The following is a 288,358-nucleotide window of genomic DNA, read 5'->3' as shown; positions in this document are numbered from 1 at the left end:
ACTGCCCTCATATCCATGATACACAGCATCCTAACTGCTCTCAAATCACTTTTACACAGCATGCTAATTGCTCTCATATCCCCTGATGCACAGCATGCTAACTGCACTCATATTCCTGATACACAGCGTACTAACTGCTTTCATATCCTTGATAAACAGCATGCTAACTCCTCTCATATCCCTGATACAAAGCACGCTAACTGCTCTTTAATCCCTGATGTGCAGCATGCTAAGTGCACTCATATCCCTTTTACACAGCATACTAACTGCTCTCATATCCCTTTTTCACAGCCTACCATCTACTCTCATATCCCTGATACAAAGTATGCTCACTGCTCTTATATCCCTGTTACACAGCATGCTAACTGCTCTCATACACCCGATACACAGCATCCTAACTGCTCTCATATCCATGATACACAGCAGGTTATCTGCACTCATATTGCTTTAAAATAGCATGGTAACTTTTCTCATGTCCCTGATGTACAGCATACTAACTGCACTCATATCCGTGCTACACAGCATACCAACTGCTCTCATATCCCTGATAAGCAGCATGCTTACTGCTCTCATATCCCTGATATTCAGCATTCTAACTGCTCTCATATACCTGATACACACCATCATAACTGCTCTTATATCGTTAATACACAGCATACTAACTGCTCTCATATCCCAGGGACACAGAAGGCTAACTCCTCTCATATCCCTGATACACACCATCCTAACTGCTCTCATATCCCAGATACACAGCATGCCAACTGCTCTCATATACCCGATACACGGAATGCTAACTGTTCTCCTATACCCTATACACGGAATGCAAACTGCTCTCCCATCCCTGATGCACAGCGTATTAACTGACCTCATATCCATGATACACAGCATGCTAACTGCTCTCAAATCACTTTTACACAGCATGCTAATTGCTCTCATATCCCTGATGCACAGCATGCTAACTGCACTCATATTCCTGATACACAGCATACTAACTGCTTTCATATCCTTGATACACAGCATGCTAACTCATCTCATATCCCTGATACAAAGCACGCTAACTGCTCTTTTATCCCTGATGCACAGCATGCTAACTGCCCTCATATCGCTTTTACGCAGCATGCTAACTGCTCTCATATCCCTTTTTCACAGCATACCATCTGCTCTCATATCCCTGATACACAGTATGCTCACTGCTCTTATATCCCTGTTACACAGCATGCTAACTGCTCTCATATACCCGATACACAGCATGCTAACTGCTCTCATATCCATGATACACAGCAGGTTATCTCTTCTCATATTGCTTTAACACAACATGGTAACTTTTCTCATATCCCTGAAGCACAGCATAATAACTGCACTCATATCCGTGATACACAGCATACTAACTGCTCTCATATCCTTGATATTGAGCATGCTAACTGCTCTCATATCCGTGATGCACAGCATGCTAACTGATCTCATATCCTTTTACACAGCATAATAACTGCTCTCATATCCCTGATACACAGCATGCTAACTACTCTCATATCCATTTTATACAGCATATTAACTGGTCTCATATCCCTTATACACAGCATAATAACTGCTCTCGTATCACTGATACACAGCATGCTAACTGCTCTTATATCCCTGATACACAGCATGCTAACTGCTCTCATATCCGCGATACACAGCATGCTATTTGCTCTCATATCCCTGATACACAGCATGCTAACTGCTCTCATATCCCTGATACACAGAATGCCCAATGCTCTCATATACCTGATACACACCAATCTAACTGCTCTTATATCCCTGTTACATAGGTTAATAACTGCTCTCATATCACAGATAAACAGCATGCCCACTACTCTCATATACCCGATACACAGAATGCTAACTGCTCTCATATCCCTGATACAAGCATGCAAACTGCTCTCATATCCCTTTCACACAACATGCTAACTGCTCTCATATTCCTGACACACATCAGGCTAACTGCTCTCAAACCCCTTTCACACAGCATACTAACGGCTCTCATATCCCTAATGCACAGCATGCTTACTGCTCTTATATCCCTGATACAGAGCATGCTAACTGCTCTCATATCACTTTTACACAGCATGCTAACAGCTCTCATATCCCTTGTACACAGCATACTAACTGCTCTCATCTCCCTGATACACAGCATGCTAACTGCTGTCATATCCCTGATACACACCATCATAACTGCTCATATATTACTAATACACAGAATACTAACTGCTCTCATATCCCAGATACACAGCAGGCTAACTCCTCTCATATCCCTGAAGCACACCATCCTAACTGCTCTTATATCCCTGATACACAGCTTAATAACTGCTCTCAATCACAGATACACAGCAGGCCAACTACTCTCATATACCCGATACACAGAATGCTAACTGCTCTCATATCTCTGATGCACAGAATATTAACTGCCCTCATATCCATGATACACAGCATCCTAACTGCTCTCAAATCACTTTTACACAAGATGCTAATTGCTCTCATATCCCTGATGCACAGCATGCTAACTGCACTCATATTCCTGATACACAGCATAGTAACTGCTTTCATATCATTTATAAACAGCATGCTAACTCCTCTCATATCCCTGATACACAGCACGCTAACTGCTCTTTAATCCCTGATGCGCAGCATGCTAAGTGCACTCATATCCCTTTTACACAGCATGCTAACTGCTCTCATATCCCTTTTTCACAGCCTACCATCTGCTCTCATATCCCTGATACAAAGTATGCTCACTGCTCTTATATCCCTGTTACACAGCATGCTAACTGCTCTCATACACCCGATACACAGCATCCTAACTGCTCTCATATCCATGATACACAGCAGGTTATCTGCACTCATATTGCTTTAAAATAGCATGGTAACTTTTCTCATGTCCCTGATGTACAGCATACTAACTGCAATCATATCCGTGCTACACAGCATACCAACTGCTCTCATATCCCTGATAAGCAGCATGCTTACTGCTCTCATATCCCTGATGTTCAGCATTCTAACTGCTCTCATATACCTGATACACACCATCATAACTGCTCTTATATCGTTAATACACAGCATACTAACTGCTCTCATATCCCAGGGACACAGAAGGCTAACTCCTCTCATATCCCTGATACACACCATCCTAACTGCTCTCATATCCCAGATACACAGCATGCCAACTGCTCTCATATACCCGATACACGGAATGCTAACTGTTCTCCTATACCCTATACACGGAATGCAAACTGCTCTCCCATCCCTGATGCACAGCGTATTAACTGACCTCATATCCATGATACACAGCATGCTAACTGCTCTCAAATCACTTTTACACAGCATGCTAATTGCTCTCATATCCCTGATGCACAGCATGCTAACTGCACTCATATTCCTGATACACAGCATACTAACTGCTTTCATATCCTTGATACACAGCATGCTAACTCATCTCATATCCCTGATACAAAGCACGCTAACTGCTCTTTTATCCCTGATGCACAGCATGCTAACTGCCCTCATATCGCTATTACGCAGCATGCTAACTGCTCTCATATCCCTTTTTCACAGCATACCATCTGCTCTCATATCCCTGATACACAGTATGCTCACTGCTCTTATATCCCTGTTACACAGCATGCTAACTGCTCTCATATACCCGATACACAGCATGCTAACTGCTCTCATATCCATGATACACAGCAGGTTATCTCTTCTCATATTGCTTTAACACAACATGGTAACTTTTCTCATATCCCTGAAGCACAGCATAATAACTGCACTCATATCCGTGATACACAGCATACTAACTGCTCTCATATCCTTGATATTGAGCATGCTAACTGCTCTCATATCCGTGATGCACAGCATGCTAACTGATCTCATATCCTTTTACACAGCATAATAACTGCTCTCATATCCCTGATACACAGCATGCTAACTACTCTCATATCCATTTTACACAGCATATTAACTGGTCTCATATCCCTTATACACAGCATAATAACTGCTCTCGTATCACTGATACACAGCATGCTAACTGCTCTTATATCCCTGATACACAGCATGCTAACTGCTCTCATATCCGCGATACACAGCATGCTATTTGCTCTCATATCCCTGATACACAGCATGCTAACTGCTCTCATATCCCTGATACACAGAATGCCCAATGCTCTCATATACCTGATACACACCAACCTAACTGCTCTTATCTCCCTGTTACATAGGTTAATAACTGCTCTCATATCACAGATAAACAGCATGCCCACTACTCTCATATACCCGATACACTGAATGCTAACTGCTCTCATATCCCTGATACAAGCATGCAAACTGCTCTCATATCCCTTTCACACAACATGCTAACTGCTCTCATATTCTTGACACACATCAGGCTAACTGCTCTCATACCCCTTTCACACAGCATACTAACGGCTCTCATATCCCTAATGCACAGCATGCTTACTGCTCTTATATCCCTGATACAGAGCATGCTAACTGCTCTCATATCACTTTTACACAGCATGCTAACAGCTCTCATATCCCTTGTACACAGCATACTAACTGCTCTCATCTCCCTGATACACAGCATGCTAACTGCTGTCATATCCCTGATACACACCATCATAACTGCTCATATATTACTAATACACAGAATACTAACTGCTCTCATATCCCAGATACACAGCAGGCTAACTCCTCTCATATCCCTGAAGCACACCATCCTAACTGCTCTTATATCCCTGATACACAGCTTAATAACTGCTCTCAATCACAGATACACAGCAGGCCAACTACTCTCATATACCCGATACACAGAATGCTAACTGCTCTCATATCTCTGATGCACAGAATATTAACTGCCCTCATATCCATGATACACAGCATCCTAACTGCTCTCAAATCACTTTTACACAAGATGCTAATTGCTCTCATATCCCTGATGCACAGCATGCTAACTGCACTCATATTCCTGATACACAGCATAGTAACTGCTTTCATATCATTTATAAACAGCATGCTAACTCCTCTCATATCCCTGATACACAGCACGCTAACTGCTCTTTAATCCCTGATGCGCAGCATGCTAAGTGCACTCATATCCCTTTTACACAGCATGCTAACTGCTCTCATATCCCTTTTTCACAGCCTACCATCTGCTCTCATATCCCTGATACAAAGTATGCTCACTGCTCTTATATCCCTGTTACACAGCATGCTAACTGCTCTCATACACCCGATACACAGCATCCTAACTGCTCTCATATCCATGATACACAGCAGGTTATCTGCACTCATATTGCTTTAAAATAGCATGGTAACTTTTCTCATGTCCCTGATGTACAGAATACTAACTGCACTCATATCCGTGCTACACAGCATACCAACTGCTCTCATATCCCTGATAAGCAGCATGCTTACTGCTCTCATATCCCTGATATTCAGCATTCTAACTGCTCTCATATACCTGATACACACCATCATAACTGCTCTTATATCGTTAATACACAGCATACTAACTGCTCTCATATCCCAGGGACACAGAAGGCTAACTCCTCTCATATCCCTGATACACACCATCCTAACTGCTCTCATATCCCAGATACACAGCATGCCAACTGCTCTCATATACCCGATACACGGAATGCTAACTGTTCTCCTATACCCTATACACGGAATGCAAACTGCTCTCCCATCCCTGATGCACAGCGTATTAACTGACCTCATATCCATGATACACAGCATGCTAACTGCTCTCAAATCACTTTTACACAGCATGCTAATTGCTCTCATATCCCTGATGCACAGCATGCTAACTGCACTCATATTCCTGATACACAGCATACTAACTGCTTTCATATCCTTGATACACAGCATGCTAACTCATCTCATATCCCTGATACAAAGCACGCTAACTGCTCTTTTATCCCTGATGCACAGCATGCTAACTGCCCTCATATCGCTATTACGCAGCATGCTAACTGCTCTCATATCCCTTTTTCACAGCATACCATCTGCTCTCATATCCCTGATACACAGTATGCTCACTGCTCTTATATCCCTGTTACACAGCATGCTAACTGCTCTCATATACCCGATACACAGCATGCTAACTGCTCTCATATCCATGATACACAGCAGGTTATCTCTTCTCATATTGCTTTAACACAACATGGTAACTTTTCTCATATCCCTGAAGCACAGCATAATAACTGCACTCATATCCGTGATACACAGCATACTAACTGCTCTCATATCCTTGATATTGAGCATGCTAACTGCTCTCATATCCGTGATGCACAGCATGCTAACTGATCTCATATCCTTTTACACAGCATAATAACTGCTCTCATATCCCTGATACACAGCATGCTAACTACTCTCATATCCATTTTACACAGCATATTAACTGGTCTCATATCCCTTATACACAGCATAATAACTGCTCTCGTATCACTGATACACAGCATGCTAACTGCTCTTATATCCCTGATACACAGCATGCTAACTGCTCTCATATCCGCGATACACAGCATGCTATTTGCTCTCATATCCCTGATACACAGCATGCTAACTGCTCTCATATCCCTGATACACAGAATGCCCAATGCTCTCATACACCTGATACACACCAACCTAACTGCTCTTATATCCCTGTTACATAGGTTAATAACTGCTCTCATATCACAGATAAACAGCATGCCCACTACTCTCATATACCCGATACACTGAATGCTAACTGCTCTCATATCCCTGATACAAGCATGCAAACTGCTCTCATATCCCTTTCACACAACATGCTAACTGCTCTCATATTCCTGACACACATCAGGCTAACTGCTCTCATACCCCTTTCACACAGCATACTAACGGCTCTCATATCCCTAATGCACAGCATGCTTACTGCTCTTATATCCCTGATACAGAGCATGCTAACTGCTCTCATATCACTTTTACACAGCATGCTAACAGCTCTCATATCCCTTGTACACAGCATACTAACTGCTCTCATCTCCCTGATACACAGCATGCTAACTGCTGTCATATCCCTGATACACACCATCATAACTGCTCATATATTACTAATACACAGAATACTAACTGCTCTCATATCCCAGATACACAGCAGGCTAACTCCTCTCATATCCCTGAAGCACACCATCCTAACTGCTCTTATATCCCTGATACACAGCTTAATAACTGCTCTCAATCACAGATACACAGCAGGCCAACTACTCTCATATACCCGATACACAGAATGCTAACTGCTCTCATATCTCTGATGCACAGAATATTAACTGCCCTCATATCCATGATACACAGCATCCTAACTGCTCTCAAATCACTTTTACACAAGATGCTAATTGCTCTCATATCCCTGATGCACAGCATGCTAACTGCACTCATATTCCTGATACACAGCATAGTAACTGCTTTCATATCATTTATAAACAGCATGCTAACTCCTCTCATATCCCTGATACACAGCACGCTAACTGCTCTTTAATCCCTGATGCGCAGCATGCTAAGTGCACTCATATCCCTTTTACACAGCATGCTAACTGCTCTCATATCCCTTTTTCACAGCCTACCATCTGCTCTCATATCCCTGATACAAAGTATGCTCACTGCTCTTATATCCCTGTTACACAGCATGCTAACTGCTCTCATACACCCGATACACAGCATCCTAACTGCTCTCATATCCATGATACACAGCAGGTTATCTGCACTCATATTGCTTTAAAATAGCATGGTAACTTTTCTCATGTCCCTGATGTACAGCATACTAACTGCACTCATATCCGTGCTACACAGCATACCAACTGCTCTCATATCCCTGATAAGCAGCATGCTTACTGCTCTCATATCCCTAATATTCAGCATTCTAACTGCTCTCATATACCTGATACACACCATCATAACTGCTCTTATATCGTTAATACACAGCATACTAACTGCTCTCATATCCCAGGGACACAGAAGGCTAACTCCTCTCATATCCCTGATACACACCATCCTAACTGCTCTCATATCCCAGATACACAGCATGCCAACTGCTCTCATATACCCGATACACGGAATGCTAACTGTTCTCCTATACCCTATACACGGAATGCAAACTGCTCTCCCATCCCAGATGCACAGCGTATTAACTGACCTCATATCCATGATACACAGCATGCTAACTGCTCTCAAATCACTTTTACACAGCATGCTAATTGCTCTCATATCCCTGATGCACAGCATGCTAACTGCACTCATATTCCTGATACACAGCATACTAACTGCTTTCATATCCTTGATACACAGCATGCTAACTCATCTCATATCCCTGATACAAAGCACGCTAACTGCTCTTTTATCCCTGATGCACAGCATGCTAACTGCCCTCATATCGCTATTACGCAGCATGCTAACTGCTCTCATATCCCTTTTTCACAGCATACCATCTGCTCTCATATCCCTGATACACAGTATGCTCACTGCTCTTATATCCCTGTTACACAGCATGCTAACTGCTCTCATATACCCGATACACAGCATGCTAACTGCTCTCATATCCATGATACACAGCAGGTTATCTCTTCTCATATTGCTTTAACACAACATGGTAACTTTTCTCATATCCCTGAAGCACAGCATAATAACTGCACTCATATCCGTGATACACAGCATACTAACTGCTCTCATATCCTTGATATTGAGCATGCTAACTGCTCTCATATCCGTGATGCACAGCATGCTAACTGATCTCATATCCTTTTACACAGCATAATAACTGCTCTCATATCCCTGATACACAGCATGCTAACTACTCTCATATCCATTTTACACAGCATATTAACTGGTCTCATATCCCTTATACACAGCATAATAACTGCTCTCGTATCACTGATACACAGCATGCTAACTGCTCTTATATCCCTGATACACAGCATGCTCACTGCTCTTATATCCCTGTTACACAGCATGCTAACTGCTCTCATATACCCGATACACAGCATGCTAACTGCTCTCATATCCATGATACACAGCAGATTATATGCTCTCATATTGCTTTAACACAGCATGGTAACTTTTCTCATATCCCTGAAGCACAGCATACTAACTGCACTCATATCCGTGATACACAGCTTACTAACTGCTCTCATATCCTTGATACTGAGCATGCTAACTGCTCTCATATCCCTTTCACACAACATGCTAACTGCCCTCATATCCCTGACACACATCAGACTAACTGCTCTCATATCCCTTTTACACAGCATACTAACGACTCTCATATCCCCAATGCACAGCAGGCTTACTGCTCTTATATCCCTGATACACAGCATGCTAACTGCTCTCATATCACTTTTACACAGCACGCTAACAGCTCTCATATCCCTTGTAAACAGCATACTAACTGCTCTCATGTCCCTAATACACAGCACGCTAACTGATCTCATATCCCTGATACAGAGCATGCTAACTGCTCTCATATCTCTGATACACAGCATGCTAACTCCTCTTATATCCCTGATAAACATCATGCTAACTGCTCTCATATCCGCGATACACAACATGCTAACTGCTCTCATATCCCTGATACACAGCGTGCTAACTGCTCTCATATCCCTGATTCACAGCATGCTAACTGCTCTCATATACCTGATACACAGCATCCTAACTGCTCTTATATCCCTGATACAAAGCTTAATAACTGCTCTCATATCACAGATAAACAGCATGCCCACTACTCTCATATACTTGATACACAGAATGCTAACTGCTCTCATATCCCTGATGCACAGCATATTAACTGCCCTCATATCCATGATACACAGCATCCTAACTGCTCTCAAATCACTTTTACACAAGATGCTAATTGCTCTCATATCCCTGATGCACAGCATGCTAACTGCACTCATATTCCTGATACACAGCATAATAACTGCTTTCATATCCTTGATACACAGCATGCTAACTCCTCTCATATCCCTGATACACAGCACGCTAACTGCTCTTCAATCCCTGATGCGCAGCATGCTAAGTGCACTCATATCCCATATACACAGCATGCTAACTGCTGTCATCTCCCTTTTTCACAGCCTACCTTCTGCTCTCATATCCCTGATACAAAGTATGCTCACTGCTCTTATATCCCTGTTACACAGCATGCTAACTGCTCTCATACACCCGATACACATCATCCTAACTGCTCTCATATCCGTGATACACAGCAGGTTATCTGCTCTCATATTGCTTTAAAAACAGCATGGTAACTTTTCTCATGTCCCTGATGTACAGCATACTAACTGCACTCAAATCCGTGCTACACAGCATACTAACTGCTCTCATATCCCTGATAAGCAGCATACTTACTGCTCTCATATCCCTGATACTCAGCATGCTAACTGCTCTCATATATCTGATACACACCATCAAACTGCTCTTATATCTTTAATACACAGCATACTAACTGCTCTCATATCCCAGGTACACAGAAGGCTAACTCCTCTCATATCCCTGATACACACCATCCTAACTGCTCTCATGTCCCAGATACACAGCATGCCAACTGCTCTCATATACCTGATACACGGCATGCTAACTGTTCTCCTATACCCTATACACAGAATGCAAACTGCTCTCCCATCCCTGATGCACAGCATATTAACTGCCCTCATATCCATGATACATAGCATGCTAACAGCTCTCAAATCACTTTTACACAGCATGCTAATTGCTCTCATATCCCTGATGCACAGCATGCTAACTGCACTCATATTCCTGATACACAGCATACTAACTGCTTTCATATCCTTGATACACAGCATGCTAACTCATCTCATATCCCTGATACAAAGCACGCTAACTGCTCTTTTATCCCTGATGCACAGCATGCTAACTGCCCTCATATCGCTCTTATGCAGCATGCTAACTGCTCTCATATCCCTTTTTCACAGCATACCATCTGCTCTCATATCCCTGATACACAGTATGATCACTGCTCTTATATCCCTGTTACAAAGCATGCTAACTGCTCTCATATACCGGATACACAGCATGCTAACTGCTCTCATATCCATGATACACAGCAGGTTACCTCTTCTCATATTGCTGTAACACAGCATGGTAACTTTTCTCATATCCCTGAAGCACAGCATACTAACTGCACTCATATCCGTGATACACAGCTTACTAACTGCTCTCATATCCTTGATACTGAGCATGCTAACTGCTCTCATATCCTTTTACACAGCATAATAACTGCTCTCATATCCCTGATACACAGCTTGCTAACTACTCTCATATCCATTTCACACAGCATATTAACTGGTCTCATATCCCTTATACACAGCATAATAACTGCTTTCGTATCACTGATACACAGCATGCTAACTGCACTTATATCCCTGAAACACAGCATGCTAACTGCTCTCATATCCGCGATACACAGCATGCTAACTGCTCTCATATCCCAGATACACAGCATGCTAACTGCTCTCATATCCCTGATACACAGAATGCTAACTGCTCTCATATACCTGATACACACCAACCTAATTGCTCTTATATCCCTGTTACAAAGGTTAATAACTGCTCTCATATCACAGATACACAGCATGCCCACTTCTATCATATACCCGATACACAGAATGCTAACTGCTCTCATATCCCTGATGCACAGCATATTAACTGCCCTCATATCCATGATACACAGCATCCTAACTGCTCTCAAATCACTTTTACACAGCATGCTAATTGCTCTCATATCCCTGATGCACAGCATGCTAACTGCACTCATATTCCTGATACACAGCATACTAACTGCTTTCATATCATTTATAAACAGCATGCTAACTCCTCTAATATCGCTGATACACAGCACGCTAACTGCTCGTTTATCCCTGATGCACAGCATGCTAACTGCACTCATAAACGTGATACACAGCATGATAACTGCTCTCATATCCCTGAAACACAGCATACTAACAGCTTGAATTTCCCTGATATACAGCATACTAACAGCTCCCATATCCCTTGATACAAAGCATCCTAACTACTCTAATATCCCTGATACACAGCATGCAAACTGCTCTCATATCCCTTTCACACAACATGCTAACTGCCCTCATATCCCTGACACACATCAGGCTAACTGCTCTCATATCCCTTTTACACAGCATACTAACGACTCTCATATCCCCAATGCACAGCAGGCTTACTGCTCTTATATTCCTGATACACAGCATGCTAACTGCTCTCATATCACTTTTACACAGCACGCTAACAGCTCTCATATCCCTTGTAAACAGCATACTAACTGCTCTCATGTCCATAATACACAGCATGCTAACTGATGTCATATCCCTGATACACAGCATGCTAACTGCTCTCATATCTCTGATACACAGCATGCTAACTGCTCTTATATCCCTGATACACAGCATGCTAACTGCTCTCATATCCGCGATACACAGCATGCTAACTGCTCTCATATACCTGATACACAGCATCCTAACTGCTCTTATATCCCTGATACAAAGCTTAATAACTGCTCTCATATCACAGATACACAGCATGCCCACTACTCTCATATACCCGATACACAGAATGCTAACTGCTCATATCCCTGATGCACAGCATATTAACTGCCCTCATATCCATGATACACAGCATCCTAACTGCTCTCAAATCACTTTTACACAGGATGCTAATTGCTCTCATATCCCTGATGCACAGCATGCGAACTGCACTCATATTCCTGATACACAGCATACTAACTGCTTTCATATCCTTGATACACAGCATGCTAACTCTTCTCATATCCCTGATACACAGCACGCTAACTGCTCTTCAATCCCTGATGCGCAGCATGCTAAGTGCACTCATATCCCTTTTACACAGCATGCTAACTGCTCTCATATCCTTTTTTCACAGCCTACCATCTGCTCTCATATCCCTGATACAAAGTATGCTCACTGCTCTTATATCCCTGTTACACAGCATGCTAACTGCTCTCATACACCCGATACACAGCATCCTAACTGCTCTCATATCCGTGATACACAGCAGGTTATCTGCTCTCATATTGCTTTAAAACAGCATGGTAACTTTTCTCATGTCCCTGATGTACAGCATACTAACTGCTCTCATATCCCTGATAAGCAGCATGCTTACTGCTCTCATATCCCTGATACACAGCATGCTCACTGCTCTCATATACCTGATAGACACCATATTATCTGCTATAATATCCCTAATACACAGCATACTAACTGCTCTCATATCCCAGGTACACAGAAGGCTAACTCCTCTCATATCCCTGATACACACCATCCTAACTCTTCTCATATCCCAGATACACAGCATGCCAACTGCTCTCATATACCCGATACACGGCATGCTAACTGTTCTCCTATACCCTATACACAGAATGCAAACTGCTCTCCCATCCCTGATGCACAGCACATTAACTGCCCTCATATCCATGATACACAGCATGCTAACAGCTCTCAAATCACTTTTACACAGCATGCTAAATGCTCTCATATCCCTGATGCACAGCATGCTAACTGCACTCATATTCCTGATACACAGCATACTAACTGCTTTCATATCCTTGATACACAGCATGCTAACTCATCTCATATCCCTGATACAAAGCACGCTAACTGCTCTTTTATCCCTGATGCACAGCATGCTAACTGCACTCATATCGCTCTTACGCAGCATGCTAACTGCTCTCATATCCCTTTTTCACAGCATACCATCTGCTCTCATAACCCTGATACACAGTATGATCACTGCTCTTATATCCCTGTTACACAGCATGCTAACTGCTCTCATATACCGTATACACAGCATGCTAACTGCTCTCATATCCATGATACACAGCAGGTTACCTCTTCTCATATTGCTGTAACACAGCATGGTAACTTTTCTCATATCCCTGAAGCACAGCATACTAACTGCACTCATATCCGTGATACACAGCTTACTAACTGCTCTCATATCCTTGATACTGAGCATGCTAACTGCTCTCATATCCGTGATGCACAGCATGCTAACTGATCTCATATCCTTTTACACAGCATAATAACTGCTCTCATATCCCTGATACACAGCATGCTAACAACTCTCATATCCATTTCACACAGCATATTAACTGGTCTCATATCCCTTATACACAGCATAATAACTGCTTTCGTATCACTGATACACAGCATGCTAACTGCTCTTATATCCCTGAAACACAGCATGCTAACTGCTCTCATATCCGCGATACACAGCATGCTAACTGCTCTCATATCCCTGATACACAGCATGCTAACTGCTCTCATATCCCTGATACACAGAATGCTAACTGCTCTCATATACATGATACACACCAACCTAATTGCTCTTATATCCCTGTTACAAAGATTAATAACTGCTCTCATATCACAGATACACAGCATGCCCACTATTCTCATATACCCGATACACAGAATGCTAACTGCTCTCATATCCCTGATGCACAGAATATTAACTGCCCTCATATCCATGATACACAGCATCCTAACTGCTCTCAAATCACTTTTACACAGCATGCTAATTGCTCTCATATCCCTGATGCACAGCATGCTAACTGCACTCATATTCCTGATACACAGCATAGTAACTGCTTTCATATCATTTATAAACAGCATGCTAACTCCTCTCATATCCCTGATACACAGCACGCTAACTGCTCTTTAATCCCTGATGCGCAGCATGCTAAGTGCACTCATATCCCATATACACAGCATGCTAACTGCTGTCATCTCCCTTTTTCACAGCCTACCTTCTGCTCTCATATCCCTGATACAAAGTATGCTCACTGCTCTTATATCCCTGTTACACAGCATGCTACCTGCTCTCATACACCCGATACACATCATCCTAACTGCTCTCATATCCGTGATACACAGCAGGTTATCTGCTCTCATATTGCTTTAAAACAGCATGGTAACTTTTCTCATGTCCCTGATGTACAGCATACTAACTGCACTCAAATCCGTGCTACACAGCATACTAACTGCTCTCATATCCCTGATAAGCAGCATACTTACTGCTCTCATATCCCTGATACTCAGCATGCTAACTGCTCTCATATATCTGATACACACCATCAAACTGCTCTTATATCTTTAATACACAGCATACTAACTGCTCTCATATCCCAGGTACACAGAAGGCTAACTCCTCTCATATCCCTGATACACACCATCCTAACTGCTCTCATGTCCCAGATACACAGCATGCCAACTGCTCTCATATACCTGATACACGGCATGCTAACTGTTCTCCTATACCCTATACACAGAATGCAAACTGCTCTCCCATCCCTGATGCACAGCATATTAACTGCCCTCATATCCATGATACATAGCATGCTAACAGCTCTCAAATCACTTTTACACAGCATGCTAATTGCTCTCATATCCCTGATGCACAGCATGCTAACTGCACTCATATTCCTGATACACAGCATACTAACTGCTTTCATATCCTTGATACACAGCATGCTAACTCATCTCATATCCCTGATACAAAGCACGCTAACTGCTCTTTTATCCCTGATGCACAGCATGCTAACTGCCCTCATATCGCTCTTATGCAGCATGCTAACTGCTCTCATATCCCTTTTTCACAGCATACCATCTGCTCTCATATCCCTGATACACAGTATGATCACTGCTCTTATATCCCTGTTACAAAGCATGCTAACTGCTCTCATATACCGGATACACAGCATGCTAACTGCTCTCATATCCATGATACACAGCAGGTTACCTCTTCTCATATTGCTGTAACACAGCATGGTAACTTTTCTCATATCCCTGAAGCACAGCATACTAACTGCACTCATATCCGTGATACACAGCTTACTAACTGCTCTCATATCCTTGATACTGAGCATGCTAACTGCTCTCATATCCGTGATGCACAGCATGCTAACTGATCTCATATCCTTTTACACAGCATAATAACTGCTCTCATATCCCTGATACACAGCATGCTAACTACTCTCATATCCATTTCACACAGCATATTAACTGGTCTCATATCCCTTATACACAGCATAATAACTGCTTTCGTATCACTGATACACAGCATGCTAACTGCACTTATATCCCTGAAACACAGCATGCTAACTGCTCTCATATCCGCGATACACAGCATGCTAACTGCTCTCATATCCCAGATACACAGCATGCTAACTGCTCTCATATCCCTGATACACAGAATGCTAACTGCTCTCATATACCTGATACACACCAACCTAATTGCTCTTATATCCCTGTTACAAAGGTTAATAACTGCTCTCATATCACAGATACACAGCATGCCCACTTCTATCATATACCCGATACACAGAATGCTAACTGCTCTCATATCCCTGATGCACAGCATATTAACTGCCCTCATATCCATGATACACAGCATCCTAACTGCTCTCAAATCACTTTTACACAGCATGCTAATTGCTCTCATATCCCTAATGCACAGCATGCTAACTGCACTCATATTCCTGATACACAGCATACTAACTGCTTTCATATCATTTATAAACAGCATGCTAACTCCTCTAATATCGCTGATACACAGCACGCTAACTGCTCGTTTATCCCTGATGCACAGCATGCTAACTGCACTCATAAACGTGATACACAGCATGATAACTGCTCTCATATCCCTGAAACACAGCATACTAACAGCTTGAATTTCCCTGATATACAGCATACTAACAGCTCCCATATCCCTTGATACAAAGCATCCTAACTACTCTAATATCCCTGATACACAGCATGCAAACTGCTCTCATATCCCTTTCAGACAACATGCTAACTGCCCTCATATCCCTGACACACATCAGGCTAACTGCTCTCATATCCCTTTTACACAGCATACTAACGACTCTCATATCCCCAATGCACAGCAGGCTTACTGCTCTTATATTCCTGATACACAGCATGCTAACTGCTCTCATATCACTTTTACACAGCACGCTAACAGCTCTCATATCCCTTGTAAACAGCATACTAACTGCTCTCATGTCCATAATACACAGCATGCTAACTGATGTCATATCCCTGATACACAGCATGCTAACTGCTCTCATATCTCTGATACACAGCATGCTAACTGCTCTTATATCCCTGATACACAGCATGCTAACTGCTCTCATATCCGCGATACACAGAATGCTAACTGCTCTCATATACCTGATACACAGCATCCTAACTGCTCTTATATCCCTGATACAAAGCTTAATAACTGCTCTCATATCACAGATACACAGCATGCCCACTACTCTCATATACCCGATACACAGAATGCTAACTGCTCTCATATCCCTGATGCACAGCATATTAACTGCCCTCATATCCATGATACACAGCATCCTAACTGCTCTCAAATCACTTTTACACAGGATGCTAATTGCTCTCATATCCCTGATGCACAGCATGCGAACTGCACTCATATTCCTGATACACAGCATACTAACTGCTTTCATATCCTTGATACACAGCATGCTAACTCTTCTCATATCCCTGATACACAGCACGCTAACTGCTCTTCAATCCCTGATGCGCAGCATGCTAAGTGCACTCATATCCCTTTTACACAGCATGCTAACTGCTCTCATATCCTTTTTTCACAGCCTACCATCTGCTCTCATATCCCTGATACAAAGTATGCTCACTGCTCTTATATCCCTGTTACACAGCATGCTAACTGCTCTCATACACCCGATACACAGCATCCTAACTGCTCTCATATCCGTGATACACAGCAGGTTATCTGCTCTCATATTGCTTTAAAACAGCATGGTAACTTTTCTCATGTCCCTGATGTACAGCATACTAACTGCTCTCATATCCCTGATAAGCAGCATGCTTACTGCTCTCATATCCCTGATACACAGCATGCTCACTGCTCTCATATACCTGATAGACACCATATTATCTGCTATAATATCCCTAATACACAGCATACTAACTGCTCTCATATCCCAGGTACACAGAAGGCTAACTCCTCTCATATCCCTGATACACACCATCCTAACTGCTCTCATGTCCCAGATACACAGCATGCCAACTGCTCTCATATACCCGATACACGGCATGCTAACTGTTCTCCTATACCCTATACACAGAATGCAAACTGCTCTCCCATCCCTGATGCACAGCACATTAACTGCCCTCATATCCATGATACACAGCATGCTAACAGCTCTCAAATCACTTTTACACAGCATGCTAAATGCTCTCATATCCCTGATGCACAGCATGCTAACTGCACTCATATTCCTGATACACAGCATACTAACTGCTTTCATATCCTTGATTCACAGCATGCTAACTCATCTCATATCCCTGATACACAGCACGCTAACTGCTCTTTTGTCCCTGATGCACAGCATGCTAACTGCACTCATATCCCTCTTACACAGCATGCTAACTGCTCTCATATCCCTTTTTCATAGCATACCATCTGCTCTCAAATCCCTGATACACAGTATGATCACTGCTCTTATATCCCTGTTACACAGCATGCTAACTGCTCTCATATACCGTATACACAGCATGCTAACTGCTCTCATATCCATGATACACAGCAGGTTACCTCTTCTCATATTGCTGTAACACAGCATGGTAACTTTTCTCATATCCCTGAAGCACAGCATACTAACTGCACTCATATCCGTGATACACAGCTTACTAACTGCTCTCATATCCTTGATACTGAGCATGCTAACTGCTCTCATATCCGTGATGCACAGCATGCTAACTGATCTCATATCCTTTTACACAGCATAATAACTGCTCTCATATCCCTGATACACAGCATGCTAACAACTCTCATATCCATTTCACACAGCATATTAACTGGTCTCATATCCCTTATACACAGCATAATAACTGCTTTCGTATCACTGATACACAGCATGCTAACTGCTCTTATATCCCTGAAACACAGCATGCTAACTGCTCTCATATCCGCGATACACAGCATGCTAACTGCTCTCATATCCCTGATACACAGCATGCTAACTGCTCTCATATCCCTGATACACAGAATGCTAACTGCTCTCATATACATGATACACACCAACCTAATTGCTCTTATATCCCTGTTACAAAGATTAATAACTGCTCTCATATCACAGATACACAGCATGCCCACTATTCTCATATACCCGATACACAGAATGCTAACTGCTCTCATATCCCTGATGCACAGCATATTAACTGCCCTCATATCCATGATACACAGCATCCTAACTGCTCTCAAATCACTTTTACACAGCATGCTAATTGCTCTCATATCCCTGATGCACAGCATGCTAACTGCACTCATATTCCTGATACACAGCATAGTAACTGCTTTCATATCATTTATAAACAGCATGCTAACTCCTCTCATATCCCTGATACACAGCACGCTAACTGCTCTTTAATCCCTGATGCGCAGCATGCTAAGTGCACTCATATCCCATATACACAGCATGCTAACTGCTGTCATCTCCCTTTTTCACAGCCTACCTTCTGCTCTCATATCCCTGATACAAAGTATGCTCACTGCTCTTATATCCCTGTTACACAGCATGCTACCTGCTCTCATACACCCGATACACATCATCCTAACTGCTCTCATATCCGTGATACACAGCAGGTTATCTGCTCTCATATTGCTTTAAAACAGCATGGTAACTTTTCTCATGTCCCTGATGTACAGCATACTAACTGCACTCAAATCCGTGCTACACAGCATACTAACTGCTCTCATATCCCTGATAAGCAGCATACTTACTGCTCTCATATCCCTGATACTCAGCATGCTAACTGCTCTCATATATCTGATACACACCATCAAACTGCTCTTATATCTTTAATACACAGCATACTAACTGCTCTCATATCCCAGGTACACAGAAGGCTAACTCCTCTCATATCCCTGATACACACCATCCTAACTGCTCTCATGTCCCAGATACACAGCATGCCAACTGCTCTCATATACCTGATACACGGCATGCTAACTGTTCTCCTATACCCTATACACAGAATGCAAACTGCTCTCCCATCCCTGATGCACAGCATATTAACTGCCCTCATATCCATGATACATAGCATGCTAACAGCTCTCAAATCACTTTTACACAGCATGCTAATTGCTCTCATATCCCTGATGCACAGCATGCTAACTGCACTCATATTCCTGATACACAGCATACTAACTGCTTTCATATCCTTGATACACAGCATGCTAACTCATCTCATATCCCTGATACAAAGCACGCTAACTGCTCTTTTATCCCTGATGCACAGCATGCTAACTGCCCTCATATCGCTCTTATGCAGCATGCTAACTGCTCTCATATCCCTTTTTCACAGCATACCATCTGCTCTCATATCCCTGATACACAGTATGATCACTGCTCTTATATCCCTGTTACAAAGCATGCTAACTGCTCTCATATACCGGATACACAGCATGCTAACTGCTCTCATATCCATGATACACAGCAGGTTACCTCTTCTCATATTGCTGTAACACAGCATGGTAACTTTTCTCATATCCCTGAAGCACAGCATACTAACTGCACTCATATCCGTGATACACAGCTTACTAACTGCTCTCATATCCTTGATACTGAGCATGCTAACTGCTCTCATATCCGTGATGCACAGCATGCTAACTGATCTCATATCCTTTTACACAGCATAATAACTGCTCTCATATCCCTGATACACAGCATGCTAACTACTCTCATATCCATTTCACACAGCATATTAACTGGTCTCATATCCCTTATACACAGCATAATAACTGCTTTCGTATCACTGATACACAGCATGCTAACTGCACTTATATCCCTGAAACACAGCATGCTAACTGCTCTCATATCCGCGATACACAGCATGCTAACTGCTCTCATATCCCAGATACACAGCATGCTAACTGCTCTCATATCCCTGATACACAGAATGCTAACTGCTCTCATATACCTGATACACACCAACCTAATTGCTCTTATATCCCTGTTACAAAGGTTAATAACTGCTCTCATATCACAGATACACAGCATGCCCACTTCTATCATATACCCGATACACAGAATGCTAACTGCTCTCATATCCCTGATGCACAGCATATTAACTGCCCTCATATCCATGATACACAGCATCCTAACTGCTCTCAAATCACTTTTACACAGCATGCTAATTGCTCTCATATCCCTAATGCACAGCATGCTAACTGCACTCATATTCCTGATACACAGCATACTAACTGCTTTCATATCATTTATAAACAGCATGCTAACTCCTCTAATATCGCTGATACACAGCACGCTAACTGCTCGTTTATCCCTGATGCACAGCATGCTAACTGCACTCATAAACGTGATACACAGCATGATAACTGCTCTCATATCCCTGAAACACAGCATACTAACAGCTTGAATTTCCCTGATATACAGCATACTAACAGCTCCCATATCCCTTGATACAAAGCATCCTAACTACTCTAATATCCCTGATACACAGCATGCAAACTGCTCTCATATCCCTTTCAGACAACATGCTAACTGCCCTCATATCCCTGACACACATCAGGCTAACTGCTCTCATATCCCTTTTACACAGCATACTAACGACTCTCATATCCCCAATGCACAGCAGGCTTACTGCTCTTATATTCCTGATACACAGCATGCTAACTGCTCTCATATCACTTTTACACAGCACGCTAACAGCTCTCATATCCCTTGTAAACAGCATACTAACTGCTCTCATGTCCATAATACACAGCATGCTAACTGATGTCATATCCCTGATACACAGCATGCTAACTGCTCTCATATCTCTGATACACAGCATGCTAACTGCTCTTATATCCCTGATACACAGCATGCTAACTGCTCTCATATCCGCGATACACAGAATGCTAACTGCTCTCATATACCTGATACACAGCATCCTAACTGCTCTTATATCCCTGATACAAAGCTTAATAACTGCTCTCATATCACAGATACACAGCATGCCCACTACTCTCATATACCCGATACACAGAATGCTAACTGCTCTCATATCCCTGATGCACAGCATATTAACTGCCCTCATATCCATGATACACAGCATCCTAACTGCTCTCAAATCACTTTTACACAGGATGCTAATTGCTCTCATATCCCTGATGCACAGCATGCGAACTGCACTCATATTCCTGATACACAGCATACTAACTGCTTTCATATCCTTGATACACAGCATGCTAACTCTTCTCATATCCCTGATACACAGCACGCTAACTGCTCTTCAATCCCTGATGCGCAGCATGCTAAGTGCACTCATATCCCTTTTACACAGCATGCTAACTGCTCTCATATCCTTTTTTCACAGCCTACCATCTGCTCTCATATCCCTGATACAAAGTATGCTCACTGCTCTTATATCCCTGTTACACAGCATGCTAACTGCTCTCATACACCCGATACACAGCATCCTAACTGCTCTCATATCCGTGATACACAGCAGGTTATCTGCTCTCATATTGCTTTAAAACAGCATGGTAACTTTTCTCATGTCCCTGATGTACAGCATACTAACTGCTCTCATATCCCTGATAAGCAGCATGCTTACTGCTCTCATATCCCTGATACACAGCATGCTCACTGCTCTCATATACCTGATAGACACCATATTATCTGCTATAATATCCCTAATACACAGCATACTAACTGCTCTCATATCCCAGGTACACAGAAGGCTAACTCCTCTCATATCCCTGATACACACCATCCTAACTGCTCTCATGTCCCAGATACACAGCATGCCAACTGCTCTCATATACCCGATACACGGCATGCTAACTGTTCTCCTATACCCTATACACAGAATGCAAAACTGCTCTCCCATCCCTGATGCACAGCACATTAACTGCCCTCATATCCATGATACACAGCATGCTAACAGCTCTCAAATCACTTTTACACAGCATGCTAAATGCTCTCATATCCCTGATGCACAGCATGCTAACTGCACTCATATTCCTGATACACAGCATACTAACTGCTTTCATATCCTTGATACACAGCATGCTAACTCATCTCATATCCCTGATACAAAGCACGCTAACTGCTCTTTTATCCCTGATGCACAGCATGCTAACTGCACTCATATCGCTCTTACGCAGCATGCTAACTGCTCTCATATCCCTTTTTCACAGCATACCATCTGCTCTCATAACCCTGATACACAGTATGATCACTGCTCTTATATCCCTGTTACACAGCATGCTAACTGCTCTCATATACCGTATACACAGCATGCTAACTGCTCTCATATCCATGATACACAGCAGGTTACCTCTTCTCATATTGCTGTAACACAGCATGGTAACTTTTCTCATATCCCTGAAGCACAGCATACTAACTGCACTCATATCCGTGATACACAGCTTACTAACTGCTCTCATATCCTTGATACTGAGCATGCTAACTGCTCTCATATCCGTGATGCACAGCATGCTAACTGATCTCATATCCTTTTACACAGCATAATAACTGCTCTCATATCCCTGATACACAGCATGCTAACAACTCTCATATCCATTTCACACAGCATATTAACTGGTCTCATATCCCTTATACACAGCATAATAACTGCTTTCGTATCACTGATACACAGCATGCTAACTGCTCTTATATCCCTGAAACACAGCATGCTAACTGCTCTCATATCCGCGATACACAGCATGCTAACTGCTCTCATATCCCTGATACACAGCATGCTAACTGCTCTCATATCCCTGATACACAGAATGCTAACTGCTCTCATATACATGATACACACCAACCTAATTGCTCTTATATCCCTGTTACAAAGGTTAATAACTGCTCTCATATCACAGATACACAGCATGCCCACTATTCTCATATACCCGATACACAGCATGCTAATTGCTCTCATATCCCTGATGCACAGCATGCTAACTGCACTCATATTCCTGATACACAGCATAGTAACTGCTTTCATATCATTTATAAACAGCATGCTAACTCCTCTCATATCCCTGATACACAGCACGCTAACTGCTCTTTAATCCCTGATGCGCAGCATGCTAAGTGCACTCATATCCCTTTTACACAGCATGCTAACTGCTCTCATATCCCTTTTTCACAGCCTACCATCTGCTCTCATATCCCTGATACAAAGTATGCTCACTGCTCTTATATCCCTGTTACACAGCATGCTAACTGCTCTCATACACCCGATACACAGCATCCTAACTGCTCTCATATCCATGATACACAGCAGGTTATCTGCACTCATATTGCTTTAAAATAGCATGGTAACTTTTCTCATGTCCCTGATGTACAGCATACTAACTGCACTCATATCCGTGCTACACAGCATACCAACTGCTCTCATATCCCTGATAAGCAGCATGCTTACTGCTCTCATATCCCTGATATTCAGCATTCTAACTGCTCTAATATACCTGATACACACCATCATAACTGCTCTTATATCGTTAATACACAGCATACTAACTGCTCTCATATCCCAGGGACACAGAAGGCTAACTCCTCTCATATCCCTGATACACACCATCCTAACTGCTCTCATATCCCAGATACACAGCATGCCAACTGCTCTCATATACCCGATACACGGAATGCTAACTGTTCTCCTATACCCTATACACGGAATGCAAACTGCTCTCCCATCCCTGATGCACAGCGTATTAACTGACCTCATATCCATGATACACAGCATGCTAACTGCTCTCAAATCACTTTTACACAGCATGCTAATTGCTCTCATATCCCTGATGCACAGCATGCTAACTGCACTCATATTCCTGATACACAGCATACTAACTGCTTTCATATCCTTGATACACAGCATGCTAACTCATCTCATATCCCTGATACAAAGCACGCTAACTGCTCTTTTATCCCTGATGCACAGCATGCTAACTGCCCTCATATCGCTATTACGCAGCATGCTAACTGCTCTCATATCCCTTTTTCACAGCATACCATCTGCTCTCATATCCCTGATACACAGTATGCTCACTGCTCTTATATCCCTGTTACACAGCATGCTAACTGCTCTCATATACCCGATACACAGCATGCTAACTGCTCTCATATCCATGATACACAGCAGGTTATCTCTTCTCATATTGCTTTAACACAACATGGTAACTTTTCTCATATCCCTGAAGCACAGCATAATAACTGCACTCATATCCGTGATACACAGCATACTAACTGCTCTCATATCCTTGATATTGAGCATGCTAACTGCTCTCATATCCGTGATGCACAGCATGCTAACTGATCTCATATCCTTTTACACAGCATAATAACTGCTCTCATATCCCTGATACACAGCATGCTAACTACTCTCATATCCATTTTACACAGCATATTAACTGGTCTCATATCCCTTATACACAGCATAATAACTGCTCTCGTATCACTGATACACAGCATGCTAACTGCTCTTATATCCCTGATACACAGCATGCTAACTGCTCTCATATCCGCGATACACAGCATGCTATTTGCTCTCATATCCCTGATACACAGCATGCTAACTGCTCTCATATCCCTGATACACAGAATGCCCAATGCTCTCATATACCTGATACACACCAACCTAACTGCTCTTATATCCCTGTTACATAGGTTAATAACTGCTCTCATATCACAGATAAACAGCATGCCCACTACTCTCATATACCCGATACACTGAATGCTAACTGCTCTCATATCCCTGATACAAGCATGCAAACTGCTCTCATATCCCTTTCACACAACATGCTAACTGCTCTCATATTCCTGACACAAATCAGGCTAACTGCTCTCATACCACTTTCACACAGCATACTAACGGCTCTCATATCCCTAATGCACAGCATGCTTACTGCTCTTATATCCCTGATACAGAGCATGCTAACTGCTCTCATATCACTTTTACACAGCATGCTAACAGCTCTCATATCCCTTGTACACAGCATACTAACTGCTCTCATCTCCCTGATACACAGCATGCTAACTGCTCTCATATCCCAGATACACAGCAGGCTAACTCCTCTCATATCCCTGAAGCACACCATCCTAACTGCTCTTATATCCCTGATACACAGCTTAATAACTGCTCTCAATCACAGATACACAGCAGGCCAACTACTCTCATATACCCGATACACAGAATGCTAACTGCTCTCATATCTCTGATGCACAGAATATTAACTGCCCTCATATCCATGATACACAGCATCCTAACTGCTCTCAAATCACTTTTACACAAGATGCTAATTGCTCTCATATCCCTGATGCACAGCATGCTAACTGCACTCATATTCCTGATACACAGCATAGTAACTGCTTTCATATCATTTATAAACAGCATGCTAACTCCTCTCATATCCCTGATACACAGCACGCTAACTGCTCTTTAATCCCTGATGCGCAGCATGCTAAGTGCACTCATATCCCTTTTACACAGCATGCTAACTGCTCTCATATCCCTTTTTCACAGCCTACCATCTGCTCTCATATCCCTGATACAAAGTATGCTCACTGCTCTTATATCCCTGGTACAAAGCATGCTAAATGCTCTCATACACCCGATACACAGCATCCTAACTGCTCTCATATCCATGATACACAGCAGGTTATCTGCTCTCATATTGCTTTAAAACAGCATGGTAACTTTTCTCATGTCCCTGATGTACAGCATACTAACTGCACTCATATCCGTGCTACACAGCATACCAACTGCTCTCATATCCCTAATAAGCAGCATGCTTACTGCTCTCATATACCTGATACACACCATCATAACTGCTCTTATATCGTTAATACACAGCATACTAAGTGCTCTCATATCCCAGGTACACAGAAGGCTAACTCCTCTCATATCCCTGATACACACCATCCTAACTGCTCTCATATCCCAGATACACAGCATGCCAACTGCTCTCATATACCCGATACACGGCATGCTAACTGTTCTCCTATACCCTATACACGGAATGCAAACTGCTCTCCCATCCCTGATGCACAGCATATTAACTGCCCTCATATCCATGATACACAGCATGCTAACTGCTCTCAAATCACTTTTACACAGCATGCTAATTGCTCTCATATCCCTGATGCACAGCATGATAACTGCACTCATATTCCTGATACACAGCATAATAACTGCTTTCATATCCTTAATACACAGCATGCTAACTCATCTCAAATCCCTGATACAAAGCACGCTAACAGATCTTTTATCCCTGATGCACAGCAAACTAACTGCCCTCATATCGCATTTACGCAGCATGCTAACTGCTCTCATATCCCTTTTTCACAGCATACAATCTGCTCTCATATCCCTGATACACAGTATGCTCACTGCTCTTATATCCCTGTTACACAGCATGCTAACTGCTCTCATATACCCGATACACAGCATGCTAACTGCTCTCATATCCATGATACACAGCAGATTATATGCTCTCATATTGCTTTAACACAGCATGGTAACTTTTCTCATATCCCTGAAGCACAGCATAGTAACTGCACTCATATCCGTGATACACAGCATACTAACTGCTCTCATATCCTTGATACAGAGCATGCTAACTGCTCTCATATCCGTGATGCACAGCATGCTAACTGATCTCATATCCTTTTACACAGCATAATAACTGCTCTCATATCCCTGATACACAGCATGCTAACTACTCTCATATCCATTTTACACAGCATATTAACTGGTCTCATATCCCTTATACACAGCATAATAACGGCTCTCGTATCACTGATACACAGCATGCTAACTGCTCTTATATCCCTGATACACAGAATGCTAACTGCTCTCATATCCGCGATACACAGCATGCTAACTGCTCTCATATCCCAGATACACAGCATGCTAACTGCTCTCATAACCCTGATACACAGAATGCTAACTGCTCTCATATACCTGATACACAACAACCTAACTGCTCTTATATCCCTGATACAAAGCATAATAACGGCTCTCATATCACAGATACACAGCATGCCCACTACTCTCATATACCCGATACACAGAATGCTAACTGCTCTCATATCCCTGATGCACAGCATATTAACTGACCTCATATCCATGATACACAGCATCCTAACTGCTCTCAAATCACTTTTACACAGCATGCTAATTGCTCTCATATCCCTGAAGCACAGCATGCTAACTGCACTCATATTCCTGATACACAGCATACTAACTGCTTTGATATCATTGATAAACAGCATGCTAACTCCTCTCATATCGCTGATACACAGCACACTAACTGCTCTTTTACCCCTGATGCACAGCATGCTAACTGCACTCATAAACGTTATACACAGCATGATAACTGCTCTCATATCCCTGAAACTCAGCAGACTAACAGCTTGAATTTCCCTGATATACAGCATACTAACAGCTCCCACATCCCTTGATACAAAGCATCCTAGCTACTCTAATATCCCTGATACACAGCATGCAAACTGCTCTCATATCCCTTTCACACAACATGCTAACTGCCCTCATATCCCTGACACACATCAGACTAACTGCTCTCATATCCCTTTTACACAGCATACTAACGACTCACATATCCCCAATGCACAGCAGGCTTACTGCTCTTATATCCCTGATACACAGCATGCTAACAGCTCTCATATCACTTTTACACAGCACGCTAACAGCTCTCATATCCCTTGTAAACAGCATGCTAACTCATCTTATATCCCTGATACACAGCATGCTAACTGCTCTCATATCCGCGATACACAACATGCTAACTGCTCTCATATACCTGATACACAGCATCCTAGCTGCTCTTATATCCCTGATACAAAGCTTAATAACTGCTCTCATATCACAGATAAACAGCATGCCCACTACTCTCATATACTTGATGCACAGAATGCTAACTTCTCTCATATCCCTGATGCACAGCATATTAACTGCCCTCATATCCATGATACACAGCATCCTAACTGCTCTCAAATCACTTTTACACAGGATGCTAATTGCTCTCATATCCCTGATGCACAGAATGCTAACTGCACTCATATTCCTGATACACAGCATAATAACTGCTTTCATAACCTTGATACACAGCATGCTAACTCATCTCATATCCCTGATACACAGCACGCTAACTGCTCTTCAATCCCTGATGCGCAGCATGCTAAGTGCACTCATATCCCATGTACACAGCATGCTAACTGCTGTCATCTCCCTTTTTCACAGCCTACCTTCTGCTCTCATATCCCTGATACAAAGTATGCTCACTGCTCTTATATCCCTGTTACACAGCATGCTAACTGCTCTCATACACCCGATACACAGCATCCTAACTGCTCTCATATCCGTGATACACAGCAGGTTATCTGCTCTCATATTGCTTTAAAACAGCATGGTAACTTTTCTCATGTCCCTGATGTACAGCATACTAACTGCACTCAAATCCGTGCTACACAGCATACTAACTGCTCTCATATCCCTGATAAGCAGCATGCTTACTGCTCTCATATCCCTGATACTCAGCATGCTAACTGCTCTCATATACCTGATACACACCATCAAACTGCTCTTATATCGTTAATACACAGCATACTAACTGCTCTCATATCCCAGGTACACAGAAGGCTAACTCCTCTCATATCCCTGATACACACCATCCTAACTGCTCTCATATCCCAGATACACAGCATGCCAACTGCTCTCATATACCCGATACACGGCATGCTAACTGTTCTCCTATACCCTATACACGGAATGCAAACTGCTCTCCATCCCTGATGCACAGCATATTAACTGCCCTCATATCCATGATACACAGCATGCTAACAGCTCTCAAATCACTTTTACACAGCATGCTAATTGCAGTCATATCCCTGATGCACAGCATGCTAACTGCACTCATATTCCTGATACACAGCATACTAACTGCTTTCATATCCTTGATACAAAGCATGCTAACTCATCTCATATCCCTGATACAAAGCACGCTAACTGCTCTTTTATCCCTGATGCACAGCATGCTAACTGCCCTCATATCGCTCTTACGCAGCATGCTAACTGCTCTCATATCCCTTTTTCACAGCATACCATCTGCTCTCATATCCCTGATACACAGTATGATCACTGCTCTTATATCCCTGTTACAAAGCATGCTAACTGCTCTCATATACCGGATACACAGCATGCTTACTGCTCTCATATCCATGATACACAGCAGGTTACCTCTTCTCATATTGCTGTAACACAGCATGGTAACTTTTCTCATATCCCTGAAGCACAGCATACTAACTGCACTCATATCCGTGATACACAGCTTACTAACTGCTCTCATATCCTTGATACTGAGCATGCTAACTGCTCTCATATCCGTGATGCACAGCATGCTAACTGCTCTCATATCCCTTTCACACAACATGCTAACTGCCCTCATATCCCTGACACACATCAGACTAACTGCTCTCATATCCCTTTTACACAGCATACTAACGACTCTCATATCCCCAATGCACAGCAGGCTTACTGCTCTTATATCCCTGATACACAGCATGCTAACTGCTCTCATATCACTTTTACACAGCACGCTAACAGCTCTCATATCCCTTGTAAACAGCATACTAACTGCTCTCATGTCCCTAATACACAGCACGCTAACTGATCTCATATCCCTGATACAGAGCATGCTAACTGCTCTCATATCTCTGATACACAGCATGCTAACTCCTCTTATATCCCTGATAAACATCATGCTAACTGCTCTCATATCCGCGATACACAACATGCTAACTGCTCTCATATCCCTGATACACAGCGTGCTAACTGCTCTCATATCCCTGATTCACAGCATGCTAACTGCTCTCATATACCTGATACACAGCATCCTAACTGCTCTTATATCCCTGATACAAAGCTTAATAACTGCTCTCATATCACAGATAAACAGCATGCCCACTACTCTCATATACTTGATACACAGAATGCTAACTGCTCTCATATCCCTGATGCACAGCATATTAACTGCCCTCATATCCATGATACACAGCATCCTAACTGCTCTCAAATCACTTTTACACAGCATGCTAATTGCTCTCATATCCCTGATGCACAGCATGCTAACTGCACTCATATTCCTGATACACAGCATAATAACTGCTTTCATATCCTTGATACACAGCATGCTAACTCCTCTCATATCCCTGATACACAGCACGCTAACTGCTCTTCAATCCCTGATGCGCAGCATGCTAAGTGCACTCATATCCCATATACACAGCATGCTAACTGCTGTCATCTCCCTTTTTCACAGCCGACCTTCTGCTCTCATATCCCTGATACAAAGTATGCTCACTGCTCTTATATCCCTGTTACACAGCATGCTAACTGCTCTCATACACCCGATACACATCATCCTAACTGCTCTCATATCCGTGATACACAGCAGGTTATCTGCTCTCATATTGCTTTAAAACAGCATGGTAACTTTTCTCATGTCCCTGATGTACAGCATACTAACTGCACTCAAATCCGTGCTACACAGCATACTAACTGCTCTCATATCCCTGATAAGCAGCATACTTACTGCTCTCATATCCCTGATACTCAGCATGCTAACTGCTCTCATATATCTGATACACACCATCAAACTGCTTTTATATCTTTAATACACAGCATACTAACTGCTCTCATATCCCAGGTACACAGAAGGCTAACTCCTCTCATATCCCTGATACACACCATCCTAACTGCTCTCATGTCCCAGATACACAGCATGCCAACTGCTCTCATATACCTGATACACGGCATGCTAACTGTTCTCCTATACCCTATACACAGAATGCAAACTGCTCTCCCATCCCTGATGCACAGCATATTAACTGCCCTCATATCCATGATACATAGCATGCTAACAGCTCTCAAATCACTTTTACACAGCATGCTAATTGCTCTCATATCCCTGATGCACAGCATGCTAACTGCACTCATATTCCTGATACACAGCATACTAACTGCTTTCATATCCTTGATACACAGCATGCTAACTCATCTCATATCCCTGATACAAAGCACGCTAACTGCTCTTTTATCCCTGATGCACAGCATGCTAACTGCCCTCATATCGCTCTTATGCAGCATGCTAACTGCTCTCATATCCCTTTTTCACAGCATACCATCTGCTCTCATATCCCTGATACACAGTATGATCACTGCTCTTATATCCCTGTTACAAAGCATGCTAACTGCTCTCATATACCGGATACACAGCATGCTAACTGCTCTCATATCCATGATACACAGCAGGTTACCTCTTCTCATATTGCTGTAACACAGCATGGTAACTTTTCTCATATCCCTGAAGCACAGCATACTAACTGCACTCATATCCGTGATACACAGCTTACTAACTGCTCTCATATCCTTGATACTGAGCATGCTAACTGCTCTCATATCCGTGATGCACAGCATGCTAACTGATCTCATATCCTTTTACACAGCATAATAACTGCTCTCATATCCCTGATACACAGCATGCTAACTACTCTCATATCCATTTCACACAGCATATTAACTGGTCTCATATCCCTTATACACAGCATAATAACTGCTTTCGTATCACTGATACACAGCATGCTAACTGCACTTATATCCCTGAAACACAGCATGCTAACTGCTCTCATATCCGCGATACACAGCATGCTAACTGCTCTCATATCCCAGATACACAGCATGCTAACTGCTCTCATATCCCTGATACACAGAATGCTAACTGCTCTCATATACCTGATACACACCAACCTAATTGCTCTTATATCCCTGTTACAAAGGTTAATAACTGCTCTCATATCACAGATACACAGCATGCCCACTTCTATCATATACCCGATACACAGAATGCTAACTGCTCTCATATCCCTGATGCACAGCATATTAACTGCCCTCATATCCATGATACACAGCATCCTAACTGCTCTCAAATCACTTTTACACAGCATGCTAATTGCTCTCATATCCCTGATGCACAGCATGCTAACTGCACTCATATTCCTGATACACAGCATACTAACTGCTTTCATATCATTTATAAACAGCATGCTAACTCCTCTAATATCGCTGATACACAGCACGCTAACTGCTCGTTTATCCCTGATGCACAGCATGCTAACTGCACTCATAAACGTGATACACAGCATGATAACTGCTCTCATATCCCTGAAACACAGCATACTAACAGCTTGAATTTCCCTGATATACAGCATACTAACAGCTCCCATATCCCTTGATACAAAGCATCCTAACTACTCTAATATCCCTGATACACAGCATGCAAACTGCTCTCATATCCCTTTCACACAACATGCTAACTGCCCTCATATCCCTGACACACATCAGGCTAACTGCTCTCATATCCCTTTTACACAGCATACTAACGACTCTCATATCCCCAATGCACAGAAGGCTTACTGCTCTTATATTCCTGATACACAGCATGCTAACTGCTCTCATATCACTTTTACACAGCACGCTAACAGCTCTCATATCCCTTGTAAACAGCATACTAACTGCTCTCATGTCCATAATACACAGCATGCTAACTGATGTCATATCCCTGATACACAGCATGCTAACTGCTCTCATATCTCTGATACACAGCATGCTAACTGCTCTTATATCCCTGATACACAGCATGCTAACTGCTCTCATATCCGCGATACACAGCATGCTAACTGCTCTCATATACCTGATACACAGCATCCTAACTGCTCTTATATCCCTGATACAAAGCTTAATAACTGCTCTCATATCACAGATACACAGCATGCCCACTACTCTCATATACCCGATACACAGAATGCTAACTGCTCTCATATCCCTGATGCACAGCATATTAACTGCCCTCATATCCATGATACACAGCATCCTAACTGCTCTCAAATCACTTTTACACAGGATGCTAATTGCTCTCATATCCCTGATGCACAGCATGCGAACTGCACTCATATTCCTGATACACAGCATACTAACTGCTTTCATATCCTTGATACACAGCATGCTAACTCTTCTCATATCCCTGATACACAGCACGCTAACTGCTCTTCAATCCCTGATGCGCAGCATGCTAAGTGCACTCATATCCCTTTTACACAGCATGCTAACTGCTCTCATATCCTTTTTTCACAGCCTACCATCTGCTCTCATATCCCTGATACAAAGTATGCTCACTGCTCTTATATCCCTGTTACACAGCATGCTAACTGCTCTCATACACCCGATACACAGCATCCTAACTGCTCTCATATCCGTGATACACAGCAGGTTATCTGCTCTCATATTGCTTTAAAACAGCATGGTAACTTTTCTCATGTCCCTGATGTACAGCATACTAACTGCTCTCATATCCCTGATAAGCAGCATGCTTACTGCTCTCATATCCCTGATACACAGCATGCTCACTGCTCTCATATACCTGATAGACACCATATTATCTGCTATAATATCCCTAATACACAGCATACTAACTGCTCTCATATCCCAGGTACACAGAAGGCTAACTCCTCTCATATCCCTGATACACACCATCCTAACTGCTCTCATATCCCAGATACACAGCATGCCAACTGCTCTCATATACCCGATACACGGCATGCTAACTGTTCTCCTATACCCTATACACAGAATGCAAACTGCTCTCCCATCCCTGATGCACAGCACATTAACTGCCCTCATATCCATGATACACAGCATGCTAACAGCTCTCAAATCACTTTTACACAGCATGCTAAATGCTCTCATATCCCTGATGCACAGCATGCTAACTGCACTCATATTCCTGATACACAGCATACTAACTGCTTTCATATCCTTGATACACAGCATGCTAACTCATCTCATATCCCTGATACAAAGCACGCTAACTGCTCTTTTATCCCTGATGCACAGCATGCTAACTGCACTCATATCGCTCTTACGCAGCATGCTAACTGCTCTCATATCCCTTTTTCACAGCATACCATCTGCTCTCATAACCCTGATACACAGTATGATCACTGCTCTTATATCCCTGTTACACAGCATGCTAACTGCTCTCATATACCGTATACACAGCATGCTAACTGCTCTCATATCCATGATACACAGCAGGTTACCTCTTCTCATATTGCTGTAACACAGCATGGTAACTTTTCTCATATCCCTGAAGCACAGCATACTAACTGCACTCATATCCGTGATACACAGCTTACTAACTGCTCTCATATCCTTGATACTGAGCATGCTAACTGCTCTCATATCCGTGATGCACAGCATGCTAACTGATCTCATATCCTTTTACACAGCATAATAACTGCTCTCATATCCCTGATACACAGCATGCTAACAACTCTCATATCCATTTCACACAGCATATTAACTGGTCTCATATCCCTTATACACAGCATAATAACTGCTTTCGTATCACTGATACACAGCATGCTAACTGCTCTTATATCCCTGAAACACAGCATGCTAACTGCTCTCATATCCGCGATACACAGCATGCTAACTGCTCTCATATCCCTGATACACAGCATGCTAACTGCTCTCATATCCCTGATACACAGAATGCTAACTGCTCTCATATACATGATACACACCAACCTTATTGCTCTTATATCCCTGTTACAAAGGTTAATAACTGCTCTCATATCACAGATACACAGCATGCCCACTATTCTCATATACCCGATACACAGAATGCTAACTGCTCTCATATCCCTGATGCACAGCATATTAACTGCCCTCATATCCATGATACACAGCATCCTAACTGCTCTCAAATCACTTTTACACAGCATGCTAATTGCTCTCATATCCCTGATGCACAGCATGCTAACTGCACTCATATTCCTGATACACAGCATACTAACTGCTTTCATATCATTTATAAACAGCATGCTAACTCCTCTAATATCGCTGATACACAGCACGCTAACTGCTCTTTTATCCCTGATGCACAGCATGCTAACTGCACTCATAAACGTGATACACAGCATGATAACTGCTCTCATATCCCTGAAACACAGCATACTAACAGCTTGAATTTCCCTGATATACAGCATACTAACAGCTCCCATATCCCTTGATACAAAGCTTCCTAACTACTCTAATATCCCTGATACACAGCATGCAAACTGCTCTCATATCCCTTTCACACAACATGCTAACTGCCCTCATATCCCTGACACACATCAGACTAACTGCTCTCATATCCCTTTTACACAGCATACTAACGACTTTCATATCCCCAATGCACAGCAGGCTTACTGCTCTTATATCCCTGATACACAGCATGCTAACTGCTCTCATATCACTTTTACACAGCACGCTAACAACTCTCATATCCCTTGTAAACAGCATACTAACTGCTCTCATGTCCCTAATACACAGCATGCTAACTGATGTCATATCCCTGATACACAGCATGCTAACTGCTCTCATATCTCTGATACACAGCAATGCTAACTGCTCTTATATCCCTGATACACAGCATGCTAACTGCTCTCATATCCGCGATACACAGCATGCTAACTGCTCTCATATACCTGATACACAGCATCCTAACTGCTCTTATATCCCTGATACAAAGCTTAATAACTGCTCTCATATCACAGATACACAGCATGCCCACTGCTCTCATATACCCGATACACAGAATGCTAACTGCTCTCATATCCCTGATGCACAGCATATTAACTGCCCTCATATCCATGATACACAGCATCCTAACTGCTCTCAAATCACTTTTACACAGGATGCTAATTGCTCTCATATCCCTGATGCACAGCATGCGTACTGCACTCATATTCCTGATACACAGCATACTAACTGCTTTCATATCCTTGATACACAGCATGCTAACTCTTCTCATATCCCTGATACACAGCACGCTAACTGCTCTTCAATCCCTGATGCGCAGCATGCTAAGTGCACTCATATCCCTTTTACACAGCATGCTAACTGCTCTCATATCCTTTTTTCACAGCCTACCATCTGCTCTCATATCCCTGATACAAAGTATGCTCATTGCTCTTATATCCCTGTTACACAGCATGCTAACTGCTCTCATACACCCGATACACAGCATCCTAACTGCTCTCATATCCGTGATACACAGCAGGTTATCTGCTCTCATATTGCTTTAAAACAGCATGGTAACTTTTCTCATGTCCCTGATGTACAGCATACTAACTGCACTCAAATCCGTGCTACACAGCATACTAACTGCTCACATATCCCTGATAAGCAGCATGCTAACTGCTCTCATATACCTGATACACACCATCATAACTGCTCTTATATCGTTAATACACAGCATACTAACTGCTGTCATATCCCAGGTACACAGAAGGCTAACTCCTCTCATATCCCTGATACACACCATCCTAACTGCTCTCATATCCCAGATACACAGCATGCCAACTGCTCTCATATACCCGATACACGGCATGGTAACTGTTCTCCTATACCCTATACACGGAATGCAAACTGCTCTCCCATCCCTGATGCACAGCATATTAACTGCCCTCTTATCCATGATACACAGCATGCTAACTGCTCTCAAATCACTTTTACACAGCATGCTAATTGCTCTCATACCCGTGATGCACAGCATGCTAACTGCACTCATTTTCCTGATACACAGCATACTAACTGCTTTCATATCCTTGATACACAGCATGCTAACTCATCTCATATCCCTGATACAAAGCACGCTAACTGCTCTTTTATCCCTGATGCACAGCATGCTAACTGCCCTCATAACGCTTTTACGCAGCATGCTAACTTCTCTCATATCCCTTTCTCACAGCATACCATCTGCTCTCATATCCCTGATACACAGTATGATCACTGCTCTTATATCCCTGTTACAAAGCATGCTAACTGCTCTCATATACCCGATACACAGCATGCTAACTGCTCTCATATCCATGATACACAGCAGGTTATCTCTTCTCATATTGCTTTAACACAACATGGTAACTTTTCTCATATCCCTGAAGCACAGCATACTAACTGCACTCATATCCGTGATACACAGCATACTAACTGCTCTCATATCCTTGATACTGAGCATGCTAACTGCTCTCATATCCGTGATGCACAGCACGCTAACTGATCTCATATCCTTTTACACAGCATAATAACTGCTCTCATATCCCTGATACACAGCATGCTAACTACTCTCATATCCATTTTACACAGCATATTAACTGGTCTCATATCCCTTATACACAGCATAATAACTGCTCTCGTATCACTGAAACACAGTATGATAACTGCTCTTATATCCCTGATACACAGCATGCTAACTGCTCTCATATCCGCGATACACAGCATGCTAAATGCTCTCATATCCCTGATAAACAGCATGCTAACTGCTCTCATATCCCTGATACACAGAATGCTAACTGCTCTCATATACCTGATACACACCAACCTAACTGCTCTTATATCCCTGTTACAAAGGTTAATAATTGCTCTCATATCACAGATACACAGCATGCCCAGTACTCTCATATACCCGATACAAAGAATGCTAACTGCTCTCATATCCCTGATGCACAGCATATTAACTGCCCTCATATCCATGATACACAGCATACTAACCGCTCTCAAATCAGTTTTACACAGCATGCTAATTGCTCTCATATCCCTGATGCACAGCATGCTAACTGCACTCATATTCCTGATACACAGCATACTAACTGCTTTCATATCATTTATAAACAGCATGCTAACTCCTCTAATATCGCTGATACACAGCACGCTAACTGCTCTTTTATCCCTGATGCACAGCATGCTAACTGCACTCATAAACGTGATACACAGCATGATAACTGCTCTCATATCCCTGAAACACAGCATACTAACAGCTTGAATTTCCCTGATATACAGCATACTAACAGCTCCCATATCCCTTGATACAAAGCATCCTAACTACTCTAATATCCCTGATACACAGCATGCAAACTGCTCTCATATCCCTTTCACACAACATGCTAACTGCCCTCATATCCCTGACACACATCAGACTAACTGCTCTCATATCCCTTTTACACAGCATACTAACGACTCTCATATCCCCAATGCACAGCAGGCTTACTGCTCTTATATCCCTGATACACAGCATGCTAACTGCTCTCATATCCGCGATACACAGCATGCTAACTGCTCTCATATCCCTGATACACAGCATGGTAACTGCTCTCATATCCCTGATACCCAGCATGCTAACTGCTCTCATATACCTGATACACAGCATCCTAACTGCTCTTATATCCCTGATGCAAAGCTTAATAACTGCTCTCATATCACAGATACACAGCATTCCCACTACTCTCATATACCCGATACACAGCATGCTAACTGCTCTCATATCCCAGGTACACAGAAGCCTAACTCCTCTCATATCCCTGATACACACCATCCTAACTGCTCTCATATCCCTGATACACAGCATAATAACTGCTCTCATATCCCAGATACACAGCATGCCAACTGCTCTCATATACCTGATACACGGCATGCTAACTGTTCTCCTATACCCTATAAACGGAATGCAAACTGCTCTCCCGTCCCTGATGCACAGCATATTTACTGCCCTCATATCCATGATACACAGCATGCTAACTGCTCTCAAATCACTTTTACACAGCATGCTAATTGCTCTCATATTCCTGATACACAGCATACTAACTGCTTTCATATCCTTGATACGAAGCATGCTAACTCATCTCATATCCCTGATACAAAGCACGCTAACAGCTCTTTTATCCCTGATGCACAGCATGCTAACTGCACTCATATCGCTTTTACGCAGCATGCTAACTGCTCTCATATCCCTTTTTCACAGCATACCATCTGCTCTCATATCCCTGATAAACAGTATGCTCACTGCTCTTATATCCCTGTTACACAGCATGCTAACTGCTCTCATATACCCGATACACAGCATGCTAACTGCTCTCATATCCATGATACACAGCAGGTTATCTGCTCTCATATTGCTTTAACAATGCATGGTAACTTTTCTCATATCCCTGAAGCACAGCATTCTAACTGCACTCATATCCGTGATACACAGCATACTAACTGCTCTCATATCCTTGATACACAGCATGCTAACCACTCTCATATCCATTTTACACAGCATATTAACTGGTCTCATATCCCTTATACACAGCATAATAACTGCTCTCGTATCACTGATACACAGCATACTAACTGCTCTCATATCCTTGATACACAGCATGCTAACTACTCTCATATCCATTTTACACAGCATATTAACTGGTCTCATATCCCTTATGCACAGCATAATAACTGCTCTCGTATCCCTGATACACAGCATGCTAACTGCTCTCATATCCGCGATACACAGCATGCTAACTGCTCTCATATCCCTGACACACATCAGGATAACTGCTCTCATACCCCTTTCACACAGCATACTAACGGCTCTCATATCCCTAATGCACAGCATGCTTACTGCTCTTATATCCCTGATACAGAGCATGCTAACTGCTCTCATATCACTTTTACACAGCATGCTAACAGCTCTCATATCCCTTGTACACAGCATACTAACTGCTCTCATCTCCCTGATACACAGCATGCTAACTGCTGTCATATCCCTGATACACACCATCAAAACTGCTCATATATTACTAATACACAGAATACTAACTGCTCTCATATCCCAGATACACAGCATGCTAACTCCTCTCATATCCCTGAAACACACCATCCTAACTGCTCTTATATCCCTGATACACAGCTTAATAACTGCTCTCAATCACAGATACACAGCAGGCCAACTACTCTCATATACCCGATACACAGAATGCTAACTGCTCTCATATCTCTGATGCACAGAATATTAACTGCCCTCGTATCCATGATACACAGCATCCTAACTGCTCTCAAATCACTTTTACACAGGATGCTAATTGCTCTCATATCCCTGATGCACAGCATGCTAACTGCACTCATATTCCTGATACACAGCATAGTAACTGCTTTCATATCATTTATAAACAGCATTCTAACTCCTCTCATATCCCTGATACACAGCATGCTAACTGCTCTCATATCCGCGATACACAACATGCTAACTGCTCTCATATACCTGATACACAGCATCCTAGCTGCTCTTATATCCCTGATACAAAGCTTAATAACTGCTCTCATATCACAGATAAACAGCATGCCCACTACTCTCATATACTTGATGCACAGAATGCTAACTTCTCTCATATCCCTGATGCACAGCATATTAACTGCCCTCATATCCATGATACACAGCATCCTAACTGCTCTCAAATCACTTTTACACAGGATGCTAATTGCTCTCATATCCCTGATGCACAGAATGCTAACTGCACTCATATTCCTGATACACAGCATAATAACTGCTTTCATAACCTTGATACACAGCATGCTAACTCCTCTCATATCCCTGATACACAGCACGCTAACTGCTCTTCAATCCCTGATGCGCAGCATGCTAAGTGCACTCATATCCCATGTACACAGCATGCTAACTGCTGTCATCTCCCTTTTTCACAGCCTACCTTCTGCTCTCATATCCCTGATACAAAGTATGCTCACTGCTCTTATATCCCTGTTACACAGCATGCTAACTGCTCTCATACACCCGATACACAGCATCCTAACTGCTCTCATATCCGTGATACACAGCAGGTTATCTGCTCTCATATTGCTTTAAAACAGCATGGTAACTTTTCTCATGTCCCTGATGTACAGCATACTAACTGCACTCAAATCCGTGCTACACAGCATACTAACTGCTCTCATATCCCTGATAAGCAGCATGCTTACTGCTCTCATATCCCTGATACTCAGCATGCTAACTGCTCTCATATACCTGATACACACCATCAAACTGCTCTTATATCGTTAATACACAGCATACTAACTGCTCTCATATCCCAGGTACACAGAAGGCTAACTCCTCTCATATCCCTGATACACACCATCCTAACTGCTCTCATATCCCAGATACACAGCATGCCAACTGCTCTCATATACCCGATACACGGCATGCTAACTGTTCTCCTATACCCTATACACGGAATGCAAACTGCTCTCCCATCCCTGATGCACAGCATATTAACTGCCCTCATATCCATGATACACAGCATGCTAACAGCTCTCAAATCACTTTTACACAGCATGCTAATTGCAGTCATATCCCTGATGCACAGCATGCTAACTGCACTCATATTCCTGATACACAGCATACTAACTGCTTTCATATCCTTGATACAAAGCATGCTAACTCATCTCATATCCCTGATACAAAGCACGCTAACTGCTCTTTTATCCCTGATGCACAGCATGCTAACTGCCCTCATATCGCTCTTACGCAGCATGCTAACTGCTCTCATATCCCTTTTTCACAGCATACCATCTGCTCTCATATCCCTGATACACAGTATGATCACTGCTCTTATATCCCTGTTACAAAGCATGCTAACTGCTCTCATATACCGGATACACAGCATGCTAACTGCTCTCATATCCATGATACACAGCAGGTTACCTCTTCTCATATTGCTGTAACACAGCATGGTAACTTTCTCATATCCCTGAAGCACAGCATACTAACTGCACTCATATCCGTGATACACAGCTTACTAACTGCTCTCATATCCTTGATACTGAGCATGCTAACTGCTCTCATATCCGTGATGCACAGCATGCTAACTGCTCTCATATCCCTTTCACACAACATGCTAACTGCCCTCATATCCCTGACACACATCAGACTAACTGCTCTCATATCCCTTTTACACAGCATACTAACGACTCTCATATCCCCAATGCACAGCAGGCTTACTGCTCTTATATCCCTGATACACAGCATGCTAACTGCTCTCATATCACTTTTACACAGCACGCTAACAGCTCTCATATCCCTTGTAAACAGCATACTAACTGCTCTCATGTCCCTAATACACAGCACGCTAACTGATCTCATATCCCTGATACAGAGCATGCTAACTGCTCTCATATCTCTGATACACAGCATGCTAACTCCTCTTATATCCCTGATAAACAGCATGCTAACTGCTCTCATATCCGCAATACACAACATGCTAACTGCTCTCATATCCCTGATACACAGCGTGCTAACTGCTCTCATATCCCTGATTCACAGCATGCTAACTGCTCTCATATACCTGATACACAGCATCCTAACTGCTCTTATATCGCTGATACAAAGCTTAATAACTGCTCTCATATCACAGATAAACAGCATGCCCACTACTCTCATATACTTGATACACAGAATGCTAACTGCTCTCATATCCCTGATGCACAGCATATTAACTGCCCTCATATCCATGATACACAGCATCCTAACTGCTCTCAAATCACTTTTACACAAGATGCTAATTGCTCTCATATCCCTGATGCACAGCATGCTAACTGCACTCATATTCCTGATACACAGCATAATAACTGCTTTCATATCCTTGATACACAGCATGCTAACTCCTCTCATATCCCTGATACACAGCACGCTAACTGCTCTTCAATCCCTGATGCGCAGCATGCTAAGTGCACTCATATCCCATATACACAGCATGCTAACTGCTGTCATCTCCCTTTTTCACAGCCTACCTTCTGCTCTCATATCCCTGATACAAAGTATGCTCACTGCTCTTATATCCCTGTTACACAGCATGCTAACTGCTCTCATGCACCCGATACACATCATCCTAACTGCTCTCATATCCGTGATACACAGCAGGTTATCTGCTCTCATATTGCTTTAAAACAGCATGGTAACTTTTCTCATGTCCATGATGTACAGCATACTAACTGCACTCAAATCCGTGCTACACAGCATACTAACTGCTCTCATATCCCTGATAAGCAGCATACTTACTGCTCTCATATCCCTGATACTCAGCATGCTAACTGCTCTCATATATCTGATACACACCATCAAACTGCTCTTATATCTTTAATACACAGCATACTAACTGCTCTCATATCCCAGGTACACAGAAGGCTAACTCCTCTCATATCCCTGATACACACCATCCTAACTGCTCTCATGTCCCAGATACACAGCATGCCAACTGCTCTCATATACCTGATACACGGCATGCTAACTGTTCTCCTATACCCTATACACAGAATGCAAACTGCTCTCCCATCCCTGATGCACAGCATATTAACTGCCCTCATATCCATGATACATAGCATGCTAACAGCTCTCAAATCACTTTTACACAGCATGCTAATTGCTCTCATATCCCTGATGCACAGCATGCTAACTGCACTCATATTCCTGATACACAGCATACTAACTGCTTTCATATCCTTGATACAAAGCATGCTAACTCATCTCATATCCCTGATACAAAGAACGCTAACTGCTCTTTTATCCCTGATGCACAGCATGCTAACTGCCCTCATATCGCTCTTATGCAGCATGCTAACTGCTCTCATATCCCTTTTTCACAGCATACCATCTGCTCTCATATCCCTGATACACAGTATGATCACTGCTCTTATATCCCTGTTACAAAGCATGCTAACTGCTCTCATATACCCGATACACAGCATGCTAACTGCTCTCATATCCATGATACACAGCAGGTTACCTCTTCTCATATTGCTGTAACACAGCATGGTAACTTTTCTCATATCCCTGAAGCACAGCATACTAACTGCACTCATATCCGTGATACACAGCTTACTAACTGCTCTCATATCCTTGATACTGAGCATGCTAACTGCTCTCATATCCGTGATGCACAGCATGCTAACTGATCTCATATCCTTTTACACAGCATAATAACTGCTCTCATATCCCTGATACACAGCATGCTAACTACTCTCATATCCATTTCACACAGCATATTAACTGGTCTCATATCCCTTATACACAGCATAATAACTGCTTTCGTATCACTGATACACAGCATGCTAACTGCACTTATATCCCTGAAACACAGCATGCTAACTGCTCTCATATCCGCGATACACAGCATGCTAACTGCTCTCATATCCCAGATACACAGCATGCTAACTGCTCTCATATCCCTGATACACAGCATGCTAACTGCTCTCATATCCGCGATACACAGCATGCTAACTGCTCTCATATACCTGATACACAGCATCCTAACTGCTCTTATATCCCTGATACAAAGCTTAATAACTGCTCTCATATCACAGATACACAGCATGCCCACTACTCTCATATACCCGATACACAGAATGCTAACTGCTCTCATATCCCTGATGCACAGCATATTAACTGCCCTCATATCCATGATACACAGCATCCTAACTGCTCTCAAATCACTTTTACACAGCATGCTAATTGCTCTCATATCCCTGATGCACAGCATGCGAACTGCACTCATATTCCTGATACACAGCATACTAACTGCTTTCATATCCTTGATACACAGCATGCTAACTCTTCTCATATCCCTGATACACAGCACGCTAACTGCTCTTCAATCCCTGATGCGCAGCATGCTAAGTGCACTCATATCCCTTTTACACAGCATGCTAACTGCTCTCATATCCTTTTTTCACAGCCTACCATCTGCTCTCATATCCCTGATACAAAGTATGCTCACTGCTCTTATATCCCTGTTACACATCATGCTAACTGCTCTCATACACCCGATACACAGCATCCTAACTGCTCTCATATCCGTGATACACAGCAGGTTATCTGCTCTCATATTGCTTTAAAACAGCATGGTAACTTTTCTCATGTCCCTGATGTACAGCATACTAACTGCTCTCATATCCCTGATAAGCAGCATGCTTACTGCTCTCATATCCCTGAAACACAGCATTCTCACTGCTCTCATATACCTGATAGACACCATATTATCTGCTATAATATCCCTAATACACAGCATACTAACTGCTCTCATATCCCAGGTACACAGAAGGCTAACTCCTCTCATATCCCTGATACACACCATCCTAACTCTTCTCATATCCCAGATACACAGCATGCCAACTGCTCTCATATACCCGATACACGGCATGCTAACTGTTCTCCTATACCCTATACACAGAATGCAAACTGCTCTCCCATCCCTGATGCACAGCACATTAACTGCCCTCATATCCATGATACACAGCATGCTAACAGCTCTCAAATCACTTTTACACAGCATGCTAAATGCTCTCATATCCCTGATGCACAGCATGCTAACTGCACTCATATTCCTGATACACAGCATACTAACTGCTTTCATATCCTTGATACACAGCATGCTAACTCATCTCATATCCCTGATACAAAGCACGCTAACTGCTCTTTTATCCCTGATGCACAGCATGCTAACTGCACTCATATCGCTCTTACGCAGCATGCTAACTGCTCTCATATCCCTTTTTCACAGCATACCATCTGCTCTCATAACCCTGATACACAGTATGATCACTGCTCTTATATCCCGTTAAACAGCATGCTAACTGCTCTCATATACCGTATACACAGCATGCTAACTGCTCTCATATCCATGATACACAGCAGGTTACCTCTTCTCATATTGCTGTAACACAGCATGGTAACTTTTCTCATATCCCTGAAGCACAGCATACTAACTGCACTCATATCCGTGATACACAGCTTACTAACTGCTCTCATATCCTTGATACTGAGCATGCTAACTGCTCTCATATCCGTGATGCACAGCATGCTAACTGATCTCATATCCTTTTACACAGCATAATAACTGCTCTCATATCCCTGATACACAGCATGCTAACAACTCTCATATCCATTTCACACAGCATATTAACTGGTCTCATATCCCTTATACACAGCATAATAACTGCTTTCGTATCACTGATACACAGCATGCTAACTGCTCTTATATCCCTGAAACACAGCATGCTAACTGCTCTCATATCCGCGATACACAGCATGCTAACTGCTCTCATATCCCTGATACACAGCATGCTAACTGCTCTCATATCCCTGATACACAGAATGCTAACTGCTCTCATATACCTGATACACACCAACCTAATTGCTCTTATATCCCTGTTACAAAGGTTAATAACTGCTCTCATATCACAGATACACAGCGTGCCCACTATTCTCATATACCCGATACACAGAATGCTAACTGCTCTCATATCCCTGATGCACAGCATATTAACTGCCCTCATATCCATGATACACAGCATCCTAACTGCTCTCAAATCACTTTTACACAGCATGCTAATTGCTCTCATATCCCTGATGCACAGCATGCTAACTGCACTCATATTCCTGATACACAGCATACTAACTGCTTTCATATCATTTATAAACAGCATGCTAACTCCTCTCATATCGCTGATACACAGCACGCTAACTGCTCTTTTATCCCTGATGCACAGCATGCTAACTGCACTCATAAACGTGATACACAGCATGATAACTGCTCTCATATCCCTGAAACACAGCATACTAACAGCTTGAATTTCCCTGATATACAGCATACTAACAGCTCCCATATCCCTTGATACAAAGCTTCCTAACTACTCTAATATCCCTGATACACAGCATGCAAACTGCTCTCATATCCCTTTCACACAACATGCTAACTGCCCTCATATCCCTGACACACATCAGACTAACTGCTCTCATATCCCTTTTACACAGCATACTAACGACTTTCATATCCCCAATGCACAGCAGGCTTACTGCTCTTATATCCCTGATACACAGCATGCTAACTGCTCTCATATCACTTTTACACAGCACGCTAACAACTCTCATATCCCTTGTAAACAGCATACTAACTGCTCTCATGTCCCTAATACACAGCATGCTAACTGATGTCATATCCCTGATACTCAGCATGCTAACTGCTCTCATATCTCTGATACACAGCATGCTAACTGCTCTTATATCCCTGATACACAGCATGCTAACTGCTCTCATATCCGCGATACACAGCATGCTAACTGCTCTCATATACCTGATACACAGCATCCTAACTGCTCTTATATCCCTGATACAAAGCTTAATAACTGCTCTCATATCACAGATACACAGCATGCCCACTGCTCTCATATACCCGATACACAGAATGCTAACTGCTCTCATATCCCTGATGCACAGCATATTAACTGCCCTCATATCCATGATACACAGCATCCTAACTGCTCTCAAATCACTTTTACACAGGATGCTAATTGCTCTCATATCCCTGATGCACAGCATGCGTACTGCACTCATATTCCTGATACACAGCATACTAACTGCTTTCATATCCTTGATACACAGCATGCTAACTCTTCTCATATCCCTGATACACAGCACGCTAACTGCTCTTCAATCCCTGATGCGCAGCATGCTAAGTGCACTCATATCCCTTTTACACAGCATGCTAACTGCTGTCATATCCTTTTTTCACAGCCTACCATCTGCTCTCATATCCCTGATACAAAGTATGCTCATTGCTCTTATATCCCTGTTACACAGCATGCTAACTGCTCTCATACACCCGATACACAGCATCCTAACTGTTCTCATATCCGTGATACACAGCAGGTTATCTACTCTCATATTGCTTTAAAACAGCATGGTAACTTTTCTCATGTCCCTGATGTACAGCATACTAACTGCACTCAAATCCGTGCTACACAGCATACTAACTGCTCACATATCCCTGATAAGCAGCATGCTAACTGCTCTCATATACCTGATACACACCATCATAACTGCTCTTATATCGTTAATACACAGCATACTAACTGCTGTCATATCCCAGGTACACAGAAGGCTAACTCCTCTCATATCCCTGATACACACCATCCTAACTGCTCTCATATCCCAGATACACAGCATGCCAACTGCTCTCATATACCCGATACACGGCATGGTAACTGTTCTCCTATACCCTATACACGGAATGCAAACTGCTCTCCCATCCCTGATGCACAGCATATTAACTGCCCTCTTATCCATGATACACAGCATGCTAACTGCTCTCAAATCACTTTTACACAGCATGCTAATTGCTCTCATACCCGTGATGCACAGCATGCTAACTGCACTCATTTTCCTGATACACAGCATACTAACTGCTTTCATATCCTTGATACACAGCATGCTCACTCATCTCATATCCCTGATACAAAGCACGCTAACTGCTCTTTTATCCCTGATGCACAGCATGCTAACTGCCCTCATAACGCTTTTACGCAGCATGCTAACTTCTCTCATATCCCTTTCTCACAGCATACCATCTGCTCTCATATCCCTGATACACAGTATGATCACTGCTCTTATATCCCTGTTACAAAGCATGCTAACTGCTCTCATATACCCGATACACAGCATGCTAACTGCTCTCATATCCATGATACACAGCAGGTTATCTCTTCTCATATTGCTTTAACACAACATGGTAACTTTTCTCATATCCCTGAAGCACAGCATACTAACTGCACTCATATCCGTGATACACAGCATACTAACTGCTCTCATATCCTTGATACTGAGCATGCTAACTGCTCTCATATCCGTGATGCACAGCACGCTAACTGATCTCATATCCTTTTACACAGCATAATAACTGCTCTCATATCCCTGATACACAGCATGCTAACTACTCTCATATCCATTTTACACAGCATATTAACTGGTCTCATATCCCTTATACACAGCATAATAACTGCTCTCGTATCACTGAAACACAGTATGATAACTGCTCTTATATCCCTGATACACAGCATGCTAACTGCTCTCATATCCGCGATACACAGCATGCTAAATGCTCTCATATCCCTGATAAACAGCATGCTAACTGCTCTCATATCCCTGATACACAGAATGCTAACTGCTCTCATATACCTGATACACACCAACCTAACTGCTCTTATATCCCTGTTACAAAGGTTAATAATTGCTCTCATATCACAGATACACAGCATGCCCAGTACTCTCATATACCCGATACAAAGAATGCTAACTGCTCTCATATCCCTGATGCACAGCATATTAACTGCCCTCATATCCATGATACACAGCATACTAACCGCTCTCAAATCAGTTTTACACAGCATGCTAATTGCTCTCATATCCCTGATGCACAGCATGCTAACTGCACTCATATTCCTGATACACAGCATACTAACTGCTTTCATATCATTTATAAACAGCATGCTAACTCCTCTAATATCGCTGATACACAGCACGCTAACTGCTCTTTTATCCCTGATGCACAGCATGCTAACTGCACTCATAAACGTGATACACAGCATGATAACTGCTCTCATATCCCTGAAACACAGCATACTAACAGCTTGAATTTCCCTGATATACAGCATACTAACAGCTCCCATATCCCTTGATACAAAGCATCCTAACTACTCTAATATCCCTGATACACAGCATGCAAACTGCTCTCATATCCCTTTCACACAACATGCTAACTGCCCTCATATCCCTGACACACATCAGACTAACTGCTCTCATATGCCTTTTACACAGCATACTAACGACTCTCATATCCCCAATGCACAGCAGGCTTACTGCTCTTATATCCCTGATACACAGCATGCTAACTGCTCTCATATCCGCGATACACAGCATGCTAACTGCTCTCATATCCCTGATACACAGCATGGTAACTGCTCTCATATCCCTGATACCCAGCATGCTAACTGCTCTCATATACCTGATACACAGCATCCTAACTGCTCTTATATCCCTGATGCAAAGCTTAATAACTGCTCTCATATCACAGATACACAGCATTCCCACTACTCTCATATACCCGATACACAGCATGCTAACTGCTCTCATATCCCAGGTACACAGAAGCCTAACTCCTCTCATATCCCTGATACACACCATCCTAACTGCTCTCATATCCCTGATACACAGCATAATAACTGCTCTCATATCCCAGATACACAGCATGCCAACTGCTCTCATATACCTGATACACGGCATGCTAACTGTTCTCCTATACCCTATAAACGGAATGCAAACTGCTCTCCCGTCCCTGATGCACAGCATATTTACTGCCCTCATATCCATGATACACAGCATGCTAACTGCTCTCAAATCACTTTTACACAGCATGCTAATTGCTCTCATATTCCTGATACACAGCATACTAACTGCTTTCATATCCTTGATACAAAGCATGCTAACTCATCTCATATCCCTGATACAAAGCACGCTAACAGCTCTTTTATCCCTGATGCACAGCATGCTAACTGCACTCATATCGCTTTTACGCAGCATGCTAACTGCTCTCATATCCCTTTTTCACAGCATACCATCTGCTCTCATATCCCTGATAAACAGTATGCTCACTGCTCTTATATCCCTGTTACACAGCATGCTAACTGCTCTCATATACCCGATACACAGCATGCTAACTGCTCTCATATCCATGATACACAGCAGGTTATCTGCTCTCATATTGCTTTAACAATGCATGGTAACTTTTCTCATATCCCTGAAGCACAGCATTCTAACTGCACTCATATCCGTGATACACAGCATACTAACTGCTCTCATATCCTTGATACACAGCATGCTAACCACTCTCATATCCATTTTACACAGCATATTAACTGGTCTCATATCCCTTATACACAGCATAATAACTGCTCTCGTATCACTGATACACAGCATACTAACTGCTCTCATATCCTTGATACACAGCATGCTAACTACTCTCATATCCATTTTACACAGCATATTAACTGGTCTCATATCCCTTATGCACAGCATAATAACTGCTCTCGTATCCCTGATACACAGCATGCTAACTGCTCTCATATCCGCGATACACAGCATGCTAACTGCTCTCATATCCCTGACACACATCAGGATAACTGCTCTCATACCCCTTTCACACAGCATACTAACGGCTCTCATATCCCTAATGCACAGCATGCTTACTGCTCTTATATCCCTGATACAGAGCATGCTAACTGCTCTCATATCACTTTTACACAGCATGCTAACAGCTCTCATATCCCTTGTACACAGCATACTAACTGCTCTCATCTCCCTGATACACAGCATGCTAACTGCTGTCATATCCCTGATACACACCATCAAAACTGCTCATATATTACTAATACACAGAATACTAACTGCTCTCATATCCCAGATACACAGCATGCTAACTCCTCTCATATCCCTGAAACACACCATCCTAACTGCTCTTATATCCCTGATACACAGCTTAATAACTGCTCTCAATCACAGATACACAGCAGGCCAACTATTCTCATATACCCGATACACAGAATGCTAACTGCTCTCATATCTCTGATGCACAGAATATTAACTGCCCTCGTATCCATGATACACAGCATCCTAACTGCTCTCAAATCACTTTTACACAGGATGCTAATTGCTCTCATATCCCTGATGCACAGCATGCTAACTGCACTCATATTCCTGATACACAGCATAGTAACTGCTTTCATATCATTTATAAACAGCATTCTAACTCCTCTCATATCCCTGATACACAGCATGCTAACTGCTCTCATATCCGCGATACACAACATGCTAACTGCTCTCATATACCTGATACACAGCATCCTAGCTGCTCTTATATCCCTGATACAAAGCTTAATAACTGCTCTCATATCACAGATAAACAGCATGCCCACTACTCTCATATACTTGATGCACAGAATGCTAACTTCTCTCATATCCCTGATGCACAGCATATTAACTGCCCTCATATCCATGATACACAGCATCCTAACTGCTCTCAAATCACTTTTACACAGGATGCTAATTGCTCTCATATCCCTGATGCACAGAATGCTAACTGCACTCATATTCCTGATACACAGCATAATAACTGCTTTCATAACCTTGATACACAGCATGCTAACTCCTCTCATATCCCTGATACACAGCACGCTAACTGCTCTTCAATCCCTGATGCGCAGCATGCTAAGTGCACTCATATCCCATGTACACAGCATGCTAACTGCTGTCATCTCCCTTTTTCACAGCCTACCTTCTGCTCTCATATCCCTGATACAAAGTATGCTCACTGCTCTTATATCCCTGTTACACAGCATGCTAACTGCTCTCATACACCCGATACACAGCATCCTAACTGCTCTCATATCCGTGATACACAGCAGGTTATCTGCTCTCATATTGCTTTAAAACAGCATGGTAACTTTTCTCATGTCCCTGATGTACAGCATACTAACTGCACTCAAATCCGTGCTACACAGCATACTAACTGCTCTCATATCCCTGATAAGCAGCATGCTTACTGCTCTCATATCCCTGATACTCAGCATGCTAACTGCTCTCATATACCTGATACACACCATCAAACTGCTCTTATATCGTTAATACACAGCATACTAACTGCTCTCATATCCCAGGTACACAGAAGGCTAACTCCTCTCATATCCCTGATACACACCATCCTAACTGCTCTCATATCCCAGATACACAGCATGCCAACTGCTCTCATATACCCGATACACGGCATGCTAACTGTTCTCCTATACCCTATACACGGAATGCAAACTGCTCTCCCATCCCTGATGCACAGCATATTAACTGCCCTCATATCCATGATACACAGCATGCTAACAGCTCTCAAATCACTTTTACACAGCATGCTAATTGCAGTCATATCCCTGATGCACAGCATGCTAACTGCACTCATATTCCTGATACACAGCATACTAACTGCTTTCATATCCTTGATACAAAGCATGCTAACTCATCTCATATCCCTGATACAAAGCACGCTAACTGCTCTTTTATCCCTGATGCACAGCATGCTAACTGCCCTCATATCGCTCTTACGCAGCATGCTAACTGCTCTCATATCCCTTTTTCACAGCATACCATCTGCTCTCATATCCCTGATACACAGTATGATCACTGCTCTTATATCCCTGTTACAAAGCATGCTAACTGCTCTCATATACCGGATACACAGCATGCTAACTGCTCTCATATCCATGATACACAGCAGGTTACCTCTTCTCATATTGCTGTAACACAGCATGGTAACTTTTCTCATATCCCTGAAGCACAGCATACTAACTGCACTCATATCCGTGATACACAGCTTACTAACTGCTCTCATATCCTTGATACTGAGCATGCTAACTGCTCTCATATCCGTGATGCACAGCATGCTAACTGCTCTCATATCCCTTTCACACAACATGCTAACTGCCCTCATATCCCTGACACACATCAGACTAACTGCTCTCATATCCCTTTTACACAGCATACTAACGACTCTCATATCCCCAATGCACAGCAGGCTTACTGCTCTTATATCCCTGATACACAGCATGCTAACTGCTCTCATATCACTTTTACACAGCACGCTAACAGCTCTCATATCCCTTGTAAACAGCATACTAACTGCTCTCATGTCCCTAATACACAGCACGCTAACTGATCTCATATCCCTGATACAGAGCATGCTAACTGCTCTCATATCTCTGATACACAGCATGCTAACTCCTCTTATATCCCTGATAAACAGCATGCTAACTGCTCTCATATCCGCAATACACAACATGCTAACTGCTCTCATATCCCTGATACACAGCGTGCTAACTGCTCTCATATCCCTGATTCACAGCATGCTAACTGCTCTCATATACCTGATACACAGCATCCTAACTGCTCTTATATCCCTGATACAAAGCTTAATAACTGCTCTCATATCACAGATAAACAGCATGCCCACTACTCTCATATACTTGATACACAGAATGCTAACTGCTCTCATATCCCTGATGCACAGCATATTAACTGCCCTCATATCCATGATACACAGCATCCTAACTGCTCTCAAATCACTTTTACACAAGATGCTAATTGCTCTCATATCCCTGATGCACAGCATGCTAACTGCACTCATATTCCTGATACACAGCATAATAACTGCTTTCATATCCTTGATACACAGCATGCTAACTCCTCTCATATCCCTGATACACAGCACGCTAACTGCTCTTCAATCCCTGATGCGCAGCATGCTAAGTGCACTGATATCCCATATACACAGCATGCTAACTGCTGTCATCTCCCTTTTTCACAGCCTACCTTCTGCTCTCATATCCCTGATACAAAGTATGCTCACTGCTCTTATATCCCTGTTACACAGCATGCTAACTGCTCTCATACACCCGATACACATCATCCTAACTGCTCTCATATCCGTGATACACAGCAGGTTATCTGCTCTCATATTGCTTTAAAACAGCATGGTAACTTTTCTCATGTCCATGATGTACAGCATACTAACTGCACTCAAATCCGTGCTACACAGCATACTAACTGCTCTCATATCCCTGATAAGCAGCATACTTACTGCTCTCATATCCCTGATACTCAGCATGCTAACTGCTCTCATATATCTGATACACACCATCAAACTGCTCTTATATCTTTAATACACAGCATACTAACTGCTCTCATATCCCAGGTACACAGAAGGCTAACTCCTCTCATATCCCTGATACACACCATCCTAACTGCTCTCATGTCCCAGATACACAGCATGCCAACTGCTCTCATATACCTGATACACGGCATGCTAACTGTTCTCCTATACCCTATACACAGAATGCAAACTGCTCTCCCATCCCTGATGCACAGCATATTAACTGCCCTCATATCCATGATACATAGCATGCTAACAGCTCTCAAATCACTTTTACACAGCATGCTAATTGCTCTCATATCCCTGATGCACAGCATGCTAACTGCACTCATATTCCTGATACACAGCATACTAACTGCTTTCATATCCTTGATACAAAGCATGCTAACTCATCTCATATCCCTGATACAAAGCACGCTAACTGCTCTTTTATCCCTGATGCACAGCATGCTAACTGCCCTCATATCGCTCTTATGCAGCATGCTAACTGCTCTCATATCCCTTTTTCACAGCATACCATCTGCTCTCATATCCCTGATACACAGTATGATCACTGCTCTTATATCCCTGTTACAAAGCATGCTAACTGCTCTCATATACCGGATACACAGCATGCTAACTGCTCTCATATCCATGATACACAGCAGGTTACCTCTTCTCATATTGCTGTAACACAGCATGGTAACTTTTCTCATATCCCTGAAGCACAGCATAATAACTGCACTCATATCCGTGATACACAGCTTACTAACTGCTCTCATATCCTTGATACTGAGCATGCTAACTGCTCTCATATCCGTGATGCACAGCATGCTAACTGATCTCATATCCTTTTACACAGCATAATAACTGCTCTCATATCCCTGATACACAGCATGCTAACTACTCTCATATCCATTTCACACAGCATATTAACTGGTCTCATATCCCTTATACACAGCATAATAACTGCTTTCGTATCACTGATGCACAGCATGCTAACTGCACTTATATCCCTGAAACACAGCATGCTAACTGCTCTCATATCCCAGATACACAGCATGCTAACTGCTCTCATATCCCTGATACACAGAATGCTAACTGCTCTCATATACCTGATACACACCAACCTAATTGCTCTTATATCCCTGTTACAAAGGTTAATAACTGCTCTCATATCACAGATACACAGCATGCCCACTTCTATCATATACCTGATACACAGAATGCTAACTGCTCTCATATCCCTGATGCACAGCATATTAACTGCCCTCATATCCATGATACACAGCATCCTAACTGCTCTCAAATCACTTTTACACAGCATGCTAATTGCTCTCATATCCCTGATGCACAGCATGCTAACTGCACTCATATTCCTGATACACAGCATACTAACTGCTTTCATATCATTTATAAACAGCATGCTAACTCCTCTAATATCGCTGATACACAGCACGCTAACTGCTCGTTTATCCCTGATGCACAGCATGCTAACTGCACTCATAAACGTGATACACAGCATGATAACTGCTCTCATATCCCTGAAACACAGCATACTAACAGCTTGAATTTCCCTGATATACAGCATACTAACAGCTCCCATATCCCTTGATACAAAGCATCCTAACTACTCTAATATCCCTGATACACAGCATGCAAACTGCTCTCATATCCCTTTCACACAACATGCTAACTGCCCTCATATCCCTGACACACATCAGGCTAACTGCTCTCATATCCCTTTTACACAGCATACTAACGACTCTCATATCCCCAATGCACAGCAGGCTTACTGCTCTTATATTCCTGATACACAGCATGCTAACTGCTCTCATATCACTTTTACACAGCACGCTAACAGCTCTCATATCCCTTGTAAACAGCATACTAACTGCTCTCATGTCCATAATACACAGCATGCTAACTGATGTCATATCCCTGATACACAGCATGCTAACTGCTCTCATATCTCTGATACACAGCATGCTAACTGCTCTTATATCCCTGATACACAGCATGCTAACTGCTCTCATATCCGCGATACACAGCATGCTAACTGCTCTCATATACCTGATACACAGCATCCTAACTGCTCTTATATCCCTGATACAAAGCTTAATAACTGCTCTCATATCACAGATACACAGCATGCCCACTACTCTCATATACCCGATACACAGAATGCTAACTGCTCTCATATCCCTGATGCACAGCATATTAACTGCCCTCATATCCATGATACACAGCATCCTAACTGCTCTCAAATCACTTTTACACAGGATGCTAATTGCTCTCATATCCCTGATGCACAGCATGCGAACTGCACTCATATTCCTGATACACAGCATACTAACTGCTTTCATATCCTTGATACACAGCATGCTAACTCTTCTCATATCCCTGATACACAGCACGCTAACTGCTCTTCAATCCCTGATGCGCAGCATGCTAAGTGCACTCATATCCCTTTTACACAGCATGCTAACTGCTCTCATATCCTTTTTTCACAGCCTACCATCTGCTCTCATATCCCTGATACAAAGTATGCTCACTGCTCTTATATCCCTGTTACACAGCATGCTAACTGCTCTCATACACCCGATACACAGCATCCTAACTGCTCTCATATCCGTGATACACAGCAGGTTATCTGCTCTCATATTGCTTTAAAACAGCATGGTAACTTTTCTCATGTCCCTGATGTACAGCATACTAACTGCTCTCATATCCCTGATAAGCAGCATGCTTACTGCTCTCATATCCCTGATACACAGCATGCTCACTGCTCTCATATACCTGATAGACACCATATTATCTGCTATAATATCCCTAATACACAGCATACTAACTGCTCTCATATCCCAGGTACACAGAAGGCTAACTCCTCTCATATCCCTGATACACACCATCCTAACTCTTCTCATATCCCAGATACACAGCATGCCAACTGCTCTCATATACCCGATACACGGCATGCTAACTGTTCTCCTATACCCTATACACAGAATGCAAACTGCTCTCCCATCCCTGATGCACAGCACATTAACTGCCCTCATATCCATGATACACAGCATGCTAACAGCTCTCAAATCACTTTTACACAGCATGCTAAATGCTCTCATATCCCTGATGCACAGCATGCTAACTGCACTCATATTCCTGATACACAGCATACTAACTGCTTTCATATCCTTGATACACAGCATGCTAACTCATCTCATATCCCTGATACAAAGCACGCTAACTGCTCTTTTATCCCTGATGCACAGCATGCTAACTGCACTCATATCGCTCTTACGCAGCATGCTAACTGCTCTCATATCCCTTTTTCACAGCATACCATCTGCTCTCATAACCCTGATACACAGTATGATCACTGCTCTTATATCCCGTTAAACAGCATGCTAACTGCTCTCATATACCGTATACACAGCATGCTAACTGCTCTCATATCCATGATACACAGCAGGTTACCTCTTCTCATATTGCTGTAACACAGCATGGTAACTTTTCTCATATCCCTGAAGCACAGCATACTAACTGCACTCATATCCGTGATACACAGCTTACTAACTGCTCTCATATCCTTGATACTGAGCATGCTAACTGCTCTCATATCCGTGATGCACAGCATGCTAACTGATCTCATATCCTTTTACACAGCATAATAACTGCTCTCATATCCCTGATACACAGCATGCTAACAACTCTCATATCCATTTCACACAGCATATTAACTGGTCTCATATCCCTTATACACAGCATAATAACTGCTTTCGTATCACTGATACACAGCATGCTAACTGCTCTTATATCCCTGAAACACAGCATGCTAACTGCTCTCATATCCGCGATACACAGCATGCTAACTGCTCTCATATCCCTGATACACAGCATGCTAACTGCTCTCATATCCCTGATACACAGAATGCTAACTGCTCTCATATACCTGATACACACCAACCTAATTGCTCTTATATCCCTGTTACAAAGGTTAATAACTGCTCTCATATCACAGATACACAGCATGCCCACTATTCTCATATACCCGATACACAGAATGCTAACTGCTCTCATATCCCTGATGCACAGCATATTAACTGCCCTCATATCCATGATACACAGCATCCTAACTGCTCTCAAATCACTTTTACACAGCATGCTAATTGCTCTCATATCCCTGATGCACAGCATGCTAACTGCACTCATATTCCTGATACACAGCATACTAACTGCTTTCATATCATTTATAAACAGCATGCTAACTCCTCTCATATCGCTGATACACAGCACGCTAACTGCTCTTTTATCCCTGATGCACAGCATGCTAACTGCACTCATAAACGTGATACACAGCATGATAACTGCTCTCATATCCCTGAAACACAGCATACTAACAGCTTGAATTTCCCTGATATACAGCATACTAACAGCTCCCATATCCCTTGATACAAAGCTTCCTAACTACTCTAATATCCCTGATACACAGCATGCAAACTGCTCTCATATCCCTTTCACACAACATGCTAACTGCCCTCATATCCCTGACACACATCAGACTAACTGCTCTCATATCCCTTTTACACAGCATACTAACGACTTTCATATCCCCAATGCACAGCAGGCTTACTGCTCTTATATCCCTGATACACAGCATGCTAACTGCTCTCATATCACTTTTACACAGCACGCTAACAACTCTCATATCCCTTGTAAACAGCATACTAACTGCTCTCATGTCCCTAATACACAGCATGCTAACTGATGTCATATCCCTGATACACAGCATGCTAACTGCTCTCATATCTCTGATACACAGCATGCTAACTGCTCTTATATCCCTGATACACAGCATGCTAACTGCTCTCATATCCGCGATACACAGCATGCTAACTGCTCTCATATACCTGATACACAGCATCCTAACTGCTCTTATATCCCTGATACAAAGCTTAATAACTGCTCTCATATCACAGATACACAGCATGCCCACTGCTCTCATATACCCGATACACAGAATGCTAACTGCTCTCATATCCCTGATGCACAGCATATTAACTGCCCTCATATCCATGATACACAGCATCCTAACTGCTCTCAAATCACTTTTACACAGGATGCTAATTGCTCTCATATCCCTGATGCACAGCATGCGTACTGCACTCATATTCCTGATACACAGCATACTAACTGCTTTCATATCCTTGATACACAGCATGCTAACTCTTCTCATATCCCTGATACACAGCACGCTAACTGCTCTTCAATCCCTGATGCGCAGCATGCTAAGTGCACTCATATCCCTTTTACACAGCATGCTAACTGCTCTCATATCCTTTTTTCACAGCCTACCATCTGCTCTCATATCCCTGATACAAAGTATGCTCATTGCTCTTATATCCCTGTTACACAGCATGCTAACTGCTCTCATACACCCGATACACAGCATCCTAACTGCTCTCATATCCGTGATACACAGCAGGTTATCTGCTCTCATATTGCTTTAAAACAGCATGGTAACTTTTCTCATGTCCCTGATGTACAGCATACTAACTGCACTCAAATCCGTGCTACACAGCATACTAACTGCTCACATATCCCTGATAAGCAGCATGCTAACTGCTCTCATATACCTGATACACACCATCATAACTGCTCTTATATCGTTAATACACAGCATACTAACTGCTGTCATATCCCAGGTACACAGAAGGCTAACTCCTCTCATATCCCTGATACACACCATCCTAACTGCTCTCATATCCCAGATACACAGCATGCCAACTGCTCTCATATACCCGATACACGGCATGGTAACTGTTCTCCTATACCCTATACACGGAATGCAAACTGCTCTCCCATCCCTGATGCACAGCATATTAACTGCCCTCTTATCCATGATACACAGCATGCTAACTGCTCTCAAATCACTTTTACACAGCATGCTAATTGCTCTCATACCCGTGATGCACAGCATGCTAACTGCACTCATTTTCCTGATACACAGCATACTAACTGCTTTCATATCCTTGATACACAGCATGCTAACTCATCTCATATCCCTGATACAAAGCACGCTAACTGCTCTTTTATCCCTGATGCACAGCATGCTAACTGCCCTCATAACGCTTTTACGCAGCATGCTAACTTCTCTCATATCCCTTTCTCACAGCATACCATCTGCTCTCATATCCCTGATACACAGTATGATCACTGCTCTTATATCCCTGTTACAAAGCATGCTAACTGCTCTCATATACCCGATACACAGCATGCTAACTGCTCTCATATCCATGATACACAGCAGGTTATCTCTTCTCATATTGCTTTAACACAACATGGTAACTTTTCTCATATCCCTGAAGCACAGCATACTAACTGCACTCATATCCGTGATACACAGCATACTAACTGCTCTCATATCCTTGATACTGAGCATGCTAACTGCTCTCATATCCGTGATGCACAGCACGCTAACTGATCTCATATCCTTTTACACAGCATAATAACTGCTCTCATATCCCTGATACACAGCATGCTAACTACTCTCATATCCATTTTACACAGCATATTAACTGGTCTCATATCCCTTATACACAGCATAATAACTGCTCTCGTATCACTGAAACACAGTATGATAACTGCTCTTATATCCCTGATACACAGCATGCTAACTGCTCTCATATCCGCGATACACAGCATGCTAAATGCTCTCATATCCCTGATAAACAGCATGCTAACTGCTCTCATATCCCTGATACACAGAATGCTAACTGCTCTCATATACCTGATACACACCAACCTAACTGCTCTTATATCCCTGTTACAAAGGTTAATAATTGCTCTCATATCACAGATACACAGCATGCCCAGTACTCTCATATACCCGATACAAAGAATGCTAACTGCTCTCATATCCCTGATGCACAGCATATTAACTGCCCTCATATCCATGATACACAGCATACTAACCGCTCTCAAATCAGTTTTACACAGCATGCTAATTGCTCTCATATCCCTGATGCACAGCATGCTAACTGCACTCATATTCCTGATACACAGCATACTAACTGCTTTCATATCATTTATAAACAGCATGCTAACTCCTCTAATATCGCTGATACACAGCACGCTAACTGCTCTTTTATCCCTGATGCACAGCATGCTAACTGCACTCATAAACGTGATACACAGCATGATAACTGCTCTCATATCCCTGAAACACAGCATACTAACAGCTTGAATTTCCCTGATATACAGCATACTAACAGCTCCCATATCCCTTGATACAAAGCATCCTAACTACTCTAATATCCCTGATACACAGCATGCAAACTGCTCTCATATCCCTTTCACACAACATGCTAACTGCCCTCATATCCCTGACACACATCAGACTAACTGCTCTCATATGCCTTTTACACAGCATACTAACGACTCTCATATCCCCAATGCACAGCAGGCTTACTGCTCTTATAGCCCTGATACACAGCATGCTAACTGCTCTCATATCCGCGATACACAGCATGCTAACTGCTCTCATATCCCTGATACACAGCATGGTAACTGCTCTCATATCCCTGATACCCAGCATGCTAACTGCTCTCATATACCTGATACACAGCATCCTAACTGCTCTTATATCCCTGATGCAAAGCTTAATAACTGCTCTCATATCACAGATACACAGCATTCCCACTACTCTCATATACCCGATACACAGCATGCTAACTGCTCTCATATCCCAGGTACACAGAAGCCTAACTCCTCTCATATCCCTGATACACACCATCCTAACTGCTCTCATATCCCTGATACACAGCATAATAACTGCTCTCATATTCCAGATACACAGCATGCCAACTGCTCTCATATACCTGATACACGGCATGCTAACTGTTCTCCTATACCCTATAAACGGAATGCAAACTGCTCTCCCGTCCCTGATGCACAGCATATTTACTGCCCTCATATCCATGATACACAGCATGCTAACTGCTCTCAAATCACTTTTACACAGCATGCTAATTGCTCTCATATTCCTGATACACAGCATACTAACTGCTTTCATATCCTTGATACAAAGCATGCTAACTCATCTCATATCCCTGATACAAAGCACGCTAACAGCTCTTTTATCCCTGATGCACAGCATGCTAACTGCACTCATATCGCTTTTACGCAGCATGCTAACTGCTCTCATATCCCTTTTTCACAGCATACCATCTGCTCTCATATCCCTGATAAACAGTATGCTCACTGCTCTTATATCCCTGTTACACAGCATGCTAACTGCTCTCATATACCCGATACACAGCATGCTAACTGCTCTCATATCCATGATACACAGCAGGTTATCTGCTCTCATATTGCTTTAACAATGCATGGTAACTTTTCTCATATCCCTGAAGCACAGCATTCTAACTGCACTCATATCCGTGATACACAGCATACTAACTGCTCTCATATCCTTGATACACAGCATGCTAACCACTCTCATATCCATTTTACACAGCATATTAACTGGTCTCATATCCCTTATACACAGCATAATAACTGCTCTCGTATCACTGATACACAGCATACTAACTGCTCTCATATCCTTGATACACAGCATGCTAACTACTCTCATATCCATTTTACACAGCATATTAACTGGTCTCATATCCCTTATACACAGCATAATAACTGCTCTCGTATCCCTGATACACAGCATGCTAACTGCTCTCATATCCGCGATACACAGCATGCTAACTGCTCTCATATCCCTGACACACATCAGGATAACTGCTCTCATACCCCTTTCACACAGCATACTAACGGCTCTCATATCCCTAATGCACAGCATGCTTACTGCTCTTATATCCCTGATACAGAGCATGCTAACTGCTCTCATATCACTTTTACACAGCATGCTAACAGCTCTCATATCCCTTGTACACAGCATACTAACTGCTCTCATCTCCCTGATACACAGCATGCTAACTGCTGTCATATCCCTGATACACACCATCATAACAGCTCATATATTACTAATACACAGAATACTAACTGCTCTCATATCCCAGATACACAGCATGCTAACTCCTCTCATATCCCTGAAACACACCATCCTAACTGCTCTTATATCCCTGATACACAGCTTAATAACTGCTCTCAATCACAGATACACAGCAGGCCAACTACTCTCATATACCCGATACACAGAATGCTAACTGCTCTCATATCTCTGATGCACAGAATATTAACTGCCCTCGTATCCATGATACACAGCATCCTAACTGCTCTCAAATCACTTTTACACAGGATGCTAATTGCTCTCATATCCCTGATGCACAGCATGCTAACTGCACTCATATTCCTGATACACAGCATAGTAACTGCTTTCATATCATTTATAAACAGCATTCTAACTCCTCTCATATCCCTGATACACAGCACGCTAACTGCTCTTTAATCCCTGATGCGCAGCATGCTAAGTGCACTCATATCCCTTTTACACAGCATGCTAACTGCTCTTATATCCCTTTTTCACATCCTACCATCTGCTCTCATATCCCTGATACAAAGTATGCTCACTGCTCTTATATCCCTGTTACAGAGCATGCTAAATGCTCTCATACACCCGATACACAGCATCCTAACTGCTCTCATATCCATGATACACAGCACGTTATCTGCTCTCATATTGCTTTAAAACAGCATGGTAACTTTTCTCATGTCCCTGATGTACAGCATACTAACTGCACTCATATCCGTGCTACACAGCATACCAACTGCTCTCATATCCCTAATAAGCAGCATGCTTACTGCTCTCATATACCTGATACACACCATCATAACTGCTCTTATATCGTTAATACACAGCATACTAAGTGCTCTCATATCCCAGGTACACAGAAGGCTAACTCCTCTCATATCCCTGATACACACCATCCTAACTGTTCTCATATCCCAGATACACAGCATGCCAACTGCTCTCATATACCCGATACACGGCATGCTAACTGTTCTCCTATACCCTATACACGGAATGCAAACTGCTCTCCCATCCCTGATGCACAGCATATTAACTGCCCTCATATCCATGATACACAGCATGCTAACTGCTCTCAAATCACTTTTACACAGCATGCTAATTGCTCTCATATCCCTGATGCACAGCATGCTAACTGCACTCATATTCCTGATACACAGCATAATAACTGCTTTCATATCCTTAATACACAGCATGCTAACTCATCTCAAATCCCTGATACAAAGCACGCTAACAGATCTTTTATCCCTGATGCACAGCAAACTAACTGCCCTCATATCGCTTTTACGCAGCATGCTAACTGCTCTCATATCCCTTTTTCACAGCATACAATCTGCTCTCATATCCCTGATACACAGTATGCTGACTGCTCTTATATCCCTGTTACACAGCATGCTAACTGCTCTCATATCCATGATACACAGCAGATTATATGCTCTCATATTGCTTTAACACAGCATGGTAACTTTTCTCATATCCCTGAAGCACAGCATAGTAACTGCACTCATATCCGTGATACACAGCATACTAACTGCTCTCATATCCTTGATACAGAGCATGCTAACTGCTCTCATATCCATGATGCACAGCATGCTAACTGATCTCATATCCTTTTACACAGCATAATAACTGGTCTCATATCCCTGATACACAGCATGCTAACTACTCTCATATCCATTTTACACAGCATATTAACTGGTCTCATATCCCTTATACACAGCATAATAACGGCTCTCGTATCACTGATACACAGCATGATAACTGCTCTTATATCCCTGATACACAGAATGCTAACTGCTCTCATATCCGCGATACACAGCATGCTAACTGCTCTCATATCCCAGATACACAGCATGCTAACTGCTCTCATAACCCTGATACACAGAATGCTAACTGCTCTCATATACCTGATACACAACAACCTAACTGCTCTTATATCCCTGATACAAAGCATAATAACGGCTCTCATATCACAGATACACAGCATGCCCACTACTCTCATATACCCGATACACAGAATGCTAACTGCTCTCATATCCCTGATGCACAGCATATTAACTGACCTCATATCCATGATACACAGCATCCTAACTGCTCTCAAATCACTTTTACACAGCATGCTAATTGCTCTCATATCCCTGAAGCACAGCATGCTAACTGCACTCATATTCCTGATACACAGCATACTAACTGCTTTGATATCATTGATAAACAGCATGCTAACTCCTCTCATATCGCTGATACACAGCACACTAACTGCTCTTTTATCCCTGATGCACAGCATGCTAACTGCACTCATAAACGTTATACACAGCATGATAACTGCTCTCATATCCCTGAAACTCAGCAGACTAACAGCTTGAATTTCCCTGATATACAGCATACTAACAGCTCCCACATCCCTTGATACAAAGCATCCTAGCTACTCTAATATCCCTGATACACAGCATGCAAACTGCTCTCATATCCCTTTCACACAACATGCTAACTGCCCTCATATCCCTGACACACATCAGACTAACTGCTCTCATATCCCTTTTACACAGCATACTAACGACTCTCATATCCCCAATGCACAGCAGGCTTACTGCTCTTATATCCCTGATACACAGCATGCTAACTGCTCTCATATCACTTTTACACAGCACGCTAACAGCTCTCATATCCCTTGTAAACAGCATACTAACTGCTCTCATGTCCCTAATACACAGCATGCTAACTGATCTCATATCCCTGATACAGAGCATGCTAACTGCTCTCATATCTCTGATACACAGCATGCTAACTCCTCTTATATCCCTGATACACAGCATGCTAACTGCTCTCATATCCGCGATACACAACATGCTAACTGCTCTCATATCCCTGATACACAGCGTGCTAACTGCTCTCATATCCCTGATTCACAGCATGCTAACTGCTCTCATATACCTGATACACAGCATCCTAGCTGCTCTTATATCCCTGTTACAAAGCTTAATAACTGCTCTCATATCACAGATAAACAGCATGCCCACTACTCTCATATACTTGATACACAGAATGCTTACTGCTCTCATATCCCTGATGCACAGCATATTAACTGCCCTCATATCCATGATACACAGCATCCTAACTGCTCTCAAATCACTTTTACACAGGATGCTAATTGCTCTCATATCCCTGATGCACAGAATGCTAACTGCACTCATATTCCTGATACACAGCATAATAACTGCTTTCATATCCTTGATACACAGCATGCTAACTCCTCTCATATCCCTGATACACAGCACGCTAACTGCTCTTCAATCCCTGATGCGCAGCATGCTAAGTGCACTCATATCCCGTATACACAGCATGCTAACTGCTGTCATCTCCCTTTTTCACAGCCTACCTTCTGCTCTCATATCCCTGATACAAAGTATGCTCACTGCTCTTATATCCCTGTTACACAGCATGCTAACTGCTCTCATACACCCGATACACAGCATCCTAACTGCTCTCATATCCGTGATACACAGCAGGTTATCTGCTCTCATATTGCTTTAAAACAGCATGGTAACTTTTCTCATGTCCCTGATGTACAGCATACTAACTGCACTCAAATCCGTGCTACACAGCATACTAACTGCTCTCATATCCCTGATAAGCAGCATGCTTACTGCTCTCATATCCCTGACACTCAGCATGCTAACTGCTCTCATATACCTGATACACACCATCAAACTGCTCTTATATCGTTAATACACAGCATACTAACTGCTCTCATATCCCAGGTACACAGAAGGCTAACTCCTCTCATATCCCTGATACACACCATCCTAACTGCTCTCATATCCCAGATACACAGCATGCCAACTGCTCTCATATACCCGATACACGGCATGCTAACTGTTCTCCTATACCCGAAACACAGAATGCAAACTGCTCTCCCATCCCTGATGCACAGCATATTAACTGCCCTCATATCCATGATACACAGCATGCTAACAGCTCTCAAATCACTTTTACACAGCATGCTAATTGCTCTCATATCCCTGATGCACAGCATGCTAACTGCACTCATATTCCTGATACACAGCATACTAACTGCTTTCATATCCTTGATACAAAGCATGCTAACTCATCTCATATCCCTGATACAAAGCACGCTAACTGCTCTTTTATCCCTGATGCACAGCATGCTAACTGCCCTCATATCGCTCTTACGCAGCATGCTAACTGCTCTCATATCCCTTTTTCACAGCATACCATCTGCTCTCATATCCCTGATACACAGTATGCTCACTGCTCTTATATCCTTGTTACAAAGCATGCTAACTGCTCTCATATACCGGATAAACAGCATGCTAACTGCTCTCATATCCATGATACACAGCAGGTTACCTCTTCTCATATTGCTGTAACACAGCATGGTAACTTTTCTCATATCCCTGAAGCACAGCATACTAACTGCACTCATATCCGTGATACACAGCTTACTAACTGCTCTCATATCCTTGTTACTGAGCATGCTAACTGCTCTCATATCCGTGATGCACAGCATGCTAACTGCTCTCATATCCCTTTCACACAACATGCTAACTGCCCTCATATCCCTGACACACATCAGACTAACTGCTCTCATATCCCTTTTACACAGCATACTAACGACTCTCATATCCCCAATGCACAGCAGGCTTACTGCTCTTATATCCCTGATACACAGCATGCTAACTGCTCTCATATCACTTTTACACAGCACGCTAACAGCTCTCATATCCCTTGTAAACAGCATACTAACTGCTCTCATGTCCCTAATACACAGCATGCTAACTGATCTCATATCCCTGATACAGAGCATGCTAACTGCTCTCATATCTCTGATACACAGCATGCTAACTCCTCTTATATCCCTGATACACAGCATGCTAACTGCTCTCATATCCGCGATACACAACATGCTAACTGCTCTCATATCCCTGATACACAGCGTGCTAACTGCTCTCATATCCCTGATTCACAGCATGCTAACTGCTCTCATATACCTGATACACAGCATCCTAACTGCTCTTATATCCCTGATACAAAGCTTAATAACTGCTCTCATATCACAGATAAACAGCATGCCCACTACTCTCATATACTTGATACACAGAATGCTAACTGCTCTCATATCCCTGATGCACAGCATATTAACTGCCCTCATATCCATGATACACAGCATCCTAACTGCTCTCAAATCACTTTTACACAGGATGCTAATGGCTCTCATATCCCTGATGCACAGAATGCTAACTGCACTCATATTCCTGATACACAGCATAATAACTGCTTTCATATCCTTGATACACAGCATGCTAACTCCTCTCATATCCCTGATACACAGCACGCTAACTGCTCTTCAATCCCTGATGCGCAGCATGCTAAGTGCACTCATATCCCATATACACAGCATGCTAACTGCTGTCATCTCCCTTTTTCACAGCCTACCTTCTGCTCTCATATCCCTGATACAAAGTATGCTCACTGCTCTTATATCCCTGTTACACAGCATGCTAACTGCTCTCATACACCCGATACACAGCATCCTAACTGCTCTCATATCCATGATACACAGCAGGTTATCTGCTCTCATATTGCTTTAAAACAGCATGGTAACTTTTCTCATGTCCCTGATGTACAGCATACTAACTGCACTCAAATCCGTGCTACACAGCATACTAACTGCTCTCATATCCCTGATAAGCAGCATGCTTACTGCTCTCATATCCCTGATACTCAGCATGCTAACTGCTCTCATATATCTGATACACACCATCAAACTGCTCTTATATCTTTAATACACAGCATACTAACTGCTCTCATATCCCAGGTACACAGAAGGCTAACTCCTCTCATATCCCTGATACACACCATCCTAACTGCTCTCATATCCCAGATACACAGCATGCCAACTGCTCTCATATACCCGATACACGGCATGCTAACTGTTCTTCTATACCCTATACACAGAATGCAAACTGCTCTCCCATCCCTGATGCACAGCATATTAACTGCCCTCATATCCATGATACATAGCATGCTAACAGCTCTCAAATCACTTTTACACAGCATGCTAATTGCTCTCATATCCCTGATGCACAGCATGCTAACTGCACTCATATTCCTGATACACAGCATACTAACTGCTTTCATATCCTTGATACACAGCATGCTAACTCATCTCATATCCCTGATACAAAGCACGCTAACTGCTCTTTTATCCCTGATGCACAGCATGCTAACTGCCCTCATATCGCTCTTATGCAGCATGCTAACTGCTCTCATATCCCTTTTTCACAGCATACCATCTGCTCTCATATCCCTGATACACAGTATGATCACTGCTCTTATATCCCTGTTACAAAGCATGCTAACTGCTCTCATATACCCGATACACAGCATGCTAACTGCTCTCATATCCATGATACACAGCAGGTTACCTCTTCTCATATTGCTGTAACACAGCATGGTAACTTTTCTCATATCCCTGAAGCACAGCATACTAACTGCACTCATATCCGTGATACACAGCTTACTAACTGCTCTCATATCCTTGATACTGAGCATGCTAACTGCTCTCATATCCGTGATGCACAGCATGCTAACTGATCTCATATCCTTTTACACAGCATAATAACTGCTCTCATATCCCTGATACACAGCATGCTAACTACTCTCATATCCATTTCACACAGCATATTAACTGGTCTCATATCCCTTATACACAGCATAATAACTGCTTTCGTATCACTGATACACAGCATGCTAACTGCTCTTATATCCCTGAAACACAGCATGCTAACTGCTCTCATATCCGCGATACACAGCATGCTAACTGCTCTCATATCCCTGATACACAGCATGCTAACTGCTCTCATATCCCTGATACACAGAATGCTAACTGCTCTCATATACCTGATACACACCAACCTAATTGCTCTTATATCCCTGTTACAAAGGTTAATAACTGCTCTCATATCACAGATACACAGCATGCCCACTACTATCATATACCCGATACACAGAATGCTAACTGCTCTCATATCCCTGATGCACAGCATATTAACTGCCCTCATATCCATGATACACAGCATCCTAACTGCTCTCAAATCACTTTTACACAGCATGCTAATTGCTCTCATATCCCTGATGCACAGCATGCTAACTGCACTCATATTCCTGATACACAGCATACTAACTGCTTTCATATCATTTATAAACAGCATGCTAACTCCTCTAATATCGCTGATACACAGCACGCTAACTGCTCGTTTATCCCTGATGCACAGCATGCTAACTGCACTCATAAACGTGATACACAGCATGATAACTGCTCTCATATCCCTGAAACACAGCATACTAACAGCTTGAATTTCCCTGATATACAGCATACTAACAGCTCCCATATCCCTTGATACAAAGCATCCTAACTACTCTCATATCCCTGATACACAGCATGCAAACTGCTCTCATATCCCTTTCACACAACATGCTAACTGCCCTCATATCCCTGACACACATCAGGCTAACTGCTCTCATATCCCTTTTACACAGCATACTAACGACTCTCATATCCCCAATGCACAGCAGGCTTACTGCTCTTATATTCCTGATACACAGCATGCTAACTGCTCTCATATCACTTTTACACAGCACGCTAACAGCTCTCATATCCCTTGTAAACAGCATACTAACTGCTCTCATGTCCATAATACACAGCATGCTAACTGATGTCATATCCCTGATACACAGCATGCTAACTGCTCTCATATCTCTGATACACAGCATGCTAACTGCTCTTATATCCCTGATACACAGCATGCTAACTGCTCTCATATCCGCGATACACAGCATGCTAACTGCTCTCATATACCTGATACACAGCATCCTAACTGCTCTTATAACCCTGATACAAAGCTTAATAACTGCTCTCATATCACAGATACACAGCATGCCCACTACTCTCATATACCCGATACACAGAATGCTAACTGCTCTCATATCCCTGATGCACAGCATATTAACTGCCCTCATATCCATGATACACAGCATCCTAACTGCTCTCAAATCACTTTTACACAGGATGCTAATTGCTCTCATATCCCTGATGCACAGCATGCGAACTGCACTCATATTCCTGATACACAGCATACTAACTGCTTTCATATCCTTGATACACAGCATGCTAACTCTTCTCATATCCCTGATACACAGCACGCTAACTGCTCTTCAATCCCTGATGCGCAGCATGCTAAGTGCACTCATATCCCTTTTACACAGCATGCTAACTGCTCTCATATCCTTTTTTCACAGCCTACCATCTGCTCTCATATCCCTGATACAAAGTACGCTCACTGCTCTTATATCCCTGTTACACAGCATGCTAACTGCTCTCATACACCCGATACACAGCATCCTAACTGCTCTCATATCCGTGATACACAGCAGGTTATCTGCTCTCATATTGCTTTAAAACAGCATGGTAACTTTTCTCATGTCCCTGATGTACAGCATACTAACTGCACTCAAATCCGTGCTACATAGCATACTAACTGCTCTCATATCCCTGATAAGCACAATGCTTACTGCTCTCATATCCCTGATACACAGCATGCTCACTGCTCTCATATACCTGATAGACACCATATTATCTGCTATAATATCCCTAATACACAGCATACTAACTGCTCTCATATCCCAGGTACACAGAAGGCTAACTCCTCTCATATCCCTGATACACACCATCCTAACTGCTCTCATATCCCAGATACACAGCATGCCAACTGCTCTCATATACCCGATACACGGCATGCTAACTGTTCTCCTATACCCTATACACAGAATGCAAACTGCTCTCCCATCCCTGATGCACAGCATATTAACTGCCCTCATATCCATGATACACAGCATGCTAACAGCTCTCAAATCACTTTTACACAGCATGCTAATTGCTCTCATACCCGTGATGCACAGCATGCTAACTGCACTCATATTCCTGATACACAGCATACTAACTGCTTTCATATCCTTGATACACAGCATGCTAACTCATCTCATATCCCTGATACAAAGCACGCTAACTGCTCTTTTATCCCTGATGCACAGCATGCTAACTGCACTCATATCGCTCTTACGCAGCATGCTAACTGCTCTCATATCCCTTTTTCACAGCATACCATCTGCTCTCATAACCCTGATACACAGTATGATCACTGCTCTTATATCCCTGTTACACAGCATGCTAACTGCTCTCATATACCGTATACACAGCATGCTAACTGCTCTCATATTCATGATACACAGCAGGTTACCTCTTCTCATATTGCTGTAACACAGCATGGTAACTTTTCTCATATCCCTGAAGCACAGCATACTAACTGCACTCATATCCGTGATACACAGCTTACTAACTGCTCTCATATCCTTGATACTGAGCATGCTAACTGCTCTCATATCCGTGATGCACAGCATGCTAACTGATCTCATATCCTTTTACACAGCATAACAAATGCTCTCATATCCCTGATACACAGCATGCTAACAACTCTCTTATCCATTTCACACAGCATATTAACTGGTCTCATATCCCTTATACACAGCATAATAACTGCTTTCGTATCACTGATACACAGCATGCTAACTGCTCTTATATCCCTGAAACACAGCATGCTAACTGCTCTCATATCCGCGATACACAGCATGCTAACTGCTCTCATATCCCTGATACACAGCATGCTAACTGCTCTCATATCCCTGATACACAGAATGCTAACTGCTCTCATATACCTGATACACACCAACCTAATTGCTCTTATATCCCTGTTACAAAGGTTAATAACTGCTCTCATATCACAGATACACAGCATGCCCACTACTCTCATATACCCGATACACAGAATGCTAACTGCTCTCATATCCCTGATGCACAGCATATTAACTGCCCTCATATCCATGATACACAGCATCCTAACTGCTCTCAAATCACTTTTACACAGCATGCTAATTGCTCTCATATCCCTGATGCACAGCATGCTAACTGCACTCATATTCCTGATACACAGCATACTAACTGCTTTCATATCATTTAAAACAGCATGCTAACTCCTCTAATATCGCTGATACACAGCACGCTAACTGCTCTTTTATCCCTGATGCACAGCATGCTAACTGCACTCATAAACGTGATACACAGCATGATAACTGCTCTCATATCCCTGAAACACAGCTTACTAACAGCTTGAATTTCCCTGATATACAGCATACTAACAGCTCCCATATCCCTTGATACAAAGCATCCTAACTACTCTAATATCCCTGATACACAGCATGCAAACTGCTCTCATATCCCTTTCACACAACATGCTAACTGCCCTCATATCCCTGACACACATCAGACTAACTGCTCTCATATCCATTTTACACAGCATACTAACGACTCTCATATCCCCAATGCACAGCAGGCTTACTGCTCTTATATCCCTGATACACAGCATGCTAACTGCTCTCATATCACTTTTACACAGCACACTAACTACTCTCATATCCCTTGTAAACAGCATACTAACTGCTCTCATGTCCCTAATACACAGCATGCTAACTGATGTCATATCCCTGATACACAGCATGCTAACTGCTCTCATATCTCTGATACACAGCATGCTAACTGCTCTTATATCCCTGATACACAGCATGCTAACTGCTCTCATATCCGCGATACACAGCATGCTAACTGCTCTCATATACCTGATACACAGCATCCTAACTGCTCTTATATCCCTGATACAAAGCTTAATAACTGCTCTCATATCACAGATACACAGCATGCCCACTACTCTCATATACCCGATACACAGAATGCTAACTGCTCTCATATCCCTGATGCACAGCATATTAACTGCCCTCATATCCATGATACACAGCATCCTAACTGCTCTCAAATCACTTTTACACAGGATGCTAATTGCTCTCATATCCCTGATGCACAGCATGCGAACTGCACTCATATTCCTGATACACAGCATACTAACTGCTTTCATATCCTTGATACATAGCATGCTAACTCTTCTCATATCCCTGATACACAGCACGCTAACTGCTCTTCAATCCCTGATGCGCAGCATGCTAAGTGCACTCATATCCCTTTTACGCAGCATGCTAACTGCTCTCATATCCTTTTTTCACAGCCTACCATCTGCTCTCATATCCCTGATACAAAGTATGCTCATTGCTCTTATATCCCTGTTACACAGCATGCTAACTGCTCTCATACACCCGATACACAGCATCCTAACTGCTCTCATATCCGTGATACACAGCAGGTTATCTGCTCTCATATTGCTTTAAAACAGCATGGTAACTTTTCTCATGTCCCTGATGTACAGCATACTAACTGCACTCAAATCCGTGCTACACAGCATACTAACTGCTCACATATCCCTGATAAGCAGCATGCTTACTGCTCTCATATCCCTGATACTCAGCATGCTAACTGCTCTCATATACCTGATACACACCATCATAACTGCTCTTATATCGTTAATACACAGCATACTAACTGCTCTCATATCCCAGGTACACAGAAGGCTAACTCCTCTCATATCCCTGATACACACCATCCTAACTGCTCTCATATCCCAGATACACAGCATGCCAACTGCTCTCATATACCCGATACACGGCATGCTAACTGTTCTCCTATACCCTATACACGGAATGCAAACTGCTCTCCCATCCCTGATGCACAGCATATTAACTGCCCTCATATCCATGATACACAGCATGCTAACTGCTCTCAAATCACTTTTACACAGCATGCTAATTGCTCTCATACCCGTGATGCACAGCATGCTAACTGCACTCATTTCCTGATACACAGCATACTAACTGCTTTCATATCCTTGATACACAGCATGCTAACTCATCTCATATCCCTGATACAAAGCACGCTAACTGCTCTTTTATCCCTGATGCACAGCATGCTAACTGCCCTCATATCGCTTTTACGCAGCATGCTAACTTCTCTCATATCCCTTTCTCACAGCATACCATCTGCTCTCTTATCCCTGTTACACAATATGATCACTGCTCTTATATCCCTGTTACACAGCATGCTAACTGCTCTCATATTCCCGATACACAGCATGCTAACTGCTCTCATATCCATGATACACAGCAGGTTATCTCTTCTCATATTGCTTTAACACAACATGGTAACTTTTCTCATATCCCTGAAGCACAGCATACTAACTGCACTCATATCCGTGATACACAGCATACTAACAGCTCTCATATCCTTGATACTGAGCATGCTAACTGCTCTCATATCCGTGATGCACAGCATGCTAACTGATCTCATATCCTTTTACACAGCATAATAACTGCTCTCATATCCCTGATACACAGCATGCTAACTACTCTCATATCCATTTTACACAGCATATTAACTGGTCTCATATCCCTTATACACAGCATAATAACTGCTCTCGTATCACTGAAACACAGTATGATAACTGCTCTTATATCCCTGATACACAGCATGCTAACTGCTCTCATATCCGCGATACACAGCATGCTAACTGCTCTCATATCCCTGATAAACAGCATGCTAACTGCTCTCATATCCCTGATACACAGAATGCTAACTGCTCTCATATACCTGATACACACCAACCTAACTGCTCTTATATCCCTGTTACAAAGGTTAATAATTGCTCTCATATCACAGATACACAGCATGCCCAGTACTCTCATATACCCGATACAAAGAATGCTAACTGCTCTCATATCCCTGATGCACAGCATATTAACTGCCCTCATATCCATGATACACAGCATACTAACCGCTCTCAAATCAGTTTTACACAGCATGCTAATTGCTCTCATATCCCTGATGCACAGCATGCTAAATGCACTCATATTCCTGATACACAGCATACTAACTGCTTTCGTATCATTTATAAACAGCATGCTAACTCCTCTCATATCGCTGATACACAGCACGCTAACTGCTCTTTTATCCCTGATGCACAGCATGCTAACTGCACTCATAAACGTGATACACAGCATGATAACTGCTCTCATATCCCTGAAACACAGCATAATAACAGCTTGAATTTCCCTGATATACAGCATACTAACAGCTCCCATATCCCTTGATACAAAGCATCCTAACTACTCTAATATCCCTGATACAAAGCATGCAAACTGCCCACATATCCCTTTCACACAGCATGCTAACTGCCCTCATATCCCTGACACACATCAGACTAACTGCTCTCATATCCCTTTTACACAGCATACTAACGACTCTCATATCCCCAATGCACAGCAGGCTTCCTGCTGTTATATCCCTGATACACAGCATGCTAACTGCTCTCATATCACTTTTACACAGCACGCTAACAGCTCTCATATCCCTTGTAAACAGCATACTAACTGCTCTCATGTCCCTAATACACAGCATGCTAACTGAACTCATATCCCTGATACACAGCATGCTAACTGCTCTCATATCTCTGATAAACAGCATGCTAACTGCTCTTATATCCCTGATGCACAGCATGCTAACTGCTCTCATATCCGCGATACACAGCATGCTAACTGCTCTCATATCCCTGATACACAGCATGGTAACTGCTCTCATATCCCTGATACACAGCATGCTAACTGCTCTCATATACCTGATACACAGCATCCTAACTGCTCTTATATCCCTGATGCAAAGCTTAATAACTGCTCTCATATCACAGATACACAGCATTCCCACTACTCTCATATACCCGATACACAGCATGCTAACTGCTCTCATATCCCTGGTACACAGAAGCCTAACTCCTCTCATATCCCTGATACACACCATCCTAACTGCTCTCATATCCCAGATACACAGCATGCCAACTGCTCTCATATACCCGATACACGGCATGCTAACTGTTCTCCTATACCCTATAAACGGAATGCAAACTGCTCTCCCGTCCCTGATGCACAGCATATTTACTGCCCTCATATCCATGATACACAGCATGCTAACTGCTCTCAAATCACTTTTACACAGCATGCTAATTACTTTCATATTCCTGATACACAGCATACTAACTGCTTTCATATCCTTGATACAAAGCATGCTAACTCATCTCATATCCCTGATACAAAGCACGCTAACAGCTCTTTTATCCCTGATGCACAGCATGCTAACTGCACTCATATCGCTTTTACGCAGCATGCTAACTGCTCTCATATCCCTTTTTCACAGCATACCATCTGCTCTCATATCCCTGATAAACAGTATGCTCACTGCTCTTATATCCCTGTTACACAGCATGCTAACTGCTCTCATATACCCGATACACAGCATGCTAACTGCTCTCATATCCATGATACACAGCAGGTTATCTGCTCTCATATTGCTTTAACAATGCATGGTAACTTTTCTCATATCCCTGAAGCACAGCATTCTAACTGCACTCATATCCGTGATACACAGCATACTAACTGCTCTCATATCCTTGATACACAGCATGCTAACTACTCTCATATCCATTTTACACAGCATATTAACTGGTCTCATATCCCTTATACACAGCATAATAACTGCTCTCGTATCACTGATACACAGCATACTAACTGCTCTCATATCCTTGATACACAGCATGCTAACTACTCTCATATCCATTTTACACAGCATATTAACTGGTCTCATATCCCTTATACACAGCATAATAACTGCTCTCGTATCCCTGATACACAGCATGCTAACTGCTCTCATATCCGCGATACACAGCATGCTAACTGCTCTCATATCCCTGATACACAGCATGCTAACTGCTCTCATATCCCTGATACACAGCATGCTAACTGCTCTCATATACCTGATACACACCATCCTAACTGCTCTTATATCCCTGATACAAAGCTTAATAACTGCTCTCATATCACAGATACAAAGCATGCCCACTACTCTCTTATACCCGATACACAGAATGCTAACTGCTCTCATATCCCTGATGCACAGCATATTAACTGCCCTCATATCCATGATACACAGCATCCTAACTGCTCTCAAATCACTTTTACACAGCATGCTAATTGCTCTCATATCCCTGATGCACACCATGTTATCTGCACTCATATTCCTGATACACAGCATACTAACTGCTTTCATATCATTGATAAAGAGCATGCTAACTCCTCTCATATCGCTGATACACAGCACGCTAACTGCTCTTTTATACCTGATGCACAGCATGCTAACTGCACTCATAAACGCGATACACAGCATGATAACTGCTCTCATATCCCTGAAACACAGCATGCTAACAGCTTGAATTTCCCTGAAATACAGCATACTAACAGCTCCCATATCCCTTGATACAAAGCATCCTAACTACTCTAATATCCCTGATAAACAGCTTGCAAACTGCTCTCATATCCCTTTCAAACAACATGCTAACTGCTCTCATATCCCTGACACACATCAGGCTAACTGCTCTCATATCCCTTTTGCACAGCATACTAACGACTCTCATATCCCCAATGCACAGCAGGCTTACTGCTCTTATATCCCTGATACACAGCATGCTAACTGCTCTCATATCACTTTTACACAGCTCAATAACAGCTCTCATATCCCTTGTAAACAGCATACTAACTGCTCTCATGTCCCTAATACACAGCATGCTAACTGATCTCATATCCCTGATACACAGCATGCTAACTGCTCTCATATCTCTGATACACAGCGTGCTAACTGCTCTTATATCCCTGATACACAGCATGCTAACTGCTCTCATATCCGCGATACACAGCATGCTACCTGCTCTCATATCCCTGATACACAGCATGCTAACTGCTCTCATATCCCTGATTCACAGCATGCTAACTGCTCTCATATACCTGATACACACCATCCTAACTGCTCTTATATCCCTGATACAAAGCTTAATAACTGCTCTCATATCACAGATACACAGCATGCCCACTACTCTCATATACTCGATACACAGAATGCTAACTGCTCTCATATCCCTGAAACACAGCATACTAACAGCTTGAATTTCCCTGATATACAGCATACTACCAGCTCCCATATCCCTTGATACAAAGCATCCTAACTACTCTCATATCCCTGATACACAGCATGCAAACTGCTCTCATATCGCTTTCACACAACATGCTAACTGCTCTCATATCCCTGACACACATCAGGCTAACTGCTCTCATATCCCTTTTACACAGCATACTAACAACTCTCATATCCCCAATGCACAGCAGGCTTACTGCTCTTATATCCCTGATAAACAGCATGCTAACTGCTCTCATATCACTTTTACACAGCACGCTAACATCTCTCATATCCCTTGTAAACAGCATACTAACTGCTCTCATGTCCCTAATACACAGCATGCTAACTGATCTCATATCCCAGATACACAGCATGCTAACTGCTCTCATATCTCTGATAAACAGCATGCTAACTGCTCTTATATCCCTGATACACAGCATAGTCACTGCTATCATATCCATGATTCAGAGCATGGTATCTTCTGCCATATGCCTTTTACACAGCATGGGTACTTTTCTCATATCCCTGATGCACAGCATACTAATTGCAATCATATCCGTGTTACACAGCATACTAACTGCTCTCATAATCCTGAAACACAGCATACTAACAGCTTGAATTTTCCTGATGTACAGCATGCTAACTGCTCTCATAACCCTGATACACAGCATGCTAACTGCTCTCATATCCCTGATACACAGCTTGCTAACTGCTCTCATATACCTGATACACACCATCATATCTGCTCTTATATCCCTAATACACAGCATACTAACTGCTCTCATATCCCAGGTACACAGCAGGCTAACTCCTCTCATATCCCTGATACACACCATCCTAAATGCTCTTATATCCCTGATACACAGCATGTTAACTGCTCTCATATCCCTGATACACAGCATGCTAACTGCTCTCATATCACTTTTACACAGCATGCTAACAGCTCTCATATCCCTTGTACACAGCATACTAACTGCTCTCATGTCTCTGATACACAGCATGCTAACTGCACTCATATCCCTCATACACAGCATGCTACCTGCTCTCATATCACTTTTACACAGCATGCTAACAGCTCTCTTATTCCCTTGTATACAGCATACAAAATTCTCTCATATCCCTGATACACAGTTGCTAACTGCTGGCATATCCTAGATACACAGGATGCTAACTGCTCTCATATACCTGATACACACCATCCTAACTACTCTTATATCCCTTATACACAGCATACTAACTGCTCTCATATTCCAGATACAAAGCATGCTAACGGCTCTCATTTCCCTGAAACACAGTATGCTAACGGCTCTCCTATCCCTTTTACACAGCATACAAACTGCCCTCATATCCCTAATACACAGCATGCAAACTGCTCTCATATCTCTGATACACAGCATGCTAACTGCTCTTATATCCCTGATACACAGCATAGTTACAGCTATCATATCCATGACACACAGCATGGATTCTTCTGTCATATGCCTTTTACACAGCATGGGTACTTTTCTCAAATCCCTGATGCACAGCGTATTAACTGCAATGATATCCGTGATACACAGCATACTAACTGCTCTCATATCCCTGATACACAGCATGCTAACTGCTCTCATATACCTGACACACACCATCATATCTGCTCTTATATCCCTAATACACAGCATGCAAACTGCTCGCATATCCCTGATACACAGCATGCTAACTGCTCTCATATCCCTGATACACAGCATGCTAACTGCTCTCATATACCTGATACACACCATCATATCTGCTCTTATATCCCTAATACACCGCAACCTAACTGCTCTCCTATGCCAGGTACACAGCAGGCTAACTCCTCTCATATCCCTGATACACACCATCCTAACTGCTCTCATATCCCTGATGCACACCATGCTAACTGCACTCATATTCCTGATACACAGCATACTAACTGCTTTCATTTCATTGATAAAGAGCATGCTAACTCCTCTCATATCGCTGATACACAGCACGCTAACTGCTCTTTTATACCTGATGCACAGCATGCTAACTGCACTCATAAACGCGATACACAGCATGATAACTGCTCTCATATCCCTGAAACACAGCATACTAACAGCTTGAATTTCCCTGAAATACAGCATACTAACAGCTCCCCTATCCCTTGATACAAAGCATCCTAACTACTCTAATATCCCTGATACACAGCTTGCAAACTGCTCTCATATCCCTTTCAAACAACATGCTAACTGCTCTCATATCCCTGATACACATCAGGCTAACTGCTCTCATATCCCTTTTACACAGCATACTAACGACTCTCATATCCCCAATGCACAGCGGGCTTACTGCTCTTATATCCCTGATACACAGCATGCTAACTGCTCTCATATCACTTTTACACAGCACAATAACAGCTCTCATATCCCTTGTAAACAGCATACTAACAGCTCTCATGTCTCTAATACACAGCATGCTAACTGATCTCATATCCCTGATACACAGCATGCTTACTGCTCTCATATCTCTGATACACAGCATGCTAACTACTCTCATATCCATTTTACACAGCATATTAACTGGTCTCATATCCCTTTTACACAGCATAATAACTGCTCTCGTATCACTGATACACAGCATGCTAACTGCTCTTATATCCCTGATACACAGCATGCTAACTGCTCTTATATCCCTGAAACACAGCATATTAACAGCTTGAATTTCCCTGATATACAGCATACTAACAGCTCTCATATCCCTTGTGACAAAGCATGCTAACTACTCTCATATCCCTGATACACAGCATGCAAACTGCTCTCAAAAACCTTTCACACAACATGCTAACTGCTCTCATATCCCTGACACACAGCATTCTAATAGTTCTCAAAACCCTGATACACATCAGGCTAACTGCTCTCATATCACTGATACACAGCATGCTAACTGCACTTTTATCCGTGATACACAGCATGCTAACTATTCTTATATACCTGATACACAGCATGCTAACTGCTCTCATATCCGCGATACACAGCATGTTAACTGCTCTCATATCCATGATACACAGCATACTAACAGCTTGAATTTTCCTGATATACAGCATACTAACAGCTCTCATATCCCTTGATACAAAGCATCCTAACTACTCTCATATCCCTGATACAGAGCATGCAAACAGCTCTCATATCCCTTTCACACAACATGCTAACTGCTCTCATATCACTGATACACATCAGGCTAACTGCTCTCATAACCCTTTTACACAGCATACTAACTGCTCTCATGTCCCTAATACACAGCATGCTAACTGATCTCATATCCCTGATGCACAGCATGCTAACTGCTCTCATATCCGCGATACACAGCATGCTAACTGCTATCATATCCCTGAAACACAGCATAATAACAGCTTGAATTTCACTGATATACAGCATACTAACAGCTCTCATATCGTATGATACAAAGCATCCTAACTACTCTCATATCCCTGATAGAGAAAATGCAAACTGCTCTCATATCCCTTTCACACAACATGCTAACTGCTCTCATATCCCTGATACACATCAGGCTAACTGTTCTCATATCCCATTTACACAGCATGCTAACTGATCTCATATCCCTGATACACAGCAAGCTAAGTGCTCTCATATCTCTGATACACAGCATGCTCACTGCTCTCACATCACTTTTACACAGCATGCTGACAGCTCTCATATCCCTTGTACACAGCATACTAACTTCCCTCATATCCCTGATACACAGCTGCTAACTGCTGTTATATCCCAGTTACACAGGATGCTAAATGCTCTCATATACCTTATACAAACCATCCTAACTACTCTCATATCCCTGATACACACCATCCTAACTGCTCTTATTTCCCTGATACGCAGCATAGTAACTGCTCTCATATCCCAGATACACAGCATGCCAGCTGCTCTCATTTACCCGATACACAGCATTTTAACTGCTCTCATATACTCGATACACTGAATGCAAACTTCTCTCATATCCCTGATGCACAGCATATGAACTGCCCGCAGATCCATGATACACAGCATGCTAACTGCTCTCAAATCCCTTTTACACAGCAAGCTAACTGTTCTCATATCCCTGATGCACAGCATGCTTACTGCTCTAATATCCCTGATACACAGAATTCTAACTGCTCTCATATCCCAGATAAAGAGCATGCTAAACCCATGATGCAAAGCATAATACCGGCCCTCATATCCCTGATACATTGAATACTAACTGCTCTCATATCCCAGATACAAACCATACTAACTGCTCTCATATATCTGATACACAGCTTGCTAACTGCTCTCATATCCTTTTTACACAGAATGCTATCTGGTCTCATATCCCTTTTGCACAGCTTATAACTGCTCTCATATCCCAGATACACAGCACGCTTTCTGCTCTAATATCCCTGAAACACAGCATGCTAACGTCTCTCATTTCCCTGAAACACAGTATGCTAACTGCTCTCATGTCCCTTTTACACAGCATACTTACTGCCCTCATATCCCTAATACACAGCATGCTAACTGCTCTTATATCCCTGATACACAGCATAGTAACTGCTATCATATCCATGATACACAGCATGGATTCTTCTGTCATATGCCTTTTACACAGCATGGGTACTTTTCTCATATCCCTGATGCACAGCATACTAACTGCTCTCATATCCCTGAAACACAGCATACTAACAGCTTGAATTTCCCTGATGTACAGCATACTAACAGCTCTCATATCCCTTGATACAAAGCATGCTAACTACTCTCATATCACTGATACACAGCATGCAAACTGCTCTCATATCCGCGATACACAGCATGCTAACTGCTCTCATATCCCTGATACACAGCATGCTATCTGCTCTCATATCCCTGATACACACCATCATATCGGCTCTTATATCCTAATACACAGCATACTAACTGCTCTCATATCCCAGGTACACAGCAGGCTAACTCCTCTCATATCCCTGATACACACCATCCTAACTGCTCTCATATCCCTGATACACAGCATAATAACTGCTCTCATATCACAGATACACAGCATGCCCACTACTCTCATATACCCGATACACAGAATGCTAACTGCTCTCATATCCCTGAAGCACAGCATATTAACTGCCCTCATATCCATGATACACAGCATCCTAACTTTTCTCAAATCACTTTTACACAGCATGCTAATGGCTCTCATATCCCTGATGCACAGCATGCTAACTGCACTCATATTCCTGATACAAAGCATACTAACTGCTTTCATATCCTTGATACACAGCATGCTAACTCCTCTAATATCGCTGATACACAGCACGCTAACTGCTCCTATATCCCTGATGCACAGCATGCTAACTGCACTCATAAAAGCGGTATACAGCATGCTAACTGCTCTCATATCCCTGAAACACAGCAAACTAACAGCTTGAATTTCCCTGATATACAGCATACTAACAGCTCCCATATCCCTTGATACAAAGCATCCTAACTACTCTCGTATCCCTGAAGAACAGCATGCAAACTGCTCTCATAATCCTTTCACACAACATGCAACTGCTCTCACATCCCTGACACACATCAGGCTAACTGCTCTCATATCCCTTTTAAACAGCATACTAACGGCTCTCCTATCCCTAATGCACAGCACACTTCCTGCTCTTATATCCCTGATACACAGCATGCTAACTGCTCTCATATCACTTTTACACAGCATGCTAACAGCTCTCATATCACTTGTACACAGCATACTAACTCTTTTCATATCCTTGATACACAGCATGCTAACTCATCTCATATCCCTGATACAAAGCACGCTAACTGCTCTTTTATCCCTGATGCACAGCATGCTAACTGCCCTCATATCGCTTTTACGCAGCATGCTAACTTCTCTCATATCCCTTTCTCACAGCATACCATCTGCTCTCATATCCCTGATACACAGTATGATCACTGCTCTTATATCCCTGTTACACAGCATGCTAACTGCTCTCATATACCCGATACACAGCATGCTAACTGCTCTCATATCCATGATACACAGCAGGTTATCTCTTCTCATATTGCTTTAACACAACATGGTAACTTTTCTCATATCCCTGAAGCACAGCATACTAACTGCACTCATATCCGTGATACACAGCATACTAACAGCTCTCATATCCTTGATACTGAGCATGCTAACTGCTCTCATATCCGTGATGCACAGCATGCTAACTGATCTCATATCCTTTTACACAGCATAATAACTGCTCTCATATCCCTGATACACAGCATGCTAACTACTCTCATATCCATTTTACACAGCATATTAACTGGTCTCATATCCCTTATACACAGCATAATAACTGCTCTCGTATCACTGAAACACAGTATGATAACTGCTCTTATATCCCTGATACACAGCATGCTAACTGCTCTCATATCCGCGATACACAGCATGCTAACTGCTCTCATATCCCTGATAAACAGCATGCTAACTGCTCTCATATCCCTGATACACAGAATGCTAACTGCTCTCATATACCTGATACACACCAACCTAACTGCTCTTATATCCCTGTTACAAAGGTTAATAATTGCTCTCATATCACAGATACACAGCATGCCCAGTACTCTCATATACCCGATACAAAGAATGCTAACTGCTCTCATATCCCTGATGCACAGCATATTAACTGCCCTCATATCCATGATACACAGCATACTAACCGCTCTCAAATCAGTTTTACACAGCATGCTAATTGCTCTCATATCCCTGATGCACAGATTGCTAACTGCACTCATATTCCTGATACACAGCATACTAACTTCTTTCATATCATTTATAAACAGCATGCTAACTCCTCTAATATCGCTGATACACAGCACGCTAACTGCTCTTTTATCCCTGATGCACAGCATGCTAACTGCACTCATAAACGTGATACACAGCATGATAACTGCTCTCATATCCCTGAAACACAGCATACTAACAGCTTGAATTTCCCTGATATACAGCATACTAACAGCTCCCATATCCCTTGATACAAAGCATCCTAACTACTCTAATATCCCTGATACACAGCATGCAAACTGCTCTCATATCCCTTTCACACAACATGCTAACTGCCCTCATATCCCTGACACACATCAGACTAACTGCTCTCATATCCCTTTTACACAGCATACTAACGACTCTCATATCCCCAATGCACAGCAGGCTTACTGCTCTTATATCCCTGATACACAGCATGCTAACTGCTCTCATATCACTTTTACACAGCACACTAACTACTCTCATATCCCTTGTAAACAGCATACTAACTGCTCTCATGTCCCTAATACACAGCATGCTAACTGATGTCATATCCCTGATACACAGCATGCTAACTGCTCTCATATCTCTGATACACAGCATGCTAACTGCTCTTATATCCCTGATACACAGCATGCTAACTGCTCTCATATCCGCGATACACAGCATGCTAACTGCTCTCATATACCTGATACACAGCATCCTAACTGCTCTTATATCCCTGATACAAAGCTTAATAACTGCTCTCATATCACAGATACACAGCATGCCCACTACTCTCATATACCCGATACACAGAATGCTAACTGCTCTCATATCCCTGATGCACAGCATATTAACTGCCCTCATATCCATGATACACAGCATCCTAACTGCTCTCAAATCACTTTTACACAGGATGCTAATTGCTCTCATATCCCTGATGCACAGCATGCGAACTGCACTCATATTCCTGATACACAGCATACTAACTGCTTTCATAGCCTTGATACACAGCATGCTAACTCTTCTCATATCCCTGATACACAGCACGCTAACTGCTCTTCAATCCCTGATGCGCAGCATGCTAAGTGCACTCATATCCCTTTTACGCAGCATGCTAACTGCTCTCATATCCTTTTTTCACAGCCTACCATCTGCTCTCATATCCCTGATACAAAGTATGCTCATTGCTCTTATATCCCTGTTACACAGCATGCTAACTGCTCTCATACACCCGATACACAGCATCCTAACTGCTCTCATATCCGTGATACACAGCAGGTTATCTGCTCTCATATTGCTTTAAAACAGCATGGTAACTTTTCTCATGTCCCTGATGTACAGCATACTAACTGCACTCAAATCCGTGCTACACAGCATACTAACTGCTCACATATCCCTGATAAGCAGCATGCTTACTGCTCTCATATCCCTGATACTCAGCATGCTAACTGCTCTCATATACCTGATACACACCATCATAACTGCTCTTATATCGTTAATACACAGCATACTAACTGCTCTCATATCCCAGGTACACAGAAGGCTAACTCCTCTCATATCCCTGATACACACCATCCTAACTGCTCTCATATCCCAGATACACAGCATGCCAACTGCTCTCATATACCCGATACACGGCATGCTAACTGTTCTCCTATACCCTATACACGGAATGCAAACTGCTCTCCCATCCCTGATGCACAGCATATTAACTGCCCTCATATCCATGATACACAGCATGCTAACTGCTCTCAAATCACTTTTACACAGCATGCTAATTGCTCTCATACCCGTGATGCACAGCATGCTAACTGCACTCATTTCCTGATACACAGCATACTAACTGCTTTCATATCCTTGATACACAGCATGCTAACTCATCTCATATCCCTGATACAAAGCACGCTAACTGCTCTTTTATCCCTGATGCACAGCATGCTAACTGCCCTCATATCGCTTTTACGCAGCATGCTAACTTCTCTCATATCCCTTTCTCACAGCATACCATCTGCTCTCATATCCCTGATACACAGTATGATCACTGCTCTTATATCCCTGTTACACAGCATGCTAACTGCTCTCATATTCCCGATACACAGCATGCTAACTGCTCTCATATCCATGATACACAGCAGGTTATCTCTTCTCATATTGCTTTAACACAACATGGTAACTTTTCTCATATCCCTGAAGCACAGCATACTAACTGCACTCATATCCGTGATACACAGCATACTAACAGCTCTCATATCCTTGATACTGAGCATGCTAACTGCTCTCATATCCGTGATGCACAGCATGCTAACTGATCTCATATCCTTTTACACAGCATAATAACTGCTCTCATATCCCTGATACACAGCATGCTAACTACTCTCATATCCATTTTACACAGCATATTAACTGGTCTCATATCCCTTATACACAGCATAATAACTGCTCTCGTATCACTGAAACACAGTATGATAACTGCTCTTATATCCCTGATACACAGCATGCAAACTGCTCTCATATCCCTTTCAAACAACATGCTAACTGCTCTCATATCCCTGACACACATCAGGCTAACTGCTCTCATATCCCTTTTGCACAGCATACTAACGACTCTCATATCCCCAATGCACAGCAGGCTTACTGCTCTTATATCCCTGATACACAGCATGCTAACTGCTCTCATATCACTTTTACACAGCACAATAACAGCTCTCATATCCCTTGTAAACAGCATACTAACTGCTCTCATGTCCCTAATACACAGCATGCTAACTGATCTCATATCCCTGATACACAGCATGCTAACTGCTCTCATATCTCTGATACACAGCGTGCTAACTGCTCTTATATCCCTGATACACAGCATGCTAACTGCTCTCATATCCGCGATACACAGCATGCTACCTGCTCTCATATCCCTGATACACAGCATGCTAACTGCTCTCATATCCCTGATTCACAGCATGCTAACTGCTCGCATATACCTGATACACACCATCCTAACTGCTCTTATATCCCTGATACAAAGCTTAATAACTGCTCTCATATCACAGATACACAGCATGCCCACTACTCTCATATACTCGATACACAGAATGCTAACTGCTCTCATATCCCTGAAACACAGCATACTAACAGCTTGAATTTCCCTGATATACAGCATACTACCAGCTCCCATATCCCTTGATACAAAGCATCCTAACTACTCTCATATCCCTGATACACAGCATGCAAACTGCTCTCATATCGCTTTCACACAACATGCTAACTGCTCTCATATCCCTGACACACATCAGGCTAACTGCTCTCATATCCCTTTTACACAGCATACTAACAACTCTCATATCCCCAATGCACAGCAGGCTTACTGCTCTTATATCCCTGATAAACAGCATGCTAACTGCTCTCATATCACTTTTACACAGCACGCTAACATCTCTCATATCCCTTGTAAACAGCATACTAACTGCTCTCATGTCCCTAATACACAGCATGCTAACTGATCTCATATCCCAGATACACAGCATGCTAACTGCTCTCATATCTCTGATAAACAGCATGCTAACTGCTCTTATATCCCTGATACACAGCATAGTCACTGCTATCATATCCATGATTCAGAGCATGGTATCTTCTGCCATATGCCTTTTACACAGCATGGGTACTTTTCTCATATCCCTGATGCACAGCATACTAATTGCAATCATATCCGTGTTACACAGCATACTAACTGCTCTCATAATCCTGAAACACAGCATACTAACAGCTTGAATTTTCCTGATGTACAGCATGCTAACTGCTCTCATAACCCTGATACACAGCATGCTAACTGCTCTCATATCCCTGATACACAGCTTGCTAACTGCTCTCATATACCTGATACACACCATCATATCTGCTCTTATATCCCTAATACACAGCATACTAACTGCTCTCATATCCCAGGTACACAGCAGGCTAACTCCTCTCATATCCCTGATACACACCATCCTAAATGCTCTTATATCCCTGATACACAGCATGTTAACTGCTCTCATATCCCTGATACACAGCATGCTAACTGCTCTCATATCACTTTTACACAGCATGCTAACAGCTCTCATATCCCTTGTACACAGCATACTAACTGCTCTCATGTCTCTGATACACAGCATGCTAACTGCACTCATATCCCTCATACACAGCATGCTACCTGCTCTCATATCACTTTTACACAGCATGCTAACAGCTCTCTTATTCCCTTGTATACAGCATACAAAATTCTCTCATATCCCTGATACACAGTTGCTAACTGCTGGCATATCCTAGATACACAGGATGCTAACTGCTCTCATATACCTGATACACACCATCCTAACTACTCTTATATCCCTTATACACAGCATACTAACTGCTCTCATATTCCAGATACAAAGCATGCTAACGGCTCTCATTTCCCTGAAACACAGTATGCTAACGGCTCTCCTATCCCTTTTACACAGCATACAAACTGCCCTCATATCCCTAATACACAGCATGCAAACTGCTCTCATATCTCTGATACACAGCATGCTAACTGCTCTTATATCCCTGATACACAGCATAGTTACAGCTATCATATCCATGACACACAGCATGGATTCTTCTGTCATATGCCTTTTACACAGCATGGGTACTTTTCTCAAATCCCTGATGCACAGCGTATTAACTGCAATGATATCCGTGATACACAGCATACTAACTGCTCTCATATCCCTGATACACAGCATGCTAACTGCTCTCATATACCTGACACACACCATCATATCTGCTCTTATATCCCTAATACACAGCATGCAAACTGCTCGCATATCCCTGATACACAGCATGCTAACTGCTCTCATATCCCTGATACACAGCATGCTAACTGCTCTCATATACCTGATACACACCATCATATCTGCTCTTATATCCCTAATACACCGCAACCTAACTGCTCTCCTATGCCAGGTACACAGCAGGCTAACTCCTCTCATATCCCTGATACACAACATCCTAACTGCTCTCATATCCCTGATGCACACCATGCTAACTGCACTCATATTCCTGATACACAGCATACTAACAGCTTTCATTTCATTGATAAAGAGCATGCTAACTCCTCTCATATCGCTGATACACAGCACGCTAACTGCTCTTTTATACCTGATGCACAGCATGCTAACTGCACTCATAAACGCGATACACAGCATGATAACTGCTCTCATATCCCTGAAACACAGCATACTAACAGCTTGAATTTCCCTGAAATACAGCATACTAACAGCTCCCCTATCCCTTGATACAAAGCATCCTAACTACTCTAATATCCCTGATACACAGCTTGCAAACTGCTCTCATATCCCTTTCAAACAACATGCTAACTGCTCTCATATCCCTGATACACATCAGGCTAACTGCTCTCATATCCCTTTTACACAGCATACTCACGACTCTCATATCCCCAATGCACAGCGGGCTTACTGCTCTTATATCCCTGATACACAGCATGCTAACTGCTCTCATATCACTTTTACACAGCACAATAACAGCTCTCATATCCCTTGTAAACAGCATACTAACAGCTCTCATGTCTCTAATACACAGCATGCTAACTGATCTCATATCCCTGATACACAGCATGCTAACTGCTCTCATATCTCTGATACACAGCATGCTAACTGCTCTTATATCCCTAATACACAGCATGCAAACTGCTCGCATATCCCTGATACACAGCATGCTAACTGCTCTCATATCCCTGATACACAGCATGCTAACTGCTCACATATACCTGATACACACCATCATAACTGCTCTTATATCCCTAATACACCGCAACCTAACTGCTCTCCTATGCCAGGTACGCAGCAGGCTAACTCCTCTCATATCCCTGATTCACAGCATGCTAACTGCTCTCATATACCTGATACACACCATCCTAACTGCTCTTATATCCCTGATACAAAGCTTAATAACTGCTCTCATATCACAGATACACAGCATGCCCACTACTCTCATATACTCGATACACAGAATGCTAAATGCTCTCATATCCCTGAAACACAGCATACTAACAGCTTGAATTTCCCTGATATACAGCATACTAACAGCTCCCATATCCCTTGATACAAAGCATCCTAACTACTCTCATATCCCTGATACAGAGCATGCAAACTGCTCTCATATCCCTTTCACACAACATGCTAACACTTCTCATATCCCCATATATCTCATATACTAACTGCACTCATATCCATGATACACAGCATACTAACTGCTCTCATATCCTTGATACACAGCATGCTAACTGCTCTCATAGCCGTGATGCACAGCATGCTAACTGATCTCATATCCTTTTACACAGCATAATAACTGCTCTCTTATCCCTGATACACAGCATGCTAACTACTCTCATATCCATTTTACACAGCATATTAACTGGTCTCATATCCCTTTTACACAGCATAATAACTGCTCTCGTATCACTGATACACAGCATGCTAACTGCTCTTATATCCCTGATACACAGCATGCTAACTGCTCTTATATCCCTGAAACACAGCATATTAACAGCTTGAATTTCCCTGATATACAGCATACTAACAGCTCTCATATCCCTTGTGACAAAGCATGCTAACTACTCTCATATCCCTGATACACAGCATGCAAACTGCTCTCAAAAACCTTTCACACAACATGCTAACTGCTCTCATATCCCTGACACACAGCATTCTAATAGTTCTCAAAACCCTGATACACATCAGGCTAACTGCTCTCATATCACTGATACACAGCATGCTAACTGCACTTTTATCCGTGATACACAGCATGCTAACTATTCTTATATACCTGATGCACAGCATGCTAACTGCTCTCATATCCGCGATACACAGCATGCTAACTGCTCTCATATCCATGATACACAGCATACTAACAGCTTGAATTTTCCTGATATACAGCATACTAACAGCTCTCATATCCCTTGATACAAAGCATCCTAACTACTCTCATATCCCTGATACAGAGCATGCAAACAGCTCTCATATCACTTTCACACAACATGCTAACTGCTCTCATATCACTGATACACATCAGGCTAACTGCTCTCATAACCCTTTTACACAGCATACTAACTGCTCTCATGTCCCTAATACACAGCATGCTAACTGATCTCATATCCCTGATGCACAGCATGCTAACTGCTCTCATATCCACGATACACAGCATGCTAACTGCTATCATATCCCTGAAACACAGCATAATAACAGCTTGAATTTCACTGATATACAGCATACTAACAGCTCTCATATCGTATGATACAAAGCATCCTAACTACTCTCATATCCCTGATAGAGAAAATGCAAACTGCTCTCATATCCCTTTCACACAACATGCTAACTGCTCTCATATCCCTGATACACATCAGGCTAACTGCTCTCATATCCCATTTACACAGCATGCTAACTGATCTCATATCCCTGATACACAGCAAGCTAAGTGCTCTCATATCTCTGATACACAGCATGCTCACTGCTCTCATATCACTTTTACACAGCATGCTGACAGCTCTCATATCCCTTGTACACAGCATACTAACTTCCCTCATATCCCTGATACACAGCTGCTAACTGCTGTTATATCCCAGTTACACAGGATGCTAAATGCTCTCATATACCTTATACAAACCATCCTAACTACTCTCATATCCCTGATACACACCATCCTAACTGCTCTTATTTCCCTGATACGCAGCATAGTAACTGCTCTCATATCCCAGATACACAGCATGCCAGCTGCTCTCATTTACCCGATACAAAGCATTTTAACTGCTCTCATATACTCGATACACTGAATGCAAACTTCTCTCATATCCCTGATGCACAGCATATGAACTGCCCGCAGATCCATGATACACAGCATGCTAACTGCTCTCAAATCCCTTTTACACAGCAAGCTAACTGTTCTCATATCCCTGATGCACAGCATGCTTACTGCTCTAATATCCCTGATACACAGAATTCTAACTGCTCTCATATCCCAGATAAAGAGCATGCTAAACCCATGATGCAAAGCATAATACCGGCCCTCATATCCCTGATACATTGAATACTAACTGCTCTCATATCCCAGATACAAACCATACTAACTGCTCTCATATATCTGATACACAGCTTGCTAACTGCTCTCATATCCTTTTTACACAGAATGCTATCTGGTCTCATATCCCTTTTGCACAGCTTATAACTGCTCTCATATCCCAGATACACAGCACGCTTTCTGCTCTAATATCCCTGAAACACAGCATGCTAACGGCTCTCATTTCCCTGAAACACAGTATGCTAACTGCTCTCATGTCCCTTTTACACAGCATACTTACTGCCCTCATATCCCTAATACACAGCATGCTAACTGCTCTTATATCCCTGATACACAGCATAGTAACTGCTATCATATCCATGATACACAGCATGGATTCTTCTGTCATATGCCTTTTACACAGCATGGGTACTTTTCTCATATCCCTGATGCACAGCATACTAACTGCTCTCATATCCCTGAAACACAGCATACTAACAGCTTGAATTTCCCTGATGTACAGCATACTAACAGCTCTCATATCCCTTGATACAAAGCATGCTAACTACTCTCATATCACTGATACACAGCATACAAACTGCTCTCATATCCGCGATACACAGCATGCTAACTGCTCTCATATCCCTGATACACAGCATGCTATCTGCTCTCATATCCCTGATACACACCATCATATCGGCTCTTATATCCTAATACACAGCATACTAACTGCTCTCATATCCCAGGTACACAGCAGGCTAACTCCTCTCATATCCCTGATACACACCATCCTAACTGCTCTCATATCCCTGATACACAGCATAATAACTGCTCTCATATCACAGATACACAGCATGCCCACTACTCTCATATACCCGATACACAGAATGCTAACTGCTCTCATATCCCTGAAGCACAGCATATTAACTGCCCTCATATCCATGATACACAGCATCCTAACTTTTCTCAAATCACTTTTACACAGCATGCTAATGGCTCTCATATCCCTGATGCACAGCATGCTAACTGCACTCATATTCCTGATACAAAGCATACTAACTGCTTTCATATCCTTGATACACAGCATGCTAACTCCTCTAATATCGCTGATACACAGCACGCTAACTGCTCCTATATCCCTGATGCACAGCATGCTAACTGCACTCATAAAAGCGGTATACAGCATGCTAACTGCTCTCATATCCCTGAAACACAGCAAACTAACAGCTTGAATTTCCCTGATATACAGCATACTAACAGCTCCCATATCCCTTGATACAAAGCATCCTAACTACTCTCATATCCCTGAAGAACAGCATGCAAACTGCTCTCATAATCCTTTCACACAACATGCAACTGCTCTCACATCCCTGACACACATCAGGCTAACTGCTCTCATATCCCTTTTACACAGCATACTAACGGCTCTCCTATCCCTAATGCACAGCACACTTCCTGCTCTTATATCCCTGATACACAGCATGCTAACTGCTCTCATATCACTTTTACACAGCATGCTAACAGCTCTCATATCACTTGTACACAGCATACTAACTCTTTTCATATCCCTGATACACAGCATGCTAACTGCTCTCATATCCCTGATACACACCATCATAACTGCTCTTATATCCCCAATACACAGAATACTAACTGCTCTCATATCCCAGATACACAGCAGGCTAACTCCTCTGATATCCCTGATACACACCATCCTAACTGCTCTTATATCACTGATACACAGCATAATAACTGCTCTCATATCACAGATACACAGCATGCCAACTACTCTCATATACCCGATACACAGAATGCAAACTGCTCTCATATCCCTGATGCACAGAATATTAACTGCCCTCATATCCATGATACACAGCAACCTAACTACTCTCAAATCACTTTTACACAAGATGCTAATTGCTCTCATATCCCAGATGCACAGCATGCTAACTGCACTCATATTCCTGATACACAGCGTACTAACTGCTTTCATATCCTTGATACACAGCATGCTAACTCCTCTCATATCCCTGATAGACAGCACGCTAACTGTTCTTTTATCCCTGATGCACAGCATGCTAACTGCACCTATATCCCCTTTACACAGCATGATAACTGCTCTCATATCCCTTTTTCACAGCATGCCATCTGCTCTCATATCCCTGATACAAAGTAAGGTCACTGCACTTATATCCCTGTTAAACAGCATGCTAATTGCTCTCATATACCCGATACACAGCATCCTAACTGCTCTCATATCCATGATACACAGCAGGTTATCTGCTCTCATATTGCTTTAACACAGCATGGTAACTTTTCTCATATCCCTGATGCACAGCATACTAACTGCACTCATATCCGTGCTACACAGCATACTAACTGCTCTCATATCCCTGATACACAGCATGCTATCTGCTCTCATATCCCTGATACACAGCATGCTAACTGCTCTCATTTCCCTAATACACAGCATACTAGCTGCTCTCATATCCCAGGTACACAGAAGGCTAACTCCTCTCATATCCCGGATACACACCATCCTAACTGCTCTTATATCCCTGATACACAGCATAATAACTGCTCTCATATCCCAGATACACAGCATGCCAACTGCTCTCATATACCCGATACACAGCATGCTAACTGCTCTCATATACCTGATACACAGAATGCTACCTGCTCTCACAACCCTGATGCACAGCATATTAACTGCCCTCATATCCATGATACACCGCATGCTAACTGCTCTCATATCCATGATGCACAGCATGCTAACTGATCTCATATAATTTTACACAGCATAATAACTGCTCTCATATCCCTGATACACAGCATGGTAACTACTCTCATATCCATTTTACACAGCACATTAACTGCTCTCATATCCCTTTTACACAGCATAATAACTGCTCTCGTATCACTGATACACAGCATGCTAACTGCTCTTATATCCCTGACACACAGCATGCTATCTGCTCTCGTATCCGTGATACACAGCATGCTAACTGCTCTCATATCCCTGAAAAACAGCATAATAACAGCTTGAATTTCCCTGATATTCAGCATACTAACAGCTCTCATATCCCTTGTGACAAAGCATGCTAACTGCTCTCATATCACTGATACACAACATGCTAACTGCACTTATATCCGTGATACACAGCGTGCTAACTGCTCTTATATCCCTGATACACAGCATGCTAACTGCTCTCATATCCCCGATACACAGCATGCTAACTGCTCTCATTTCCCTGAAGCACAGCATACTAACAGCTTGAATTTCCCTGATATGCAGCATACTAACAGAGATCATATCCCTTGACACAAAGCACTCAAACTACTCTCATATCCCTGATAACGAGCATGCAAACTGCTCTCATATCCCTTTCAAACAACAAGCTTACTGCTCTCATATCCCTGATACACATCAGGCTAAATGCTCACATATCCCTTTTACACAGCATACTAACTGCTCTCATGTCCCTAATATACAGCATGCTTACTGCTCTCATATCCCTGATACTCAGCCTGCTAAATGCTCTCATATCCCTGATACACACCATCATAACTGCTCTTATATCATTAATACACAGCATACTAAGTGCTCTCATATCCCAGGTCCACAGAAGGCTAACTCCTCTCATATCCCTGATACACACCATCCTAACTGCTCTCATATCCCAGATACACAGCATGCCAACTGCTCTCATATACCCGATACACGGCATGCTAACTGTTCTCCTATACCCTATACACGGAATGCAAACTGCTCTCCCATCCCTGATGCACAGCATATTAACTGCGCTCATGTCCATGATACACAGCATGCAAACTGCTCTCAAATCACTTTTACACAGCATGCTAATTGCTCTCATATCCCTGATGCACAGCATGCTAACTGCACTCATAATCCTGATACACAGCATACTAACTGCTTTCATATCCTTGATACACAGCATGCTAACTCATCTCATATCCCTGATACAAAGCACGCTAACAGTTCTTTTATCCCTGATGCACAGCATGCTAACGGCACTCATATCGCTTTTACGCAGCATGCTTAATGCTCTCATATCCCTTTTTCACAGCATACCATCTGCTCTCATATCCCTGATACAGAGTATGCTCACTGCTCTTATATCCCTGTTACACAGCATGCTAACTGCTCTCATATACCCGATACACAGTATGCTAACTGCTCTCATATCCATGATACACAGCAGGTTATCTGCTCTCATATTGCTTTAACACAGCATGGTAACTTTTCTCATATCCCTGAAGCACAGCATACTAACTGCACTCATATCCGTGCTACGCAGCATACTAACTGCTCTCATATCCTTGATACACAGCATGCTAACTGCTCTCATATCCGTGATGCACAGCATGCTAACTGATCACATATCCTTTTACACAGCATAATAACTGCTCTCATATCCCTGATACACAGCATGCTAACTACTCTCATATCCATTTTACACAGCATATTAACTGGTCTCATATCCCTTTTACACAGCATAATAACTGCTCTCGTATCACTGATACACAGCATGCTAACTGCTCTTATATACCTGATACACAGCATGCTAACTATTCTTATATACCTGATACGTAGCATGCTAACTGCTCTCATATCCGCGATACACAGCATGCTAACTGCTCTCATATCCATGATACACAGCATACTAACAGCTTAAGTTTTCCTGATATACAGCATACTAACAGCTCTCATATCCCTTGATACAAAGCATCCTAACTACTCTCATATCCCTGATACTGAGCATGCAAACAGCTCTCATATCCCTTTCACACAACTTGCTAAGTGCTCTCATATCACTGATACACATCAGGCTAACTGCTCTCATAACCCTTTTACACAGCATACTAACTGCTCTCATGTCCCTAATACACAGCATGCTAACTGATCTCATATCCCTGATGCACAGCATGCTAACTGCTCTCATATCTCTGATAGACAGCATGCTAACTGGTCTTATATCCCTGTATCACAGCATAGTAACTGCTATCATATCCATGATGCACAGCATGGTATCTTCTGTCAAATGACTTTTATACAGCATGGGTACTTTTCTCATATCCCTGATGCACAGCATACTAACTGCAATCATATCCGTGATACACAGCATACTAACTGCTCTCATATCACTGACACACAGCATACTAACAGCTTGAATTTACCTGATGTACAGCATGCTAACTGCTCTCATATCCCTGATAAACAGCATGCTAACTGCTGTCATATCCGTGATACAGAGCATGCTAACTGCTCTCATATCCGCGATACACAGCATGCTAACTGCTCTCATATCCCTGAAACACAGCATAATAACAGCTTGAATTTCCCTGATATACAGCATACTAACAGCTCTCATATCGTATGATACAAAGCATCCTAACTACTCTCAAATCCCTGATAGAGAAATGCAAACTGCTCTCATATCCCTTTCACACAACATGCTAACTGCTCTCATATCCCTGATACACATCAGGCTAACTGCTCTCATATCCCATTTACACAGCATGCTAACTGATCTCATATCCCTGATACACAGCAAGCTAAGTGCTCTCATATCTCTGATACACAGCATGCTCACTGCTCTCATATCACTTTTACACAGCATGCTGACAGCTCTCATATCCCTTGTACACAGCATACTAACTTCTCTCATATCCCTGATACACAGCTGCTAACTGCTGTCATATCCCAGTTACACAGGATGCTAAATGCTCTCATATACCTTATACACACCATCCTAACTACTCTCATATCCCTGATACACACCATCCTAACTGCTCTTATTTCCCTGATACGCAGCATAGTAACTGCTCTCATATCCCAGATACACAGCATGCCAACTGCTCTCATTTACCCGATACACAGCATTTTAACTGCTCTCATATACTCGATACACTGAATGCAAACTTCTCTCATATCCCTGATGCACAGCATATTAACTGCCCGCAGCTCCATGATACACAGCATGCTAACTGCTCTCAAATCCCTTTTACACAGCAAGCTAACTGTTCTCATATCCCTGATGCACAGCATGCTTACTGCTCTAATATCCCTGATACACAGTATTCTAACTGCTCTCATATCCCTGATAAAGAGCATGCTAACTGCTCTCAAACCCATGATCCAAAGCATAATACCAGCCCTCATATCCCTGATACATTGAATACTAACTGCTCTCATATCCCAGATACAAACCATACTAACTGCTCTCATATATCTGATACACAGCTTGCTAACTGCTCTCATATCCTTTTTACACAGAATGCTATCTGGTCTCATATCCCTTTTGCACAGCTTATAACGGCTCTCATATCCCAGATACACAGCACGCTTTCTGCTCTAATATCCCTGAAACACAGCATGCTAACGGCTCTCATTTCCCTGAAACACAGTATGCTAACTGCTCTCATGTCCCTTTTACACAGCATACTTACTGCCCTCTTATCCCTAATACACAGCATGCTAACTGCTCTTATATCCCTGATACACAGCATAGTAACTGCTATCATATCCATGATACACAGCATGGATTCTTCTTTCATATGCCTTTTACACAGCATGGGTACTTTTCTCATATCCCTGATGTACAGCATACTAACTGCTCTCATATCCCTGAAACACAGCATACTAACAGCTTGAATTTCCCTGATGTACAGCATACTAACAGCTCTCATATCCCTTGATACAAAGCATGCTAACTACTCTCACATCACTGATACACAGCATGCAAACTGCTCTCATTTCCGCGATACACAGCATGCTAACTGCTCTCATATCCCTGATACACACCATGCTATCTGCGCTCATATCCCTGATACACACCGTCATATCGTCTCTTATATCCTAATACACAGCATACTAACAGCTCTCATATCCCAGGTACACAGCAGGCTAACTCCTCTCATATCCCTGATACACACCATCCTAACTGCTCTTATATCCCTGATACACAGCATAATAACTGCTCTCATATCACAGATACACAGCATGCCCACTACTCTCATATACCCGATACACAGAATGCTAACTGCTCTCATATCCCTGATGCACAGCATATTAACTGCCCTCATATCCATGATGCACAGCATCCTAACTGCAATCATATACCTGATACAAAGCATACTAACTGCTTTCATATCCTTGATACACAGCATGCTAACTCCTCTAATATCGCTGATACACAGCACGCTAACTGCTCCTTTATCCCTGATGCACAGCATGCTAACTGCACTCATAAACGCGGTATACAGCATGCTAACTGCTCTCATATCCCTGAAGCACAGCAAACTAACAGCTTGAATTTCCCTGATATACAGCATACTAACAGCTCCCATATCCCTTGATACAAAGCATCCTAACTACTCTCATATCCCTGATACACAGCATGCAAACTGCTCTCATATCCCTTTCACACAACATGCAACTGCTCTCATATCCCTGACACACATCAGGCTAACTGCTCTCATATCCCTTTTACACAGCATACTAACGGCTCTCCTATCCCTAATGCACAGCACGCTTCCTGCTCTTATATCCCTGATACACAGCATGCTAACTGCTCTCATATCACTTTTACACAGCATGCTAACAGCTCTCATATCACTTGTACACAGCATACTAACTCTTCTCATATCCCTGATACACAGCATGCTAACTGCTCTCATATCCCTGATACACACCATCATAACTGATCTTATATCCCCAATACACAGAGTACTAACTGCTCTCATATCCCAGATACACAGCAGGCTAACTCCTCTGATATCCCTGATACACACCATCCTAACTACTCTCATATCCCTGATACACACCATCCTAACTGCTCTTATTTCCCTGATACGCAGCATAGTAACTGCTCTCATATCCCAGATACACAGCATGCCAACTGCTCTCATTTACCCGATACACAGCATTTTAACTGCTCTCATATACTCGATACACTGAATGCAAACTTCTCTCATATCCCTGATGCACAGCATATTAACTGCCCGCAGATCCATGATACACAGCATGCTAACTGCTCTCAAATCCCTTTTACACAGCAAGCTAACTGTTCTCATATCCCTGATGCACAGCATGCTTACTGCTCTATTATCCCTGATACACAGTATTCTAACTGCTCTCATATCCCAGATAAAGAGCATGCTAACTGCTCTCAAACCCATGATCCAAAGCATAATACCAGCCCTCATATCCCTGATACATTGAATACTAACAGCTCTCATATCCCAGATACAAACCATACTAACTGCTCTCATATATCTGATACACAGCTTGCTAACTGCTCTCATATCCTTTTTACACAGAATGCTATCTGGTCTCATATCCCTTTTGCACAGCTTTTAACGGCTCTCATATCCCAGATACACAGCACGCTTTCTGCTCTAATATCCCTGAAACACAGCATGCTAACGGCTCTCATTTCCCTGAAACACAGTATGCTAACTGCTCTCATGTCCCTTTTACACAGCATACTTACTGCCCTCATATCCCTAATACACAGCATGCTAACTGCTCTTATATCCCTGATACACAGCATAGTAACTGCTATCATATCCATGATACACAGCATGGATTCTTCTTTCATATGCCTTTTACACAGCATGGGTACTTTTCTCATATCCCTGATGTACAGCATACTAACTGCTCTCATATCCCTGAAACACAGCATACTAACAGCTTGAATTTCCCTGATGTACAGCATACTAACAGCTCTCATATCCCTTGATACAAAGCATGCTAACTACTCTCACATCACTGATACACAGCATGCAAACTGCTCTCATTTCCGCGATACACAGCATGCTAACTGCTCTCATATCCCTGATACACAGCATGCTATCTGCGCTCATATCCCTGATACACACCGTCATATCGTCTCTTATATCCTAATACACAGCATACTAACTGCTCTCATATCCCAGGTACACAGCAGGCTAACTCCTCTCATATCCCTGATACACACCATCCTAACTGCTCTTATATCCCTGATACACAGCATAATAACTGCTCTCATATCACAGATACACAGCATGCCCACTACTCTCATATACCCGATACACAGAATGCTAACTGCTCTCATATCCCTGATGCACAGCATATTAACTGCCCTCATATCCATGATGCACAGCATCCTAACTTTTCTCAAATCACTTTTACACAGCATGCTAATTGCTCTCATATCCCTGATGCACAGCATGCTAACTGCAATCATATACCTGATACAAAGCATACTAACTGCTTTCATATCCTTGATACACAGCATGCTAACTCCTCTAATATCGCTGATACAAAGCACGCTAACTGCTCCTTTATCCCTGATGCACAGCATGCTAACTGCACTCATAAACGCGGTATACAGCATGCTAACTGCTCTCATATCCCTGAAACACAGCAAACTAACAGCTTGAATTTCCCTGATATACAGCATACTAACAGCTCCCATATCCCTTGATACAAAGCATCCTAACTACTCTCATATCCCTGAAGAACAGCATGCAAACTGCTCTCATAATCCTTTCACACAACATGCAACTGCTCTCATATCCCTGACACACATCAGGCTAACTGCTCTCATATCCCTTTTACACAACATACTAACGGCTCTCCTATCCCTAATGCACAGCACGCTTCCTGCTCTTATATCCCTGATACACAGCATGCTAACTGCTCTCATATCACTTTTACACAGCATGCTAACAGCTCTCATATCACTTGTACACAGCATACTAACTCTTCTCATATCCCTGATACACAGCATGCTAACTGCTCTCATATCCCTGATACACACCATCATAACTGATCTTATATCCCCAATACACAGAGTACTAACTGCTCTCATATCCCAGATACACAGCAGGCTAACTCCTCTGATATCCCTGATACACACCATCCTAACTGCTCTCATATCCCTGATACACAGCATAATAACTGCTCTCATATCACAGATACACAGCATGCCAACTACTCTCATATACCCAATACACAGAATGCAAACTGCTCTCATATCCCTGATGCACAGAATATTAACTGCCCTCATATCCATGATACACAGCATCCTAACTGCTCTCAAATCACTTTTACACAGCATGCTAAATGCTCTCATATCCCTGATGCACAGCATGCTAACTGCACTCATATTCCTGATACACAGCGTACTAACTGCGTTCATATCCTTGATACACAGCATGCTAACTCCTCTCATATCCCTGATACACAGCACGCTAACTGCTCTTGTATCCCTGATGCACAGCATGCTAACTGCACACATATCCCCTTTACACAGCATGATAACTGCTCTCATATCCCTTTTTAACAGCATGCCATCTGCTCTCATATCCCTGATACAAAGTAAGGTCACTGCTCTTATATCCCTGTTAAACAGCATGTTAATTGCTCTCATATACCCGATACACAGCATCCTAACTGCTCTCATATCCATGATACACAGCAGGTTATCTGCTCTCATATTGCTTTAACACAGCATGGTAACTTTTCTCATATCCCTGATGCACAGCATAATAACTGCTCTCATATCCGTGCTACACAGCATACTAACTGCTCTCATATCCCTGATACACAGCATGCTAACTGCTCTCATATCCCTGATACACAGCATGCTAACTGCTCTCATATACCTAATACACAGCATACTAACTGCTCTCATAAACCCAGGTACACAGAAGTCTAACTCCTCTCATATCCCTGATACACACCATCCTAACTGCTCTTATATCCCTGATACACAGCATAAAAACTGCTCTCATATCCCAGATACACAGCATGCCAACTGCTCTCATATACCCGATACACAGAATGCTACCTGCTCTCACATCCCTGATGCACAGCTTATTAACTGCCCTCATATCCATGATACACCGCATGCTAACTGCTCTCATATCCATGATGCACAGCATGCTAACTGATCTCATATCCTTTTACACAGCATAATAAATGCTCTCATATCCCTGATACACAGCATGCTAACTACTCTCATATCAATTTTACACAGCATATTAACTGGTCTCATATCCCTTTTACACAGCATAATAACTGCTCTCGTATCACTGATACACAGCATGCTAACTGCTCTTATATCCCTGACACACAGCATGCTATCTGCTCTTGTATCCGTGATACGCAGCATGCTAACTGCTCTCATATCCCTGAAACACAGCATAATAACAGCTTGAATTTCCCTGATATACAGCATACTAACAGCTCTCATATCCCTTGTGACAAAGCATGCTAACTGCTCTCATATCACTGATACACAACGTGCTAACTGCACTTATATCCGTGATACACAGCGTGCTAACTGCTCTTATATCCCTGATACACAGCATGCTAACTGCTCTCATATCCCCGATACACAGCATGCTAACTGCTCTCATTTCCCTGAAGCACAGCATACTAAAAGCTTGAATTTCCCTGATATACAGCATGCTAACAGAGATCATATCCCTTGACACAAAGCATTCTAACTACTCTCATATCCATGATACAGAGCATGCAAACTGCTCTCATATCCCTTTCAAACAACAAGCTTACTGCTCTCATATCCCTGATACACATCAGGCTAAATGCTCTCATATCCCTTTTACACAGCATACTAACTGCTCTCATGTCCCTAATATACAGCATGCTAACTGATCTCATATCCCTGATACACAGCATGCTAACTGCTCTCATATCTCTGATACACAGCATGCTAACTGCTCTTATATCCCTGATACACAGCATAGTAACTGCTATCATATCCATGATACACAGCATGGTAACTTCTGTCATATGCCTGTTACACAGCATGGGTACTTTTCTCATATCCCTGATGCACAGCATACTAACTGCAATCATATCCGCGATACACAGCATAATAACTGCTCTCAGATCCCTGAAACACAGCATACTAACAGCTTGAATTTCCCTGATGTACAGCATACTAACTGCTCTCATATCCCATGATACAAACCATGCTAACTACTCTCATATCTCTGATACACAGCATGCAAACTGCTCTCATATCCGCGATACACAGCATGCTAACGGCTCTCATATCCCTGATACACAGCATGCTAACTGCTCTCCTATCCCTTTTACACAGCATACTAACTGCCCTCATATCCCTAATACACATCATGCTAAGTGCTCTCATATCTCTGATACACAGCATGCTAACTGCTCTTATATCCCTGACACACAGCATAGTAACTGCTATCATATCCATGATACACAGCAGGTTATCTGCTCTCATATTGCTTTAACACAGCATGGTAACTTTTCTCATATCCCTGATGCACAGCATAATAACTGCTCTCATATCCGTGCTACACAGCATACTAACTGCTCTCATATCCCTAATACACAGCATACTAATTGCTCTCATATCCCAGGTATACAGAAGTCTAACTCCTCTCATATCCCTGATACACACCATCCTAACTGCTCTTATATCCCTGATACACAGCATAAAAACTGCTCTCATATCCCAGATACACAGCATGCCAACTGCTCTCATATACCCGATACACAGCATGCTAACTGCTCTCATATACCCGATACACAGAATGCTACCTGCTCTCACATCCCTGATGCACAGCTTATTAACTGCCCTCATATCCATGATACACCGCATGCTAACTGCTCTCATATCCATGATGCACAGCATGCTAACTGATCTCATATCCTTTTACACAGCATAATAACTGCTCTCATATCCCTGATACACAGCATGCTAACTACTCTCATATCCATTTTACACAGCATATTAACTGGTCTCATATCCCTTTTACACAGCATAATAACTGCTCTCGTATCACTGATACACAGCATGCTAACTGCTCTTATATCCCTGACACACAGCATGCTATCTGCTCTTGTATCCGTGATACGCAGCATGCTAACTGCTCTCATATCCCTGAAACACAGCATAATAACAGCTTGAATTTCCCTGATATACAGCATACTAACAGCTCTCATATCCCTTGTGACAAAGCATGCTAACTGCTCTCATATCACTGATACACAACGTGCTAACTGCACTTATATCCGTGATACACAGCGTGCTAACTGCTCTTATATCCCTGATACACAGCATGCTAACTGCTCTCATATCCCCGATACACAGCATGCTAACTGCTCTCATTTCCCTGAAGCACAGCATACTAAAAGCTTGAATTTCCCTGATATACAGCATACGAACAGAGATCATATCCCTTGACACAAAGCATTCTAACTACTCTCATATCCATGATACAGAGCATGCAAACTGCTCTCATATCCCTTTCAAACAACAAGCTTACTGCTCTCATATCCCTGATACACATCAGGCTAAATGCTCTCATATCCCTTTTACACAGCATACTAACTGCTCTCATGTCCCTAATATACAGCATGCTAACTGATCTCATATCCCTGATACACAGCATGCTAACTGCTCTCATATCTCTGATACACAGCATGCTAACTGCTCTTATATCCCTGATACACAGCATAGTAACTGCTATCATATCCATGATACACAGCATGGTAACTTCTGTCATATGCCTGTTACACAGCATGGGTACTTTTCTCATATCCCTGATGCACAGCATACTAACTGCAATCATATCCGCGATACACAACATAATAACTGCTCTCAGATCCCTGAAACACAGCATACTAACAGCTTGAATTTCCCTGATGTACAGCATACTAACTGCTCTCATATCCCATGATACAAAGCATGCTAACTACTCTCATATCTCTGATACACAGCATGCAAACTGCTCTCATATCCGCGATACACAGCATGCTAACGGCTCTCATATCCCTGATACACAGCATGCTAACTGCTCTCATATACCCGATACACAGAATGCTACCTGCTCTCACATCCCTGATGCACAGCTTATTAACTGCCCTCATATCCATGATACACCGCATGCTAACTGCTCTCATATCCATGATGCACAGCATGCTAACTGATCTCATATCCTTTTACACAGCATAATAACTGCTCTCATATCCCTGATACACAGCATGCTAACTACTCTCATATCCATTTTACACAGCATATTAACTGGTCTCATATCCATTTTACACAGCATAATAACTGCTCTCGTATCACTGATACACAGCATGCTAACTGCTCTTATATCCCTGACACACAGCATGCTATCTGCTCTTGTATCCGTGATACGCAGCATGCTAACTGCTCTCATATCCCTGAAACACAGCATAATAACAGCTTGAATTTCCCTGATATACAGCATACTAACAGCTCTCATATCCCTTGTGACAAAGCATGCTAACTGCTCTCATATCACTGATACACAACGTGCTAACTGCACTTATATCCGTGATACACAGCGTGCTAACTGCTCTTATATCCCTGATACACAGCATGCTAACTGCTCTCATATCCCCGATACACAGCATGCTAACTGCTCTCATTTCCCTGAAGCACAGCATACTAAAAGCTTGAATTTCCCTGATATACAGCATACTAACAGAGATCATATCCCTTGACACAAAGCATTCTAACTACTCTCATATCCATGATACAGAGCATGCAAACTGCTCTCATATCCCTTTCAAACAACAAGCTTACTGCTCTCATATCCCTGATACACATCAGGCTAAATGCTCTCATATCCCTTTTACACAGCATACTAACTGCTCTCATGTCCCTAATATACAGCATGCTAACTGATCTCATATCCCTGATACACAGCATGCTAACTGCTCTCATATCTCTGATACACAGCATGCTAACTGCTCTTATATCCCTGATACACAGCATAGTAACTGCTATCATATCCATGATACACAGCATGGTAACTTCTGTCATATGCCTGTTACACAGCATGGGTACTTTTCTCATTTCCCTGATGCACAGCATACTAACTGCAATCATATCCGCGATACACAGCATAATAACTGCTCTCAGATCCCTGAAACACAGCATACTAACAGCTTGAATTTCCCTGATGTACAGCATACTAACTGCTCTCATATCCCATGATACAAACCATGCTAACTACTCTCATATCTCTGATACACAGCATGCAAACTGCTCTCATATCCGCGATACACAGCATGCTAACGGCTCTCATATCCCTGATACACAGCATGCTAACTGCTCTCATATCCCTGATGCACAGCATGCTAACTGGACTCATATTCCTGATACACAGCATACTAACTGCTTTCATATCCTTGATACACAGCATGCTAACTCCTCTCATATCCCTGATACACAGAACACTAACTGCTCTTTTATCCCTGATGCACAGCATGCTAACTGCATTCATATCCCTTTTACACAGCATGCTAACTGCTCTCATATCCCTTGTGACAAAGCATGCTAACTGCTCTCATATCACTGATACACAACGTGCTAACTGCACTTATATCCGTGATACACAGCGTGCTAACTGCTCTTATATCCCTGATACACAGCATGCTAACTGCTCTCATATCCCCGATACACAGCATGCTAACTGCTCTCATTTCCCTGAAGCACAGCATACTAAAAGCTTGAATTTCCCTGATATACAGCATACTAACAGAGATCATATCCCTTGACACAAAGCATTCTAACTACTCTCATATCCATGATACAGAGCATGCAAACTGCTCTCATATCCCTTTCAAACAACAAGATTACTGCTCTCATATCCCTGATACACATCAGGCTAAATGCTCTCATATCCCTTTTACACAGCATACTAACTGCTCTCATGTCCCTAATATACAGCATGCTAACTAATCTCATATCCCTGATACACAGCATGCTAACTGCTCTCATATCTCTGATACACAGCATGCTAACTGCTCTTATATCCCTGATACACAGCATAGTAACTGCTATCATATCCATGATACACAGCATGGTAACTTCGGTCATATGCCTGTTACACAGCATGGGTACTTTTCTCATATCCCTGATGCACAGCATACTAACTGCAATCATATCCGCGATACACAGCATAATAACTGCTCTCAGATCCCTGAAACACAGCATACTAACAGCTTGAATTTCCCTGATGTACAGCATACTAACTGCTCTCATATCCCATGATACAAACCATGCTAACTACTCTCATATCTCTGATACACAGCATGCAAACTGCTCTCATATCCGCGATACACAGCATGCTAACGGCTCTCATATCCCTGATACACAGCATGCTAACTGCTCTCATATCCCTGATGCACAGCATGCTAACTGGACTCATATTCCTGATACACAGCATACTAACTGCTTTCATATCCTTGATACACAGCATGCTAACTCCTCTCATATCCCTGATACACAGCACACTAACTGCTCTTTTATCCCTGATGCACAGCATGCTAACTGCATTCATATCCCTTTTACACAGCATGCTAACTGCTCTCATATCCCTTTTTCACAGCCTACCATCTGCTCTCTTATCCCTGATACCAAGTATGCTCACTGCTCTTAAATCCCTGTTACACAGCATGCTAACTGCTCTCATATACCCGATACACAGCATGCTAAATGCTCTCATATCCATGATGCTCAGCATACTAACTGCACTCATATCCGTGCTTCACAGCATACTAACTGCTCTCATATCCCTGATACACAGCATGCTAACTGCTCTCATATCCCTGATACGCAGCATGCCATCTGCTCTCATATACCTGATACACACCATCATAACTGCTCTTATATAACTAATAGACAGCATACTAACTGCTATCATATCCCAGGTAGACAGAATGCTAACTCCTCTCATAACCCTGATACACACCATCCTAACTGCTCTTATATCCCTGATATACAGCATAATAACTGCTCTCATATCCCAGATACACAGCATGCCAACTGCTCTCGTATACCCGATACTCAGCATGCTAACTGCTCTCATATACACGATAAACTTAATTCTAACTGCTCTCACATCCCTGATGCACAGCATATTAACTGCCCTCATATCGATGATACACAAAATGCTAATGGCTCTCATATCCCTGATGCACAGCATGCTAACTGCTCTCAAATCCCTTTTACATCGCAAGCTAACTGTTCTCATATCCATGATGGACAGCATGCTTACTGCTCTAATATCCCTGATGCACAGAATTCTAACTGCTCTCATATACCAGATAAAGAGCATGCTAACTGCTCTCAAACCCATGATCCAAAGCATAATAACTGCTCTCATATCCCTGATACAAAGAATACTAACTTCTCTCATATCCCAGATACAAATCATACTAACTGCTGTCATATATCTGATACACAGCTTGCTAACAGCTCTCATATCCTTTTTACACAGAATGCTATCTGGTCTCATATCCCTGTTGCACAGCTTATAACTGCTCTCATATCCAGGATACACAGCACGCTTTCTGCTCCAATATCCCTGAAACATAGCATGCTAACGGCTCTCATTTCCCTGAGACACAGTATGCTAACTGCTCTCCTATCCCTTTTACACAGCATACTAACTGCCCTCATATCCCTAATACACATCATGCTAAGTGCTCTCATATCTCTGATACACAGCATGCTAACTGCTCTTATATCCCTGATACACAGCATAGTAACTGCTATCATATCCATGATACACAGCATGGATTCTTCTGTCATATGCCTTTTACACAGCATGGGTACTTTTCTAATATCCCTGATGCACAGCATACTAACTGCAATCATATCCGCGATACACAGCATACTAACTGCTCTCATATCCCTGAAACACAGCATACTAACAGCTTGAATTTCCCTGATGTACAGCATACTAACAGCTCCCATATCTCTTGATACAAAGCATGCTAACTACTCTCATATCACTGATACACAGCATGCAAACTGCTCTCATATCCGCGATACACAGCATGCTAACTGCTCTCATATCCCTGATACACAGCATGCTAACTGCTCTCATATCCCCGATACACAGCAAGCTAACTGCTCTCATATCCCTGATACACACCATCCTAACTGCTCTTATATCCCTGATATACAGCATAATAACTGCTCTCATATCCCAGATACACAGCATGCCAACTGCTCTCGTATACCCGATACTCAGCATGCTAACTGCTCTCATATACCCGATAAACTTAATTCTAACTGCTCTCACTTCCCTGATGCACAGCATATTAACTGCCCTCATATCGATGATACACAAAATGCTAATGGCTCTCATATCCCTGATGCACAGCATGCTAACTGCTCTCAAATCCCTTTTACATAGCAAGCTAACTGTTCTCATATCCATGATGCACAGCATGCTTACTGCTCTAATATCCCTGATGCACAGAATTCTAACTGCTCTCATATCCCAGATAAAGAGCATGCTAAATGCTCTCAAACCCATGATCCAAAGCATAACAACTGCTCTCATATCCCTGATACAAAGAATACTAACTTCTCTCATATCCCAGATACAAATCATACTAACTGCTGTCATATATCTGATACACAGCTTGCTAACTGCTCTCATATCCTTTTTACACAGAATGCTATCTGGTCTCATATCCCTGTTGCACAGCTTATAACTGCTCTCATATCCAGGATACACAGCACGCTTTCTGCTCTAATATCCCTGAAACATAGCATGCTAACGGCTCTCATTTCCCTGAGAAACAGTATGCTAACTGCTCTCCTATCCCTTTTACACAGCATACTAACTGCCCTCATATCCCTAATACACATCATGCTAAGTGCACTCATATCTCTGATACACAGCATGCTAACTGCTCTTATATCCCTGATACACAGCATAGTAACTGCTATCATATCCATGATACACAGCAGGTTATCTGCTCTCATATTGCTTTAACACAGCATGGTAACTTTTCTCATATCCCTGATGCACAGCATAATAACTGCTCTCATATCCGTGCTACACAGCATACTAACTGCTCTCATATCCCTAATACACAGCATACTAACTGCTCTCATATCCCAGGTACACAGAAGTCTAACTCCTCTCATATCCCTGATACACACCATCCTAACTGCTCTTATATCCCTGATACACAGCATAAAAACTGCTCTCATATCCCAGATACACAGCATGCCAACTGCTCTCATATACCCGATACACAGCATGCTAACTTCTCTCATATACCCGATACACAGAATGCTACCTGCTCTCACATCCCTGATGCACAGCTTATTAACTGCCCTCATATCCATGATACAACGCATGCTAACTGCTCTCATATCCCTGATACACAGCATGCTAACTACTCTCATATCCATTTTACACAGCATATTAACTGGTCTCATATCCCTTTTACACAGCATAATAACTGCTCTCGTATCACTGATACACAGCATGCTAACTCCTCTTATATCCCTGACACACAGCATGCTATCTGCTCTTGTATCCGTGATACGCAGCATGCTAACTGCTCTCATATCCCTGAAACACAGCATAATAACAGCTTGAATTTCCCTGATATACAGCATACTAACAGCTCTCATATCCCTTGTGACAAAGCATGCTAACTGCTCTCATATCACTGATACACAACGTGCTAACTGCACTTATATCCGTGATACACAGCGTGCTAACTGCTCTTATATCCCTGATACACAGCATGCTAACTGCTCTCATATCCCCGATACACAGCATGCTAACTGCTCTCATTTCCCTGAAGCACAGCATACTAAAAGCTTGAATTTCCCTGATATACAGCATACTAACAGAGATCATATCCCTTGACACAAAGCATTCTAACTACTCTCATATCCATGATACAGAGCACGCAAACTGCTCTCATATCCCTTTCAAACAACAAGCTTACTGCTCTCATATCCCTGATACACATCAGGCTAAATGCTCTCATATCCCTTTTACACAGCATACTAACTGCTCTCATGTCCCTAATATACAGCATGCTAACTGATCTCATATCCCTGATACACAGCATGCTAACTGCTCTCATATCTCTGATACACAGCATGCTAACTGCTCTTATATCCCTGATACACAGCATAGTAACTGCTATCATATCCATGATACACAGCATGGTAACTTCTGTCATATGCCTGTTACACAGCATGGGTACTTTTCTCATATCCCTGATGCACAGCATACTAACTGCAATCATATCCGCGATACACAGCATAATAACTGCTCTCAGATCCCTGAAACACAGCATACTAACAGCTTGAATTTCCCTGATGTACAGCATACTAACTGCTCTCATATCCCATGATACAAACCATGCTAACTACTCTCATATCTCTGATACACAGCATGCAAACTGCTCTCATATCCGCGATACACAGCATGCTAACGGCTCTCATATCCCTGATACACAGCATGCTAACTGCTCTCATATCCCTGATGCACAGCATGCTAACTGGACTCATATTCCTGATACACAGCATACTAACAGCTTTCATATCCTTGATACACAGCATGCTAACTCCTCTCATATCCCTGATACACAGAACACTAACTGCTCTTTTATCCCTGATGCACAGCATGCTAACTGCATTCATATCCCTTTTACACAGCATGCTAACTGCTCTCATATCCCTTGTGACAAAGCATGCTAACTGCTCTCATATCACTGATACACAACGTGCTAACTGCACTTATATCCGTGATACACAGCGTGCTAACTGCTCTTATATCCCTGATACACAGCATGCTAACTGCTCTCATATCCCCGATACACAGCATGCTAACTGCTCTCATTTCCCTGAAGCACAGCATACTAAAAGCTTGAATTTCCCTGATATACAGCATACTAACAGAGATCATATCCCTTGACACAAAGCATTCTAACTACTCTCATATCCATGATACAGAGCATGCAAACTGCTCTCATATCCCTTTCAAACAACAAGATTACTGCTCTCATATCCCTGATACACATCAGGCTAAATGCTCTCATATCCCTTTTACACAGCATACTAACTGCTCTCATGTCCCTAATATACAGCATGCTAACTAATCTCATATCCCTGATACACAGCATGCTAACTGCTCTCATATCTCTGATACACAGCATGCTAACTGCTCTTATATCCCTGATACACAGCATAGTAACTGCTATCATATCCATGATACACAGCATGGTAACTTCGGTCATATGCCTGTTACACAGCATGGGTACTTTTCTCATATCCCTGATGCACAGCATACTAACTGCAATCATATCCGCGATACACAGCATAATAACTGCTCTCAGATCCCTGAAACACAGCATACTAACAGCTTGAATTTCCCTGATGTACAGCATACTAACTGCTCTCATATCCCATGATACAAACCATGCTAACTACTCTCATATCTCTGATACACAGCATGCAAACTGCTCTCATATCCGCGATACACAGCATGCTAACGGCTCTCATATCCCTGATACACAGCATGCTAACTGCTCTCATATCCCTGATGCACAGCATGCTAACTGGACTCATATTCCTGATACACAGCATACTAACTGCTTTCATATCCTTGATACACAGCATGCTAACTCCTCTCATATCCCTGATACACAGAACACTAACTGCTCTTTTATCCCTGATGCACAGCATGCTAACTGCATTCATATCCCTTTTACACAGCATGCTAACTGCTCTCATATCCCTTTTTCACAGCCTACCATCTGCTCTCTTATCCCTGATACAAAGTATGCTCACTGCTCTTAAATCCCTGTTACACAGCATGCTAACTGCTCTCATATACCCGATACACAGCATGCTAAATGCTCTCATATCCATGATGCTCAGCATACTAACTGCACTCATATCCGTGCTTCACAGCATACTAACTGCTCTCATATCCCTGATACACAGCATGCTAACTGCTCTCATATCCCTGATACGCAGCATGCCATCTGCTCTCATATACCTGATACACACCATCATAACTGCTCTTATATAACTAATAGACAGCATACTAACTGCTATCATATCCCAGGTAGACAGAATGCTAACTCCTCTCATAACCCTGATACACACCATCCTAACTGCTCTTATATCCCTGATATACAGCATAATAACTGCTCTCATATCCCAGATACACAGCATGCCAACTGCTCTCGTATACCCGATACTCAGCATGCTAACTGCTCTCATATACACGATAAACTTAATTCTAACTGCTCTCACATCCCTGATGCACAGCATATTAACTGCCCTCATATCGATGATACACAAAATGCTAATGGCTCTCATATCCCTGATGCACAGCATGCTAACTGCTCTCAAATCCCTTTTACATCGCAAGCTAACTGTTCTCATATCCATGATGCACAGCATGCTTACTGCTCTAATATCCCTGATGCACAGAATTCTAACTGCTCTCATATACCAGATAAAGAGCATGCTAACTGCTCTCAAACCCATGATCCAAAGCATAATAACTGCTCTCATATCCCTGATACAAAGAATACTAACTTCTCTCATATCCCAGATACAAATCATACTAACTGCTGTCATATATCTGATACACAGCTTGCTAACAGCTCTCATATCCTTTTTACACAGAATGCTATCTGGTCTCATATCCCTGTTGCACAGCTTATAACTGCTCTCATATCCAGGATACACAGCACGCTTTCTGCTCCAATATCCCTGAAACATAGCATGCTAACGGCTCTCATTTCCCTGAGACACAGTATGCTAACTGCTCTCCTATCCCTTTTACACAGCATACTAACTGCCCTCATATCCCTAATACACATCATGCTAAGTGCTCTCATATCTCTGATACACAGCATGCTAACTGCTCTTATATCCCTGATACACAGCATAGTAACTGCTATCATATCCATGATACACAGCATGGATTCTTCTGTCATATGCCTTTTACACAGCATGGGTACTTTTCTAATATCCCTGATGCACAGCATACTAACTGCAATCATATCCGCGATACACAGCATACTAACTGCTCTCATATCCCTGAAACACAGCATACTAACAGCTTGAATTTCCCTGATGTACAGCATACTAACAGCTCCCATATCCCTTGATACAAAGCATGCTAACTACTCTCATATCACTGATACACAGCATGCAAACTGCTCTCATATCCGCGATACACAGCATGCTAACTGCTCTCATATCCCTGATACACAGCATGCTAACTGAACTCATATCCCCGATACACAGCAAGCTAACTGCTCTCATATCCCTGATACACACCATCATATCTGCTCTTATATCCCTATTACACAGCATACTAACTGCTCTCCTATCCCAGGTACACAGCAGGCTAACTCCTCTCATATCCCTGATACTCACCATCCTAACTGCTCTTATATACCTGATACACAGCATAATAACTGCTCTCATATCACAGATACACAGCATGCCAACTACTCTCATATACCCGATACACAGAATGCTAACTGCTCTCATATCCCTGATGCACAGCATATTAACTGCCCTCATATCCATGATACACATTATACTAAATGCTCTCATATCCCTTTTACACAGCACGCTAACTGCTCTTTTATCCCTGATGCACAGCATGCAAACAGCACTCATATCCCCTTTAAACAGCATGCTAACTGCTCTCATATCCCTGATGCACAGCATGCTAACTGCACTCATATTCCTGATACACAGCATGCTAACTGCTTTCATATCCTTGATACATAGCATGCTAACTCCTCTCATATCCCTGATGCACAGCATGCTAACTGCACTGATATCCCTTTTACACAGCATGCTAACTGCTCTCATATCCCTTTTTCACAGCCTACCATCTGCTCTCATATCCCTGATACAAAGTATGCTCACTGCACTTATATCCCTGTTACACAGCATGCTAACTGCTCTCATATACCCGATACACAGCATGCTATCTGCTCTCATATCCAAAATACACAGCAGGTTATCTGCACTCATATTGCTTTTACACAGCATGGTTACTTTTCTCATATCCCTGAGGCACAGCATACTAACTGCACTCATATCCATGCTACACAGCATACTAACTGCTCTTATATCCCTGATACACAGCATGCTAACTGCTCTCATGCCCCTGATACACAGCATGCTAACTGCTCTCATGTACCTGATACACACCATCATAACTGCTCTTATATAACTAATACACAGCATACTAACTGCTCTCATATCCCAGGTAGACAGAAGGCTAACTCCTCTCATATACCTGATACACAACATCCTAACTGCTCTTATATCCCTGATACACAGCATAATAACTGCTCTCATATCCCAGATACACAGCATGCCAACTGCTCTCATATACCCGATACACAGCATGCTAACTGCTCTCATATACCCGATACACAGAATGCTAACTGCTCTCACATCCCTGATGCACAGCATATTAACTGCCCTCATATCAATGATAAACAGCATGCTAATTGCTCTCATATCCCTGATGCACAGCATGCTAACTGCACTCATATTCCTGATACACAGCATACTAAATGCTTTCATATCCTTGATACACAGCATGCCAACTCATCTCATATCCCTGATACAAAGCACGCTAACTGCTCTTTTATCCCTGATGCACAGCATGCTAACTGCACTCATATCCCCTTTAAACAGCATGCTAACTGCTCTCATATCCCTTTTTCACAGCATACCATCTGCTCTCATATCCCTGATACACAGTATGTTCACTGCTCTTATATCCCTGTTACACAGCATGCTAACTGCTCTCATATACCCGATACACAGCATGCTATCTGCTCTCATATCCATGATACACAGCCGGTTATCTGCTCTTACATTGCTTTAACAGAGCATGGTAACTTTTCTCATATCCCTGAAGCACAGCATACTAACTGCACTCATATCCGTGAGACACAGCATACTAATTGCTCTCATATCCTTGATACACAGCATGCCATCTGCTCTCATATCCGTGATGCACAGCATGCTAACTGATCTCATATCCTTTTACACAGCATAATAACTGCTCTCATATCCCTGATACACAGCATGCTACTACTCTCATATCCATTTTACACAGCATATTAACTGGTCTCATATCCCTTTTACACAGCATAATAACTGGTCTCGTATCACTGATTCACAGCATGCTAACTGCTCTTATATCCCTGATGCACAGCATGCTAACTGCTCTCATATCCCTGAAACACAGCATATTACCATCTTGAATTTCCCTGATATACAGCATACTAACAGCTCTCATATGCCTTGTGACAAAGCAAGGTAACTACTCTCATATCCCTGATACACAGCATGCAAACTGCTCTCAAATACCTTTCACACAACATGCTAACTGCTCTCATATCCCTGACACACAGCATGCTAATAGTTCTCAAAACCCTGATACACATCAGGCTAACTGCTCTCATATCCCTTTTAGACAGCATGCTAACTGCTCTCATGTCCCTAATACACAGCATGCTAACTGATCTCATATCCCTGATACACAGCATGCTAACTGCTCTCATATCTCTGATACACAGCATGCTAACTGCTCTTATATCTTTGATACACAGAATAGTAACTGCTATCATATCCATGATACTCAGCATGGTATCATCTGTCATATGCCTTTTACAAAGCATGGATACTTTTCTCATATCCCTGATGCACAGCATACTAACTGCAATCATATCCGTGATAAACAGCATACTAACTGCTCTCATATCCCTTTTTCACAGCATACCATGTGCTCTCATATCCCTGATACAAAGTATGCTCACTGCACTTATATCCCTGTTACACAGCATGCTAACTGCTCTCATGTACCCGATACACAGCATGCTAACTGCTCTCATATCCAAAATACACAGCAGGTTATCTGCACTCATATTGCTTTTACACAGCATGGTTACTTTTCTCATATCCCTGAGGCACAGCATACTAACTGCACTCATATCCGTGCTACACAGCATACTAACTGCTCTTATATCCCTGATACACAGCATGCTAACTGCTCTCATGTCCCTGATACACAGCATGCTAACTGCTCTCATGTACCTGATACACACCATCATAACTGCTCTTATATAATTAATACACAGCATACTAACTGCTCTCATATCCCAGGTAGACAGAAGGCTAACTCCTCTCATATCCCTGATACACAACATCCTAACTGCTCTTATATCCCTGATACACAGCATGCTAACTGCTCTTTTATCCCTGATGCACAGCATGCTAACTGCACTCACATCCCTTTGACGCAGCATGCTAACTGCTCTCATATCCCTTTTTCACAGCATACCATCTGCTCTCATATCCCTGATAGACAGTATGCTAACTGCTCTTATATCCCTGTTACACAGCATCCTAACTGCTCTCATACACCCGATACACAGCATGCTATCTGCTCTCATATCCATGATACACAGCAGGCTATCTGCTCTCATATTGCTTTAACACAGCATGGTAACTTTTCTCATATCCCTGATGCGCAGCATACTAACTGCACTCATATCCGTGCTACAAATCATACTAAATGCTCTCATATCCCTGATACACAGCATGCTAAATGCTATCATATCCCTGTTACACAGCATGCTAACAGCTCTCATATACCTGATACACACCATCCTAACTGCTCTTATATCCCTGATACACAGCATAATAACTGCTCTCATATACCCGATACACAGCATGCTAACTGCTCTCATATACCCGATACACAGAATGCTAACTGCTCTCACATCCCTGATGCACAGCATATTAACTGCCCTCATATCCATGATACACAGCATGCTAACTGCTCTCAAATCCATTTTACACAGCATGCTAATTGCTCTCATATCCCTGATGCACAGCATGCTAACTGCACTCATATTCCTGATACACAGCATACTAACTGCTTTCATATCCTTGATACACAGCATGCTAACTCATCTCATAACCCTGATACAAAGCACGCCAGCTGCTCTTTTAACCCTGATGCACAGCATGCTAACTGCACTCATATCTCCTTTACGCAGCATGCTAACTGCTCTCATATCCCTTTTTCACAGCATTCCATCTGCTCTCATATCCCTGATACACAGTATGCTCACTGCTCTTATATCCCTGTTACTCAGCATGCTAACTGCTCTCATATACCCGATACACAGCATGCTAACTGCTCTCATATCCCTGATACAGAGCAGGTTATCTGCTCTCATATTGCTTTAACACAGCATGGTAATTTTTCTCATATCACTGAAGCACAGCATACTAACTGCACTCATATCTCTGATACACAGCATAATAACTGCTCTCATATCCCTGATACACAGCATGCTAACTGCTCTCATATTTTCTATAAACGTCATGCTAACTGCTCTCATATACCCGATACACTTCATGCTAACTGCTCTCACATCCCTGATGCACAGCATATTAAATGCCGTCATATCCATGATACAGAGCATGCTAACTGCTCTCAAATCCATTTTACACAGCATGCTAATTGCTCTCATATCCCTGATGCACAGCATGCTAACTGCACTCATATTCCTGATACACAGCTTACTAACTGCTTTCATATCCTTGATACACAGCATGCCAACTCATCTCATATCCCTGATACAAAGCACGCTAACTGCTCTTTTATCCCTGATGCACAGCATGCTAACTGCTCTCATATCCCTTTTTCACAGCATACCATCTGCTCTCATATCTCTGATACACAGTATGCTCACTGCTCTTATATCCCTCTTACACAACAAGCTAACTGCTCTCATATACCCGATACACAGCATGCTATCTGCTCTCATATCCATGATACACAGCAGGTTATCTGCTCTCATATTGCTTTAACACAGCATGGTAACTTTTCTCATATCCCTGAAGCACAGCATACTAACTGCACTCATATCCGTGAGACACAGCATACTGATTGCTCTCATATCCTTGATACACAGCATGCCATCTGCTCTCATGTTCGTGATGCACAGCATGCTAACTGATCTCATGTCCTTTTACACAGCATAATAACTGCTCTCATATCCCTGATACACAGCATGCTAACTACTCTCATGTCCATTTTACACAGCATATTAACTGGTCTCATTTCCCTTTTACACAGCATAATAACTGCTCTCGTATCACTGATACACAGCATGCTAACTGCTCTTATATCCCTGATACACAGCATGCTAACTGCTCTCATATCCGCGATACACAGCATGCTAACTGCTCTCATATCCCTGAAACACAGCATATTAACAGCTTGAATTTCCCTGATATACAGCGTACTAACAGCTCTCATATCCCTTGTGACAAAGCATGGTAACTACTCTCATATCCCTGATACACAGCATGCAAATAGTTCTCAAAACCCTGATACACATCAGGCTAACTGCTCTCATATCCCTTTTACACAGCATACTAACTGCTCTCATGTCCCTAATACACAGCATGCTAACTGATCTCATATCCCTGATACACAGCATGCTAACTGCTCTCATATCTCTGATACACAACATGCTAACTGCTCTTATATCCCTGATACACAGCATAGTAAATGCTATCATATCCATGATACACAGCATGGTATCTTCTGTCATATGCCTTTTACAAAGCATGGGTACTTTTCTCTTATCCCTGATGCACAGCATACTAACTGCAATCTTATCCGTCATACACAGCATACTAACTGCTCTCGTATCCCTGAAACACAGCATACTAACAGGTTGAATTTACCTGGTGTACAGCATGCAAACTGCTCTCATATCGCTGATACACAGCATGCTAACTGCTCTCATATACCTGATACACACCATCATATCTGCTCTTATATCCCTAATACACAGCATACTAACTGCTCTCATATCCCAGGTACACAGCAGGCTAACTCCTCTCATATCCCTGATACACACCATCCATCTGCTCTTATATCCCTGATACACAGCATGCTAACTGCTCTCATATCCCTTGTACACAGCATACTAACTGCTCTCATGTCCCTGATACACAGCATGCTAACAGCTCTCATATCCCTGATACACAGCATGCTAACTGCTCTCATATCCCTGATGCACAGCACCCTTACTGCTATTATATCCCTGATACACAGCATGCTAACTGCTCTCATATCACTTTTACACAGCATGCTAACAGCTCTCTTATCCCCTGTACACAGCATACTAACTTCTCTCATATCCGTGATACACAGCTGCTAACTGCTGTCATATCCCAGATACACAGGATGCTAACTGCTCTCATATACCTGATACACACCATCCTAACTACTCTTATATCCCTTATACACAGCATACTAACTGCTCTCATATACCTGATACACAGCATGCTAAATCCTCTCATATCCCTGATACACACCAACCTAACTGCTCTTATTCCCCTGATAAAAAGCATGCTAACTGCACTCATATTCCTGATACACAGCATACTAACTGCTTTCATATCCTTGATACACAGCATGCCAACTCATCTCATATCCCTGATACAAAGCACGCTAACTGCTCTTTTATCCCTGATGCACAGCATGCTAACTCCAGTCATATACCTTTTACGCAGCATGCTAACTGCTCTCATATACCCGATACACAGCATGCTATCTGCTCTCATATCCATGATACACAGCAGGTTATCTGCTCTCATATTGCTTTAACACAGCATGGTAACTTTTCTCATATCCCTAATGCACAGCATACTAACTGCACTCATATCCGTGCTACACAGCATACTAACTGCTCTCATATCCCAGGTAGACAGAAGACTAACTCCTCTCATATCCCTGATACACACCATCCTTACTGCTCTTATATCCCTGATACACAGCATAATAAATGCTCTCATATCCCAAATACACAGCATGCCAACTGCTCTCATTTACCCGATACACAGCATGCTTACTGCTCTCATATACCCGGTACACAGAATGCTAACTGCTCTCACATCCCTGTTGCACAGCATATTAACTGCCCTCATATCCATGATACACAGCATGCTAACTGCTCTCAAATCCATTTTACACAGCATGCTAATTGCTCTCATATCCCTGATGCACAGCATGCTAACTGCACTCATATTCCTGATACACAGCATACTAACTGCTTTCATATCCTTGATACACAGCATGCTAACTCATCTCATATCCCTGATACAAAGCACGCCAGCTGCTCTTTTAACCCTGATGCACAGCATGCTAACTGCACTCATATCTCTTTTACGCAGCATGCTAACTGCTCTCATATCCCTTTTTCACAGCATACCATCTGCTCTCATATCCCTGATACACAGTATGCTCACTGCTCTTATATCCCTGTTACACAGCATGCTAACTGCTCTCATATACCCGATACACAGCATGCTAACTGCTCTCATATCCATGATACACAGCAGGTTATCAGCCCTCATATTGATTTAACACAGCATGGTAACTTTTCTCATATCCCTGAAGCACAGCATACTAACTGCACTCATATCCGTGATACACAGCATACTAACTGCTCTCATATCCTTGATACACAGCATGCTAACTGCTCTCATATCCGTGATGCACAGCATGCTAACTGATCTCATATCCTTTTACACAAAATAATAACTGCTCTCATATCCCTGATACACAGCGTGCTAACTACTCTCATATCCATTTTACATAGCATATTAACTTGTCTCATATCCCTTTTACACAGCATAATAACTGCTCTCGTATCACTGATACAAAGCATGCTAACTGCTCTCATAACCGCGATACACAGCATGCTAACTGCTCTCATATCCCTGAAACACAGCATATTAACAGCTTGAATTTCCCTGATATACAACATACTATCAGCTCTCATATCCCTTGTGACAAAGCATGCTAACTACTCTCATATCCCTGATACAAAGCATGCAAACTGCTCTCAATAAACTTTCACACATCATGCTAACTGCATTCATATCCCTGACAAACAGCATGCTAAATTTCTCATATCCCTGATACACATCAGTCTAACTGCTCTCATATCACTGATACACAGCATTCTAACTGTTCTTATATCCGTGATACACAGCATGCTACCTGCTCTTATATCCCTGATACAAAGCATGCTAACTGCTCTCATATCCGCGATACACAGCATGCTAACTGCTCTCATATCCCTGAAACACAGCATACTAACAGCTTGAATTTCCCTGATATACAGCATAATAACAGCTCTCATATCCCTTGATACAAAGCATCCTAACTACTCTCATATCCCTGATACAGAGAATGCAAACAGCTCTCATATCCCTTTCACACAACATGCTAACTGCTCTGATATACCTGATACACACCATCATAACTGCTCTTATATCCCTAATACACAACATACTAACTGCTCTCATATCCCAGGTAGACAGAAGGCTAACTCCACTCATATCCCTGATACACACCATCCTAACTGCTCTTATATCCCTGATACACAGCATAATAACTGCTCTCATATCCCAAATACACAGCATGCCAACTGCTCTCATATACCCGATACACAGCATGCTAACTGCTCTCATATACCCGATACACAGAATGCTAACTGCTCTCACATCCCTGATGCACAGCATATTAATTGCCCTCATATCCATGATACACAGCATGCTAACTGCTCTCAAATCCATTTTACACAGCATGCTAATTGCTCTCATATCCCTGATGCACAGCATGCTAACTGCACTCATATTCCTGATACACAGCATACTGACTGCTTTCATATCCTTGATACACAGCATGCTAACTCATCTCATATCCCTGATACAAAGCACGCCAGCTGCTATTTTAACGCTGATGCACAGCATGCTAACTGCACTCATATCTCTTTTACGCAGCATGCTAACTGCTCTCATATCCCTTTTTCACAGCATACCATCTGCTCTCATATCCCTGATACACAGTATGCTCACTGCTCTTATATCCCTGTTACACAGCATGCTAACTGCTCTCATATACCCGATACACAGCATGCTAACTGCTCTCATATCCATGATACACAGCAGGTTATCAGCCCTCATATTGATTTAACACAGCATGGTAACTTTTCTCATATCCCTGAAGCACAGCATACTAACTGCACTCATATCCGTGATACACAGCATACTAACTGCTCTCATATCCTTGATACACAGCATGCTAACTGCTCTCATATCCGTGATGCACAGCATGCTAACTGATCTCATATCTTTTACACAAAATAATAACTGCTCTCATATCCCTGATACACAGCATGCTAACTGCTCTCATAACTGCGATACACTGCATGCTAACTGCTCTCATATCCCTGAAACACAGCATATTAACAGCTTGAATTTCCCTGATATACAACATACTAACAGCTCTCATATCCCTTGTGACAAAGCATGCTAACTACTCTCATATCCCTGATACAAAGCATGCAAACTGCTCTCAAAAAACTTTCACACATCATGCTAACTGCATTCATATCCCTGACAAACAGCATGCTAAATTTCTCATATCCCTGATACACATCAGTCTAACTGCTCTCATATCACTGATACACAGCATGCTAAATGTTCTTATATCCGTGATACACAGCATGCTAACTGCTCTTATATCCCTGATACAAAGCATGCTAACTGCTCTCATATCCGCGATACACAGCATGCTAACTGCTCTCATATCCCTGAAACACAGCATACTAACAGCTTGAATTTCCCTCATATACAGCAGAATAACAGCTCTCATATCCCTTGATACAAAGCATCCTAACTGCTCTCATATCCCTGATACACAGCATGCAAACTGCTTTCATATCCCTTTCACACAACATGCTAACTGCTGTCATATCCCAGATACACAGGATGCTAACTGCTCTCATATACCTGATACACACCATCCTAACTACTCTTATATCCCTTATACACAGCATACTATCTGCTCTCATATGCAAGATACACAGCATGCTAACTCCTCTCATATCCCTGATACACACCATCCTAACTGCTCTTATTTCCCTGACACACAGCATAGTAACTGCTCTCATATCCCAGATGCACAACATGCCAACTGCTCTCATTTACCCGATACACAGCATTTTAACTGCTCTCATATACTCGATACACAGAACGCAAACTTTCTCATATCCCTGATGCACAGCATATTAACTGCCCTCATATCCATGATACACAGCATGCTAACTGTTCTCATATCCCTGATGCACAGCATGCTTACTGCTCTAATATCCCTGATACACAGAATTCTAACTGCTCTCATATCCCAGAGAAAGAGCATGCTAACTGCTCTCAAACCCATGATCCAAAGGATAATAACTGCTCTCATATCCCTGATACAAAGAATACTAACTGCTCTCATATCCCAGATACAAATCATACTAACTGCTGTCATATTTCTGATACACAGCTTGCTAACTGCTCTCATATCCTTTATGCACAGAATGCTATCTGGTCTCATATCCCTTTTGCACAGCTTAAAACTGCTCTCTTATCCAGGATACACAGCACGCTTTCTGCTCTAATATCCCTGAAACACAGCATGCTAACGGCTCTCATTTCCCTGAAACACAGTATGCTAACTGCTCTCCTATCCCTTTTACACAGCATACTAACAGCCCTCATTTCCCTAATACAAAGCATGCTAACTGCTCACATATCACAGATACACAGCATGCCCACTACTCTCATATACCCGATACAAAGAATGCTAACTGCTATCATATCCCTGATGCAAAGCATATTAACTGCCCTCATATCCATGATACACAGCATCCTAACTGCTCTCAAATCACTTTTACACAGCATGCTAATTGCTCTCATATCCCTGACACACAGCATGCTAACTGCACTCATATTACTGATACACAGCATACTAACTGCTTTCATATCCTTGATACACAGCATGCTAACTCATTTCATATCCCTGATACAAAGCACGCTAACTGCTCTTTTATCCCTGATGCACAGCATGCTAACTCCAGTCATATCCCTTTTACGCAGCATGCTAACTGCAGTCATATCCCTTTTTCACAGCATACCATCTGCTCTCATATCCCTGATACACAGTATGCTCACTGCTCTTATATCCCTGTTACACAGCATGCTAACTGCTCTCATATACCCGATACACAGCATGCTATCTGCTCTCATATCCATGATACACAGCAGGTTATCTGCTCTCATATTGCTTTAACACAGCATGGTAACTTTTCTCATATCCCTGATGCACAGCATACTAACTGCACTCATATCCATGCTACACAGCATACTAACTGCTCTCATATCACTGATACACAGCATGCTAACTGCTCTGATATCCCTGATACACAGCATGCTAACTGCTCTGATATACCTGATACACACCATCATAACTGCTCTTATATCCCTAATACACAACATACTAACTGCTCTCATATCCCAGGTAGACAGAAGGCTAACTCCTCTCATATCCCTGATACACACCATCCTAACTGCTCTTATATCCCTGATACACAGCATAATAACTGCTCTCATATCCCAAATACACAGCATGCCAACTGCTCTCATATACCCGATACACAGCATGCTAACTGCTCTCATATACCCGATACACAGCATGCAAACTGCTTTCATATCCCTATCACACAACATGCTAACTGCTGTCATATCCCAGATACACAGGATGCTAACTGCTCTCATATACCTGATACACACCATCCTAACTACTCTTATATCCCTTATACACAGCATACTAACTGCTCTCATATTCCAGATACACAGCATGCTAACTCCTCTCATATCCCTGATACACACCATCCTAACTGCTCTTATTTCCCTGATACACAGCATAGTAACTGCTCTCATATCCCAGATGCACAACATGCCAACTGCTCTCATTTACCCGATACACAGCATTTTAACTGCTCTCATATACTCGATACACAGAACGCAAACTTCTCTCATATCCCTGATGCACAGCATATTAACTGCCCTCATATCCATGATACACAGCATGCTAACTGCTCTCAAATCCCTTTTAAACAGCAAGCTAACTGTTCTCATATCCCTGATGCACAGCATGCTTACTGCTCTAATATCCCTGATACACAGAATTCTAACTGCTCTCATATCCCAGATAAAGAGCGTGCTAACTGCTCTCAAACCCATGATCCAAAGCATAATAACTGCTCTCATATCGCTGATACAAAGATTACTAACTGCTCTCATATCCCAGATACAAATCATAAGTACTGCTCTCATATATCTGATACACAGCTTGCTAACTGCTCTCATATCCTTTTTACACACAATGCTAAATGGTCTCATATCCCTTTTGCACAGCTTATAACTGCTCTCATATCCCAGGTGCACAGCACGCTTTCTGCTCTAATATCCCTGAAACACAGCATGCTAACGGCTCTCATTTCCCTGAAACACAGTATGCTAGCTGCTCTCCTATCCCTTTTACACAGCATACTAACTGCCCTCATATCCATGATACACAGCATAATAACTGCTCTCATATCACAGATACACAGCATGCCAACTACTCTCATTTACCCGATACACAGAATGCTAACTGCTCTCATATCCCTGATGCACAGCATATTAACTGCCCTCAAATCCATGATACACAGCATCCTAACTGCTCTCAAATCACTTTTACACAGCATGATAATTGCGCTCATATCCCTGATGCACAGCATGCTAACTGCACTCATATTCCTGATACACAGCATGCTAACTCCTCTCATATCCCTGAAAGACAGCTCGCTAACAGCTCTTTTATCCCTGATGCAAAGCATGGTAACTGCTCTCATATCCCTTTTACACAGCATGCTAACTGCTCTGATATCCCTTTTTCACAGCCTACCATCTGCTCTCATATCCCTGATACAAAGTACGCTCACTGCTCTTATATCCCTGTTACGCAGCATGCTAACTGCTCTCATATACCCGATACACAGCATGCTATCTGCTCTCATATCCATGATACACAGCATGTTGTCTGCTCTCATATTGCTTTAACACAGCATGGTAACTTTTCTCATATCCCGGATGCACAGCATAAAAACTGCTCTCATATCCCTGATACACAGCATGCTAACTGCTCTCATATCCCTGATACACAGCATGCTAACTGCTCTCATATACCTGATACACACCATCATAACTGCTCTTATATCCCTAATACACAGCATACTAACTGCTCTCATATCCCAGGTACATAGAAGGCTAACTCCTCTCATATCCCTGATACACACCATCCTAACTGCTCTTATATCCCTGATACACAGCATAATAACTGCTCTCATGTCCCAGGTACACAGCATGCCAACTGCTCTCATATACCCGATACACAGCAGGCTAACTGCTCTCATATACCTGATACACAGAATGCTAACTGCTCTCACATCCCTGATGCGCAGAATATTAACTGCCCTCATATCAATGATACACAGCATGCTAACTGCTCTCAAATCCATTTTACACAGCATGCTAATTGCTCTCATATCCCTGATGCACAGCATGCTAATTCCACTCATATTCCTGATACACAGCATACTAACTGCTTTCATATCCTTGATACACAGCATGCTAACTCATCTCATATCCCTGATACAAAGCACGCTAACTGCTCTTTTAACCCCGATGCACAGCATGCTAACTGCACTCATATCCCTTTTACGCAGCATGCTAACTTCTCTCCTATCCCTTTTTCACAGCATACCATCTGCTCTCATATCCCTGATACACAGTATGCTCACTGCTCTTATATCCCTGTTACACAGCATGCTAACTGCTCTCATATACCCGATACACAGCATGCTAACTGCTCTCATATCCATGATACACAGCAGGTTATCTGTTCTCATATTGCTTTAACACAGCAAGGTAACTTTTCTCATATCCCTGAAGCACAGCATTCTAACTGCACTCATATCCGTGATACACAGCATACTAACTGCTCTCATATCCTTGATATACAGCATGCTAACTGCTCTCATATCCGTGATGCACAGCATGCTAACTGATCTCATATCCTTTTACACAGCATAATAACTGCTCTCATATCCCTGATATACAGCATGCTAACTACTCTCATATCCATTTTATACAGCATATTAACTGGTCTCATATCCCTTTTACACAGCATAATAACTGCTCTCGTATCACTGATACACAGCATGCTAACTGCTCTTATATCCCTGATACACAGCATGCTAGCTGCTCTCATATCCGCGATACACAGCATGCTTACTGCTCTCATATCCCTGAAACACAGCACATTCACAGCTTGAATTTCCCTGATATACAGCATTCTAACAGCTCTCATATCCCTTGTGACAAAGCATGCTAACTACTCTCATATCCCTGATACACAGCATGCAAACTGCTCTCAAAAACCTTTCACACAACATGCTAACTGCTCTCATATCCCTGACACACAGCAGGATAATAGTTCTCAAAACCCTGATACACATCAGGCTAACTGCTCTCATATCACTGATACACAGCATGCTAACTGCACTTATATCCGTGATATACAGCAGGCTAACTGCTCTTATATCCCTGATACACAGCATGCTAACTGGTCTCATATCCGCGACACACAGCATGCTAACTGCTCTCATATCCCTGAAACACAGCATACTAACAGCTTGAATTTCCCTGATATACAGCATACTAACAGCTCTCATATCCCTTGATACAAAGCATCCTACCTATTCTCATATCCCTGATACAGAGCATGCAAACTGCTCTCATATCCCTTTCACACAACAGGCTAACTGCTCTCATATCCCTGATACACATCAGGCTAACTGCTCTCATATCCCTTTTACACAGCATACTAACTGCTCTCATGTCCTTAATACACAGCATGCTAACTGATCTCATATCCCTGATACACAGGAAGATAAGTGCTCTCATATCTCTGATACACAGGATAGTAACTGCTATCATATCCATGATACACAGCATGGTATCATCTGTCATATGCCTTTTACACAGCATGGGTTCTTTTCTCTTATCCCTGATGCACAGCATACTAACTGCAATTTTATCCGTGATACACAGCATACTAACTGCTCTCATATCCCTGAAACACAGCATAATAACAGCTTGAATTTACCTGATGTACAGCATGCTAACTGCTCTCATATCCCTGATACACAGCATGCAAACTGCTCTCATATACCTGATACACACCATCATATCTGCTCTTATATCCCTAATACACAGCATACTAACTGCTCTCATATCCCAGGTACACAGCAGGCTAACTCCTCTCATATTCCTGATACACACCATCCTAACGGCTCTTATATCCCTGATACACAGCATGCTAACTGCTCTCATATCCCTGATACAAAGCATGCTAACTGCTCTCATATCAGTTTTACACAGCATGCTAACAGCTCTCAAATCCCTTGTACACAGCATACTGATTGCTCTCATGTCCCTGATACACAGCATGCTAACTGCTCTCATATCCTTGATACACAGCTTGCTAACTGCTCTCATATCACTTTTACACAGCATGCTAACAGCTCTCTTATCCATTGTACACAGCATACTACCTTCTCTCATATCCCTGATACACAGCTGCTAACTGCTGTCATATCCCAGATACACAGGATGCTAACTGCTCTCATATACTTGATGCACACCATCCTAACTACTCTTATATCCCTTATACACAGCATTCTAACTGCTCTCATATTCCAGATACAAAGCATGCTAACTCCTCTCATATCCCTGATACACACCATCCTAACTGCTCTTATTTCCCTGATACACAGCATAGTAACTGCTCTCATATCCCAGATGCACAGCATGCCAACTGCTCTCATTTACCCGATACACCGCATTTTAACTGCTCTCATATACTCGATACACAGAATGCAAACTTCTTTCATATCACTGATGCACAGCATATTAACTGCCCTCATATCAATGATACACAGCATGCTAACTGCTCTCAAATCCCTTTTATACAGCAAGCTAACTGTTCTCATATCCCTGATGCACAGCATGCTTACTGATCTAATATCCCTGATACACAGAATTCTAACTGCTCTCATATCCCAGATAAAGAGCATGCTAACTGCTCTCAAACCCATGATCCAAAGCATAATAACTGCTCTCATATCCCTGATACAAAGAATACTAACTGCTCTCATATCCCAGATACAAATGATACTTACTGCTCTCATAAATCTGATACACAGCTTACTAACTGCTCTCATATCCTTTTTACACAGAATGCTAAATGGTCTCATATCCCTTTTAAACAGCTTATAACTGCTCTCATATCCCAGATGCACAGCACGCTTTCTGCTCTAATATCCCTGAAACACAGCATGCTAAAGGCTCTCATTTCCCTGAAACACAGTATGCTAACTGCTCTCCTATCCCTTTTACACAGCATACTAACTGCCCTCATATCCCTCATACACAGCATAATAACTGCTCTCATATCACAGATACACAGCACGCCAACTACTCTCATTTACCCGATACACAGAATGATAACTGCTCTCATATCCCTGATGCACAGCATATTAACTGCCCTCATATCATGATACACAGCATCCTAACTGCTCTCAAATCACTTTTATACAGCATGATAATTGCGCTCATATCCCGGATGCACAGCATGCTAACTGCACTCATATTCCTGATACACAGCATGCTAACTCATCTCATATCCCTGATACACAGCCCGCTAACAGCCCTTTTATCCCAGAAGCACAGCATGGTAACTGCACTCATATCCCTTTTGCACAGCATGCTAACTGCTCTCATATCCCTTTTTCACAGCCTCCCATCTGCTCTCATATCCCTGATACAAAGTATGCTCACTGCTCTTATATCCCTGTTACACAGCATGTAACTGTTCTCATATACCCGATACACAGCATGCTAACTGCTCTCATATCCATGATACACAGCAGGTTATCTGCTCTCATACTGCTTTAACACAGCATGGTAACTGCTCTCCTATCACTTTTACACAACATGCTAACAGCTCTCTTATCCCTTGTACACAGCATACTAACTTCTCTCATATCCCTGATACACAGCTGCTAACTGCAGTCGTATCCCAGATACACAGGATGCTAACTGCTCTCATATACCTGATACACACCATCCTAACTGCTCTTATTTCCCTGATACACAGCATAGTAACTGCTCTCATATCCCAGATGCACAGCATGCCAACTGCTATCATTTACCCGATATAAAGCATTTTAACTGCTCTCATATACTCGATACACAGAATGCAAACTTCTCTCATATCCCTGATGCACAGCATGCTAACTGCTCTCAAATCCCTTTTAAACAGCAAGCTAACTGTTCCCATATCCCTGATGCACAGCATGCTTACTGATCTAATATCCCTGATACACAGAATTCTAACTGCTCTCATATCCCAGATAAAGAGCATGCTAAATGCTCTCAAACCCATGATCCAAAGCATAATAACTGCTCTCATATCCCTGATACAATGAATACTAACTGCTCTCATATCCCAGATACAAAGCATACTAACTGCTCTCATATATCTGATACACAGCTTGCTAACTGCTCTCATATCCTTTTTACACAGAATGCTATCTGGTCTCATATCCCTTTTGCACAGCTTATAACTGCTCTCATATCCCAGATGCACAGCACGCTTTCTGCTCTAATATCCCTGAAACACAGCATGCTAACAGCTCTCATTTCCCTGAAACACTGTATGCTAACTGCTCTCCGATCCCTTTTACACAGCATACTAACTGCCCTCATATCCCTAATACACAGCATGCTAACTGCTCTCATATCTCTGATACACAGCATGCTAACTGCTCTTATATCCCTGATACACAGCATAGTAACTGCTATCATATCCATGATACACAGCATGGATTCTTCTGTCATATGCCTTTTTCTCAGCATGGGTACTTTTCTCATATCCCTGATGCACAGCATACTAACTGCAATCATATCCGCGATACACAGCATACTAACTGCTCTCATATCCCTGAAACACAGCAATACAACAGCTTGAATTTCCCTGATGTACAGCATACTAACAGATCTCATATCCCTTGATGCAAAGCATGCTAGCGACTCTCATATCACTGATACACAGCATACTAACTGCACTCATATCCGTGCTACACAGCATACTAACTGCTCTCATATCCCTGATGCACAGCATGCTAACTGCTCTCATATACCTGATACACAGCATAATAACTGCTCTCATATCCCAGATGCACAGCAAGCTTTCTGCTCTATTATCCCTGAAACACAGCATGCTAACAGCTCTCATTTCCCTGAAACACTGTATGCTAACTGCTCTCCTATCCCTTTTACACAGCATACTAACTGCCCTCATATCCCTAATACACAGCATGCTAACTGCTCTCATATCTCTGATACACAGCATGCTAACTGCTCTTATATCCCTGATACACAGCATAGTAACTGCTATCATATCCATGATACACAGCATGGATTCTTCTGTCATATGCCTTTTACACAGCATGGGTACTTTTCTCATATCCCTGATGCACAGCATACTAACTGCAATCATATACGCGATACACATCATGCTAACTGCTCTCATATCCGTGATGCACAGCATGCTAACTGATCTCATATCCTTTTACACAGCATAATAACTGCTCTCATATCCCTGATATACAGCATGCTAACTACTCTCATATCCATTTTACACAGCATATTAAATTGTCTCATATCCCTTTTACACAGCATAATAACTGCTTTCGTATCACTGATACACAGCCTGCTAACTGCTCTTATATCCCTGATTCAGAGCATGCTAGCTGCTCTCATATCCGCGATACACAGCATGCTTACTGCTTTCATATCCCTGAAACACAGCATATTAACAGCTAGAATTTCCCTGAGAAAAAGCATACTAACTGCTCTCATATCCCTTGTGACAAAGCATGCTAACTACTCTCATATCCCTGATACACAGCATGCAAACTGCTCTCAAAGACCTTTCACACAACATGCTAACTGCTCTCATATCCCTGACACACAGCATGCTAATAGTTCTCAAAACCATGATACACATCAGGCTAACTGCTCTCATATCACTGATACACAGCATGCTAACTGCACTTATATCCGTTATACACAGCATGCTAACTGCTCTTATATCCCTGATACACAGCATGCTAACTGGTCTCATATCCGCGATACACAGCATGCTAACTGCTCTCATATCCCTGAAACACAGTTTAATAACAGCTTGAATTTCCCTGATATACAGCATACTAAAAGCTCTCATATCCCTTGATACAAAGCATCCTAACTACTCTCATATCCCTGATACAGAGCATGAAAACTGCTCTCATATCCTTTTCACACAACATGCTAACTGCTCTCATATCCCTGATACACATCAGGCTAACTGCTCTCATATGCCTTTTACGCAGCATACTAACTGCTCTCAGGTCCCGATTACAGAGCATGTTAACTGATATCATATCCCTGATACACAGCAAGCTAAATGCTCTCATATCTCTGATACACAGCATCCTAACTGCTCTTATATCCCTGATATACAGCATAGTAACTTCTATCATATCCATGATACACAGCATGCCAACTGCTGTGATATACCCGATACACAGCATGCTAACTGCTCTCATATACCCGATATACAGAATGCTAACTGCCCTCACATCCCAGATGCACAGTATATTTACTGCCCTCATTTCCATGATACACAACATGCTAACTGCTATCAAATCCATTTTACACAGCATGCTAATTGCTCTCATATCCTTGATGCACAGCATGCTAACTGCACTCATATTCCTGATACACAGCATACTAACTGCTTTCATATCCTTGATACACAGCATGCTAACTCATCTCATATCCCTGATACAAAGCACGCTAACTGCTCTTTTAACCCTGATGCACAGCATGCTAACTGCACTCATATCCTTTTTACGAAGCATGCTAACAGCTCTCATATCCCTTTTTCACAGCATACCAGCTGCTCTCATATCCCTGATACACAGTATGCTCACTGCTCTTATATCCCTGTTACACAGCATGCTAACTGCTCTCATATACCCGATACACAGCATGCTAACTGCTCTCATATACCTGATACACACCATCATATCTGTTCTTATATCCCTAATACACAGCATACTAACTGCTCTCATATCCCAGGTACACAGCAGGCTAACTCCTCACATATCCTTGATACACACGATCCTAACCACTCTTATATCCCTGATACACAGCATGCTAACTGCTCTCATGTCCCTGATACACAGCATGCTAACTGCTCTCATATCCCTGATACACAGCATGCTAACTGCTCTCATATCCCTGATGCACAGCACGCTTACTGCTCTTATATCCCTGATACACAGCATGCTAACTGCTCTCCTATCACTTTTACACAACATGCTAACAGCTCTCTTATCCCTTGTACACAGCATACTAACTTCTCTCATATCCCTGATACACAGCTGCTAACTGCAGTCGTATTCCAGATACACAGGATGCTAACTGCTCTCATATACCTGATACACACCATCCTAACTAATCTTATATCCCTTATACACAACATACTAACTGCTCTCATATTCCAGATACACAGCATGCTAACTCCTCTCATATCCCTGATACACAACATCCTAACTGCTCTTATTTCCCTGATACACAGCATAGTAACTGCTCTCATATCCCAGATGCACAGCATGCCAACTGCTATCATTTACCCGATATAAAGCATTTTAACTGCTCTCATATACTCGATACACAGAATGCAAACTTCTCTCATATCCCTGATGCACAGCATGCTAACTGCTCTCAAATCCATTTTAAACAGCAAGCTAACTGTTCCCATATCCCTGATGCACAGCATGCTTACTGATCTAATATCCCTGATACACAGAATTCTAACTGCTCTCATATCCCAGATAAAGAGCATGCTAAATGCTCTCAAACCCATGATCCAAAGCATAATAACTGCTCTCATATCCCTGATACAATGAATACTAACTGCTCTCATATCCCAGATACAAAGCATACTAACTGCTCTCATATATCTGATACACAGCTTGCTAACTGCTCTCATATCCTTTTTACACAGAATGCTATCTGGTCTCATATCCCTTTTGTACAGCTTATAACTGCTCTCATATCCCAGATGCACAGCACGCTTTCTGCTCTATTATCCCTGAAACACAGCATGCTAACAGCTCTCATTTCCCTGAAACACTGTATGCTAACTGCTCTCCTATCCCTTTTACACAGCATACTAACTGCCCTCATATCCCTAATACACAGCATGCTAACTGCTCTCATATCTCTGATACACAGCATGCTAACTGCTCTTATATCCCTGATACACAGCATAGTAACTGCTATCATATCCATGATACACAGCATGGATTCTTCTGTCATATGCCTTTTACACAGCATGGGTACTTTTCTCATATCCCTGATGCACAGCATACTAACTGCAATCATATACGCGATACACAGCATACTAACTGCTCTCATATCCCTGAAACACAGCAATACAACAGCTTGAATTTCCCTGATGTACAGCATACTAACAGATCTCATATCCCTTGATGCAAAGCATGCTAGCGACTCTCATATCACTGATACACAGCATTCTAACTGCACTCATATCCGTGATACCCAGCATACTAACTGGTCTCATATCCTTGATACACATCATGCTAACTGCTCTCATATCCGTGATGCACAGCATGCTAACTGATCTCATATCCTTTTACACAGCATAATAACTGCTCTCATATCCCTGATATACAGCATGCTAACTACTCTCATATCCATTTTACACAGCATATTAAATTGTCTCATATCCCTTTTACACAGCATAATAACTGCTTTCGTATCACTGATACACAGCCTGCTAACTGCTCTTATATCCCTGATTCAGAGCATGCTAGCTGCTCTCATATCCGCGATACACAGCATGCTTACTGCTTTCATATCCCTGAAACACAGCATATTAACAGCTAGAATTTCCCTGAGAAAAAGCATACTAACTGCTCTCATATCCCTTGTGACAAAGCATGCTAACTACTCTCATATCCCTGATACACAGCATGCAAACTGCTCTCAAAGACCTTTCACACAACATGCTAACTGCTCTCATATCCCTGACACACAGCATGCTAATAGTTCTCAAAACCATGATACACATCAGGCTAACTGCTCTCATATCACTGATACACAGCATGCTAACTGCACTTAAACCGTTATACACAGCATGCTAACTGCTCTTATATCCCTGATACACAGCATGCTAACTGCTCTCATATCCGCGATACACAGCATGCTAACTGCTCTCATATCCCTGAAACACAGTTTAATAACAGCTTGAATTTCCCTGATATACAGCATACTAAAAGCTCTCATATCCCTTGATACAAAGCATCCTAACTACTCTCATATCCCTGATACAGAGCATGAAAACTGCTCTCATATCCTTTTCACACAACATGCTAACTGCTCTCATATCCCTGATACACATCAGGCTAACTGCTCTCATATGCCTTTTACGCAGCATACTAACTGCTCTCAGGTCCCGATTACAGAGCATGTTAACTGATCTCATATCCCTGATACACAGCAAGCTAAATGCTCTCATATCTCTGATACAAAGCATCCTAACTGCTCTTATATCCCTGATATACAGCATAGTAACTTCTATCATATCCATGATACACAGCATGCCAACTGCTGTGATATACCCGATACACAGCATGCTAACTGCTCTCATAGACCCGATATACAGAATGCTAACTGCCCTCACATCCCAGATGCACAGTATATTTACTGCCCTCATTTCCATGATACACAACATGCTAACTGCTCTCAAATCCATTTTACACAGCATGCTAATTGCTCTCATATCCTTGATGCACAGCATGCTAACTGCACTCATATTCCTGATACACAGCATACTAACTGCTTTCATATCCTTGATACACAGCATGCTAACTCATCTCATATCCCTGATACAAAGCACGCTAACTGCTCTTTTAACCCTGATGCACAGCATGCTAACTGCACTCATATCCTTTTTACGCAGCATGCTAACAGCTCTCATATCCCTTTTTCACAGCATACCAGCTGCTCTCATATCCCTGATACACAGTATGCTCACTGCTCTTATATCCCTGTTACACAGCATGCTAACTGCTCTCATATACCGGATACACAGCATGCTAACTGCTCTCATATACCTGATACACACCATCATATCTGTTCTTATATCCCTAATACACAGCATACTAACTGCTCTCATATCCCAGGTACACAGCAGGCTAACTCCTCACATATCCCTGATACACACGATCCTAACCACTCTTATATCCCTGATACACAGAATTCTAACTGCTCTCATATCCCAGATAAAGAGCATGCTAAATGGTCTCAAACCCATGATCCAAAGCATAATAACTGCTCTCATATCCCTGATACAATGAATACTAACTGCTCTCATATCCCAGATACAAAGCATACTAACTGCTCTCATATATCTGATACACAGCTTGCTAACTGCTCTCATATCCTTTTTACACAGAATGCTATCTGGTCTCATATCCCTTTTGTACAGCTTATAACTGCTCTCATATCCCAGATGCACAGCACGCTTTCTGCTCTATTATCCCTGAAACACAGCATGCTAACAGCTCTCATTTCCCTGAAACACTGTATGCTAACTGCTCTCCTATCCCTTTTACACAGCATACTAACTGCCCTCATATCCCTAATACACAGCATGCTAACTGCTCTCATATCTCTGATACACAGCATGCTAACTGCTCTTATATCCCTGATACACAGCATAGTAACTGCTATCATATCCATGATACACAGCATGGATTCTTCTGTCATATGCCTTTTACACAGCAAGGGTACTTTTCTCATATCCCTGATGCACAGCATACTAACTGCAATCATATACGCGATACACAGCATACTAACTGCTCTCATATCCCTGAAACACAGCAATACAACAGCTTGAATTTCCCTGATGTACAGCATACTAACAGATCTCATATCCCTTGATGCAAAGCATGCTAGCGACTCTCATATCACTGATACACAGCATTCTAACTGCACTCATATCCGTGATACACAGCATACTAACTGGTCTCATATCCTTGATACACATCATGCTAACTGCTCTCATATCCGTGATGCACAGCATGCTAACTGATCTCATATCCTTTTACACAGCATAATAACTGCTCTCATATCCCTGATATACAGCATGCTAACTACTCTCATATCCATTTTACACAGCATATTAAATTGTCTCATATCCCTTTTACACAGCATAATAACTGCTTTCGTATCACTGATACACAGCCTGCTAACTGCTCTTATATCCCTGATTCAGAGCATGCTAGCTGCTCTCATATCCGCGATACACAGCATGCTTACTGCTTTCATATCCCTGAAACACAGCATATTAACAGCTAGAATTTCCCTGAGAAAAAGCATACTAACTGCTCTCATATCCCTTGTGACAAAGCATGCTAACTACTCTCATATCCCTGATACACAGCATGCAAACTGCTCTCAAAGACCTTTCACACAACATGCTAACTGCTCTCATATCCCTGACACACAGCATGCTAATAGTTCTCAAAACCATGATACACATCAGGCTAACTGCTCTCATATCACTGATACACAGCATTCTAACTGCACTCATATCCGTGATACCCAGCATACTATCTGGTCTCATATCCTTGATACACAGCATGCTAACTGCTCTCATATCCGTGATGCACAGCATGCTAACTGATATCATATCCTTTTACACAGCATAATAACTGCTCTCATATCCCTGATATACAGCATGCTAACTACTCTCATATCCATTTTACACAGCATATTAAATTGTCTCATATCCCTTTTACACAGCATAATAACTGCTTTCGTATCACTGATACACAGCCTGCTAACTGCTCTTATATCCCTGATTCAGAGCATGCTAGCTGCTCTCATATCCGCGATACACAGCATGCTTACTGCTTTCATATCCCTGAAACACAGCATATTAACAGCTAGAATTTCCCTGACAAAAAGCATACTAACAGCTCTCATATCCCTTGTGACAAAGCATGCTAACTACTCTCATATCCCTGATACACAGCATGCAAACTGCTCTCAAAGACCTTTCACACAACATGCTAACTGCTCTCATATCCCTGACACACAGCATGCTAATAGTTCTCAAAACCATGATACACATCAGGCTAACTGCTCTCATATCACTGATACACAGCATGCTAACTGCACTTATATCCGTGATACACAGCATGCTAACTGTTCTTATATCCCTGATACACAGCATGCTAACTGCTCTCATATCCGCGATACACAGCATGCTAACTGCTCTCATATCCCTGAAACACAGTTTAATAACAGCTTGAATTTCCCTGATATACAGCATACTAAAAGCTCTCATATCCCTTGATACAAAGCATCCTAACTACTCTCATATCCCTGATACAGAGCATGAAAACTGCTCTCATATCCCTTTCACACAACATGCTAACTGCTCTCATATCCCTGATACACATCAGGCTAACTTCTCTCATATGCCTTTTATGCAGCATACTAACTGCTCTCAGGTTCCGATTACAGAGCAGGCTAACTGATCTCATATCCCTGATACACAGCAAGCTAAATGCTCTAATATCTCTGATACACAGCATCCTAACTGCTCTTATATCCCTGATATACAGCATAGTAACTTCTATCATATCCATGATACACAGCATGCCAACTGCTGTGATATACCCGATACACAGCATGCTAACTGCTCTCATATACCCGATATACAGAATGCTAACTGCCCTCACATCCCAGATGCACAGCATATTTACTGCCCTCAATTCCATGATACACAACATGCTAACTGCTCTCAAATCCATTTTACACAGCATGCTAATTGCTCTCATATCCTTGATGCGCAGCATGCTAACTGCACTCATATTCCTGATACACAGCATACTAACTGCTTTCATATCCTTGATACACAGCATGCTAACTCATCTCATATCCCTGATACAAAGCACGCTAACTGCTCTTTTAACCCTGATGCACAGCATGCTAACTGCACTCATATCCTTTTTACGCAGCATGCTAACTGCTCTCATATCCCTTTTTCACAGCATACCAGCTGCTCTCATATCCCTGATACACAGTATGCTCACTGCTCTTATATCCCTGTTACACAGCATGCTAACTGCTCTCATATACCCGATACACAGCATGCTAACTGCTCTCATATACCTGATACACACCATCATATCTGTTCTTATGTCCCTAATACACAGCATACTAACTGCTCTCATATCCCAGGTACACAGCAGGCTAACTCCTCACATATCCCTGATACACACGATCCTAACCACTCTTATATCCCTGATACACAGCATGCTAACTGCTCTCATGTCCCTGATACACAGCATGCTAACTGCTCTCTTATCCCTGATACACAGCATGCTAACTGCTCTCATATCCCTGATGCACAGCACGCTTACTGCTCTTATATCCCTGATACACAGCATGCTAACTGCTCTCCTATCACTTTTACACAACATGCTAACAGCTCTCTTATCCCTTGTACACAGCATACTAACTTCTCTCATATCCCTGATACACAGCTGCTAACTGCAGTCGTATCCCAGATACACAGGATGCTAACTGCTCTCATATACCTGATACACACCATCCTAACTACTCTTATATCCCTTATACACAACATACTAACTGCTCTCATATTCCAGATACACAGCATGCTAACTCCTCTCATATCCCTGATACACACCATCCTAACTGCTCTTATTTCCCTGATACACAGCATAGTAACTGCTCTCATATCCCAGATGCACAGCATGCCAACTGCTATCATTTACCCGATATAAAGCATTTTAACTGCTCTCATATACTCGATACACAGAATGCAAACTTCTCTCATATCCCTGATGCACAGCATGCTAACTGCTCTCAAATCCCTTTTGAACAGCAAGCTAACTGTTCCCATATCCCTGATGCACAGCATGCTTACTGATCTAATATCCCTGATACACAGAATTCTAACTGCTCTCATATCCCAGATAAAGAGCATGCTAAATGCTCTCAAACCCATGATCCAAAGCATAATAACTGCTCTCATATCCCTGATACAATGAATACTAACTGCTCTCATATCCCAGATACAAAGCATACTAACTGCTCTCATATATCTGATACACAGCTTGCTAACTGCTCTCATATCCTTTTTACACAGAATGCTATCTGGTCTCATATCCCTTTTGTACAGCTTATAACTGCTCTCATATCCCAGATGCACAGCACGCTTTCTGCTCTATTATCCCTGAAACACAGCATGCTAACAGCTCTCATTTCCCTGAAACACTGTATGCTAACTGCTCTCCTATCCCTTTTACACAGCATACTAACTGCCCTCATATCCCTAATACACAGCATGCTAACTGCTCTCATATCTCTGATACACAGCATGCTAACTGCTCTTATATCCCTGATACACAGCATAGTAACTGCTATCATATCCATGATACACAGCATGGATTCTTCTGTCATATGCCTTTTACACAGCAAGGGTACTTTTCTCATATCCCTGATGCACAGCATACTAACTGCAATCATATACGCGATACACAGCATACTAACTGCTCTCATATCCCTGAAACACAGCAATACAACAGCTTGAATTTCCCTGATGTACAGCATACTAACAGATCTCATATCCCTTGATGCAAAGCATGCTAGCGACTCTCATATCACTGATACACAGCATACTAACTGCACTCATATCCGTGCTACACAGCATACTAACTGCTCTCATATCCCTGATACACAGCATGCTAACTGCTCTCATATACCTGATACACACCATCATAACTGCTCTTATATACCTAATACACAGCATACTAACTGCTCTCATATCCCAGGTCGACAGAAGGCTAACTCCTCTCATATCCCTGATACACACCATCCTAACTGCTCTTATATCCCTGATACACAGCATAATAACTGCTCTCATATCCCTGATACCCAGCATGCTAACTGCTCACATATCCCTGATACACAGCATGCTAACTGCTCTCATATCACTTTTACACAGCATGCTAACAGCTCCCATATCCCTTGTACACAGCATACTAACTGCTCTCATGTCCCTGATACACAGCATGCTAACTGCTCTCATATCCCTGATACACAGCATGCTAACTGCTCTCATATAGCTGATACACACCATCATAACTGCTCTTATATACCTAATACACAGCATACTAACTGCTCTCATATCCCAGGTCGACAGAAGGCTAACTCCTCTCATATCCCTGATACACACCATCCTAACTGCTCTCATATCCCTGATACACAGCATAATAACTGCTCTCATATCATAGATACACAGCATGCCAACTGCTCTCATATACCCGATACACAGCATGCTAACTGCTCTCATATACCCGATACACGGAATGCTAACTGCCCTCACATCCCTGATGCACAGCATATTAACTGCCCTCATATCCATGATACACAGCATGCTAACTGCTCTCAAATCCATTTTACACAGCATGCTAATTGCTCTCATATCCCTGATGCACAGCATGCCAACTGCACTCCTATTCCTGATGCACAGCATACTAACTGCTCTCATATCCTTGATATACAGCATGCTAACTGCTCTCATATCCGTGATGCACAGCATGCTAACTGATCTCATATCCTTTTACACAGCATAATAACTGCTCTCATATCCCTGATATACAGCATGCTAACTACTCTCATATCCATTTTACACAGCATATTAAATTGTCTCATATCCCTTTTACACAGCATAATAACTGCTTTCGTATCACTGATACACAGCCTGCTAACTGCTCTTATATCCCTGATTCAGAGCATGCTAGCTGCTCGCATATCCGCGACACACAGCATGCTTACTGCTTTCATATCCCTGAAACACAGCATATTAACAGCTAGAATTTCCCTGAGAAAAAGCATACTAACTGCTCTCATATCCCTTGTGACAAAGCATGCTAACTACTCTCATATCCCTGATACACAGCATGCAAACTGCTCTCAAAGACCTTTCACACAACATGCTAACAGCTCTCATATCCCTGACACACAGCATGCTAATAGTTCTCAAATCCATGATACACATCAGGCTAACTGCTCTCATATCACTGATACACAGCATGCTAACTGCACTTATATCCGTGATACACAGCATGCTAACTGCTCTTATATCCCTGATACACAGCATGCTAACTGGTCTCATATCCGCGATACACAGCATGCTAACTGCTCTCATATCCCTGAAACACAGTTTACTAACAGCTTGAATTTCCCTGATATACAGCATACTAAAAGCTCTCATATCCCTTGATACAAAGCATCCTAACTACTCTCATATCCCTGATACAGAGCATGAAAACTGCTCTCATATCCCTTTCACACAACATGCTAACTGCTCTCATATCCCTGATACACATCAGGCTAACTGCTCTCATATGCCTTTTACGCAGCATACTAACTGCTCTCAGGTCCCGATTACAGAGCATGCTAACTAATCTCATATCCCTGATACACAGCAAGCTAAATGCTCTCATATCTCTGATACACAGCATGCTAACTGCTCTTATATCCCTGATATACAGCATAGTAACTGGTATCATATCCATGATACACAGCATGCCAACTGCTGAGATATACCCGATACACAGCATGCTAACTGCTCTCATATACCCGATATACAGAATGCTAACTGCCCTCACATCCCAGATGCACAGCATATTTACTGCCCTCATTTCCATGATACACGACATGCTAACTGCTCTCAAATCCATTTTACACAGCATGCTAATTGCTCTCATATCCTTGATGCACAGCATGCTAACTGCACTCATATTCCTGATACACAGCATACTAACTGCTTTCATATCCTTGATACACAGCATGCTAACTCATCTCATATCCCTGATACAAAGCACGCTAACTGCTCTTTTAACCCTGATGCACAGCATGCTAACTGCACTCATATCCTTTTTACGCAGCATGCTAACTGCTCTCATATCCCTTTTTCACAGCATACCAGCTGCTCTCATATCCCTGATACACAGTATGCTCACTGCTCTTATATCCCTGTTACACAGCATGCTAACTGCTCTCATATACCCGATACACAGCATGCTAACTGCTCTCATATACCTGATACACACCATCATATCTGTTCTTATATCCCTAATACACAGCATACTAACTGCTCTCATATCCCAGGTACACAGCAGGCTAACTCCTCACATATCCCTGATACACACGATCCTAACCACTCTTATACCCCTGATACACAGCATGCTAACTGCTCTCATGTCCCTGATACACAGCATGCTAACCGCTCCCTTATCCCTGATACACAACATGCTAACTGCTCTCATATCCCTGATGCACAGCACGCTTACTGCTCTTATATCCCTGATACACAGCATGCTAACTGCTCTCCTATCACTTTTACACAGCATGCTAACAGCTCTCTTATCCCTTGTACACAGCATACTAACTTCTCTCATATCCCTGATACACAGCTGTTAACTGCAGTCGTATCCCAGATACACAGGATGCTAACTGCTCTCATATACCTGATACACACCATCCTAACTACTCTTATATCCCTTATACACAACATACTAACTGCTCTCATATTCCAGATACACAGCATGCTAACTCCTCTCATATCCCTGATACACACCATCCTATCTGCTCTTATTTCCCTGATACACAGCATAGTAACTGCTCTCATATCCCAGATGCACAGCATGCCATATGCTATCATTTACCCGATATAAAGCATTTTAACTGCTCTCATATACTCGATACACAGAATGCAAACTTCTCTCATATCCCTGATGCACAGCATGCTAACTGCTCTCAAATCCCTTTTAAACAGCAAGCTAACTGTTCCCATATCCCTGATGCACAGCATGCTTACTGATCTAATATCCCTGATACACAGAATTCTAACTGCTCTCATATCCCAGATAAAGAGCATGCTAAATGCTCTCAAACCCATGATCCAAAGCATAATAACTGCTCTCATATCCCTGATACAATGAATACTAACTGCTCTCATATCCCAGATACAAAGCATACTAACTGCTCTCATATCCCTGATACACAGCATGCTAACTGCTCTCATATCCCTGATGCACAGCACGCTTACTGCTCTTATATCCCTGATACACAGCATGCTAACTGCTCTCCTATCACTTTTACACAGCATGCTAACAGCTCTCTTATCCCTGATACACAGCTGCTAACTGCAGTCGTATCACAGATACACAGGATGCTAACTGCTCTCATATACCTGATACACACCATCCTAACTACTCTTATAACCCTTATACACAACATAGTAACTGCTCTCATATTCCAGATACACAGCATGCTAACTCCTCTCATATCCCTGATACACACCATCCTAACTGTTCTTATTTCCCTGATACACAGCATAGTAACTGCTCTCATATCCCAGATGCACAGCATGCCAACTGCTATCATTTACCCGATATAAAGCATTTTAACTGCTCTCATATACTCGATACACAGCAGGCTAACTGCTTTCATATCCCTGATGCACAGCATGCTTACTGATCTAATATCCCTGATACACAGAATTCTAACTGCTCTCATATCCCAGATAAAGAGCATGCTAAATGCTCTCAAACCCATGATCCAAAGCATAATAACTGCTCTCATATCCCTGATACAATGAATACTAACTGCTCTCATATCCCAGATACAAAGCATACTAACTGCTCTCATATATCTGATACACAGCTTGCTAACTGCTCTCATATCCTTTTTACACAGAATGCTATCTGGTCTCATATCCCTTTTGCACAGCTTATAACTGCTCTCATATCCCAGATGCACAGCACGCTTTCTGCTCTAATATCCCTGAAACACAGCATGCTAACGGCTCTCATTTCCCTGAAACACTGTATGCTAACTGCTCTCCTATCCCTTTTACACAGCATACTAACTGCCCTCATATCCCTAATACACAGCATGCTAACTGCTCTCATATCTCTGATACACAGCATGCTAACTGCTCTTATATCCCTGATACACAGCATAGTAACTGCTATCATATCCATGATACACAGCATGGATTCTTCTGTCATATGCCTTTTACACAGCATGGGTACTTTTCTCATATCCCTGATGCACAGCATACTAACTGCAATCATATCCGCGATACACAGCATACTAACTGCTCTCATATCCCTGAAACACAGCAATACAACAGCTAGAATTTCCCTGATGTACAGCATACTAACAGATCTCATATCCCTTGATGCAAAGCATGCTAGCGACTCTCATATCACTGATACACAGCATACTAACTGCACTCATATCCGTGCTACACAGCATACTAACTGCTCTCATATCCCTGATACACAGCATGCTAACTGCTCTCATATCCCTGATACACAGCATGCTAACTGCTCTCATATACCTGATACACACCATCATAACTGCGCTTATATCACTAATGCACAGCATACTAACTGCTCTCATATCCCAGGTACACAGTAGGCTAACTCCTCTCATATCCCTGATACACACCATCCTAACTGCTCTTATATCCCTGATACACAGCATAATAACTGCTCTCATATCCCAGACACACAGCATGCCAACTGCTGTCATATACCCGATACACAGCATGCTAACTGCTCTCATATACCCGATATAAAGAATGCTAACTGCCCTCACATCCCTGATGCACAGCATATTTACTGCCCTCATATCCATGATACACAGCATGCTAACTGCTCTCAAATCCATTTTACACAGCATGCTAATTGCTCTCATACCCTAGATGCACAGCATGCTAACTGCACTAATATTCCTGATACACAGCATATTAACTGCTTTCATATCTTTGATACACAGCATGCTAACTCATCTCATATCCCTGATAAAAAGCACGCTAACTGCTCTTTTAACCCTGATGCAAAGCATGCTAACTGCAATCATATCCTTTTTACGCAGCATGCTAACTGCTCTCATATCACTTTTTCACAGCATACCATCTGCTCTCATATCCCTGATACACAGTATGCTCACTGCTCTTATATCCCTGTTACACAGCATGCTAATTGCTCTCATATACCCTATACACAGCATGCTAAGTCCTCTCATATCCCTGATACACACCATCCTAACTGCTCTTATATCCCTGATACACAGCATGCTAACTGCTCTCATGTCCCTGATACACAGCATGCTAACTGGTCTCATATCCCTGATACACAGCACGCTAACTGCTCTCATATCCCTGATGCACAGCACGCTTACTGCTCTTATATCCCTGATACACAGCATGCTAACTGCTCTCATATCACTTTTAAACATCATGCTAACAGCTCTCTTATCCCTTGTACACAGCATACTAACTTCTCTCATATCCCTGATACACAGCTGCTAACTGCTGTCATATCCCAGATACACAGGATGCTAACTGCTCTCTTATACCTGATACACACCATCCTAACAACTCTTATATCCCTTATACACAACATACTAACTGCTCTCATATTCCAGATACACAGCATGCTAACTCCTCTCATATCCCTGATACACACCATCCTAACTGCTCTTATTTCCCTGATACACAGCATAGTAACTGCTCTCATATCCCAGATGCACAGCGTGCCAACTGCTATCATTTACCCGATATAAAGCATTTTAACTGCTCTCATATACTCGATACACAGCATGCTAACTGCTCTCATATCCCTGATGCACAGCATGCTTACTGATCTAATATCCATGATACACAGAATTCTAACTGCTCTCATATCCCAGATAAAGAGCATGCTAAATGCTCTCAAACCCATGATCCAAAGCATAATAACTGCTCTCATATCCCTGATACAATGAATACTAACTGCTCTCATATCCCAGATACAAAGCATACTAACTGCTCTCATATATCTGATACACAGTTTGCTAACTGCTCTCATATCCTTTTTTTACACAGAATGCTATCTGGTCTCATATCCCTTTTGTACAGCTTATAACTGCTCTCATATCCCAGATGCACAGCACGCTTTCTGCTCTAATATCCCTGAAACACAGCAAGCTAACGGCTCTCATTTCCCTGAAACACAGTATGCTAACTGCTCTCCTATCCCTTTTACACAGCATACTAACTGCCCTCATATCCCTAATACACAACATGCTAACTGCTCTCATATCTCTGATGCACAGCATGCTAACTGCTCTTATATCCCTGATACACAGCATAGTAACTGCTATCATATCCATGATACACAGCATGGATTCTTCTTTCATATTCCTTTTACACAGCATGGGTACTTTTCTCATATCCCTGATGCACAGCATACTAACTGCAATCATATCCGCGATACACAGCATACTAACCGCTCTCATATCCCTGAAACACAGCAATACAACAGCTAGAATTTCCTGAATGTACAGCATACTAACAGATCTCATATCCCTTGATGCAAAGCATGCTAGCGACTCTCATATCACTGATACACAGCATACTAACTGTACTCATATCCGTGCTACACAGCATACTAATTGCTCTCATAACCCTGATACACAGCATGCTAACTGCTCTCATATCCCTGATACACAGCATGCTAACTGCTCTCATATACCTGATACACACCATCATAACTGCTCTTATATCACTAATGCACAGCATACTAACTGCTCTCATATCCCAGGTAGACAGAAAGCTAACTCCTCTCATATCCCTGATACACACCATCCTAACTGCTCTTATATCCCTGATACACAGCATAATAACTGCTCTCATATCCCAGATACACAGCATGCCAACTGCTGTCATATACCCGATACACAGCATGCTAAATGCTCTCATATACCCGATATACAGAATGCTAACTGCCCTAACATCCCTGATGCACAGCATATTTACTGCCCTCATATCCATGATACACAGCATGCTAACTGCTCTCAAATAAATTTTACACAGCATGCTAATTGCTCTCATATCCTTGATGCAAAGCATGCTAACTGCACTCATATTCCTGATACACAGCATACTAACTGCTTTCATATCCTTGATACACAGCATGCTAACTCTTCTCATATCCCTGATACAAAGCACGCTAACTGCTCTTTTAACCCTGATGCACAGCATGCTAACTGCACTCATATCCCTTTTTCACAGCATACCATCTGCTCTCATATCCCTGATACACAGTATGCTCACTGCTCTTATATCCCTGTTACACAGCATGCTAACTGCTCTCATATACCCGATACACAGCATGCTAACTGCTCTCATATACCTGATACACACAATCATATCTGCTCTTAAATACATAATACACAGCATACTAACTGCTCTCATATCCCAGGTACACAGCAGACTAACTCCTCACATATCCCTGATACACACCATCCTAACTGCTCTTATATCCCTGATACACAGCATGCTAACTGCTCTCATGTCCCTGATACATAGCATGCTAACTGCTCTCATATCCCTGATACACAGCATCCTAACTGCTCTCATATCCCTGATGCACAGCACACTTACTGCTCTTATATCCCTGATACACAGCATGCTAACTGCTCTCATATCACTTTTACACAGCATGCTAACAGCTCTCTTATCCCTTGTACACAGCATACTAACTTCTCTCATATCCCTGATACACAGCTGCTAACTGCTGTCACATCCCAGATACACAGTATGCTAACTGCTCTCTTATACCTGATACACACCATCCTAACTACTCTTATATCCCTTATAAACAACATACTAACTGCTCTCATATTCCAGATACACAGCATGCTAACTCCTCTCATATCCCTGATACACACCATCCTATCTGCTCTTATTTCCCTGATACACAGCATAGTAACTGCTCTTATATCCCAAATGCAAAGCATGCCAACTGTTATCATTTACCCGATATAAAGCATTTGATCTTCTCTCATATACTCGATACACAGAATGCAAACTTCTCTCATAACGCTGATGCACAGCATGCTAACGGCTCTCAAATCCCTTTTACACAGCAAGCTAACTGTTCTCATATCCCTGATGCACAGCATGCTTACTGATCTAATATCCCTGATACACAGAATTCTAACTGCTCTCATATCCCAGATAAAAAGCATGCTAAATGCTCTCAAACCCATGATCCAAAGCATAATAACTGCTCTCATATCCCTGATACAATGAATACTAACTGCTCTCATATCCCAGATACAACGCATACTAACTGCTCTCATATATCTGATACACAGCTTGCTAACTGCTCTCATATCCTTTTTACACAGAATGCTATCTGGTCTCATATCCCTTTTGCACAGCTTATAACTGCTCTCATATCCCAGATGCACAGCACGCTTTCTGCTTTAATATCCCTGAAACACAGCATGCTAACAGCTCTCATTTCCCTGAAACACTGTATGCTAACTGCTCTCCTATCCCTTTTACACAGCATACTTACTGCCCTCATATCCCTAATACACAGCATGCTAACTGCTCTCATATCTCTGATACACAGCATGCTAACTGCTCTTATATCCCTGATACACAGCATAGTAACTGCTATCATATCCATGATACACAGCATGGATTCTTCTGTCATATGCCTTTTACACAGCATGGGTACTTTTCTCATATCCCTGATGCACAGCATACTAACTGCAATCATATCCGCGATACACAGCATACTAACTGCTCTCATATCCCTGAAACACAGCAATACAACAGCTAGAATTTCCCTGATGTACAGCATACTAACAGATCTCATATCCCTTGATGCAAAGCATGCTAGCGACTCTCATATCACTGATACACAGCATACTAACTGCACTCATATCCGTGCTACACAGCATACTAACTGCTCTCATATCCCTGATACACAGCATGCTAACTGCTCTCATATCCCTGATACACAGCATGCTAACTGCTCTCATATACCTGATACACACCATCATAACTGCGCTTATATCACTAATGCACAGCATACTAACTGCTCTCATATCCCAGGTACACAGTAGGCTAACTCCTCTCATATCCCTGATACACACCATCCTAACTGCTCTTATATCCCTGATACACAGCATAATAACTGCTCTCATATCCCAGACACACAGCATGCCAACTGCTGTCATATACCCGATACACAGCATGCTAACTGCTCTCATATACCCGATATAAAGAATGCTAACTGCCCTCACATCACTGATGCACAGCATATTTACTGCCCTCATATCCATGATACACAGCATGCTAACTGCTCTCAAATCCATTTTACACAGCATGCTAATTGCTCTCATACCCTAGATGCACAGCATGCTAACTGCACTAATATTCCTGATACACAGCATACTAACTGCTTTCATATCTTTGATACACAGCATGCTAACTCATCTCATATCCCTGATAAAAAGCACGCTAACTGCTCTTTTAACCCTGATGCAAAGCATGCTAACTGCACTCATATCCTTTTTACGCAGCATGCTAACTGCTCTCATATCCCTTTTTCACAGCATACCATCTGCTCTCATATCCCTGATACACAGTATGCTCACTGCTCTTAATTCCCTGTTACACAGCATGCTAACTGCTCTCATATACCCTATACACAGCATGGTAAGTCCTCTCATATCCCTGATACACACCATCCTAACTGCTCTTATATCCCTGATACACAGCATGCTAACTGCTCTCATGTCCCTGATACACAGCATGCTAACTGCTCTCATATCCCTGATACACAGCACGCTAACTGCTCTCATATCCCTGATGCACAGCACGCTTACTGCTCTTATATCCCTGATACACAGCATGCTAACTGCTCTCATATCACTTTTACACATCATGCTAACAGCTCTCTTATCCCTTGTACACAGCATACTAATTTCTCTCATATCCCTGATACACAGCTGCTAACTGCTGTCATATCCCAGATACACAGGATGCTAACTGCTCTCTTATACCTGATACACACCATCCTAACAACTCTTATATCCCTTATACACAACATACTAACTGCTCTCATATTCCAGATACACAACATGCTAACTCCTCTCATATCCCTGATACACACCATTCTAACTGTTCTTATTTCCCTGATACACAGCATAGTAACTGCTCTCATATCCCAGATGCACAGCATGCCAACTGCTATCATTTACCCGTTATAAACCATTTGAACTGCTCTCATATACTCGATACACAGAATGCAAACTTCTCTTATATCCCTGATGCACAGCATGCTAACTGCTCTCAAATCCCTTTTACACAGCAAGCTAACTGTTCTCATATCCCTGATGCACAGCATGCTTACTGATCTAATATCCATGATACACAGAATTCTAACTGCTCTCATATCCCAGATAAAGAGCATGCTAAATGCTCTCAAACCCATGATCCAAAGCATAATAACTGCTCTCATATCCCTGATACAATGAATACTAACTGCTCTCATATCCCAGATACAAAGCATACTAACTGCTCTCATATATCTGATACACAGTTTGCTAACTGCTCTCATATCCTTTTCACACAGAATGCTATCTGGTCTCATATCCCTTTTGCACAGCTTATAACTGCTCTCATATCCCAGATGCACAGCACGCTTTCTGCTCTAATATCCCTGAAACACAGCAAGCTAACGGCTCTCATTTCCCTGAAACACAGTATGCTAACTGCTCTCCTATCCCTTTTACACAGCATACTAACTGCCCTCATCTCCCTAATACACAACATGCTAACTGCTCTCATATCTCTGATACACAGCATGCCAACTGCTCTTATATCCCTGATACACAGCATAGTAACTGCTATCATATCCATGATACACAGCATGGATTCTTCTTTCATATGCCTTTTACACAGCATGGGTACTTTTCTCATATCCCTGATGCACAGCATACTAACTGCAATCATATCCGCGATACACAGCATACTAACTGCTCTCATATCCCTGAAACACAGCAATACAACAGCTAGAATTTCCTGAATGTACAGCATACTAACAGATCTCATATCCCTTGATGCAAAGCATGCTAGCGACTCTCATATCACTGATACACAGCATACTAACTGTACTCATATCCGTGCTACACAGCATACTAACTGCTCTCATAACCCTGATACACAGCATGCTAACTGCTCTCATATCCCTGATACACAGCATGCTAACTGCTCTCATATACCTGATACACACCATCATAACTGCTCTTATATCACTAATGCACAGCATACTAACTGCTCTCATATCCCAGGTAGACAGAAAGCTAACTCCTCTCATATCCCTGATACACACCATCCTAACTGCTCTTATATCCCTGATACACAGCATAATAACTGCTCTCATATCCCAGATACACAGCATGCCAACTGCTGTCATATACCCGATACACAGCATGCTAAATGCTCTCATATACCCGATATACAGAATGCTAACTGCCCTAACATCCCTGATGCACAGCATATTTACTGCCCTCATATCCATGATACACAGCATGCTAACTGCTCTCAAATAAATTTTACACAGCATGCTAATTGCTCTCATATCCTTGATGCAAAGCATGCTAACTGCACTCATATTCCTGATACACAGCATACTAACTGCTTTCATATCCTTGATACACAGCATGCTAACTCTTCTCATATCCCTGATACAAAGCACGCTAACTGCTCTTTTAACCCTGATGCACAGCATGCTAACTGCACTCATATCCTTTTTACGCAGCATGCTAACTGCTCTCATATCCCTTTTTCACAGCATACCATCTGCTCTCATATCCCTGATACACAGTATGCTCACTGCTCTTATATCCCTGTTACACAGCATGCTAACTGCTCTCATATACCCGATACACAGCATGCTAACTGCTCTCATATACCTGATACACACCATCATATCTGCTCTTAAATACATAATACACAGCATACTAACTGCTCTCATATCCCAGGTACACAGCAGACTAACTCCTCTCATATCCCTGATACACACCATCCTAACTGCTCTTATATCCCTGATACACAGCATGCTAACTGCTCTCATGTCCCTGATACACAGCATGCTAACTGCTCTCATATCCCTGATACACAGCATCCTAACTGCTCTCATATCCCTGATGCACAGCACACTTACTGCTCTTATATCCCTGATACACAGCATGCTAACTGCTCTCATATCACTTTTACACAGCATGCTAACAGCTCTCTTATCCCTTGTACACAGCATACTAACTTCTCTCATATCCCTGATACACAGCTGCTAACTGCTGTCATATCCCAGATACACAGTATGCTAACTGCTCTCTTATACCTGATACACACCATCCTAACTACTCTTATATCCCTTATACACAACATACTAACTGCTCTCATATTCCAGATACACAACATGCTAACTCCTCTCATATCCCTGATACACACAATTCTAACTGTTCTTATTTCCCTGATACACAGCATAGTAACTGCTCTCATATCCCAGATGCACAGCATGCCAACTGCTATCATTTACCCGTTATAAACCATTTGAACTGCTCTCATATACTCGATACACAGAATGCAAACTTCTCTTATATCCCTGATGCACAGCATGCTAACTGCTCTCAAATCCCTTTTACACAGCAAGCTAACTGTTCTCATATCCCTGATGCACAGCATGCTTACTGATCTAATATCCATGATACACAGAATTCTAACTGCTCTCATATCCCAGATAAAGAGCATGCTAAATGCTCTCAAACCCATGATCCAAAGCATAATAACTGCTCTCATATCCCTGATACAATGAATACTAACTGCTCTCATATCCCAGATACAAAGCATACTAACTGCTCTCATATATCTGATACACAGTTTGCTAACTGCTCTCATATCCTTTTCACACAGAATGCTATCTGGTCTCATATCCCTTTTGCACAGCTTATAACTGCTCTCATATCCCAGATGCACAGCACGCTTTCTGCTCTAATATCCCTGAAACACAGCAAGCTAACGGCTCTCATTTCCCTGAAACACAGTATGCTAACTGCTCTCCTATCCCTTTTACACAGCATACTAACTGCCCTCATCTCCCTAATACACAACATGCTAACTGCTCTCATATCTCTGATACACAGCATGCTAACTGCTCTTATATCCCTGATACACAGCATAGTAACTGCTATCATATCCATGATACACAGCATGGATTCTTCTTTCATATGCCTTTTACACAGCATGGGTACTTTTCTCATATCCCTGATGCACAGCATACTAACTGCAATCATATCCGCGATACACAGCATACTAACTGCTCTCATATCCCTGAAACACAGCAATACAACAGTTAGAATTTCCTGAATGTACAGCATACTAACAGATCTCATATCCCTTGATGCAAAGCATGCTAGCGACTCTCATATCACTGATACACAGCATACTAACTGTACTCATATCCGTGCTACACAGCATACTAATTGCTCTCATAACCCTGATACACAGCATGCTAACTGCTCTCATATCCCTGATACACAGCATGCTAACTGCTCTCATATACCTGATACACACCATCATAACTGCTCTTATATCACTAATGCACAGCATACTAACTGCTCTCATATCCCAGGTAGACAGAAAGCTAACTCCTCTCATATCCCTGATACACACCATCCTAACTGCTCTTATATCCCTGATACACAGCATAATAACTGCTCTCATATCCCAGATACACAGCATGCCAACTGCTGTCATATACCCGATACACAGCATGCTAAATGCTCTCATATACCCGATATACAGAATGCTAACTGCCCTAACATCCCTGATGCACAGCATATTTACTGCCCTCATATCCATGATACACAGCATGCTAACTGCTCTCAAATAAATTTTACACAGCATGCTAATTGCTCTCATATCCTTGATGCAAAGCATGCTAACTGCACTCATATTCCTGATACACAGCATACTAACTGCTTTCATATCCTTGATACACAGCATGCTAACTCTTCTCATATCCCTGATACAAAGCACGCTTACTGCTCTTTTAACCCTGATGCACAGCATGCTAACTGCACTCATATCCTTTTTACGCAGCATGCTAACTGCTCTCATATCCCTTTTTCACAGCATACCATCTGCTCTCATATCCCTGATACACAGTATGCTCACTGCTCTTATATCCCTGTTACACAGCATGCTAACTGCTCTCATATACCCGATACACAGCATGCTAACTGCTCTCATATACCTGATACACACCATCATATCTGCTCTTAAATACATAATACACAGCATACTAACTGCTCTCATATCCCAGGTACACAGCAGACTAACTCCTCTCATATCCCTGATACACACCATCCTAACTGCTCTTATATCCCTGATACACAGCATGCTAACTGCTCTCATGTCCCTGATACACAGCATGCTAACTGCTCTCATATCCCTGATACACAGCATCCTAACTGCTCTCATATCCCTGATGCACAGCACACTTACTGCTCTTATATCCCTGATACACAGCATGCTAACTGCTCTCATATCACTTTTACACAGCATGCTAACAGCTCTCTTATCCCTTGTACACAGCATACTAACTTCTCTCATATCCCTGATACACAGCTGCTAACTGCTGTCATATCCCAGATACACAGTATGCTAACTGCTCTCTTATACCTGATACACACCATCCTAACTACTCTTATATCCCTTATACACAACATACTAACTGCTCTCATATTCCAGATACACAGCATGCTAACTCCTCTCATATCCCTGATACACACCATCCTAACTGCTCTTATTTCCCTGATACACAGCATAGTAACTGCTCTTATATCCCAGATGCACAGCATGCCAACTGCTATCATTTACACGATATAAAGCATTTGAACTTCCCTCATATACTCGATACACAGAATGCAAACTTCTCTCATAACGCTGATGCACAGCATGCTAACTGCTCTCAAATCCCTTTTACACAGCAAGCTAACTGTTCTCATATCCCTGATGCACAGCATGCTTACTGATCTAATATCACTGATACACAGAATTCTAACTGCTCTCATATCCCAGATAAAGAGCATGCTAAATGCTCTCAAACCCATGATCCAAAGAATAATAACTGCTCTCATATCCCTGATACAATGATTACTAACTGCTCTCATATCCCAGATACAAAGCATACTAACTGCTCTCATATATCTGATACACAGCTTGCTAACTGCTCTCATATCCTTTTTACATAGAATGCTATCTGGTCTCATATCCCTTTTGCACAGCTTATAACTGCTCTCATATCCCAGATGCACAGCACGCTTTCTGCTCTAATATCCCTGAAACACAGCATGCTAACAGCTCTAATTTCCCTGAAACACTGTATGCTAACTGCTCTCCTATCCCTTTTATACAGCATCATAACTGCCCTCATATCCCTAATACACAGCATGCTAACTGCTCTCATATCTCTGATACACAGCATGCTAACTGCTCTTATATCCCTGACACACAGCATAGTAACTGCGATCATATCCATGATACACAGCATGGATTCTTCTGTCATATGCCTTTTACACAGCATGGGTACTTTTCTCCTATCCCTGATGCACAGCATACTAACTGCAATCATATCCGCGATACACAGCATACTAACTGCTCTCATATCCCTGAAACACAGCAATACAACAGCTTGAATTTCCCTGATGTACAGCATACTAACAGATCTCATATCCCTTGATGCAAAGCATGCTAGCGACTCTCATATCACTGATACACAGCATACTAACTGCACTCATATCCGTCCTACACAGCATACTAACTGCTCTCATATCCCTGATACACAGCATGCTAACTGCTCTCATATCCCTGATACACAGCATGCTAACTGCTCTCATATACCTGATACACACCATCATAACTGCTCTTATATCACTAATGCACAGCATACTAACTGCTCTCATATCCCAGGTACACAGAAAGCTAACTCCTCTCATATCCCTGATACACACCATCCTAACTGCACTTATATCCCTGATACACAGCATAATAACTGCTCTCATATCCCAGATACACAGCATGCCAACTGCTGTCATATACCCGATACATAGCATGCTAACTGCTCTCATATACCCGATATAAAGACTGCTAACTGCCCTCACATCCCTGATGCACAGCATATTTACTGCCCTCATATCCATGATACACAGCATGCTAACTGCTCTCAAATCCATTTTACACAGCATGCTAATTGCTCTCATATCCTTGATGCACAGCATGCTAACTGCACTCATATTCCTGATACACAGCATACTAACTGCTTTCATATCCTTGATACACAGCATGCTAACTCTTCTCATATCCCTGATACAAAGCACGCTAACTGCTCTTTTAACCCTGATGCACAGCATGCTAACTGCACTCATATCCTTTTTACGCAGCATGCTAACTGCTCTCATATCCCTTTTTCACAGCATACCATCTGCTCTCATATCCCTGATACACAGTATGCTCACTGCTCTTATATCCCTGTTACACAGAATGCTAACTGCTCTCATATACCCGATACACAGCTTGCTAACTGCTCTCCTATACCTGATACACACCATCATATCTGCTCTTATATCCCTAATGCACAGCATACTAACTGCTCTCATATCCCAGGTACACAGCAGGCTAACTCCTCTCATATCCCTGATACACACCATCCTAACTGCTCTTATATCCCTGATACACAGCATGCTAACTGCTCTCATGTCCCTGATGCACAGCACGCTTACTGCTCTTATATCCCTGATACACAGCATGCTAACTGCTCTCATATCACTTTTACACAGCATGCTAACAGCTCTCTTATCCCTTGTACACAGCATACTAACTTCTCTCATATCCCTGATACACAGCTGCTTACTGCTGTCATATCCCAGATACACAGGATGCTAACTGCTCTCATATCCCTGATACACACCATCCTAACTACTCTTATATCCCTTATACACAACATACTAACTGCTCTCATATTCCAGATACACAGCATGCTAACTCCTCTCATATCCCTGATACACACCATCCTAACTGCTCTTATATCCCTTTTTCACAGCATACCATCTGCTCTCATATCCCTGATACACAGTATGCTCACTGCTCTTATATCCCTCTTACACAGCATGCTAACTGCTCTCATATACCCGATACAAGGCATGCTAACTGCTCTCATATCCATGATACACAGCAGGTTATCTGCTCTCATATTGCTTTAACACAGCATGGTAACTTTTCTCATATCCATGAAGCACAGCATTCTAACTGCACTCATATCCATGATACCCAGCATACTAACTGGTCTCATATCCTTGATACACAGCATGCTAACTGCTCTCATATCCGTGATGCACAGCATGCTAACTGATATCATATCCTTTTACACAGCATAATAACTGCTCTCATATCCCTGATACACAGCATGCTAACTACTCTCACATCCATTTTACACAGCATATTAAATTGTCTCATATCCCTTTTACACAGCATAATAACTGCTCTCGTATCACTGATACACAGCATGCTAACTGCTCTTATATCCCTGATACACAGCATGCTAGCTGCTCTCATATCCGCGATACACAGCATGCTTACTGCTCTCATATCCCTGAAACACAGCATATTAACAACTTGAATTTCCCTGATATACAGCATACTAACAGCTCTAACATCCCTTGTGATAAAGCATGCTAACTACTCTCTTATCCCTGATACACAGCATGCAAACTGCTCTCAAAAACCTTACACACAACATGCTAACTGCTCTCATATCACTGACACACAGCATGCTAATAGTTCTCAAAACCCTGATACACATCAGGATAAATGCTCTCATATCACTGATACACAGCATGCTAACTGCACTTATATCTGTGATACACAGCATGCTAACTGCTCTTATATCACTGATACACAGCATGCAACTGGTCTCATATCCGCGATACACAGCAAGCTAATTGCTCTCATATCCCTGAAACACAGCATACTAACAGCTTGAATTTCCCTGATATACAGCATACTAACAGCTCTCATATCCATTGATACAAAGCATCATAACTACTCTCATATCCCTGATACACAGCATGCAAACTGCTCTCATATCCCTTTCACACAACATGCTAACTGCTCTCATATCCCTGATACACATCACGCTAACTGCTAACATATCCCTTTTACACAGCACACTAACTGCTCTCATGTCCCTAATACACAGCATGCTAACTGATCTCATATCCCTGATACACAGCAAGCTAAGTGCTCTCATCTCTCTGATACACAGCATGCTAACTGCTCTTATATCCCTGACACAGCATAGTGACTGCAATCAAATCCATGATGCACAGCATGGTATCTTCTGTCTTATGCCTTTTACACAGCATGGGTACTTTTCTCATATCCCTGATGCACAGCACACTAACTGCAATCATATCCGTGATACACAGCATACTAACTGCTCTCATATCCCTGAAACACAGCATACTTACAGCTTGAATTTACCTGATGTACAGCATGCTAACTGCTCTCATATCCCTGATACACAGCATGCAAACTGCTCTCATATCCCTGATACACAGCATGCTAACTGCTCTCATATACCTGATACACACCATCATATCTGCTCTTATATCCCTGATACACAGCATACTAACTGCTCTGATATCCCAGGTACACAGCAGGCTAACTCCTCTCAATATCCCTGATACACACCATCCCAACTGCTCTTATATCCCTGATACACAGCATGCTAACTGCTCACATATCCCTGATACACAGCATGCTAACTGCTCTCATATCACTTTTACACAGCATGCTAACAGCTCTCATATCCCTTGTACACAGCATACTAACTGCTCTCATACCACTTTTACACAGCATGCTAACAGCTCTCTTATCCCTTATACACAGCATACTAACTTCTCTCATATCCCTGTTACACAGCTGCTAACTGCTGTCATATCCCAGATACACAGGATTCTAACTGCTCTCATATACCTGATACACACAATCCTAACTACTCTTATATCCCTTATACACAGCATACTAACTGCTCTCATATTCCAGATACACAGCATGCTAACTCCTCTCATATCCCTGATACACACCATCCTAACTGCTCTTATTTCCCTGATACACAGCATAGTAACTGCTCTCATATCCCAGATGAACAGCATGCCAACTGCTCTCATTTACCCGATACACAGCATTTTAACTGCTCTCATATACTCGATACACAGAATGCAAACTTCTATAATATCCCTGATGCACAGCATATTAACTGCCCTCATATCCATGATACACAGCATGCTAACTGCTCTCAAATCTTTCTTACACAGCAAGCAAACTGTTCTCATATCCCTGATGCACAGCATGCTTACTGATCTAATATCCCTGATACACAGAATTCTAACTGCTCTCATATCCCAGAAAAAGAGCATGCTAACTGCTCTCAAACCCATGATCCAAAGCATAATAACTGCTCTCATATCCCAGATACAAAGCATAATAACTGCTGTCATATATCTGATACACAGCTTGCTAACTGCTCTCATATCATTCTTACACTAAATGCTATCTGGTCTCATATCCCTTTTGCCCAGCTGATAACTGCTCTCATATCCCAGATACACAGCACGCTTTCTGCTCTAATATCCCTTAAACACAGCATGCTAACGGCTCTCATTTCCCTGAAACACAGTATGCTAACTGCTCTCCTATCCCTTTTACACAGCATACTAGCTGCCCTCATATCCCTAATACACAGCATGCTAACTGCTCTCATATCTCTGATACACAGCATGCTAACTGCTCTTATATCCCTGATACACAGCATAGTAACTGCTATCATATCCATTATACACAGCATGGATTCTTCTGTCATATGCCTTTTACACAGCATGGGAACTTTTCTCATATCCCTGATGCACAGCATACTAACTGCAATCATATCCGTGATGCACAGCATACTAACTGCTCTCTTATCCCTGAAACACAGCAATACAACAGCTAGAATTTCCCTGATGTACAGCATACTAACAGCTCTCATATCCCTTGATACAAAGCATGCTAGCGAATCTCATATCACTGATACACTGCATACTAACTGCACTCTTATCCGTGCTACACAGCATATTAACAGCTCTCATATCCCTGATACACAGCATGCTAACTGCTCTCATATCCCTGATACACAGCATGCTAACTGCTCTCATATACCTGATACACAACATCACAACTGCTCTTGTATCACTAATATTCAGCATACTAACTGCTCTCATATCCCAGGTACACAGAAGGCTAACTCCTCTCATATCCCTGATACACACCATCCTAACTGCACTTATATCCCTGATACACAGCATAATAACTGCTCTCATATCCCAGATACACAGCATGCCAACTGCTGTCATATACCCGATACATAGCATGCTAACTGCTCTCATATACCCGATATAAAGACTGCTAACTGCCCTCACATCCCTGATGCACAGCATATTTACTGCCCTCATATCCATGATACACAGCATGCTAACTGCTCTCAAATCCATTTTACACAGCATGCTAATTGCTCTCATATCCTTGATGCACAGCATGCTAACTGCACTCATATTCCTGATACACAGCATACTAACTGCTTTCATATCCTTGATACACAGCATGCTAACTCTTCTCATATCCCTGATACAAAGCACGCTAACTGCTCTTTTAACCCTGATGCACAGCATGCTAACTGCACTCATATCCTTTTTACGCAGCATGCTAACTGCTCTCATATCCCTTTTTCACAGCATACCATCTGCTCTCATATCCCTGATACACAGTATGCTCACTGCTCTTATATCCCTGTTACACAGAATGCTAACTGCTCTCATATACCCGATACACAGCTTGCTAACTGCTCTCCTATACCTGATACACACCATCATATCTGCTCTTATATCCCTAATGCACAGCATACTAACTGCTCTCATATCCCAGGTACACAGCAGGCTAACTCCTCTCATATCCCTGATACACACCATCCTAACTGCTCTTATATCCCTGATACACAGCATGCTAACTGCTCTCATGTCCCTGATGCACAGCACGCTTACTGCTCTTATATCCCTGATACACAGCATGCTAACTGCTCTCATATCACTTTTACACAGCATGCTAACAGCTCTCTTATCCCTTGTACACAGCATACTAACTTCTCTCATATCCCTGATACACAGCTGCTTACTGCTGTCATATCCCAGATACACAGGATGCTAACTGCTCTCATATCCCTGATACACACCATCCTAACTACTCTTATATCCCTTATACACAACATACTAACTGCTCTCATATTCCAGATACACAGCATGCTAACTCCTCTCATATCCCTGATACACACCATCCTAACTGCTCTTATATCCCTTTTTCACAGCATACCATCTGCTCTCATATCCCTGATACACAGTATGCTCACTGCTCTTATATCCCTCTTACACAGCATGCTAACTGCTCTCATATACCCGATACAAGGCATGCTAACTGCTCTCATATCCATGATACACAGCAGGTTATCTGCTCTCATATTGCTTTAACACAGCATGGTAACTTTTCTCATATCCATGAAGCACAGCATTCTAACTGCACTCATATCCATGATACCCAGCATACTAACTGGTCTCATATCCTTGATACACAGCATGCTAACTGCTCTCATATCCGTGATGCACAGCATGCTAACTGATATCATATCCTTTTACACAGCATAATAACTGCTCTCATATCCCTGATACACAGCATGCTAACTACTCTCACATCCATTTTACACAGCATATTAAATTGTCTCATATCCCTTTTACACAGCATAATAACTGCTCTCGTATCACTGATACACAGCATGCTAACTGCTCTTATATCCCTGATACACAGCATGCTAGCTGCTCTCATATCCGCGATACACAGCATGCTTACTGCTCTCATATCCCTGAAACACAGCATATTAACAACTTGAATTTCCCTGATATACAGCATACTAACAGCTCTAACATCCCTTGTGATAAAGCATGCTAACTACTCTCTTATCCCTGATACACAGCATGCAAACTGCTCTCAAAAACCTTACACACAACATGCTAACTGCTCTCATATCACTGACACACAGCATGCTAATAGTTCTCAAAACCCTGATACACATCAGGATAAATGCTCTCATATCACTGATACACAGCATGCTAACTGCACTTATATCTGTGATACACAGCATGCTAACTGCTCTTATATCACTGATACACAGCATGCAACTGGTCTCATATCCGCGATACACAGCAAGCTAATTGCTCTCATATCCCTGAAACACAGCATACTAACAGCTTGAATTTCCCTGATATACAGCATACTAACAGCTCTCATATCCATTGATACAAAGCATCATAACTACTCTCATATCCCTGATACACAGCATGCAAACTGCTCTCATATCCCTTTCACACAACATGCTAACTGCTCTCATATCCCTGATACACATCACGCTAACTGCTAACATATCCCTTTTACACAGCACACTAACTGCTCTCATGTCCCTAATACACAGCATGCTAACTGATCTCATATCCCTGATACACAGCAAGCTAAGTGCTCTCATCTCTCTGATACACAGCATGCTAACTGCTCTTATATCCCTGACACAGCATAGTGACTGCAATCAAATCCATGATGCACAGCATGGTATCTTCTGTCTTATGCCTTTTACACAGCATGGGTACTTTTCTCATATCCCTGATGCACAGCACACTAACTGCAATCATATCCGTGATACACAGCATACTAACTGCTCTCATATCCCTGAAACACAGCATACTTACAGCTTGAATTTACCTGATGTACAGCATGCTAACTGCTCTCATATCCCTGATACACAGCATGCAAACTGCTCTCATATCCCTGATACACAGCATGCTAACTGCTCTCATATACCTGATACACACCATCATATCTGCTCTTATATCCCTGATACACAGCATACTAACTGCTCTGATATCCCAGGTACACAGCAGGCTAACTCCTCTCAATATCCCTGATACACACCATCCCAACTGCTCTTATATCCCTGATACACAGCATGCTAACTGCTCACATATCCCTGATACACAGCATGCTAACTGCTCTCATATCACTTTTACACAGCATGCTAACAGCTCTCATATCCCTTGTACACAGCATACTAACTGCTCTCATACCACTTTTACACAGCATGCTAACAGCTCTCTTATCCCTTATACACAGCATACTAACTTCTCTCATATCCCTGTTACACAGCTGCTAACTGCTGTCATATCCCAGATACACAGGATTCTAACTGCTCTCATATACCTGATACACACAATCCTAACTACTCTTATATCCCTTATACACAGCATACTAACTGCTCTCATATTCCAGATACACAGCATGCTAACTCCTCTCATATCCCTGATACACACCATCCTAACTGCTCTTATTTCCCTGATACACAGCATAGTAACTGCTCTCATATCCCAGATGAACAGCATGCCAACTGCTCTCATTTACCCGATACACAGCATTTTAACTGCTCTCATATACTCGATACACAGAATGCAAACTTCTATAATATCCCTGATGCACAGCATATTAACTGCCCTCATATCCATGATACACAGCATGCTAACTGCTCTCAAATCTTTCTTACACAGCAAGCAAACTGTTCTCATATCCCTGATGCACAGCATGCTTACTGATCTAATATCCCTGATACACAGAATTCTAACTGCTCTCATATCCCAGAAAAAGAGCATGCTAACTGCTCTCAAACCCATGATCCAAAGCATAATAACTGCTCTCATATCCCAGATACAAAGCATAATAACTGCTGTCATATATCTGATACACAGCTTGCTAACTGCTCTCATATCATTCTTACACTAAATGCTATCTGGTCTCATATCCCTTTTGCCCAGCTGATAACTGCTCTCATATCCCAGATACACAGCACGCTTTCTGCTCTAATATCCCTTAAACACAGCATGCTAACGGCTCTCATTTCCCTGAAACACAGTATGCTAACTGCTCTCCTATCCCTTTTACACAGCATACTAGCTGCCCTCATATCCCTAATACACAGCATGCTAACTGCTCTCATATCTCTGATACACAGCATGCTAACTGCTCTTATATCCCTGATACACAGCATAGTAACTGCTATCATATCCATTATACACAGCATGGATTCTTCTGTCATATGCCTTTTACACAGCATGGGAACTTTTCTCATATCCCTGATGCACAGCATACTAACTGCAATCATATCCGTGATGCACAGCATACTAACTGCTCTCTTATCCCTGAAACACAGCAATACAACAGCTAGAATTTCCCTGATGTACAGCATACTAACAGCTCTCATATCCCTTGATACAAAGCATGCTAGCGAATCTCATATCACTGATACACTGCATACTAACTGCACTCTTATCCGTGCTACACAGCATATTAACAGCTCTCATATCCCTGATACACAGCATGCTAACTGCTCTCATATCCCTGATACACAGCATGCTAACTGCTCTCATATACCTGATACACAACATCACAACTGCTCTTGTATCACTAATATTCAGCATACTAACTGCTCTCATATCCCAGGTACACAGAAGGCTAACTCCTCTCATATCCCTGATACACACCATCCTAACTGCTCTTATATCCCTGATACACAGCATAATAACTGCTCTCATATCCCAGATACACAGCATGCCAACTGCTCCCATATACCCGATACACAGCATGCTAACTGCTCTCATATACCCGATACACAGAATGCTAACTGCTCTCACATCCCTGATGCACAGCATATTAACTGCCCTCATATCCATGATACACAGCATGCTAACTGCTCTCAAATCCATTTTACACAGCATGCTAATTGCTCTCATATCTCTGATACTCAGCATGCTAACTGCACTCATATTCCTGTGACACAGCATACTAACTGCTTTCAAATCCTTGATACACAGCATGCTAACTTCTCTCATATCCCTGATAAAAAGCACGCTAACTGCTCTTTTAACCCTGATGCACAAGCATGCTAACTGCACTCATATGCCTTTTATGCAGCATGCTAACTGCTCTCATATCCCTTTTTCACAGCATACCATTTGCTCTCATATCCCTGATACACAGTATGCTCACTGCTCTTTTATCCCTGTTACACAGCATGCTAACTGCTCTCATATACCCAATACACAGCATGCTAACTGCTCTCATATCCATGATACACAGCAGGTTATCTGCTCTCATATTGCTTTAACACAGCATGGTAACTTTTCTCATGTCCATGAAGCACAGCATTCTAACTGCACTCATATCCGTGATACACAGCATACTAACTGCTCTCATATCCTTGATACACAGCATGCTAACTGCTCTCATATCCGTGATGCACAGCATGCTAACTGATCTCATATCCTTTTACACAGCATAATAACTGCTCTCATATCCCTGATACACAGCATGCTAACTACTCTCACATCCATTTTACACAACATATTAACTTGTCTCATATCCCTTTTACACAGCATAATAACTGCTCTCGTATCACTGATACACAGCATGCTAACTGCTCTTATATCCCTGATACACAGCATGCTAGCTGCTCTCATATCCGCGATACACAGCATGCTTATTGCTCTCATATCCCTGAAACACAGCATATTAACAGCTTGAATTTCCCTGATATACAGCATACTAACAGCTCTCATATCCCTTGTGACAAAGCATGCTAACTACTCTCATATCCCTGATACACAGCATGCAAACAGCTCTCAAGAACCTTTCACACAACATGCTAACTGCTCTCATATCACTGACACACAGCATGCTAATAGTTCTCAAAACCCTGATACTCATCAGGCTAACTGCTCTCATATCACTGATACACAGCATGCTAACAGCACTTATATCTGTGATACACAGCATGCTAACTGCTCTTATATCCCTGATACACAGCATGCTAACTGGTCTCATATCCACGATACACAGCATGCTAACTGCTCTCATATCCCTGAAACACAGTTTACTAAAAGCTTGAATTTCCCTGATATACAGCATACTAACAGCACTCATATCCCTTGATACAAAGCATCCTAACTACTCTCATATCCCTGATACAGAGCATGCAAACTGCTCTCATATCCCTTTCACACAACATGCTAACAGCTCTCATATCCCTGATACACATCAGGCTCACTGCTCTCATATCCCTTTTACACAGCATACTAACTGCTCTCATGTCCATAATAGACAGCATGCTAACTGATCTCATATCCCTGCTACACAGCAAGCTAAGTGCTCTCATATCTCTGATACACAGCATGCTAACTGCTCTCATATCACTTTTACACAGCATGCTAACAGCTCTCATATCCCTTGTACACAGCATACTAACTGCTCTCATGTCCCTGATACACAGCATGCTAACTGGTCTCATATCCCTGATACACAGCATGCTAACTGCTCTCATATCCCTGATGCACAGCACGCTTACTGCTCTTATATCCCTGATACACAGCATGCGAACTGCTCTCATATCACTTTTACACAGCATGCTAACAGCTCTCTTATCCCTTGTACACAGCATACTAACTTCTCTCATATCCCTGTTACACAGCTGCTAAATGCTGTCATATCCCAGATACACAGGATGCTTACCGCTCTCATATACCTGATACACACCATCCTAATTACTCTTATATCCCTTATACACAGCATACTAACTGCTCTCATATTCCAGATACACAGCATGCTAACTCCTCTCATATCCCTGATACACACCATCCTAACTGCTCTTATTTCCCTGATACACAGCATAATTACTGCTCTCATATCCCAGATGCACAGCATGCCAACTGCTCTCATTTACCCAATACACAGCATTTTAACTGCTCTCATATACTCGATACACAGAATGCAAACTTCTCTCATATCCCTGATGCACAGCATATTAACTGCCCTCAAATCCATGATATACAGTTTGCTAACTGCTCTCAAATCTTTTTTACACAGCAAGCTAACTGTTCTCATATCACTGATGCACAGCATGCTTACTGATCTATTATCCCTGATACACAGATTTCTAACTGCTCTCATATCCAGATAAAGAGCATGCTAACTGCTCTCAAACCCATGATCCAAAGCATAATAACTGCTCTTTTATTTCTGATACACAGCTTGCTAACTGCTCTCATATCCTTTTTACACAGAATGCTAAATGGTCCCATATCCCTTTTGCCCAGCTTAGAACTGCTCTCATATCCCAGATACACAGCACGCTTTCTGCTCTAATATTACTGAAACACAACATGCTAACGGCTCTCCTATCCCTTTTACACAGCATACTAACTGCCCTCATATCCCTAATACACAGCATGCTAACTGCTCTCATATCTCTGATACACAGCATTCTAACTGCTCTTATATCCCTGATACACAGCATAGGAACTGCTATCATATCCATTAAACACAGCATGGATTCTTCTGTCATATGCCTTTTACACAGCATGTGTACTTCTCTCATATCCCTGATGCACAGCATACTAACTGCAATCATATCCGTGATACACAGCATACTAACTGCTCTCTTATACCTGAAACACAGCAATACAACAGCTAGAATTTCCCTGATGTACAGCAAACTAACAGCTCTCATATCCCTTGATACAAAGCATGCTAGCGAATCTCATATCACTGATACACTGCATACTAACTGCACTCATATCCGTGCTACACAGCATATTAACAGCTCTCATATCCCTGATACACAGCATGCTAACTGCTCTCATATCCCTGATACACAGCATGCTAACTGCTCTCATGTACCTGATACACACCATCACAACTGCTCTTAAATCACTAATACACAGCATACTAACTGCTCTCATATCCCAGGTACACAGAAGGCTAACTCATCTCATATCCCTGATACACACCATCCTAACTGCTCTTATATCCCTGATACACAGCATAATAACTGCTCTCATATCCCAGATACACAGCATGCCAACAGCTCTCATATACCCGATACACAGCATGCTAACTGCTCTCATATACTCGATACACAGAATGCTAACTGCTCTCACATCCCTGATGCACAGCATATTAACTGCCCTCATATCCATGATACACAGCATGCTAACTGCTCTCAAATCCATTTTACACAGCATGCTAATTGCTCTCATATCCCTGATGCACAGCATGCTAACTGCACTCATATTCCTGTGACACAGCATACTAACTGCTTTCAAATCCTTGATACACAGCATGCTAACTCATCTCATATCCCTGATAAAAAGCACGCTAACTGCTCTTTTAACCCTGATGCACAAGCATGCTAACTGCACTCATATGCCTTTGATGCAGCATGCTAACTGCTCTCATATCCCTTTTTCGCTGCATACCATCTGCTCTCATATCCCTGATACACAGAATGCTCACTTCTCTTATATCCTTGTTACACAGCATGCTAACTGCACTCATATACCCGATACACAGCATGCTAACTGCTCTCATATCCATGATACACAGCAGGTTATCTGCTCTCATATTGCTTTAACACAGCATGGTAACTTTTCTCATATCCCTGAAGCACAGCATTCTAACTGCACTCATATCCGTGATACACAGCATACTAACAGCTCTCATATCCTTGATACACAGCATGCTAACTGCTCTCATATCCGTGATGCACAGCATGCTAACTGATCTCATATCCTTTTACACAGCATAATAACAGCTCTCATATCCCTGATACACAGCATGCTAACTACTCTCACATCCATTTTACACAGCATATTAACTTGTCTCATATCCCTTTAACACAGCATAATAACTGCTCTCGTATCACTGATACACAGCATGCTAACTGCTCTTATATCCCTGATACACAGCATGCTAGCTGCTCTCATGTCCGCGATACACAGCATGCTTACTGCTCTCATATCCCTGAAACACAGCATATTAACAGCTTGAATTTCCCTGATATACAGCATACTAACAGCTCTCATATCCCTTGTGACAAAGCATGCTAACTACTCTCATATCCCTGATACACAGCATGCAAACTGCTCTCAAGAACCTTTCACACAACATGCTAACTGCTCTCATATCACTGACACACAGCATGCTAACTGCACTTATATCTGTGATGCACAGCATGCTAACTGCTCTTATATCCCTGATACACAGCATGCTAACTGGTCTCATATCCACGATACACAGCATGCTAACTGCTCTCATATCCCTGAAACACAGTTTACTAACAGCTTGAATTTCCCTGATATACAGCATACTAACAGCTCTCATATCCCTTGATACAAAGCATCCTAACTACTCTCATATCCCTGATACAGAGCATGCAAACTGCTGTCATATCCCTTTCACACAACATGCTAACTGCTCTCATATCCCTGATACACATCAGGCTCACTGCTCTCATATCCCTTTTACACAGCATACTAACTGCTCTCATGTCCCAAATACACAGCATGCTAACGGATCTCATATCCCTGATACACAGCAAGCTAAGTGCTCTCATATCTCTGATACACAGCATGCTAACTGCTCTTATATCACTGACACAGCATAGTAACTGCTTTCATATCCATGATACACAGCATGGTATCTTCTGTCATATGCCTTTTACACAGCATGGGTACTTTTCTCATATCCCTGATGCACAGCATACTAACTGCGATCATATCCGTGATACACAGCATGCTAACTGCTCTCATATCCCTGAAACACAGCATACTAACAGCTAGAAACGACCTGATGTACAGCATGCTTACTGCTCTCATATCCCTGATACACAGCATGCAAACTGCTCTCATATCCCGGATACACAGCATGCTAACTGCTCTCATATACCTGATACACACCATCATAGCTGCTCTTATATCCCTAATACACAGCATACTAACTGCTCTCATATCCCAGGTACACAGCAGGCTAACTCCTCTCATATCCCTGATACACACCATCCTAACTGCTCCTTTATCCCTGATACACAGCATGCTAACAGCTCACATATCCCTGATACAAAGCATGCTAACTGCTCTCATATCACTTTTACACAGCATGCTAACAGCTCTCATATCCCTTGTACACAGCATACTAACTGCTGTCATGTCCCTGATACACAGCATGCTAACTGCTCTCATATCCCTGATACACAGCATGCAAACTGCTCTCATATCCCGGATACACAGCATGCTAACTGCTCTCATATACCTGATACACACCATCATAGCTGCTCTTATATCCCTAATACACAGCATACTAACTGCTCTCATATCCCAGGTACACAGCAGGCTAACTCCTCTCATATCCCTGATACACACCATCCTAACTGCTCCTTTATCCCTGATACACAGCATGCTAACAGCTCACATATCCCTGATACAAAGAATGCTAACTGCTCTCATATCACTTTTACACAGCATGCTAACAGCTCTCATATCCCTTGTACACAGCATACTAACTGCTGTCATGTCCCTGATACACAGCATGCTAACTGCTCTCATATCCCTGATACACAGCATGCTAACTGCTCTCATATCCCTAATGCACAGCACGCTTACTGCTCTTATATCACTGATACACAGCATGCTAACTGCTCTCATATCACTTTTACACAGCATGCTAACAGCTCACTTATCCCTTTTAAACAGCATACTAACTTCTCTCATATCCCTGATAAACAGCTGCTAACTGCTGTTATATCCCTGATACACAGGATGCTAACTGCTCTCATAAACCTGATACACACAATCCTAACTACTCTTATATCCCTGATACACAGCATACTGACTGCTCTCATATTCCAGATGCACAGCATGCCAACTGCTCTCATATACTCGATACAGAGAATGCAAACTTTTCTCATATCCCTTTTGCACAGCATATTAACTGCCCTCATAACCATGATACACAGCATGCTAACTGCTCTCAAATCCCTTTTACACAGCAAGCTAACTGTTCTCATATCCCTGATGCACAGCATGCTTACTGATCTAATATCCCTGATACACAGAATTCTAACTGCTCTCATATCCCAGATAAAGAGCATGCTAACTGCTCTCAAACCCATGATCCAAAGCATAATAACTGCTCTCGTATCCCTGATACAAAGAATACTAACTGCTCTCATATCCCAGAAACAAAGCATACTAACTGCTCTCATATATCTGATACACAGCTTGCTAACTGCTCTCATATCCTTTTTACACAGAATGCTATCTGGTCTCATATCCCTTTTGCACAGCTTATAACTGCTCTCATATCCCAGATGCACAGCACGCTTTCTGCTCTAATATCCCTGAAACACAGCATGCTAACGGCTCTCATTTCCCTGAAACACAGTATGCTAACTGCTCTCCTATCCCTTTTACACAGCATACTAACTGCCCTCATATCCCTAATACACAGCATGCTAACTGCTCTCATATCTCTGATACACAGCAAGCTAACTGCTCTTCTATCCCTGATAAACAGCATAGGAACTGCTATTATATCCATGATACACAGCATGGATTCTTCTGTCATATGCCTTTTACACAGCATGGGTACTTTTCTCATATCCCTGATGCACAGCATACTAACTGCAATCATATCCGCGATATACAGCATACTAACTGCTCTCATATCCCTGAAACACAGCAACACAACAGCTTGAATTTCCCTGATGTACAGCATACTAACAGATCTCATATCCCTTGATGCAAAGCATGCTAGCGACTCTCATATCACTGATACACAGCATATTAACTGCTCTCATATCCGTGCTACACAGCATACTAACTGCTCTCATATCCCTGATACACAGCATGCTAACTGCTCTCATATCCCTGATACACAGCATGCTAACTGCTCTCATATAACTGATACACAACATCATAACTGCTCTTATATCACTAATGCACAGCATACTAACTGCTCTCATATCCCAGGTACACAGAAGGCTAACTCCTCTCATATCCCTGATACACACCATCCTAACTGCTCTTATATCCCTGATACACAGCATGCCAACTGCTGTCATATACCCGATACACAGCATGCTAACTGCTCTCATGTACCAGATATACAGAATGCTAACGGCCCTCACATACCTGATGCACAGCATATTTACTGCCCTCATATCCATGATTCACAGCATGCTACCTGCTCTCAAATCCATTTTACACAGCATGCTAATTGCTCTCATATCCTTGATGCACAGCATGCTAACTGCACTCATATTCCTGATACACAGCATACTAACTGCTTTCCTATCCCTGATACACAGCACGCTAACTGCTCTTTTAACCCTGAAGCACAGCATGCTAACTGCACTCATATCCTTTTTACGCAGCATGCTAACTGCTCTCATATCCCTTTTTCACAGCATACCATCTGCTCTCATATCCCTGATACACAGTATGCTCACTGCTCTTATATCCCTGTTACACAGCATGCTAACTGCTCTCATATACCCGATACACAGCTTGCTAACTGCTCTCCTATACCTGATACACACCATCATATCTGCTCTTATATCCCTAATACACAGCATACTAACTGCTCTCATATCCCAGGTACACTGCAGGCTAACACCTCTCATATCCCTGATGCACACCATCCTAACTGCTCTTATATCCCTGATACACAGCATGCTAACTGCTCTCATGTCCCTGATACACAGCATGCTAACTGCTCTCATATCCCTGATACACAGCATGCTAACTGCTCTCATATACCTGATGCACAGCACGCTTACTGCTCTTATATCCCTGATACACAGCATGCTAACTGCTCTCATATCACTTTTACACAGCATGCTAACAGCTCCCTTATCCCTTGTACACAGCATACTAACTTCTCTCATATCCCTGATATACAGCTGCTAACTGCTGTCATATCCCAGATACACAGGATGCAAACTGCTCTCATATACCTGATACACACCATCCTAACTACTCTTATATCCCTTATACACAACATACTAACTGCTCTCATATTCCAGATACACAGCATGCTAACTCCTCCATATCCCTGATACACACCATCCTAACTGCTTATATTTCCCTGATACACAGCATAGTAACTGCTCTCATATCCCAGATGCACAGCATGCCAAATGCTATCATTTACCCGATATAAAGCATTTTAACTGCTCTCATATACTCGATACACAGAATGCAAACTTCTCTCATAACCCTGATGCACAGCATGATAACTGCTCTCAAATCCCTTTCACACAGCAAGCTAACTGTTCTCATATCCCTGATGCACAGCATGCTTACTGATCTAATATCCCTGATACACAGAATTCTAACTGCTCTCATATCCCAGATAAAGAGCATGCTAAATGCTCTCAAACCCATGATCCAAAGCATAATAACTGCTCTCATATCCCTGATACAATGATCACTAACTGCTCTCATATCCCAGATAGAAAGCATACTAACTGCTCTCATATATCTGATACACAGCTTGCTAACTGCTCTCATATCCTTTTTACACAGAATGCTATCTGGTCTCATATCCCTTTTGCACAGCTTATAACTGCTCTCATATCCCAGATGCACAGCACGCTTTCTGCTCTAATATCCCTGAAACACAGCATGCTAACGGCTCTCATTTCCCTGAAACACAGTATGCTAACTGCTCTCCTATCCCTTTTACACTGCATACTAACTGCCCACATATCCCTAATACACAGCATGCTAACTGCTCTCATATCTCTGATACACAGCATGCTAACTGCTCTTATATCCCTGATACACAGCATAGTAACTGCTATCATATCCATGATACACAGCATGGATTCTTCTGTCATATGCCTTTTACACAGCATGGGTACTTTTCTCATATCCCTGATGCACAGCATACTAACTGCAATCTTATCCGCAATACACAGCATACTAACTGCTCTCATATCCCTGAAACACAGCAATACAACAGCTAGAATTTCCCTGATGTACAGCATACTAACAGATCTCATATCCCTTGATGCAAAGCATGCTAGCGACTCTCATATCACTGATACACAGTATACTAACTGCACTCATATCCGTGCTACACAGCATACTAACTGCTCTCATATCCCTGATACACAGCATGCTAACTGCTCTCATATCCCTGATACACAGCATGCTAACTGCTCTCATATACCTGATACACACCATCATAACTGCTCTTATATCACTAATGCACAGCATACTGACTGCTCTCATATCCCAGGTACACAGAAGGCTAACTCCTCTCATATCCCTGATACACACCATCCTTACTGCTCTTATATCCCTGATACACAGCATAATAACTGCTCTCATATCCCAGAAACACAGCATGCCAACTGCTGTCATATACCCGATACACAGCATGCTAACTGCTCTCATATACCCGATATACAGAATGCTAACTGCCCTCACATCCCTGATGCACAGCATATTTACTGCCCTCATATCCATGATACACAGCATGCTAACTGCTCTCAAATCCATTTTACACAGCATGCTAATTGCTCTCATATCCTTGATGCACAGCATGCTAACTGCACTCATATTCCTGATACACAGCATACTAACTGCTTTCATATCCTTGATACACAGCATGGTAACTCATCTCATATCCCTGATACAAAGCACGCTAACTGCTCTTTTAACCCTGATGCACAGCAAGCTAACTGCACTCATATCCTTTTTACGCAGCATGCTAACTGCTCTCATATCCCTTTTTCACAGCATACCATCTGCTCTCATATCCCTGATACACAGTATGCTCACTGCTCTTATATCCCTGTTACACAGCATGCTAACTGCTCTCATATACGTGATACACAGCTTGCTAACTGCTCTCCTATACCTGATACACACCATCATATCTGCTCTTATATTTCTAATACACAGCATACTAAACGCTCTCATATCCCAGGTACACAGCAGGCTAACTCCTGTCATATCCCTGATACATACCATCCTAACTGCTCTTATATCCCTGATACACAGCATGCTAACTGCTCTCATGTCCCTGATACACAGCATGCTAACTGCTCTCATATCCCTGATACACAGCATGCTAACTGCTCTCATATCCCTGATGCACAGCACGCTTACTGTTTTTATATCCCTGATACACAGCATGCTAATTGCTCTCATATCACTTTTACACAGCATGCTAACAGCTCTCTTATCCCTTGTACACAGCATACTAACTTCTCTCATATCCCTGATACACAGCTGCTAACTGCTGTCATATACCTGATACAGACCATCCTAACTACTCTTATATCCCTTATACACAGCATAAAAACTGCTCTCATATTCCTGATACACAGCATGCTAACTCCTCTCATATCCCTGATACACAACATCCTAATTGCTCTTATTTCCCTGATACACAGCATAGTTACTGCTCTCATATCCCAGATGCACAGCATGCCAACTGCTATCATTTACCCGATATAAAGCATTTTAACTGCTCTCATATACTCGATACACAGAATGCAAACTTCTCTCATAACCCTGATGCACAGCATGATAACTGCTCTCAAATCCCTTTTACACAGCAAGCTAACTGTTCTCATATCCCTGATGCACAGCATGCTTACTGATCTAATATCCCTGATACACAGAATTCTAACTGCTCTCATATCCTAGATAAAGAGCATGCTAAATGCTCTCCAACCCATAATACAAAGCATAATAACTGCTCTCATATCCCTGATACAATGAATACTAACTGCTCTCATATCCCTGATACAAAGCATACTAACTGCTCTCATATATCTGATACACAGCTTGCTAACTGCTCTCATATCCTTTTTACACAGAATGCTATCTGGTCTCATATCCCTATTGCACAGCTTATAACTGCTCTCATATCCCAGATGCACTGCACGCTTTCAGCTCTAATATATCTGAAACACAGCATGCTAACGGCTCTCATTTCCCTGAAACACAGTATGCTAACTGTTCTCCTATCCCTTTTACACACCATACTAACTGCCCTCATATCCCTAATACACAGCATGCTAACTGCTCTCATATCTCTGATACACAGCATGCTAACTGCTCTTATATCCCTGATACAAAGCATAGTAACTGCTATCATATCCATGATACACAGCATGGATTCTTCTGTCATATGCCTTTTACACAGCATGGGTACTTTTCTCATATCCCTGATGCACAGCATACTAACTGCAATCATATCCGCGATACACAGCATACTAACTGCTCTCATATCCCTGAAACACAGCAATACAACAGCTTGAATTGCCCAAATGTACAGCATACTAACAGATCTCATATCCCTTGATACAAAGCATGCTAGCGACTCTCATATCACTGATACACAGCATACTAACTGCACTCATATCCGTGCTACACAGCATATTAACTGCTCTCATATCCCTGATACACAGCATGCTAACTGCTCTCATATCCCTGATACACAGCATGCTAACTCCTCTCATATCCCTGATACACACCATCCTAACTGCTCTTATATCCCTGATACACAGCATAATAACTGCTCTCATATCCCAGATACACAGCCTGCCAACTGCTTTCATATACCCGATACACAGCATGCTAACTGCTCTCATATACCCGATATAAAGAATGCTAACTGCCCTCACATCCCTGATGCACAGCATATTTAGTGCCCTCATATCCATGATACACAGCATGCTAACTGCTCTCAAATCCATTTTACACAGCATGCTGATTGCTCTCATATCCTTGATGCACAGCATGCTAACTGCACTCATATTCCTGATACACAGCATACTAACTGCTTTCATATCCTTGATACACAGCATGCTAACTCATCTCATATCCCTGATACAAATCACGCTAACTGCTCTTTTAACCCTGATGCACAGCATGCTAACTGCACTCATATCCTTTATACGCAGCATGCTAACTGCTCTCATATCCCTTTTTCACAGCATACCATCTGCTCTCATTTCCCTGATACACAGTATGCTCACTGCTCTTATATCCCTCTTACACAGCATGCTAACTGCTCTCATATACCCGATACACAGCATGCTAAATGCTCTCATATCCATGATACACAGCAGGTTATCTGCTCTCATATTGCTTTAACACAGCATGGTAACTTTTCTCATATCCATGAAGCACAGCATTCTAACTGCACTCATATCCGTGATACACAGCATACTAACAGCTTTCATATCCTTGATACACAGCATGCTAACTGCTCTCATATCCGTGATGCACAGCATGCTAACTGATCTCATATCCTTTTACACAGCATAATAACTGCTCTCATATCCCTGATACACAGCATGCTAACTGCTCTCACATTCATTTTACACAGCATATTAAATTGTCTCATATCCCTTTTACACAGCAAAATAACTGCTCTCGTATCACTGATACACAGCATGCTAACTGCTCATTTATCCCTGATACACAGCATGCTAGCTGCTCTCATATCCGCGATACACAGCATGCTTACTGCTCTCATATCCCTGAAACACAGCATATTAACAACTTCAATTTCCCTGATATACAGCATACTAACAGCTCTCACATCCCTTGTGATAAAGCATGCTAACAACTCTCATATCCCTGATACCCAGCATGCAAACTGCTCTCAAAAACCTTTCACACAACATGCTAACTGCATTCATATCCCTGACACACAGCATGCTAATAGTACTCAAAACCCTGATACACATCAGGATAAATGCTCTCATATCACTGATACACAGCATGCTAACTGCACTTATATCTGTGATACACAGCATGCTAACTGCTCTTATATCACTGATACACAGCATGCTAACTGGTCTGATATCCGCGATACACAGCATGCTAACTCCTCTCATATCCCTGAAACACAGCATACTAACAGCTTGAATTTCCCTGATATACAGCATACTAACAGCTCTCATATCCATTGATACAAAGCATCCTAACTACTCTCATATCCCTGATAGAGAGCATGCAAACTGCTGTCATATCCCTTTCAAACAACATGCTAACAGCTCTCATATTCCCGATACACAGCATGCTAACTGATCTCATATCCCTGATACACAGCAAGCTAAGTGCTCTCATCTCTCTGATACACAGCATGCTAACTGCTCTTATATCCCTGACACAGCATAGTAACTGCTATCAGATCCATGATACACAGCATGGTAACTTCTGTCATATGCCTTTTTCACAGCTTCGGTACTTTTCTCATATCCCTGATGCACAGCATACTAACTGCAATCATATCCGTGATACACAGCATACTAACTGCTCTCATATCCCTGAAACACAGCATCCTTACAGCTTGAATTTACCTGATGTACAGCATGCTAACTGCTCTCATATCCCTGATACACAGCATGCAAACTGCTCTCATATCCCTGATACACAGCATGCTAACTGGTCTCATATACCTGATACACACCATCATATCTGCTCTTATACCCCTGATACACAGCATACTAACTGCTCTCATATCCCAGGTACACAGCAGGCTAACTCCTCTCAATATCCCTGATACACACCATCCCAACTGCTCTTATATCCCTGATACACAGCATGCTAACTGCTCACATATCCCTGATACACAGCATGCTAACTGCTCTCATATCACTTTTACACAGCATGCTAACAGCTCACATATCCCTTGTACACAGCATACTAACTGCTTTCATGTCCCTGATACACAGCATGCTAACTGCTCTCATATCCCTGATACACAGCATGCTAACTGCTCTCATACCACTTTTACACAGCATGCTAACAGCTCTCTTATCCCTTATACACAGCATACTAACTTCTCTCATATCCCTGTTACACAGCTGCTAACTGCTGTCATATCCCAGATACACAGGATTCTAACTGCTCTCATATACCTGATACACACAATCCTAACTACTCTTATATCCCTTATACACAGCATACTAACTGCTCTCATATTCCAGATACACAGCATGCTAACTCCTCTCATATCCCTGATACACACCATCCTAAATGCTCTTATTTCCCTGATACACAGCATAGTAACTACTCTCATGTCCCAGATGCACAGCATGCCAACTGCTCTCATTTACCCGATACACAGCATTTTAACTGCTCTCATATACTCGATACACAGAATGCAAACTTCTGTCATATCCCTGATGCACAGCATATTAACTGCCCTCATATCCATGATACACAGCATGCTAACTGCTCTCAAATCTTTTTTACACAGCAAGCTAACTGTTCTCATATCCTTGATGCACAGCATGCTTACTGCTCTAATATCCCTGATACACAGAATTCTAACTGCTCTCATATCCCAGAAAAAGAGCATGCTAACTGCTCTCAAACCCATGATCCAAAGCATAATAACTGCTCTCATATCCCAGATACAAAGCATAATAACTGCTCTCATATATCTGATACACAGCTTGCTAACTGCTCTCATATCATTTTTACACTAAATGCTATCTGGTCTCATATCATTTTGGCCAACTTATAACTGCTCTCATATCCCAGATACACAGCACGCTTTCTGCTCTAATATCCCTGAAACACAGCATGCCAACGGCTCTCATTTCCCTGAAACACAGTATGCTAACTGCTCTCCTATCCCTTTTACACAGCATACTAACTGCCCTCATATATTAATGCACAGCATGCTAACTGCTCTCATATCTCTGATACACAGCATGCTAACTGCTCTTATATCCCTGATACACAGCATAGGAACTGCTATCATATCCATGATACACAGCATGGATTCTTCTGTCATATGCCTTTTATACAGCATGGGTACTTTTCTCATATCCCTGATGCGCAGCATACTAACTGCAATCATATCCGTGATACACAGCATACTAACTGCTCTCTTATCCCTGAAACACAGGAATACAACAGCTAGAATTTTCCTGATGTACAGCATACTAACAGCTCTCATATCCCTTGATACAAAGCATGCTAGCGAATCTCATATCACTGATACACTGCATACTAACTGCACTCATATCCGTGCTACACAGCCTATTAACTGCTCTCATATCCCTGATACACAGCATGCTAACTGCTCTCATATCCCTGATACGCAGCATGCTAACTGCTCTCATATACCTGATACACACCATCACAACTGCTCTTATATCACTAATACACAGCATACTAACTGCTCTCATATCCCAGGTACACAGAAGGCTAACTACTCTCATATCCCTGATACACACCATCCTAACTGCTCTTATATCCCTGATACACAGCATAATAACTGCTCTCATATCCCAGATACACAGCATGCCAACTGCTCTCATATTCCCGATACACAGCATGCTAACTGCTCTCATATACCCGATACACAGAATGCTAACTGCTCTCACATCCCTGATGCACAGCATATTAACTGCCCTCATATCCATGATACACAGCATGCTAAATGCTCCCAAATCCATTTTACACAGCATGCTAATTGCTCTCATATCCCTGATGCACAGCATGCTAACTGCACTCATATTCCTGTGACACAGCATACTAACTGCTTTCAAATCCTTGATACACAGCATGCTAACTCATCTCATATCCCTGATAAAAAGCACGCTAACTGCTCTTTTAACCCTGATGCACAAGCATGCTAACTGCACTCATATGCCTTTTATGCAGCATGCTAACTGCTCTCATATCCCTTTTTCACAGCATACCATCTGCTCTCATATCCCTGATACACAGTATGCTCACGGCTCTTTTATCCCTGTTACACAGCATGCTAACTGCTCTCATATACCCAATACACAGCATGCTAACTGCTCTCATATCCATGATACACAGCAGGTTATCTGCTCTCATATTGCTTTAACACAGCATGGTAACTTTTCTCATATCCCTGAAGCACAGCATTCTAACTGCACTCATATCCGTGATACACAGCATACTAACTGCTCTCATATCCTTGATACACAGCATGCTAACTGCTCTCATATCCGTGATGCACAGCATGCTAACTGATCTCATATCCTTTTACACAGCATAATAACTGCTCTCATATCCCTGATACTCAGCATGCTAACCGCTCTCATATCCCTGATACACAGCATGCTAGCTGCTCTCATATACCTGATACACACCATCATATCTGCTCTTATATCCCTAATACACAGCATACTAACTGCTCTCATATCCCAGGTACACAGCAGGCTAACTCCTCTCATATCCCTGATACACACCATCCTAACTGCTCTAAAATCCCTGATACACAGCATGCTAACTGCTCACATATCCCTGATACACAGCATGCTAACTGCTCTCATATCCCTTGTACACAGCATACTAACTGCTCTCATGTCCCTGATACACAGCATGCTAACTGCTTTCATATCCCTGATACACAGCATGCTAACTGCTCTCATATCCCTGATGCACAGCACGCTTACTGCTCTTATATCCCTGATACGCAGCATGCTAACTGCTCTCATATCACTTTTACACAGCATGCTAACAGCTCTCTTATCCCTTGTACACAGCATACTAACTTCTCTCATATCCTTGTTACACAGCTGCTAACTGCTGTCATATCCCAGATACACAGGATGCTTACTGCTCTCATGTACCTGATACACACAATCCTAACTACTCTTATATCCCTTATACACAGCTTACTAACTTCTCTCATATTCCAGATACACAGCATGGTAACTCCTTTCATATCCCTGATACACACCATACTAACTGCTCTTATTTCCCTGATACACAGCATAGTAACTGCTCTCATATCCCAGATGCACAGCATGCCAACTGCTCTCATTTACCCGATACACAGCATTTTAACTATTCTCATATACTTGCTACACAGAATGCACACTTCTCTCATACCCTGATGCACAGCATATTAACTGCCCTCATATCCATGATACACAGTTTGCTAACTGCTCTCAAATCTTTATTACACAGCAAGCTAACTGTTCTCATATCCCTGATGCACAGCATGCTGACTGATCTAATATCCCTGATACACAGAATTCTAACTGCTCTCATATCCCAGATAAAGAGCATGCTAACTGCTCTCAAACCCATGATCCAAAGCATAATAACTGCTCTTTTATCCCTGATACAAAGAATACTAACTGCTCTCATATCCCAGATACAAAGCATAATAACTGCTCTCATATATCTGATACACAGCTTGCTAACTGCTCTCATATCCTTTTTACACAGAATGCTATCTGGTCCCATATCCCTTTTGCCCAGCTTATAACTGCTCTCATATCCCAGATACACAGCACGCTTTCTGCTCTAATATCCCTGAAAGACAGCATGCTAACTGCTCTACTATCCCTTTTACACAGCATACTAACTGCCCTCATATCCCTAATACACAGCATGCTAACTGCTCTCATATCTCTGATACACAGCATTCTAACTGCTCTTATATCCCTGATACACAGCATAGGAACTGCTATCATATCCATGATACACAGCATGGATTCTTCTGTCATATGCCTTTTACAAAGCATGGGTACTTTTCTCATATCCCTGATGCACAGCATACTAACAGCAATCATATCCGTGATACGAGGCATACTAACTGCTCTCTTATCCCTGAAACACAGCAATACAACAGCTAGAATTTCCCTGATGTACAGCAAACTAACAGCTCTCATATCACTTGATACAAAGCATGCTAGCGAATCTCATATCACTGATACACAGCATAATAACTGCACTCATATCCGTGCTACACAGCATATTAACTGCTCTCATATCCCTGATACACAGCATGTAAACTGCTCTCATATCCCTGATACACAGCATGCTAACTGCTCTCATATAACTGATAAACACCATCACAACTGCTCTTATATCACTAATACACAGCATACGAACTGCTCTCATATCCCAGGTGCACAGAAGCCTAACTCCTCTCATATCCCTGATACACACCATCCTAACTGCTCTTATATCCCTGATACACAGCATAATAACTTCTCTCATATCCCAGATACACAGCATGCCAACTGCTCTCATATACCCGATACACAGCATGCTAACTGCTCTCATATACGAATACACAGAATGCTAACTGCTCTCACATCCCTGATGCACAGCATATTAACTGCCCTCATATCCATGATACACAGCATGCTAACTGCTCTCAGATTCATTTTACACAGCATGCTAATTGCTCTCATATCCCTGATGCACAGCATGCTAACTGCCCTCATATTCCTGTGACACAGCATACTAACTGCTTTCAAATCCTTGATACACAGCATGCTAACTCATCTCATATCCCTGATAAAAAGCACGCTAACTGCTCTTTTAACCCTGATGCACAAGCATGCTAACTGCACTCATATGCTTTAAATGCAGCATGCTAACTGCTCTCATATCCCTTTTTCACAGCATACCATCTGCTCTCATATCCCTGATAGACAGTATGCTCACTTATCTTATATCCTTGTTACACAGCATGCTAACTGCTCTCATATACCCGATACACAGCATGCTAACTGCTCTCATATCCTTTTTACACAGAATGCTATCTGGTCCCATATCCCTTTTGCCCAGCTTATAACGGCTCTCCTATCCCAGATACACAGCACGCTTTCTGCTCTAATATCACTGAAACACAGCATGCTAACGGCTCTCCTATCCCTTTTACACAGCATACTAACTGCCCTCATATCCCTAATACACAGCATGCTAACTGCTCTCATATCTCTGATACACAGCATGCTAACTGCTCTTATATCCCTGATACACAGCATAGGAAATGCTATCATATCCATGATACACAGCATGGATTCTTCTGTCATATGCCTTTTACACAGCATGGGTACTTTTCTCATATCCCTGATGCACAGCATACTAACTGCAATCATATTCGTGATACACAGCATACTAACTGCTCTCTTATCCCTGAAACACAGCAATACAACAGCTAGAATTTCCCTGATGTACAGCAAACTAACAGCTCTCATATCCCTTGATACAAAGCATGCTAGCGAAACTCATATCACTGATACACTGCATACTAACTGCACTCATATCCGTGCTACACAGCATATTAACTGCTCTCATATCCCTGATACACAGCATGCTAACTGCTCTCATATCCCTGATACACAGCATGCTAACTGCTCTCATATACCTGATACACACCATCACAACTGCTCTTATATCACTAATACACAGCATACTAACTGCTCTCATATCCCAGGTACACAGAAGGCTAACTCCTCTCATATCCCTGATACACACCATCCTAACTGCTCTTATATCCCTGATACACAGCATAATAACTGCTCTCATATCCCAGATACACAGCATGCCAACTGCTCTCATATACCCGATACACAGCATGCTAACTGCTCTCATATACCCGATACACAGAATGCTAACTGCTCTCACATCCTGGATGCACAGCATATTAACTGCCCTCATATCCATGATACACAGCATGCTAACTGCTCTCAAATCCATTTTACACAGCATGCTAATTGCTCTCATATCCCTGATGCACAGCATGCTAACTGCACTCATATTCCTGTGACACAGCATACTAACTGCTTTCAAATCCTTGATACACAGCATGCTAACTCATCTCATATCCCTGATAAAAAGCACGCTAACTGCTCTTTTAACCCTGATGCACAAGCATGCTAACTGCACTCATATGCCTTTTATGCAGCATGCTAACTGCTCTCATATCCCTTTTTCACAGCATACCATCTGCTCTCATATCCCTGATACACAGTATGCTCACTTCTCTTATATCCTTGTTACACAGCATGCTAACTGCTCACATATACACGATACACAGCATGCTAACTGCTCTCATATCCATGATACACAGCAGGTTATCTGCTCTAATATTGCTTTAACACAGCATGGTAACTTTTCTCATATCCCTGAAGCACAGCATTCTAACTGCACTCATATCCCTGATACACAGCATGCTAACTGCTCTCATATCCGTGATGCACAGCATGCTAACTGATCTCATATCCTTTTACACAGCATAATAATTGCTCTCATATCCCTGATACACAGCATGCTAACTACTGTCACATCCATTTTACACAGCATATTAACTTGTCTAATATCCCTTTTACACAGCATAATAACTGCTCTCGTATCACTGATACACAGCATGCTAACTGCTCTTATATCCCTGATACACAGCATGCTAGCTGCTCTCATATTCGCGATACACAGCATGCTTACTGCTCTCATATCCCTGATACACAGCATATTAACAGCTTGAATTTCCCTGATATACAGCATACTAACAGCTCTCATATCCCTTGTGACAAATCATGCTAACTACTCTCATATCCCTGATACACAGCATGCAAACTGCTCTCAAGAACCTTTCACACAACATGCTAACTGCTCTCATATCACTGACACACAGCATGCTAATAGTTCTCAAAACCCTGATACTCATCAGGCTAACTGCTCTCATATCACTGATACACAGCATGCTAACTGCTCTCATATCCCTGATGCACAGCATGCTAACTGCACTCATATTCCTGTGACACAGCATACTAACTGCTTTCAAATCCTTGATACACAGCATGCTAACTCATCTCATATCCCTGATAAAAAGCACGCTAACTGCTCTTTTAACCCTGATGCACAAGCATGCTAACTGCACTCATATGCCTTTTATGCAGCATGCTAACTGCTCTCATATCCCTTTTTCACAGCATACCATCTGCTCTCATATCCCTGATACACAGAATGCTCACTTCTCTTATATCCTTGTTACACAGCATGCTAACTGCTCTCATATACACGATACACAGCATGCTAACTGCTCTCATATCCATGATACACAGCAGGTTATCTGCTCTCATATTGCTTTAACACAGCATGGTAACTTTTCTCATATCCCTGAAGCACAGCATTCTAAATGCACACATATCCGTGATACACAGCATACTAACTGCTCTCATATCCTTGATACACAGCATGCTAACTGCTCTCATATCCGTGATGCACAGCATGCTAACTGATCTCATATCCTTTTACACAGCATAATAATTGCTCTCATATCCCTGATACACAGCATGCTAACTACTCTCACATCCATTTTACACAGCATATTAACTTGTCTAATATCCCTTTTACACAGCATAATAACTGCTCTCGTATCACTGATACACAGCATGCTAACTGCTCTTATATCCCTGATACACAGCATGCTAGCTGCTCTCATATTCGCGATACACAGCATGCTTACTGCTCTCATATCCCTGAAACACAGCATATTAACAGCTTGAATTTCCCTGATATACAGCATACTAACAGCTCTCATATCCCTTGTGACAAAGCATGCTAACTACTCTCATATCCCTGATACACACCATCCTAACTGCTCTTATTTCCCTGATACACAGCATTGTAACTGCTCTCATATCCCAGATGCACAGCATGCCAACTGCTCTCATTTACCCGATACACAGCATTTTAACTGCTCTCATATACTAGATACACAGAATGCAAACTTCTCTCTTATCCCTGATGCACAGCATATTAACTGCCCTCATATCCATGATACACAGTTTGCTAACTGCTCTCAAATCTTTTTTACACAGCAAGCTAACTGTTCTCATATCCCTGATGCACAGCATGCTGACTGATCTAATATCCCTGATACACAGAATGCTAACTGCTCTCATAACCCAGATAAAGAGCATGCTAACTGCTCTCAAACCCATGATCCAAAGCATAATAACTGCTCTCATATCCCTGATACAAAGAATACTAACTGCTCTCATATCCCAGCTACAAAGCATAATAACTGCTCTCATATATCTGATACACAGCTTGCTAACTGCTCTCATATCCTTTTTACACAGAATGCTATCTGGTCTCATATCCCTTTTGCCCAGCTTATAACTGCTCTCATATCCCAGATACACAGCACGCTTTCTGCTCTAATATCCCTGAAAGACAGCATGCTAACTGCTCTACTATCCCTTTTACACAGCATACTAACTGCCCTCATATCCCTAATACACAGCATGCTAACTGCTCTCATATCTCTGATACACAGCATTCTAACTGCTCTTATATCCCTGATACACAGCATAGGAACTGCTATCATATCCATGATACACAGCATGGATTCTTCTGTCATATGCCTTTTACAAAGCATGGGTACTTTTCTCATATCCCTGATGCACAGCATACTAACAGCAATCATATCCGTGATACGAGGCATACTAACTGCTCTCTTATCCCTGAAACACAGCAATACAACAGCTAGAATTTCCCTGATGTACAGCAAACTAACAGCTCTCATATCACTTGATACAAAGCATGCTAGCGAATCTCATATCACTGATACACAGCATAATAACTGCACTCATATCCGTGCTACACAGCATATTAACTGCTCTCATATCCCTGATACACAGCATGTAAACTGCTCTCATATCCCTGATACACAGCATGCTAACTGCTCTCATATAACTGATAAACACCATCACAACTGCTCTTATATCACTAATACACAGCATACGAACTGCTCTCATATCCCAGGTGCACAGAAGCCTAACTCCTCTCATATCCCTGATACACACCATCCTAACTGCTCTTATATCCCTGATACACAGCATAATAACTTCTCTCATATCCCAGATACACAGCATGCCAACTGCTCTCATATACCCGATACACAGCATGCTAACTGCTCTCATATACGAATACACAGAATGCTAACTGCTCTCACATCCCTGATGCACAGCATATTAACTGCCCTCATATCCATGATACACAGCATGCTAACTGCTCTCAGATTCATTTTACACAGCATGCTAATTGCTCTCATATCCCTGATGCACAGCATGCTAACTGCCCTCATATTCCTGTGACACAGCATACTAACTGCTTTCAAATCCTTGATACACAGCATGCTAACTCATCTCATATCCCTGATAAAAAGCACGCTAACTGCTCTTTTAACCCTGATGCACAAGCATGCTAACTGCACTCATATGCTTTAAATGCAGCATGCTAACTGCTCTCATATCCCTTTTTCACAGCATACCATCTGCTCTCATATCCCTGATAGACAGTATGCTCACTTATCTTATATCCTTGTTACACAGCATGCTAACTGCTCTCATATACCCGATACACAGCATGCTAACTGCTCTCATATCCTTTTTACACAGAATGCTATCTGGTCCCATATCCCTTTTGCCCAGCTTATAACGGCTCTCCTATCCCAGATACACAGCACGCTTTCTGCTCTAATATCACTGAAACACAGCATGCTAACGGCTCTCCTATCCCTTTTACACAGCATACTAACTGCCCTCATATCCCTAATACACAGCATGCTAACTGCTCTCATATCTCTGATACACAGCATGCTAACTGCTCTTATATCCCTGATACACAGCATAGGAAATGCTATCATATCCATGATACACAGCATGGATTCTTCTGTCATATGCCTTTTACACAGCATGGGTACTTTTCTCATATCCCTGATGCACAGCATACTAACTGCAATCATATTCGTGATACACAGCATACTAACTGCTCTCTTATCCCTGAAACACAGCAATACAACAGCTAGAATTTCCCTGATGTACAGCAAACTAACAGCTCTCATATCCCTTGATACAAAGCATGCTAGCGAAACTCATATCACTGATACACTGCATACTAACTGCACTCATATCCGTGCTACACAGCATATTAACTGCTCTCATATCCCTGATACACAGCATGCTAACTGCTCTCATATCCCTGATACACAGCATGCTAACTGCTCTCATATACCTGATACACACCATCACAAATGCTCTTATATCACTAATACACAGCATACTAACTGCTCTCATATCCCAGGTACACAGAAGGCTAACTCCTCTCATATCCCTGATACACACCATCCTAACTGCTCTTATATCCCTGATACACAGCATAATAACTGCTCTCATATCCCAGATACACAGCATGCCAACTGCTCTCATATACCCGATACACAGCATGCTAACTGCTCTCATATACCCGATACACAGAATGCTAACTGCTCTCACATCCTGGATGCACAGCATATTAACTGCCCTCATATCCATGATACACAGCATGCTAACTGCTCTCAAATCCATTTTACACAGCATGCTAATTGCTCTCATATCCCTGATGCACAGCATGCTAACTGCACTCATATTCCTGTGACACAGCATACTAACTGCTTTCAAATCCTTGATACACAGCATGCTAACTCATCTCATATCCCTGATAAAAAGCACGCTAACTGCTCTTTTAACCCTGATGCACAAGCATGCTAACTGCACTCATATGCCTTTTATGCAGCATGCTAACTGCTCTCATATCCCTTTTTCACAGCATACCATCTGCTCTCATATCCCTGATACACAGTATGCTCACTTCTCTTATATCCTTGTTACACAGCATGCTAACTGCTCACATATACACGATACACAGCATGCTAACTGCTCTCATATCCATGATACACAGCAGGTTATCTGCTCTCATATTGCTTTAACACAGCATGGTAACTTTTCTCATATCCCTGAAGCACAGCATTCTAACTGCACTCATATCCGTGATACACAGCATACTAACTGCTCTCATATCCTTGATACACAGCATGCTAACTGCTCTCATATCCGTGATGCACAGCATGCTAACTGATCTCATATCCTTTTACACAGCATAATAATTGCTCTCATATCCCTGATACACAGCATGCTAACTACTCTCACATCCATTTTACACAGCATATTAACTTGTCTAATATCCCTTTTACACAGCATAATAACTGCTCTCGTATCACTGATACACAGCATGCTAACTGCTCTTATATCCCTGATACACAGCATGCTAGCTGCTCTCATATTCGCGATACACAGCATGCTTACTGCTCTCATATCCCTGATACACAGCATATTAACAGCTTGAATTTCCCTGATATACAGCATACTAACAGCTCTCATATCCCTTGTGACAAATCATGCTAACTACTCTCATATCCCTGATACACAGCATGCAAACTGCTCTCAAGAACCTTTCACACAACATGCTAACTGCTCTCATATCACTGACACACAGCATGCTAATAGTTCTCAAAACCCTGATACTCATCAGGCTAACTGCTCTCATATCACTGATACACAGCATGCTAACTGCTCTCATATCCCTGATGCACAGCATGCTAACTGCACTCATATTCCTGTGACACAGCATACTAACTGCTTTCAAATCCTTGATACACAGCATGCTAACTCATCTCATATCCCTGATAAAAAGCACGCTAACTGCTCTTTTATCCTGATGCACAAGCATGCTAACTGCACTCATATGCCTTTTATGCAGCATGCTAACTGCTCTCATATCCCTTTTTCACAGCATACCATCTGCTCTCATATCCCTGATACTCAGTATGCTCACTTCTCTTATATCCTTGTTACACAGCATGCTAACTGCTCTCATATACCCGATACACAGCATGCTAACTGCTCTCATATCCATGATACACAGCAGGTTATCTGCTCTCATATTGCTTTAACACAGCATGGTAACTTTTCTCATATCCCTGAAGCACAGCATTCTAACTGCACTCATATCCGTGATACACAGCATACTAACTGCTCTCATATCCTTGATACACAGCATGCTAACTGCTCTCATATCCGTGATGCACAGCATGCTAACTGATCTCATATCCTTTTACACAGCATAATAACTGCTCTCATATCCCTGATACACAGCATGCTAACTACTCTCACATCCATTTTACACAGCATATTAACTTGTCTCATATCCCTTTACACAGCATAATAACTGCTCTCGTATCACTGATACACAGCATGCTAACTGCTCTTATATCCCTGATACACAGCATGCTAGCTGCTCTCATATCCGCGATACACAGCATGCTTACTGCTCTCATAGCCCTGAAACACAGCATATTAACAGCTTGAATTTCCCTGATATACAGCATACTAACAGCTCTCATATCCCTTGTGACAAAGCATGCTAACTACTCTCATATCCCTGATACACAGCATGCAAACTGCTCTCAAGAACCATTCACACAACATGCTAACTGCTCTCATATCACTGACACACAGCATGCTAATGGTTCTCATAACCCTGATACTCATCAGGCTAACTGCTCTCATATCACTGATACACAGCATGCTAACTGCACTTATATCTGTGATACACAGCATGCTAACTGCTCTTATATCCCTGATACACAGCATGCTAACTGGTCTCATATCCACGATACACAGCATGCTAACTGCTCTCATATCCCTGAAACACAGTTTACTAACAGCTTGAATTTCCCTGATATACAGCATACTAAAAGCTCACATATCCCTTGATACAAAGCATCCTAACTACGCTCATATCCCTGATACAGAGCATGCAAACTGCTCTCATATCCCTTTCACACAACATGCTAACTGCTCTCTTATCCCTGATACACATCAGGCTCACTGCTCTCATATCCCTTTTGCACAGCATACTAACTGCTCTCATGTCCCTAATACACAGCATGCTAACTGATCTCATATCCCTGATACACAGCAAGCTAAGTGCTCTCATATCTCTGATACACAGCAAGCTAACTGCTCTTATATCCCTGACACAGCATAGTAACTGCTTTCATATCCATGATACACAGCATGGTATGTTCTGACATATGCCTTTTACACAGCATGGGTACTTTTCTCATATCCCTGATGCACAGCATACTAACTGCGATCATATCCGTGATACACAGCATGCTAACTGCTCTCATATCCCTGAAGCACAGCATACTAACAGCTAGAAACGACCTGATGTACAGCATGCTAACTGCTCTCATATCCCTGATACACAGCATGCAAACTGCTCTCATATCCCTGATACTCAGCATGCTAACTGCTCTCATATACCTGATACACACCATCATATCTGCTCTTATATCCCTAATACACAGCATACTAACTTCTCTCATATCCCAGGTACACAGCAGGCTAACTCCTCTCATATCCCTGATACACACCATCCTAACTGCTCTTATATCCCTGCTCCACAGCATGCGAACTGCTCACATATCCCTGATACACAGCATGCTAACTGCTCTAATATCACTTTTACACAGCATGCTAACAGCTCTCATGTCCCTTGTACACAGCATACTAACTGCTCTCATGTCCCTGATACACAGCATGCTAACTGCTCTCATATCCCTGATACACAGCATGCTAACTGCTCTCATATCCCTAATGCACAGCACGCTTACTGCTCTTATATCCCTGATACACAGCAAGCTAACTGCTCTCATATCACTTTTACACAGCATGCTACCAGCTCTCTTATCCCTTGTAAACAGCATACTAACTTCTCTCATATCCCTGATAAACAGCTGCTAACTGCTATCATATCCCTGAAACACAGGATGCTAACTGCTCTCATATACCTGATACACACAATCCTAACTACTCTTATATCCCTTATACACAGCATACTAACTGATCTCATATTCCAGATGCACAGCATGCCAACTGCTCTCATTTACCCGATACACAGCATTTTAACTGCTCTCATATACTCGATACACAGAATGCAAACTTCTCTCATATCCCTGATGCACAGCATATTAACTGCCCTCATATCCATGATACACAGCATGCTAACTGCTCTCAAATCCCTTTTACACAGCAAGCTAACTGTTCTCATATCCCTGATGCACAGCATGCTTACTGATCTAATATCCCTGATACACAGAATTCTAACTGCTCTCATATCCCAGATAAAGAGCATGCTATCTGCTCTCAAACCCATGATCCAAAGCATAATAACTGCTCTCGTATCCCTGATACAAAGAATACTAACTGCTGTCTTATCCCAGATACAAAGCATATTAACTGCTCTCATATATCTGATACACAGCTTGCTAACTGCTCTCATATCCTTTTTACACAGAATGCTATCTGGTGTCATATCCCTTTTGCTCAGCTTATAACTGCTCTCATATCCCAGATAAACAGGACGCTTTTTGCTCTAATATCCCTGAAAGACAGCATGCTAACGGCTCACATTTCCCCGAAACACAGTATGCTAACTGTTCTCCTATCACTTTTACAAAGCGTACTAACTGCCCTCATATCCCTAACACACAGCATGCTAACTGCTCTCATATCTCTGATACACAGCATGCTAACTGCTCTTATATCCCTGATACACAGCATAGTAACTGCTATCATATCCATGATACACAGCATGGATTCGTCTGTCATATGCCTTTTACACAGCATGGGTACTTTTCTCATATCCCTGATGCACAGCATACTAACTGCAATCATATCCGTGATACACAGCATACTAACTGCTCTCATATCCCTGAAACACAGCAATACAACAGCTAGAATTTCCCTGATGTACAGCATACTAACAGCTCTCATATCCCTTGATAAAAAGCATGCTAGCGACTCTCATATCACTGATAAACAGCATACTAACTGCACTCATATCCGTGCTACACAGCATACTAACTGCTCTCATATCCCTGATACACAGCATGCTTACTGCTCTCATATCCCTGATATACAGCATGCTACCTGCTCTCATATACCTGATACACAACATCATATCTGCTCTTATATCACTAATACACAGCATACTAACTGCTCTCATATCCCAGGTACACAGAAGGCTAACTCCTCTCATATCCCTGATACACACCATCCTAACTGCTCTTATATCCCTGATACACAGCATAATGACTGCTTTCATATCCCAGATACAAAGCATGTCAACTGCTCTCATATACCCGATACTCAGCATGCTAACTGCTCTCATATACCCGATACACAGAATGCTAACTGCTCTCACATCCCTGATGCACAGCATATTAACTGCCCTCATATCCAAGATACACAGCATGCTAACTGTTCTCAAATACACTTTACACAGCATGCTAATTGCTCTCATATCCCTGATGCACATCATGCTAACTGCACTCATATTCTTCATGCACAGCATACTAACTGCTTTCAAATCCTTGATACACAGCATGCTAACTCATCTCATATCCCTGATAAAAAGCACGCTAACTGCTCTTTTAACCCTGATGCACAAGTATGCTAACTGCACGCATATCCCCTTTACTCAGCATGCTAACTGCTCTCATATCCCTTTTTCACAGCATACCATCTGCTCTCATATCCCTGATACACAGTATGCTCACTGCTCTTATATCCCTGTTACACAGCATGCTAACTGCTCTCATATACCCGATACACAGCATGCTAACTGCTCTCATATCCATGATACACAGCAGGTTATCTGCTCTCATATTGCTTTAACACAGCATGGTAACTTTTCTCATATCCCTGAAGCACAGCATTCTAACTGCACTCATATCCGTGATACACAGCATACTAACTGCTCTCATATCCTTGATACACATCATGCTAACTGCTCTCATATTCTTGATGCACAGCATGCTAACTGCTCTCATATCCTTTTACACAGCATAATAACTGCTCTCATATCCCTGATACACAGCATGCTAACTACTCTCACATCCATTTTACACAGCATATTAACTTGTCTCATATCCCTTTTACACAGCATGCTAACTGCTCTTATATCGCTGATACACAGCATGCTAGCTGCTCTCATATCCGCGATACACAGCATGCTTACTGCTCTCATATCCCTGAAACACAGCATATTAACAGCTTGAATTTCCCTGATATACAGCATACTAACAGCTCTCATACCCCTTGTGCAAAAGCATGCTAACTACTCTCATATCCCTGATACACAGCATGCAAACTGCTCTCAAGAACCTTTCACGCAACATGCTAACTCTTCTCGTATCTCGGACACACAGCATGCTAATAGTTCTCAAATGCCTGATACACATCATGCTAACTGCTCTCATATCACTGATACACAGCATGCTAACTGCACTTATATCCGTGATGCACAGCATGATAACTGCTCTTATATCCCTGATACACAGCATGCTAACTGGTCTCATATCCGTGATACACAGCATGCTAACTGCTCTCATATCCCTGAAACACAGCATACTAACAGCTTGAATTTCCCTGATATACAGCATACTAACAGCTCTCATATCCATTGATACAAAGCATCCTAACTACTCTCATATCCCTGATACAGAGCATGCAAACAGCTCTCATTTCCCTTTCACACAACATGCTATCTGCTCTCATATCCCTGATACACATCAGGCTAACTGCTCTCATATCCCTTTTACACAGCATACTAACTGCTCTCATGTCCCTAATACACAGCATGCTAACTGATCTCATATCCCTGATACACAGCATGCTAACAGCTCTCAAATCTCTGATACACAGCATGCTTACTGCTCTTATATCCCTGATACACAGCATAGTAACTGCAATCATATCTATGATACACAGCATGGTATGTTCTGTCATATGCCTTTTACACAGCATGGGTACTTTTCTCATATCCCTGATGCACAGCATACTAACTGCAATCATATCCGTGATACACAGCATACTAACTGCTCTCATATCCCTGAAACACAGCATACAAACAGCTTGAATTTCCCTGATGTACAGCATACTAACAGCTTTCATATCCCTTGATACAAAGCATGCTAACTACTCTCTTATCACTGATACACAGCATTCAAACTGCTCTCATATCCGCAATACACAGCATGCTAACTGCTCTCATATCCCTGATACACAGCATGCTAACAGCTCTCATATCCCTGAAACACAGCATGCTAACTGCTCTCACATACCTGATACACACCATCATATCTGCTCTTATATCCCTAATACACAGCATACTAACTGCTCTCATATCCCTGATACACACCATACTAACTGCTCTTATATCCCTGATACACAGCATAATAACTGCTCTCATATCACAGATACACAGCATGCCAACTACTCTCATGTACCCGATACACAGAATGCTAACTGCTCTCATATCCCTGATGCACAGCATATTATCTGCCCTCATATCCATGATACACAGCATCCTAACTGCTCTCAAATCACTTTTACACAGCATGCTAATTGCTCTCATATCCCTGATGCACAGCAAACTAACTGCACTCATATCCCTGATACACAGCACGCTAACTGCTCTTTTATCCCTGATGCACAGCATGCTAACTGCACTCATATCCCTTTTACACAGCATGCTAACTGCTCTCATATCCCTTTTTCACAGCCTACCATCTGCTCTCATATCCCTGATACAAAGTATGCTCACAGCTCTTATATCCCTGTTACACAGCATGATAACTGCTCTCATACACCCGATACACAGCATGCTAACTGCTCTCATATCCATGATACACAGCAGGTTATCTGCTGTCATATTGCTTTAACACAGCATGGTAACTTTTCTCATATCCCTGATGCACAGCATACTAACTGCACTCATATCCGTGATACACAGCATACTAACTGCTCTCATATCCCTGATACACAGCATGCTAACTGCTCTCATATCAATGATACACAGCATGCTAACTGCTCTCATATACCTGATACACACCATCATAACTGCTCTTATATCCCTAATACACAGCATACTAACTGCTCTCATATCCCTGGTACACAGAAGGCTAACTCCTCTCATATCCCTGATACACACCATCCTAACTGCTCTTATATCCCTGATACACAGCATAATAACTGCTCTCATGTCCCAGATACACAGCATGCTAACTGCTCTCATATACCTGATACACAGCATGCTAACTGCTCTCATAAACCCGATACACAGAATGCTAACTGCTCTCACACCCTGATTGCACAGCATATTAACTGCCCTCAAATCCATGATACACAGCATGCTAACTGCTCTCAAATCCCTTTTACACAGAATCCTAATTGCTCTCATATCCTTGATGCACAGCATGCTAACTGTACTCATATTCCTGATACACAGCATACTGACTGCTTTCATTTCCTTGATACACAGCATGCTAACTCATCTCATATCCCTGATACACAGCACGCTAACTGCTCTTTTATCCCTCATGCACAGCATGCTAACTGCTCTCATATCCATTTTACACAGCATGCTAACTGCTCTCATATCCCTTTTTCACAGCCTACCATCTGCTCTCATATCCCTGATACAAAGTATGCTCACAGCTCTTATATCCCTGTTACACAGCATGATAACTGCTCTCATACACCCGATACACAGCATGCTAACTGCTCTCATATCCATGATACACAGCAGGTTATCTGCTGTCATATTGCTTTAAAACAGCATGGTAACTTTTCTCATATCCCTGATGCACAGCATACTAACTGCACTCATATCCGTGATACACAGCATACTAACTGCTCTCATATCCCTGATACACAGCATGCTAACTGCTCTCATATCAGTGATACACAGCATGCTAACTGCTCTCATATACCTGATACACACCATCATAACTGCTCTTATATCCCTAATACACAGCATACTAACTGCTCTCATATCCCTGGTACACAGAAGGCTAACTCCTCTCATATCCCTGATACACACCATCCTAACTGCTCTTATATCCCTGATACACAGCATAATAACTGCTCTCATGTCCCAGATACACAGCATGCTAACTGCTCTCATATACCTGATACACAGCATGCTAACTGCTCTCATAAACCCGATACACAGAATGCTAACTGCTCTCACACCCTGATTGCACAGCATATTAACTGCCCTCAAATCCATGATACACAGCATGCTAACTGCTCTCAAATCCCTTTTACACAGCATCCTAATTGCTCTCATATCCTTGATGCACAGCATGCTAACTGTACTCATATTCCTGATACACAGCATACTGACTGCTTTCATTTCCTTGATACACAGCATGCTAACTCATCTCATATCCCTGATACACAGCACGCTAACTGCTCTTTTATCCCTCATGCACAGCATGCTAACTGCACTCATATCCCTTTTACACAGCATGCTAACTGCTCTCATATCCCTTTTTCACAGCATACCATCTGCTCTCATATCCCTGATACACAGTATGCTCACTGCTCTTATATCCCTGTTACACAGCATGCTAACTGCTCTCATATACGCGATACACAGCATGCTAACTGCTCTCATATCCATGATACACAGCAGGTTATCTGCTCTCATATTGCTTTAACACAGCATGGTAACTTTTCTCACATCCCTGATGCACAGCATACTAACTGCACTCATATCCGTGAGACACAGCATGCTAACTGCTCTCATATCCGTGATGCACAGCATGCTAACTGATCTCATATCCTTTTACACAGCATAATAACTGCTTTCATATCCCTGATACACAGCATGCTAACTACTCTCATATCCATTTTACACAGCATATTAACTGGTCTGATATCCCTTTTACACAGCATAATAACTGCTCTCGTGTCACTGATACACAGCATGCTAACTGCTCTTTTATCCCTCATGCACAGCATGCTAACTGCTCTCATATCCGCGATACACAGCAAGCTAACTGCTTTCATAAACCGGAAAAACAGCATATTAACAGCTTGAATTTCCCTGATATACAGCATACTAACAGCTCTCAAAACCCTTGATACAAAGCATGCTAACTACTCTCATATCCCTGATACACAGCATGCAAACTGCTCTCAAAAACCTTTCACACAACATGCTAACTGCTCTCATATCCCTGACACACAGCGTGCTAATAGTTCTCAAAACCCTGATACACATCAGGCTAACTGCTCTCATACCACTGATACACAGCATGCTAACTGATGTTATATCCGCGATACACAGCATGCTAACTGCTCTCATATCCCTGAAACACAGCATACTAACAGCTTGAATTTCGCTGATATACAGCATACTAACAGCTCTCAAATGCATTGATACATAGCATCCTAACTACTCTCATTTCCCTGATACAGAGCATGAAAACTGCTCTCATATCCCTTTCACACAACATGCTAACTGCTCTCATATCCCTGATACACATCAGGCTAACTGCTCTCATATCCCTGCGACACAGCATGCTAACTGCTCTCATATAACTGATACACACCATCATAACTGCTCTTATATCCCTAATACACAGAATACTAACTGCTCTCATATCCCAGATACACAGCAGGCTAACTCCTCTCATATCCCTGATACACACCATCATAACTGCTCTTATATCCCTAATACACACCGTAATAACTGCTCTCATATCCCAGATACACAGCATGCCAACTGCTCTCATATACCCGATACACAGCGTGCCAACTGCTCTCATATACCCGTTACACAGAATGCTAACTGCTCTCATATCCCTGATGCACAGCATATTAACTGCCCTCACATCCATGATACACAGCATGCTAACTTCTCTCAAATCCATTTTACACAGCATGCTAATTGCTCTCATATCCCTGATGCACAGCATGCTACTGCACTCATATTCCTGATACACAGCATACTAACTACTTTCATATCCTTGATACACAGCCTGCCAGCTCCTCTCCTGTCCAAGATACACAGCACGCTAACTGCTCTTTTATCCCTGATGCACAGCATGCTGACTGCACTCATATCCCTTTTACACAACATGCTAAATGTTCTCATATCCCTTTTTCACAGCCTACCATCTGCTGTCGTATACCTGATACACAGTATGCTCACTGCTCTTATATCCCTGTTACCCAGCATGCTAACTGCTCTCATATACCCGATACACAGCATGCTAACTGCTCTCATATCCATGATACACAGCAGGTTATCTGCTCTCACATTGCTTTAACACAGCATGTAACTTTTCTCATATCCTTGATACACAGCATCCTAACTGCTCTCATATCCGTGATACACAGCATGCTAACTGATCTCATATCCCTTTTACACAGCATAATAACTGCTCTCATATCCCTGATACACAGCGGACGAACTGCTCTTATATCCCTGATGCAAAGTATGCTAACTACTCTCATATCCATTTTACACAGCTTATTAACTGGTCTCATATCCCTTTTACACAGCATGCTAACTGCTCTCATATCACTGATACACAGCATGCTAACTGCTCTTATATCCCTGAAACAAAGCATGCTATATGCTCTCATATCCAAGATACACAGCATGCTAACTGCTCTCATATCCCTGAAACACTGCATATTAACAGCTTGAATTTCCCTGATATACAGCATGCTAACATCTCTCATATCCCTTGTGACAAAGCATGCTAACTACGCTCATATCCCTGATACACAGCATGCAAACTGCTCTCAAAAACCTTTCACACAACATGCTAACTGCTCTCATATCCCTGACAAACTGCATGCTAAATTTCTCATATCCCTGATACACATCAGGCTAACTGCTCTCATATCACTGATACACAGCATGCTAACTGCTCTTATATCCATGATACACAGCATGCAAACTGCTCTTATATCCCTAATACACAGCAGACTAACTGCTCTTATATCCCTGATGCAAAGCATGCTAACTACTCTCATATCCATTTTACAAAGCATATTAACTGGTCTCATTTCCCTTTTGCACAGCATGCTAACTGCTCTCGTATCACTGATACACAGCACGCTAACTGCTCTTATATCCCTGATACACAGAATGCTAACTGCTCTTATATCCCTGATACAAAGCATGCTAACTGCTCTCATATCCACGATACACAGCATGCTAACTGCTCTCATATCCCTGAAACACAGCATACTAACAGCTTGAATTTCCCTGATATACAGCATAATAACAGCTCTCATATCCCTTGATACAAAGCATCCTAACTACTCTCATATCCCTGATACACAGCATGCCAGCTGCTATCATATCCCTTTCACACAACATGCTAACTGCTCTCATATCCCTGACACACAGCATGTTAAGTGCTCTCATGTCCCTGATACACAGCATGCTAACTGCTCTCATATCCCTGATACACAGCATGCTAACTGCTCTCATATCACTTTTACACAGCATGCTAACAGCTCTCATATCCCTTGAAACAAAGCATGCTCACTTCTCTCACAGCCCTAATACACAACATGCAAACTGCTCTCATATCCCTTTCACACAACATGCTAACTGCTCTCATATCCCTGAGACACAGCATGCTAATTGTTGTCATATCCCTGATACACATCAGGCTAACTGCTCTCATATCCCTGATGCACAGCATGCTTAATGCTCTTATATCACTGATACACAGCATGCTAACTGCTCTCATATCACTTTTACACAGCATGCTAACAGCTCTCTTATCCATGGTACACAGCATACTAACTTCTCTCATATCCCTGATACACAGCTGCTAACTGCTCTCATATCCCAGAAACACAGGATGCTAACTGCTCTCATATACCTGATACAGACCTTCCTAACTGCTCTTATATCCCTTATACACAGCATACTAACTGTTCTCATATCCCAGATACACAGCATGCTTACTCCTCTCATATCCCTGATACACACCATCCTAACTGCTCTTATTTCCCTGATACACAGCATAGTGACTGCTCTCATATCCCAGATGCACAGCATGCCAACTGCTCTCATTTATCCGATACACAGCATTTTAACTGCTGTCAAATTCTCGATACACAGAATGCAAACTTCTCTCATATCCCTGATGCACAGCATATTAACTACCCTCATATCCATGATACACAGCATGCTAACTGCTCTCAAATCCCTTTTACACAGCAAGCTAACTGTTCTCATATACCTGATGCACAGCACGCTTACTGCTCTAACATCCCTGATACACAGAATTCTAACTGCTCTCATATCCCAGATAAAGAGCATTTTAACTGCTCTCAAACCCATGATCCAAAGCATAATAACTGCTCTCATATCCCAGATACAAATCATGCTAACTGCTCTCATATATCTGATACACAGCTTGATAACTGCTCTCATATCCTTTTTGCACAGAATGCTATCTGGTCTCATTTCCCTTTTGCACAGCTTATAACTGCTCTCATATCCCAGATGCACAGCACGCTTTCTGCTCTATTATCCCTGAAACACAGCATGCTAACGGCTCTCATTTCCCTGAAACACAGTATGCTTACTGCTCTCCTATCCCTTTTAGACAGCATACTAACTGCTGTCATATCCCTAATACACAGCATGCTAACTGATCTCATATCCCTGATACACAGCATGCTAACTGCTCTCATATCTCTGATACACAGCATGCTAACTGCTCTTATATCCCTGATATACAGCATAGTAACTGCTCTGATATCCATGATACTCAGAATGGTATCTTCTGTCATACGCCTTTTACACAGCATGGGTACTTTTCTCATATCCCTGATGCGCAGCATCCTATCTGCAATCATATCCGTGATGCACTGCATACTAACTGCTCTCATATCCAAGAAACACAGCACACTAACAGCTTGAATTTCCCTGATGTACAGCATACTAACAGCTCTCATATCCCTTGATACAAAGCATGCTAACTACTCTCATATCAATGATACACAGCATGCAAACTGCTCTCATATCCGCGATAAAAAGCATGCTAACTGCTCTCATATCCCTGATACACAGCATGCTAACTGCTCTCATATCCCTGATACACAGCATGCTAACTGCTCTCATATACCTGATACACAACATCATAACTGCTCTTATATCCCTAATACACAGCATACTAACTGCTCTCATATCCCAGGTACACAGCAGGCGAACTCCTCTCATATCCCTGATACACACCATCCTAACTGCTCTTATATCTCTGATACACAGCATAATAACTGCTCTCAAATCACAGATACACAGCATGCCAACTGCTCTCATATATCCGATACACAGAATGCTAACTGCTCTCAAATCCCTGATGCACAACATATTAACTGCCCTCATATCCATGCTACACAGCATGCTAACTGCTCTCAAATCCCAGTTACACAGCATTCTAATGCTCTGATATCCCTGATGCACAGCATGCTAACTGCGCTCATATTCCTGATACACAGCGTATTATCTGCTTTCATTTCCATGATACACAGCATGCTAACTGCTCTCAAATCCCTTTTACACAGCATGCTAATTGCTCTCATATCTCTGATGCACAGCATGCTAACTGCACTCATATTCCTGATACACAGCATACTAACTGCTATCATATCCTTGATGCACAGCATGCTAACTCCTCTCATATCCCTGATACACAGCACGCTAACTGCTCTTTTATCCCTGATGCACAGCATGCCAACTGCACTCATATCCCTTTTACACAGCATACTAACTGCTCTCATATCCATGATACACAGCAGGTTAACTGCTCTCATATTCCTTTTACACAGCATGGTAACTTTTCTCATATTTCTGATACACAGCATACTAACTGCTCTCATATCCTTGATACACAGCATGCTAACTGATCTCATATCCCTGATACACAGCATGATGACTGCTCTCATATCCCTTTTATACAGCAAAATAAAAGCTCTCATATCCCTGATACAAAGCACACTAAATGCTCTTATATCCCTCATGCACAGCATGCTAACCACTCTCATATCCCTGATACACAGCATGCTTAGTGATCTCATATCCCTTTTAAACAGCAAAATAAAGGCTCTCATATCACTGATAGACAGCATGCTAACTGCTCTTATATCCCTGATACACAGAATGCTAACTGCTCTCATATCCCTGAAACACAGCATACTAACAGCTCTCATATCCCTTGATACAAAGCATGCTAACTACTCTCATATCACTGATACACAGCATGCAAACTGCTCTCATATCCCTTTCACACAACATGCTAACTGCTCTCATATCCCTGATGCACAGCATGCAAACTGCACTCATATCCATTTACACTGCATGCTAACTGCTCTCATATCCCTTTTTCACAGCATACCAACTGCTCTCATATCTCTGTTACACAGCATGCTAACTGTTCTTATATACCTGTTACAGAGCATACTAACTGCTCTCATATCCATGATACACAGCAGGTTAACTGCTCTCATATTCTTTTTACACAGCATGGTAACTTTTCTCATATCCCTGATACACAGCATACTAACTGCTCTCATATCCTTGATACACAGCATGCTAACTACTCTCATATCCCTGATACACAGCATGCTAACTGATCTCATATCCCTTTTACACAGCAAAATAAATGCTCTCATATCCCTGATACACAGCATGCTTAGTGATCTCATATCCCTTTTACACAGCAAAATAAATGCTCTCATATCACTGATACACAGCATGCTAACTGCTCTTATATCCCTGATACACAGCATGCTAACTGATCTCATATCCCTTTTACACAGCATATAATTGCTCTCATATCCCTGATGCACAGCACACTTACTGCACTAATATCCCTAATACACAGCATGCCAATTGCTCACATATCCCTGATACACAGCATGCTAACTGCTCTCATATCCATTTACACAACATACTAACTGCTCTCATATCCCTTATTCACAGCATACCAACTGCTTTCATATCTCTGATACACAGCATGCTAACTGTTTTTAAAATCCTGTTACACAGCATACTAACTGCTCTCATATCCCTGATACACAGCATACTAACTGCTCTCATATCCTTGATACACAGCATGCTAACTACTCTCATATCCCTGATGAACAGCATACTAACTGCACGCATATAGGTGATACACAGCATACTAACTGCTCTCATATTCCTGACACACAGCATGCTAACTGCTCTCATATCCGTGATGCACAGCATGCTAACTGCACTCATATTCCTGATACACAGCATGCTAACTACTCTCATATCCCTGATACACAGCATGCTAACTGATCTCATATCCCTTTTACACAGCAAAATAAATGCTCTCATATCCCTGATACACAGCATGCTTAGTGATCTCATATCCCTTTTACACAGCAAAATAAATGCTCTCATATCACTGATACACAGCATGCTAACTGCTCTTATATCCCTGATACACAGAATGCTAACTGCTCTCATATCCCTGAAACACAGCATACTAACAGCTCTCATAGCCCTTGATACACAGCATGCTAACTACTCTCATATCACTGATACACAGCACACAAACTGCTCTCATATCCCTTTCACACAACATGCTAACTGATCTCATATCCCTGATACACAGCATACTAACTTCTCTCATATCGCTGATACACAGCATACTTACTGCTCTCATATTACCGGTACACAGCATTCTAACTTCTCTCATATCTCTGAAACGCAGCATGCTAACAGCTTGAATTTCCCTGATGTACAGCATACTAACAGCTCTCTTATCCCTTGATAAAAAGCATGATAACTACTCTCATATCCCTGATACACAACATGCTAACTGCTCTCATATCCCTGACACACAGCATGCTAACTGCTCTCATATCCCTTTTAGAAAGCATGCTAACAGCTCTCATATCCCTTTTTCACAGCATACCAACTGCTTTCATATCCCTGATACAAAGCATGCTAACTGCTCTCATATAGCCGATACACAGCAAGCTCACTGCTCTCATATGCCTGATACACAGCATGATAACTGATCTCATATTCCTTTTACACAGCATAATAACGGCTCTCATATCCCTGGTACATAGCACACTAACTGCTCTTATATCCCTGATGCACAGCATGCTAACTACCCCCATATCCCTTTTTACACAGCCTATTAACTGGTCTCATATCCCTTTTACACAGCATGCTAACTTCTCTTATATCCCTGATACACAGCATGCTAACTGCTCTAATATCCGCGATTCACAGCTTGCTAACTGCTCTCATATCCCTGAAACAGAGCATAGTAACTTCGTTAATTTTCCTGATATACAGCATACTAACAGCTCTCATACCCCTTGATACAAAGCATGCTAACTACTCTCATATCCCTGATGCACAGCATACTAACTGCACGCATATAGGTGATACACAGCATACTAACTGCTCTCATATCCCTGACACACAGCATGCTAACTGCTCTCATATCCCTGATGCACAGCATGCTAACTGCACTCATATTCCTGATACACAACACGCTAACTGATCTTTTATGCCTGAAGCACAGCATGCTAACTTCATTCATATGCCTTTTAAACAGCATGCTCACCGGTCTCATATCCCTTTTACAGAGCATATAATTGCTCTCATATCCCTGATGCACAGCACACTTACTGCACTAAAATCCCTGATACACAGCATGCCAATTCTCACATATCCCTGATACACAGCATGCTCACTGCTCTCATATCCATTTTTCACAGCAAACCAACTGCTCTCATATCTCTGATAGACAGCATGCTAACTGTTTTTAAAATTCTGTTACACAGCATACTAACGGCTCTCATATCCATGATACACAGGAGGTTAACTGCTCTCATATTCCTTTTACACAGCATGGTAACTTTTCTCATATCCCTGATACACAGCATACTAACTGCTCTCATATCCATGATACACAGCAAGCTAACTGCTCTCATATCCCTGATACACAGCATGCTAACTGATCTCATATCCCTTTTAAACAGCAAAATAAATGCTCTCATATCCCTGATACACAGCACACTAAATGCTCTTATATCCCTCATGCACAGCATGCTAACTACTCTCATATCCCTGATACGCAGCATGCTTACTGATCTCATGTCCCTTTTACACAGCAAAATAAATACTCTCATATCACTGATACACAGCATGCTAACTGCTCTTATATCGCTGATACACAGAATGCTAACAGCTCTCATATCCCTGAAACACAGCATACTAACAGCTCTCATATCCCTTGATACAAAGCATGCTAACTACTCTTATATCACTGATACACAGCATGCAAATTGCTCTCATATCCCTTTCACACAACGTGCTAACTGATCTCATATCCCTGACACACAGCATGCTAACTGTTCTCATATTCCTGATACACATCAGGGTAACTGCTCTCATATTCCTGATGCACAGCGTGCTAACTGCACTCATGTTCCTGATACACAGCATACTAACTGCTTTCATATCCTTGATACACAGCATGCTAACTCCTCTCATACCCCTGATACACAGCACGCTCACTGCTCTTTTATCCCTGATGCACAGCATGCTAACTTCACTAATATGGTTTTTACACAGCATGCTGACCGGTCTCATATCCCTTTTACACAGCATATAATTGCTCTCATATCCCTGATGCACAGCACACTTACTGCACTAATATCCCTGATACACAGCATGCCAATAGCTCACAAATCCCTGATACAAAGCATGCTAACTGCTCTCATATCCATTTACACAGCATGCTAACTGCTCTCATATCCCTGTTTCACAGCATACCAACTGCTCTTATATCTCTGATACACAGCATGCTAACTCTTCTTATACACCTGTTACGCAGCATACTAACTGCTCTCATATCCATGATACACAGCAGGTTAACTGCTCTCATATTCCTTTTACACAGCATGGTAACTTTTCTCATATCCCTGATACACAGCATACTAACTGCTCTCATATCCTTGATACAAAGCATGCTTAGTGATCTCATATCCCTTTTACACAGCAAAATAAATGCTCTCATATCCCTGATACACAGCACACTAACTGCTCTTATATCCCAGATGCCCAGCATGCTAACTACCCTCTTATTCCTTTTACACAGCCTATTAACTGGTCTCATATCCCTTTTACACAGCGTGCTAACTGCTCTTGTATCCCTGATACACAGCATGCTAACTGCTCTCATATCCGCGATTCACACGATGCTAACTGTTCTCATATACATGAAACACAGCATACTAACAGCTTGAATTTCCCTGATATACAGCATACTAACAGCTCTCATACCCCTTGATACAAAGCATGCTAACTACTCTCATATCCCTGATGAACAGCATACTAACTGCACGCATATAGGTGATACACAGCATACTAACTGCTCTCATATTCCTGACACACAGCATGCTAACTGCTCTCATATCCGTGATGCACAGCATGCTAACTGCACTCATATTCCTGATACAAAGCATCCTAACTGCTTTCATATCCTTGATACACAGAATGCTGACTCCTCTCATATCCCTGATACACAGCACGCTAACTGCTCTTTTAACCCTGATGCACAGCATGCTAACTTCACTCATATGTCTTTTAAACAGCATGCTGACCGGTCTCATATCCCTTTTACACAGCATATAATTGCTCTCATATCCCTGATGCACAGCACACTTACTGCACTAATATCCCTAATACACAGCATGCCAATTGCTCACATATCCCTGATACACAGCATGCTAACTGCTCTCATATCCATTTACACAACATGCTAACTGCTCTCATATCCCTTTTTCACAGCATACCAACTGCTTTCATATCTCTGATACACAGCATGCTAACTGTTTTTAAAATCCTGTTACACAGCATACTAACTGCTCTCATATCCCTGATACACAGCATACTAACTGCTCTCATATCCTTGATACACAGCATGCTAACCACTCTCATATCCCTGATACACAGCATGATGACTGCTCTCATATCCCTTTTACACAGCAAAATAAAAGCTCTCATATCACTGATAGACAGCATGCTAACTGCTCTTATATCCCTGATACAAAGAATGCTAACTGCTCTCATATCCCTGAAACACAGCATACTAACAGCTCTCATATCCCTTGATACAAAGCATGCTAACTACTCTCATATCACTGATACACAGCATGCAAACTGCTCTCATATCCCTTTCACACAACATGCTAACTGATCTCATATCCCTGACACACAGCATGCTAACTGTTCTCATATTCCTGATAAACATCAGGCTAACTGCTCTCATATCCCTGATGCACAGCATGCAATCTGCACTCATATCCATTTACACTGCATGCTAACTGCTCTCATATCCCTTTTTCACAGCATACCAACTGCTCTCATATCTCTGTTACACAGCTAACTGTTCTTATATACCTGTTACACAGCATACTAACTGCTCTCATATCCATGATACACAGCAGGTTAACTGCTCTCATATTCCTTTTACACAGCATGGTAACTTTTCTCATATCCCTGATACACAGCATACTAACTGCTCTCATATCCTTGATACACAGCATGCTAACTACTCTCATATCCCTGATACACAGCATGCTAACTGATCTCATATCCCTTTTACACAGCATATAATTGCTCTCATATCCCTGATGCACAGCACACTTACTGCACTAATATCCCTAATACACAGCATGCCAATTGCTCACATATCCCTGATACACAGCATGCTAACTGCTCTCATATCCATTTACACAACATACTAACTGCTCTCATATCCCTTATTCACAGCATACCAACTGCTTTCATATCTCTGATACACAGCATGCTAACTGTTTTTAAAATCCTGTTACACAGCATACTAACTGCTCTCATATCCCTGATACACAGCATACTAACTGCTCTCATATCCTTGATACACAGCATGCTAACTACTCTCATATCCCTGATGAACAGCATACTAACTGCACGCATATAGGTGATACACAGCATACTAACTGCTCTCATATTCCTGACACACAGCATGCTAACTGCTCTCATATCCGTGATGCACAGCATGCTAACTGCACTCATATTCCTGATACACAGCATGCTAACTACTCTCATATCCCTGATACACAGCATGCTAACTGATCTCATATCCCTTTTACACAGCAAAATAAATGCTCTCATATCCCTGATACACAGCATGCTTAGTGATCTCATATCCCTTTTACACAGCAAAATAAATGCTCTCATATCACTGATACACAGCATGCTAACTGCTCTTATATCCCTGATACACAGAATGCTAACTGCTCTCATATCCCTGAAACACAGCATACTAACAGCTCTCATAGCCCTTGATACACAGCATGCTAACTACTCTCATATCACTGATACACAGCACACAAACTGCTCTCATATCCCTTTCACACAACATGCTAACTGATCTCATATCCCTGATACACAGCATACTAACTTCTCTCATATCGCTGATACACAGCATACTTACTGCTCTCATATTACCGGTACACAGCATTCTAACTTCTCTCATATCTCTGAAACGCAGCATGCTAACAGCTTGAATTTCCCTGATGTACAGCATACTAACAGCTCTCTTATCCCTTGATAAAAAGCATGATAACTACTCTCATATCCCTGATACACAACATGCTAACTGCTCTCATATCCCTGACACACAGCATGCTAACTGCTCTCATATCCCTTTTAGAAAGCATGCTAACAGCTCTCATATCCCTTTTTCACAGCATACCAACTGCTTTCATATCCCTGATACAAAGCATGCTAACTGCTCTCATATAGCCGATACACAGCAAGCTCACTGCTCTCATATGCCTGATACACAGCATGATAACTGATCTCATATTCCTTTTACACAGCATAATAACGGCTCTCATATCCCTGGTACATAGCACACTAACTGCTCTTATATCCCTGATGCACAGCATGCTAACTACCCCCATATCCCTTTTTACACAGCCTATTAACTGGTCTCATATCCCTTTTACACAGCATGCTAACTTCTCTTATATCCCTGATACACAGCATGCTAACTGCTCTAATATCCGCGATTCACAGCTTGCTAACTGCTCTCATATCCCTGAAACAGAGCATAGTAACTTCGTTAATTTTCCTGATATACAGCATACTAACAGCTCTCATACCCCTTGATACAAAGCATGCTAACTACTCTCATATCCCTGATGCACAGCATACTAACTGCACGCATATAGGTGATACACAGCATACTAACTGCTCTCATATCCCTGACACACAGCATGCTAACTGCTCTCATATCCCTGATGCACAGCATGCTAACTGCACTCATATTCCTGATACACAACACGCTAACTGATCTTTTATGCCTGAAGCACAGCATGCTAACTTCATTCATATGCCTTTTAAACAGCATGCTCACCGGTCTCATATCCCTTTTACAGAGCATATAATTGCTCTCATATCCCTGATGCACAGCACACTTACTGCACTAAAATCCCTGATACACAGCATGCCAATTCTCACATATCCCTGATACACAGCATGCTCACTGCTCTCATATCCATTTTTCACAGCAAACCAACTGCTCTCATATCTCTGATAGACAGCATGCTAACTGTTTTTAAAATTCTGTTACACAGCATACTAACGGCTCTCATATCCATGATACACAGGAGGTTAACTGCTCTCATATTCCTTTTACACAGCATGGTAACTTTTCTCATATCCCTGATACACAGCATACTAACTGCTCTCATATCCATGATACACAGCAAGCTAACTGCTCTCATATCCCTGATACACAGCATGCTAACTGATCTCATATCCCTTTTAAACAGCAAAATAAATGCTCTCATATCCCTGATACACAGCACACTAAATGCTCTTATATCCCTCATGCACAGCATGCTAACTACTCTCATATCCCTGATACGCAGCATGCTTACTGATCTCATGTCCCTTTTACACAGCAAAATAAATACTCTCATATCACTGATACACAGCATGCTAACTGCTCTTATATCGCTGATACACAGAATGCTAACAGCTCTCATATCCCTGAAACACAGCATACTAACAGCTCTCATATCCCTTGATACAAAGCATGCTAACTACTCTCATATCACTGATACACAGCATGCAAATTGCTCTCATATCCCTTTCACACAACGTGCTAACTGATCTCATATCCCTGACACACAGCATGCTAACTGTTCTCATATTCCTGATACACATCAGGGTAACTGCTCTCATATTCCTGATGCACAGCGTGCTAACTGCACTCATGTTCCTGATACACAGCATACTAACTGCTTTCATATCCTTGATACACAGCATGCTAACTCCTCTCATACCCCTGATACACAGCACGCTCACTGCTCTTTTATCCCTGATGCACAGCATGCTAACTTCACTAATATGGTTTTTACACAGCATGCTGACCGGTCTCATATCCCTTTTACACAGCATATAATTGCTCTCATATCCCTGATGCACAGCACACTTACTGCACTAATATCCCTGATACACAGCATGCCAATAGCTCACAAATCCCTGATACAAAGCATGCTAACTGCTCTCATATCCATTTACACAGCATGCTAACTGCTCTCATATCCCTGTTTCACAGCATACCAACTGCTCTTATATCTCTGATACACAGCATGCTAACTCTTCTTATACACCTGTTAAGCAGCATACTAACTGCTCTCATATCCATGATACACAGCAGGTTAACTGCTCTCATATTCCTTTTACACAGCATGGTAACTTTTCTCATATCCCTGATACACAGCATACTAACTGCTCTCATATCCTTGATACAAAGCATGCTTAGTGATCTCATATCCCTTTTACACAGCAAAATAAATGCTCTCATATCCCTGATACACAGCACACTAACTGCTCTTATATCCCAGATGCCCAGCATGCTAACTACCCTCTTATTCCTTTTACACAGCCTATTAACTGGTCTCATATCCCTTTTACACAGCGTGCTAACTGCTCTTGTATCCCTGATACACAGCATGCTAACTGCTCTCATATCCGCGATTCACACGATGCTAACTGTTCTCATATACATGAAACACAGCATACTAACAGCTTGAATTTCCCTGATATACAGCATACTAACAGCTCTCATACCCCTTGATACAAAGCATGCTAACTACTCTCATATCCCTGATGAACAGCATACTAACTGCACGCATATAGGTGATACACAGCATACTAACTGCTCTCATATTCCTGACACACAGCATGCTAACTGCTCTCATATCCGTGATGCACAGCATGCTAACTGCACTCATATTCCTGATACAAAGCATCCTAACTGCTTTCATATCCTTGATACACAGAATGCTGACTCCTCTCATATCCCTGATACACAGCACGCTAACTGCTCTTTTAACCCTGATGCACAGCATGCTAACTTCACTCATATGTCTTTTAAACAGCATGCTGACCGGTCTCATATCCCTTTTACACAGCATATAATTGCTCTCATATCCCTGATGCACAGCACACTTACTGCACTAATATCCCTAATACACAGCATGCCAATTGCTCACATATCCCTGATACACAGCATGCTAACTGCTCTCATATCCATTTACACAACATGCTAACTGCTCTCATATCCCTTTTTCACAGCATACCAACTGCTTTCATATCTCTGATACACAGCATGCTAACTGTTTTTAAAATCCTGTTACACAGCATACTAACTGCTCTCATATCCCTGATACACAGCATACTAACTGCTCTCATATCCTTGATACACAGCATGCTAACCACTCTCATATCCCTGATACACAGCATGATGACTGCTCTCATATCCCTTTTACACAGCAAAATAAAAGCTCTCATATCACTGATAGACAGCATGCTAACTGCTCTTATATCCCTGATACAAAGAATGCTAACTGCTCTCATATCCCTGAAACACAGCATACTAACAGCTCTCATATCCCTTGATACAAAGCATGCTAACTACTCTCATATCACTGATACACAGCATGCAAACTGCTCTCATATCCCTTTCACACAACATGCTAACTGATCTCATATCCCTGACACACAGCATGCTAACTGTTCTCATATTCCTGATAAACATCAGGCTAACTGCTCTCATATCCCTGATGCACAGCATGCAATCTGCACTCATATCCATTTACACTGCATGCTAACTGCTCTCATATCCCTTTTTCACAGCATACCAACTGCTCTCATATCTCTGTTACACAGCTAACTGTTCTTATATACCTGTTACACAGCATACTAACTGCTCTCATATCCATGATACACAGCAGGTTAACTGCTCTCATATTCCTTTTACACAGCATGGTAACTTTTCTCATATCCCTGATACACAGCATACTAACTGCTCTCATATCCTTGATACACAGCATGCTAACTACTCTCATATCCCTGATACACAGCATGCTAACTGATCTCATATCCCTTTTACACAGCATATAATTGCTCTCATATCCCTGATGCACAGCACACTTACTGCACTAATATCCCTAATACACAGCATGCCAATTGCTCACATATCCCTGATACACAGCATGCTAACTGCTCTCATATCCATTTACACAACATACTAACTGCTCTCATATCCCTTATTCACAGCATACCAACTGCTTTCATATCTCTGATACACAGCATGCTAACTGTTTTTAAAATCCTGTTACACAGCATACTAACTGCTCTCATATCCCTGATACACAGCATACTAACTGCTCTCATATCCTTGATACACAGCATGCTAACTACTCTCATATCCCTGATGAACAGCATACTAACTGCACGCATATAGGTGATACACAGCATACTAACTGCTCTCATATTCCTGACACACAGCATGCTAACTGCTCTCATATCCGTGATGCACAGCATGCTAACTGCACTCATATTCCTGATACACAGCATGCTAACTACTCTCATATCCCTGATACACAGCATGCTAACTGATCTCATATCCCTTTTACACAGCAAAATAAATGCTCTCATATCCCTGATACACAGCATGCTTAGTGATCTCATATCCCTTTTACACAGCAAAATAAATGCTCTCATATCACTGATACACAGCATGCTAACTGCTCTTATATCCCTGATACACAGAATGCTAACTGCTCTCATATCCCTGAAACACAGCATACTAACAGCTCTCATAGCCCTTGATACACAGCATGCTAACTACTCTCATATCACTGAAACACAGCACACAAACTGCTCTCATATCCCTTTCACACAACATGCTAACTGATCTCATATCCCTGATACACAGCATACTAACTTCTCTCATATCGCTGATACACAGCATACTTACTGCTCTCATATTACCGGTACACAGCATTCTAACTTCTCTCATATCTCTGAAACGCAGCATGCTAACAGCTTGAATTTCCCTGATGTACAGCATACTAACAGCTCTCTTATCCCTTGATAAAAAGCATGATAACTACTCTCATATCCCTGATACACAACATGCTAACTGCTCTCATATCCCTTTTAGAAAGCATGCTAACAGCTCTCATATCCCTTTTTCACAGCATACCAACTGCTTTCATATCCCTGATACAAAGCATGCTAACTGCTCTCATATAGCCGATACACAGCAAGCTCACTGCTCTCATATGCCTGATACACAGCATGATAACTGATCTCATATTCCTTTTACACAGCATAATAACGGCTCTCATATCCCTGGTACATAGCACACTAACTGCTCTTATATCCCTGATGCACAGCATGCTAACTACCCCCATATCCCTTTTTACACAGCCTATTAACTGGTCTCATATCCCTTTTACACAGCATGCTAACTTCTCTTATATCCCTGATACACAGCATGCTAACTGCTCTAATATCCGCGATTCACAGCTTGCTAACTGCTCTCATATCCCTGAAACAGAGCATAGTAACTTCGTTAATTTTCCTGATATACAGCATACTAACAGCTCTCATACCCCTTGATACAAAGCATGCTAACTACTCTCATATCCCTGATGCACAGCATACTAACTGCACGCATATAGGTGATACACAGCATACTAACTGCTCTCATATCCCTGACACACAGCATGCTAACTGCTCTCATATCCCTGATGCACAGCATGCTAACTGCACTCATATTCCTGATACACAACACGCTAACTGATCTTTTATGCCTGAAGCACAGCATGCTAACTTCATTCATATGCCTTTTAAACAGCATGCTCACCGGTCTCATATCCCTTTTACAGAGCATATAATTGCTCTCATATCCCTGATGCACAGCACACTTACTGCACTAAAATCCCTGATACACAGCATGCCAATTCTCACATATCCCTGATACACAGCATGCTCACTGCTCTCATATCCATTTTTCACAGCAAACCAACTGCTCTCATATCTCTGATAGACAGCATGCTAACTGTTTTTAAAATTCTGTTACACAGCATACTAACGGCTCTCATATCCATGATACACAGGAGGTTAACTGCTCTCATATTCCTTTTACACAGCATGGTAACTTTTCTCATATCCCTGATACACAGCATACTAACTGCTCTCATATCCATGATACACAGCAAGCTAACTGCACTAATATCCCTGATACACAGCATGCCAATAGCTCACAAATCCCTGATACAAAGCATGCTAACTGCTCTCATATCCATTTACACAGCATGCTAACTGCTCTCATATCCCTGTTTCACAGCATACCAACTGCTCTTATATCTCTGATACACAGCATGCTAACTCTTCTTATACACCTGTTACGCAGCATACTAACTGCTCTCATATCCATGATACACAGCAGGTTAACTGCTCTCATATTCCTTTTACACAGCATGGTAACTTTTCTCATATCCCTGATACACAGCATACTAACTGCTCTCATATCCTTGATACAAAGCATGCTTAGTGATCTCATATCCCTTTTACACAGCAAAATAAATGCTCTCATATCCCTGATACACAGCACACTAACTGCTCTTATATCCCAGATGCCCAGCATGCTAACTACCCTCTTATTCCTTTTACACAGCCTATTAACTGGTCTCATATCCCTTTTACACAGCGTGCTAACTGCTCTTGTATCCCTGATACACAGCATGCTAACTGCTCTCATATCCGCGATTCACACGATGCTAACTGTTCTCATATACATGAAACACAGCATACTAACAGCTTGAATTTCCCTGATATACAGCATACTAACAGCTCTCATACCCCTTGATACAAAGCATGCTAACTACTCTCATATCCCTGATGAACAGCATACTAACTGCACGCATATAGGTGATACACAGCATACTAACTGCTCTCATATTCCTGACACACAGCATGCTAACTGCTCTCATATCCGTGATGCACAGCATGCTAACTGCACTCATATTCCTGATACAAAGCATCCTAACTGCTTTCATATCCTTGATACACAGAATGCTGACTCCTCTCATATCCCTGATACACAGCACGCTAACTGCTCTTTTAACCCTGATGCACAGCATGCTAACTTCACTCATATGTCTTTTAAACAGCATGCTGACCGGTCTCATATCCCTTTTACACAGCATATAATTGCTCTCATATCCCTGATGCACAGCACACTTACTGCACTAATATCCCTAATACACAGCATGCCAATTGCTCACATATCCCTGATACACAGCATGCTAACTGCTCTCATATCCATTTACACAACATGCTAACTGCTCTCATATCCCTTTTTCACAGCATACCAACTGCTTTCATATCTCTGATACACAGCATGCTAACTGTTTTTAAAATCCTGTTACACAGCATACTAACTGCTCTCATATCCCTGATACACAGCATACTAACTGCTCTCATATCCTTGATACACAGCATGCTAACCACTCTCATATCCCTGATACACAGCATGATGACTGCTCTCATATCCCTTTTACACAGCAAAATAAAAGCTCTCATATCACTGATAGACAGCATGCTAACTGCTCTTATATCCCTGATACAAAGAATGCTAACTGCTCTCATATCCCTGAAACACAGCATACTAACAGCTCTCATATCCCTTGATACAAAGCATGCTAACTACTCTCATATCACTGATACACAGCATGCAAACTGCTCTCATATCCCTTTCACACAACATGCTAACTGATCTCATATCCCTGACACACAGCATGCTAACTGTTCTCATATTCCTGATAAACATCAGGCTAACTGCTCTCATATCCCTGATGCACAGCATGCAATCTGCACTCATATCCATTTACACTGCATGCTAACTGCTCTCATATCCCTTTTTCACAGCATACCAACTGCTCTCATATCTCTGTTACACAGCTAACTGTTCTTATATACCTGTTACACAGCATACTAACTGCTCTCATATCCATGATACACAGCAGGTTAACTGCTCTCATATTCCTTTTACACAGCATGGTAACTTTTCTCATATCCCTGATACACAGCATACTAACTGCTCTCATATCCTTGATACACAGCATGCTAACTACTCTCATATCCCTGATACACAGCATGCTAACTGATCTCATATCCCTTTTACACAGCATATAATTGCTCTCATATCCCTGATGCACAGCACACTTACTGCACTAATATCCCTAATACACAGCATGCCAATTGCTCACATATCCCTGATACACAGCATGCTAACTGCTCTCATATCCATTTACACAACATACTAACTGCTCTCATATCCCTTATTCACAGCATACCAACTGCTTTCATATCTCTGATACACAGCATGCTAACTGTTTTTAAAATCCTGTTACACAGCATACTAACTGCTCTCATATCCCTGATACACAGCATACTAACTGCTTTCATATCCTTGATACACAGCATGCTAACTACTCTCATATCCCTGATGAACAGCATACTAACTGCACGCATATAGGTGATACACAGCATACTAACTGCTCTCATATTCCTGACACACAGCATGCTAACTGCTCTCATATCCGTGATGCACAGCATGCTAACTGCACTCATATTCCTGATACAAAGCATCCTAACTGCTTTCATATCCTTGATACACAGAATGCTGACTCCTCTCATATCCCTGATACACAGCACGCTAACTGCTCTTTTAACCCTGATGCACAGCATGCTAACTTCACTCATATGTCTTTTAAACAGCATGCTGACCGGTCTCATATCCCTTTTATACAGCATATAATTGCTCTCATATCCCTGATGCACAGCACACTTACTGCACTAATATCCCTAATACACAGCATGCCAATTGCTCACATATCCCTGATACACAGCATGCTAACTGCTCTCATATCCATTTACACAACATGCTAACTGCTCTCATATCCCTTTTTCACAGCATACCAACTGCTTTCATATCTCTGATACACAGCATGCTAACTGTTTTTAAAATCCTGTTACACAGCATACTAACTGCTCTCATATCCCTGATACACAGCATACTAACTGCTCTCATATCCTTGATACACAGCATGCTAACCACTCTCATATCCCTGATACACAGCATGATGACTGCTCTCATATCCCTTTTACACAGCAAAATAAAAGCTCTCATATCACTGATAGACAGCATGCTAACTGCTCTTATATCCCTGATACAAAGAATGCTAACTGCTCTCATATCCCTGAAACACAGCATACTAACAGCTCTCATATCCCTTGATACAAAGCATGCTAACTACTCTCATATCACTGATACACAGCATGCAAACTGCTCTCATATCCCTTTCACACAACATGCTAACTGATCTCATATCCCTGACACACAGCATGCTAACTGTTCTCATATTCCTGATAAACATCAGGCTAACTGCTCTCATATCCCTGATGCACAGCATGCAATCTGCACTCATATCCATTTACACTGCATGCTAACTGCTCTCATATCCCTTTTTCACAGCATACCAACTGCTCTCGTATCTCTGTTACACAGCATGCTAACTGTTCTTATATACCTGTTACACAGCATACTAACTGCTCTCATATCCATGATACACAGCAGGTTAACTGCTCTCATATTCCTTTTTCACAGCATGGTAACTTTTCTCATATCCCTGATACACAGCATACTAACTGCTCTCATATCCTTGATACACAGCATGCTAACTACTCTCATATCCCTGATACACAGCATGCTAACTGATCTCATATCCCTTTTACACAGCATATAATTGCTCTCATATCCCTGATGCACAGCACACTTACTGCACTAATATCCCTAATACACAGCATGCCAATTGCTCACATATCCCTGATACACAGCATGCTAACTGCTCTCATATCCATTTACACAACATGCTAACTGCTCTCATATCCCTTATTCACAGCATACCAACTGCTTTCATATCTCTGATACACAGCATGCTGTTTTTAAAATCCTGTTACACAGCATACTAACTGCTCTCATATCCCTGATACACAGCATACTAACTGCTCTCATATCCTTGATACACAGCATGCTAACTACTCTCATATCCCTGATACACAGCATGATGACTGCTCTCATATCCCTTTTACACAGCAAAATAAAAGCTCTCATATCCCTGATACACAGCACACTAAATGCTCTTACATCCCTCATGCACAGCATGCTAACCACTCTCATATCCCTGATACACAGCATTCTTAGTGATCTCATATCCCTTTTAAACAGCAAAATAAATGCTCTCATATCACTGATAGACAGCATGCTAACTGCTCTTATATCCCTGATACAAAGAATGCTAACTGCTCTCATATCCCTGAAACACAGCATACTAACAGCTCTCATATCCCTTGATACAAAGCATGCTAACTACTCTCATATCACTGATACACAGCATGCAAACTGCTCTCATATCCCTTTCACACAACATGCTAACTGATCTCATATCCCTGACACACAGCATGCTAACTGTTCTCATATTCCTGATAAACATCAGGCTAACTGCTCTCATATCCCTGATGCACAGCATGCAATCTGCACTCATATCCATTTACACTGCATGCTAACTGCTCTCATATCCCTTTTTCACAGCATACCAACTGCTCTCGTATCTCTGTTACACAGCATGCTAACTGTTCTTATATACCTGTTACACAGCATACTAACTGCTCTCATATCCATGATACACAGCAGGTTAACTGCTCTCATATTCCTTTTTCACAGCATGGTAACTTTTCTCATATCCCTGATACACAGCATACTAACTGCTCTCATATCCTTGATACACAGCATGCTAACTGCTCTCATATCCCTGATACACAGCATGCTAACTGATCTCATATCTCTTTTACACAGCAAAATAAATGCTCTCATATCCCTGATACACAGCATGCTTAGTGATCTCATATCCCTTTTACACAGCAAAATAAATGCTCTCATATCACTGATACACAGCATGCTTAGTGATCTCATATCCCTTTTACACAGCAAAATAAATGCTCTCATATCACTGATACACAGCATGCTAACTGCTCTTACATCCCTGATACACAGAATGCTAACTGCTCTCATATCCCTGAAACACAGCATACTAACAGCTCTCAAATCCCTTGATACACAGCATGCTAACTACTCTCATATCACTGATACACAGCACGCAAACTGCTCTCATATCCCTTTCACACAACATGCTAACTGATCTCATATCCCTGATACACAGCATACTAACTTCTCTCATATCGCTGATACACAGCATACTTACTGCTCTCATATTACCGGTACACAGCATTCTAACTTCTCTCATATCCCTGAAACGCAGCATGCTAACAGCTTGAATTTCCCTGATGTACAGCATACTAACAGCTCTCTTATCCCTTGATAAAAAGCATGATAACTACTCTCATATCCCTGATACACAACATGCTAACTGCTCTCATATCCCTGACACACAGCATGCTAACTGCTCTCATATCCCTTTTAGAAAGCATGCTAACAGCTCTCATATCCCTTTTTCACAGCATACCAACTGCTTTCATATCCCTGATACAAAGCATGCTAACTGCTCTCATATAGCCGATACACAGCAAGCTCACTGCTCTCATATGCCTGATACACAGCATGATAACAGATCTCATATTCCTTTTACACAGCATAATAACGGCTCTCATATCCCTGGTACACAGCACACTAACTGCTCTTATATCCCTGATGCACAGCATGCTAACTACCCTCATATCCCTTTTTACACAACCTATTAACTGGTCTCATATCCCTTTTACACAGCATGCTAACTTCTCTTATATCCCTGATACACAGCATGCTAACTGCTCTAATATCCGCGATTCACAGCTTGCTAACTGCTCTCATATCCCTGAAACAGAGCATAGTAACTTCGTTAATTTTCCTGATATACAGCATACTAACAGCTCTCATACCCCTTGATACAAAGCATGCTAACTACTCTCATATCCCTGATGCACAGCATACTAACTGCACGCATATAGGTGATACACAGCATACTAACTGCTCTCATATCCCTGACACACAGCATGCTAACTGCTCTCATATCCCTGATGCACAGCATGCTAACTGCACTCATATTCCTGATACACAACACGCTAACTGCTCTTTTATGCCTGAAGCATAACATGCTAACTTCATTCATATGCCTTTTACACAGCATGCTGACCGGTCTCATATCCCTTTTACACAGCATATAATTGCTCTCATATCCCTGATGCACAGCACACTTACTGCACTAATATCCCTGATACACAGCATGCCAATTCTCACATATCCCTGATACACAGCATGCTAACTGCTCTCATATCCCTTTTTCACAGCATTCAACTGCTCTCATATCTCTGATACACAGCATGCTAACTGTTCTCATATCCATTTACACAGCATGCTAACTACTCTCCTGTCCATTTTACACCGCATATTAACTGGTCTCATATCCCTTTTACACAGCATGCTAACTGCTCTCATATCACTGATACACAGCATGCTAACTGCTCTTATATCCCTGATATACAGCATGCTAACTGCTCTCATATCCGCGATACACAGCATGCTAACTGCTCTCATATCCCTGAAACACAGCATGCTAACAGCTTGAATTTCCCTGATGTACAGCATACTAACAGCTCTCTTATCCCTTGATAAAAAGCATGATAACTACTCTCATATCCCTGATACACAACATGCTAACTGCTCTCATATCCCTGACACACTGCATGCTAACTGCTCTCATATGCCTTTTAGAAAGCATGCTAACAGCTATCATATCCCTTTTTCACAGCATACCAACTGCTTTCATATTCCTGATACAAAGCATGCTAACTGCTCACATATAGCCGATACACAGCAATCTAACTGCTCTCATATACCCGATATACTCCATGCTAACTGCACTCATATCCCTGATAAACAGCATACTAAGTGCTCTCATATCTCTGATATACAGCATACTAACTGCTCTCATATTACCGGTACACGGCATTCTAACTGCTCTCATATCCCTGATACACAGCAAGCTCACTGCTCTCATATCCCTGATACACAGCATGATGACTGATCTCATATCCCTTTTACACAGCCTAATAACGGCTCTCATATCCCTGATACACAGCACACTAACTGCTCTTATATCCCTGATGCACAGCATGCTAACTACCCTCATATCCCTTTTACTCAGCCTATTAACTGGTCTCATATCCCTTTTACACAGCATGCTAACTGCTCTTATATCCCTGATACACAGCATGCTAACTGCTCTCATATCTGCGATTCACAGCTTGCTAACTGCTCTCATATCCCTGAAACAGAGCATACTAACTGCTTTAATTTCCCTGTTATACAGCATGCTAACAGCTCTCATACCCCTTGATACAAAGCATGCTAACTACTCTCATATCCCCGATGCACAGAATACTAACTGCATGCATATAGGTGATACACAGCATACTAACTGCTCTCATATCCCTGACACACAGCATGCTAACTGCTCTCATATCCCTGATGCACAGCATGCTAACTGCAATCATATTCCTGATACACAGCATACTAACTGCTTTCATATCCTTGATACACAGCATGCTAACTCCTCTCATATCCCTCAAACACAGAACGCTAACTGCTCTTTTATCCCTGAAGCACAGCATGCTAACTTCACTCATATGCCTTTTAGACAGCATGCTGACCGGTCTCATATCCCTTTTACACAGCATATCATTGCTCTCATATCCCTGATGCACAGCACACTTACTGCACTAATATCCCTGATACACAGCATGCCAATTGCTCACATATCCCTGATACACAGCATGCAAACTGCTCTCATATCCATTTAAGCAGCATGCTAACTGCTCTCATATCCCTTTTTCACAGCATACCAACTGCTCTCATATCTCTGATACACAGCATGCTAACTGTCCTTATATACCTGTTACACAGCATAGTAACTGCTCTCATATCCATGATACACAGCAGGTTAACTGCTCTCATATTCCTTTTACAAAGCATGGTAACTTTTCTCATATCCCTGATACACAGCATACTAACTGCTCTCATATCCTGGATACACAGCATGCTAACTATTCTCATATCCCTGATACACAGCATGCTAACTGATCTCATATCCCTTTTACACAGCAAAATACATGCTCTCATATCCCTGATAAACAGCACACTAAATGCTCTTATATCCCTCATGCACAGCATGCTAACTACTCTCATATCCCTGATACACAGCATGCTTAGTGATCTCATATCCCTTTTACACAGCAAAATAAATGCTCTCATATCACTGATACACAGCATGCTAACTGCTCTTATATCCCTGATACACAGAATGCTAACTGCTCTCATATCCCTGAAACACAGCATACTAACAGCTCTCATATCCCTTGATACACAGCATGCTAACCACTCTCATATCACTGATACACAGCATGCAAACTGCTCTCATATCCCTTTCGCACAACATGCTAACTGATCTCATATCCCTGAAACACAGCATGCTAACAGCTTGAATTTCCCTGATGTACAGCATACTAACAGCTCTCTTATCCCTTGATAAAAAGCATGATAACTACTCTCATATCCCTGATACACAACATGCTAACTGCTCTCATATCCCTGACACACTGCATGCTAACTGCTCTCATATGCCTTTTAGAAAGCATGCTAACAGCTCTCATATCCCTTTTTCACAGCATACCAACTGCTTTCATATTCCTGATACAAAGCATGCTAACTGCTCACATATAGCCGATACACAGCAATCTAACTGCTCTCATATACCCGATATACTCCCTGCTAACTGCACTCATATCCCTGATAAACAGCATACTAAGTGCTCTCATATCTCTGATATACAGCATACTAACTGCTCTCATATTACCGGTACACGGCATTCTAACTGCTCTCATATCCCTGATACACAGCAAGCTCACTGCTCTCATATCCCTGATACACAGCATGATGACTGATCTCATATCCCTTTTACACAGCCTAATAACGGCTCTCATATCCCTAATACACAGCACACTAACTGCTCTTATATCCCTGATGCACAGCATGCTAACTACCCTCATATCCCTTTTACTCAGCCTATTAACTGGTCTCATATCCCTTTTACACAGCATGCTAACTGCTCTTATATCCCTGATACACAGCATGCTAACTGCTCTCATATCTGCGATTCACAGCTTGCTAACTGCTCTCATATCCCTGAAACAGAGCATACTAACTGCTTTAATTTCCCTGTTATACAGCATACTAACAGCTCTCATACCCCTTGATACAAAGCATGCTAACTACGCTCATATCCCTGATGCACAGAATATTAACTGCATGCATATAGGTGATACACAGCATACTAACTGCTCTCATATCCCTGACACACAGCATGCTAACTGCTCTCATATCCCTGATGCACAGCATGCTAACTGCAATCATATTCCTGATACACAGCATACTCACTGCTTTCATATCCTTGATACACAGCATGCTAACTCCTCTCATATCCCTCAAACACAGCACGCTAACTGCTCTTTTATCCCTGAAGCACAGCATGCTAACTTCACTCATATGCCTTTTAGACAGCATGCTGACCGGTCTCATATCCCTTTTACACAGCATATCATTGCTCTCATATCCCTGATGCACAGCACACTTACTGCACTAATATCCCTGATATACAGCATGCCAATTGCTCACATATCCCTGATACACAGCATGCAAACTGCTCTCATATCCATTTAAGCAGCATGCTAACTGCTCTCATATCCCTTTTTCACAGCATACCAACTGATCTCATATCTCTGATACACAGCATGCTAACTCTCCTTATATACCTGTTACACAGCATACTAACTGCTCTCATATCCATGATACACAGCAGGTTAACTGCTCTCATATTCCTTTTACACAGCATGGTAACTTTTCTCATATCCCTGATACACAGCATACTAACTGCTCTCATATCCTTGATACACAGCATGCTAACTATTCTCATATCCCTGATACACAGCATGCTAACTGATCTCATATCCCTTTTACACAGCAAAATACATGCTCTCATATCCCTGATAAACAGCACACTAAATGCTCTTATATCCCTCATGCACAGCATGCTAACTACTCTCATATCCCTGATACACAGCATGCTTACTGATCTCATGTCCCTTTTACACAGCAAAATAAATGCTCTCATATCACTGATACACAGCATGCTAACTGCTCTTATATCCCTGATACACAGAATGCTAACTGCTCTCATATCCCTGAAACACAGCATACTAACAGCTCTCATATCCCTTGATACACAGCATGCTAACTACTCTCATATCACTGATACACAGCATGCAAACTGCTCTCATATCCCTTTCACACAACATGCTAACTGATCTCATATCCCTGACACACAGCATGCTAACTGTTCTCATATTCCTGATAAACATCAGGCTAACTGCTCTCATATCCCTGATGCACAGCATGCAAACTGCACTCATATCCATTTACACTGCATTCTAACTGCTCTCATATCCCTTTTTCACAGCATACCAACTGCTCTCATATCTCTGTTACACAGCATGCTAACTGTTCTTATATACCTGTTACACAGCATACTAACTGTTCTCATATCCATGATACACAGCAGGTTAACTGCTCTCATATTCCTTTTACACAGCATGGTAACTTTTCTCATATCCCTGATACACAGCATATGAACTGCTCTCATATCCTTGATACACAGCATGCTAACTACTCTCATATCCCTGATACACAGCATGCTAACTGATCTCATATCCCTTTTACACAGCAAAATAAATGCTCTCATATCCCTGATACACAGCATGCTTAGTGATCTCATATCCCTTTTACACAGCAAAATAAATGCTCTCATATCACTGATACACAGCATGCTAACTGCTCTTATATCCCTGATACACAGAATGCTAACTGCTCTCATATCCCTGAAACACAGCATACTAACAGCTCTCATATCCCTTGATACACAGCATGCTAACTACTCTCATATCACTGATACACAGCATGCAAACTGCTCTCATATCCCTTTCACACAACATGCTAACTGATCTCATATCCCTGATACACAGCATACTAACTGCTCTCATATCGCTGATACACAGCATACTTACTGCTCTCATATTACCGGTACACAGCATTCTAACTTCTCTCATATCCCTGAAACGCAGCATGCTAACAGTTTGAATTTCCCTGATGTACAGCATACTAACAGCTCTCTTATCCCTTGATAAAAAGCATGATAACTACTCTCATATCCCTGATACACAACATGCTAACTGTTCTCATATCCCTGACACACAGCATGCTAACTGCTCTCATATCCCTTTTAGAAAGCATGCTAACAGCTCTCATATCCCTTTTTCACAGCATACCAACTGCTTTCATATCCCTGATACAAACCATGCTAACTGCTCTCATATAGCCGATACACAGCAAGCTCACTGCTCTCATATGCCTGATACACAGCATGATAACTGATCTCATATTCCTTTTACACAGCATAATAACGGCTCTCATATCCCTGATACACAGCACACTAACTGCTCTTATATCCCTGCTGCACAGCATGCTAACTACCCTCATATCCCTTTTTACACAGCCTATTAACTGGTCTCATATCCCTTTTACACAGCATGCTAACTTCTCTTATATCCCTGATACACAGCATGCTAACTGCTCTAATATCCGCGATTCACAGCTTGCTAACTGCTCCCATATCCCTGAAACAGAGCATACTAACTTCGTTAATTTTCCTGATATACAGCATATTAACAGCTCTCATACCCCTTGATACAAAGCATGCTAACTACTCTCATATCCCTGATGCACAGCATACTAACTGCACGCATATAGGTGATACACAGCATACTAACTACTCTCATATCCCTGATGCACAGCATACTAACTGCACGCATATAGGTGATACACAGCATACTAACTGCTCTCATATCCCTGATGCACAGCATGCTAACTGCACTCATATTCCTGATAAACAGCATACTAACTGCTTTCATATCCTTCATACACAGCATGCTAACTACTCTCATATCCCTGATACACAGCATGCTTAGTGATCTCATATCTCTTTTACACCGCAAAATAAATGCTCTCATATCCCTGATAAACAGCACACTAAATGCTCTTATATCCCTCATGCACAGCATGCTAACTACTCTCATATCCCTGATACACAGCATGCTTAGTGATCTCATATCCCTTTTACACAGCAAAATAAATTCTCTCATATCACTGATACACAGCATGCTAAATGCTCTCATATCCCTTTTACACAGCATGCTAACAGCTCTCATGTCCCTGGTACACAGCATACTAACTGCTCTCATAGCCCTGATACACAGCATGCTAACTGCTCTCATATCCCATTAAGACAGCATGCTAACAGTTCTCATATCCCTTTTTCACAGCATAACAAGTGCACTCATATCCCTGATACACTGTATGATCACTGCTCTTATATCCCTGTTACGCAGCATGACAACTGCACTCATAATCCCGATACACTGCGAGCTAACTGCACTTATATCCCTGATGCACAGCTTATTAACTGCCATCAAAACATCATGCACAGCATGCTAACTGCTCTCAAATCCCTTTTACACAGTATGCTAACTGCTCTCATATCCCTGATGCACAGCATACTAACTGCTTTCATATCCTTGATACACAGCACGCTAACTGCTCTTTTATCCCTGATGCACAGCATGCTAACTTCACTCATATGGCTTTTAGACAGCATGCTGACCGGTCTCATATCCCTTTTACACAGCATATAATTGCTCTCATGTACCTGATGCACAGCATGCTAACTGCACTCATATTCCTGATACAAAGCATCCTAACTGCTTTCATATACTTGATACACAGAATGCTAACTCCTCTCATATCCCTGATACACAGCACGCTAAGTGCTCTTTTAACCCTGATGCACAGCATGCTAACTTCACTCATATGGCTTTTACACAGCTTGCTGACCGGTCTCATATCCCTTTTACACAGCATATAATTGCTCTCATATCCCTGATGCACAGCACACTTACTGCACTAATATCCCTGATACACAGCATGCCAATTGCTTACATATTCCTGATACACAGCATGCTAACTGCTCTCATATCCATTTACACAGCATGCTAACTGCTCTCATTTCCCTTTTTCACAGCATACCAACTGCTCTCATATGTCAGATACACAGCATGCTAACTGTTTTTAAAATCCTGTTACACAGCATAATAACTGCTCTCATATCCATGATACACAGCAGGTTAACTGCTCTTATATTCCTTTTACACAGCATGGTAACTTTTCTCATATCCCTGATACACAGCATACTAACTGCTCTCATATCCTTGATACACAGCATGCTAACTGCTCTCATATCCCTGATACACAGCATGCTAACTGATCTCATATCCCTTTTACACAGCAAAATAAATGCTCTCATATCCCTGATACACAGCACACTATCTGCTCTTATATCCCTGATGCACAGCATGCTAACTACCCTCATATCCCTTTTACACTGCCTATTAACTGGTCTCATATCCCTTTTACACAGCATGCTAACTGCTCTTTTATCCCTGATACACAGCATGCTAACTGCTCTCATATACGCGATTCACAGCTTGCTAACTGCTCTCTTATCCCTGAAACAGAGCATACTAACTGCTTTAATTTCCCTGATATACTGCATACTAACAGCTCTCATACCCCTTGATACAAAGCATGCTAACTACTCTCATATCCCTGATGCACAGCATACTAACTGCAAGCATATAGGTGATACACAGCATACTAACTGCTCTCATATCCCTGACACACAGCATGCTAACTGCTCTCATATCCCTGATGCACAGCATGCTAACTGCACTCATATGCCTGATACACAGCATACTAACTGTTTTCACATCCTTGATACACAGCATGCTAACTCCTCTCATATCCCTGATACACAGCACGCTAACTGCTCTTTTATCCCTGATGCACAGCATGCTAACTTCACTCATATGGCTTTTACACAGCATGCTGACCGGTCTCATATCCCTTTTACACAGCATATCATTGCTCTCATATCCCTGATGCACAGCATACTTACTGCACTAATATCCCTGATACACAGCAAGCCAATTGCTCACATATCCCTGATACACAGCATGCTAACTGCTCTCATATCCATTTACACAGCATGCTTACTGCTCTCATATCCCTTTTTCACAGCATACCAACTGCTTTCATATCTCTGATACACAGCATGCTAACTGTTTTTAAAATCCTGTTACACAGCATACTAACTGCTCTCATATCCATGATACACAGCAGGTTAACTGCTCTCATATTCCTTTTACACAGCATGGTAACTACTCTCATATCCCTGATACACAGCATGCTAACTGCTCTCATATCCCTTTTACACAGCAAAATACATGCTCTCATATCCCTGATAAACAGCACACTAAATGCTCTTATATCCCTCATGCACAGCATGCTAACTACTCTCATATCCCTGATACACAGCATGCTTAGTGATCTCATATCCCTTTTACACAGCAAAATAAATGCTCTCATTTCACTGATACACAGCATGCAAACTGCTCTCATATCCCTTTCACACAACATGCTAACTGATCTCATATCCCTGACACACAGCATGCTAACTGTTCTCATATTCCTGATACACATCAGGCTAACTGCTCTCATATCCCTTTTAAACAGCATACTAACTGCTCTCATATCCCTGATGCACAGCTTATTAACTGCCATCAAAACATCATGCACAGCATGCTAACTGCTCTCAAATCCCTTTTACACAGCATGCTAACTGCTCTCATATCCCTGATGCACAGCATACTAACTGCTTTCATATCCTTGATACACAGCATGCTAAATCCTCTCATATCCCTGATACACAGCACGCTAACTGCTCTTTTATCCCTGAAGCACAGCATGCTAATTTCACTCATATGCCTTTTTGACAGCATGCTGACCGGAATCATATCCCTTTTACACAGCATATAATTGCTCTCATTTCCCTGATGCACACCATAGTAACTGCTTTCATATCCTTGTTACACATCAGGCTAACTGCTCTCATATCCCTGATACACAGCATCCTTACAGCTCTTATATAGCTGAAACACAGCATACTAACTGTTCTCATATCCCTGATACACATCAGGCTAACTGCTCTCATGTCCCTTTTACACAGCATACTAACTGCTCCCATATCCCTGATGCACAGCATGCTTACTGCTCTTATATCCCTGATGGACAGCATGCTAACTGCTCTCATATCACTATTACACAGTATGCTAACAGCTCTCATATCCCTTGTACAAGCTTAATAACTGCTCTCATATCCCTGATACACAGCAGGCTAATCCTCTCATATCCCTGATACACACCATCCTAACTTCTCTTATATCCCCAATGCACAGCATAGTAACTGATTACATATCCCCGATACACAGCATGCCAACTGCTGTCATATACCCGATACACAGCATGCTAACTGCTCTCATATCACTTTTACACAGCACGCTAACAGCTCTCATATCGCTTTTACGCAGCATACTAACTGCTCGCATATCCCTAATACACAGCATGCTAACTGATCTAATCTCCCTGATACACAGCATGATAACTGCTCTCATATCCCTGATACACAGCATACTAACTGCTCCCATATCCATGATACACAGCAGGTAAACTGCTCTCATATTCCTTTTGCACAGCATGGTAACTTTTCTCATATACCTGATGCACAGCATACTAACTGCACTCATATCCGTGATACACAGCATACTAACTGCTCTCATATCCCTGATACACAGCATGCTAACTTATCTCATATCCCTTTTACACAGCAAAATAACTGCGCTCATATCCCTGATGCACAGCATGCTAACTGCTCTCATATCCTTTTTACACAGCAAGCTAATTGGTCTCATATCCCTTTTACACAGCATGCTAACTGCTCTCATATCCCTGATACACAGCATGCTAACTGATCTCATATCCCTTTTAAACAGCAAAATAACTGCTGTCATATCCCTGATACACAGCACGCTAACTGCTCTTATATCCCTGATGCACAGCATGCTAACTACTCTCATATCCATTTTACACAGCATATTAACTGGTCATATCCCTTTTACACAGCATGCTAACTGCTCTCATATCACTGATACACAGCATGCTAACTGCTCTTATATCCCTGATACACAGAATTCTAACTGTTCTCATATCCCTGAAACATAGCATACTTACAGCTTGAATTTCCCTGATGTACATCATACTAGCAGCTCTTATTTGCCTTAATACAAAGCACGTTAACTACTCTCATATCCCTGATACACAGCATGCTAACTGTTCTCATATCCCTGATACACATCAGTCTAACTGCTCTCATATCCCTTTTACAGAGCGTACTAACTGCTCTCATAACCCTGATGCACAGCACGGTTACTGCTCTCATATCCCTGATACACAGCATGATAACTGCTCTCATATCACTTTTACACAGCATGCTAACAGCTCTCATATCCCTTGTACACAGCATATTAACTGCTCTCATATCCCTGATACACAGCATGCTAACTGTTCTCATATCCCTGATAAACAGCATACTAACTGCTCTCAATTCGCTGATACACAGCATACTAACTGCTCTCATATTACCGGTACACGGCATTCTAACTGCTCTCATATCCCTCATACACAGCATGCTCACTGCTCTCATATCCCTCATACACGGCATGATAACTGATCTCCTAACCCTTTTACATAACATAATAACGGCTCTCATATCCCTGATACACAGCACTCTAACTGCTCTTATATCCCTGATGCACAGCATGCTAACTACCCTCATATCCCTTTTACACAGCATATTAACTGGTCACATATCCCTTTTACACAGCCTGCTAACTGCTCTTATATCCCTGATACACAGCATGATAACTGCTCTCATATCCGCGAGTCACAGCATGCTAACTGCTCTCATATCTCTGAAACACAGCATACTAACTGCTTTAATTTCCCTGATATACAGCATACTAACAGCTCTCATATCCCTTGATACAAAGCAGGCTAACTACTCTCATATCCCTAATACACAGCATGCAAACTGCTCTCATATCCCTTTCACACAACATGCTTACTGTTCCCATATCCCTGACACTCAGCATGCTAACTGTTCACTTATACCTGAGACACAGCATGCTAAATGCTCTCATATCCCTGATACACACCATCCTTACTGCCCTTATATACCTCAAACACAGCATACTAACTGTTCTCATTTCCCTGATACACATTAGGCTAACAGCTCTCATATCCCTTTTGCACAGCATACTAACTGCTCTCATATCCCTGATGCACAGCACGCTTACTGCTCTTATATCCCTGATACACAGCATGCTAACTGTTCTCATATCCCTGATACACATCAGGCTAACTGCTCTCATATCCCTTTTACACAGCATACTAACTTCTCTCATAACCCTGATGCACAGCACGTTGACTTCTCTTATATCACTGATACACAGCATGCTAACTGCTCTCATATCCCTTGTACACAGCATACTAACTGCTCTCATATCCCTGATAGACAGAATACTAACTGATCTCATATCCCTGATACACAGCATGCTAACTGCTCTCATATCTCTGATAAAGATTATGCGAACTGCACTTATATCCCTGATACACAGCATACAAACTGCTTTCATATCCCCGATACACAGCGTGCCAACTGCTCTCTTATCAATTTTACACAGCATGCTAATTGCTCTCATCTCCCTTTTACACAGCATACTAACTGCTCCCTTATCCCTTATATACAGCATCCTAACTGATCTCATATCCCTGATACACAGCATGCTAACTGCTCTCATATCTCTGATAAAGAGCATGCTAACTGCTCTTATATCCCTGATAAACAGCATACTAACTGATCTCATATCCATGATACACAGCAGGTTAACTGCTCTCATATCTCTGATAGAGAGCATGCTAACTGCTCTTTTATCCCTGATACACAGCATGCTAACTGCTCTCATATCACTTTTACACAGCATGCTAACAGCTCTCATTTCCCTTGTACGCAGAATACTAACTGCTCTCATATCCCTGATACACAACATACTAACTGCTCTCATATCCCAGATACACAGCATGCTAACTCCGCTCATATCCCTGATAGACACCATCCTATCTTCTCTTATATCCCCGATACACAGCAAACTAACTGCTTTCATATCCCCGATACACAGCATGCCAACTGCTCTCATATACCCGATACAGAGGATGCTAACTGCTCTCATATCACTTTTACACAGCATGCTAACTGATCTCATATCCCTGATACACAGCATGCTAACTGCTCTCATATCTCTGATAAAGAACATGCTAACTGCTCTTTTATCCCTGATACACAGCATACTAACTGATCACATGTCCATGATACACAGCAGGTTAACTGCTCTCATATTCCTTTTACACAGCATGGTAACTTTTCTTGTATCCCTGATGCACAGCATACTAACTGCACTCATATCCGTGATACACAGCATATTAACTGCTCGCATATCATTGATACACAGCATGCTAACTGCTCTCATATCCCTGATACACAGCATGCTAACTGAACTCATATCCCTTTTAAACAGGAAAATAACTGCTCTCATATCCCTGATACACAGCACACTAACTGCTCTTATATCCCTGATGCACAGCATGCTAACTAGTCTCACATCCATTTTACACAGCATATTAACTGGACATATCCCTTTTACACAGCATGCTAACTGCTCTCATATCACTGATACAGAGCATGCTAACTGCTCTTATATCCCTGATACACAGAATGCTAACTGCTCTCATATCACTGAAACACAGCATACTAAGAGCTTGAATTTCCCTGATATACAGCATACTAACAGCTCTCATATCCCTTGATACAAAGCATGTGAACCACTCTCATATCCCTGATACACAGCATGCAAACTGCTCTCATAACCCTTTCACACAAAATGCTAACTGCTCTCATATCCCTGACACACAGCATGCTAACAGTTCTCATATCCCTGATACACAGCAGGCTAACTGCTCTCATATCCCTTTTACAAAGCATACTAAATGCTCTGATAACCCTGATGCACAGCACGTTTACTGCTCTTATATCCCTGATACACAGCATGCTAACTGCTCTCATATCACTTTTACACAGCATGCTAACAGCTCTAAAATCCCTTGTACACAGCATACTAACAGCTCTCATATCCTTGATACACAGCACGATAACTGCTCTCATATCCCTGATACACAACATGCTAACTGCTCTCATATCCCTGACACAGACCATCTTAACTGCTCTTATATACCTGAAACACAGCATACTAACTGTTCTCATATCCCTGATATACAGCATGATAAATGATCTCATATCCCTTTCACACAGCATGCTAACTGCTCTCATATCCCTGATACACAGCATTCTTACTGCTCTTATATCCCTGATACACAGAATGCCAACTATTCATATATCCCTGATACAGAGCATGCTAACTGCTCTCATATCACTTTCACACAGCATGCAAACAGCTCTCATATCCCTTTATCACAGCATACCAACTGCTTTCATATCCCTGATAAACACTATGCTCACTGCTCTTATATCCCTGCTACTCAGCATGCTAACTGCTCTCATTTACCCGATACACAGCATGCTCACTGCTCTCATATACCCGATACACAGAATGCTAACTGATCTAATATCCCTGATGCACAGCATATTAACTGCCCTCATATCCATCATACACAGCATGCTAACTGCTCTCAAATCCCTTTTACACAGCATGCTAACTGCTCTCATATCCCTGATACACAGGATACTAACTGCTTTCATATCCTTGATACACAGCATGCTAACTCCTCTCAAATCCCTGATACACAGCACGCTAAATGCTCTTTTATCCCTGATGCACAGAATGCTATCTGCACTCATATTCCTTTTACACAGCATGCTGACTGGTCTCATATCCCTTTTACACAGCATATAACTGCTCACATATCCCTGATGCACGGAACGCTTACTGCTCTAATATCCCTGATACAGAGTATGCTAATTGCCCTCTTATCCCTGATACACAGCATTCTAACTGCTCTTATGTCACTGATGCACGGCATGCTAACTGTTCACATATCCCTGATACACAGCATGCTAACTGCTCTCATATCCCTAATTCACAACATACCAACTGCTCACATATCCCTGATACACAGTATGCTCACTGCTCTTATATCCCTGTTAAACAGTTTGCTAACTGCTCTCATATACCCGGTACAAAGCAAGCTAACTACTCTTTTATACCCGATACACACCATGCTAACTGCTCTCATATCCCTGATACACAGCATGCTAACTGCTCTCATATCGCTGATACACAGCATACTAACTGCTCTCATATTACCAGTACACGGCATTCTAACTGCTCTCATATCCCTGATATACAGCATGATAAATGATCTCATATCCCTTTTACACAGCATGCTAACTGCTCTCATATCACTTTAACACAGCATACTAACTGCTCTCATAACCCTGATGCACAGCACACTTACTGCTCTTAAATCCCTGATACACAGCATGCTAACTGCTCTCATGTCACTTTTACACAGCATATTAACTGCTCTCATATCCCTTATACACAGCAAGCTAACTGCTCTCATACACCCTTTTGCTTAGCATAATAACAGCTCTCATATCCCTGATACACTGCACCCTAACTGCTCTTATATCCCTGATGCACAGCTTGCTAACTACCCTCATATCCCTTTTACACAGCATATTAACTGGTCACATATCCCTTTTACACAGCATGCTAACCGCTCTTATGTCCCTGATACACAGCATGCTAACTGCTCTCATATCCGAGAGTCACAGCATGCTAACTGCTCTCATATCTCTGAAACACAGCATACTAACTGCTTGAATTTCCCTGATATACAGCATACTAACACCTTTCATATCCATTGATACAAAGCATGCTAACTACTCTCATATCGCTGATACACAGCATGCAAACTGCTCTCATAACCCTTTCACACAACATGCTAACTGCTCTCATATCCCTGCTACACAGCATGCTATCTTTTCTCATATCCCTGATACACATCAGGCTAACGGCTCTCATATCCCTTTTACACAGAATACTAACTGCTATCATATCCCTGTTACACAGCATGCTAACTGCTCTCATATCCCTGATACACAGCATGCTAACTGCTCTCATATACCTGATACACACAATCCTAACTGCTCTTATATCCCGGATACACAGCATACTAACTGCTCTCATATCCCAGATACACAGCATGCTCACTGCTCTCATATACCCAATACACAGAATGCTAACTGCTCTCATATCCCTGATGCAAAGCATATTAACTGCCCTCATATCCATCATACACAGCATGCTAACTGCTCTCAAATCCCTTTTACACAGCATGCTAACTGCTCTCATATCCCTGATGCACAGCATGCTAACTGCAGTTATATTCCTGATACAAAGCATACTAACTGCTTTCATATCCTTGATACACAGCATGCTAACTCCTCTCATATCCCTGTTACACAGGACGCTAATAGTTCTTTTATCCCTGATGCACAGCATGCAAACTGCACTCATATCCCTTTCACACAGCATGCTGACTTGTCCCATATCCCTTTTACACAGCATATAACTGCTCACATATCCCTGATGCACAGCACGCTTACTCTTCTTATATCCCTGATACACAGAATTCCAACTACTCACATATCCCTCATACACAGCATGCTAACTGCTCTCATATCCCTTTTACACAGCATGCTAACAGCTCTCATATCCCTTTTTCACAGCATACCAACTGCTCTCATATCCCTGATACACAGTATGCTCACTGCTCTTATATCCCTGTTACTCAGCATGCAAACTGCTCTCATTTACCCGATACACAGCATGCTAACTGCTCTCATATAGCTGATACACAGAATGCTAACTGATCTAATATCCCTGATGCACAGCATATTAATTGCTCTCATATCCATCATACACAGCATGCTAACTGCTCTCAAATCCCTTTTACACAGCATGCTAACTGCTCTCATATCCCTGATACACAGGATACTAACTGCTTTCATATCCTTGATACACAGCATGCTAACTCCTCTCATATCCCTGATACACAGCACGCTAAATGCTCTTTAATCCCTGATGCACAGCATGCTATCTGCACTCATATTCCTTTTACACAGCATGCTGACTTGTCTCATATCCCTTTTACACAGCATATAACTGCTCTCATATCCCTGATGCACAGCACGCTTACTGCTCTTATATCCCTGATACAGAGCATGCTAACTGCTCTCCTATCCCTGATACACAGCATGTCAACTTCTCACATATCCCTGATACACAGCATGCTAACTGCTCTCATGTCCCTTTTACATAGCATGCTAACTGCTCTCATATCCCTTTTTAACAGCATACCATCTGCTCACATATCCCTGATAAACAAGATGCTCACTGCTCTTATATCGCTGTTACACAGCATGCTAAATGCTCTCATATACCCAATACAAAGCAAGCTAACTGCTCTCATATACCCGATACACACCATGCTAACTGCTCTCATATCCCTGATACACAGCATACTAACTGCTCTCATATTACCGTTACATGGCATTCTAACTGCTCTCATATCCCTGATACACAGCATGCTAACCTCTCTCTATTCCCTGATACACAGCATACTAACTGTTCTCATATCCCTGATACCCATCAGGCTAACTGCTCTCATATCCCTTTAACACAGCATACTAACTGCTCCCATATCCCTGATGCAAGCACGCTTCCTGCTCTTATATCCCTGAAAGACAGCATGCTAACTGCTTTCTTATCACTATTACACAGTATGCTTAAAGCTCTCATATCCCTTGTACACAGCATACTAACTGCTCTCATATCCTGATACACAGCATGCTAACTGCTCTCACATCCCTGATACACAGCATGCTCACTGCTCTCATATATTGTATGCACACCTTACTAACTGCTCTTATATTCCTGATACACAGCATACTAACTGCTCTCATATCCCAGATACACTGTATGCTAACTCCTCTCGTATCCCTGATACACACCATACTAACTTCTCTTATATCCCCGATACACAGCATAGTAACTGATTTCATATCCCCGATAAACAGCATGCCAACTGATCTCATATACCCGATACACAGCATGCTAACTGCTCACAAATCACTTTTACACAGCATGCTAACTGCTCTCATATCCCTGATACACAGCATACTAACTGCTCACATATCCCTGATACACAGCATACTAACTGCTCACATATCCATGATACACAGCATGCTAACTGATCTCATATTCCTTTTACAAAGCAAGGTAACTTTTCTCATATCCTTGATACACAGCATGCTAACTGCTCTCATATCCCTGATACACAGCATGCTAACTTATCTCATATCCCTGATACACAGCATGCTAACTGGTATCATATCCGCGATACACTGCATGCTAACTGCTCTCATATCCCTGAAACACAGCATACTAATAGCTTGAATGTCCCTGATATTCAGCATACTAACAGCTCTCATATCCCTTAACAGAAATCATGCCAACTACTCTCATATCCCTGATACACAGCATGCACACTGCTCTGATATCACTTTCACACAACATGCTAACTGCAGTCATATCCCTGACACACAGCATGCTAACTGCTCTCATATCCCATTTAGACACCATGCTAACAGCTCTCATATCCCTTTTTCACAGCATACCAACTGATCTCATATCCCTGATAGACAGTCTGCTCAATGCTCTTATATCCCTGTAACAGAGCATGATAACTGCTCTCATATACCCGATACACAGGAAGCTAACTGCACTCATATCCCTGATGCACAGCATATTAACTGCCCTCAAAACATCATGCACAGCATGCTAACTGCTCTCAAATCCCTTTTACACAGCATGCTAACTGCTCTCATATCCCTGATGCACAGCATGCTAACTGCACTCATATTCCTGATACACAGCATACTAACTGCTTTCATATCCTTGATACACAGCATGCTAACTCCTCTCATATCACTGAGACACAGCATGCTAACTGCTCTTTTATCCTTAATGCACGGCATGCTAACTTCACTCATATGCCTTTTAGACAGCATGCTGACCGGTCTCATATCCCTTTTACACAGCATATAATTGATCTCATATCCCTGATGCACAGCACAATTACTGCTCTAATATCCCTGATACAGAGCATGCTAACTGCCCTCATATACCTGATACACAGCATTCTAACTGTTCTTACATCCCTGATACACAGCATGCTTAATGCTCTCTTATCCATTTACACACCAGGCTAACTGCTCTCATATCCCTTTTTCACAGCATACCAACTGCTGTCATATCTCTGATACACAGCATGCTAACTGTTCTTATATACCTGTTACACAGCATACTAACTGCTCTCATATCCATTATACACAGCAGGTTAACTGCTCTCATATTCCTATTACACAGCATGGTAACTTTTCACATAACCCTGATACACAGCATACTAACTGATCTCATATCCGTGATACACAACATGCTAACTGCTCTCGTATCCATGATACACAGCATGCTAACAGCTCTCAAATCCCTTTTACACAGCATGCTAACTGCTCTCATATCCATGATGCACAGCATGCTACCTGCCCTTATATTCCTGATATACAGCATACTAACTGCTTTCATATCCTTGATACACAGCATGCTAACTCCTCTCATATCCCTGTTACAAACGACGCTAATTGATCTTTTATCCCTGATGCACAGCATGCTAACTGCACTCATATCCCTTTCAAACAGCATGCTGACTGGTCCCATATCCCTTTTACACAGCATATAACTGCTTACATATCCCTGAAGCACAGCACGCTTACTGCTCTTATATCCCTGATAAACAGCATGTCAACTTCTCACATATCCCTGATACACAGCATGCTAACTGCTCTCATATCCCTTTTACACAGCATGCTAACTGCTCTCATATCCCTTTTTCACAGCGTACCATCTGCTCACATATCCCTGATACACAGGATGCTCACTGCTCTTATATCCCTCTTACACAGCACGCTAACTGCTCTCATATACCCGATACAAAGCAAGCTAACTGCTCTCATATACCCGATACACACCATGCTAATGGCTCTCATATCCCTGATACACAGCATACTAACTGCTCACATATCGCTGATACACAGCATAAAAACTGCTCTCATATTACCGGTACACGGCATTCTAACTGCTAGCATATCTCTGATACGCAGCATTCTATCTGCTCTCATATCCCTGATATACAGCATGACAAATGATCTCATATCCCTTTTACACAGCATGCTAACTGCTCTCATATCCATTTTACACAGAATACTAACTGCTCTCATATCCATAATACACAGCATGCTAACTGATCTCATATCCCTGATACACAGCATGCAAACTGCTCTTATATCCCTTTCACACAACATGCTTACTGCTCCCATATCCCTGACACACAGCATGCTAACTGTTCACTTATACCTGAGACACAGCATGCTAACTGCTCTCATATCCCTGACACACACCATCCTAACAGCTCTTATATACCTGAAACACAGCATACTAACTGTTCTCATATCCCTGATACACATCAGGCTAGCTGCTCTCATATCCCTTTTACACAGCATACTAACTGCTCCCATATCCCTGATGCACAGCACGCTAACTGCTCTTATATCCCTGATAGACAGCATGCTAAATGCTCTCATATCACTATTACACAGTATGCTAACAGCTCACATATCCCTTGTACACAGCATACTAACTGCTCTCATATCCCTGATACACAGCATGCTAACTCCTCTCATATCCCTGATACACAACATCCTAACTTCTCTTATATCCCCAATACACAGCATAGTAACTGATTTCATATCCCCAATACACAGCATGCCAACTGCTCTCATATACCCGATACACAGCATGCTAACTGCTCTCATATCACTTTTACACAGCACGCTAACAGCTCTCATATCGCTTTTACACAGCATACTAACTGCTCTCATATCGCTAATACAAACCATGCAAACTGATCTAATATCCCTATACACAGCATGATAACTGCTCTCATATCCCTGATACACAGCATAATAACTGCTCTCATATCCATGATACACAGCAGGTTAACTTCTCTCATATTCCTTTTACACAGCATGGTAACTTTTCTCATATACCTGATACACAGCATACTAACTGCACTCATATCCGTGATACACAGCATACTAACTGCTCTCATATCCTTGATACACAGCATGCTAACTGCTCTCATATCCTTGATACACAGCATGCTAACTTATCTCATATTCCTTTTACACAGCAAAATATCTGCTGTCATATCCCTGATGCACAGCATGATAACTGCTCTCATATCACTGATGCACAGCATGCTAACTACTCTTATATCCCTGATACACAGAATGCTAACTGTTCTCATATCCCTGAAACATAGCACACTTACAGCTTGAATTTCCCTGATATACAGCATACTAACAGCTCTTATATGCCTTGATACAAAGCACAATAACTACTCTCATAACCCTGATGCACAGCACGTTTACTGATTTTTTTTCCCAGATACACAGCATGCTAACTGCTCTCATATCACTTTTACACAGCATGCTAACAGCTCTCATGTCCCTTTGTACACAGCAAACTAACTGCTCTCATATCCCTGATACACAGCATGCTAACCGCTCTCATATCCCTGATACACAACATGCTAACCTCTCTCTATTCCCTGATACACAGCATGCTAACTGGACTTATATCACTTTTAAACATCATGCTAACTGCTCTCATATCACTTTTACACAGCATGCTAAATACTCTCAAATCCCTTTTACACAGAATACTAACTGCTCTCATATCCCTAATACACAGCATGCTAACTGTTCTCTTATCCCTGATACACAGCATGCAAACTGCTCTCATATCCCTGACACACACCATCCTAACAGCTCTTATATACCTGAAACACAGCATACTAACTGTTCTCATATCCCTGATACACATCAGGCTAACTGATCTCATATCCCTTTTACACAGCATACTAACTGCTCCCATATCCCTGATGCACAGCATGCTTACTGCTCTTATATCTCTGATAGACAGCATGCTAACTGCTCTCATATCACTATTACACAGTATGCTAACAGCTCTCATATCCCTTTTACACAGCATACTAACTGCTCGCTAATCCCTGATACACAGCATGCTAACTGCTCTCACATCCCTGATACACAGCATGCTTACTGCTCTCATATATCGTATACACACCTTACTAACTGCTCTTATATCCCTGATACACAGCATACTAACTGCTCTCATATCGCAGATACACAGCATGCTAACTCCTCTCATATCCCTGATACACACCATACTAACTTCTCTTATATCCCCGATACACAGCATAGTAACTGATTTCATATCCCCGATAAACAGCATGCCAACTGCTCTCATATACCCGATACACAGCATGCTAACTGCTCTCAAATCACTTTTACACAGCACGCTAACTTTTCTCATATACCTGATGCACAGCATACTAACTGCACTCATATCCAAGATACACAGCATACTAACTGCTCTCATATCCTTGATACACAGCATGCTAACTGCTCCAACATCCCTGATACACAGCACGCTAACTTATCTCATATCCCTGAAACACAGCATACTAATAGCTTGAATGTCCCTGATATTCAGCATATTAACAGCTCTCATATCCCTTGACAGAAATCATGCTAACTACTCTCATATCCCTGATACACAGCATGCAAACTGCTCGGATATCACTTTAACACAACATGCTAACTGCTGTCATATCCCTGACACACAGCATGCTAACTGCTATCATATCCCATTTAGACAGCATGCTAACCGCTCTCATATCCCTTTTTCACAGCATACCAACTGCTCTCATATCCCTGACACACAGTATGCTCACTGCTCTTATATCCCTGTCACACAGCATGATAACTGCTCTCATATACCTGATATAGACAATCATAACTGCTCTTCAATCCCTGATACACAGCATGCCAACTGCTCTCATATCACTTTTACACAGCATGCTAATTGCTCTCATATCCCTTTTACACAGCATACTAACTGCTCTCATATCCCTAATACACAGCATGCTAACTGCTCTCATATCCCTGATAAAGAGCATGCTAACAGCTGTTATATCCCTGATACACAGCATACTAACTGCTCTTATATCCCTGATGCACAGCATGCTAACTAATCTCATATCCATTTTACGCAGCATATTGACTGGTCATATCCCTTTTACACAGATTGCTAACTGCTCTCATATCACTGATACACAGCATGCTAACTGCTGTTATATCCCTGATACACAGAATGCTAACTGCTCTCATATCCCTGAAACACAGCATACTAACAGCTTGAATTTCCCTGATATACAGCATACTAACAGCTCTCATATCCCTTGATACAAAGCATGCTAACCACTCTCATATCCCTGATACACAGCATGCAAACTGCTCTCATAACCCTTGCACACAACATGCTAACTGCTCTCATATCCCTGACACACAGCATGCTAACTGTTCTCATAACCCTGATGCACAGCACGTTTATTGCTCTTATATCCCTGATACACAGCATGCTAACTGCTCTAATATCACTTTTACACAGCATGCTAACAGCTCTCAAATCCCTTGTACACAGCATACTAACTGCTCTCATATCCCTGATACACAGCATGCTAACTGCTTTCATATCCCTGATTCACAGCATGCTAATTGCTCTCATATACCTGATACACACAATCCTAACTGCTCTTATATCCCTGATACACAGCAAAAAACTGCTCTCATATCCCAGATACACAGCATGCTAACTCCTCTCATATCCCTGATACGTACCATCCTAACTGCTCTTATATCCCTGATGCAAAGCATATTAACTGCCCTCATATCCATGAAACACAGCATGCTAACTGCTCTCAAATCCATTTTATACAGGATGCTAACGGCTCTCATATCCCTGATGCACAGCATGCTAACTGCCCTTATATTCCTGATACACAGCATACTAACTGCTTTCATATCCTTGATACACAGCATGCTAACTCCTCTCATATCCCTGTTACACAGCACGCTATCTGCTCTTTTATCCCTGATGCACAGCATGCTAACTGCACTCATATCCCTTTCACACAGCAGGCTGACTGGTCCCATATCCCTTTTACGCAGCATATAAATGCTCACATATCCCTGATGCACAGCACGCTTACTGCTCTTATATCCCTGATACACAGCAAGCTAACTGCTCTTATATCCCTGATACACGGAATGCCAACTACTCACATATCCCTGATACACAGCATGCTAACTGCTCTCATTTCCCTTTTACACAGCATGCTAACTGCTCTCATATCCCTTTTTCACAGCATACCAAGTGCTCACATATCCCTGATACACAGTATGCTCACTACTCTTATATCCCTGTTACACAGCATGCTAACTGCTCTCATATACCCGAAACAAACAAAGCTAACTGCTCTCATATACCCATAACACACCATGCTAACTGCTCTCATATCCCTGATCCACAGCATACCTACTGCTCTCATATCGCTGATACACAACATACTAACTGCTCTCATATTCCCGGTACACGGCATTCTAACTGTTCTCTCTCGCTGATATACAGCATGATAAATGAACTAATATCCCTTTTACACAGCATGCTAACAGCTCTCATATCACTTTTACACAGCATGCTAACTGCTCTCATATCTCTTTTATACAGCATACTAACTGCTCTCATATCCCTGTTACACACTATGCTAACTGATCTCTTATCCGTGATACACAGCATACTAACTGCTCTCATATCTCTGATATACAGCATGCTAACTGCTCTTATATCCCTGATACACAGCATATTAACTGCTCTCATATCCATGATACACAGCAGTCTAACTGCTCTCATATTCCTTTTACAAAGCATGATAACTTTTTTCATATACCTGATGCACAGCATACTAACTGCACGCATTTCCGTGATACACAGCATACTAACTGCTCTCATATCCTTGATACACAGAATGCTAACTGCTCTCATATCCCTGATATGCAGCCTGCTAAGTGATCTCATATCCCTTTTATACAGCATAATAACTGCTCTCATATCCCTGATACACAGCACACTTACTCCTCTTGTATCACAGAAGCACATCATGCTAACTACTCTCATATTCATTTTACACAGCATATTAACTGGTCTCATATCCATTTTACACAGCATGCTAACTGCTCTCATATCCATGATAGACAGCATGCCAACTGCTCTTATATCCCTGATACGCAGCATGCTAACTTCTCTCATATCCGCGCTACACAGCATGCTAACTGCTCTCATATACCAGAAACACAGCATACTAACAGCTTGAATTTCCCTGATATACAGCATAATAACAGCTCTCTTATCCCTTGATACAAAGCATGCTAACTACTCTCATATCCCTGATACACAGCATGCAAACTGGTCTCATATCCCGGGTACACAACATGCTCACTGCTCTCATAACCCTGACACACAGCATGCTAACTGCTCTCATATCCCTTTTAGATAGCATGCTAACAGCTCTCATATCCCTTTTTCACAGCATACCATCTGCTCTCATATCCCTGATAAACAGTATGCTCATTGTTCTTATATCCCTGTTACACAGCATGCTAAACGCTCTCATATACCCGATACACAGCAAGCTAACGGCTCTCAGATACCCGATACACTCCATGCTAACTGCACTGATATCCCTGATACACAGCATACTAACTGCTCTCATATCGCTGATACACAGCATACTAACTGCTCTCTTATTAACGGTACACTGCATTCTATCTGCTCTCATATCCCTGATACACAGCATGCTCACTGCCCTCATATCCCTGATACACAGCATGATAACTGATCTCATATCCGTTTTACACAGCATAATAAATGGTCTCATATCCCTGATACACAGCACGCTAACTGCTCTTATATCCCTGATGCACAGCATGCTAACTACCCTCATATCGCTTTTACACAGCATGTTAAATGCTCTCATATCCCTGAAACACAGCATACTAACTGCTTTAATTTCCCATATATACAGCATACTAACAGCTCTCATATCCCTTGATACATAGCATGCTAACTACTCTCATATCCCTGATGCACAGCATGCAAACTGTTCTAATATCCCTTTCACACAACATGCTATCTGCTCCCATATCCTTGACATGCTAACTGTTCACTTATACCTGAGACACAAAATGATAACTGCTTTCATATCCCTGATACACACCATCCTAACTGCTCTTATATAAGTGATTAACAGCATACTAACTGTTCTCATATCGCTGATACACATCAGGCTAACTGCTCTCATATCCCTTTTACACAGCATAGTAACTACTCTCATATCCCTGATGCACAGCACGATTACTGCTCATATATACCTGATATACAGCATGCTAGCTGCTATCATATCACTTTTAGACAGCATGCTAACAGCTCTCATATCCCTTGTACACAGCATGCTATCTGCTCTCACATCCCTGATACACTGCATGCTAACTGCTCTCATATCCCTGATACACAGCATGCCAACTGCTCACATATCCCTGATACACAGCATGCTAACTGCTCTCATATCCATTTACACAGCATGCAATCTGCTCTGATATCCCTTTTTCTCAGCATACCAACTGGTCTCATATCCTTGATACAGAGTATGCCAATGCTCTTATATCCCTGTTACACAACATGCTAACCGCTCTCATATACCCGATACACAGCATCCTAACTGCTGTCATATCACTTTTACACAGCATGCTAACAGTTCTCTTATCTCTTGTACACAGCATAATAACTGCTCTCATATCCCTGATAAACAGCATTCAATCTGCTCTCATATCGCTGATACACAGCATACTAACTGCTCTCATATTACCGGTACATGGCTTTCTAACTGCGCTCATTTCCCTGATATACAGCATGCTAACTGCTCTTATATCCCTGAAGCACAGCATGGTAACTACTCTCATATCCATTTTACACAGCATATTAACTGGTCTCATATCCCTTTTACACAGCATGCTAACTGCTCTTATATCCCTGATACACAGCATGCCAACTGCTCTCATATCCGCAATTCACAGCATGCTAACTGCTCTCATATCTCTGAAACACAGCATACTAACTGCTTTATTTTCCCTGATATACAGCATAATAACAGCTCACATATCCCTTGATACAAAGCTTGCTAACTACTCTCATATCCCTGATACACAGCATGCAAATTGCTCTCATATCCCTTTCACACAATATGCTAACTGTTCCCATATCCCTGATACACACCATCCTAACTGCTCTTATATACCTGAAACACAGCATACTAACTGTTCTCATATCCCTGATACACATCAGGCTAACTGCTCTCATATCCCTTTTACACAACATACTAACTGCTCTCATATCCCTGATGCACAGCACGCTTATTGCTCTTATATCCCTGATACACAGCATGTTAACTGCTCTCATATCACTTTTACACAGCATGCTAACAGCTCTCATATCCCTTGTACACAGCATACTAACTGCTCTCATATCCCTGATACACAGCATACTAACTGCTCTCATATCCCAGATACACAGCATGCTAACTCTTCTCATATCCCTGATAGAAATTATCCTAACATCTCTTATATCCCCCATACACAGCATACTAACTGCTTTCATATCCCCGATACACAGCATGCTAACTGCTCTTATATCCCTGATACACAGAATGCTAACTGCTCTCATATCCGCGATACACATCATGCTAACTGCTCTCATATCTCTGAAACGCAGCATACTAACAGCTTGAATTTGCCTGATAACAGCATATTAACACCTCTCATATCCCTTGATACAAAGCATGCTAACTACTCTCATATCCCTGATACACAGCATGCAAACTGCTCTCATAACCCTTTCACACAACATGCTAACTGCTCTCATATCCCTGACACACAGCATGATAACTGTTCTCATATCGCTGATACACATCAGCCTAATTGCTCTCATATCCCTTTTACACAGCATACTAACTGCTCTGATAATAAGGGCACACGGCATTCTATCTGCTCTCATATCCCTGATACACAGCATGCTCACTGCACTCATATCCCTGATACACAGCATGATAACTGATCTCATATCCATTTTACACAGCATAATAAATGCTCTCATATCCCTGATTCACAGCACACTAACTGCTCTAAGATCCCAGATGCACAGCATGCTAAATACCCTCATAACCCTTTTACACAGCATGCTAACTGCTCTCATATCACTGATACACAGCATGCTAACCGCTCTAATATTCCTGATACACAGAATGCTAACTGCTCTCATATCCGCAATACCCAGCATGCTAACTGCTCTCATATACATGAAACACAGCATACTAACAGCTTGAATTTCCCTGATATACAGCATACTAACACCTCTCATATCCCTTGATACAAAGCATGCTAACTGCTCTCATATCCCTGATAAACAGCATGCAAACTGCTCTCATAACCCTTTCACACAACATGCTAACTGCTCTCAAATCCCTGACACACAGCATGATAACTGTTCTGATATCGCTGATACACATCAGGCTAACTGCTCTCATATCCCTTTTACACAGCATACTAAATGCTCTCATATCCCTGATGCACAGCACGCTTACTGCTCTTTTTTCCCTGATAGACAGCATGCTAACTGCTCTCATATCACTTTTACACAGCATGCTAACAGTTCTCATATCCCTTGTACACAGCATACTTTGCTCTCATATCACTGATACACAACATGCTAACTGCTCTCATATACCTGATACACAACATCTTAACTGCTCTTATATCCCTGATACACAGCATACTAAGTGCTCTCATATCCCAGATACACAGCATGCTAATTCCTCTCATATCCCTGATACGTACCATCCTAACTGTTCTTATATCCCTGATAAAAAGCATCTTAACTGCCCTCATATCCATGATACACAGCATGCTAACTACTCTCATATCCCTGATACACAGCATGCAAAGTGCTCTCATACCCCTTTCACACAACATGCTAACTGCTCTCATATCCCTGATACACAGCATAGTAACTGCTATCATAAATGCGATACAGAGCATGACAACTGCTCTCTTTACACTTTTACACAGCATGCTTACTGCTCTCGTATCCCTTTTACACAGCATACTAACTGCTCTCATATCCCTTTTACATAGCATACTAACTGCTCTTATATCCCTGATACACAGCATGCTAACTGCTCTCATATCCCTTGCACACAGCATACTAACTGCTCGCATATCCCTGATACACAGCATAGTAACTGCTATCATATCTGCGATACACAGCATGCCAACTGCTCTCATATCACTTTTACACAGCAATCTAAACTGCTCTCATATTCTTTTAACTCAGCATATTCACTGCTCTCATATCCCTAATACACAGCATGCTTACTGATCTCATATCCCTAATACACAGCATGCTAACTGCATTCATTTCTCTGATACACAGCATGCTAACTGCTCTTATATCCCTGATACACAGCATACTAACTGCTCTCATATCCATGATACACAGCAGCTTAACTGCTCTCATATTTCTTTTAAACAGCTTGGTAACTTTTCTCATATCCCTGATGCACAGCATACTAACAGCACTCATATCCGTGGCACACAGCATACTAACTGCTCTCATATCCGTGATACACAGCATACTAACTGCTCTCATATCCTTGATACACAACATGCTAACTGCTCTCATATCCCTGATACACAGCATGCTAACTGACTCATATCACTTTTATACAGCATGCTAACAGCTCTCATATCCCTTGTACACAGCATACTAACTGCTCTCATATCACTGATACACAACATGCTAACTGCTCTCATATACCTGAAAAACACCATCCTAACTGCTCTTATATCCCTGATACACAGCATAGTAACTGCTCTCATATCCTAGATACACAGCATGCCAACTACTCTCATATACCCGATTAAGAGCATGCTAACAACTCACTTATACACGATACACAGAATGCTAACTGCTCTCATATCACCGATGCAAAGCATATTAAATGCTCTCAAATCCTTGATACACAGCATGCTAACTGCTCTCATATCCCTGATACACAGCATGCTAACTGATCTCATATTCCTTTTACACAGCATAATAACTTCTCTCATATCCCTGATACACAGCACACTTACTGCTCTTATATCCCTGATGCACAGCATGCTAACAGCTCTCATATCCATTTTACACAGCAAATTAAATGGTAATATCAGTTTTACACAGCATGCTAACTACTCTCATATCACGGATACACAGCATGCTAACTGCTCTTATATCCCTGATGCCCAGAATGTTAACTGCTCTCATATCCGCGATACACAGCATGCTAACTGCTCTCATAGCCCTGATACACAGCATGCTAACAGCTCTCATATCCAATTTCCACAGCATATTAACTGGTCATATCCTTTTTACACAGCATGCTAACTGCTCTCATTTCACTGATACACAGCATGCTAACTGCTCTTATATCCGTGATACACAGAATGCTAACTGCTCTCATATCCGCAATACACAGCATGCTAACTGCTCTCATATACATGAAACACAGCATACTAACAGCTTGAATTTCCCTGATATACAGCATACTAACACCTCTCATTTCCCTTGATACAAAGCATGCTAACTACTCTGATATCCCTGATACACAGCATGCAAACTGCTCTCATAACCCTTTCACACAACATGCTAACTGCTCTCATATCCCTGACACACAGCATGATAACTGTTCTGATATCGCTGATACACATCAGGCTAACTGCTCTCATATCCCTTTTACAAAGCATACTAAATGCTCTCATATCCCTGATGCACAGCACGCTTACTGCTCTTATATCCCTGATACACAGCATGCTAACTGCTCTCATATCACTTTTACACAGCATGCTAACAGCCCTCATATCCCTTGTACACAGCATACTTTGCTCTCATATCACTGATACACAACATGCTAACTGCTCTCATATACCTGATACACACCATCTTAACTGCTCTTATATCCCTGATACACAGCATACTAACTGCTCTCATATCCCAGATACACAGCATGCTAACTCCTCTCATATCCCTGATACGTACCATCCTAACTGTTCTTATATCCCTGATAAAAAGCATATTAACTGCCCTCATATCCATGATACACAGCATGCGAACTGCTCTTAAATCCCTTTTACACAGCATGCTAACTGCTCTCATGTCCCTGATGCACAGCATGCTAACTGCACTCTAATTCCTGAAACACAGCATAATAACTGCTTTCATATCCTTGATACACAGCATGCTAACTTCTCTCATATCCCTGATACACAGCATATAACTGCTCTCATATCCATGATGCACAGCATACTAACTGCTCTCATATCCCTGATATTGAGCATGCTAACTGCCCTCATATCCCTGATGCACAACATTCTAACTGCCCTTATATCCCTGATACACAGCATGCCAACTGCTCACATATCCCTGATACACAGCATGCTAACTGCTCTCATATTCCTTTTACACGGCATGCTAACTGCTATCATATCACTTTTACACAGCATCCTAACTGCTCTCATATCCCTTTTACACAGCATACTAACTGCTCTCATATCCCTAATACACATCATGCGAACTGTTCTTATATCCCTGATTTACAGCACACTAACAGCTCTAATATCACTGAAGCACAGCATGCTAACTATTCTCATATCCATTTTACACAGCATATTAACTGGTCTCATATCTGTTTTACACAGCATTCTAACTGCTCTTACATCCCTGATACACAGCATGCTAACTGCTCTCATATCCGCGATTCACAGCATGCCAACTGCACTCATATCCGTGATACACAGCATACTAACTGCTCTCATATCCTTGATACACAACATGCTAACTGCTCTCATATCCCTGATACACAGCATGCTAACTGAGCTCATATCACTTTTACACAGCATGCTAACAGCTCTCATATCCCTTGTACACAGCATACTAACAGCTCTCGTATCACTGATACACAACATGCTAACTGCTCTCAATACCTGATGAACACCATCCAAACTGCTCTTATATCCCTGAAATACAGCATAGTAACTGCTCTCATATCCCAGATACACAGAATGCCAAATAATCTCATATACCCGATTAAGAGCATGCTAACTGCTCTCTTATACACGATACACAGAATGCTAACTGCTCTCATATCACCGATGCAAAGCATATTAACTGCTCTCATATCCTTGATACACAGCATGCTAACTGCATCATATCCCTGATACACAGCATGCTCACTGATCTCATATCCCTTTTACACAGCATAATAACTTCTCTCATATCCCTGATACACAGCACACTAACTGCTCTTATATCCCTGATGCACAGCATGCTAACAGCTCTCATATCCATTTTACACAGCATATTAAATGATCATATCAGTTTTACACATGCATGCTAACTACTCTCATATCACGGATACACAGCATGCTAACTGCTCTTATATCCCAGATGGCCAGAATGTTAACTGCTCTCATAGCCCTGATACACAGCATGCTAACAGCTCTCAAATCCAATTTACACAGCATATTAACTGGTCATATCCTTTTTACACAGCATGCTAACTGCTCTCATATCACTGATACACAGCATGCTAACTGCTCTTATATCCCTGATACACAGAATGCTAACTGCTCTCATATCCGCGATACACATCATGCTAACTGCTCTCATATCTCTGAAACGCAGCATACTAACAGCTTGAATTTGCCTGATAACAGCATATTAACACCTCTCATATCCCTTGATACAAAGCATGCTAACTACTCTCATATCCCTGATACACAGCATGCAAACTGCTCTCATAACCCTTTCACACAACATGCTAACTGCTCTCATATCCCTGACACAAAGCATGATAACTGTTCTCATATCGCTGATAAACATCAGCCTAATTGCTCTCATATCCCTTTTACACAGCATACTAACTGCTCTGATAATAAGGGCACACGGCATTCTATCTGCTCTCATATCCCTGATACACAGCATGCTCACTGCTCTCATATCCCTGATACACAGCATGATAACTGATCTCATATCCATTTTACACAGCATAATAAATGCTCTCATATCCCTGATTCACAGCACACTAACTGCTCTAAGATCCCAGATGCACAGCATGCTAAATACCCTCATAACCCTTTTACACAGCATGCTAACTGCTCTCATTTCACTGATACACAGCATGCTAACCGCTCTAATATTCCTGATACACAGAATGCTAACTGCTCTCATATCCGCAATACACAGCATGCTAACTGCTCTCATATACATGAAACACAGCATACTAACAGCTTGAATTTCCCTGATATACAGCATACTAACACCTCTCATATCCCTTGATACAAAGCATGCTAACTGCTCTCATATCCCTGATAAACAGCATGCAAACTGCTCTCATAACCCTTTCACACAACATGCTAACTGCTCTCATATCCCTGACACACAGCATGATAACTGTTCTGATATCGCTGATACACATCAGGCTAACTGCTCTCATATCCCTTTTACACAGCATACTAAATGCTCTCATATCCCTGATGCACAGCACGCTTACTGCTCTTTTTTCCCTGATAGACAGCATGCTAACTGCTCTCATATCACTTTTACACAGCATGCTAACAGTTCTCATATCCCTTGTACACAGCATACTTTGCTCTCATATCACTGATACACAACATGCTAACTGCTCTCATATACCTGATACACACCATCTTAACTGCTCTTATATCCCTGATACACAGCATACTAAGTGCTCTCATATCCCAGATACACAGCATGCTAACTCCTCTCATATCCCTGATAAGTACCATCCTAACTGTTCTTATATCCCTGATAAAAAGCATCTTAACTGCCCTCATATCCATGATACACAGCATGCTAACTGCTCTCAAATCCCTTTTACACAGCATGCTAACTGCTCTCATACGCCTCATGCACAGCATGCTAACTGCACTCATATTCCTGAAACACAGCATAATAACTGCTTTGATATCCTTGATACACAGCATGCTAACTTCTCTCATATCCCTGATACACAGCATATAACTGCTCTCATATCCCAGATGCACAGCACACTTACTGCTCTCATATCCCTGATACCGAGCATGCTAACTGCCCTCATATCCCTGATGCACAACATTCTAACTGCTCTCATATCCCTGACACATACAATCCTAACAGCTCTTATATACCTGAAATACAGCATACTAACTGTTCTCACATCCCTGATACACATCAGGCTAACTGCTCTCATATCCCTTTTACACAGCATACTAAATGCTCTCATATCCCTGATGCACAGCACGCTTAATGCTCTTATATCCCTGATACACAGCATGCTAACTGCTCTCATATCACTCTTACAAAGCATGCTAACAGCTCTCATATCCCTTGGACACAGCATACTAACTGCTCTCATATCACTGATACACATCATGCTAACTGCTCTCATATACCTGATACACACCATCATAACTGCTCTTATATCCCTGATACACAGCATACTAACTACTCACATATCCCTGATACAGAGCATTCTAACTGATCTCATATCCCTTTTTCACAGCATACCAATTGCTAACATATCCCTGATACACAGTATACTCACTGCTCTTATATCCCTGTTACACAGCATGCTAACTGCTGTCATATACCCAAAACAAAGCAAGCTAACTGCTCTCATATCCCTGATACACAGCATGATAACTGATCTCATATCCGTTTTACACAGTATAATAAATGCTCTCATATCCCTGATTCACAGCACACTAACTGCTCTTATATCCCTGATGCACAGCCTGCTAACTACCCTCATATCTCTTATACACAGCATGGTAATTGCTCTCATATCACTGATACACAGCATGCTAACCGCTCTTATATTCCTGATACACAGATTGCTAACTGCTCTCATATCCGCGATACACAGTATGCTAACTGCTCTCATATACATGAAAAACAGCATACTAACAGCTTGAATTTCCCTGATATACAGCATACTAACACCTCTCATATCCCTTGATACAAAGCATGCTAACTGCTCTCATATCCCAGATACACAGCATGATATCTGTTCTCATATCGCTGATACACATCAGGCTAACTGCTCTCATATCCCTTTTACACAGCTTACTAAATGCTCTCATATCCCTGATGCACAGCACGCTTACTGCTCTTATATCCCTGATACACAGCATGCTAACAGCTCTCATATCCCTTGTACACAGCATACTTTGCTCTCATATCACTGATACACAACATGCTAACTGCTCTCATATACCTGATACACAGCATCTTAACTGCTCTTAAATCCCTGATACACAGCATACTAACTGCTCTCATATCCCAGATACACAGCATGCTAACTCCATTCATATCCCTGATACGTACCATCCTACCTGTTCTTACATCCCTGATAAAAAGCATCTTAACTGCCCTCATATCCATGATACACAGCATGCTAACTGCTCTCAAATCTCTTTTACACAGCATGCTAACTGCTGTCATATCCCTCATGCACAGCATGCTAACTGCACTCATATTCCTGAAACACAGCATAATAACTGCTTTCATATCCTTGATACACAGCATGCTAACTTCTCTCATATCCCTGATACATAGCATATAACTGCTCTCATATCCCAGATGCACAGCACACTTACTGCTCTCATATCACTGATACAGAGCATGCTAACTGCCCTCATATCCCTGATGCACAACATTCTAACTGCTCTCATATCCCTGACACATACCATCCTAACAGCTCTTATATACCTGAAATACAGCATACTAACTGTTCTCATATCCCTGATACACATCAGGCTAACTGCTCTCATATCCCTTTTACACAGCATACTAACTGCTCTCATATCCCTGATGCACAGCACACTTACTGCTCTTATATCCCTGATACACAGCGTGCTAACTGCTCTCATATCACTTTTACACAGCATGCTAACAGTTCTCATATCCCTTGTACACAAGATACTAACTGCTCTCATATCACTGATACACAACATGCTAACTGCTCTCATATACCTGATACAGACCATCATAACTGCTCTTATATCCCTGATACACAGCATACTAACTACTCACATATCCCTGATACAGAGCATTCTAACTGATCTCATATCCCTTTTTCACAGCATACCAATTGCTAACATATCACTGATACACAGTATACTCACTGCTCTTATATCCCTGTTACACAGCATGCTAACTGCTGTCATATACCCAAAACAAAGCAAGCTAACTGCTCTCATATCCCTGATACACAGCACACTAACTGCTCTCATATCGCTGGTACACAACATACTAACTGCTCCCATATCCCAGAAACACAGCATACTAACAGTTTGAATTTCCCTGATATGCAGCATAATAACAGCTCTCTTATCCCTTGATACAAAGCATGCTAACTACTCTCATATCCCTGATACACAGCATGCAAACGGGTCTCATATCCTGTGTACACAACATGCTAACTGCTCTCATATCCCTTTTAGACAGCAGGCTAACAGCTCTCATATCTCTTTTTCACAGCATACCCTCTGCTCTCATATCCCTGATACACAGTATGCTCATTGTTCTTATATCCCTGTTACACAGCATGCTTACTGCTCTCATATACCCGATATACAGCAAGCTAACGGCTCTCATATACCCGATACACTCCATGCTAACTGCACTCATATCACTGATACACAGCATACTAACTGCTCTCATATCGCTGATACACAGCATACTAACTGCTCTCATATTAAGAGCACACGGCATTCTATCTGCTCTCATATCCGTGATACACAGCATGATAACTGATCTCATATCCGTTTTACAAAGTATAATAAATGCTCTCATATCCCTGATTCACAGCACACTAACTGCTCTTATATCCCTGATGCACAGCATGCTATCTACCCTCATATCCCTTTTAAACAGCATGCTAACAGCTCTCATATCACTGAAACACAGCATGCTAACCGCTCTTATTTCCCTTTTACACAGCATACTGTCTGCTCTCATATCACTTTTACACAGCATACTAACTGCTCTCATATTAAGGGCACACGGCATTCTATCTGCTATCATATCCCTGATACACAGCATGCTCACTGTGCTCATGTCCCTGATACACAGCATGATAGCTGATCTCATATCAGTTTTACACAGCATAATAAATGCTCTCATATCCCTGATTCGCAGCACACTAACTGCTCTTATATCCCTGATGCACAGCATGCTAACTACCCTCATAACCCTTTTACACAGCATGCTAACTGCTCTCATATCACTGATACACAGCATGCTAACCGCTCTTATATTCCTGATACACAGAATGCAAACTGCTCTCATATCCGCGATACACAGTATGCTAACTGCTCTCATATACATGACACACAGCATACTAACAGCTTGAATTTCCCTGATATACAGCATACTAACACCTCTCATATCCCTTGATACAAAGCATGCTAACTACTTTCATATCCCTGATACACAGCATGCAAACTGCTCTCATAACTCTTTCACACAACATGCTAACTGCTCTCATATCCCTGACACACAGCATGATAACTGTTCTCATATCACTGATACACATCAGGCTAACTGCTCTCATATCCCTTTTACACAGCATACTAAATGCTCTCATATCCCTGATGCACATCACGCTTACTGCTCTTATATCCCTGATACACAGCATGCTAACTGCTCTCATATCACTTTTACACATCATGCTAACAGCTCTCATATCCCTTGTACACAGCATACTTTGCTCTTTTATCACTTTTACACAAATGCTAACTGCTCTCATATACCTGATACACACCATCTTAACTGCTCTTATATCCCTGATACACAGCATACTAACTGCTCTCATATCCCGAATACACAGCATGCTAACTCCTCTCATATCCCTGATACGTACCATCCTAACTGTTCTTATATCCTTGATAAAAAGCATCTTAACTGCTCTCATATCCATGATACACAGCATGCTAACTGCTCTCATATCCTTCATGCACAGCATGCTAACTGCACTCATATTCCTGAAACACAGCATAATAACTGCTTTCATATCCTTGATACACAGCATGCTAACTTCTCTCATATCCCTGATACACAGCATATAACTGCTCTCATATCCCAGAAGAACAGCACACTTACTGCTCTCACATCCCTTATACAGAGCATGCTAACTGCCCTCATATCCCTGATGCACAACATTCTAACTGCTCTCAAATCCCTGACACATACCATCCTAACAGCTCTTATATACCTGAAATACAGAATACTAACTGTTCTCATATCCCTGATACACATCAGGCTAACTGCTCTCATATCCCTTTTACACAGCATACTAACTGCTCTCATATCCCTGATGCACAGCACGCTTACTGCTCTTATATCCCTGATACATAGCTTGCTAACTGCTCTCATATCACTTTTACACAGCATGCTAACAGCTCTCATATCCCTTGTACACAGCATACTAACTGCTCTCATATCACTGATACACAACATGCTAACTGCTCTCATATACCTGATACACACCATCATAACTGCTCTTATATCCCTGATACACAGCATACTAACTACTCACATATCCCTGATACAGAGCATTCTAACTGATCTCATATCCCTTTTTCACCGCATACCAATTGCTAACATATCCCTGATACACAGTATACTCACTGCTCTTATATCCCTGTTACACAGCATGCTAACTGCTGTCATATACCCAAAACAAAGCAAGCTAACTGCTCTCATATCCCTGATACACAGCATACTAACTCCTCTCATATCGCTGGTACACAACATACTAACTGCTCTCATATCCCAGAAACACAGCATACTAACAGCTCGAATTTCCCTGATATACAGCAGAATGACAGCTCTCTTATCCCTTGATAAAAAGCATGCTAACTACTCTCATATCCCTGATACACAGCATGCAAACTGGTCTCATATACCGTGTACACAACATGCTAACTGCTCTCATAACCCTGACACACAGCATGCTAAATGCTCTCATATCCCTTTTAGACAGCATGCTAACAGCTCTCATATCTCTTTTTCACAGCATACCATCTGCTCTCATATGACTGATACACAGTATGCTCATTGTTCTTATATCCCTGTAACACAGCATGCTAACTGCTCTCTTATCCGCGATTCACAGCATGCTAACTGCTCTCATATACATGAAACACAACATAAAAACTGCTTTAATTTCCCTGATAAACAGAATACTAACAGCTCAGATATCCCTTGATACAAAGCGTGCTAACTACTCTCATATCCCTGATACACAGCATGCAAAGTGCTCTCATATCCCTTTCACACAACATGCTAACTGCTCCCATATCCCTCATACACAGCATGCTCACTGCTCTCATATACCTGATACACAGCATGATAACTGATCTCATATCCGTTTTACACAGCATAATAAATGCTCTCATATCCCTGATTCACAGCACACTAACTGCTCTTACTTCCCTGGTGCACAGCATGCTAACTACCCTCATATCCCTTTTACACAGCATGCTAACTGCTCTCATATCACTGATACACAGCATGCTAACCGCTCTTATATTCCTGATACAAAGAATACTAACTGCTCTCATATCCGCGATACACAGCATGCTAACTGCTCTCATATCCCTGATACAGAGCATGCTAACGGCCCTCATATCCCTGATGCACAACATTCTAACTGCTCTCAGATCCCTGACACATACCATCCTAACAGCTCTTATATACCAGAAATACAGCATACTAACTGTTCTCATATCCCTGATACACATCAGGCTAACTGCTCTCATATCCGTTTTACACAGCATACTAACTGCTCTCATATCCCTGATGCACAGCACAATTACTACTCTCATATCCCTGATACACAGCATGCAAACTGCTCTCATAACCCTTTCACGCAACATGCTAACTGCTCTCATGTCCCTGACACACAGCATGATAACCGTTCTCATATCGCTGATACAGATCAGGCTAACGGCTCTCATATCCCTTTTACAGAGCATACTAACTGCTCTCATATTAAGGGCAAATGGCATTCTATCTGCTCTCATATCCCTGATACACAGCATGCTCACTGCGCTCATATCCCTGATACACAGCATGCTAACTACCCTCATATCCCTTTTACACAGCATGATAACTGCTCTCATATCACTGATGCACAGCATGCTAACTGCTCTTATATTCTGATAAACAGAATGCTAACTGCTCTCATATCCGCGATACACAGTATGCTAACTGCTCTCATATACATGAGACACAGCAAACAGCAGCTTGAATTTCACTGATATACAGCATACTAACACCTCTCATATCCCTTGATACAAAGCATGCTAACTACTCTCATATCCCTGATACACAGCATGCAAACTGCTCTCATAACCCTTTCACACAACATGCTAACTGCTCTCATATCCCTGACACACAGCATGATAACTGTTCTCATATCGCTGATACACATCAGGCTAACTGCTCTCATATCCCTTTTACACAGCATACTAAATGCTCTCATATCCCTGATGCACAGCACGCTTACTGCTCTTATATCCCTTATGCACAGCATGCTAACTGCTCTCATATCACTTTTACACAGCATGCTAACAGCTCTCATATCCCTTGTACACAGCATATTTTGCTCTCATATCACTGATACACAACATGCTAACTGCTCTCATATACCTGATACACACCATCTTAACTGCTCTTATATCCCTGATACACAGCATACTAACTGCTCTCATATCCCAGATATACAGCATGCTAACTCCTCTCATATCCCTGATACGTACCATCCTAACCTCTTATATCCCTGATAAAAAGCATCTTAACTGCCATCATATCCATGATACACAGCATGCTAACTTCTCTCAAATCCCTTTTACACAGCATGCTAACTGCTGTCATATCCCTGATACACAGCATGCTAACTGCACTCATATTCCTGAAACACAGCATAATAACTGCTTTCATATCCTTGATACACAGCATTCTAACTTCTCTCATATCTCCGATACACAGCACATAACTGCTCTCATATCCCAGATGCACAGAACACTACTGCTCTCATATCCCTGATACAGAGCATGCTAACTGCCCTCATATCCCTGATGCACAACATTCTAACTGCTCTCATATCCCTGACACATACCATCCTAACAGCTCTTATATACCTGAAATAGAGCATACTAACTGTTCTCATATCCCTGATACACATCAGGCTAACTGCTCTCATAACCCTTTTACACAGCATACTAAATGCTCTCATATCCCTGATGCACAGCACGCTTACTGCTCTTATATCCCTGATACACAGCATGCTAACTGCTCTCATATCACTTTTACACAGCATGCTAACAGCTCTCATATCCCTTGTACACAGCATACTAACTGCTCTCATATCACTGATACACAACATGCTAACTGCTCTCATATACCTGATACACACCATCATAACTGCTCTTATATCCCTGATACACAGCATACTAACTACTCACATATCCCTGATACAGAGCATACTAACTGATCTCATATCCCTTTTTCACAGCATACCAATTGCTAAGATATCCCTGATACACAGTATACTCACTGCTCTCATATCGCTGGTACACAACATACTAACTGCTCCCGTATCCCAGAAACACAGCATACTAACAGTTTGAATTTCCCTGATATACAGCATAATAACAGCTCTCTTATCCCTTGATACAAAGCATGCTAACTACTCTAATATCCCTGATACACAGCATGCAAACTGGTCTCATGTCCCGTGTACACAACATGCTAACTGCTCTCATAACCCTGACACACAGCATGCTAACTGCTCTCATATCCCTTTAAGACAGCATGCTAACAGCTCTCATATCTCTTTTTCACAGCATACCATCTGCTCTCATATCCCTGATACACAGTATGCTCATTGTTCTTATATCCCTGTTACACAGCATGCTAACTGCTCTCATATACCCGATATACAGCAAGCTAACGGCACTCATATACCCGATAGACTGCATGCTAGCTGCACTCATATCCCTATACACAGCATACTAACTGCTCTCATATCGCTGATACACAGCATACTAACTGCTCTCATATTAAGGGCACACGGCATTCTATCTGCTCTCATATCCCTGATACACAGCATGCTCACTGCGCTGATATCCCTGATACACAGCATGATAACTGATCTCATATCCGTTTTACACAGTATAATAAATGCTCTCATATCCCTGATTCACAGCACATTAACTGCTCTTATATCCCTGATGCACAGCATGCTAACTACCCTCATATCCCTTTTACACAGCATGCTAACTGCTCTCATATCACTGATACACAGCATGCTAACCGCTCTTATATTCCTGATACACAGAATGCTCACTGCTCTCATATCCGAGATACACAGCATGCTAACTGCTCTCATATACATGAAACAAAGCATACTAACAGCTTGAATTTCCCTGATATACAGAAAACTAACACCTCTCATATCCCTTCATACAAAGCACGCTAACTACTCTCATATCCCTGGTACACAGCATGCAAACTGCTCTCCTAACCCTTTCACACAACATGCTAACTGCTCTCATATCCCTGACACACAGCATGATAACTGTTCTGATATCGCTGATACACATCAGGCTAACTGCTCTCATATCCCTTTTACACAGCTTACTAAATGCTCTCATATCCCTGATGCACAGCATGCTTACTGCTCTTATATCCCTGATACACAGCATGCTAATTGCTCTCATATCACTTTTACACAGCATGCTAACAGCTCTCATATCCCTTGTACACAGCGTACTTTGCTCTCATATCACTGATACACAACATGCTAACTGCTCTCATATATCTGATACACACCATCTTAACTGCTCTTATATCCCTGATACACAGCATAATAACTGCTCTCATATCCCAGATACACAGCATGCTAACTCCTCTCATATCCCTGATACATAACATCCTAACTGTTCTTATATCCCTGATAAAAAAAATATTAACTGCCCTCATATCCATGATACACAGCATGCTAACTGCTCTCAAATGCCTTTTACACAGCATGCTAACTGCTCTCATATCCCTGATGCACAGCATGCTAACTGCACTCATATTCCTGAAACACAGCATAATAAATGCTTTCATATCCTTGATACACAGCATGCTAACTTCTCTCATATCCCTGAAACACAGCATATAACTGCTCTCATATCCCAGATGCACAGCATATTATCTGCCCTCAAATCCATGATACAGAGCATGCTAACTGCTCTCAATTCCCTTTTACACAGCATGCTATCAGCTCTCATATGCCTGATGCACAGCATGCTAACTGCACTCATATTCCTGAAACACAGCATACTAACTGCTTTCATATCCTTGATACACAGCATGCTAACTTCTCTCATATCCCTGATACACAGCACGCTAACTGCTCTTTCATCCCTGATGCACAGCATGCTAACTGCACTCATATACCTTTTACACAGCATGCTGACTGGTCTCATATCACTTTTACACAGCATATAACTGCTCTCATATCCCTGATACACAGCATGCTAACTGCTCTCATATCTCTGACAACAGCATGCTAGCTGCTCTTATATCCCTGATACACAGCATACTAACTGCTCTCATATCCATGATGCACAGCATGCTATCTACACTCATATCCCTTTTACAAAGCATATTAATTGGTCTTATATCCCTTTTACACAGCATGCTAACTCCTCTTATATTCCTGATACACAGCATGCTAACTGCTCTCATATCCGCGATTCACACCATACTAACTGCTCTCATATCCCTGAAACACAGCATACTAACTGCTTTAATTTCCCTGATATACAGCATACTAACAGCTCTCATATCCCTTGATACAAAGCATGATAACGACTCTCATATCCCTGATACACATCATGCAAACGTCTCTCATATCCCTTTCACACAACCTGCTTTCTGCTCCCATATCCCTGACACACAGCATGCTAACTGTTCACTTATTCCTGAGACACGGCATACTAACTGCTCTCATATCCCTGATACACAACATCCCAACTGCTCTTATATACCTGATAGACAGCATACTAACAGCTCTCATATCCCGTGATATAAAGCATGCTAACGACTCTCTTATCCCTGATACACATCATGCAAACTGCTCTCATATCCCTTTCACACAACATGCTAACTGCTCCCATATCCGTGACACACAGCATGCTAACTGCTCACTTATTCCTGAGACAGAGCATACTAACTGCTCTCATATCCCTGATATACAGCATAATAACTGCTCTCAGATCGCTGATAGACAGCATACTAACTGCTCTCATATCCCTGAAACACACAATCCTAACTGCTCTTTTATACCTGATAGTCATCATACTAACTGCACTCATATCCCTGATACACATAAGACTGACTGCTCTCATATCCCTTTTACACAGCATACTAACTGCTCTCATATCCCCTATACACAGCACACTAACTGCTCTTATATCCCTAAAGCGCATCATGCTAACTACTCTCATATTTATTTTACAGAGCATATTAACTGGTCTCATATCCCTTTTACACAGCATGCTAACTGGTCTCATATCACTGATAGACAGCATGATAACTGCTCTTATATACCTGATACACAGCATGCTAACTGCTCTCATATACGCGATACACAGCATGCTAACAGCTTTCATATCCCTGAAACACAGCATACTAACAGCTTGAATTTCCCTGATATACAGCATCCTAACAGCTCTCTTATCCCTTGATACAAAGCATGCCAAATACTCTCATATCCCTGATACACAGCATGCAAACTGCTCTCATATCCCTTTCACACAACACGCTAACTGCTCTTTCATCCCTGATGCACAGCATGCTAACTGCACTCATATGCCTTTTTCACAGCATGCTGACTGGTCACATATCACTTTTACACAGCATATAACTGCTCTCATATCCCTGATACACAGCATGCTAACTCCTCTCATGTCCCTGACACACAGCCTCCTAACTGCTCTTATATCCCTGATAAACAGCATAGTAACTGCTCTCATATCCCAGAAACACAGCAAGCCAACTGCTCTCATATACCCGATAAAGAGCATGCTAACTGCTCTCATATACGCGATACACATAATGCTAACTGCTCGCATATCCCTGATACACAGCATTCTAACTGCTCTTATATCCCTGATACACAGCATGCCAACTGCTCACATATCCCTGATACAAAGCATGCTAACTGCTCTCATATCCCTTTTACATAGCATGCTAACAGCTCTCATATCCCTTTTTCACAGCATACCAACTGCTCTCATATCCCTGATTCACAGTATGCTCAATGCTCTTATATCCCTGTTACACAGCATGCTAACTGCTCTCATTTACCCGATACACAGCATGCTAACTGCTCTCCTATACCCGATAAACTGAATGCTAACTGCTCTCATATCCCTGATGCACAGCATATTAACTGACTTCATATCCATGATACACAGCATGCTAACTGCTCTCAATTCCCTTTCACACAGCATGCTATCAGCTCTCATATGCCTGATGCACAGCATGCTTACTGCACTCATATTCCTGATACACAGCAGAATAACTGCTTTCATATCCTTGATACACAGCATGCTAACTTCTCTCATATCCCTGATACACAGCACGCTAACTGCTCTTTCATCCCTGATGCACAGCATGCTAACTGCACTCATATGCCTTTTACACAGCATGCTGACTGGTCTCATATCACTTTTACACAGCATATAAGTGCTCTCATATCCCTGATACACAGCATGCCAACTGCTCTCATATCTCTGATACACAGCATGCTAGCTGCTCTTATATCCCTGATACACAGCATACTAACTGCTCTCATATCCATGATACACAGCAGTCTAGCTGCTCTCATATCCTTGATACACAGCATGCTAACGGCTCTCAAACCCCTATTACACAGCATGCTAACTGATCTCATATCCCTTTTAAACAGCATAATAACTGCTCTCATATCCCTGATACACAGCACACTAACTGCTCTTATATCCCTGATGCAAAGCATGCTATCTACTCTCATATCCCTTTTACAAAGCATATTAATTGGTCTCATATCCCTTTTACACAGCATGCTAACTCCTTTTATATTCCTGATACACAGCATGCTAACTGCTCTCATATCTGCGATTCACAGCATACTAACTGCTCTCATATCCCTGAAACACAGCATACTAACTGCTTTAATTTCCCTGATATACAGCATACTAACAGCTCTCATATCCCTTGATACAAAGCATGCTAACGACTCTCATATCCCTGATACACATCATGCAAACGTCTCTCATATCCCTTTCACACAACCTGCTAACTGCTCCCATATCCCTGACACACAGCATGCTAACTGTTCACTTACTCCTGAGACACAGCATACTAACTGCTCTCATATCCCTGATACACAACATCCTAACTGCTCTTATATACCTGATAGACAGCATACTAACAGCTCTCATATCCCGTAATACAAAGAATGCTAACGACTCTCTTATCCCTAATACACATCATGCAAACTGCTCTCATATCCCTTTCACACAACATGCTAACTGCTCCCATATCCGTGACACACAGCATGCTAACTGCTCACTTATTCCTGAGACACAGCATACTAACTGCTCTCATATCTCTGATATACAGCATAATAACTGCTCTCAGATCGCTGATACACAGCATACTAACTGCTCTCATATCCCTGATACACACAATCCTAACTGCTCTTTTATACCTGATAGTCATCATACTAACTGCTCTCATATCCCTGATACACATAAGACTAACTGCTCTCATATCCCTTTTATACAGCATACTAACTGCTCTCATTTCCCCTATACACAGCACACTAACTGCTCTTATATCCCTGAAGCGCATCATGCTAACTACTCTCATATTTATTTTACAGAGCATATTAACTGGTCTCATATCCCTTTTACACAGCATGCTAACTGGTCTCATATCACTGATAGACAGCATGCTAACTGCTCTTATATACCTGATACACAGCATGCTAACTGCTCTCATATCCGCGATACACAGCATGCTAACAGCTTTCATCTCCCTGAAACACAGCATACTAACAGCTTGAATTTCCCTGATATACAGCATCCTAACAGTTCTCTTATCCCTTGCTACAAAGCATGCAAACTGCTTTCATATCCCTTTCACACAACATGCTCACTGCTCTCATATCCCTGACACACAGCATGATAACTGCGCTCATATCCCTTTTAGACAGCATGCTAACAGCTCTATTATCCCTTTTTCACAGCATACCAACTGCTCTCATATCCCTGATACACAGTATGTCACTACTCTTATTTCCCTGTTACACAGCATGCTAACTGCACTCATATACCCGATACACAGCAAGCTAACTGCTCTCATATACCCGATACACTCCATGCTAACTGCACTCAGATCCCTAATACATAGCATACAAACAGCTCTCTTATCGCTGATGAACAGCATACTAACAGCTCTCACATTACCGGTACATGGCATTCTATCTGCTCTCATATCCCTGATTCACAGCATGCTAACTGCTCTCATATCCCTGATACACAGCATGATAACTGATCTCATATCACTTTTACACAGCATGCTAACAGCTCTCATATCCGTTGTACTCAGCATACTAACTGCTCTCATATCCCTGATACACAGCATGCTAACTGCTCTCATATCTCTGATACACAGCATGCTAACTGCTCTCATATAGACACCATTCTAACTGCTCTTATGTCCCTGATACACATCATACTAACTGCTCTCTTATCCCATATACACAGCATGCTAACTCCTCTCATATCCCTAATACATACCATCCTAACTGCTCTAATATCCTTGATACACAGCATAGTAACTGCTATCATATCCCCGATACACAGCATGCCAACTGCTCTCATATCACTTTTACACAGCATGCTAACTGCTCTCATATCCCTGAAACACAGCATACTAACAGCTTGAATTTCCCTGATATACAGCATACTTACACTCTCATATCCCTTGATACAAAGCATGCTAACTACTCTCATATCCCTGATACACAGCATGCAAACTGCTCTCATAACCCTTTCACTCAACATGCTAACTGCTCTCATATCCCTGGCACACAGCATGCTAACTGTCCTCATATCCCTGATACACATCAGTCTAACTGCTCTCATATACCTTTTACACAGCATACTAACTGCTCTCATATCCGTGATACACAGCATGCTAACTGCTCTCATATCACTTTTACACAGCATGCTAATAGCTCTCATATCCATTGTACACAGCAAACTAACTGTTCTCATATCACTGATACACAACATGCTAACTGCCCACATATACCTGATACACACCATCATAACTGCTCTAATAACCCTGATACACAGCATACTAACTGCTCTCATATTCCAGATACACAGCATGCTAACTCCTCTCATGTCCCTGACACACAGCATCCTAACTGCTCTTATATCCCTGATAAACAGCATATTAACTGCTCTCATGTCCCAGATACACAGCATGCCAACTGCTCTCATATACCCGATAAAGAGCATGCTAACTGCTCTCATATACGCGATACACATAATGCTAACTACTCTCATATCCCTGATGCAAAGCATATTAACTGCCCTCATGTCCATCATTCCCAGCATGCTAACTGCTCTCAAATCCCTTTTACACAGCATGCTAACTGCTGTAATATTCCTGATACACAGCATACGAACTGATTTCATATCCTTGATACACAGCATGCTAACTCCTCTCATATCCCTGATACACAGCACGCTAACTGCTCCTTTTTCCCTGATGCACAGCATGCTAACTACACTCATATCCCTTTTACACAGCATGCTGACTGTTCCCACATCCCTTTTACACAGCATATAACTGCTCATATATCCCTGATGCACAGCATGCTTACTGCTCTTATATTTCTGATACAAAGCATGCTAACTGCTCTCATATCCCTGTTACACAGCATTCTAACTGCTCTTATAACCCTGATACAAAGCATGCTAACTGCTCTCATATCCCTTTTACATAGCATGCTAACAGCTCTCATATCCCTTTTTCACAGCATACCAACTGCTCTCATATCCCTGATTCAAAGTATGCTCAATGCTCTTATATCCCTGTTACACAGCATGCTAACTGCTCTCATTTACATGATACATAGCATGCTAACTGCTCTCCTATACCCGATAAATTGAATGCTAACTGTTCTCATATCCCTGATGCACAGCATATTAAGTGCCCTCATATCCATGATACACAGCGTGCGAACTGCTCTCAATTCCCTTTTACACAGCATGCTATCTGCTCTCATATGCCTGATGCACAGCATGCTAACTGCACTCATATTCCTGATACACAGCATACTAACTGCTTTCATATCCCTGATACAGAGCACGCTAACTGTTCTTTCATCCCTGATGCACAGCATGCTAACTTCACTCATACGCCTTTTTCACAGCATGCTGACTGGTCACATATCACTTTTACACAGCATATAACTGCTCTCATATCCCTGATACACAGCATGCTAACTCCTCTCATGTCCCTGACAAAAGCCTCCTAACTGCTCTTATATCCCTGATAAACAGCATAGTAACTGCTCTCATGTCCCAGATACACAGCATGCCAACTGCTCTCATATACCCGATAAAGAGCATGCTAACTGCTCTCATATACGCAATACACATAATGCTAACTGCTCTCATATCCCCGATGCAAAGCATATTAACTGCCGTCATGTCCATCATACACAGCATGCTAAACGCTCTCAAATCCCTTTTACACAGCATGCTAACTGCTCTCATATTCCTGATACACAGCATACTAACTGCTTTCATATCCTTGATACACAGCATCCTAACTCCTCTCATATCCCTGATACACAGCGCGCTAACTGCTCTTTTATCCCAGACGCACAGCATGCTAACTGCACTCATACCACTTTTACACAGCATGCTGACTGATCCCATATCCCTTTTTCACAGCATATAACTGCTCATATATCCCTGATGCACAGCACGCTTAGTGCTCTTATATTTCCGATACACAGCATGCTAACTGCTCGCATATCCTTGATACACAGCATTCTAACTGCTCTTATATCCCTGATACACAGCATGCCCACTGCTCACATATCCCTGATGCACAGCAGGCTAACTGCTCTCATATCCCTTTTACATAGCATGCTAACAGCTCTCATATCCCTTTTTCACAGCATACCAACTGCTCTCATATCCCTGATTCAAAGTATGCTCAATGCTCTTATATCCCTGTTACACAGCATGCTAACTGCTCTCATTTACCCGATACACAGCATGCTAACTGCTCTCCTATACCCGATAAACTGAATGCTAACTGCTCTCATATCCCTGATGCACAGCATATTAACTGCCCTCATGTCCATGATACACAGCATGCTAAATGCTCTCAATTCCCTTTTACACAGCATGCTATCTGCTCTCATATGCCTGATGCACAGCATGCTAACTGCACTCATATTCCTGATACACAGCATACTAACTGCGTTCATATCCTTGATATACAGCATGCTAACTTCTCTCATATCCCTGATACACAGCACGCTAACTGCTCTTTCATCCCTGATGCACAGCATGCTAACTGCACTCATATGCCTTTTTCACAGCATGCTGACTGGTCACAAATCTCTTTTACACAGCATATAACTGCTCTCATATCCCTGATACACAGCATGCTAACTCCTCTCATGTCCCTGACACACAGACTCCTAACTGCTCTCATATCATGCTGATAGACAGCATACTAACTGCTCTCATATCCCTGATACACACAATCCTAACTGCTCTTTTATACCTGATAGTCATCATACTAACTGCACTCATATCCCTGATACACATAAGACTAACTGCTCTCATATCCCTTTTACACAGCATACTAACTGCTCTCATATCCCCTATACACAGCACACTAACTGCTCTTATATCCCTGAAGCGCATCATGCTAACTACTCTCATATTTATTTTACAGAGCATATTAACTGGTCTCATATCCCTTTTACACAGCATGCTAACTGGTCTCATATCACTGATAGACAGCATGCTAACTGCTCTTATATACCTGATACACAGCATGCTAACTGGTCTCATATCCGCGATACACAGCATGCTAACAGCTTTCATATCCCTGAAACACAGCATACTAACAGCTTGAATTTCCCTGATATACAGCATCCTAACAGCTCTCTTATCCCTTGATACAAAGCATGCCAAATACTCTCATATCCCTGATACACAGCATGCAAACTGCTCTCATATCCCTTTCACACAACACGCTAACTACTCTTTCATCCCTGATGCACAGCATGCTAACTGCACTCATATGCCTCTTTCACAGCATGCTGACTGGTCACATATCACTTTTACACAGCATATAATTGCTCTCATATCCCTGATACACAGCATGCTAACTCCTCTCATGTCCCTGACACACAGCCTCCTAACTGCTCTTATATCCCTGATAAACAGCATAGTAACTGCTCTCATATCCCAGAAACACAGCAAGCCAACTGCTCTCATATACCCGATAAAGAGCATGCTAACTGCTCTCATATACGCGATACACATAATGCTAACTGCTCTCATATCCCTGATGCAAAGCATATTACCTGCCCTCATGTCCATCATACACAGCATGCTAACTGCTCTCAAATCCCTTTTACACAGCATGCTAACTGCTCTCATATTCCTGATACACAGCATACTAACTGCTTTCATATCCTTGATACACAGCATGCTAACTCCTCTCATATCCCTGATACACAGCGCGCTAACTGCTCTTTTATCCCAGATGCCCAGCATGCTAACTGCACTCATACCCCTTTCACAAAGCATGCTGACTGGTCCCATATCCCTTTTACACAGCATATAACTGCTCATATATCCCTGATGCACAGCACACTTACTGCTCTTATATTTCTGATACATAGCATGCTAACTGCTCGCATATCCCTGATGCACAGCATTCTAACTGCTCTTATATCCCTGATACACAGCAAGCCAACTGCTCACATATCCATGATACACAGCATGCTAAATGCTCTTATATCCCTTTTACATAGCATGCTAACAGCTCTCATATCCCTTTTTCACAGCATACCAACTGCTCTCATATCCCTGATTCACAGTATGCTCAATGCTCTTATATCCCTGTTACACAGCATGCTAACTGCTCTCATTTACCCGATACACAGCATGCTAACTGCTCTCCTATACCCGATAAACTGAATGCTAACTGCTCTCATATCCCTGATGCACAGCATATTAACTGCCTTCATATCCATGATACACAGCATGCTAACTGCTCTCAATTCCCTTTCACACAGCATGCTATCAGCTCTTATATGCCTGATGCACAGCATGCTTACTGCACTCATATTCCTGATACACAGCAGAATAACTGCTTTCATATCCTTGATACACAGCATGCTAACTTCTCTCATATCCCTGATACACAGCACGCTAACTGCTCTTTCATCCCTGATGCACAGCATGCTAACTGCACTCATATGCCTTTTACACAGCATGCTGACTGGTCTCATATCACTTTTACACAGCATATAAGTGCTCTCATATCCCTGATACACAGCATGCCAACTGCTCTCATATCTCTGATACACAGCATGCTAGCTGCTCTTATATCCCTGATACACAGCATACTAACTGCTCTCATATCCATGATACACAGCAGTCTAGCTGCTCTCATATCCTTGATACACAGCATGCTAACGGCTCTCATATCCCTGTTACACAGCATGCTAACTGATCTCATATCCCTTTTAAACAGCATAATAACTGCTCTCATATCCCTGATACACAGCACACTAACTGCTCTTATATCCCTGATGCAAAGCATGCTAACTACTCTCATATCCCTTTTACAAAGCATATTAATTGGTCTCATATCCCTTTTACACAGCATGCTAACTCCTTTTATATTCCTGATACACAGCATGCTAACTGCTCTCATATCTGCGATTCACAGCATACTAACTGCTCTCATATCCCTGAAACACAGCATACTAACTGCTTTAATTTCCCTGATATACAGCATACTAACAGCTCTCATATCCCTTGATACAAAGCATGCTAACGACTCTCATATCCCTGATACACATCATGCAAACGTCTCTCATATCCCTTTCACACAACCTGCTAACTGCTCCCATATCCCTGACACACAGCATGCTAACTGTTCACTTACTCCTGAGACACAGCATACTAACTGCTCTCATATCCCTGATACACAACATCCTAACTGCTCTTATATACCTGATAGACAGCATACTAACAGCTCTCATATCCCGTGATACAAAGAATGCTAACGACTCTCTTATCCCTAATACACATCATGCAAACTGCTCTCGTATCCCTTTCACACAACATGGTAACTGCTCCCATATCCGTGACACACAGCATGCTAACTGCTCACTTATTCCTGAGACACAGCATACTAACTGCTCTCATATCTCTGATATACAGCATAATAACTGCTCTCAGATCGCTGATACACAGCATACTAACTGCTCTCATATCCCTGATACACACAATCCTAACTGCTCTTTTATACCTGATAGTCATCATACTAACTGCTCTCATATCCCTGATACACATAAGACTAACTGCTCTCATATCCCTTTTACACAGCATACTAACTGCTCTCATTTCCCCTATACACAGCACACTAACTGCTCTTATATCCCTGAAGCGCATCATGCTAACTACTCTCATATTTATTTTACAGAGCATATTAACTGGTCTCATATCCCTTTTACACAGCATGCTAACTGGTCTCATATCACTGATAGACAGCATGCTAACTGCTCTTATATACCTGATACACAGCATGCTAACTGCTCTCATATCCGCGATACACAGCATGCTAACAGCTTTCATCTCCCTGAAACACAGCATACTAACAGCTTGAATTTCCCTGATATACAGCATCCTAACAGCTCTCTTATCCCTTGATACAAAGCATGCAAACTGCTTTCATATCCCTTTCACACAACATGCTCACTGCTCTCATATCCCTGACACACAGCATGATAACTGCGCTCATATCCCTTTTAGACAGCATGCTAACAGCTCTATTATCCCTCTTTCACAGCATACCAACTGCTCTCATATCCCTGATACACAGTATGTCACTACTCTTATATCCCTGTTACACAGCATGCTAACTGCACTCATATACCCGATACACAGCAAGCTAACTGCTCTCATATACCCGATACACTCCATGCTAACTGCACTCATATCCCTAATACATAGCATACAAACAGCTCTCATATCGCTGATGAACAGCATACTAACAGCTCTCACATTACCGGTACATAGCATTCTAACTGCTCTCATATCCCAGATACACAGCATGCCAACTGCTCTCATATACCCGATACACGGCATGCTAACTGTTCTCCTACACCCTATACACGGAATGCAAACTGCTCTCCCATCCCTGATGCACAGCATATTAACTGCCCTCATATCCATGATACACAGCATGCTAACTGCTCTCAAATCACTTTTACACAGCATGCTAATTGCTCTCATATCCCTGATGCACAGCATGCTAACTGCACTCATAATCCTGATACACAGCATACTAACTGCTTTCATATCCTTGATAAACAGCATGCTAACTCATCTCATATCCCTGATACAAAGCACACTAACAGCTCTTTTATCCCTGATGCACAGCATGCTAACTGCACTCATATCGCTTTTACGCAGCATGCTAACTGCTCTCATATCCCTTTTTCACAGCATACCATCTGCTCTCATATCCCTGATACACAGTATGCTCACTGCTCTTAGATCCCTGTTACACAGCATGCTAACTGCTCTCATATACCCGATTCACAGCATGCTAACTGCTCTCATATCCATGATACACAGCAGGTTATCTGCTCTCATATTGCTTTAACACAGCATGGTAACTTTTCTCATATCCCTGAAGCACAGCATACTAACTGCACTCATATCCATGATACACAGCATACTAACTGCTCTCATATCCTTGATACACAGCATGCTAACTGCTCTCATAGCCGTGATGCACAGCATGCTAACTGATCTCGTATCCTTTTACACAGCATAATAACTGCTCTCTTATCCCTGATACACAGCATGCTAACTACTCTCATATCCATTTTACACAGCATATTAACTGGTCTCATATCCCTTTTACACAGCATAATAACTGCTCTCGTATCACTGATACACAGCATGCTAACTGCTCTTATATCCCTGATACACAGCATGCTAACTGCTCTCATATCCGCGATACACAGCATGCTAACTGCTCTTATATCCCTGAAACACAGCATATTAACAGCTTGAATTTCCCTGATATACAGCATACTAACAGCTCTCATATCCCTTGTGACAAAGCATGCTAACTACTCTCATATCCCTGATACACAGCATGCAAACTGCTCTCAAAAACCTTTCACACAACATGCTAACTGCTCTCATATCCCTGACACACAGCATTCTAATAGTTCTCAAAACCCTGATACACATCAGGCTAACTGCTCTCATATCACTGATACACAGCATGCTAACTGCACTTTTATCCGTGATACACAGCATGCTAACTATTCTTATATACCTGATACACAGCATGCTAACTGCTCTCATATCCGCGATACACAGCATGCTAACTGCTCTCATATCCATGATACACAGCATACTAACAGCTTGAATTTTCCTGATATACAGCATACTAACAGCTCTCATATCCCTTGATACAAAGCATCCTAACTACTCTCATATCCCTGATACAGAGCATGCAAACAGCTCTCATATCCCTTTCACACAACATGCTAACTGCTCTCATATCACTGATACACATCAGGCTAACTGCTCTCATAACCCTTTTACACAGCATACTAACTGCTCTCATGTCCCTAATACACAGCATGCTAACTGATCTCATATCCCTGATGAACAGCACGCTAACTGCTCTCATATCCGCGATACACAGCATGCTAACTGCTCTCATATCCCTGAAACACAGCATAATAACAGCTTGAATTTCCCTGATATACAGCATACTAACAGCTCTCATATCGTATGATACAAAGCATCCTAACTACTCTCATATCCCTGATAGAGAAAATGCAAACTGCTCTCATATCCCTTTCACACAACATGCTAACTGCTCTCATATCCCTGATACACATCAGGCTAACTGCTCTCATATCCCATTTACACAGCATGCTAACTGATCTCATATCCCTGATACACAGCAAGCTAAGTGCTCTCATATCTCTGATACACAGCATGCTCACTGCTCTCATATCACTTTTACACAGCATGCTGACAGCTCTCATATCCCTTGTACACAGCATACTAACTTCCCTCATATCCCTGATACACAGCTGCTAACTGCTGTTATATCCCAGTTACACAGGATGCTAAATGCTCTCATATACCTTATACAAACCATCCTAACTACTCTCATATCCCTGATACACACCATCCTAACTGCTCTTATTTCCCTGATACGCAGCATAGTAACTGCTCTCATATCCCAGATACACAGCATGCCAGCTGCTCTCATTTACCCGATACACAGCATTTTAACTGCTCTCATATACTCGATACACTGAATGCAAACTTCTCTCATATCCCTGATGCACAGCATATGAACTGCCCGCAGATCCATGATACACAGCATGCTAACTGCTCTCAAATCCCTTTTACACAGCAAGCTAACTGTTCTCATATCCCTGATGCACAGCATGCTTACTGCTCTAATATCCCTGATACACAGAATTCTAACTGCTCTCATATCCCAGATAAAGAGCATGCTAAACCCATGATGCAAAGCATAATACCGGCCCTCATATCCCTGATACATTGAATACTAACTGCTCTCATATCCCAGATACAAACCATACTAACTGCTCTCATATATCTGATACACAGCTTGCTAACTGCTCTCATATCCTTTTCACACAGAATGCTATGTGGTCTCATATCCCTTTTGCACAGCTTATAACTGCTCTCATATCCCAGATACACAGCACGCTTTCTGCTCTAATATCCCTGAAACACAGCATGCTAACGTCTCTCATTTCCCTGAAACACAGTATGCTAACTGCTCTCATGTCCCTTTTACACAGCATACTTACTGCCCTCATATCCCTAATACACAGCATGCTAACTGCTCTTATATCCCTGATACACAGCATAGTAACTGCTATCATATCCATGATACACAGCATGGATTCTTCTGTCATATGCCTTTTACACAGCATGGTTACTTTTCTCATATCCCTGATGCACAGCATACTAACTGCTCTCATATCCCTGAAACACAGCATACTAACAGCTTGAATTTCCCTGATGTACAGCATACTAACAGCTCTCATATCCCTTGATACAAAGCATGCTAACTACTCTCATATCACTGATACACAGCATGCAAACTGCTCTCATATCCGCGATACACAGCATGCTAACTGCTCTCATATCCCTGATACACAGCATGCTATCTGCTCTCATATCCCTGATACACACCATCATATCGGCTCTTATATCCTAATACACAGCATACTAACTGCTCTCATATCCCAGGTACACAGCAGGCTAACTCCTCTCATATCCCTGATACACACCATCCTAACTGCTCTCATATCCCTGATACACAGCATAATAACTGCTCTCATATCACAGATACACAGCATGCCCACCACTCTCATATACCCGATACACAGAATGCTAACTGCTCTCATATCCCTGAAGCACAGCATATTAACTGCCCTCATATCCATGATACACAGCATCCTAACTTTTCTCAAATCACTTTTACACAGCATGCTAATTGCTCTCATATCCCTGATGCACAGCATGCTAACTGCACTCATATTCCTGATACAAAGCATACTAACTGCTTTCATATCCTTGATACACAGCATGCTAACTCCTCTAATATCGCTGATACACAGCACGCTAACTGCTCCTATATCCCTGATGCACAGCATGCTAACTGCACTCATAAAAGCGGTATACAGCATGCTAACTGCTCTCATATCCCTGAAACACAGCAAACTAACAGCTTGAATTTCCCTGATATACAGCATACTAACAGCTCCCATATCCCTTGATACAAAGCATCCTAACTACTCTCATATCCCTGAAGAACAGCATGCAAACTGCTCTCATAATCCTTTCACACAACATGCAACTGCTCTCACATCCCTGACACACATCAGGCTAACTGCTCTCATATCCCTTTTACACAGCATACTAACGGCTCTCCTATCCCTAATGCACAGCACGCTTCCTGCTCTTATATCCCTGATACACAGCATGCTAACTGCTCTCATATCACTTTTACACAGCATGCTAAGAGCTCTCATATCACTTGTACACAGCATACTAACTCTTTTCATATCCCTGATACACAGCATGCTAACTGCTCTCATATCCCTGATACACACCATCATAACTGCTCTTATATCCCCAATACACAGAATACTAACTGCTCTCATATCCCAGATACACAGCAGGCTAACTCCTCTGATATCCCTGATACACACCATCCTAACTGCTCTTATATCACTGATACACAGCATAATAACTGCTCTCATATCACAGATACACAGCATGCCAACTACTCTCATATACCCGATACACAGAATGCAAACTGCTCTCATATCCCTGATGCACAGAATATTAAATGCCCTCATATCCATGATACACAGCAACCTAACTACTCTCAAATCACTTTTACACAAGATGCTAATTGCTCTCATATCCCAGATGCACAGCATGCTAACTGCACTCATATTCCTGATACACAGCGTACTAACTGCTTTCATATCCTTGATACACAGCATGCTAACTCCTCTCATATCCCTGATAGACAGCACGCTAACTGTTCTTTTATCCCTGATGCACAGCATACTAACTGCACCTATATCCCCTTTACACAGCATGATAACTGCTCTCATATCCCTTTTTCACAGCATGCCATCTGCTCTCATATCCCTGATACAAAGTAAGGTCACTGCACTTATATCCCTGTTAAACAGCATGCTAATTGCTCTCATATACCCGATACACAGCATCCTAACTGCTCTCATATCCATGATACACAGCAGGTTATCTGCTCTCATATTGCTTTAACACAGCATGGTAACTTTTCTCATATCCCTGATGCACAGCATACTAACTGCACTCATATCCGTGCTACACAGCATACTAACTGCTCTCATATCCCTGATACACAGCATGCTATCTGCTCTCATATCCCTGATACACAGCATGCTAACTGCTCTCATATCCCTAATACACAGCATACTAATTGCTCTCATATCCCAGGTACACAGAAGGCTAACTCCTCTCATATCCCGGATACACACCATCCTAACTGCTCTTATATCCCTGATACACAGCATAATAACTGCTCTCATATCCCAGATACACAGCATGCCAACTGCTCTCATATACCCGATACACAGCATGCTAACTGCTCTCATATACCCGATACACAGAATGCTACCTGCTCTCACAACCCTGATGCACAGCATATTAACTGCCCTCATATCCATGATACACCGCATGCTAACTGCTCTCATATCCATGATGCACAGCATGCTAACTGATCTCATATCCTTTTACACAGCATAATAACTGCTCTCATATCCCTGATACACAGCATGGTAACTACTCTCATATCCATTTTACACAGCACATTAACTGCTCTCATATCCCTTTTACACAGCATAATAACTGCTCTCGTATCACTGATACACAGCATGCTAACTGCTCTTATATCCCTGACACACAGCATGCTATCTGCTCTCGTATCCGTGATACACAGCATGCTAACTGCTCTCATATCCCTGAAAAACAGCATAATAACAGCTTGAATTTCCCTGATATTCAGCATACTAACAGCTCTCATATCCCTTGTGACAAAGCATGCTAACTGCTCTCATATCACTGATACACAACATGCTAACTGCACTTATATCCGTGATACACAGCGTGCTAACTGCTCTTATATCCCTGATACACAGCATGCTAACTGCTCTCATATCCCCGATACACAGCATGCTAACTGCTCTCATTTCCCTGAAGCACAGCATACTAACAGCTTGAATTTCCCTGATATGCAGCATACTAACAGAGATCATATCCCTTGACACAAAGCACTCAAACTACTCTCATATCCCTGATAACGAGCATGCAAACTGCTCTCATATCCCTTTCAAACAA

This window comes from Carcharodon carcharias, chromosome 5 (genome assembly GCF_017639515.1).
Source record: "Carcharodon carcharias isolate sCarCar2 chromosome 5, sCarCar2.pri, whole genome shotgun sequence".
Lineage (NCBI taxonomy): Eukaryota > Metazoa > Chordata > Chondrichthyes > Lamniformes > Lamnidae > Carcharodon > Carcharodon carcharias.
Note: the sequence above shows the minus strand (reverse complement) of the source record.